The 288,358-nt window shown below is 44.1% G+C and overlaps 2 protein-coding genes across 7 annotated transcripts in view; both read right to left on the reverse strand.

Moving 5' to 3' along the window:
• Positions 1–17,658: 17,658 nt before the first annotated feature.
• Positions 17,659–148,582, reverse strand: Slc12a8 (solute carrier family 12 member 8). Its single transcript, XM_052158005.1, is given in 17 exon segments — positions 17,659–18,119; positions 22,359–22,419; positions 31,208–31,325; positions 34,571–34,668; positions 57,486–57,734; positions 57,737–57,932; positions 57,934–57,957; positions 57,959–58,018; positions 58,020–58,058; positions 58,061–58,114; positions 69,342–69,488; positions 79,498–79,585; positions 81,550–81,637; positions 95,912–96,025; positions 132,783–133,014; positions 142,602–142,793; positions 148,439–148,582. Coding segments are annotated over 17 exon segments (2,025 nt in total). The 5' UTR covers positions 148,541–148,582; the 3' UTR covers positions 17,659–17,956.
• A 34,410-nt stretch (positions 148,583–182,992) lies between these two features.
• The window catches only part of Znf148 (zinc finger protein 148), a 120,058-nt gene continuing 14,692 nt past the window's right edge, over positions 182,993–288,358 (reverse strand). For 2 of the 6 annotated variants that reach the window (XM_052157999.1, XM_052158003.1), the window contains exons 2-9: positions 266,243–266,324; positions 259,502–259,636; positions 249,165–249,511; positions 228,376–228,519; positions 218,790–218,913; positions 217,554–217,637; positions 189,903–190,021; positions 182,993–189,640 (exon numbers count right to left, since the gene is read on the reverse strand). In XM_052157999.1, the coding sequence (XP_052013959.1) occupies positions 188,042–189,640; positions 189,903–190,021; positions 217,554–217,637; positions 218,790–218,913; positions 228,376–228,519; positions 249,165–249,497 (2,403 nt within the window). In that variant the 5' untranslated portion in view covers positions 249,498–249,511; positions 259,502–259,636; positions 266,243–266,324 and the 3' untranslated portion in view covers positions 182,993–188,041. Of the gene's footprint in view, positions 189,641–189,902; positions 190,022–217,553; positions 217,638–218,789; positions 218,914–228,375; positions 228,520–249,164; positions 249,512–259,501; positions 259,637–266,242; positions 266,325–282,867; positions 283,013–287,632; positions 287,759–288,358 lie in introns of those variants that run through there. The other 4 variants (XM_052158001.1, XM_052158000.1, XM_052158002.1 and 1 more) reach the window with 4 other exon arrangements.

Below are 288,358 nucleotides of genomic sequence, written 5' to 3' on the forward strand. Positions count from 1 at the left end.
CAGCCTCTGCACAATGCTGTGATCACCAGGGCCTGTCGAGTGTGCCCACTTTACTCCTGAGCAAAGGTAACAGTATAGGACAGCGTTGCCATGGCTGGAATCCGGTGGTGATCGCACGGCAGACCATCCCTGGGATGTCCAAGATTCCAGTGACTAGGGGTTCCAGAGGAAAGAAAGCCAGTCAACAGACACCCACAGTGAGCTTAGCCTGGGTGGGAGAGAGTGGGCTTCAGCCACCGCCGTGGGAGGCCTGGCTACTTCCTCATGCTAGCCCACCCTGGGTCTTGTTTATTCGGCCTCTCCTTGCTTGTCTCCTCCCACTCGATTGATGAGCTGCTCTCTTGGAACTTCTGCACTTTCCCCTGTCTTTCATCAACAGATCTCAACACAATGCCTCCTTTCATTAGCCCTTTAATAAATATTTCTTCTGTGACTACCCTGTGCCTGGCTCCGTGTTGGGGGTGGGATGAGTCTCTGACCTCAGAGCTTAAAGGTTTGAGGGAAACAGCCATCAAAAGATCATCGTTGCAAGCCCATGTCTGTGGGAGAGTCCTGAAGAGCGTTCGGGAGAGCATGTCATTTCCCTATAAAGCGAGGGAGGTCGGGCCACGCACGATCTGATAGCTGTCGAGGTTGTTAGCCAGGTCAAAGGGAGTTAGAAGACCATGTACAAGCCAGAAGGCAGGAAGACATGGAATGAGATAGGTGTAGAGAATGGAAGGAAATCAGGAGCTGGAGAGATGGCTCAGAGATTAACCACACTGGCTGCTCTTCTGGAGGACTGGATTCAATTCCCAGCATCTCCGTGGCAGTTCACACCTGTCTATAACTTCAGCTCCAGAGGATCTAGTGCCCCCTTCTGGCCTTGTAGGCACTTCCTGAATGTGTTGCATAGATATACATGCATGTGAAATACCCATACATTAAAAAAAAAGAAGAAGAAAGAAAGAAAGGAAACCCAACTTAACGGGGACAGGAGTATGGCTGGAGCCTGGGGAACAAGGATGATCAAGGAGGAGGTGACCCCGCCCAGACACCGGGAGAACACTCAGACCAGGAATGCTCAGTAGCACATTGTTAAGAATTGGTGTTTTAAGAGTTTAGGAAATCGCTGTAAGGTTATATCTTGGAGAGATGGGGTGCAGTGGGGTGGAGTGGGCAAGGGCTATATGATGTACAATGGGACACCATCGTTCTGTGATGAGACAAATGGTCCAGAAACAAGGGTGGGCTGGCATGTAGACTCTTAGAGCTTAAGAGAGGATGTGACAGTTCTAGACAAGTGACAGAGGTGACTTCCGAGGATGCTGTGGGTTTGAGAGGTCATAGGTGAATGAAGAGAGAGAGAGAGAGACAGAGAGAGACACTAAGGAGGAGGAAGAAAAGGAGGTGGAGGAAAAGAGAAGGAGGGGGAGGAGAAGAGAAAAGAAGAGAAGAGAAGAGAAAAGAAAAGAGAAAGGAAAGGACATGGCTCATCCCGGGCATAGTGGAGAAGGTTTATTGTAGATCTGTGGGATAGCATAGCCAGAGGCAGGGACATCTGGGGCAGCCCAGAATGAACATGATCCTGAGCCATGTGGGGCAGGGAGGGGAAAGGGGAACCAAGTGCAGCAGCCAGGAGGTCCAAGGAAGACGCATAGCCAAAATGACTGGATTATATAGGGAAGAGCATCTAGGGGAAAGGCAGCCCAGCCCCTGGACTGGAGAAGTTTAGAGTGGAGGGCAGGGTATGCAAGCCAGGGGGTGGGGGTCTGTAATAGGTAGGGACTGAAGGACACAAGCTGAACTTGGTGGCTAGGTCTGCTTTGATGTGTTAAGTAGGTATCTCAGCTGTTTGCCCTGGGTTTGAAAGTAAGATCAGAAAGTAAATCCCACAAGCAATGTTGACAGGTAAGAAAGGTGGAGAAAAGTCAGGGTTTCTGGGCTTGTGTGCTTGGATAGACATTGGTACCCTTCACAAGGAGGAGAGGACCATGTATGACTAGCAGGTCTTTGAGGCTAGATTGTTGGCGGGTTTGGAATGTTGGTCCCAGGTGACTTCCAGACATCCATGTGGCTGTGTCAAGTGTGCCTTTGAGTCTGCAGATTTGGGGCTGAGAGAAGTCCAAGTCTGAAGTCTCCGTCTCTAAAGATGGGGATGAGGTCACCTTGGAGAACTGAAGTCAAAGAGCTCTGAGCACGAGCTCTGGAGAGCCCAACGTGACCTTCCCTAGAGAGAAAGGAGACTGGAAAGGAGCCATGCATGCATGGAGAGGGTGGAGGAGAGCTGGGGGCGGGGGTGCTGAGTGGGTGGTGGTAGTGTCATCGGGGCCAAGGGAAGGAGGGTGCGGTCAACAGCGTATAACCCCGCAGGTCAAGTAAGGCAAGGGCTGAGAGAATCCATTGCTTTGGCAACATTTGTGTGACCAGGGATCATAACAATAGTGGTGACTGGAACAGAAGTCACATGAGAGGCACACGGAGGAGTGGGTGGTGAAGCCCAGCTGGCTGAGAGGATGTCTCAAGAGGGTTGTGTTTGGTGGACAGTGTGAGTTGGGCCAGTGACTACAGGAGGAGGGAGTGATTTTTTAGTGCAGAATCTGGACAGAGAAAAGATCTACTCGGAAGAGATAAGGGCAACGGTGTAGGGAGTAAAGGCACTGGTGGGAAGGCGAAGGCAGGAGGGTGCAGGCTGTAGGTGGGTGCAGACAGGAGCTGGGTGCAAGACCTGGAAGGGACGGTGGGTAGAGGAGAGCACAGTCCATCCGAGGGCCTGAATCTCTGTCTCAGGACCTTGGTTTCTTGAGTAAGGCAGGAGGTGAGGCTGTCCGTGAGATGAAGAACTGAAGCGGTGGGCTGGAGGGATGTGGGACCGGGACGAGCATGCAGCTAGTTTCCTACCACAGTACCATCAATGAATGCCAGGATGCCAGACAAGAATTTGTCCTCTATCAGGATCCTGACTGAGGGTCTAAGGCAGGAGCAATTCTTACCTCTCCCTAGCATCTAGCAGTAGCCAGCAGCCCTTGGCTTGCAGGCTGTGCCTCTGTCACGACATGGGCACCTTCCTTCTCTGTGCATCATGGCCTTCTTCTAAGGGCCTGGTCAGTGGGTTTAGGGCCTCACTGGAATCTGGCATGGTCTTGTTTTAACTTGATTACATCAGCATAGACTATTTTCAAATAAGGTCAAATTCACACATTCTAGGAGTTAGAACAGAAGGGTAAAATTCTGTCCAATCTAAAAATAGTTGCAGTGACATGACTTAGACCTTGTCACAGACCCACCCAGACTGGGCAGGGGGGTGGGGTGGGCTGGAAGAACATCCTGCTGTTCAGTGGTTACCTAACTTGTTCTTCAGCTGGTCAGCAGCTGGTCTTGAGGCAGCTCAACCCTATCCCTTCCACTAGGAAAGAAGATGTCTGGCCTCTCTTGTCATCCCAGGCTGGGTCTCTGCCCGCCTTTTGGCATCTTCCTCTGCCCAAAGCTCTACTGCTCAGAAGAACCATGCAGGGCAGCTGCAGGGTTGACACAGCCTCTCAGGAGTTGAACTAGAAGGCGCAGAGCCCCCAGGCTCTTGGGAACACATGCAGCTTCTATGCTGATGTGGTCTGGGTTCCAGGAAGCAGAGGGCCATTGCGATTCTGACCAAAGAGCTAAAGGACTAAATCCTCTTCTGTATTTTTAATCCCCCTCCAGGAGAAGCCTTATTGTCCACTTTCTGGAATGTCAGGAATGGTCTGCTTTTGTCCAGACAGAGTTAAGTAATGCTAGGTCCAGGGCTGGAGAGCCCTTCCTTGCTGTTTTCTGCAGATCAGTGCTAGACGTAGGGCTTTTGCCCTTCAGGGCCAAGGTGAGAATGTAAACAACAAGTCCCTCTGGAAACTGGCTGGGACCTCCTCCAGGGAGGAAGGGTTGCTCATGGCTTGGCCAGGGTCCCAAGCCTTATGTACAGCAATGCTGAACACCAACTTACATAGCTTGGGGTGGATCCTCAAATGACCTTCCGTTTCTTGTCTACCCATTGGAGAAGGCCACTCCACTCCAAACAACATTCCTCCCGATAAAATCAGTTACACACTGTAAACGTCAAGGGGCCTGGAACATTCTCTCGTGGTGCAATAGGATTTGATAAACCTTTTCTTATTTTGCAAAACCTTGTAGCAAGAAACATCCTCCCTGGAGCAGTAGGGAAATTCCTGGGATGCCGGACACTAGACAAAGTGGCCAGGGCCCCAGGAAAGGAGCAGAAAGCCCAGAGGGATGGATGGATGTATAGATGGATAGATAGATAGATAGATAGATAGATAGATAGATAGATAGATAGATAGATAGATAGACAGATGGACAGATGGACAGATAAAGATAGATATTTATTGCTTTTACAAAGCTTCCTTCCTTTTCTCACTAAGTCCAGGCTCACATTAGTGCTACACACTCACCTTCCTGCCGCCCAGACTTGCCACTCCCCTGGCCACGCTTCTTCCCACTGAACCTGAGCCTGGAAGTTTCCATCCCCCTTGAAGTCTACTGGACCCTAGCCAAGTGATGTCGGTTCATAGGTGTTTTGTCTGAGTGTCAGTTACGGGCATCCCAGCTTCTGTTTTTGTTCCTGTGCCTCTGTACTGTCCTCTGCCCCCCCACACACCTCCTCCTCAGACCCTTTCCCTCTGTTTACATCTTCTTTGCAATCCACTTATGTTCTCATATTTCATGCCTTCCCTTTCCTAGTTCTTCTCTATAACTGCTGATTGACACAGAATTCTGTTTCTCTTAGGTCTCTGGAATATACTTCCATGGCCTCTGGTGGTGGGCCTGATGACAGAGAGCCATTTGAGAAGGCTCCAAGGGTAAGCCACGTGTGTAGGAGTATTCTAGGGGAAGAGCCCCAAGAGCCTCACAGGAGCTGGAGGAACTAGGTAGAGCCTGAAACCTGGGCATTAGACCAGAGTCTGGACAATGGACTTGTGGGTGGGGCATTGACTTTTACAAAATTATCCTGTATATGATTCTTCTACTAAACCAGAGTACCCAGTCATCGGGCTTAGACATCAGCATTCCTTACAAACTGCCCCAGCAATCCTTAACAGGAAGCCACAGCTGAAGCCACTCCTACCTAATGCATAAGGAGACAGAGACAGTGTGCAACTTCCAGCATTGCAGAGTCCCAGTCAGTTCTGTCCCTGGAGAAGCCGTGGATGTGCATCCAGCCTGTGTCAGCAGGCATTATGCTAGGCTATGGCTAGTCAAGGCTGAGCAAGGAATATAAATAGAGAGGGCAGAGAGATGGCTCAGTGGTTATGAGCACTTGCTACTCTTGCAAAAGAAGTGTTGTGTTTGACTCCCAGCACCCACAAGGCAGTTTACAACTATACATACTCCAGTGTCAAGGATTTGATGCTCTCTCCTGGCCTCTATGGACACTGTACACATGTAGTAAATAAATATTGTACATGCAGTACAGACCAAATACCCATAAATGAAAAAATAAGGGCTGGAGAGATGGCTCAGTGGTTAAGAGCACTGACTGCTTTTCCAAAGGTCCTGAGTTTAATTCCCAGCAACCACATAGTAGCTCACAACCATCTATAATAGGATCCGATGCCCTCTACTGATGTGTCTGAAGACAGCTACAGTGTACTCATATATAAAATAAACCTTAAAAACAAACAAAATATAAAATAAAAAGAAGTAATCCCTAGCCATGACAAACTAGCAGGTCAGGAGAAAGAACCGATCCAGGCTGCTTACTGTAAGCTATTTTGCATAAATGCCAGCTGCTCTAGACATTATACTGCTTTCCTGGAGAATCCTACAGGATTTCCCAAGCAAAGGAAACAGAGAATGGTATTTTTTTTTCTTTAATTTTGAGACAAGGTCTTAGTATGAGACCCTTGTTGGCCTGATACTTGTTATGGGCACAGGCTTGCCTTAAATTCATGGCAATCCTCCTGCCTCAGCCTCCTGAGTTCTGGGATTATGGCTTGAGCTCTCACAGCCAGCTAGAAGAGAACATTCTAATGGAGGACTAACCAGAGTACCCGCATCCTACCCAGGTGACATAATGTGGGGAGAGGAAAAGGGTGGAAGGTGAGGCCCAGCTGGCTGAGAGGGCATCTCAAGAGGGTAGCTTTGGTGGGCAGGGAGTGGGGTTAATAAGTACATGGGTGAGGAGCGAGCGAGTGGTGTCGTTTTTAGTGCGGAATTTGGGCAGAGAAAGGATCTACTCGGAAGGGAGAAGGGCAAAGTTGTAGAAACTGGTGAGGGCGACACCAAAGGCTTGGACCCCAGTGATCAGCCCCTCGGTGTGTAAAAGCTAAGGCAGGGAGGGCAGATCAGCAAACAGCCTGGGTAGAGAGTCCACTCAGGAGTCACTACAGTGGCTGTCCTCGGAAAGTTTCGGTAGCACCATCCAAGCACAGCCTATTCCAAGGCCAGTTTCCTTTCTTTCTGGCCACCTGGGAGCTGCACTCAGTTCTTGCGTCTTCATCGCAGAACACTCTGTTCCTCAGTGCCCATATGTGGAGCCTTCCGTGAAAGCAATACAGTCATCAAGTATCAGGGGTGAATAAAGAAAAAAATGTGGTGCGTGTAGACATTCAGCGAACACTGAGCATCTGAATGAGTCCACGGGGCTGGATAGGTGCACCGGGCACAACCACAACAGTCACAGTTGGGTTGGGGATATGGATCCATGGTTAAAGCATTTGCTGCACAAGCAAGATGAAAGAGTTGGGTTCCTCAGAGCACACGAAAAGCTGGCTTGGCATGGTTGCTTGCCTATAATCCTGGCTTCAGAGCAAATGGACTCTATCCATATCAGGGAACTCTGGGTTTGATTGATAGGCTCTGCTTAATAAATAAGGTAGAAAACCAGGAGGGTTTCCAAAATCACCCTCAGATCTCCACATGTATGTAAACACACACACACACACACACACACACACACACACACAATATTCACATGTGAATATGCAATCACACATGCCTACATACCCATTGTGTAACAGTTTCCTCAGAGAAGGAAGGAGCTCAGGGAACTCCTTAAGCAGAAAGGTAAACAAGTCAAGGCAACTTCAGGAAGTCCCTGAAACTGATAGGATTCATTAGGCCTCTCCCTGAAAGAGTAAGCAATAAAGACTATTGAGAATCCCTCTTAGATAAGCCAAACTGCGAAGGAGACTCTGAAGCCAGACCAGATGCCCGGAAGAAGCAGAAACCAGCCAAGCTGCCTGGAAGAAGGTTAGACCAACTGAGCCACTTGGAAAGAACACTCTCTAACCTGTTGGAGTGCTTTAAGGTCCCAGCGTTGTAAGCTGTCACCCATGCTGAGGTGGGCTTTGGTGACACAGCATCTTTGAGTCATTTCTGCTCCGGTAAGTAACCACAATAAATTCATTGGTTCACCAAGCCGGACTTTGGTGATATCCATAATTTGGCCTGTGGTAGGATCTGTGAGTAGATGTGTCTGTTGTGTCTCCCCAGGAAAAGTTTTGTAATACAACACCACCACATACACATAACAAGAAAAACAAAATACAACTAAAAATTGAATATTGTGATAATTTTCAGCACAACAAAACAAGACCACTTATATACATAAATAGATGATAGCATGTAAACTGAAGTTACAAAGTCAACCAAATGCTTAGTTTACTGCAATGCCCCTGTCTAAATAAATAGCCTTCCTTCAAAATCAATATATCGGGAGGCCCCTGCAAGCATTCTAGCAACACTGGAAATCATCAAAATGTGCTTGGTCAGCCTTTTTGGGGGGGGATGCCACTCCCACCCAAAGAAGACAATTTAGCTTGGTCAATCCCTTTATGCCAAGGTTTGGTTCCAAATAATTTCTAGTTCTCCTAAAAATTAATTTAAAACTTGCCATCAATTAGAATATTCACAGGCTTCATTTCAGTTCTGAGATGAAATTCTCCCATGCCAGGCTGGGCTCAAGTGAGTGGCTGGGACTATCAGCGGAGATCATCACACTGGGTTTTATGAGTTCTTGAGAGTCCTAAAAATGGAGACCGAAACCTGACAGATGCATCACTGGATGAATGAAGGCACATATCCCTCAGGGCAAACTGGGAGATTAGCATCAGTAAAGACCCAGGTCCATCTGTTTTTGTTCTGAAGCACAGTGACAGCACAGGCCAGATGTCCTCTAAAGCAGCCCCCCCCCCCATTCTCACGCAGCAGCCAGCTGGCTTGTATCCCTCAGCCTGTCTCAGTCATATAGATGACTTGGCTAGTCTGACCGATGAATACAGGAGGAAGTCACATAGCCTTCTTGATTCCCTCACCTCCCTGGTACTCTTCTGGTGCTTCTGCCTTCTCTTCTCTGTCACCTAGATGCTAGAACTCCGAGGAAGACTGTACTGACTGGTTTTATATTAACTTGACATAAACTAAAGTCATCAGAGAGGAAGGAGGCTCAGTTGAGGAGATGCCTCCATGAGATCCAGCTGTAAGACATTTTAATTAATTGATCAGTGATCAATGGGGGTAGGGGCAGCCCATTGTGGGTGGTGCCATCCCTGGGCTGGTGGTCCTGGGTTCTATAAGAAGGCAGGCTGAACAAGCCATGTGAAGCAAGCCAGTTAGCAGCACCCTACTATGGCTTCTGTATCAGTTCCTGCCTCCAGGATCCTGCCTTGAGTTCCTGTCCTGACTTCCTTCAGTGACCCTTTCCTTCAAAACCCTTTCCTTCCTTCAAAACCCTTTCCTCCCCGATTTGCTTTTGGGTCATAGTAGCTTTGTCACAGCAATAGAAACCCTAACTAAGATGAAGAATGACAGCAGAGATGTTTCAGCCAGTACACTGAAGAAGCCTATGTCTATGGTGCCAAGGCAGAGCCCCTCTCTCCCTCTGACTGGTATCAGACTATAACGTGGGCTGAAATGCATATACACTGTCAAGTCACTGAGGCCTGAGGATCTTTATTATAGCAGCTTGTGGGTCCTGACTGATATAGAACCACAGAGTTGCCCATGTCACAAGTGTTCAACTACAGATTGATGCTGCCATTTGGAGTGCCAGCCCTGTGACATTCAGATTAAAGGCTGTACTTGAAGCCAGTGCTGTACACATCACCTAGTCTTTTAACACACGTGCTCTGTGTCACATCTTACTAACCAGCACTCACCAGGCCCTCCTGATGGTTGCTGCAGAATGGCTGCTAATTCTCTGAGATGTCACCTGCTCATAGGACTTCCTCAAGTGAGTCTGACGTGTGCCACATCCCATACTTTAAGGCAGTCTCCACATTTGGTGAGTGCCTTCTTTAACACAGGAACACAGGCACACACACACACACACACACACACACACACACACACACACACACAGAGAGAGAGAGAGAGAGAGAGAGAGAGAGAGAGTTGTTGTTGTTGTTACTGTATTATCAAAATAAAAGAGAAAGAATGAGCCTTTGACCAGAGTTTAATTCCTGGAACTTACTACCCAAAGTTGTCTTCTAGGCTAGACATAGGCTAAATTGTATGCCGTCACATGTATATACTCCTCCCAACTGAAAATAATTCTTTTTATCGATATAGGGTTTCTCTGTGTAGCCCTGGCTGTCCTGGAACTCACTCTGTAGATAAGACTGGCTTCAAACTCACAAAGATCCTCTGGGCTCTGCCTCCTAAGTGTTGGCATTAAAGTTGATCATCACCACCACCTAGCTAGGTTTAAAATATTTTATTTTTGTTTAGGGGTGTGTGTGTATGTGTGTGTGTGTGTGTGTGTGTGTGTGTGTGTGTGTGTGTGTGTGTACATGTATAGAGGTGACCAAAGGAGCCAAAAGAAGGTGTTGGATCATCATGAGCTGGAGCTACAGAAGGTTCTGAGTGTCATGTGGTTCTTGAGAACCAAACTTCTGTCCTCTGCAAGAGCAGAAGTGCTTTTAACCACTGAACCATCTCTTTAACCACAAAATAAAATATCTTAGAGAAGAATGAAAACTCAGGCTGCCCATTGTTCCAGGCCCCATTTAGGGAGCCACTCTCCTTCTCCCTCTTAGAAGGAGGCTGTGGCCCCCAAGCCTATGAACGATGGGACTATTCACTGTCACCCACTCAGTTTGGTGCACCAGATCCAGGACATAGAGATGCCACCAAACTCAATGTCATGAGACAAGCTACTTTACAGAAGCACAGTCAGCTGGGGACCCCTGACCCTGGGGAGGGTCTTCCTTGCTATTTGCTCTTTTACCTAGATATGACCTTTTTCTAAGAAGAATACCCCAGCAAGAGTTAGGGGTTTAGACCTTCCATGCCTTTGCTGATGAACTGGCAACTATTTCTGCTGATAAGTCTCCCTGAAGGAGCCCTAGTATATTTCCAAGATATGGGAATGCTGGGGTGCTTTAGTGAGATTTCTTTAGTTCCCCTGATTCTGGGATAGTGAACAGCACAGAGAAACTGCAGTGCATGAGAGACCACACCAAGCCTCTTGTCTCAGGCACCTACATGGATCCCAAGGAGACAAGAGGCTAGGAGGGGTTAAGGCAGCTGAAGAGAGGGATGCTTGCTCTGGAATCCCACCCTGGTTCAGAAGAATGAGAAAGAAAAACTCTCAAGGCTCTAGGCAGAACAGAGAGAAGGCTGAGAGAGGGCTGTAGGGGATAGAAAGGGACCAGAAGAATCTGACAGTCTGAGTCAGGGCAGAGCTCTGTGGTTCTCCCTGCTCTGACTTGGACATGCCCCAGATCTACTGTTGGCTAAAGAAGGTGTCCTGCTAGGTCTGTGGCTCACAAAAATGCCACGTGGCCTCCTGAAGCAGCAGGGCTCCACTTGGCTCAGGAATTTCAGGCTAGCTAGGGCCAAGAAACATTGCACTTCTTGTGAGGTTTTTATTCTCCCTATGATGCCCACAGCAACTGACACAGAATTTGTGGGGGTGGCTCCTAACACTACTACCCACTCCTCTATCTTTATCATCTCAAAAAATGTTTATATAAAAGTCTCATTTCATTTAGTACTGAGAACTCCATGCACTAGCTGGTAGGAATTTCCTTTCCAATTTCACAGATACAGAAGTGAAAAAAAGCATGCCCAAGGTCACAAAGCTAGTAAACATACTAGAGGCAGGGTAATATAAAGTTCACATTAGTAAACTCACTTAAATGAAAGAGGTAGATCAGTAAGCCCACATAAAAGAAAGAGGTAGACCAGTAAGCCCACCTAAAAGAAAGAGGTAGACCAGTAAACCCACCAAAAAGAATGAGGTAGACCAGTTGGTGGACTGAAATGAGCCTGCTTTCTCTGATTATTCTTTCATTTGTTTCTGTTCACCTTGTTCCTTGGTTCAAAGTCTTTTTGTATCTCCTTTTCTGCTTTAAGATTTTATGCATCATCATCATCATAATTTTTTATTATTATTATTATTATTATTATTGTTTGTGTGTGAGGCTTTACCTATTTTTTTAATGGGAGTATAAGGGACTCAAAGTCAGGTGCTCATACCTGCATACATGTCCTCTTACATATTAAGTTGCTATCTTTTTTTTAAAGATTTATTTATTATTATATGTAAGTACATGATAGCTGTCTTCAGATGCATCAGAAGAAGTCGTCAGATCTCATTACTAATGGTTGTGAGACACCATGTGGTTGCTAGAATTTGAACTCAGGACCTTTGGAAGAGCAGTCAGTACTTTTAACTGCTGAGCCATCTCACCAGCCCACTAGGCTGCCATCTTGGCCTCCCTTTCTACACCTTCTAACCAACATGGTTTCAGATTCACTTCAGAATCTGGGCCCCTGCCTCTCTTGTCTCCTCAATACTCTTGAGGCTTTCTTGCAGCAAGTGGCTTAGACACACACTCAGCAATTTCTCAAGTAAAACTTTTTTCTCCCCTGCAACTGAGCCTGTTGGATGTGGCAGGCAGAGGATGCCCCCCAAAGATGGCTGCATCCTCATCCCTGGAACTGACATAGTGAAAGGCCTGGGTATATGTGATTACAGATTCTGAGGTGGGGAGAGTATGCTTGGTATAAGAAGGCAGGAGAGGCAGGAAAAGAGTGTAATGGAGAAGCAGAGGCTGGAGAGAGTGTGCTTGCTGATGGCTAGGGTAAAGGTGGACGGCACAATGCCACGGAATAAAGGCAGCTCCTTAAGTCCAGAGGAATCAAACCAGTCAACTCTCCTAGAGTCTCTAGGACAGTGGTTCTCAACCTTCCTAATGCTGGGACCTTTTAATACAGTTCCTCATGTTGTGGTGACCCCAACCATGAAATAATTTCATTGTTACTTCATAACTGTGATTTTGCTACTGCTATGAATCATAATTTAAATAGTTTTGATGATAGACAGTTGCAAAATGGGTCATGACCCACAAGTTGAGAACCACTGTTCTAGAATGACCAGGGCTCTACCTGTACCATCGTCTTATTTTATCAAGACCCATTTTGGGCTCCTGGTGTTATGACTGTAGGAGAGCATACCTTGACTGTTTCAAGCCACTGAATGTGTTGCAGCAGCAACAGAAAGTCTAGCTGAGGATGTAGCTCAGTGGGAAGCGTGTTTGCCTATCATACATGAAGCCTTGGGCTCAATCTCACCACCTAAAACAGGCATGGTAGAATATGTCACCTGGCCCTTGGGGGATGGAGGTTGGAAGATTGGAAGATAAAGGCCATCTTCAGTTACATAATGAGATAATGAGTTTGAGGCTGATCTGGGATACATGAGATCCTGTCTCAAAAATAAATGAATGAATGAATGAATGAATGAATGAACAATCTTCACAACTCACTTGTATAAGATATTGCTACAGTTGATACACAGCAGACAATAGAACCTTTAGAACCACAAATAACTGGCCCTTGCCTCTTTAGAGGTCTAGATTAGCTCCTTGGCTCCCTCTTAGATATCTCAGCTTAGCAGTAGATAACTCTCCACCAGGCCACCCTCCACTTCCTTCACTGTGACATGACAAGAGGAAGGAGCCATACACTCATCGAAAGCTAGGCTTCCCCTGAACCTGGATCATGGATTTAACGTTTTAAGACAGAGGCCTATCTGATTAGTCAGAAGTTGGGCTGCGTTCATTAGTGGGCAGAGCCCCCAGTTGAAAAGTAAGGAATGTGAAGTTGTCACCTCTCTTTTTCATATGATACTGACAAGGAAGGCTGGGCCTTGGTTCTAGGTCCTTATTGAGGCAACTTTGGGGCTATAGAGAGAAAAAAAGCATTAGACACAGGAGTCTTGACTCAAACTGCAGATATCAGCGGCTTTTATCTACCACTGTTGTTGACGGAAGTTTTGTGTCCTTTCAGAGAACTAATATACAGACTGAGGCTGGAGAGATGGCTCAGTGGATATGGGTTACCACACCACTCTTGCGAGGACCAGAGTTCAAGTCCCTATATCATGCAGCTCATGGTCACCTCTAACTCCAGTTGATACTTTGATATCTCTGTGCTCCTTGAGTACATGGAGACACATACAAATAAATAATAATATTGATTATGCAAGCTGGTACCCTTTGTCCTATCTTTATTTGGTGGGGGGTTTTGAGTTCCTCTAGTTAGCTCTGTCTGACCCGGAACTAGCTCTGTAAACCAGGCTGGCCTAGAACTCAAAAATCCTCCTGCCTCTGCCTCTGAGCGCTTCAATTAAAAATGTGCACCACCACTGCCTGGTTGTTCTCCATCTTTAAACACTGAATCAGAAACCTGAAGTGACTCCTTGAATCCTGAACCCCAGACTCAATACCAACTTAAATTATTTATGCATGCTGCATCTGGTTATGTAAATTAGAGGGCAGACTAGCATGGCTTTCAGAGATGCCTGAGAAAATGACCTCTGCTCAGTGAGGCCTGCTTGCCTCACTTTCATTGGCAAGTTCATCTCTCCTGCTGCTGAGGCACTCCCTCACTGGTATTAGAACTCACTTCGTTAGGACTCCAATTGAGACAGAAAAGCAGCTGAGATATCCAGCCTTGTGGGTGGAACAACTACTGTATTCTTGACCCTTTATCAGGAGACAGTCAATGTAGGACTAGCCGGACCACAGCTTGTAAATTGGTAATGAAACATCATTTCTATATTTCTGTACTCCAGAACCATGGGAAAATGTATTTCTGCTGTTTTAAAGGCATCTAGTCTGTGGTTAAGAAATATTGATTCATCAGTACTGTTCCTCCAGAGAACCCTGGCTAATATGTGCATAAACCTTGTCGGAATGAGCCGCTGACAGCCATGTTACTCATCGTAGTGACCTGCAGTATATGAGTTTTATGACACTGGTTAATGTGCCACCTCAGGTCCCATGTGTACCACCTGTGCATGGTCAGGCTACCTGCTCCATCTCAGCTTTCATGACCCCTTCCAGGTGGGCTCCAGTTAGGTTGTCCCCATGCTACTAAGGCACTACTAAGGCGCTCCCATGCATCCATATCCTCCTCTCCCAAGTGGGGAGGAGGTGGCTAATGTCCTTCTAGGCTCCCCTTTTGTTTGGTGAAACAGGAACCAGGAAATAACTTCTGATTCCTTCCCACTCTGGAAGAGGATCTTGAGAAAGGTGTTCTGCAGTCTCTTCAAGAGGAGGCCTGTGCTCCGGTGTGGCTACAAATCCTTCCTCCTTGCCTGGGTTCTCTTGCTCTCTCACATCAATCTGTTTAGCATCTGCCCCCTGCCCACAACACTGAGCTGTTCATTTTGGAATCCCTGACACTGAGTACAGTGTCTGATTTTTGTCATGACCTGGTCCTCTCTTGTTCATCTCTGTAAGATGAAATCACACCGGACGGTGATCTTCTTGAATCTTCCATGTGTTATTTTTGGCCTTGGTATCATCCTATTCAAGCTCTGTGGCTATCCCAGCTCACTACCTTCTTCAAAGAGGTTGCTCTTTTAGCCTGGTGTGCAGAATCCAAAACAGCAAAAGCAGATGCCGTCAAAGTTTTCTATGTTGGGCAAAAAGGTGAGAACCACAGCTTTGGGTTATCTTGGGCCTCTGCATTATCACATGCCTCTTAGAAAGCAGAGGAGGAGATGGACTTCACAGGCCCCCAGAAAGCAATGGCATGGCAGCTGTGGCCTGTGGTGCTGGTTTTGAACGGCAGAGATGTGGTCACAAATCCAGGTGGCTGTCATCCACCACAGCTTTGGAAGGCACAAAACAAACTCCCCCAACACTGTGGAATCTTGGATTCGGCCTTGATGCTTGACCTTCTTTTTTGACTTAGTAAGATTGATTTGAGACTGCTGTACTCCACAATCATGAAAAAACATATTTCTGCTCTTTTAATGCCACCTGATCTGTGTGATTAATTATAGCAGCCATAGGAAAATTCATGAATGCAGGTTCCTCTTTAAAAGGGCCTTCCGATCTGGAGGCAGAGGGCAGAGGACTAGTTTAAGGCTAGCCTGGACTATATAGTGAGTTCCAGGCTAGCCTGAATCACATTGAAACCCTACCAACAAAACAAAACCAAAACAGGTCCTCAGGGATCGACACCCCAAGCCCTTCATGAATAGTTGGCTTTATTTTACCATCCTCCTACCTCAACTTCCTAAGTGCTGTTATTAAACCATGCCCTGCTCAGTCTGTCTTGTTTTATTTTATTTATTTTTTTTTAATTTTATGTGTTGATGTTTTACCTGTATGTACAGCTATCTACTACATTCTCTGGTGCCTGTAGAGGCCAGTAGAGAGTCTCTGATCCTCTAGAAATGGAGTTATAGGCAGTTGTAGGATACCACACAGTTACTGAGAATTGAATCTGGGTATTCTGGCAGAGAAAGAAGTATTCCTGACCACTGAGCTATCTCTCCAAACCGTGTCCTTTAAAAAATATTTACAAGATTTTATGTGCGTGTGTGTGCCTAAATGAGGCTATGCGCACTACATGCATGCAAATGCCCACGGAGGATAAAGGGTATTGGATCCCTTAGAACCAGAGTTACGGGGGTTGTGAGCTGTGTGATGTGAGTGTTGGGAACTGAACCTGAGTCCTCTGCAAGAGTAGTGAGTGCTTTTAACCACTAAGCTATTTCTCCAGCCCCTCAGACTGTCTGTTTTCTTCTAAAAGATGTGTGTGTGTGTGTGTGTGTGTGTGTGTGTGTGTGTGTGTGTGCATGTGTGTGTTTACCTGTAGAGGTCAGAGGACAACTTCTAGGAGTCAGTTCTCCCCTTCTACCATGTGGCTTCTGGGGCTAGAATTCAGGTGGTCAGGCCATCTCGCTGGCTCCTTTTGTGGTGTTGCTTCCAACCCAAAGTCTGCATTCTTTAAACATATGTGTCTAAACGTGCTGAGACGTTTATTCCTTGAGTAAAGCTAGATTGTTTCTAGCCATCATGAATGAGAGAAGGTTCTAAGACCTAGCTGACCCTTTATGCCCTTCTCAGCCCTTACCTCCTCTAAACCGTCTGTCCAGCACACAGGTGTTCTATAAAATGTGTCCATGGCACATCCAGCACTGACTTGGGTGTGACATTGTTAAAGATGTGGAGCCTGACCCTTCCGAAACCTGGATGGGTCGCTTCGAACATGTGTGGCAGGAAAAGTTAGCATAGTGTCTCAGGAGAAAGCATGGAAGAGGCTAAAGTGAGCCCGCAGTCCTTTCCTCTCTGCTCAGCAGGGAAACTGGAGGCTGGGTTAGGGGCTGAGCCTCCACTGCTGGATGCTGTGATAAGTGGCAGGTCTAGCTCACAGGAGAACCAACAGTCCTGCTGTCTCATGCTACCCATGGCACAAATAGCTGCAAAGGTGTCAGGGAGTCAGACTATGCATATTTTAGGTAAACTGTCAGGCAATTCATAGTAATTTCCCCTGTACCCCACGACACAGGGTCTTACCGTACAGCCCAGACCAGCTTCAAACTTTTGAGCCTCCTGTCTCCATCTCTCAAGTCCTGCGATTCCAGGTGATTACCATGCCTGGCCATGGTACTTGACTTTCTAACTAAAAAGCATTTCTCCAAACAGTTACAGCTTACAAATGCACATCCCCGGACACCCTGTAATTCTCCTTCTGCAAATTTATCTGCAGGTATCCTGCACGACTGTGCACACAAACAATGACTCATTGCAGAAGCGGCTGTAATGGCAACTATCAGAATGAATCAAAATGCTGTCATTGTGAGGCTGAGTTTATAAATTAAGGCGCATTCAGACATCGAGACACAGCGTGGAAACTGTGTAAGCATCTTCATGGGAATGCTTCCACGGCAAATTAAGGGAGAAAAGCGAGATGCAGAGCGTGTCTATACAGAGCTGCATTTGCAGATGGAAGGGGTGTGATAAGAACCCCCTTTCCTGTCTGTAAAGAGATGGCTGCTGTATGCGTGACAAGTGGTTGCCCCTGGATGGGGGATGGGCACCAAGCAGATGAGAAACAGGAGGAGAAGGGGCTTTTTACCCGGTGTATGATTATACTTTGTGGCTTGGAACCATGTGAGTATAGTATACATTAAAAAATAAATAAAACCAGGGAGGGGGCTGGAGAGATGGCTCAGTGGTTAAGAGCACTGACTGCTCTTCCAGAAGGCCTGAGTTCAGTTCCCAGCAACCACATACATGGTGGCTCATAACCATCTGTAATGGGATCTGATACCCTCTTCTGGTGTGTCTGAAAATAGCTACAGTGTATTCATATACATAAAATAAACAATTCTTTTAAAAGAACAATAAAAATAAAACAAAGTTGAAAAGAAGTGTTTATTGTGGCCCCAGGAGTAAGAAATCTTGTTTCGATTCTCCACATTTGGTTGGCTTGGTGTCACCTCATCATCCTGGTGGCCCGTGGGCTCTTCAGGTTGGGCACGTGTGAAAGCCACGGCCACACCTAGTGTCTGCTAAGACATGCCACTTCAGACCAGAATGTGATTTCCGGTGTCCAAGGCTGTGGTGGGAAGACCTGTCTTGAGGTTTCTTATTGGTAGAAACAACTTCCAGAGATTCTGAGGTCGGGGTACCCCATCTCTACAGCAGCTTCTAGAAAGGAGGGGTCCAGCGAGGCCCTAGTAGGGAGGCATCAGCTGTTCCCTGCTCAGGAAGGAGGAGCGGTGGTAACGGTCTCGGGCAGCAAAGTCTGCATTGTCCTGGGTAAGCTGAGTCATTGCCGTGTCGACCTTCGCTGGGCATGGTGCCAAGATGATTTGCTCTGGCGTGGACCTCAGGCTCCTTCAGGGAGAATCATAGGATGGGGAGAAGGGAAGAAGAGGTGGAGATGAATTGTGGAAACCAGTCCACCCCGATAGAGATGCTGTGCGAACATCAGCTGCACTAACCCTTAGCATTGTATTTAAATATTTAAAATATAACTGTTGGGAACTACAGCAGTCTGTGAACTCAAAAGTAGGAGCTATAGTATCAGTGAAGTAAAGAGGGTAATATTGACCATTCTTAAGTGGAACACTATGATAACAGATACCCACATTAAAGACAGTTTTGTGAGAGTTCTGTAACTTTTTGTTCTCTTGTCTAATGGGACAAGTAGAAAAGAGAAACTGCTTATATTCATTAGAAAAAAAATGAGGTATTACACAAGCTGCTACAGGGAGAACAGACATCAGAGGTATCCCTACACCAACCCTGCATACTACAAAACTACCCTTCCAGGCAAAAATGTCCTGTGGTTGCAATAGTGGCAGGAAGGTTATGGGGGTAACAACTGCTTTTGGATTGGATTTCAGGCCTGCTCCACAGAAAAAAAATTAAGACTTATTAATCAATAAACCTGATCAAAAGTAATGGCTTGGGAGGTTATGGGGTCAGCGAAGAACTCAGTTCTATTGTTTTGCTAAAGAACATGTTGTCAAACTGCCTTCTAAATGATTATTGCTTATACACACAATATATATTATAAGGTCAGTGCTGCTCTCAACCTTAGCCAAAGAAGCTTCTCTCTGTAGTGGGCAGCAGACAAAACTGGTCAAACTGCTAAGAATAAGTGTCTATAGAGCATTCAGCCCCACACAAGACATTCACATCCATCCCTGTCACCAAGGCCAAGGGAACTCAAGGAAGAGGGGCAGAGAGAAGGAGCAGAGAACTGTGAAATGCTGTCCTTTGGATTTGGAATGGCCACTGCTCATGGCTCGTGAGCTCACTGCACATAGCATTATTCACACAAAATCAAGTCAACAAGAGCAATCAAGATTCCAACAGGCAGCACTAACTGGACTCAGTGTCATTACACCAAAAGAAGACATGAAATGGAAGTGGGGGGTGCAGATGCCTGGGGGATGTGGTACCCATGATTGAGATGCATTGCTTATGTGTGTGAAAATATCAAAAGATAAATAAATAAAAGATAGTATATAAAAAGAAAAGAAGGAAGGAAGGAAGGAAGGAAGGAAGGAAGGAAGGAAGGAAGGAAGGAAGGAAGGAAGGAAGGAAGTTTAGTGAGCTGTCATTTCTAGGTCACCAAGGTTTCTCAGCAATCATCTAAGAGGTAAAGTGCGCGTGCTTTGGGTGCCAAAGTAGTAAAGACCAAGAGAAGCCCAGATTTAGAGTCTATGTGTAGCAGTCTCTGTCCATCCAGGTGGATACACTAGAGGAGTTCGACGCTCTGCCAGAGGACGGTTTTAGAGGCTGAAGAACGCAGAGCTGTTCTTAGCTCTGTCCCCCATCAGTTCATGACCTCAGGATGCCTCTGTCTCCACCGGCCTCTGGAGTCTCACCCCTCCATGGCAGGTCCACAGCCTGTTGAGTCCTTGAGTTCCCACAGAGGCACAGATTTCTACTGAACATCTTCCCCACCCCAAAAAAGAATCAGCTACTTTACTCACAATAATGTTCAAGTGCTCAAGATCAGGAATATAAAACAAGATATAAAGAGTGATGTAAAAAGAGAGAGGTTGGCGGCCATAAGTCCGTAGAACTGAAACAGCAGCAGCTTCAACCGGCTCTGGCAAGCATCAGGTCACACGAATCTAAATCAGTCAGGATAAGAGTTCCTGAAAACTGAATTTGCCTCTATAAGGGTAAGAACTGCAAAACTGAGGTGACCAACAAAACAAAACAAATGAAAACAAAACAAACAAAAACAACAAAACAAAACACCAGGATAACCCACACATTCTTCAGGGTTTAGGGAAATCAGCTTCCAAGAGTTGCTGCAGAACCCCCCTCTGGACAGGTGCTAGGGCGCCGGGTTAACTTCATGGAGTAACGGGAGCACAGGTAGAATAGAGAACACAACATAGCCAAATCCTTCAACCCAAACACACTTAACTATGACTTGCCTTTGGTTTGGAGGACATTCTTGAAAAAGTCAAAATTACAGAGCAGAAAGCACGGCTATCAGTTTCTATTTCTATTTTTAAGCCACTACTTGGACCTTCCCTGATCTAACTCATCACAAAACACACCCAGGAGCCAGGGTGTGGCCAGCAAGTTTGATGCTGACTTGGCCAAGGCTCTACAAAGTCTTGCTTTACTAGTCCAGAGCCATTCACTGAGCAAGGAATTGTGTGGACTAACTTCTGTCCAACCAAAGGGCTGCCTTTTCCTAGGAATACCCCCCTAAAACAGTGACCTGCAGTGACCTTGGAAGTGATATCCCAGGAATTCAGAGTACAACTCAAGGAATCATGGTGAACCCTGTGGTCATTTTTTAGGCTTTCAGGCAAGAAATGACTAAACATATTCTCACAAATCAGATTATCCCAGACATCCCCACCCACACATTTGAAGCTCAAAGTTTTGTAGGCAGCTTTTATGCCAAGCCTAATTCCACTTAATCTACTTTCTGTGAGTACCTGGGTGTGGAGGAAAGAAATCTATGTACATATGCTGTGACCTGAACCACCCAGCCTCATGTCTCAGACAAGATAGGAGGCAGAGGTCACCCCACATTTACCACTGCTCCACGGAACTGTAATAGCCAGTGATACAGTTGAAAGCCTTTCCGGGCTATTTTCCTCCTCCGTTCCCAGCCCCTCCACTCTCGACCCCTCCCTTTGTTGCCACGCCCCTACCCCTACACCCTTCACCAACCCAAGCTCTAGCACCAAATTCTCACCTCTTGTGCCAACTTAAACAGATCGCCACTATTCACAAAGAGCTCGCTGTCTCAAAAAGGATGCTGGGGTATGGGCCGGAGACACGGCTCAGTGGTAAAGAGAAAGGACTGCTCTTGTAGAGGACCTGAGTTCTCTTCCCAGCACCCACATTGGGCAGCTCACAACTGCCTGTAACTCCAGCTCCAGAGAGATCTAACAATTCTGGTCTCCTAGGGCACCTACCCTCATGTGCATATACTTCTGTCTCCGATACACATAACTTAAAAACCAAAGCATGCTAGAGAATGCAAAGCGCCATTCAGTGGACATGGAGTTTCAGTTCTGGAAATGAGTGATGCTAAAGGCCCTATGACAGTATGATTGTATTTAATACCACGAATAGACACTTACAGATAATTAAGATGACACATTTTATGTTATGTGTGTTTTACCACAATTTTAAAACAAACAAACAACAAAAACAAAAACAAAAAAAAATTTAGGGGCAGATGTGGAGACATAAAGAGAGAAAAAGAATTCAAAGCTTACATCTGGGATCAATGGAAACAGATCCGAAACTTCATTAGCAATGTCTGGGTGTGGGAGAGGCAGGTATTGGCAAGCACAAACTAGACAGCTAGAGTTTCAAAATCAAACCATCAAAACGCAACCAAATAAACCCTTTTGGCTTTGGCTTCGTGCTGCTATTGAAAGGGAACAAGAGGCAGGAGAAGTTCCTAGAACCCTGAGGCCTTAAAGCATGAGGAGGTTCTGGCTTCCTACTAGAGTGGGAAGGAGTCACAGGGAAGAGGCCACAAGGAATGTTGCCTTCCGTGTGTGTGTGTGTGTGTGTGTGTGTGTGTGTGTGTGTGTGTGTGTGTGAGCATAGCACACTGTCACACTGCAGCTGCCCACCGTCTTTCATTTGTGGTCGTACTTGGCTAGGGCGTCCATCACCAGTGCAGTGGCACCAATTACATTTGGCTGAGGATGAGAAGCAGGAGATCCAGTTTCACATTCCCTTGGGCTTTATTCTTGGTCGTGATTAAATATTGGTGAGAAATGTGTCTTTGATTGTAAACTCACTGAGATCAACTTGGGTGACCTGTCACTTGGTAATCAGATCCTAGATGAAGGCTTGGCTCACCAGGAATGAGGACATGAGCCTGTAGGAGGCTCTGATGAGCTGACGCTGGGAAAGATGTGAGGTAGAGAGAGGGCCAAGTGCCTGGTACTGAGTGTGGGGGGCAGTGAGGAGCCAACGCCAACCTCCTGGAGTTTCCTGACAAAGTTTCCATTGTCAGGTCTCACATCACAGTCCAGGTCCAATCACAGCCAGGAGCAAGACCACTCCAAACCTCCCAAGCCTCTGGGACACTCATCCCTCGTTGTACCAGCCCCAGCGGGTACAGACCTGCAGGAGGGGACCAAGAAGGACTTCATCCATTGGAAAAAGCTGAAGCTTGATGCTGATCCTGCGAAGAAGGTACAGGCATACATTTTAAGGATTTCACAAAATTAGACATCTTGAACCCCAGCTTTCCCAAGGGCTTGCACCCCAAGCAAACACATTCACAGACAACTTTCACGTGTGTGTACACACACAGAAAGAGCACATTTTCCCACTCAAATCAAACAACACACTCTCTCTCTCAGCCTGGCAGCAGCCTGACTTGTGTTCATGTACGGTTTCCAAATACTCATATCTAAACTACAAACATCTTCGGAGGAGACGGGGTGGAGGCCACTGTCAAGACAAGAGAAGATGACCGGCTGACTCAGGGATGAAGATACATTTCATGATATTCAATCCTCCATTCATATCTGCGTGTGTTGAATGCATGCTGTGAAATCGTCCACTAGGACCATACACTGAGAACAGAAAGCAAAGCTTCTCATCCCTACAACCTCACAGGATTTAGCACTTAGGCAGTTTTATAGTTCAGTGTGGAGAAATGTTTGGAGTAAGGGGTTTTGTTTGTTTCTATTACTGTCCAAATAACCTTTGCATGTGGCACACTGATCTCAATAAAGTTCAACCTTAAATATACGTATATAATGAAACAGATATATTTATGTAATAAATATATATTGTATAATATAATTATATATTATATTTATAGTTAATATATACTATTATATTGTATATTATATATATAATATACAATCTTGGAAGCATGGCAGCAGGCAGGCAGGGCATCTGGAGCAGCAAGCTGAGAGCTCACATCTTAAACCACAGTCAGGAAGCTGAGAAATCAAACTGGGACCAGCATGTGGTTTTAAAATCCTGTGTGGCTTTAGAAAGCTCAAAGCCCACGCCTAGTGACATACTTCCTCCAGCAAGGCTACACTTCCTAACCCCAACTCAAACAGAACTACCAACTGAGACCAAGTATTCAAATGCGCAAGACTATAAGGGACATTTCATTTGAACCACTACACTCTTGACATGGCAAGGTATATAGATAATCCACCCCTCCCACCAAGACAGGTTTACACTATAGCCCAGGCTAGCCTTGAACTTAATGGCCTTCCTTTTTCTGCATTCCAAGTGCTTAGTTTAAATAATGTGTAACTGGGCTGGAGAGATGGCACAGAGGTTAAAAGCACTGACTGCTCTTCCTGAAGTCCTGAGTTCAATTTCCCAGCAACACATGGTGTCTCTCAACCAAGTGTAATGGATCTGCTGTGTCTGAAGACAGCTACAGTGTCCTCATATACATAAAATAAATAAATAAATCTTTAAAAAACTATATACAACTTTGGAAAAGTTTCCCAAACTTATTTTTAGAAAATAAGCCAGGCATGGTGGTACACACCTTTAATCTCAGTACTTGGGAGGCAGAGGCAGGTGGATCTCTGAGTTCAAGGATAGCCTGGTCTACAGAGTGAGTTCTGGGACAACTAAGGCTAACACAGAAAAACCCTGTCATTTTTCTTTTTCTCTTTTTCTTTTTTTCTTTCTTTCTTTTCTTTCTTTCTTTGTTTGTTTTGTTTTTGTTTTCTTTGGTGTTTTGAGACAGGGTTTCTCTGTGTAGCCCTGGCTGTCCTGGAACTCACTCTGTAGACCCGGCTGGCCTCGAACTCAGAAATCTGCCTGCCTCTGCCTCCCAAGTGCTGGGATTAAAGGTATGCACCACCACTGTCCAGTGAAACCCTGTCTCAAAGAACCAGAAAAAAAAAGCATCCCGCAATTACATGAACAGATATAGTTGAAATTGACTAATAAGATCCTGTTTAATGTATGATCAGTAAATCAGCAGCATTTTAAGATGCTTATGTTAAAAATCATATTTTGTTTTTTTGTAAGGCTCCTGCAATAAAACAGAGTGAATATTACTGATCTACTTTACTGTATGTAATCTCAGAGAGGCAACTTCTTATATATTCAGATAATATATGTTCTACAAGAAGCTACAAAAATCAAAGTAAGACAGCTATTAACTGATCTTACTTATATTATCACTTAAATTCTAAATTATCTAAATTATAGACACTGACCTGAAACTTTACTTCATTACTTTACTGTGATTGGATTTCTCAGAAAATATTTAAATTTCCCTAGGTGAAGCAATCATTGATATAATCATTATGCTAATTAAAATACATTCTATCTATAAAATTAAACTTTATAGGCCCTCTAAGGCATCATTTTTAGTATATGCTTTCACTTTAGATATCTAAAGAGCATTTCTGTAAAAATACATATACCGTAGATCTGAAGAACTTTTTAGTTAGGACTTGATAATACTTTTTCCCTTTTTGATATAGGGTCTTACTATGTAGCTCTAGCTGGCCTAGAACATACTATGTAGACTAGGCTGGCCCTGAACTCACAGCAATCTACCTATGTCTGTCTCCCAGGTGCTGGGATTGAAGATAGATACCACCACACTTGGTGATATTAATTGCTTTATTTTAAATTGGATCATCATAGAGTTTTCTAGAAAAGGTCCCCCTATGTTTCTCTCTCTCTCTCTCTCTCTCTCTCTCTCTCTCTCTCTCTCTCTCTCTCTCTCTCTCTCTCTCTCTGTGTGTGTGTGTGTGTGTGTGTGTGTGTGTGTGTGTGTGTGTGCGCTGCTAAAGACTGACCCCAGGACAGGACCTTGAATATACTATACAAGCACCATAGCTCTCTAACACATCTCTTTAACTATATTTCTTTTTTTTCTCTTTTTATTTTTAACAATGTCTACATGTGTGCGTGTGCTCACATGAGCTCAGGACAGACAAGGACATTGAATCCCTCGGACCTGGAGTTGCAGGAGGTTGTGAACTGCCCCAGGTGTGTGCTGGAAGATGAACTTGGGCCTTCTGCAAGCATAGAAGGTGCTTTTAACTGCCAAGCCATTGTTCTTGTCCCTTTCCAATAGATCTTTTAAAAAATAATATTTTTACTAAATATTTGAGAATTCATGTAATGAATTTTGATCATAGTCACTGTCCTCTCAACTTCTTCCAGATCCACCCACACTTGCAGTTTTCTCCTTCTTCAAACACGTTGAGCTTGACTTGTATTGCCCACTGCTCTTGGGAGTAGGGATGACCCTGGAGTATGGTCAACCTAATAGAGGTCACACAATTAAAGAAAACTGGCTCTCAGGCTGAGTATGGTGGTGTATGCCTTGAATCCCCAAACTTGGGAGGCAGTGGTAGGTGGATCGAGGGAATTCAAGGCCTGTCTATGTATTTTAAGTTCCAGGTTAGCCAGGGATTTGTCCAAAAGAAAAAGGACACAAATAAAAAATAAAATTTATCTTCCCTCTCCCAGTAGCTTTCACATACAACTGGCACCATATCTATTGGTGGGATTTTGTTCCTAACCCTGTCTGTCCACACTAGAATTTTGTCTGGCTTGAGCTTGCACACAGCCTTGTGCACAGAGTCACAAGCATTGTGAGTATGTAAGTGTGACTGCCCTGTTGTGTCTGGAAGAGACTATTTCCTCGATGTTATCAACCACTTCTTTTGTTTTGTTTTGTTTTTGTTTTTGTTTTGTTTTTGTTTTGTTTTTTTGGTTTTTCGAGACAAGGTTTCTCTGTGTAGCACTGGCTGTCCTGGAACTCACTCTGTAGACCAGGCTGGACTCAAACTCAGAAATCCGCCTGCCTCTGCCTCCTAGAGTGCTGGGATTACAGGCGTGCACCACCACGCCCGGCTCTATCAATCACTTCTTACAGTCTTCCTGCCTCTATCTAGAAAAGATCCTGGGCCTTGCAGTGAGGAGCAGGGGATGTATGTCCCGTTTAGGGATAATTACTCCACAGTCTGTATTCTCTCTGTGTTGGCCAGTTGAGGGTCTCTGTTAATTGGCAGCTAGTTCAAGAAAAAGTTTCTCTGATGAAGGCTGATAGGATCTATGGGTGTAGCAGTAGGTCATTAGGAGTTGTTTTAATGCTATGTCTATTTAGCAGTGTTTGGTTCTCCCCTGGGGCTTCTCCCTAACTATTTATCCACAGGTTTTCAGCCCCATTACAGTTCCACAAGTAGGTTCCACCTCATGGAGTGAATTTTTTAGGTCAATCAGAAAGTGGTTGGTTCCTCCCATGACGTTTGCACCATTATTGCCCTAATGGGCGTATCCAGCTGGGTTAGTTATTACTGGAGCTCAGAGGGTTTGCAGCTGGGTGGAACTGATGGCTACTTTTGTCGTCCAGTAGCATGCATGGCACCTTCCAGCACCGTGAAAGCTAGCCAGATTCTAGAGGGCAACAAAGAACAGTGGAAATCACCTATAATATCTCTTCCTCCTTTATATTGCTGTATTCTAGCAATTGGGGCCACCTCAATGGCCCCTTACTGCTTTCCTCCATGGGTATTTCAAATGAATCACACAAATCTAAAGAGTCCAAGCTAACACCCACATATAAGAGATAAACCTGTAACATTTGTCTTTCTTAGTCTGGGTTACTTCACGATGATTCCAGTTCTATTCATTTACTTGTGCATTTGATAATTTCATCTTTAATGGCTGACTAATATTCCATTGTGTGAATGTACAATAGCCAGGAAATAGAAACAGCCTAGACAGCCATCAATCAATGAATAAGTAATGAAAATGGTGCATTTATACAATGGAGTTTTTACACAGCTGTTGATATACTTTTTAAATTGCATTATTATAGAGAAAATATAAATTATGTACTGTGGCTTGGTGTCTTGGGAACACGTAAATGTGGGAACTTAATCTCTAGTGTAAGCGTTGAAATGCAGGATCCTTAGGTGGTTCAGCCATGGTGGCTGTGTTCTCATAACCAGAGCGATCTTCTGTGGGACAGTGTACCAGAAAACATAGTAAAGATGAGTGGGTCTGAGACCCCAGCACCCAGGTACCACCCGAGACAGTAGGGGTCTCCCTGCTCCTTACTAGATTCCTGGACTGGAGCATGTGACCACACTCCCCACTGTCAGCCGAGGGTTTAGCTAATAAGTCAATAAGCTTCCTTTCCTAGACATTCCTTCCTGCACAAGGTATTTAATCTCTGGTCCACCCTGAGAAGGTAGCAAGAACACATTTTCCACAATGAACAGTTTGGAGCCAAGGATTGTCTCTTTCATCAAGAACCACAGTGGAACGCATGGAGAAGGCCTTCTGACTACTGAGGGGCACTGTTTAAGGCTCCAGCAGAAGGCCCCTCTGCACTCCCAGATGACCACTGCCAAGCTAAGGACAATCACCAATGAGCTAAGCCCAAGTTCCTGTTCCTCAAGCTGGACTCATCATCCTTAACCAGCAGTCCCCCACCTCACCCCCCAAATCCATTCCCAACTCCACACAACCCAGAGGTGCCTGGATGTCCAGGAGTTTGGAGCCCTGGACATTGCTGGCCTGTGGACTCCACCCCCACCCTGAAACTTCTTTCTCTCACGACTCCTCTGTGCAGTTTTGCAGTGGCGACTGGATGCTTGGGAACCCCAGGTTCAGCCTCCCACACCCTAGGCTGTGCTTTCCCACCCCCTGAGCAGTGTCTCAGATCTGCCCAGCACCAATGGAGACACAATGTAAATACAGTCTAGTGCTCCCCATGTTTCGCCTGCCCAGCCATGGGACAAAACATGGACTCACTGAGAGTGGGCTAGTTACCTAGGGAGTGTGTTCCAGATAAAAACATCTTAGACTTGCCGGTCTCCCAAACCCTTAACCAAAGAATTACACATTATTTAGTTTATGGTATTCTATTTTATCATTAGAAAGGAGTTCTCTCTCTCTCCTCTCTCTCTCTCTCTCTCTCTCTCTCTCTCTCTCTCTGTCTCTCTCTCTCTCTGTGTGTGTGTGTGTATCTCTATGTCTCTCTGTGTCTCTGTGTCTCTGTCTCTCTTTCTGTCTCTCTGTCTCCCTCCCTCCCTTCCTTTCTCTTCCTTTTTATTTTATTAAAAAAACAAAAAAACAAAACCAGGGTCTCACTATGTAGCCCTTGCTGGCCTATAGCTTCCTCTGTGAACCAGGCTGGCCTTGAACTCCCAGAGGTCTACCTGCGTCTGCCTCTTGAATGCTGGGATGAAAGGTGTGCAGGGCCACACTCAGCTGTCTTCCCCTTGATATGAATAGGCTCTCCGATGATATGGTTAGTCCTGGTCTTGGTCATTTGTATTTTACCTTATTCTGCTCAGTCTGTCTGGAAGTCTACTGATTTTACTGCTCTTATGACACAATGATTTGTCTCCCTGGTGTGGCAGTTTGTACGAGAATGTCCTCCTTCTGTGCGAGGGTTTCCTAGCTGGTGGTACTGTTTGGGGAAGGTTAGGAAATGTCGCCTTGCAGGAGGGGATAGGTCACTAGGGGTGAGCGTCAAGTTTTAGGACCACCCTCCATTCCTGGTACTCTCTTTCTGTGTTGTGCTTGCTGTTCAAGATGTGAGCTCTCAGCATCCAGAGCCTGCCTCCACAGCTACTGCTTGTTGCTGTGATGGACTCTTACCCCTGAGGAACCCTAAACAAAAATAGCCCTCCCTTCTGTAACTTGTTATCCTCATGGTGTTTTTGACTGCGACAGAAAAGTAAATAATACAGTCTGTGTTCTCATTTTTTCTCTTGCTTGGTATCTATTTGAATTTTACTATGATATTTACTATCCTTGTCCCATCCCCACCCCCACTGCCACTTCGGGTTTAATTTTTCCCTCCTCCTCCTCTTCCTCCTCCTCTTCCTCCTCCTCTTCCTTCTCCTCCTCTTCCTTCTCCTCTTCCTCCTCTTTTCTTCTTAAGTTCAAAGCTGAGGTCTGAGGTCAGTTTTTTTAAAACTTTCTTCTTTGTTGTTGTTATCTATACCTTACAATTTTGATATTCTGCATTTTTTTGGTTTTATTTGGTTCAAAATATTTTATAATTTCAGTTGTTTTCCTCTTTGAAACCTGCTGGTTTCTATAGTTTACTCGCTGCTCTTAGTCATTTAACATTCTTTAGCATCTAAATATTTGTGGATTTTCCTATTATCTTCCTGTTATTTATTTCTGATCATTTCCCCCTTCAGAGAAATATTTTATTCAATTGAGCTGAATGCTTTTAAATTTACAGAAATGTTTATATCCTGTAATATCCTCATGTTTCCTGTGACTAAAAAGAATGCGAATTCTATGAAGATTAGGGCAAGCTTGTTGACAGTCCTGCCCAAGTCTTCTATGGCCTTGCTAACCTTATTCCCACGTGTGTCAACAATTCCCAGGCAGGTGCAGAAGTCTATGTGGCTATGAACTTTTCTATTTTTTTCTTTATTCTATAAGATTCTGTTTTCATGTACTCCAAAGCTCTGTTTTGTTTTGTTGTTGTTGTTGTTGCTTTGTTCTATTTTGTTCTGTTCTGTTTTGTTTTGTTGTTTTGTTTTGTTTGTTTTTGTTTGGTTGGTTGGTTGATTTTCTGAGACATGGTTTCTCTATGTAGCCCTGGTACTCACTCTGTAGACCAGGCTGGCCTCAAACTCACAGAGATCTGCCTGCCTCTGCCTCCTGAGATTAAAGGCTTGCACCACCACCATCTGGTTAAAGCTCTGTTTTTAAGGGCATGAAAGTTAAGGTTTATTATATTTACTTGAGTTTCCCCCTCATCTTTATCAAGTGACCCAATTGATCATTGCCAACAGCCTTTCCTCTGAAGCCTACCTTGTTAATAATGTAGCCACTCTAGTGGCTACATTTTGATTGGAGTTAGCCTGGTATATATTTTCACATCCTTTTTATTTTTAACCTATTTGTGTGTTTTTAAAATCTAAAACACATTTCTTTAGCTGTGGATGTAGTTCAGAGGCAAGTACTTTCATAGTGTGCACAGGTTCTGGGCTTGATCTCCAGCACTGCAAAAATAAATTCATCAATTAAAAGAAGTTTCTTGTAGGCAGGATATAGCTGGGCCACACTTTCTTACTCAGCTGCCACTTAATTAGGGGTGCTAAGACTATGATGATCTATCTATGATCTATATATAGACTTATATAGATCACTGCTGTTCTTTGTGTAGCTCAGGCTGGCCTGGAACCTGCATAAGGTCATATAGATCACTATTGCTCTTTGTGTAGCTCAGGCTGGCCTAGAACCATTGTCTTTCTACTTTTGTTGCCCATGACCTCACATGTCATGTCTTTTATTATTATTGATAAACATTCTTTATTGTACTTATTTTTACTCTTTTCTGTCTTTGATATGCTTTAAATTTTAAAAATTATATTTACTTATTTTATTTATTCCATATATATACACCCACAGGCACACACAAACACACACATACACCTGCTACAGTACCTGTATGAAGGACAAAAGACAACTTTGACCTCAAAGGAGTCAGTTTCATCTTCCTACCATGTAAGTCATGAGGATCAAGCTCAGGTTTTTCAGGCTTCTCAGCAAATTCCTTTACCCACTGGGCCATCTCTCCAACTCTTTTTCTTTTCTTATTCAATTCTTTTTAACCCCTGTTGTCTTATTAATTATAACTCTTCATTATATTATCTAGTAGCTGGTTCTGGGTTTATAGCATACATCTTAAACTTAACCCATTCTATCTTCAAATGATATGATAGCATTCACTCATAGCACAAGAAGTATATAATATTATGCTACATCAGTATACTTTATTTCAACATATTATTTTATCCCTCTTCTCTACTGTTGCCATCGTTTTAGTTCCATAGGTCTTAAATCTCAAATTAATAAATCTCAAATTAATTGCTGGTACATTTTATGTATAAGTTGGGTCTATGTCATATTTCAAAGTTCTTCTGTGAAAGCTAGAAAAATAATAATGGAAATGGTAGCACAATGACTTAGCCACTTACCGAGGTAAAGGCCTGGACTGGCCTGGCCAATGTAGAAATACACAAGGGCAGCAACACCCATGCTAGCTAGGGTATAGAGCCACTGGATCACAAACATGATGAGCAGGGACACAAGAGCCTACAGACATGGAGGAAGAATAAGTCACCTAACAGTGGTGATAAAAACAGGAGGCCAGAACCTTAGGAGACACTGGTCTCTTATTAGCTTCTTGGCTCTGTAAAAGTCTGAATAATTGAAGCTCACTTATAATACAATCTTACTGTGGTAGTGAACTGGTTTGCTTGTTTGTTTGTTTGTTTGTTTGTTGTCAACTTGTACTAGGGTCATCTGGGAACAGAGAACCCAGCTGAGAAAATGCCCTCATCTGATTGGTCTTTATGATTTTTTTTTTAAAAATTATTGCTGATTGATGTGGAAGGGCCCAGCCCACTACAGGGGATACCCATCACTAAGCTGGTGCTACTGGATTGTATAAGAAAGCAAGGTAGGCAAGCCATGGGGAGCAAACTAGTAAGCAGCATCCCTCCATGGCCTCTATATCAACTACTGCATCCAGGTCCTTGCCTTGAGTTTCTTCCCTAACTTCCTTTCATGGTGGACTATAAGCTGTAAGATGAAATAAAGCCCTTCCTCTCCAAATTACATTTGGTCATAGTAAGTATTGCAGCGATAGAAAGCAAACTAAGGTGGTTTGTGTTGAATGCTAACTTGACAGGATCTGGACCCGCCCAGTAGGCAAGCCTGTAGACATGTCTGTGAGGAATTTATTTAGATTAGGGTAGCCCCGAGTATGATGAGAGATTATTTTGATTAGGTTTACTGAGATGATAAGAGCCAGTGTAAAGGAAGGTGACACCATCACTGGGCTTGAGTCCTAGACTGCATGAAACGGAGGAAGCCAGCTGAGCACAGATATTCATCTTCTGCTTTCAGTCTGTGGATACAATGTGACTGGCTACTCATGCTCCTGCTGCAAGGATTCCCTATCATGATGGATTCTACCCTCAATGAGCCCAAATACCCCCTTTCCGCTTAAGTTGGTTTTGTTAGAGTAACAAGAAACCCTATTACAGAAAAATAGTACCAGAAGTGGGGTTGTTGCTGTGATGAACCTAACCACATAGTTCCTAGAACTTTGGAACCATGTATTTGGTACTTTGTGATAGTAAATTCTTTTAATAAAATGAGTAAAGAGTAGAGGACCATTCTGGTAGGAGCTTGGAAGATAAGGATGCCAACAGAAATGCAGACAGTGGAGATCTAGCTCCTGATGTTTCTGAAGGCAACAATGTGTGACATTTTAGCCAATACTGTGGCTTTATTTTGCCCATGTCCCAAGGATGTAAGTGAAGCTGAATTTTAAAATGATAAATTAATTTGTTTGGTGGAGGAATTTAAGATAGCAAAGCATTCAGGCTATGGCATGATGATTTTCTGTGCACTTATTCAGTTGTACAGTGAAAAAGTACAAAGAGTTGGGCATAGAGGTAGAAATAAAGTATGTTTGTCAAGGATGAGAGTTGGAACAGGTTGAACTACAATCCCAAGGCACTTGCTGAAAAGAGGCTATAACTATTAAAGAGAAGCATTTTGCTTTGTAATGGAACAAGAAGAAATACCTCCTCATGACAAGACCCTACCCATCAAAGACTCCATTTTGTGAAAACACGAATTTACTTGAAGAAAGAGAGCCTAAATTAAAATAGACACTGTCATGGAAGCAGGTTCCCTATTCTCAAAAGCACCTGACTAGAGACTTGGTTTCCCAGGATTAGCACACAAAAGCTGATACAACTATGGTTCAAGGAGGCCAGGCTGCATCCCAAGCTGGCAGCAGAATTTGACAGCAGCATCCATGTGGTACTGGTTCAAAATGCATGAAAGATGCAAGACTGGGGTGGGAGTGGAGTTGTGGTGTTGAACTACAGTTCCAGAGAAATGTTGGGACCTGTAAGTATGTTGCAAGGTTGGAGCCCCTATATAGAGGCTTTGCAAGGTCATAGTGTAAAACTGTGAGGAGAGGCCCAAGCTACAAGGCAGAGCCCAGGATATTGGAGATGCCAGAACCATCTGCTGTAAGCTACAGGCATAGAGTACAGTGGGCATGAGAAAAAAGATTAAGTTCCCACAGGTAGAGGAGCTATGTGGATAGTGCTAGCCAAGCCCTTTTGAGCCCCTATGATTCTACAGACCCAAGATGGCATGCACGAAGCTAAAGGATTTGGTGTTTGCTTTGCTGGGGTTTGATCTTGCTTTGCTCTGATCATTCTTTCCTATGACCCCATTCCCTCCTTTTGTAATAAGAATACTTATCTGTGCCATTGCATATTGGAAGTATGTACTTTGTTTTAATTTTGCAGGAGTTCAGGATTAAGACTTGACATTGGACTTAAACACTGTTGAAACTGTGAGAGAATACAGGGGCCTTTTGAGGTGAACTAAACACAACCTACATTATGAAATGGCCATACGCATGAGAGGACAAGGAGTGGAAGGCTACGGCTTTAAAGTTAGTGGTTTGGTTGTTAAACTGACAAGAGGTGGAATTGTGATGATTAGTGTCAATTGCCAATTTTACAATCAGGATAGAGAACCCTGGTTCTGGATTTTGGAACGAAAAAGTAACTATACATTTACTCAAGCAAGGTTTGGGGGGGGAATACCCTTTTAAAAGTCACCCCTTAATCAAAACCACCAACAAGCAGACACTCTGTCTGTCTTAGTTACTTTTTCCTGTTGCTGTGATAAACTATTCAGATAAAAGCAGCTTAAGGAAGAAAGAATTTATTTTGCCTCACAGTTAGAGACTCATGGTCATAGTTCATCATGGTGAGGAGTCACAACAGTGGGAACCTGAGGCAGCCAGTTACACTGTACCCACAGTCTAGAGCAGAGAGTAAAGAATGCTTGTACAGCCCACTTTCTCCTTTTTATCCGGTCTAGGATCCCAGCCTAAGGAATGGTGCCACCCACAGTGATCATTTTTCCCACCTCAGTTGATCAATTAAAACCCTATAGACATGCCAAAAGCCCATTTCCAAGCCCATTCCAGGAGACATCTTGACATTTGAGATTAATTATCACATTATTTTAGTGCCCCACTTCTCCCTACATCAACAAATTATCATGAAATTAGTAACCCAGAGGTTATCAGATATAATTACTTATCTAGTGTATAATTGGTTAAAATGAGTGGTTCATTAAATATAAATCTTGTCATGGCAGTCTTACCTTAACTCCAATAAAGCAAATGATTTAATCATGTTGATGCTAATTAATACTTTTCCTTCCCCCCAAATCACATATGCACATCCCTTCACCTGAGTTCTTAGGGATACTAAGATCAAGATGAAATTACTCACCCCTAACAGGGAGACCCAGGGGTTGCACATGCACGCATAGGAAACACTTGGTCTCCTCCAGACCTCTTGTTCCTGAAGTCTGCATTTCAGAAAGAAATCTAAGAAAACAAACCAGGTTAGCCACATCCTTCATTAGAAACGTATTACTAACCCTGCTCTATTTTTATAAGCAAATACCTGCATACTCATGTCCCTGGATTTGTGAATCAGCCTAGAGCTAGCTCCTCTTACTTGCTCACAGAGAAGAAAGGACGAAGGACTTATGCCTCACACCAGCACAGACCTGAAAAGAATTGGAAGAAAGGCCAGAGTAGAAGTGGGAGCCTCCCTAGTCTACTGCACATTTGTCTATCTCTGTCATCCAGGGGAACCCTAAGTTTGGATCTTCCCTCTCTTTCAGATGAAGGGGGTCAGAAAATGGGAGCTGGACACCTGGTATTTGGGTCCAGGACACCTGGTGTTTGGGTCCTGGTGTGAACACTGGAACTGATGGGCCAGGCTGGCTTTTGCCTAGAACAGGATAGTTTTTGCCGCCATCTAACTTCTGGGAGTTTAAGTTAGCTTAGCCTAGTCTCAGATATAGACCAGAAGCTGACAAAGGGATCTGCGCACTAATACATACACGTTCCACCTCCTTCACCATGGGTTTCAGGGACACTGGAGCGTCTCAGAGCTGCGTGTTTTATTTAGCTCTGCCTTCTCAGTTTACATGATTCCAGACACGCTCAATTTAACCATGAAAATACTTATAGATTGTTTAACGATGTGGTCTACTCACCCAGAGCACCATGCACAGTGATCCAAACAACTGGGAATGCTGGGCGCTGCTGTGTGACTGTGCCTTATTTTAACACTGAACTTCCATAGCTAGTTGCTCAGGAAATGTGTCAATTTCTTCAACTCTTTACTTTCCAGTATCAAATTCATTCTTCAGCCAAAGTGCCTTGAATGTAGCAGCTCCTCTCTCCGACCCTCTTCATCCATGTCCTGATCCTGCCTCATTCACCCGTTTTCTCCTTTCTTTGGGAGGCTTCTGATGGGTAGGAGGTCTCTGGATTTCTGCTGGAATCCACTTCTCAGAGATCCCTTATCTCTCTGCTTGCCTGTCACCCACCCTTCAGGTCTTAGCCCATCTCACTGCCTCACAAAAGTTCATTCCTACCACACAAACCTAATTCCTCACACTGGTCATGTGTCCTTTGTCTCCTCTCCTTTCTGTCACAGAATTTACTCTCACATGCACCTGCGCTCTTCTATACTTATTTAGACGTTTCTATGCCCCTGGGTGCACGTGTATCTGCAGGATCCATATTGATCTTGAGGCTCAGGCTTACCACTGGCAATCGCTATACATTTCAGTGCAAGTCTGCTGCTCTTTTCTCTGGGCCCTGTGCCTTTTAGAACTAGTCTCTCTATAGTTGCTCTAGTAGAATCTGTAATCGCAGCACTCAAAAAGCTAAGGCACAAGGATCATAAATTCTAGGCCAGCCTGGTCTACCCAAAGAGACTATGTCTTAAAATAAAAACCCAAACCACACTAAATCGAAGCAGAGATAGCCCCTCTGAAGCATATCAGCTTAATCGCAATACTTCACACCCAGACTAGTATGGTTGAGCATGAGAGGTCCCCAGAAGCCCAAGCACTGGGGGCTTATTTGCCTGCTGATGGATTTTCAGGGAAAGCAATTGGATCATGAGAGCCATGATGTCTTAAGTGGATTAATTGTTGATGGTGTCATAACTTGATAACATCATTAGGAGGTGAGAGAACCATTAGAACGGTGTCTCCAGTTGGAGGAAGGAGGTAACTCAGTGGGGGTGCACCTCTGAGGGTGTATGTTGTTCCCTGTCTCTTCTTGTCTTTCTCTCACTGCTCACTATCCTTATGTGGTGAGTAGCCTGATCTACATGTACCCGCCACTGTGACATTCTGCAGTACCACGGACCCAGAAGAAGCACATCCAACAACAATAGCAAAAGCCACTTTAGTGACACCATTAAAAAGAAAAGCAACTGACCCTTCTCTTTAACTCACTTTCTGTTTCAGGAAATATATATTTAAAAAAAATGAACCCACCCACTCTCTGTGGTGCCAGACCACACTCCTGCTGGCTGCCAACTCCCACAGAGCCATCTCTCCAGCAGGGAGGCCCAGAGTTCCTCTCACTGCCACACAATGCCCACACACCCCATGGCCATCCATCTCAACACCTAATTACCAGGTAGAATCATGATCTTAAAGTTTAATTAACCAATCAGATTTATGTATCAATAATATCACAACTTATAAGATGCCAATACAGTAATTTCAGAGCCAATTGATAATGATAAAAGCTTTATCCCAATGTTTCTAACCTTGTGAAATCATAGCTACTTGTGGCTGGAAAACACCACACAGGTACAAGTCAGTAGCCATCTTCCTTCCTCCTCTCACCCTGAGGTGCTCCTTTCCCCTCGACCCTTAGCTCTGCCTCCCTTTTTCCTGTCCAATCACGGGCCTCCCACTGCCCTAATGTGATTGGACAGGGAAAATCCTGTAATATTCCTTGGGGATGTGTTAACAGCAACAGAAAGTCTGACACTTTGCCCTTTATCTTTGTAGCTTTTACCATCATCTTGGTTATCTATCTCTTGCCCTTCTCTGAGTAAAGATGTCAGCTTGCAACTTGCCATCTTCCTCTGTGAGCACTCTGTCATTTGTGAGGTAACTTTTACATAAATATCACACACTCAACACACTCCTCTTAGTTCCTTAAATCTTCACTCCAATAATCTTTTCTTCCACTCACTTCAATTTCTCCTCCCTTAGCCACACTGGAGGGTTGAGGTTTTGTTTCTTACTTTGTAATGCTAAGTGTGGGTCCCGAGACCTGGAGTCTGCATGTAGCCCCTGGGACCCTGCCCCCAAGTTAATTCTGATTGGTAAAGATGCCAACAGTGAATAGCCGGGCAGAGGAGACACAGATGGGTTGAAGTTTCTCGGATTTACTGGAGCAAGGACTACGAGGAGTGGGAAGAACTCATCGTGGAAGAAAAAGAATATGCAGAAGGGAGGAGAGCCACCATGGGCCAAGGGCCAAGAACGTGGCCCAGAGGGCTGCCCAATGGGGTTAAGAGCAGCCCAGATAGAATACAGTAAATAGTAAGTGATAAAAGTAGATTCTAACAGCATGCTGCCTAAGGCATATTAAAAAATGTGAAAGCTGTGTGTGTCTTTCATTTGGAAGCATACATGGTCTAAGGCAGGGAAGAAGCCCTGGGATGAGAGACTGAATATTTTTTACTACACTTGAAGGTTGTCATCACAGGCAATGTACATGTATGTATGTATGTATGTATGTATGTATGTATGTATGTATAACTTTGGCTCCTCTGGTACCATATCTGCCCTGGACACCATACTTCTTGCTATTATGATAAAGGGCAGAACCTCTGAACCTCTAAGGCAGGCTCAATTAAATGTTGTCCTTTATAAGAATTAGCTTGGTCATGTTTCTCTTCACAGCAATAAAATCTAAACTAAGACAGTATCTCCAGCCCATTATTTTTTTTCAATCTTTTTCAATCTACTCTTTGTTTTTTGAGACAAGATCTTGCTGTGTAGCCAGGGTGGCCTCAAACTTGCAATCCTCCTGCCTCAGCCTCCAAGTGCTGAGATCACACCTGGCTTCACTAATCCACTCTGGAGATACCTGATTCCACTCTTACCAAACTTGCCAAAGATCTGAATCTAACTCAAGCCCCACTCATCCTGTTTGACTACATTAGATCTGTTGAAATGCCTTCCTCTCCAGTATACCCCACCTTCCTGTTTTCCTCTTCACCCTTTCTTGGTCTCCTTTGTTCTTTCCTCTCCTCCTTCAAAACCACTGGGGCACCTCCATATCCAGTTCTCAGCACCCTTCTTTTTCCCTATGCACCCACTTCTAAGAGAGGTCATCTTGTCCCAGTTTTAAATGCTAGCCATATGCTAAGAACTCTAAGTTTGGGTCATCTTTGAACTTAAGTTTTAATACCTAATTGCCTTGCCAACTCTTCCCCTGGGTAGGCTGCTAAGCACCACAAACTTAACATGGCTAAAACCAAATTCTATTCTTTCCAAATCTTCTTTGAAGACTGAGTGAATGATATGATTTCTACAAGCTGCTAGTGTTACTGCTGACTTCTGTCTCACTTCTACCTCCATTCCATCTATACACTCAGTTGGTCCTGAATATGGTCACTCCCTGCCACCTCTGTGGCTCCCTTTCTTGTCTAAGACTATTTCATCTTACATCTGATTACTGCAGTGGGTCCTGTGGTGGGTATCACAACTATTGTGTCGCTAAGGGGTTCTTGTAGTTATGTGGTCATATGACTAAGAGCAGCCACGGAGAGTGTCACTTCTGAGCCAACATCTTTGGGAGTCTGTGTGCCTTTTCTGGTTTTTTCTCTGCCTGAGATCTGAATGTGTAGCTCAGCTGTGACATTGTCATGACCAGGTCCAAGAGGACAGTGTGTCTACAGATCTTTGAAGCCTGGTTCCCTAAAGAAAACCTCCTACAGACTTGGAATACCCTTCTTAGATTGGTAATGCAAGTGAGAAATAACCTTCTGTTGTGAGCAAACCACTATGGTTTTACTTCAGTAGAGCAGTTTAACCATTTGCTTCCCAACAAGATCTTTTCTGATGAATATGTGTGAAAGGCCACACCTTCCTCCCTGCCAGGGATGATTAGTGTTCATTATCAACTTGACTGAATCTAGACTCTCTAGGAGACAAGCCTCCAGACACTTCTGTCAGGAATCATCAAGATTAGGTTAATTAACATAGGAAGACCCACCCTAAAAGTGCAGGGTGACATTCTTTGAGTTTGAATATCAGACCAAATGGACCTGATAAAATTGCAAAGCTTCTATAAGGCAAAGGACACTGTCAATAGGACAAAACGGCAACCAACAGATTGGGAAAATCTCTTTACCAATCCTACATCCGATAGAGGGCTAATATCCAATATATACAAAGAACTCAAGAAGTTAGACTCCAGAGAATCAAATAAGTCTGTTAAAAAATGGGAGCTAGAGCTAAACAAAGAATTCTCAACAGAGAAATTTCAAATAGCCAAGAAGCACCTAAAGAAATTCAATATCCTTGGTCGTCAGGGAAATGCAAATCAAAACTACCCAGAAATTCCACCTCACACCAGTCAGAATGGCTAAGATCAAAATCTCAGGTGACAGCAGATGCTGGCAAGGATGTGGAGAAAGAGAAACACTCCTCCATTGCTGGTGAGATTGTAAGCTGGTACAACCACTCTGGAAATCAGTCTGGCGGTTCCTCAGAAAATTGGACTACCTGAGGAGCCAGCTATACCACTCCTGGGCATAAACCCAAAAGATTCTCCAACACATTACAAGGACACATGCTCCACCATGTTCATATTAGTCTTATTTATAATATCCAGAAGTTTATTTATAATAGCCAGAAAGAACCCAGATGTCCTTCAATGGAGGAATGGATACAGAAAATACGGTACATTTACACAATGGAATACTACTCAGCTATTAGAAACAATGACTTCATGAAATTCTTAATCAAATGGATGGACTCTACCCTTGAACTGCAAGCTAGAACAAACCCTTTCTCCCCTAAGTTGCTTTTCTGAGGCATTCTTTCCTCAGCAATGTGTAAAGTAACTAGTATAGACCCCAGTCTACGTCCCATTATCTGTTTTTTTTTAACTCTTTATCATATTTGTCACTTACAAAGCAAATGTATGCTTGCTAATCATGCATTTCCTCCCCCACTGAGGAATGGAAGCTTGATGACACCAAAACTCTCCCTGTATCTGCCAAGCACAGTCTTCCAGCACTGAAAATGCTCCACAGAACGCAGACACCCCATACATGTGGTTGAACAAATGATCCATTCATGCCTCCCAAAACATCTTCATGGTCTCGAAACCCATTTGATTTCATTGTGTGCTTACATGTTACTCAAAGTTCTGCATATGTATGTGAATGGTAAATAGCCCTTCTTAAACCTACAGGCATTTAAGAGTTTGCGAGTAAGAAATAATAAGACTCCTAATTGTGGATTAAACAAAATCTGTTAAGATTTACCACTGGTTTGAATGGATGATGGTTCTACTATCTTTTTCCTTTTGACATAGACTCTAGCTGTGAAGGCTAGGCTGACCTGGAACTCAGAATCCTCTTGCCTCAGTCCCCAGGGTGCTGGGATCCAGGTACGAGCCACCATGCCTGGTTCCATGACTGTAGAAGGAATTTTGTTATGAGTGCCGTGACTTATGATGTGTAATTTTAACATGTCATTGCATGAGTCATTCTTTTCAATCACAGGCCTAATGGAATACAGCTGCCTTTTTGGTTAAGAGGGAACACTATTGGCCAAGGATGCGTCTTTCTGCCTCTCTGAGATTTATCAGATGTTATCTCTCTCTTTTCCAACACTTGATCTTGTACAACCTCAATTACATAATTAGTGCCTGACTCTGGATGGTGCAACTTTGATTTAGCTACTTGTCAAAGGTGCAGGAGGGATACACATTCACGAGAAACCGCACTTCATTTTGGGTACTTTCGATCATCACAACTCTCTTCATAATACAGTATCCCAGAGTATCTATTCAGCCCCATGATCATAAAGGAAAACAACAGACATTTAAGAGGCCTGCAGTGCTAAGACAGTGTTCAGTAGGCTGGGTGTGATCCATGTATTTTCCACCACTCCAGTTTGCTAAGGGACTCTCAGGACACTCCATAACAAGCCCAAAAGAAGCATCTGTGTTGTTCCTAAAGGACATGTGTGTAGATATGTATGTTGGAAGAGGGCTCCAAATACATGAGGAGGAGAAGGATGCTTCCCTGTGGCAGCAAGGCCAGGAAGGCAGCTACATTTTATCAGCTTGGAAAGCAAGAAGTGAGCAGAGTTGTGATAGTTCAGGTAAATAATAGCAGACCAATAAGCAGCACATATTATTGTCTTAAAATCTAGTGGCACGTCTACAATCTTTTATATTAATGAAATTCATACACACAACACATATTCTAAGCATGGGAAAACCAACACAATTGTGTCCACTTTTTATGTGGACACAATTAATTTAAGAACTTTTTAATTTAAGAACTTTCATAGAAATTACTTAAAATCTCTACTAAACTATCTCTGAACATTCATTCCTTTCTCCCTTCCATCCTCCTTCTTTTTGTGATGCTGGAGATCAAATCCAGGGCCTTGTTAGCACAAGCAAGCATTCTACTAATAAGAATACACCTTCACACCCACCCCTGTATCTTTATTGGAATACATAAACAGAATACTAGGTTGAAGGGTCAATATCCGCTTAGGACACCCTAAAACCAAATTCTCAGCACAAAGGAGATTTATTTACCCCAGAAGGACAAAAGATAGGGAATAAGAGATGGCAACATGGAGGCAGAGGACAAGGGAGAGGGGGAAGGGACCAAGGGAGAGAGGAAGGGATATCTGTCAGAAGAGGAGGGGCAAAAAGGACTGCTTCTAGATAGAGAGGAGATGGACGTGCCCCATAGGAAAATGGCAGTTTATAAAGGTAAAGGGGGAAACCCTGTGTTAGGATGACGTGTTTAATTTTAATTGGTCATGCTAATTAGGTAAGACAAAGGGGGTTTCTGATTGCTGGACTTCAATACTTTGATAGCCTCAGGAGGTGGTCAGTCTCAGGAGGAGAAAGTGGCCAAATAGAAAATGGGCCTTGGTGGCTAGCTCTAGGGATGTAATCTCATGGTTTTAAGCAAAGTGATAGGGAAGAGGAGCAAAGCCTGACAGAGCTGTGTCTGCCATGCCCAGGCTGACTGGTCTCCTTCCACTCAGCAGCATATAGAAACCAAAGATTCACGTTGCACAGAATTGTATTTAAAATCCACATGATATCCCAATCATATTGATATTACAATTTGCTTAACCACTTTCCAAATGCTGAACATTTCTTTCTAATTTGTCATCAGTACAAGCAACGTCACCATAACAATGGAGAACACAGTTTCTGGTTTGCTGTTTGGGTTGGGTCGTTTTCCTGATACACAATTCCCCAAACAGATTTTCTAAATCAGGTCAATTATATAATTTTCTAATTCTTGTTAAATCTTCAAAGGTTGTTCTCCATGATCAGAGAAGCAGAGGAACTTTCAGCTCTGGCGAGAGGAAGAGACCATGAGTCTTCCTCTCCAAAGTAAGTGTAAAATTACAAGTGTGTGTGTGTGTGTGTGTTAAAAGCCACTACCCAATTATATCAGGGCTTCAGAAACTTACCAAATAGGGAAAGTAGTTGAAAAGCATTTATTTTTCAAAAGCGGCTGGAGTGTTGGGCCCGGAAGACTAGCAAGAATGCAGTGTCATATGCTCAGGAGAACCAGGGAGAAGGATTTCAAGGTCAAAGGCAGCACAAGCAATTTAGTGAGACCCTGTCTCAAAACAAAGGGTAGAAGCAGGCTGGAGAGATGGCTCAGCAGTCAAGAGCACTGACTGCTCTTCCAGAGGTCCTGAGTTCAATTCCCAGCAACTACATGGTGGCTCATGGCCATCTGTAATGATGCCCTCTTCTGGTGTCTGAAGACAGCGACAGTGTGCTCACATACATAAAATAAAGGTAAAAGCAATGTCGAGGCTGTTATTCAGTGGCAGAGTGCTTGCCTGGGATCCACAGTACCCTAAGTTCAATCCCAATTACCAAAGGTAAAGAAAAGAACCAGAGAACTCCCAGATATGATTAAGATGAAGTATGAGCACATATGAAATCAGAAAAGAGTACATTTAAAGGCGAACAAAAGCAATTGCTAGAACTTAGGGTGAGGCCAGTGATCCTGTGAGCTTCCTGCCAGCTGCAAGCTTGCAGAGGGGAAAAGGACATGGATGAGGGAGAAAAGCTAGCTTTGCCAGCTAAATATGGTGAGCAGAGTAGAAATAGATGGGGTAATAAATGGAGTTATCTGTCACTTCTTTACTTCACTAGTGTGAGGCTGGAGGCTTGGCCAGGCTGATAGAGCATGGGATGAAAGACACTGCAGACAACGCCCATGTTTCCCTGGATGATAGGGAAGGCCTGAATGACTAGAAAAATGCCAAGGGAGACTGGAGACCTGTCCCAAACTGATTATGTTTCCCAATGCCCACCCCATAAGTCTGTCTGCATATGACAAAGTCTATGGACCTTGTAGACACAGGGGTTATCTTCTGGGGGTGGGGCAGACTTCAAAAGGCAAAAATTAAGACTAAGATATAAAGCCAACTAAAGATATCAGTTACACACACTGAAGAGGAGACTCGTCCCACAGTTCAACTCCAGATATTTTACTTAGACAAACAAAAACTTATAAGATACATATCACATACAAAAACTTATAAGAGTTTATCAGAACTGAGAACTGCTACAAAATATCATATACATTGTCTGGTTTTCAAGTCAAGATTATAAGACATGCAAAGAAATAGAACACTATAACCCATTCTTACAGAAAACAATAATCAAGTGAAAGAATCTAGGAGTGAGCCTACATGTTAGATTTAGCGCAGACTTCAGAGCGCTCCTTCTAAATACAGGCTAAAGGGAAACAGTGTCAGTGGCTTAGGGACTATGATGTCAATGGCTTTAAAAATAGGAGCCATCAATAGGGAAGTATAAGCCATACTGGAGGAGAGAGTGACAGAGCTACGAAGACGGTGATGGGATGAGAGCTTGCTAGATGAACTTATAAGCAACCTGAGACGAACTAAAAACCCACAACCTCAAAGACAGATGCGCAGAACTTATACAAAGAAAGGAACAGTCCAGTGGTCTGTGGGACAATCACAGGGACTGAAGGCATGGGGCAGGGCTTCCAGGGAGAAACCCAGTCCTGGAGACAACACTTGAAATCATGGCCAACACGTTCTTGGATTTGATGAAGAACTTAAACCACAAGGTCCAAGAAGTTGGGCAGTGGTGGCCATGCCTTTAATCCCAGCACTTGGGACGCAGAGGCAGGCAGATCTCTGAGTTCAAGGCCAGCCTGGTCTACAGAGTGAGTTCCAGAACAGCCAAGGCTACACAGAGAGAGACCCTGTCTTTAAAAAAAACAAAAACAAAAACAAACACAAGCAAAAAAAAAAAAGCCAAGAATGGATTATCTGATATTATTTACAGTAAATTATAGCTAATCATCAAACCTGTACCTTTTATTTAAATTATTAATGACTTAATAAACATGTTTTTGTTTGTTTAAGACAGTATCTAATTGTGAAATCCAGGCTAGTCTGAAACTCACTATGTAGCCCAGGCTGGCTTTGAACTCCTAGAAATCTTCCTGCCTCAGCCTCTCACTTCCTGGGGTTTACAGGTGTGGGCCACCACACACAGCTGTAATGACATCTAAAAGGTGGTTTAGGTTGTGTTCATTTAATTAGTACCAGAGTCTAGGTCGCAAAAGTCACCCGCAGCAAGTAGCACACACTTTTATATTGTGCATTTTAATTTATTTTTTAAATTTATGTGCATGTGTGCATGCATTTATGTGTACCACAAGCATGCAAGTGCCTGAAGAGGCAGTGGATCCCCTAGAACAAAAGTTGCAGGTGGTTGTGAGCTGCCAGGTGGGTGCTGGGAACCCAAGACCTCTGCAAGAGAAGTTAAGTGCTCTTAGCCATTGAGTCATCTCTCTGGTGCTTTGTATTGTGTTTTTAAAGTCAGACAAACCTGTGCTCAAATTCTGACTGTCTGACTTTCTGAAGTGCCCAACTTCCCTAAGCTCTGGCTTTATCATCTATAAAAGACTAATAAATGTCTGTCTCAGGGCTTAGAGATGGAATGGTATTAAAGACTTAATATGAAGTCTCACAGGACACTCAACAGGATAGCTAATTTTAGGTTTTGGCAGTATATACTTCAGAATAAAACTCCGCTGAATGGACATGAATGGATCTGGGCACTGGATTTTCCCAATGTAAACTGTGTATTAGTGTCTCCTGACCTCTCAGAAGCATCTGGAGTCTGACCTTCCTGTTTTTAAAAGTAATGTGCTTTAGAAGGTACACTTTTATCAGTTGTGTTTGGCAGGGTAATTGTTCCCTTCTGTGATGCTGTATTGTACAAACGTTTCTTATTTCTAACTAATCAGCTCCTTTTCTGCTTTGATGATGATAGTCAGAAATATCTCTCTTGCCCAGCTGGTATAAATAAAGACTCCATGTGTCTGTAAGGTAGAAAATACAGCCCAAGTTATTTTTGACCCATGCTGTCAAGAATATTTGCTTCTGATTCATACCATTTGACAACATTTGACTTATTAAAGACTACATTTGTTTAACAGTTTAACTCTTCTTGCCTGTGTTACAGATCAGTGTTTCAAGTTCTGGGGCAACATCCGTTCAACTGTTCATCCATTTAACTAAGCCTTACCATATGCCTGCTGTGTCCCCCAGACCAGGAGGGGACACTGGGTTGGAGATGGAGGTAAAAAGGACCAGTGTGTGACCCAGAGAAACATCAAGGCCATAGCAGAGGAAGAAGACGGATGCTTATTTTCCTTAAGACAAGCAGATGCACGGGCCTGAACCTGACGGTGTAAGCAAGCCCGATATAAATGTCTGCTGCCCCGACAAGCGCTTAGGTGCCTCTGGAGAATCAAAGGTTTTGGTTGCATACTGGAAGAAATCTATAAGCCCTCAAAAACACTGAACGCCTTTTAAGAGCCAGATGGATTTGAAACGTCAGAGTTCTCCAAATAGAGAAAGGAGGAGGCGGCGAGGCAGTCTGAGGGGACAGCACAGGGTATGGAGAGGCATGTGATGGATTAGGGGCTCTAGCGTGGGCTCCGCCACAATGCTCCGAGCTTGGGGTCTCAGCAGTCTGTGGCCCAGAGGAGGAAGAGAGCAAGCCTGAGGAGCTGAGCACACGGCCCAGCTCTGCACTTCTGATGGGAGGGCTGGGAGCCCACAGGGGCTTCTGAGCAAGAGAACGGTTCTTCTGTAGGCAGACAAGGAGGAGGATGGGGAGGATGGAGCAGGACACTAGCTTGGAGACTTGGCCAAAGTCCAACAGGGAGATGAAGAGCGGCCGAGCCAAGGTACAGGTGGCGAGGAGGGAGACACAGGGTGTGGCCAACCAAAGCCCAGGCTGCCGCTGCTAAGACCGGACAACTGGACTGTGTTTACTTCATTCATTAAAAATCACAGACTGGTCCAGTGAGATGGCTCAGCAGGTAAGGGCACTTTCTGCCAATCTAATAACCTGAGGTCAATTCCCCAGGACCCACAAGGACCAGCTCTTGCAGGTTGTCCTTTGGCCTCTGCACCAGCAGGTGCGCCATGACATATGGATAATTGCACACACGTAAAAGAGAGACAACAGATGAATATAAAAAAGTTAACTCGCAAACTCACCATGCGACTTTCATGACACCACAGAAGACAAAAAGGCATTGAAACAAGGATAACCCAGAAGCAGAGGGCAGAGAGTGGGGATGACACTAAGCCTAAGAAGGAGAAGCAACAGTGAAGACAGCCTATGTGGAGCAGAAAAGGTGAACTCTGGGCCCCACGGAAGGCACTGACGGGAGCCAGCCATCCACCAGGAGGACCTCAGAAGAACTCACATCAGGAGTGGGACCATGTCCCACAGGTTGACCATGGCCAGAGGGCTGGTGACAGGTCTGTCTCTGTCTGATCTGTATGCTAAGACTCTCTCCTATGCCCAGCAAGCTAAGGATGAACTTCTTTTGCAATCCCCTGTCCAAGGTGTTCTTCCTCTGAGCAAATCTGTCCAGGGTGTCTGGGCTCTGCACACAGGAACAACAGAGAGATCTGTGTCCTACACTGGAAGACTTGCCAACTCCTTTGTTTCACCCCGTTTCCAGAATATGAGCTGCCATCTGTGTCTCCCCTCCATTCCCAGCCATTCTGCAGCATGGTGCCCCAAACAATGAGACATGTTGTATTCAGGTCTTCTGGGTGGCTCTCAGTCTGGTTATCTATCCATTGTCATCCACTGATAATGTGTTTAAGGATCCACATGGATATCAAAATTCACATCTCGTACATGAAATGCAATATTTCATAGAACTTACATATTCTTCCACATGGTACATTATGCTTACATTACTTATAGTGCCTAAAAAAAGTATAACGCTATGTAACTAGTTATTAAACTATACTATTAGTGATTAAGATTTAAAAAAGAATAATAATATTTGATTTCACTGTAGATGAAATCACCACAGGATTAAATAACAAGATAGGACAGTGCCAATTTCACTTTTTTCCCAAATACTTTTCATCTGAATTTGATTAATTGTCCAGATATAGATCATAGATACAAAAGGCCAAGTGTGTGTTAGTTCTAACTATGAAAAGATAAGCAAGTGCTTTAATAAAGGAGGGCTGAGGACAGACAGGAAGGCATGAGGAGAGGAGTGGGACTGGGGTGCATGCTGTTGAAATTCACAGGAAAATCAGTAAATATTTTTAAAAATAAGCCTTGGCAATGCACCTGAAAACACTAGAACAAAAAGAATAAACAACAACCAAAAGAAGTAGACAGCAAGAAATAATCAACTCAGAGCTGAATGAACAAAACGGAAACAGATGCACAAACAAAAAAGAACCAATGAGACAAAGTTGGCTCTTTGAAAAAATCAGTAAGATTGACGGACCCTTGATTATCCAGATTAACAAAATTAAAATGAAAAGGGGGACAAGGCAACAGACATCAAAGAAAGCCACAGAATCATAAGGACATGCTTTAAAAACTTGTACTCACCAAATTGGAAACTCTAAAAAAAAATGACAATCTTCTCGATACATACCGCTCACAAAAGTTAAGTCAAGAACACTTAAGCAATTTAAATAAATATGTAACCCTAGTTAGAGAAGCAGTCATTAAAAGTATCACAACAACAACAACAACAAAAGAGTGCCAGACAGCTATAGCACCAAATTCTATCAGACTGTTAAGGAAGAGTGAATGCAAATGCCAATACTTCTCAAATTAGCCCACAAAATAGAAACAGAAGGGAAATTGCCCAATTCATTTTATAAGCTTACAGTTCCCTTGATAACCAAACCACATAAAGACCCAACAAAGGAAGAGAATTATACACTGATTTCCCTTATGAATATTGATGCAAACAATTCTCAATAAAATACTTGCATGCTGAATTCAAAAACACATAAAAAAAATCCATCATGATTAAGAAGGTTTTATTCCAAAAATGCAGAGATGGTTCAACATATAGAAATCAATAAATGTAAACTACCATGTAAACAGATTGAAAGACAAAAACCACAATGATCATCTCAATAGGTACAGAAAGGCCTTTGACAAAACGCAACGCCCCTTCATGATAAAAGTCCAAAGAGTAAGGGGTACAAAGGACATACTTCAACATAATAAAGGCAGTTTCCAGTCAGCCCATAGCCAGCATCAAACTAAATGGAGAGAAACTCAAAGCATTTCCACAAAAACCAGGAACAATACAAGGTTGTCCACTCTCTCCATACCTATTCAATATATCCTTGAAGTCTTAGCTAGAGCAATAAAACAATGGAAGGAGATCAAATGTATTCAGAGTTGAAAGGAAGAAGTCAAGTATGTTTATTTGCAGATGATATGATTGTATACATAAGTGATCCTAAAATATTCCACCAGAAACCTCTATAGCTAATTAACACATTCAGAAAGTAGCAGGATACAAATTTAAAACACAAAATTTGTAGTCTTCCTATAAATAAATGATAAGCAAACAGAAAAAAATGATGAAAATAATGCATTTTTCAATATTCCCAGAGAAAGGAGAGGGATGGAAGGAGGAGAAGAGAGAGAGAGAGAGAGAGAGAGAGAGAGAGAGAGAGAGAGAGAGAGAGATTGATTGATTATGAGATTATCTTGGGCAATTCTAACCAAGCAAGTGAAAGACATGTATGACAAAAACTTAAAGAAATTAAAGAAATTGAAGAAAATATTAGAATATGAAAGATCTCCCATGCTCAGTTATATGGCAGGATTAATATAGTAACATGGCCATTCTACCAAAAGCATCTATAGGTTCAAAGTCAACCCCATCAAAAGTATAACACAATTCTTCACAGAAATTGAAAGGACAACCTTCAGCTTCATATAACACACACACACACACACACACACACACACACACACACACACACACACACACAGCTGCCAGGATAGCTAAAACAACCCTGAGAAATCAAAGAACTGCTGGAGCTATCACCATCCTCAATCTGAAATTGTACTACAGAGCTATTGTAATAAAAATAGCACTATATTGATACAAAACAGACAGGCTGATCAACTGAATCAAATTAAAGACCCTATTGACACATGATTTTTGACTAAGAATCCAAAACTACACAGTAGAAAAAAGACAGCATCTTCAAGAAATGGTGCTGGTCAAACTGGATGTCTGCATATAGAAGAATGCAGATAGATTCATATTTATCACCTTGCACAAAACTCAACTCCAACTGGATCAAAGACCATAACATAAGGCCTTATGTATTTCTGAATCTGATAGAAGAGAAGGGGGCAGAAGTCTTAAATTCACTGGCACAGGAGAAGACTTTGTGAAAGAACACCAAGGGTACAGGCACTAAGACCAACAATTAATAAGTAGGCCTTCATCAAACTGAAAAGTTTCTATATAGTAAAGGATACCATCACTCAAAGTAGCAGGTTATAAAATGGCAAAAGATCTTTACTAATTATATATCCAATAGAAGGTTAATATCTAAAATATATGAAGAACTAAAAAAAAATGTAGAATCAAGAAGACAACCCAATTAAAAATGGGGTACAGGACTAAATAGAGAAGTCTCAAAGATGAAACACAAATGTTTGAGAAACACTTAAAGAAATGTTTAACATTCTTAGTCATCAGGGAGATGCAAATCAAAACTACACTGAGATTCCATCTTACCAGTAAGAAGGACTAAGGTCATCAATAAGACAAATGACAGATCAGGCTGTAGAAGATATGGATAAGGTGAAGACTCATCCATTGCTGGTGGAAATACAAAACTGCATGGCCACAACCAGGAAGCTGGGAAGAGCTCTGCCTCAAGATCTAGCTATTCCACTCTTGGACATACACCCTAGTAAAATCTCTAGCATCAGGAATGGGTTCCTCTTAGTTAAGTTGTTGGCCAAGGTCCCCAGGGAAACTCCCAAACGACTCAGGCTACTGCAAAGGCTATTGATTGTTCTCTCCTGCTGACGACCACACCTATATAACTCATTGAGCATGGATAAGTCGAGCTTGGGTGCATGATCCATCAAGTTGTCAATTTCAAAGGAAAAATTATTTTTTGCCAATAGAACCTCACTGGGTATAAACACCATGACCTGCAATGGATGGCCAACACAAAATGAACTCAATGGTAGTTTTGGAGATGTTTTGTCTCATGATGCTTTGTCTAGGCATTTGTACCTTACTTGGTTTTTGCTTACCTATTATGGTTTCAGGTTTTTGTGTCTGTGTATATGTGAGTGTATGTGCAGGTGTGTATGTATATGTGTGTATATATGTGTAGATGTGTGTATGTGTACACATCTAGTGCTTTTTCTTTGCTTTTCCATATGTCTTCTGGAGAGAGAGAGAGAGAGAGAGAGAGAGAGAGAGAGAGAGAGAGAGAGAGAAGGTGTGGAGGGGAGGAGACAAGGGAGAGGAAACTGAACAGAATCTAATATATAAAAAAAATTAAAAAATTTTGCAGTAAAAAATAAGGATGGAAGGAATAAAAGATTGAGGGAGGAGAGAAAAGGAAGAGGGGAAGGGAGGGAGGAGGGAGAGGGAGGGAGGAGGGAGAGAGGAGGAAGCATGGGGGACACCAAAGGGGAAAAATTTTAGAGAAAACACAGAATAGAATGATTTTACAGGGAAAGAGCAGTGATATATGTCAAGGATACCAGAGAAACCACCATATCCATAGGATAACAGCAACAACAAAGATGATATTCAAAGAAAGAAAGCAAAATGAAGATCTGGACAAGTCAAGTTACAACCAAAGTGCTTGGAGACTAAGACCTTGTGCAGACAGACGGCTTGCACCTTCCCGTAGCCTTCCTGGGGAAGAGCACAGGGGGTCATTTTATAATGCAACATACCAGGTAAAAAGTCATCTGTCAGCCCATCTTACAGCTTATGACAATCAGTACAACTAAATGCCGACCATGGAAAGGCTGCAAGGCATTGTGGGCTTTCCAGACCGGCCATGCGACTCTGCTTGAAAGTTTGTCTTTTGTGTTTCTTCTTTTCTTTCTTTTCTGCCTGGATAGGATGTGATGGCAGGGCTCCAGCCACCACACCTTGTGTCACAGGACAATGTACTCAGCGTGGGTGGTAAAGGAAAAAGGAGAAGTCCAAGTCACTCGAGATTTTGTTATTGCTAATCAAGCTTTATTATGGCTGATATAGCAGGCAACTGAAAAAATCACTAGAAACTCTGGGAAATAATTCTGTAATGTGTTCCAGAAAGGAGAACAAGATGATAAGAGAAAACATAGATTGTGACAGCAGCAGCCGTTGTGTTAGGCTCAGGAAGACTTGGCCAGGCTGTCTGTGTCCTGTGTGTGTGGTACCCAGGAAGAGACAGCCACATTTCTTGTGTAGTTTTAAGCCTGTTCTAAGGTAATTAAATGCAAAAAAAGCTGGGAAATGAACTAAAGAAATATACATAATATACTTGAAAATACTGTGGAATAAAGACAAAATATACACAATATCAACATGAAGAATAATGGAGAGAGAAAGAGCTCTTCAGAGATAGAAAGGTCTTGTTGGGGACTGTGGTGTATGACTGGAATCCCAGGACTAGGGAGTCTAAATGATGCATAATAATTCTAGAAACAGTCTGGGCTATATAATGAGACCCTGAGATCCCAAAACACAACAAACAGAAACCAAGGAGATAGAACAGTCTTGTCCATAGGGAACCAGAGGCCTTGAGAAATCAGTGGAGGTACAGAACAGAAGTTTGTTTTAAACAAGGATCTTAGCACTCTACAACTGAAGTCGAGAGCATCCCCGCATATCACCATCCTGTCCCCAGGCTAAAGAACACGATATTTCCTAAATAAACAGATGAACTATGAGGCTGCAGGAAGAAAATATCCCAAAACTTCAGAGATGACAAACTCAGATCAGCCATTGTTCTAGTTAGCTTTTTTGCTGTGACAAATGCCAGGCCCAAAGGCAACTTGGGGGAGGAAAGGGTTTATTCATCTTGCATCTTACTGTTCCTCATGAAGGGAAATCAGGGCAGGAGCTCAGGACAGGAGCCTGGAGGCAGGAACCGAAGCTGAGGCCATGGACGGATGCTGCTCACTGCCTTGCTCCTCATGGCTTGCTCAGCCTGCTTTCTTACAGAGCCCAGGACCCACTGCCCAGGGGAGGCACTGCCCAGACTGGGATGGACTTGTTTATGGGGCAATCTGCTGGGGGCATTTTCTCCATTGAGGTTTCCTATTCTCAGAGACTTAGCTTGTGTCAACAAACACCTGTTTGTTTGATTGATTGTTTGTTTGTGACATGTTTTTTTCTGTGTAGTCCTGGTTGTCCTAGAAACTCACTGTGTAGTCTACTACTGTGTAAGCTGTCACTCAGAGATCTGCCTGCCTCTGCTTCCTGAGTGCTGGGATTAAAGCCACCTGACTCAAGTGAATAAAAAACTAACTTGCACAGTCATCATTCCCACATGAAGGATACGGGTTCAGCAGGTATATTCCCAAACAGTGAAAACTGAACTCACTGAAGGAGAATGGAAACTATTGTTTAATGAATATAATTTCAGTTTTATCAGAAGGAAAGTTAGAAGACGATAATGGTAATCGCTGTCGAACTTAAACATATTTAATAACACTAATCTGCATACTAGAAATGGCTTGGATAGCACTTATGTATTGAGTGCATTTGAACTACAGGTTTTTTTTTTTTTAAGAATTCTGAGAATATCTGGAAAGGCTAAAGAGTGAGGTTGGGACTCTGCAGCCAGGCTAACACTCAAGGGCTCTATGTTACAACTATATATGAGAATACAGCTGCTGCAGGCACTGCCCTTCAGCATTCTTCCAGAGAGTTCCCTGGTGTTCTCATTTCTTAAATTTCCAGTTCCTGGTTCTAAGTCTAAGGTGGGTTTGTCTGGTTGGCACCGCCTTGGTCTTGCACCTGAACTCTGGCTGCAGGAGATGCCATAACCCTGTGTATAATTGATAGCCTGTGTATAATTGATGGACAGGCAAAAACATCAAGGGACAAAAGTTCTCTACACTATCATAGCCAAGAAAGTTCTTGTTCCCTAGATCTGATAAGAGATACCAGGTAAAAAGAGCATCTATAATTTGCTAGGCACGGTGGCACACGTTTATCCTAAGCAGCTATGAATCAGATGCAGGGGATTTTTGTGAGTCTGAGGCCAGCCTGGTCTACATGTTCTAGGCTAGCCATGGCTTCACAGTGAGATTCTGTCTCATAAAACAAAACACAAACAAAAAAGCAATACAGATATTATTTAATCACTGAAAAGCTAACAGTAGAAGCAACATTTGGCTGAGATTTTTTGGTTTTTGTTCTGGGGATGAGATTGGGGTAGTGAAGGATAAAGGGAGGAAGGATAGTATGAAAGTGCGGGACCATTGTTTTTGATATTTTAAAATGCCATTTGGCTTCTTAAAATATACACTTATGCTGGACAGTAGTGGTGCACGCCTTTAATCCAAGCACTTGGGAGGCAGAGGCAGGCAGATTTCTGGGTTTGAGGACGGCTTGGGTCTACAGAGTGAGTTCCAGGACAGCCAGGGCTACACAGAGAAACCCTGACTCTAGAAAAAAAAGAAAGTCTTAAAAATATATATACACTTATTATTTTGATAAAAATAAAAGAATGCAGCTGGGTGGTGATGGCACACACCTTTAATCCCAGCACTAGAGAGACTGAGGCAGGTGGATCTTTGTGAGTTTGAGGCAGCCTGGTCTAAGGACTGAGTTCAAGGACAGCCAGAGAACTGTTACATAGAAAAACCTTGTCTCAAAAACCAAACTAACAACAACAACAACAACAACAACAACACTTTACCCTTTCATAACACTCCTACAACTGAAAGTGCCCCTACCCAGTTAGAAGTGAAGAATGGAAAACCTACCAATGGAAGGAGAATGCAAAATGGTTGTTTTTAGACATCCCTTTCTATGACCTCTGCCCATGACTATCTGTACAGATCTTAAGAGATGAGGTAAAACAAAGTGCCTAGACATCAGACATACACAGTCGCCTGGAGGCGATATCAAGTCATGCAAAAAATCTGCTCAAAGTTCTCTATGACTCCACTGGAAGTCTTCAGTTGTTAAACTGGAAGGTGCTGCTATCTATTATACTACATGAAATAAATAGACGTGCGTGAGTCAGTTTCTGTCACTGTAACAAACATCTGAGAGACCCAACTCAGTCAATTACAGTCTCAACAGGAAGTGTCCTCCTAAAACATTCTATGTGCTGAGGGCTTGGCCCCAGCCTGGGAGAGCTACTGGGAGATGACTGATCAGTAAATTCATTGCTGGGTCTGTAGTGAATGGACTCTTGGGAAGTGGTGCCTGATTTGAGGAAGTGTGTTACTGAGTTCCTGGTTCTTTTATGTTTTTCTCTCTGCCTCCTAAATGCTGCTAGGTAAGACTCTTCCCCCTGCCCCCCCACTATGCCTTTCTCCTGTAATGCTGCAACTTGCCATGGGCTCAAGCACAATGGAGGTACCTGAGTGTACTGGATGGGTTTGTGTGTCAACTTGACACAGGCTGGAGTTATCTCAGAGAAAAGAGCCTCCCTTGAGGAAATGCCTCCATGAGATCCAGCTGTAAGGCATTTTCTCAATTAGTGATCAAGGGTGGGAGAGCCCAGTCCATTGCGGGTGGTGACATCTTGGCTGGTAGTCTTGGATTCTATAAGAAAGCAAGCTGAGTAAACCAGGGGAAGCACACCAGTAAGTAACATCCCTCCATGGCCTCTGCATCAGCTCTGCTTCCTGACCTGCTTGAGTTCCAGAACTGACTTCCTTTGGTGATGACCAAGCAGCGTGGAAGTGTAAGCTGAATAAACCCTTTCTTCCCCAACTTGCTTCTCAGTCATGATGTTTGTGCAGGAATAGAAACCCTGACTAAGACATCGAGTATGAACAGAAACCTATAAAATGGTGTGTCCAAATAAATTCTTTCCCATTTAAGTTGTTTTATGAAGCATGTAGTTAGAGTGACAAAAATATTTAAGGCAAAAAGGTTTGGTCTTGGAGATGCCGGTCCATGATTAGTTGGATCCACTGATCTGCACAGGCCTGCCAGTAGGGTAGCGCATCATGGTGGGAACACATCATAGAATAAAACTTGCTTACATCACAGGCCAGAGAGCAAAAGAGAGCAGAGAGAGCACCATTAGCCCCAACCCTCCTAACAAGCATACTTCCAATGATGTAAAGATCTCCCATTAGGTTCCTCCGCTTAGGCATTTCAACCACCTCCCAATAGTACCATTCCTGGGGCCAGTCACTTAACATGGTCCATTAGGTGATCTTCCAGATCCAAATTACAGCAAGATAAAAAATTCCTAGGATATGTCAGGGTCCACAAAGATGTTTCCTCTTTCAGGATTTCTCATGTTCTATACTGATTTTCTTTGCGACTCTGAGCATGTAGATTTAAGGAAAGCTAGACTTCTTTAACTACCATCCCTTTCATCCCATGGTGTCTGGTTTAGGAGAGTTCTCTTCTGCTGACAAACTGAGTGAGCCCTTTAGCAAGCAGGAAGAGGTGACCTTGTTTAAAGGTTTAACTTAGTCTGATTTACGGTGGTTACACTTTTGCTGAATTTTGAGCAAAAGGAAAATGATATTCAGTTGCTAGCTCTGGCTCCCAGCTCTTACACACAGTAGATAGAACTTTCTGTCTAGGTGGGAGCCGAGGGTTACTGTGCAGACACGGCCAAGTCTAAGAACCACACCACACACACCCAGTCCCGCAAGTGGCACAGAAAAAGAATCAAGAAACCCCAGTCACAAAGATATGAATCTCTTAAGGGGGGTTGACTCCAAGTTCCTGAGGAACATGTGCTTTGCTAAGAAGCACAACAAGAAAGGCCTGAAGAATATGCAGGTCAACAATGCAAAGACAGATGAGTGCGTACACAGAGGCCATCAAGACCCTTGTGAAGCCTCAGGCCATCAAGCCCAAGATACCAAAGGGCCCCAGCTGCAAACTCAGCCGCCTGGCTTTCCTTGCTCACCCCCAAGCTTGGGAAGTGGATTCGAAGCCACATGGCCAGGGGGCATAGGCTCTGCCAGCCAAAGCCCAAGGCTCAAACCAAGGCGGAGACCACAGCTCCAGCTAAGGCCCAGGCTTCAGGTCCAGCTCAGGCTCCTAAAGGTGCCCCAGGCCCCTGTGAAGGCCCCATAGAAAAGGCTCCTGCCAGTGTGAAGACAGAAGGACTGGCTGTCACACACCTACCCACACACTATTTGCAGATTACCAGTGTCCTGTGCTGTTTTTACAAATAGACTTGAGGCTAGATCTGTTGAAAGAAAGAAAAAGAAAGAAAGAAAGAAAGAAAGAAAGGAAGAAAGAAAGAAAGAAAGAAAGAAAGAAAGAAAAGAAAGGAAAGGAAGGAAGGAAGGAAGGAAGGAAGGAAGGAAGGAAGGAAGGAAGGAAGGAAGGAAGGAAGGAAGAAAGGAAGGAAGAAAGAAAAAAAGAAAGAAAGAAGAATAACTTAACTGGCACCTAAATTTCAACATTTTGAAATAAATATTAAAATTAATAAAAGTTATAAAACCTGAGTTAAAACTACTAGGGAGATGAAACAACTTGTAGACACCCCCAAAGTAGGAAGCCCCCAGTATCATTGCAAAGCTCTTACCTTCTCTGTTGACTCTAGGCTGGTTGCATAGGTCAGGAACAAGATGGTCATGTGATTCACTCCTAGACAACTGCTGGTTCTGATAGGACTCTTGCCCCCCACTGGAAACAACCGACAGCCTCTCAGAGGCCCCAGTAGGGAAGGACAAAGGAGACCCAGGGCCCAGGAGGAAGCTGTCCTGGAGGGTTTGCTTGGCGTCTTTCTTAACCTTGCGCTTCTGACTCTTTGGGATCTGGTTCCCTTCTCTGACCCAAGCTGAGCCCTCTCGAGCCCCTCCTTTGGCTGGAGCAGCTGATCCAGGTCTCTGGTGAACTCTAGCAGGGTGCCCTCGGAGAGGTTCCTGGCAGGGGCGTCAGAGCCGTAGCTGGGAGCCCTGTCCTGGAGCAGATGCTCGGAGCAGGGCAGAACATCTGGGCCTTGTCTGGGCGCAGGCTCGGGAGCCGGGGCCGAGGCCGCAGGCAGCCATGGAGAGGGGCGAAGTAAGAGTAGTCCACAGCGATGTAGGTGAGCATGAAGATGATGGTGACAACGGGGTGCCAGAACATTCACCTGGCCCACAAGGACAAAAGCCCATGGGTCACCAGGCTGGTCAGGCAGATGGCTGCGACAGGCGTTTTATTTGGTCCTTTCTATGATGACAATGACAACAACAACAACAAAAATGCAGAATTATGAAATTTCAGATAGAAAGATTCCAAAAATTTTACAGTTAAATGATAAAAATCAAATATAACATTTCAGAAACTTCTCCCACACAGGATTGTTCGTTCACATGTAAACTTAGAGAAATAATACCCAACTCATGGGGTCAATGAGCTAACGTGATAGCATAAGCCAAACACGGAGACCCAGTAGCTCTGGACACTGGAGGCATGGGCAACATCACCATTAACATGGGACTCTATGGAAAAACTTTGGAAGTCTTAGGGTCTCAACTCCCCCAAATAGAAAGCCCCCATTGATGCCAAAACCCTGACCTCTCGACTTACCCCAGACTCACACACACACAGTTACACTCTCCTGTCCTAGAAACAATCACAACCGCTTATATGGATGATAACAATATGGTGCATACACACAGGGGAATTTTATTCAGCTATAAAGAAAAGTAAATTAATGAAATTTGCAGGAAATGGATGGAACTGGAAAATAACACACCCTGTGAGGTAACTGTAGCTCAGCAAATGCCACCCATTCTGTCTCATGTGGACCCTGGCTGCAAGCTTGGAGATCTGTATGTTTAATGTGGAATATCTCTATAAGACAGAGATCTGGAAAGGCCACACCTGTCGGAGGTGTGAGGGAAGAAGCTTTAAAGGCAAGGGAAGAGAGGAACACGTGATAAAGTAAAGGCTGAGAGGCAGACATGGTGTCACATGTCGTTAACCCTAGCACTTGGGAGACAGAGGTAAAAGTCTGAGGCCAGGCTGGTATACATGGTGAGTTCCCGGACAGCCAGAGCTACATAGTGTCTCAAAAAAATGAAAGAAAGAACGAAAAAGAAGAAAGAAGAAAAGGAAGAAAGGAAGGAAGGGAGAGAGAGGGGAAGAAGGAGGAGGAAAAGAAGGATGAGAAGGAGGAAAAGGAAGAGGAAGGAAGGGAGGAGGAAGGAGGAAGGGGAGGGAGGGAGGAAGAGAGGGATGAGGAATAGTGGAGGTTAAACAACAGGGGAGAGGATGGAGCAAGGGACATTAACCCAAACTAAGGCTGTGTGAAAAGCCCTAAGGAAGCCCAGGACTCTGTAAGCTGATTTAAGTATATACCTTTTTTTTTAAAAAGCCATGTGGCTGCATGGGTGGACAATGCTTCCCCTAGAAGCCATGGATTATCGAACAAAAATTGTAAGCAAAAATACATTTCTTTCAACTATAAATTGCTTTTGGTCATGGTATTTTATTACAGGAACAGAAAAGTAATGAATACAGTTGGCGAGACCCTACTGCTGAAGACACAGCCCACTTGGGTTGCAGGATATAGACAATGAAGCTGGAACTGACCTCAGATCCTCCTCCCAGCACAGTGCCAAAAGGCGCTGTGCAGGCTGCTTGGAAAGAAATCTCATCCATGGTGTTGCCTAGCAGTGAACCCTGAATGTAACGATAAAGATGCACCCGCTGGAGCAATAGTGGTATTACAGCTGCAAGGGTAACCAACCACTTTCTGACTGAATTTGAGGACTGCTCCACAGAAAAGAATTCATGTCTGGAACTATAAGCTAGTCAAAAGCCCATGGCTGGGGAGGTCATAGGCCCCAAAGGGAGAACGTATTATGTTATTTTGCTAAACAAACATGTTGGCAAACTGCCTTCTAAATATTTAGAATATTTAGAATATTATATTAAGTAATAACAAATATCCATTATTAAGTATTAGCATTGTTCTTAACTTGGTTGGAGAAGTTGGTTTGTTTTTGTTTTTATTTTGTTTTGTTGTTGTTGCTGCTGCTGCTGTTTTATAGTGGGCTGTAGTTAATGCAGAGATACATAACCAGCGAGTGAGGAGAACCCATGACGATTGAGTGCTCAGCCCCCAATGGGATGTCAATACCAACCCCCACATCACAGCTAAGAGAACATCTTGGAAAAGGGAGCGGGAAGAATGTAAGAGCCAGAGGATGGGGAGGAGTCCTGTGTGATGCCTTCCTCTGGATCTGGCATGGCTATTATACTCACAAACTGCAACTGCGGTTACCTGCACAGAATCAAGTCAACAAGACCAACCAACACTCCAGCAAGCTGCACTAATAGGACTCAGTGGGTTACAAGTGAGAGTAAAGGACTTGCAAATGGGAGACTTTTGAGGGGACAGCAGGGAGAGAGAGTTGGAGGTGGGTATGATCAGGATACATTGTATCTTGTCTGTATATTGTATTCCTGGCACTCATGTATGTTGTTGTCAATAATAAATAAAAGAACATTGTACTGGATAGTTTTGTGTGTCAACTTGACACAGGCTGGCATTATCACAGAGAAAGAAGCTTTAGTTGGGGAAGTGCCTCCATGAGATCCAGCTGTGGGGCATTTTCTCAATTAGTGATCAAGTGGGGAGGGCCCCTTGTGGGTGGTACCACCTTTGGGCTGGTGTTCTTGAGTTCTATAAGAGAGAAGGCTGAGCAAGCCAGGGGAAGCAAGCCAGTAAGAAACATCCCTCCATGGCCTCTGCATCAGCTCCTGCTTCCTGACCTGCTTGAGTTCCAGTCCTGACTTCCTTTAGTGATGAACTGCAATGTGGAAGTGTAAGCTCAATAAACCCTTTCCTCCCTAACTTGCTTCTTGGTCATGATGTTTGTGCAGGAATAGAAACCCTGACTAAGACAAACATTTAAAAGATTATCACACACAAAAGGATTGAGTCAAAACATTTGCCAGTATAGATGTCAATTATATATATATAAAGTTGTAGTAGCAGGGAAGAATCATCCACTACAACTTCCATTGTTTACTGGAAGCCACTCACATAACTATCAGTCAATTGAGAGCTGATTAAATAAACTATGTCACATAAACATAACAGAAAAAGAATGAGAAAATTCTCCTTAAATTAATATAGAAGACAGATTTCTAAACCACATATCAAAATTTTAAAATGTAAGATAGAAGCCATATACTGAGAGAACTATCTGTTGTGTGAAAATATGGATGGGAAAGTTTCAATTTGGAAAACAACTAGGGAGCCTGAGGAGGTGGCTCATCAGTAAATACCTCCCACATAATCTTGAGGACCTAAATTTAGATCCTCATCACCCAAGTAATCTGTGCATGGTGACTTGCATCTGAAAGCCAACACAGGCTGCTGGTGGTGTAGACAGGATCCCTGGAGTTCTTTGGCCAACTAACCTAGCTGTATCAGTGAGTGACCTTGCTTCAAGAAAATAAGGTGGTGTGGCCAGAAAAATAAGGCTCTGTGGTTTGAAGCACTTGATCCTCTTCCAGAAGACCTGGGTTCAGGTCCCAGTACCTACACAGCAATTCACAACCATCTGTAACTCCAGCTCTAGATGATATGCTGCCCTCTTGTGGCCTTCATGGACATAGTATGCAAGTAGTGCACAGACATACATGCAGACATAACAAACACACACACACACACACTCACACACACATTTTTAAAATAAAAAAATAGCTTTGCTCCTGGAGCTGATCCTGCACCACAGTGCTCCATACTCAAATATCACCTCCCAGAAGTGTGGACAAGCCTGTGAGTGCAGGTAAGACCACCACTTCTGTTCAGAGGGACCTACCCAGAACCCTCAGGTCATAGGAACCAAGGAGCAGACTGGGACAGGAGCCTTTTGGTTTCTGTCTGTGCCACAGTGCTACATACCCAAATACCACCAGGAAAGAGCTGGTCTCCCAGGAATGCTGACACATCTGTGAACACAGGTAAGAAGACCACCACTTCTGTTAAAATTTCTGTCCCAAGTGGGACCCTCCCAGAGCCATCAGGACATAGGAACCAAGAAACAGCTGGGGACAGGATCCTTCTGGTTTCTGTCTGCATCCCGGAGCTGACCCTGTGTCACAGCTTTCCATACCTCCTGGAGAGAACTGGTATCCCAGGAGTACTGACACACAGGCTTGCAGGAGGAACAAGCCACAGCCAGAGACAGCAATACCAGCTAACACCAGAGATAACCAGATAGCAAGAGGCAAGGGCAAGAACATAAACAACAGAAACTAAGGCTACTTGGCATCATTAGATGCAAACGGTCCCAAGAAACAAGCTGGAGTAGCCATTCTAATATTGAGTAACATCGATTTTCAACCAAAAGCTATCAAAAAGGATAAGGAAGGACACTTCATACTCATCAAAAGAAAAATCTACCAAGAAGAACTCTCAATTCTGAACATCTATGCTCCAAATGCAAGGGTACCCACATTCATAAAAGAAACTTTATTAAAGCTCCAAACACACATTGCACCCCACAGAATAAAAGTGAGAGACTTCAACACTCTCATCAATGGACAGATCATGAAAACATAGACTAAACAGAGACACAGTGAAACTAACAGAAGTTATGGACCAATAGATACCTAGCTATAGAACTAAAAGAAGAAAATACACCCAAGAGGAGTAGAAGAACTATACAAAGAATCAACAAAACCAGGAGCTGGATCTTTGAAAAAATCAACAAGCTAGATAAACCCGTAGCCAGACTCTCAGAGGGCATAGAGACAAGAATCCAAATTAACAAATCAGAAATGAAAAGGGAGATATAACAACAGAAACTGAGGAAATTCAAAAAATCATCAGATCATACTATAAAAGCCTATACTCAACAAAACTGGAAAATCTGGATGAAATGGATTATTTTCTAGACAGATACCAAAAACCAAAGTTAAAACAGGATCAGATAAACAATCTAAACTGTCCCATAACCCCTAAAGAAATAGAAGCAGTCATTAAAAGTCTCCCAACCCAAAAAAATGCCCAGGATCAGGGGGTCTGGCCTGTTGACACTAGTGCAGAATTCTATCAGACCTTCAAAGAAGACCTAATACCAATACTCTTCAAATTATTCCACAAAAGAAAAATGAAAGGAACACTGCCTAATTTGTTCCATGATGCCACAGTTACACTGATACCAAAACCTCACAAAGACCCAACAAAGAAAGAGAACTTCAGAGCAATTTCCCTTATTAATATCAATGTAAAAATACTCAATAAAACTCTCACAAACCGAATCCAAGAACACATCAAACAGTCATTCACCACAATTAAGTAGACATGGGAAGATCAGGAATTCAAGGCCCATACCTAAACATAGTAAAAACAATATACAGCAAACCAGTAGTCAGCATCAAAGTAAATGGAGAGAAACTTGAAGCAATCCCACTAAAATCAGGGACTAGACAAGGCTGACCTCTCTCTCCCTATCTATTCAATATAGTACTTGAAGTTCTAACTAGAGCAATTAGACAACAAAAGGAGGTCAAAGGGATACAAATTGGAAAGGAAGAAGTCAAAATATCACTATTTGCAGATGATATGATCGTATACTTAAGTGACCCCAAAAATTCCACCCAAGAACTCCTAAACCTGATAAAATAAAACTTCAGCAAAGTGGCTGGATATAAAATTAACTAAAACAAATCAAAGTGTACTATAGAGCAATATTGATTAAAATCTGCATGGTTTTGTTTCAGTGACAGACAAGCAAGTCAATGGGATAGAATTGAAGACCCAGAAATAAACCCATACACCTATGGGCACTTGATTTTTAACAAAGGAGCTAAAAACCATCCAATGGAAAAAAGATAGCATTTTTCAACAAATGGTGCCGGTTCAACTGGCGGTCAACATATAGAAGAATGCAAACTGATGCATTCTTATCTCCTTGTACAAAGCTCAAGTTCAAGTAGATCAAGGACCTCCACGTAAAACCAGATACACTGAATCTAATAGAAGAGAAAGTAGGGAAAAGTCTCGAACACATGGGCACAGGGGAAATTTTCCTGAACAGAACACCAATGGTTTATGAACAAGAATCGACAAATGGGACCTCATAAAATTGCAAAGCTTCTGTAAGTCAAAGGGCGCTGTCAACAGTACAAAATGGCAGCCAACAGATTGGGAAAAGATCTTTATCAATTCTACATCTGATAGGGGACTAATATCCAATATATACATAGAACTCAAGAACTTAGACTCCAGAGAATCAAATAACCCTATTAAAAATGGGGTACAGGGCTTAACAAAGAATTATCAACTGAGGAATATTGAATGATTGAGAAGCACCTAAAGAAATGCTCAACATCCTTAATCATCAGGGAAATGTAAATCAAAACAACCCTGAGATTCCATCTCACAGCAGTCAGAATGGCTAAGATGAAAAACTCAGGGGACAGCAGATGCTGGAGAGGGGGTAGAGAAAGAGGCACATTCCTCCATTGCTGGTAGGATTGCAAGCTGGAAATCAGTTTGGTGGTTCCTCAGAAAATTAGACATAGTACTATCTCAGAACCCAGCTATACCACTCCTGGGCATATACTCAGAAGATGCTCCAACATGTAATAAGGACACATGTTCCACTATATTCATAGCAGCCTTATTTATAATAGCCAGAAGCTGGAAAGATCCCAGATGTCCTTCAACAGAGGAATACAGAAAATATGGTACACTTACACAATGGAATACTACTCAGCTATTAAAAACAATGACTTCATGAAATTCTTAGGCAAATGGATGAAAGTAGAAAATATCATTCTGAGTGAGGTAACCCAATCACAAAAGAACACACATGGTATGCACTCACTGATTAAGTGGATATTAGTCCAAAAGCTCAGAATAAACAAGATAGAATTCATCAACCACATGAAGCTCAAGAAGAAGAAAGACCAAAGTGTGGGTGCTCTGATTTTTCTGAGGAAGAGAAAAAAATACAGGAGCAATTATGGAGATAAGGTGTGGAGCAGAGACTGAAGGAAAGGCCATCCAGAGACTGTTGTACCTGGGGATTCATCCTATAAACAGTCACTAAACCCAGACACTATTGTGGATGTCAAGAAGTGCTTGCCGAAAGGAGCCTGATGTGGTTGTCTCCTGAGAGACCCTGCCAGAGCCTTATAGATACAGAAGCAGATGCTTGCAGCCAGCCATTGGATTGAGCACAGGGTCCCCAATGAAGGAATTAGAGAAAGGACTGAAGGAGCTGAAGGAATTTGCAACCTCATAGGAAGAACAACAATATCAACCGACCAAATCTCCCATAGCTCCCAGGGACTAAGCTATCAACCAAGGAGTACACAAGCCTCCAGCTGCATTTGTAGCAGAGAAATGCCTTGTCGGGCATCAATGGGAGGAGAGGTCCTTGGTCCTATGAAGGCTTGATGGATACCCCAATGTAGGGATATTGAGGGAGGGTAGGTAGGAGTGGGTTGGGTGGAGGGACATCCTCATAAAAGCAGGGGGAGGGAAGATAGGTTAGGGGTTTTCTGTGAGGGGGGAAACCAGGAAAGGGAATAACATTTAAAATGTAAATAAAAAATGCATTCTATAAAAAAGAAAAAAAAAGAAGGGGGAACAAAATCCTCCCAGGAGGAAATATGGGGACATAATGTGGGGCAGAGCCGGAAGGAAAAGACATCTAGAGACTGCCCCACCTGGGGCTCCAGCCCATACACAGCCACAAACCCAGATGCTATGGTGGAGGCCGGGAAGAGCTTGCTGAGGGAAGCCTGATATGGCTGCCTCCTGAGAGGCTCTGTCAGAGCCTGACAAACACAGAGGAGGATGCTCACAGCCAACCAGTGGACTGAGCGTGGGGTCCCTGGTGGAGGAGTTGGAGAAGGGATTGAAGGAGCTGAGGGGGGTTGCAGCCCCATGGAGAGAGCAACAGTGTCAACAAGCCAGACCCCCTCGAGCTCCTGGGACTGGACCACCAACCAAAGGGACCCATGGCACTGGCCACATCTGTGGCAGAGGATGTCCTTGTTGGACATCAGTGGGAGGAGAGGTCCTCAGGCCTGAGGGTGTAGGATGTCCCAGTGTAGGGGAATGCCAGGGCGGGAAGACGGGAGTGGGTGGGTGGGTGGGGGAGCACCCTCATAGAGACAGGGGAGGGGTAATAGGATAGGGGTTTCCGAAAGGGAGACCTGGAAAGGGGAAAATATTTGAAATATAAATAAATAAAATATCCAATAAAAAATAATGATTGGGAAAAACATATGGATGCACACATCATACCCACCTACACATACATGCCCAAAGAACATGTATGTAATATATCACACATGCATGCACCCACACCACACACACACACCCACACACACCACACACACATACACCACACACACACACACACACACACACACACACACACATACACAAACCAACAATAATCATAAAAGCCCAGGAAAAACAGTGCCTTAAAGGACAAAATTAAGGTTAGGACAGGTAGGAAGGTTCAACATAAGAGTAGAGATTCCTAGTGGATACTGTTTATATAAGTTTTAGTTTTAAAATCTGTGCTCAGTGTACCATAAAAAATAAACAATGTGCTAGAGTAATAGTCCCACCATTGAGAAAGCTGACTGCTCTCCTGGAGGACCTGGGTTCAATTCCCAGCACCCACTTGTCAGCTCATGACCTCCTTAAACTCTGTTTAGGGACTCAGATGCTCTCTTCTGGCTTTCATGGGCAGCGGGCATGCTAGTAGTGCATAGACACATGCATGCATGCAAAACATCCAGACACATATAATAATAATAATAATAATAATAATAATAATTTTAAATAAAGTAGAATAAGGTGTATGATATATCAATGGTCTACTCTTGAAGTATCAACCACTGCTCCTCCTGGCCCATGTCTTGGAGAGAAGAAACAGAAGGCACTGGCTGTGGTCCAGTGTACCAATATGTTTAGCACACAGATGGTAGAGGATTCAGGCTACCTTTCTTTCAAGAAACAAATGAGGAGTTGCTGAAGTGGATCCATGGGTAAAGTCACTTGATGCTAAGCCTGGTGGCTTGAGTTTGGTCCCCAGGATGGACATCGTGACTCCTATAAGTGGTCTTGACACGTTTTGTGAAGCGTGGAAAGGTGCGGTGGGAGGGGGTACCCTGGCAGGCCACACTGAGGCATCTTCCCCAATCCAGGTACCGGTCATATGTCAGGTCTCACATAATATAGAGTTTATCTGGGGTCATGGGAAGGGGGGGTGAGAAGGGAAGAGAGGAAGAGAAAGAAAAGGGACAGAGGAGAGAGAGGAAGAGAAGGGAAGAGATGGGCTGGGAACACGTGGAGAGAAGGGGAGGGGGAAGGAGAGAGGGAGAAAGCGGTCAGAGAGAGAGAAGAGAGGCCAAACAGTGCCTTTGATAACAAGCATGGCCTGCCTGGCTGCTGTGGCTAGAGAACGGTTAGGCAGAGTCTAGAAAGAATGCTAACACACTAACAGGTCTTACCGTATCTACACACACATTCTCTCTCCCTCTCCCTCTCCCTCTCCCTCTCCCTCTCTCTCTCCCTCTCCCTCTCCCTCTCCCTCTCCCTCTCCCTCTCCCTCTCCCTCTCCCTCTCCCTCTTTCTGTCTCTCTCTCTGTCTCTCTGTCTCTCTCTGTCTCTCTCTCTCTCTCTCTCGTGCTCTCCCCTCCCTCACCTCACACAAACATATATATAAACAAACCAATAAAAACAGAAACATTTGAACACACAACCAGAGAACTCTAGCGAATTTTGGCAGCCCTGGGCTATCTAGTGAGACCCTACTTCAAAAATCGAAAGGGGGATGGAGAGGAGGGAGTTATGGTGATTTATGCCCACTTGGGATGAGGCTGGATCAGAAGGGGCTAATAATACAGAAACAAAGTGTAGCTTACAAGCCACAACACAGAGACGTGGGGTTCCCTGTGTCTATGTCGACTGCTCTTTAGGAAAGTTTCTTTTGACCATCCCAGTCGTCAGTCAACCCTGCTATTCAGTATCAGTTACAGTTTGGCACATGCTAGCTCATAGAGAGCCCAGAGCCATAGTGTGGGGCCTCATTAAACTGCCACTGCCACTGCCGCCACCATCACCACATCAGCATCACCACCATCACTACCTCACCACCACCATCACTGCCACCACCATCACCACCATCACCACCACCACCACCACCACCATCACTACCACCACCACCACCACCACCACCATCAACACCACCACCACCACCACCATCACCACCACCACCACCATCATCACCACCACCACCATCACCACATCAGCATCACCACCATCACTACCCCACCACCACCATCATCACCGCCACCACCATCACCACCACCACCACCATCACCACCACCACCACCATCACCACCATCACCACCACCACCACATCAGCATCACCACCATCACTACCCCACCACCACCACCACCACCACCATCACCACCACCACCACATCAGCATCACCACCATCACTACCCCACCACCACCACCATCACCACATCAGCATCACCACCATCACTACCTCACCACCACCATCATCACTGCCACCACCATCACTGCCACCACCACCACCACCACCATCACCACCACCACCACCATCATCACCACCACCACCATCACCACATCAGCATCACCACCATCACTACCCCACCACCACCATCATCACTGCCACCACCACCACCACCACCACCACCATCACCACCACCACCACATCAGCATCACCACCATCACTACCCCACCACCACCACCATCACCACATCAGCATCACCACCATCACTACCTCACCACCACCATCATCACTGCCACCACCATCACCACCATCACCACCACCACCATCACCACTACCACCACCACCACCACCACCACCACCATCACCACATCAGCATCACCACCATCACTACCCCACCACCACCATCATCACTGCCACCACCATCACCACCACCACCACCATCACCACCACCACCATCATCACCACCACCATCACCACCACCACCACCATCATCACCACCACCACCATCACCACCACTACCACCCTCATTACCACCACCACCATCACCACTACTACCACCCAGGGCACAGTGAGCCTGTGGGAAACGCAGGGCTGCAAGAGTCTGTTCTTTTCCTAAACACTAGATTCTTTCTTTTATGCTAAACTTGGAGGATCCTGGGTTTGTTTTTATTGAAGGAGGGGCCTGCTTCACTGCTGCTGAACACTGGGGAGCTGGAGCCTGTGATATATGAGATGCTCTGTCTAAGCAGCTAGACTAACACACCCGGGGACAGGACTGAAAGATACAACTTCCACATCCCACTTTGCCTCTTCCCCAGAGACCAGAGACATTGGTCAGAAGCTTATGCCTCAGAGAGACAGAGACAGGGAGACAGAAAAACAGAGAGAAGAGAGATAGCCAGCAAAACGAGGAACTCACCCCGTTCCTGAGAAAGGCGAGGGCAGGAACCACTTTGTCCTGGGCGATGCACTGTAGGATCCGGGGGGCTCCATAGAGTCCCCCCATACAGGAAGCCAGGGATGAGATGTACAAGCCCAACAGGAAGAGGAAACCAACCAGAGATACCTATGTGAGGCAGATGTCCTACCATTACCATGGGCTGACTCTGAATGTCCTGCAGTAGACCCTGTGTCTGGGTTACACAGGACAAATTAAAGAGAGCCACTGCAGGATGAATTCAGGGTTCTTAGCGGTAGGGGATCAGCCTCTCAGACTGAACTCTGAGAGCCGCCTTGAAGCTCGTTTTATTGCTGTACAAAAAGCCACCTTTAGCAGGTCAATCTCAGAATACCGAAACTTACCTGATCTAGGGGCATGCAGGCTGGTTTTGTGTGTCAAGTTGACACAAGCTGGAGTTACCACAGAGAAAGGAGCCTCCCTTGAGGAAATGCCTCCAGGAGATCCAGCTGTAAGGCATTTTCTCAATTAGTGATCAAGGGTGGGGGGCCCCATTGTGGGTGGTGCCATCCCTGGGCTGGTAGTCCTCCGTTCTATAAGAAAGCAAGCTGAGCAAGGCAGGGGAAGCAAGCCAGTAAGAAACATCCCTCCATGGCCTCTGCATCAGCTCCTGCTTCCTGATCTGCTTGAGTTCTAGGCCTGACTTCCTTTGGTGATGAACAGCAATGTGGAAGTGGAAGCTGAACAAACCCTTTCCTCCCCAACTTGCTTCTTAGTCATGATGTTTGTGCAGGAATAGAAACCCTGACTAAGACTAAGGGGTCTAGGAGTTATCTTGAAAGACCCGTCCTCAACCATAAGAGACTTCCTGGTTTGCCAGGCCTTCCAGACTAAGTTATGCAAAGTCTCTGAGAATCTTTCAAAAGAGTGAACCCATAAAACCTCAGATAACAATCTCTGACAAAAGCCGACTGTAAAGCTGAGGTCCCTGCAGGTTCATGCCAGATACAACTGCTCTGCTAAACTCAACTACACCCTGTGCTGGGCTTGCCCTCACCACGCCCAGGGCAGTGCCTACTGAACACCAAGGAGTCTGTCAAGGGTGGGGCCTAGGGGGAGTTCTTTAGGCCCTGGGTGTGTGCTCTTGAAGGGGATTGGGCCTCGAGCCCTTCTTTCTCTTTTGGCTTTGAGAAGAACAGTTTTGCAGTGCTACATGTTTGTAGCCATTACCACATGGCATTCCTATAAGAGGCACAAAACAACAGGTCATAGAATGAACCCCCTAAACCCAAAGCAAAACAAGACCTTTATTACATTTTATTTATTTAGTGTGAAGGTGTGGGGTGAGATGGATTCCGTGACAGACATGTATCAAACAGAGAACCTATAAAAACTGATCTCTCTTTCTACCATGTGGGTCCCAAGGGTCAAACTGAAATCCTTAGACTTGACTGTGTCTCATTTCTTGCTGAGCCATCTTAGGGGCCCAAACATTTCTCTTTACAAATTAATAATATCAGGCATTGTGTGACAGTCATTGAAATCTGACTAATATAGTTATCTGAAGACCAGTGCTGTTTTGTAAAAAAGGTTTTACAAACATTTACTGTGTTCTGTGCCCTGTACACCCATGCAGGTTGGACGATAACCTGGACCAGCAGTCCTCGCTTTACATTTGCAGCAGGGTCTCTCTTGTTTGCCTCTGCACTGCGTGCATATTCTAGGTCAGATGACTCGCAAGCTTCTAGAGGATTCTCTTTCTTTCCTCTCCCTCCCATCTTGCTGCAGAAATCTTGGGATGCTTGACACGCGACTTGGGCTTTTCTCATGGATCCCAGGACTTCATAGCCTGGGCTGAGCCTCTGAGCTTTCCAGGGCCTAACCATTGTTAGTTTGGTTGGTTGGTTTTGTCTTCTGAGACAGGGTGTTGCTGTAAGTCCGGGTTGTTCTTAATTCACAACACTCCTACCTCCACCTCCCAGATTTTGGAATTACCTGCATGCTATGCCAGTCAAACCATGATTTGACCCTTCCTGTCCCTGCCCCCTGTGCGCCTGCCCACTTTCCAGCTGTTCATACTCTGCTTCTTCTAGCTCAGCCTCAGATTCCCCGTCCCCCAGCCTCTCCCCTTAGCCCACTATTTCAGGTAAGTTCATATACTGTATGGACTACACACTAGCTCTCAAACTGAGCAGGCTTAGGTTCATTGCAGTGCCCCTCGGACTGCTGGCTTCTGAAGCCCTATTCTTGTCATTTCAGATTTAGGAGGCTTTGAGGGAAGCCTAAGAATGTGGGTTTCCAGAAGGTTCCAAGGTAACGTTGATGCCAGTGGCTAGAAACCACACATTGAAGACTGTTGGCTGGCTATGATTCCAGTCAGCCTCTCATACTCCCTGTGAATGATACCCTAGGCCACTACCAGAGTGGCAAAATGAACCCTGGTCCTAAAACCCCAGCTACAGCGACTCCTATTGGTTGATAAGCAGACTCTGCATGCCCATGAGTTACTTAGTCCGACTCTACACAACACTTGATGTTGTCCTGCTAAGTACGGGTTAAGGTCAAACTCTACCATCGTCCAGATAGCCTTCTGGGCTGGGTACAAAATGAAGGACTCCCTTTACTGTAAGGGATTCCCCTTCTCTGACCTTAACCCAACATGGCTCTACCTGCAGAACATCACATAGCCTTAGTTAGATTATATGTTCAACTTCCTTTCTCCTGACAAGAACCTGTTCAGCTAGCACCTGAGATTCCTACAATGCCTCCCCATGCTAATGAAGACATAAGCTTTCAGCCAATGATCTTTGCCCATCCTGGATATTCTAATCCTTATACCCCAAACTATATAATCCTTGAATCACCCCAAGTAAAGTTGATCTGCCTCCCTGCAGCTGGTCCTGGTGTAGTCATTACTGTACTCACAAGACTTCCAAACTCCCTGTTTGTGGTCTCTGCTCCATTTGCTGATGCTCTCCGACCCCTGGGGGAGCAGGGATGGTCACACTTGCTGCTGAGACCCTCTATACACACTCCCTAATCTGCTCGGTGCTCAACACTGAACATCAAGAATCAGCACAAGGCAGCAGACCGATGACTCGGCGGTTAAGAATGCTCCCTGCTCTTGCAGAGGACCTGACTCCGACCTCCACAGCATCTGTGTGTACACGGTGCACATAAACTCATCTGGGTGCATGCACATACACATGGATTTTCCTTGTTTTCCTTGGCACCAGCTGCTGTTTAGGCCCCTGTTTGAGCCATGAATCTACTCTCGTCTGGACTTCAGGAAGTCTCTCTGGTAACTGGCAGCCTCTCCATCCTGCCTTACATTAGACTTAGAGGTTAGAACTGTGGACATCAAGTGCTCATTTGCATAAATATGACAGATGGGTCAGATAGATGTAACTTTCAGCTTTGTCACTTGGCCCCTTCTTGATGAGGGTTCTCCACCTCCCATTGTCATTCAGGTGTCACCTTGACACAGTCCAGAGTTATGTGAGGAAGTCTTACTTGGGGGAACCACCTAGATCAGGTTGTCTGAGACATTTTCTTAAGCTAATTGACATAGGAGGACCAAGTCCACCGTGGGTAGTGCTATCCCTAGGCAGCTGAGCCTGAGCAGCATAAGAGATCGTACTGAGCAAGCCGGGAGGAGCGAGCCAGTAGGGTTTTCCCATTGGTTTCTTTCAAGCTTCTGCCTTGGCTTTCCTTGATGACAGACTAAATCCTGTAGGCAAATAGACCCTTTCCACCCCAAGTGGCTTTTGGTCAATGTTTTATCGTAACAATGGAGATACAAACTAGAATACCTGTGTTTTATTTCCTTGTTTCAGCAACAAGCTAAGTCTATGTGGTCCAGTCATACTGCACTCAAGGCCTCGGTTAACTGATTTCCTGTGTCACAAATTATCGCCAAAACAATCTGACTGAAAAATCCTGTATTTCTCAGTATTCTTGATCTGAAAGCACTTAGAAACAACAACAGGGCTTATGAGATGCCTCAGCAGTAAGCCAAACAACATCAGTCAGATCCCTGCAACCCACAAGTTGTCCTCTGACCTCTGTGCATGTGACCCTTCCCCCTATAGATATGTTTTTTTAATGAGTATATATACACAGGACACTGGAGGTTCATACTCCTCACTAGAAACAGGTTAGACAGTTCCATACCCTGCACTCTGCCGATGACCTTCACCATGGCATTATCATTCATTCATTCATTCATTCATTCATTACACTTGAAGTATTCATTGATCTAACCTCAGCCATGAGCCCTATTAGGGCTGCAAAGAGGCATCAAGAAAGGGTGTGGTCCTGTGGGCTTTTGAATATTAAATAGGGGTCTCACAACTTGCAAGATGGGAGGTGAGGTGGTCAAAGGCTGGACAGAGGCACCGTGGTCCACTACAGCGCCTTCTTGCCCTTCATTCTACGTGGACTGCTTTTTCTGTGGGCACTGTCTCATCCCAGGTGGATCTCAACTCCCTCTTGCTTCACTGTCATGGGTTTCCTGGGCGTGTCCCGCCCTTCGCTTCGCTTCCCTTCCCTTCCCACTTTATTATTAGAAATCATTGTTATCAATGTTTCCTCTCACTCTGGGTTACTCTCTCCCCTTCTAGATTAATCAGGCTCGTGGCTTATCTCCCCAGTGCACCCTGCCCTCCCATGATTCCCTGGAGTCCAGCGGAATCATGTCTCATCTACACCTAGAGCAGAGGCTGGCCAATCAGATGCCTTAGTGAAGCCCGGGCCCTTTACATGATCTGAGCGCTGGATGTTCTACACACCTGTTAGGGAGACGACCTCTGTGGTTGTTTCTCTGTGCACTCTGAGAGGAGCCATCTGTAATCTGTGTGTGTGTCTTCTCTACATCCTATGTTAGTGACTTAAAAAAAATAAGACTGAGATGAAATTTTATCAAAAGCATTTTGAAAATTTAACTCAGGGACTCTCTTCTCGGCCTTAAGAATCACCCCAGGAGCCGGGTGGTGGTGGCACACGCCTGTAATCCCAGCACTCTGGGAGGCAGAGGCAGGTAGATTTCTGAGTTTGAGGCCAGCCTGGTCTACAGAGTGAGTCTCAGGACAGCCAAGGCTATACAGAGAAACCCTGTCTTGAAAAACCAAAATCCAAAAAACAAAACAAAAACAAACAAACAAAAAAGATTCACCCCAGGATCCTGGCTCAATTAGCGCTCAGTGGAACACAGGCTCTGATCTGAAAACGTCTTCCAGATGATAAAAAATGGGCAGTCAGTGTGAAACCCAGGAGGCTAGGAAAGCATCCCTTAGTGTCTGCAGAGGACGGGCCCTGGATCACCACGGGTATGTGAATCTGGATGCTCAGGTGCCTGGTGTAAAATGGCCTACTATCTATCTAAGACTGACCTATACCTCGCACCACTAGATTACCACACATGCTGTCTAATGCAAGTGGTTGGATTTGTTGGGGATTAATAAAGAGAAAAGCTAGGTTTAGAAAAATGCAGTTTAGGGTGAAGCATTGAGACAGCATCTTACTATTGTAGCTCTGGCTATCCTGGGTCCACTATGCAGACCAGGCTAGTCTCAAACTCAAAAGAGATCAGCCTGCCTCTGCCTCCTTAGTGCTGAGATGAAGGCGTGGGCCACCACACCCAGCTACAGAGTGCAAATTTTTTCTGATCTTTTTTTTTTAACCTAGGGGTTGAATGTATAGAATTATGCATGCAGGCGTCTCTCTCTCTCTCTCTCTCTCTCTCTCTCTCTCTCTCTCTCTCTCTGTGTGTGTGTGTGTGTGTCTGCCTTCCTCTCTGTCTCTCTATCTCTCTGTCTCCCCGCCCCCTCTCTCTGTGCAACTTTTTCTTTTCACATGAAGCATGACCACTCATGGGAACGAGACACTCTAGTCTACATCCCCCCAGTGCTGGCTGAACCCCAAGAACTTGATCAGTGTCTGGCTCCGTGGTCTCCACGACACCGGTGACTTCATCTTGGGCTTCCTTCCACAGATACACCCTGGGATTCCTCCAGAACCCGTGGGCTGGGGTCAGAGCCAGGACTGCCCAAGCATAATAGCTAGTTTACGTTTGGTGGAGGAGCTATGTTTCTGCTCGCCTAGTACTCTCCATGTAAAACTATTATTCAGTCTGTTTTCATTAATTTGCTGACACGTTGGCCTTTCCTCTTTCCCAGCTGAGTCCTAGCTCTCCCTTTACAGTGGGCATCCACTATGCACTTAGGCAGCATTTCCTAAGGCTACCGTCCGTCCTGGAGTGGTACAGGCTTGGCAGGCAACCTGAACAAGATGCAGGAGTAGACCGTGTACCTTCGTTCTCAGCTCCCACAGACTCAGGCCATTTTCACATTAATGTTTTAATGAAAGCTTAAACATATCGGTAGACAAGGAAATGAGAATTTATTTTGCACAAAATGTGTGTCAATGATTCTTTAAAAGATTAAAGACAACATCTACACCATCACAAAAAGCTATCTTTCTAAAATCTTATATGGATGTAACTAACCCTCCCTATTTTTCCAGTAACTACTCATGGAAGTAATTAATAACACATATTATACATGGCTCCTGCTCTTGGTCCTGCACAGGCCGTGTGCTGTGTTAGGCCACAGAGGGACGCCCCTACCTCAGTAGATGTTCCCTTCTCTTGGAAGACTGTCTCTGGCATCATTTAGAAGGGACTCATTTGACATCATCTAATTCCTGTGTCCCTGGATGTTACTAATGTGGGGAACATCCTGATGCCCCCCCACAAGTTCAAATAACTAAGAAGGCAGTGCCTGCCCATCCCCAGCTTCCCCCACCTCACATTTCCAGAAGTGTGTTTTCAAATATTCCCATTACTCTACAGATTGACCTCTGCCCCCAGCCAAATTCTACCTTCACTTGGCAGCCGGTGCCCACAAAGGAGCAAAGTGTGCTGTGTCTCTGAGAAGCAACACTACCTATGACCAGAGCAGAGGATGGCTCAGGCGGTGGCAGGTGCTGTGGTGGGCACTGAGCAGATGCCCACAGCCACTCACCAGCCATAAGCTCTGCCCATCCCAGGGATGGCACGCAATGGAAAGCAACCGTGTCCTGGGCTTTCACAGTCCCCTGGGGATACTTGGGGCGTGTCCCTGGATACACCAGCAGCCTGGGGGATTAGGGCAGACTCTGGTTGGATTTCTACCTGTAACAGAGACTCCTTGTGGTCTTCTTGCTGCCTTATTTGCTCTTCTCCTGTGAACTGGCATTTCTTGGAATTCTCGGTGCTCTTGACCTGTTATAAACACCCACTTCCTGGAGTGTGCTGTTTACTTTGGGACATTTTTTTTTCCTGCTGATACTATTCTTTAGCATTCTCTATCACAGAGAATAGTGGGATTGACAGCTTTCTTACTGAATTAAACATGGAGGATGCAAGGTGGGTCAAGGTGTCTCTAAAATAAATGTCTCTTCCTATAAGGATGTCCCCATGACAAGTGTGAAAGGGGTAAATTTTAATAACCACCTACTGTGGGTCTCTGTGATTTTACAACCACCACATGGAGTAATACATTTGAAGGAAGAGTGAGGGAAAAGTTCTTCCATTGTAGGAAAAGCAGGTTGGAAAGACAAAGAGTTAGAAATAGATCAGAGAAGCTGCAGGGAATCCAGACAGAAGCAGATCAGCTGCCTGGGCACACATGGTAAAGGACTGAGGAAACGGGAAGCCATCCAAGAGAACCGTTCACCGGAGGAACTGGCAGGGCCATGTGAAGGAGCTGCAGAGAGAGCGTGTTCAAAGCCGGCTGCTCGCTGTGTCTGACGGTGATGGTGGGGAACACGGACAGATGCGGCCCAACCTGAGCCGCATGGCTTAACAGAACTACAGGAGAGTGACAGCTGACATCTCTGGGTTCTGGCGGCAAGGTCACACGGCCCAACTGTCTGAATATAGTGCCTACCACTGCAGCCACTTCAGACCCAGAGGGAGACACTGGGAGAGGCGTCTAGGAAAGGATCTTGGGCAATCCTTTGGGGGAAGAGGGTGGCAGAGCGCTCTGCTTCTCGAGTTTTCCTCACTGGTCCATCCCTGTGCACCCTGCATCTGCTGAGAACCAAGAACAGTCTTCTTGTTTTTCTCTGTGGGCCTTCATTGCCTGTTCCGGGAAAAGACCTCTGTGTACCCTCAGTTTCACTTCTCACCCTAGCGTGTGTATGTATGTACACCCGTGTGTGTGTGTGTGTGTGTGTGTGTGTGTGTGTGTGTGTGTGTACAGAGCTACAGAGCCAGCCTGGCTTCATGGGTGCTGCCATTTGGCCTTCCTACCTGTCTCACTGTTCTGGACCAGCGGTACTCCCAAGCAGGTCCTCCCTGTCAGCAGGTCCTCCCTGTCAGCAGGTCCTCCCTGTCAGCAGGGTCATTGCCGACTGAGGACCTTCCACCCATAGAGGCTATGGAGACTGCAGCAGGCTCCTCTGGAGATGGTTTTGACTTATGCCGGGGTCAGCTTCCTTGGTGACAAGGACTCCCCTGTGTGCATGCTGAGCTTTCCCACCGAAGCGGAGGAGAGGAAGATGGCCACACCTAGTGGGTAATCTGCCTCCCTCTGTCCCAACCAGAGTCTAATGAAGAGAATGGCTGGGGACAGAGCTGCAAGAGAAGAAGCAGTCTCAGAGGCAGGCAGACACACACACACACACACACACCTCAGCTGGTCCCTGGTGAAGCACTCCTTCTAGATTCAGTAGTTTCCTGAGGTTTTCCATTTCTCATGTGCAGCCACAATTACCACTCCACTGAGAAGGGGTCCATGGAGGTCAAATTTCAGATGGAACTGTGTGTGTGCTCATGGTCATGCATGTATGTATATGTATGAATGAGTGTGGATGTGTCTGTGCATGTGTATGTGTGAAAGTGGGTGTGAGAATGTGTGTGACTGTGTGTGTGTGTGTGTGTGTGTGTGTACGCGCGCGCGCATGTGTCGGGGGAGCAGGAAGAGGGAGAAGGAAAAGGAGAGAAAAGAGAAGAGAACAGAAACTTTCCCTGGGAGCAAACCTTGCAACCTGGCATCTGAGATTTGGAGCATTAGGCCAGCTCTCTCATGACCTGACCTTTTCTCCCTTCCCATCCTGCCTTTGTTCTAAGGTCATGACCTCTGGAAACAAGGATCACCTATATTGGAGTCTACTCACTATACTGAGACCTGAGTGGATGTGGAGCTCAGACTCAAGCGCACCTTTAAGAAGTAGTTCCTTCTGCGCTGCCAGGATCTCCCATCACTGGCCTCCACATGGTCCAGCTCCACCCCAGAGAACAGAGCAGGAATTCACAAGAGACTCTCCCTCACTGGCCACCATTCTCGGGAAATAATGGGGATTTCAGAGTCTACTTTTCCTCTGGGAACTTGGGGCACCATAGGAGTTTTAGGGGATTTTTTTTTCCAGAAAATCTAATTCTTGTGAGATCAAGTGACAAGTGCCAAATAAGTGTCCTTGGTGCCTCGTGACCTCCGGTCTGTAAAGAAGCAATGGAACTCAAGGAATTCATTAATCTCACCTGGTTTGTCCTCCAGAAACAAAGATGTTGTAACTAAACCAACAGAGGGTTGCTGAGATTCTCCTGTCTTTCTCTGTGCCAGCCATGCCAGCTGGAGCATGTGTGCCAAGAGAACATTGCCACTTTCTCCTTCCATCTCGTGGGTTGGGAGATATGACTTAGGTCCTCAGGCTTGGCAGAAAGCACCTTAGCCTGCTGAGCCATCTTGCTGGCCTTCCTCCTTGTTTTTTGAGACAGTGTCTCTCGCTGAGACCTGGGCTCACTAAACAGGCTGGTTGACCAGAAAGCCCTAGAGATCCACTCCCCACGTCTTACATGGATCTTGTGGGGGTCCTTTGGGGGCCTCGTGCTTACACAGCAAGCATTTTTAACATCTGACTGTCTATGCCACCATTTGTCTTGATTTTTGACATGGAAAGATGACCCTGTTATCTAGTCTCCTGCATTTGTGCCCCTCTTTGGATGCTGGAATCCGAATGCCATTGTAAGGATCAGAAATGCTGCATGTTCTCCACCCACCTGTACCCAAAAGCCCCGATTCGGTCCTGGGCTGAAGGCAATATGGATTCCCAGACAGAGCTACAAGAGGAGGCCGTAGGGTGTTGGGTCTTCATGGAGCAAGTAAGCCCTTTGGGCAGCACAGACTGCACCCACCTTTTCAGCTATCAGGAAGTCAGAGTGGAGAGCCTCTCGGGTACAGATGGCACCAAGCAGGAAGGCGAAGATGATGTAGAGAAACCACCTGCAAAACCAAGAGAGAGCGCCACCTGCAGCCCAGTCCTGATCCCACCGAGTCTCCGGTTTCTATGGGAACCTGAGTCCTGAAAGAAGGCTGGCCCTGGAGCCATGGAAGCAGCCCGGGAAGCTGCACTCTGTACTCTGTCTCCGCTAGTGTATTTCTTAGCCAAAAGAAACCAAGGTGGCAGTGGCTTTAATCTTATATTAAAGAAGGGTATTGAAGTGGGGACATGGGAAGCCCAGCTTCCAGGACTTGGCCAGGGGTGACCTGCTGTCCTGCAGTCCATCCATCTTCCTCCAGTGGAAGAACTACCCAGCATGCCTTGGACCTCTCCAGTCTCCAGACCACAGGTAACAGTGTACGTAAGTGTTTTTGTTAACCTGGTACAAGCTAGTGTCACCTGAGAAGAAGGAACCTCAACTGAGAGAATGGCCCTGTAAGATTGGCCTAGGACCTGTAGGTGAGTGTGGGCGGCATTTTATCGATTAAGGATTGATGGGGGAGGGTCCAGCCCACTGTGGGTGGTGCTATCCTTAAGGATGGTCCTGAGTTCTGTAAGGAAGCAAGCTGAGCCAGCCAGTGAGCAGCATCCCTTCATCCTGCCTCCAGTCTGACTTTCCGCTATGATAAATCATACACTGAGATAAACTGTTCCTCCCTCTCCTCCCCCCCGCCCCCACCCCACCCCAACCCCAGCAACAGAAAGCAAACTAAGACACAGGGGGGGGGGGGAATTAAAAGGTAGAGCAGTAGCTTGGCTCTGCCATCAAGCTGTCCTGTGTGGGTGGATAAGTCACATGATCCTGAGGTCTGCCCATTCCCGCCTGTGCAGTGACAGCGCCCAGCAAGGCTCCTCTGACTTCCGGCTCTGTCTAACGCAGGACGGGGAGCTCATGTGGAACCCCCTCTGTCCTCCTCCCTCACACTCGACTCTTCCTGTTCTCCTTGTGCTCCTCACAATGCTGTTGCCTCGGTTTATACACATGGCCCGGAGCCCTGGGCCTGGCTGGCAGTCAGCATTCACAGGTAGATATTTTAACATTTTCAAGGACTGTAGTTAAAGCAGCTCAGGCACTGTCAGCTCCTGTCGGGCCATGACCTTACTGCATTTCCACACCTATTCAATGAAGCCAGAGAGGTGCCCTCCTGCCCGCTGTACCAGGGAAATAATGGACGATTCTAGAAGGCAAAAAACAGACTCAAGGCCATGTCAATCAGATGACAGCAGTGTAATGGGAACTAAAACCCCAGAAACCAGCAACCGGGGGAGGGGAGCCTCATCTGTGAGCTTCTGCCACTTGCTTAGCAAGTAACATATCCCATCATCCATGAGGTGCACATATGACAGGCAGGACTCCCACACTCATGCACACACACACTTGTTCTCTCTCTCTCTCTCCCTCTCCCTCTCCCTCTCCCTCTCTCTTTCTCTCTCTCTCTCTCTCTCTCTTCCTCTCCTCCTCCTTCTATAGAAGCTCAGCAGGCTGACAAATGGACTACAGATTCTAGTCTATGATATGATTACAACATGTTTCATCTCCATGTTCCCACCATGACCCTGGGAACTCAGTGGTTAAGATATATATATATATATATATATATATATATATATATATATATATATATATATATATATATATATATATGTATATATATATATATATCCCCAAGTTCAACAGAAGGTGGAGAGGAGGCAGGGTGGCTGGGGGGGTGGGGTAAGGAAGGATTATTTTGCATTCATGGCCCCCCTCCTCCCTCAGCATTCTCAGGCAGGACTGTGAAAGGGCAGCGTCTGAACCCACCAGACGTGAATTTTCCAGCCCACCGAGTGTAAAAAGAAGGACTGGAATACAAAATAGGTTGGTCACAGCCAGGGCGCTCGCAGAACAAAAGGGGCAGTCCCCTCTTCTGCCTGGGTTTTCTCTCCCATTCTCCAGCTCTGACCAATTGCTAAGAGGGGAACTTACGAGATGCCAACAGCTGCTAGGGTGCCCAAGGGAATGCTGTCAGCAGGCTCCCGCAGGTCTCCTCCCATGTTAAAGCCAGCCATGACTCCTGAAAGACACCCAGATGAGAGGTGAAGAGAGGCAGGGCACTCCTGACTCAAACAGTGGCCCTTCCTCTCCTCCAGACCCTTTCCTAGAAGCTGCCGTTTGCGGCTGGCCTTGCAAGCTGGCCGCCTCTCCATCTCCCTAGGCAACTAGGGAGGCATCTACAGGGTAGTCAAAAGGACCTTTGTGGATTGTGCGCTGAGGAGGAACTCCCTCCCAGCTACAAAAGCATCTTATCACTCCGATGAAAGTATTAAGGATGAGGGAGGTGTGCTCAAAGCCACACAAAGGTCCTGGTGCCCCGTGCTGAGCTCCGCCTGCCTGCTTAGCTGCGACTGTGCCTGAGTGGCTCAGCAGGAGTCAAACGGCCTGCAGCATCTGCTGCTGCCAACTATGTCACCGAGGGCTCAAGTGCATCTGGGGTTAGGTGGCATCCAGCGGCCAGGACCAGGTGCCATGCTCAGAGCACCACATGACAAGAATCTGAACGCTCTGCCAGATCTTCTTTACCCTGTTACCTCAAGTCCCAAGGACACCAGTGGAAGCACTTGATAGGGAAAGGCAGGCGGAGTTCTGTGAGCCTGAGGCCAGCCTAGGCTGCATGACAAGTTCCAGGATCGCCAGAGAGGCGCAGGGAGAGAAAGCCTGTCTCACGAAACTACCCATCCCCCACCCCCAAAAAAGATAATAAAAATCAATTCATCCATGTTGGTGAGGGACCAATGGCAGAGCTGGGAGGAGGGAGATGTTTTCTCTCTAGACACACTCAACAGAACAGAGTGTTCTGAAGTAAGGCCCAGCCCATGAGTGTGCTCAATCAACTCGGTGTGGAGAGCTCTGTGAAACTCCATGAAACTCCAATACAGCAGGGGGACATAGTCTCATGTGGGGCATCACAGTGGTTTGAATAAAAATGGCCCCCATAGGCTCCCATAGGCCCCCATAGGCCCGTAGGGAGGGGCACTATAAGAGGGTGTGGCCTTGTTGAAAGAATAGTGTCACTGTGGGGATTGGCTTTGAGCTCAGAAGCTCCTCGGCTCACAGTTCTCTTCCCGCTGCCCGCAGAGCAAGGGTAGAACTCTCACCTCCTCCAGTACCGTGCCCGCCTGCCCGCCTGCCTGCCTGCCTGCCTGCCTGCCTGCGCCTGCCTGTGTGCACGCTGCCATGCTTCCCGCCATGATGATAAAGAACCTCGGAACTGTAAGGCAGCCCCAATTAAATGTTGTCCTTTATATGAGTTGCCTTGGTCATGCTGTCTGCTCACAGCAGTAACTAAGACAGAAGAGTCCCTGAAGGAGATTTTAGTGGACTCAGAGATGACCTGGGTCTGATACCACCATTGCGGACTTACATTCAGCCTACAGGGCTGGATAAGAGCTTCATGCGAATTTCATTTTTGTTTAACCCACACAACAACCATATCAGAATAGTGGAATGACTTTCTCATTTTATAGAAAAGTTCTTTAAAAAGTTGATTGAAACAGCCTAAAGTCTCACATTTAATAAACTGCAAAGGCAGGCTTTACCCAGAGTCAAGGGGAAGTTTGGGGCCAGAAAGTTACAGGGTTCCATTTCAAAAGAACCCTGAATGTCCAGCCAAGACTTGGGTACATGGACTGCATACAGTTTTGTCCCAGTGATTCTGCCAAGGGTACCATGCTGCGCAGTCTAAACAGCCAACTTGGCACAACCTAACATCACCTGGGAAGAGAGAGCCTCAACTGAATCAATCAAATTGGCCTGTGGACACGTCTGTGAGGAATTATCTTGATTGACAACTGATGTGGGAGGGCCCAGCCCACTGTGGGGGGCACGGTCCCTATATCAGCAGGTCTGGCTTATGATACAAAGCTAACAAGATAGCAGATAAGCAGCGTTCCTCCATGGTCTCTGACTTAGTTTCTCCCTCCAGGTTCCTGCCTTGAGTTACTAGGAAGTATGAGTCAAATGTACTGGATAGTTTCATGTCAAGTAAGAAAATGCCTCCATAAGTTCAAGTTGTAGGCAAACTCCCAGGGCATTTTCCTGATTAGTGATTGATGGGGGCGGGGCGGGCCCAGCCCTCTGTGGGTGGCGACACCCCTGGGCTGATAGTCCTGGGTTCTATAAGAAAGCAGGCTGAGCAAGCTGTGGGGAGCAAAGCCAGGAAGCAGTGCTCCTTCATGACCTCTGCATCAGCTCCTGCCTCAGGTTCCTGCCCTGTGTGAGTTCCTGTCCTGACTTCCTGTGATGATGAACAGTGCTGTGGAAGTGTGAGCTGAATGAACCCTTCCCTCCTCAGCTTGCCGTTTGGTCATGGTGTTTCATCACAACAATGGAAACCCTGACTAAGACATCAAGTGGACCTTTTTCTACTCTTATTTTTCTTTTGGTCAGAATGTTTTACCACAGCCACAGAAAAGCAATCTGGAACAGATATGAATGAAGATGTAACCAATGTTTATAAGGACTTGTTTGGAGCAGTGAAAATTACAAACTATCTCATGTCTGAAACTAGTGGATGGTGGTGTATGTCAGTAAGAGGATGGTGGTGTATGTCAGTAAGAGGATGGTGGTGTATGTCAGTAAGAGGATGTCAGTGTATGTCAGTAAGAGGATGGTGGTGTATGTCAGTAAGAGGATGGCAGTGTATGTCAGTAAGAGGATGGCGGTGTATGTCAGTAAGAGGATGGCAGTGTATGTCAGTAAGAGGATGGTGGTATATGTCAGTAAGAGGATGGCAGTGTATGTCAGTAAGAGGATGGTGGTATATGTCAGTAAGAGGATGGTGGGTATGTCAGTAAGAGGATGGTGGTGTATGTCAGTAAGAGGATGGTGGTGTATGTCAGTAAGAGGATGGTGGGTATGTCAGTAAGAGGATGGTGGTATATGTCAGTAAGAGGATGGCGATATATGTCAGTAAGAGGATGGTGGTGTATGTCAGTAAGAGGATGGCGGTGTATGTCAGTAAGAGGATGGTGGTGTGCCTGTCAGCACCAGGCCTCAAGGCAGTGTGGGATGTGCCATGACACAGAAAGATAGCTGAAGCTGCTGTTTAAAGAGGCTTAGTAGAAGCAGAACATATGGCACAATCCCACTGTTAGCTGAGGGGGAGGGGAGAAGGACGGGAGGGAGAGGGACATGGAAAGAGGGTGGGGCAGTGCCTCAGTCCTTGAAGTACCTGCCATACATTCAAAGATCAGGGCCTGAGTTTGAGCACACACACACACACACACACACACACACCATGCCTATACAAACAGGGTACTCTCAGCCCTGGGGAGGTCAAGGCAGGCCGAGCCCTGGGGCTTGCGGTCAGCTCGTTTAGCTGAATTGGCAAGCTTCAGGTTCAATGAAACCCTTCGTCAGAAAACAGGATGGAGAACGACAGGAAGACACACAACGCTGACCTCTAGCCTTCACCCCTTCACATACATGACCCTACACACACACTAACACGTGTGACTACATGCTCAAGAGGAGCTAGGGATGGTGACGAATGTTCTATTATTTCTGCAGGAGGGAAGAACAAATTTTGTCTCTTCTGCTTGTTGATGCCGTTGTTCATATTTCCCCAGCATTTCACAGTGACCGCTTTTTTATCTTTTATTTGCTTGTTTCAGACAGAGCTGGCCTTGAACTCCTTGCAGCAAAGGATGCCCTCCAACTACTGATCTCCTGAATGTACCCTCCAAGTGGGGTGATTACAGGCTTGTACCATTGCACCCGCTGTATGCTGAACTGATGTTCCAACCCAGGCCCATGATACAAGGACAATGTATCAAATGAGCTATATCTAAATTCAAACCACTTTCCCAACATGAGGGAAATAAGATTCAAAAATGGCCTGGCAGGCATGTTTTCTTTCTGTTCCTTCCTTCTTTTCTTAAAGGAACGATTAAAAGGGTGGTGGCGGAGTTAATACACACGCCTATATGCAGAGAAACTGCATCTACTCCAAGACCAAAACGTCTCCTACTCAGGACACGGAGATTATGGCAAACAACAGGAATGGAAAGGGTGGCTTTGGGAGGCTCCTGCAGAGGCTCCTAGGTGCACGGCCTGGGGCAGCCAGGTCGCCGGGATGGATGGCACACCCCAGAGGAAGCCCTGTCCAGGAATCAAGTGGGCACACAAATGTGTCCACTTGCCCTCTCGTCCAGCAGGAAAACAGCACTGGGGACCTAGGGCACAAGAACCCACACAGCGACCAAAACTCACCAGATGGGTGTCGAGAACCACAACCAATAAAGAACAACAACAACAACAACTCCACAAATAAGTGTGGAACAACCCTGATGGAAGAAACAAACATAGATCACGGCTGAGAGAATTTTGGGGGGAAAAGAATCACTAAATTGTAGCTCCTGATACATCCAAGAGGAATGAATATTCTTCCAGCAGAATAAAATGCTGAGAAAAATAATTCCAACAAGAAAGAATAATTGGAATAAAAATGTGACCATTAAAGTCAAAAATGCCATGGAACTGGGCTGGCGAGATGGTGCTGTGGGTAAAGGGGCTTGCCACTAAGTGTGACTCCCGAGACCCACGCAGCAGAACACACAACAAACAGGCAGACACACAGATAAATGGAATGATAAGTTTAAATGCTATAGATCTGAAAAGTAAAATTGTGTTCCTAATCACATAAGATAAAAGTATAAAAGGGTAAGAACGTGTGGGAAATCAGAGAGAAAACATGAAATTATAGTAGCCAGAGAACAGAGAGATAACAGAAACAGAAAATAGAAGATAAAAGAAAGTTCCAGAGAACAGACATTTCCTCAAACTGAGGAAGACAGTTGTCTTTGTTCCCATTATGTTCGTCACAAAGAATGGGGGCGGGGGACCCACACCTAAATACGTTGCTGTGCTATTTCAGGAGAAACCCAAGGGCTGCCAAGGATTAAACACTGGACACTAACCGCAGAGCACCGTCAGGTCTCCTCAGCCACACCGAATGCTAAAGACACTAATTTTGAGATCTGTAGGGATGATTGTTTTTAAACAAGAATTTCATCCGGATTATCAGCTGAATGAACGGAAAGTCAGGCTGACAAGAGCTCGGAGACTTCAACGTCCCATATCGTTTCAGAGAAAGCCTTTAAAGTATGCACTGCCACAAAACGAAGACCATGTCGGCCGCAAAGGAAAAGGGCAGTGGCGGTAAGGCAGGCTTGAAAGGAAGGCAGGCGTGGCAAGTCGATAACAGAGAGGGGAGCAGAGACGGAGGCGGAAGGTCAGAGGAACACACGAAGCAATATGGACGATGATGGACACACAGTGACGTTAAAGAATGTGAAGGCTGCTTGGCCAGCCGCAGGACAGAGAAAAGCTACTGGAAATGCAGGGGGAAGTGAATAAAAGAGCTAAGAGGGGACATGAGCTTAACCAATGGGAGTTGAGAAGGACCGTGTTCGAAGCACAGGCGGTGCAGAATTCCAGCCAGTAACTCATTCTTCAGCAAGCAACCCATGTAGATCGCAGGCAGCTACCTGTTCCTTGGTTTGTTTGTTTGTTTTTTTAACTTTTGAAACTGAAGACAGAGAGAACACTAGAACTGCAGAGCAGAACGTGAGTATTCTATACTTTGGTGACACAAAATTCAGGCTACAGCTACATGACATTAAAGAGGGAGGCAGGATGGCCCAGTGGGTAAGAACCAGTCGTTTATATACATACACATGGGCATATACATGTGTGTGTGTGTGTGTGTGTGTGTGTGTGTGTGTGTGTGTATGCATGCACACATTGACAGTTTATTATTGCCTCCTGTCCCTGAGGCTGAGGTAGAGAGCTGAAGCCCTACTGCTTGCTGCCAGAACAATCTCATGTCAAGGGCTGTGTTTCCCAAACTCCAGCTCCATCCCTAACGCCTCCCCTTTCATGGTCCTCCTGAATCCAGACCCTCCAGCAAGGTCCTCAGCCATCACCAGGTTGACTGTTGGCTGTGCCTCACCGACTACCATGTTCCTTCCTTCCTCTGCAGGGACTCCTCTCTGCCCCCCACGGCTGGCGGAAGCGCACACCTGAAATCCCACGAGAATCCCAACGGCAGCGACTGATCTATGCTCACTCTCACTTCATTCCAGACAGTAGCAAATAGCAACTGTCCACGGCACTTGGGGGAAGCCCTGGGTTCCTGTTCAATGGGAGAGAAAGGACTGACACTCACCAACCAGACAAGGATGAGATGGATCCAGATGATGATGTCCCAGAAGGGACGGAAGCATGGGTGGTGCTGCTGGGCCCAGGGGAAACGTGCACACACATCACCGAATGACTCTTAGGCTACTGTCCTTTGGCTCCATTGAGCTATAGGTGTCTTGCTCGCTAACTAGATCTAGGGAACTTGTTGTGATTGTGATGGAATGGGGGAAGGGTTGGGCACCCTTGTCAAGCATTTAGTCAAAAGCATTCACGTTGTTTCTGCTTCCAGGACAGTTGAAGACCTTACTGTGAATGCTGGGGCTAGACCAAGGCTGGGTGCACCCATACCCAGAGCATTACAATCCAGGTGTCTTACAAATACCACTGTTTTTCAAAGCTCCAGAGCTAGTACACTCCTGCAATGCCAGCCCTCGGGAGGCTGATGTGGCATGAGTTCAAGGCTATCCTGGGCTATGTAGCAAGACCCTGTGTTAAAAGAGGGAAAACCTTATTTAGTCAAAAACAGGACTGCCAGGTTGACCAGTATCTATAATATGCATATACTGACTCTGAGAAGGGAAATACATACATACTAATTCCTAAAACTTACTTGACATTAAACACATTTTTTAAAAGCACCTTGGTCATTATTAGAGACCATGGAAAACGTTTTAGGGAAAGCTAGGCATTCATTTGTCATTGTCACTGCCTTTAGACTTTTTATGGCAGGTTTCCTAAAAATGTATTAAATGACTCTTTACAATCGAAAATTCTTACAGCTGGAAGGCACCTCAGAGAGCATCTATTCAACTTTTGTTTTCTGAAGAATAAGGAAACTGAGACCCAGGCCGCTGACAAGAGTGACTTGGCTCATGTCTTCCAGCTAACTAGCCCTGATCTTCAAGGACCTAAGAGTTGGGTCTACCCCACATCACACAGCCAACCTCTCTCTAATACTCATGATTTCCTTAGATTGTCCTCTCCAAAACAGAAGGATCACATGATGAAGTTCAGCTCTCCATCCAAGTCCCAATGACCTTCTGGGATATCTTGGTCGACATCGACTTGACTATGACAGACAAGTATGATGGCGCTAGCCACCAGCTTTGCCTATCGAGGCTTAGGCTGTGGCGTTCAGAGCATCTGGACTCAGCTTTACCGCTATCCATTAATCTACAGTAGTGGCACCAGATGAAGAGGGCTGGTCTCACGACAATCACAGATGACCAGGAAAGGAATTCATTCCTTACACATCTCAACAACAATCCCATGTGTAAAATAAAAACAAGTCAGCCACTGGCTGAACCAGACCCAGATTAGCTCCCTTCTCTCCGCACCCTGAGTTCAGCACAGCACGAGCACACCAAAGACGTCATGGCTGCTGCTTAACACAGACTTCCAGCCAAACTCTCTTCCTCTGTTCATTGTTGAAGATCACTGCAGTAGTTGGGGAGCAAGCCTGGACTTTTGCTCTGTGCTTTCCTGGTCCCTGTGCATTCACTAAAGGCGTGTTTATTCACCAAGGAACACCCAGGCCTCCTCCTGGGGACTTCAACTGCACCTTATAGACTCCAACTTTCTGTGTCTTGAGCCACACTGCCAATTTTCTTCCTTTCTCTGGTTTCCTAACATTTAAACGTCTATTAAAAGAAGAACGTATACACCCTAAAGTGCCGAAATCTTACTCAGTTTTCTTGCCCACACATCAAATAGCATCTTATAGGGCCGTGGCAAAGGCAGAGAAAGATTTACAAGGTGCCTAGTGCAGTACTCAGCACCTAGCAGGAGCTACTATACCAACATCCACCCACAAAAATGGACTGAGGCAGGAGGATCAAGAGTCTGAAGCCAGTTCATTCCAGACCAGCTTTGGCTATGTGAAGTTTCCAGAGACTTGGGCTGTCTCTCCCTCTCTTCTTCCTCGTTTCCAAACCATACTCCTGCCGCACACTGGCTTACAGCCTGGTCAGCTAAGTTGCTCTTGTAGAATCTTTATCCCTTTTCTTCTTAGAGACAGAACTCACCAGTCCTCCATCCCCTCACAGCTGTAAGGATGCTTCAGGGAAAGACACCATCAGACAGGGCCTTAGGGGCTTCTGCACAGGGATAGCCCCAGACGCCATGCACCCTCTCCTCCAGAGAAACATAGGGTTCACTGCTTACCATCTGGGTGAACAACAGTAGAACCCAAGTAAAGATTTAGCCTAAACTTTAAAGCAGATGCAGAGATGTACGATTTTTTAATATGAAATGAGAGCAGGGGTCTTAGCAGGAGTCACTGTAATGAGGGACCTTGGAGCCAAGGCCTCATTGAATTCCTCCCAAGATTCGTGTGCTGGAAACTGGAGTGGAAAGTTAGCTGAGCACAGTGGTGACCTGAGCATTGTCATCCCAGCATTTGGAGGACAGAGGAGGGAAGATCAGCTGCATAGCAAGTTCCAGGGGAGGGACTCAGGCCAGCTTAAGCACAGTGACCATGGTGACCATGGTGACCATGTGGCCATGTGACCATGTGACCATGGCTCTGGTAGGCTGTGGCCTTCTCCCCAACTCCCTCTGCCTTGCTAAAAACCTTTAGATTACATTCCTAAAGCTAGTCACCAAGGTCCATTCTCTTATTTGGCCACTTCCTCCTCCACCAAGGTCCAGCTATCAAAGTATTGAAATCCAGCAATCAAAAGCCCCTTTGGCTCACCTAATTAACAAACCCAATTAAAATAAAACATGTCATCTAACATGGTTAAACTGCCACTTGCCTATGAACCATGTCTGTCTCCCCTCTATCCAGAGACAGTCTTGTCTCCACTGGAATAAATACCCCTTCTCCTTCCCCCTCTCCCTTGTCCTCTATCTCCTGTCTCTGTCTCTGTCTCTGTCTCTCTCTCTTGGTTTTTCAAGTCAGGGTTTTTCTATGTAGCCCTGGCTGTCCTGGAACTCACTCTGTAGACCAGGCTGGCCTCGAACTCAGAAATCCCCCTGCCTCTGCCTCCCAAGTGCTAGGATTAAAGGTGTGCACCACCACCACCTGGCTTTGTCTTTGTCTCTTATTCCCTGCCCTCTGTCCCTCTAGGGCAAATACATCCTTTTACTGAGAACTTGGTCTTGGGGTTCCTGAGCTGATACCAAGCTCTTATACCAGGCTAACCTGGGCTATCTGGGAGAGGGAGGTTATGTTAAGGGCATCTGGAGATGGAACTTCTAAGTGGTAATTAGGATAAGATGAAGTCATAAGAATGGGACCACATGGTGACTTTAGTGACTTTATAAGAAAAGAGGGCTAGGTGTGTGTGGCCCAGTGGTAGAGTAAGGCTTACCTAACGTGACAGAAGCCTGGGCTACACTCATCTGTATCATAAAACAACAGCAACTAGAGCAAAGCCAACTGCCCAGACCAGGGGTCTGTGCCTGTGATTCCAACACCCGGAAGGAGAGGAAGGACTATAGCAAGAAGGGAGGGGTGGAGAAAACTTGAGCTAGCATGGCTTGCTATGTTTCACCATGTGACGCCCTCTGGCCTGTTCTAACACGTCACAAAGCCTTTACCAGATGCTGAGCAGATGTTGGACCCTGTGTCCTTGAACTTTCCAGTCTCCAGGATCCAGAGTCAAACTCCTACTCATTCTCCAGCATTTTGTGATAGAGATAGAAAACAGACTAAGCTAACAGACCTGTTTCTCATAGAACCAGGGAGGGTTTAAATGAGAGGTCTAATCAAGAGCTCGGCGCGGTGTGTCACATGATAGGCTAGGGCAATAACAGAATAGTTTTGATAAAATTACAAATTCTATAACATCTTTAACCAAGTGTGTAGAATCCCAGAGCTTCCTCTCTTCTCCTTTTCTTGCCCATGCGTCTGTCAGAATGAAGAGGGATCTGCGCCATCTTTCCTTAGTCCCCTCTCGGCCAACAGGTGCTCGTTCTCACTCCTGACAGACAAAATGTGAGGGGGACAGGAAAATGGCTTGGGGCTAGATGGTTAGTAGGGTCAGCACTGATAGCTCGTGTCAGGGAGAGGAGTCAGTGAGACACGGGGGACAATCCAGACTTAGGTCCTGCAGACAGACAGCTTTCCAGGATGCATAAGGGTAACAGGAAGTCATGCCCAAGCGTCAAGGGCATCACCATAACAGACCTTGACCAAGAAGATGGCTAGCGTCATTCTGGTAAAAGCTGTTGGTTTCCCACCAAGTTCTTTACACTGGGTGTGGTCAACCACAGCTCTGAGCACTGACTGTGGCCAAAGAGCCTCTTGTCCCTTCCAGTAAGAGTTTGGGATTTGAGGACAAGGGTTATGTGACTTCATACAACTGGTATTTTTCTCAGCAAGCTCCTTGAACTGTGGTCCTGGAGGGCTGGCTGCCTCGGTAAGGGTGTGTTTGGGAAAACCCTGGAGGGAGGGATGTTTTGCTGGTATAGCTTTGAGGAGCTAAGCAAATGAAGTCTAGGCCAACCCCTATTCTCACCCCTGCAGCCCCTGCCACAGGGTGTGGTAGAGGCCGGCTTGGTGAGGACCGGAGGCCAGTCTGGGGGGGAGGGGGTGGGGGGGGACACACCTAACCTTCAGCTGCTCCTCAGAAGTCTCCACCCCCCTTAGATAAAGTATCTAGGTAATGTAGGCTCTGGAGGTGGGGTCACAGCAACAATGTTTAGTCTTCGAAGCCTCAAAGGAGGAGGATGGTGCAGGAGGGAGCCCTAGCCATGACTCACACACAGTTAATCCCTGGCAAACCTATCTATCACCATGGAAACTGCCAATCACGCATGCTTTTCATGACTTAACCGAACATCTGCCAGGGGGAAACACGCGGTTTGAATCATTTACCCGGATGCCGTGTTTACCTACTCCATGTTTACTTTGGAGTAAACAGAGCCCGGGGAGGAGCCACTCCAGAGCAGTGGGAGGGGCCTGCTCTGCCTCCTAATTGTCTGTGTGGTGTCCATCAGGTCCTTCCCAACCTTTTCTGTGCCCCTCTTTCCCAAGTTGGGGGAAAACAAAACAAAACAAAAAACAAAACCCCCAAGACCCAAACAAACAGACAAACAAAAACCCTCACATCAAAGGGTCTCAAGCTGCTGTGAGGAGCAGGAGGCTTTCCTGGCCTCTAAGATGGAGGAAACCGATGTAGCTGACACTGTTATCAGTATTGTAATCTTAACAAATGGACTGTCTCAAAATGGCACTTTCACGAGGCACAAAAATTAAATCTGTGTGATTGTGTGAGCATATGTCCTGTGTGGGGGTGTGGGCAAGTGTGTACCATGGCACACAGTGGGAGGGCAGAGGACAGCCTTGGAATGTTGGTCCTCACCTTTCTGCCTGGTTTGAGACAAGGTCTCTGCATAAAACAGGCTAGCTGGCTTAACTTTCAGGAGATCCTTCGGTCTCCACTCCCATCTCCTCGTGGGCTCGCTGGGACTGCAGATGCTCACACTCCTGTGTCTGGCTTTTATGTGCGTTTCAGTGAACAGAACCTAAGAAGTCAAGCGTGCTTGACGAGCACTCTCGGCAAAATAAGCACTCTCCGCAGTGAGCCATCTTCTCAGCCACAGAAAAATACATCTCAACCAATATTCTTTAGGTAGCTGTCTCAAGAGAAATGCAGAGACCTCCCTGGAGCAGAATATGTGGCATGGTTATCAAGAAGGAAGAGTGGAAAAGACTAAGTCAGAGGGACTGGTGGTGTAGCTCAGTGGTAGAGTACTTGTCTAGCATGTAGCAGGCCACGGGTTCCAGTCCTACCAACCGCACACATGCATGCACACACACAAAGAACAGAACAAGGGGGGGAAAGGGAGGGGAGAAGGGGGAGAAGGGAGGGGAGAAGGGGGGAAAAGGGAGGGGAGGGGAGAAGGGAGGGGAGAAGGGAGGAGAGGGAAGAAGGGAGGGAAGAAGGGAGGGGAGGGAAGAAGGGAGGGGAGAAGGGAGGGCAGAAGAGAGGGGAGAAGGGAGGGAAGAAGGGAGAGGAGGGAACGGGAACGGGAGGGGAGGGGAGGGGAGGGGGGAGGGAAAGGAAGGGAAGTTGAGTGGTTGTCCTGGAGACTGATCTCAGTGCTAACTGAGCTCAGCTCTCTTGTCCTGCCAGGTGGCATTCCCAAGCTGCAGGGGAGAGGGGCTCCCTCCCCACCCACTCAGGCCAGGCCAACCTCCTGCAAGAGCATGAGGCATGCTTTCTGCCCAGGCACAAACTGGCCTCTCTGGTCCCGGGTCTTCACCTGGAGGAAACACCCTGCCAGGCCAGGGAGACTCAGCTGGAGCCGAGTACTGAGACCGTGCACTCACTGGTGCTGGGGAGGGGTGGGGAAGGAGGGGCTGGTAAGCAGGTTCAGATAGTAATCCTTCTTCTTTGCATTTCTCTTCTTTCCTCATTCTTTGAGCTGACTTAGATGGTTCACAGACTTGGAGAAGTAGACAAGATGGGACCAGAATGGGATCTACATAATTTGTTGGGCCCAATCAAATAAAATTACAGGAAAATCCCTTATTCAAAAATTAATGATGAATTTTATCCAAAGCAAAGCGCTGGTCATACCCTAAAGCACATGGGCCTGCGCATCTCCCCATTCCAAAACCAGACAAGACAGTTGTCATCCAGCCTACACACACACACACACACACACACACACACACACACGAGAGAGAGAGAGAGAGAGAGAGAGAGAGAGAGAGAGAGAGAGAGAGAGAGAGAGAGAGAGAGACAGACACGGGGGGGGGGGGGGGGAGGTAGCAGGCAGACTGAGAAGAGAAGCAGGCACGTGGGAGCTGCAGGAGGGAAGGCTCTGGTGCTGGGTGACAGGCAGTCAGAAGGAAGAGGAAGCGGTGGCCGCTGAGAGGTCAAATAAAGCAGGAAGTCAGAACGAACACTCACTGCTTAGTAGTGAGGTCAGTAGGATGTCGCCTGCCAGTGACCTTGGAGTGAGCTGCAGGGCACCCACACAGCCAGCAGCATGATCCAGAATGTGCTGCCCATCTGAAGCGTCCTCCTGTCCCTCAGCAGCCTTTCTCTCAGCCCTTCAGCCCCATCTCCAGGCATCTGCCTGCAAGCTAAAGCATCTTTCTTCCCAAATGTTATATAAATGGAGTTTCTGTGATATTACTTTTTTTTCTGACTTTTTGTATCTTTTATTTGTCTGCCTTGCTCAGCATAATTATTTCGAGGCCCATATACATTTGCTGTATCTATCAATAATGTCTTCCTTTTACGCTGTTCTTTCTGTGTGGATGAACTACAGTTTATCTACTGACCTGATGATACTTGTCAAACTATTTCCATTTGGGCACTATACACATTAAGCGGCTTTAGATGTTTTAAGTATTTGTTTTTATTTTTAATGTGTGTGTGTGTGTGTGTGTGTGCGCGTGTTGTGTTGAGTGTAGTGCCTATGGAGGTCAGAAGAGGGAGTCTGGTCCCCGGGAGCTGGGGTTATAGGCAGTTGTGAGGCATTCTGGGAGCTGGAGCCAGACACCTAACTCTCACCTTCCGCAAGAGCCTTGACCTCAGAGCCATCTCTCCAGCCCAAATGCAGCTGCTTTGAACTTTCACATGTAAGCCTTCATACAAGAACATGCTTCCAGATAAGTAGGGGCGGGATAGCTGGGTATTTGGAATTTTTAAGGAACTGTTCAAAGTTTTCTAAAGTAGTGCGACCATTTCATGTTCCCCTCAGTAGTGCAGGTGCTTTGAATTTCTCCACAGCCCTCCGACACTTGTGTGAAAGTCTCCGGTAGCTTCTCCTTTTCCCACCCTTTGTATATGTGGGGGAAGGGTAACAAGAAAGGACCTGACACATGTAGGAGGTAGAGGCTAGGAGGCAGCTAACTCCAGACCAGCCACGGAGATGTTTCTAGTCTGTGCCCTGGGAACAGCATTCCCTGTCTTGAGCATTTCCCATGGACCACCTGTCATATGTTAGCTTCTTTGTCCCTTGGCCAGGGACCCACATGTGAGGCAAGAGTTCTACAGTCTCCTTCAGAAGTTATGAACAAGTAAAACCATTGTTAAAAGAATGGCTTTGTAGTCGGAGCTAAAGCCATTACCAAAGTCAGCTTCAGCCCCCCAGAGCACACAAGGGCCAACTGGGGTGTTGAACTCAGGAAGGAGCATTTACACCCCTAAGGCAAGGGTGAGAAAGAACCCAGAGTACCTACCTGTAGCTGCAGGGAAGAACACCCCAAACACAGTGAAGAATGACTCCCCAGGGCTGTACTCTGGCAGAATGTTGCTCCGTAGCAGTTCTGGGGAGTATCCAATAAAGCCGTGTTCTGTAATGACACAAAGGACCCCAACGGAGCAAAGTGCCCAAGGGGACAGCATTATTTATAGCACGATTTCTTTCTTTTTTGAGATAATGACACACTCTGTAGCCCAGGCTGACCTGGAACTTATTGTATAGTCTGGACTGGCCTCAAATTTACTGTGATTCTCCTGCCTCAGCCTCCTGAGTTGCTGGGATTATAGGCATACATCACCAAGTGCAGGTATATAATATGGAACTTTTTAAGGCAGTGTGTTTGTTTGTGTGTGTGTGTGTGTGAGTGTGTGTGTACATGCCAGATGGTGAGAGAAAGAGAGAGAGAGAGAGAGAGAGAGAGAGAGAGAGAGAGAGACTTGGAAGTCTGACTTTTGTGTGCCTGTATCTATGGCTGTACAGGAAACCACGTGGAGAACAGTGGTTAGCTCCGGGGAGGGAGGACTTGTCATCTTTGTTTTATAGATTTCAGAACAGCTACAGGGTCTTTTCTGTGAGGGCCTATTTTTTTATATGATTGCTTTCCATAAAAACAAATTGATTTTGCAAATAACTTCCCTGCTTGAAAACCTCCATAGATCCTTGGGAGCTAAAGAATAAAAAAGCCAGAACTCCTTAAGGTGAATATCAAAACTCCCCACATCCTGGCAGCAGTCTGCTGTGACCCCTTCACTCTCTGTCCCCGCCCCCACCCCACTCCCCAGAGCACACTAAACGCCCATCCTAGGCCCTCTCTGGGGTCCTGTTCCCTGCCCCATCACCCCTCTCTCTGAGTCATCAATATTGTGCTCAATTTTTTCTTTTATTCTCCCCTTCCCCCAGGACCTTGTGCCGCTACTCAGTCTATCATACATCTCTAGCCCTGGTTTTATTTTTAATTTTGAGACAGGATCACTCTAAGTTGCTCAGGCTGGCCCTGATCTATTCTGTAGCCCGGGCTGGTCTGAAACTGTCAGTCCTGTTGTCTCAGCCACTCAAGCGGCCAGCATCACAGGCTGGCACCACCAGGCCTGACCTGTATTCATTCTTGAAGCTCAGACACAAGCTCCCTTCATCTGTCCTGATCAGGACTGAGTCTCCCCCTCATTGCTCTTGCTAGTTTATGCTCTGCCTGTTTTATGGGCCCTGAGAGATGGCTTGGTAGTTAAGAGCAATAGCTACTCTTCCAAAGGACCTGAGTTTAATTCCTAGTACCCACGAGGTGTTCCAGCACCCCCATGGCAGCTCACAGCTGTTTGTAACTCCAGTCCCAGGGATCCAATGTCCTCTTCTGACCTCCATGGGCACTGTAAGATGTACTCCACAGATAACCATTCAGGCAAAACCAGTATACACACATGCACACACACACACACACACACACACACACACACAAGCAAGAAATTTTGAAGAAAGACTAGCCACTTTAGGTCTCTATGGAACCATATTAATTTTTGCTTGTTTTATCTTGTAGTACCCAACCTATTGATATTACAAGCCAGGACAGCCATTTGCCAACAAAGCTATGTCCCCAGCCTCCACCACAGTCCTTGTTTTTAAAGTGCTTATTTTAATTTTATTTATGTGGATACATGAGTGTGCTCACACAGAGTGTAAACGAGGGAGCATAGGATCCCCTGAATCTAGAGCTATAGGTAGTAGTGATCCACCAGATGTGGGTGCCAGGGACCAAACTCAGATCCTCTGTGACACCAGGTACTCACTCCTAATCACCGCCATCTCTCCAGCCCTCACCCATTGTTCTTGATGTGATGAGACATCCACTCCGGCACACCTCACTCTACCTGGCCCACAATAGGTAGGTTGCAAATAGACCTCACAGCAAAATGAATCCTCTCCTAGGTCTCATGGGTACATCTTCTCAGACCTGCCATACTCATTCGCAAGCTACTTGATTATAAAAACATCTGAGATCTGAATTCTTCTAAGTATTTTAACTATGTTTGTATATTGGGGCTGGAGAGGTGGCTCGGCGGTTAAGAGCACTGACTGCTCTTCCAGAGGTCCCGAGTTCAAGTCCCAGCAACCACATGGTGGCTCACAACCATCATGGGATCTGACACCCTCTTCTGGTATGTCTGAAGACAGGGACAGTGTTCTCACATACATGAAGTGAACAAATAATCTTTTTAAAAATATGTTTGTATATCAACGTAGACAATGTCTCCCAAGTGTCTTCAAAAAGAGGTCACTTTGGACAGCATATGCAAATAGACTAGCAGGCCTTGGAACTCTGAGACACAAGTAAAACATTCTTAGCTCAGGGACACCCTGAATACTCAGCTTTGGCTTCAGTCTTGTCCCCTAGAACTAACTAGCTTGTGTCTATGAACTGCATTCACCCCGCCCCTCACCACCACAGTGCCCCTGAGTTTGAGGACAGAGACCACCGCAACTGCTGGCCTGGTCCACCCCCACCCACCATCTACCGAGACCTCCCCTCCACCAAGGGACCTCCCTTGGCTCTGATGGGTCCCAGGAGACTATGCGCTTCCTCAGCTTCCAGGAGTCATAACTTCACAGGAAAAATATTCTTCAAGAAAATTATGAAGCTCCGAGAGCCGGGGGGGGGGGAGGGCGCGCTTTGGGAGTCCAGCCCGCACTTTCAAATCATCTTCAATTGCTCTGCTTTCTCTTGGCTGAATATAGACTTTGTTCTGGCGTATTAAATCCCAAGCACCGGCTTTCTGAATGGCTTGGCCTCCTTGCAGCTGGTCCTCCCCTCTTCAACAAAAAGCAATAACAAGCTAAGTTAACTTTAGCTTACCCTCTGGCTGACCCCACAGACTAGTCTTCCTGAGGAGAAAACCAGTGCAGCCTCCCTTGGAGCTCAGCTCAGCCAGGCCAGGATGACGCACATCTAGCCAGGGCTGTGCACCCGGGCAGGCCAGCCCACAGCACATAATCACCTCATCCCACACGGTTCCTCTCCACAGCCTCCAACGAAGTCTTAGAACTTGGAGGGTTTTGGTCCCCTGTCCCGAGGGCTTTGCCTGGTCAGCCTGCAGGCTCATAGGTGTTTTAGTCCCTTAGAGATTGCTTAGTGGGGTCGACTGAAGCTTTCTCTACCTCTTCCCCTCACATCTGAGAGGACTGGGCAAGGCAGAGGCCTCGAGGCTGCCTCTCTCAGGGCCAATGAGAAAGGCAGCTCTGACACGCCCATAAACACATGCTCACGGTGGCTTAGAAGCAAGCACCAATTCACAACTCCCCAGCAGAGACACTGACACACCCACAGGCATCCATTACACCCAAGCACACACATACACTGACACACAAACACACACTCTACACACTCATACCTATACACAATGATATTTCACAAGTGCACATCCACACTAACCCACTCACAAATACACTTCTCTGTGCACAGGAGCATACGTGGGCACATTCATACTGACACACTCACACCCACACACTCACGAACACATTCACTAGCACACAATCCTGTACCCTGACTCTCTGCCCTGGGATAAGTCTCATTCTTAGCCTTTCTCGGAGAGATAATCTTAACCATGAAAAGAACCTGTTGACAAAGATAATTAATGCTTTCTTGCAATCATGTAAATTTAGGGAAAGATCTAAGACTCTAACTATGGAGAACTGAGATATTTGAGGTGTCAGTGAAGACATTTGAAGCTGGACCTGGAGGCACAGACATGTAACCTCAGCCACTCAGGAGGCTGAGAATTTTGACTGACAGGAGGAGAATGGGGCCGAGGTATAGTTCAGAGTTCTACTCTTACCCAGCATGCATGAGGACCAGTATCACACACAGCAAACTTAGTAGCGAAGAAAACTGGCACTCCATAACACATCTGATACCTAGCATGCTAATTAAAAAATAAAAGCTTCCAATGTTATAAATACTAAAAGTAAACTTACACATGTAAGAAATAACTACACCAGGCCTGGTAGAACATGCTTCTGAGTGTGAGACCAGCCTGGTCTATAGAGTGAATTCCAGGACAGCCAGAGCTACACAGAGAAATCCTGCCTCAAAAAAACAAAATATTAACTGTGGCTGTCCATATAAATAATTTGGCAATTCTCATTCTCTCTGTCTCTTCCTCCTGCCTCCTTGAGACAGATCTCTCTCTCCCTCCATCTGTCCTCCTCCCTCCTTGACATCTGTCTCTCACTCCATCTGTCTCTCCTCCCTGCTTGAGATCTATCTTTCTGTCTCTCCTCTCTCCCTGAGATCTCTCTCTCTCTCCCTCCATCTGTCCTCCCTCCTTGAGATCTCTCTATCTCTCCCTTCATCTGTCTCTCCTCCCTACTTGAGATCTCTCTCTCCATCTGCCTCTCCTCCCTCCCTGAGATTTCTTCATCTCTCCCTCTGTCTGTCCTCCCTCCCTCCTTAAAATCTATCTGTTTCTCCCTCCGTGCTTCCCTCTCTTTCTTCATCTGTCTCTCCCTCCCAGGATAGATTTGATTATGTGGCTTGGGTTGGTCTGGAATTCCTGACTGACTGGCTCCACCCCTACCCCACCCCCAGTGCTCAGGTCCCTACATCCACCATTAGACCCAGCAAGTCTCCTTCAAAAACTTTCTATAAAATTCCCACAGTTAAAAAAAAAAAGGCAATCTACTTATGAAAAATATTGTGTATCTTTTAGGAAAATGAATGATCCCATGTGAAGGCCGAGTATCTGCAGGGACATCTCAAATATACCATTTCTGTCTTTTATTTCTCCCCATGTATATTTCTCCTGCTTCCCAGAATGATTGGAGTGGTTTATGAGAAAGTCATACGCAAGAGAACAAATAGCATTTAAGTAGGGGGTGGGGGAGTTTCACCCAAGATGCAGCCAGAAGGGTTCAATAAGGCTTTGAAGTGAAATCTGCAGGTGTGTCCTTGAGACTAGATTTGGAGCCTAAGGAGATAATCTATGATTGTTTTGACTGAGCACACACACACACACACACACACACACACACACACACACGTCTCCCAAGCCTGTTGACTCTTGCCCATTCTGATTCCCCCTTCTCCCCTCAGGATTGCAAGTCTGGGACAGCTCATACTGAGGCTTGCCACTCTGCCCCCCCCACAGAGTGGTCCTCTTCAGTTCCAGAAACGAGTGTCTCCCTCAGGCTTCATCTGGGAAAGGCAGAAAGACCTGCCCTGTTGGGATGCCAGGTCTGTCTGCATTCAAGGTTCCCCATGCACTCTGTTTGGGGATTCTGTTTTGCAGGACTAGAATACAAGACAAGTGCCCTAGCCTTGAGCTACAATCTCCCAACCAAAGCTTGCTTCCTGCAGCCTGAATGGCAACTGCTTGCTGCAAAAACTGGGACCTGTCAGCTGCCATCTCCAAGCCCTAAGGGCCTGGGATGCTGAGAGCCTGCAGCTGCTGCCTGTGAATGCGCCTGGGCTTGACCTGAACATCTGCTTCTGTATCCACTGAGTAAAAATACTCCGGGCCCCTCTGAGCTGTGTACTGTGGACCAAAGAGAGAAAGGGGGAGGGGTGAGAGAACCAAAGCCTCACAGGCCCAGGCAGGAAGAGGCAGAGGGAGGGATGCCTGGGCAGGCCTGTGTGTAGGAAGGCCTAACTTCTCCCCAAATTCCAGTCTCTCCCCTGATGTGGGCCAGTAGACTGTAGTTCTTGGGGGCTTAGTGTTGTCTCCTCAGGGGGCGCTGATGGAAGCTCTCCTCATCCCGTGGTAAATGCCTTTAGCCCTGACAAAGAACCACTGATCTGGGTCTGGGTACCAGTTGCCCAGGCTCACAGACCTACTCACCCGGGTACAATGGCTTCTGGGAAACACTCTGTGGCACCTGTGGTGTACGTGCTCACCCAGCCCACTACACACACAGGCCAAATGAGTACAGGGCGGTTGAGGCCTTGGTGAGGGAGTCCTGTTGTGACTGTGGACCAACTTCGAAAATGAGGTCTCTAAAAATGTTGCTGGTGTTGGTGCTGTGGGCTGTGGGCTGTGGGCTGTGGGCAGAGCTTCCCGCACCACCGGCTTTCTTCTGGGCTCAGGTCCACCACCCTGCAATCAGTAACCGGTGACCAGTGACCAGCGAGCAGCCAAACAAAGCCTTTCCTGGTATAGACAATGAGCGAGTCTGGTCCAACCAGGAATAGAAAGAGTAGAGGAAGGGCTTGGAGAGAGGAAGGGAGGAGGCAGCGCCCACCCCCCACCCCCGACTGAGGGGAGGGTGGGGCCTGAGAGATCACAGGAAGAGTAACTATGCAAGGAAAAGGAAAGGAGAGGCCAAGGTTCTGGGAAAAGCGTAGGCACCAAAACAGCCCTGAAGGGAGGGGCGCCAGGGACACTAGCAAGGGAAGGGAAGGTCACCAGGGTTCAGCACGCTGGGATCCTCAAAGCAGAAGGAAATACAGTACAGTCACAGCCGGAAGTACTACTCAAGCCCCCTGCTGCATGTGGCCGGGCCTAAGCACCCCCCCCCCCAACGCCCTCAGCTGCGGAGCTGGACTGAAATCCAGGAGAGCCCAGTGTCTTCACTCCCTGCCATCCTCTGGGGACAGAGATCCAGGCACATCTGAAAGAGTCTGACAGAGGGGTGAGGAAAGGGAGCATTCAAAGGCCCCATCTTGCAGTGCAGGCCTCCAAGAACCAGATGCTGAGCCACTGCCCAAGTCCAAAAAGGCACCAACGGACAAGGGGCGCTTAGACCAGGGAGCCGGTCAGTCTGGGCATTATCATCTGCTGCTCTGGGAGGCTGATCACACCGAGGCAAGGCCTGGGTGAGGTCCCAGCTGGCTTCCTCTTGCCTGGGCATTGGGTGTGAGGTCTAGTCCAGGCATAAGACTGCCCCGAAGCCCCTGCCCCGCCACTGGGCACCCGCAGATGACAGCCAGCATCAAAGTAGCTACAACCTGTCTCTGACCTGGGCCCCGAATGCTTTTTATCTTCCACGGTTTTAAGTCACCAGTGATTTGTGGCTTTCCTGAGTGAGGATAATGAAAGATAAAAAGAAAGGAGAAGGGACGGGAACTACGGTCTGGCTGACTGGGTCATTTTTAAAATTTGTATTTTTTAAAAAAAATTCCCATACAATACATTTTAATCATATTCTTTCCTCTCTCTTAATTCTTCCCCACACCCAACTTCATGTTCTCTCTCTCACTCTCTCGCTCCCTCTTGCTCTCTCTTACTCTCTCTCTCTCTTTCAATAAAACACAAAAACAAAACAAGGAAACAAACAAAACCACAAAAATCAAAACAGACAAATTAAAGAAAAAAAATCAATAAGACAAAAAATACTACAATAAAACAAAAAGTGTACACACATGCACACACAAACACACACACACATACACACGTACCAAAGCCACAGAGACTGTTTTATGGTGGCCAACAATTTCCAGGCATGAGGCCTACCTACCTGGAGTGTGATATTCTTAGTGACACACCATTGAAGAAAACTGATTTTTTTCTTTCCCAGAAAGTATCAGTCAGTGGTGGTTTTGTACACACCCATGTCTGACCCTGCTACCATGCTCAAGAATCTGAGACTACCTAGGTCATGGTCCCTAGCAAAAACATACTGCTATTATTCTGCTAAAGAAACCTAGCAATAACATGACATCTCGCTATATCCACAGATCAGAGCATCGCTCCACCTTGTCAGAGAAGCCTCTTCCTACAGTAGATGAGGGCTAACGACAAGGAGACCTACAACTGGACACCGTCCAGAGAGTGAGAGGCTCAGGACACTGTGTCCTAAATGGGATATCTTTATCAAATGCCCCCGTCCAAGGTTCTGAGATCTAGGAGGAAGAGGATGTGGGCAGACTGTAAGCGCCAGAGGTGGTGGCGACTCCAGAGAAACACCATTTTCAGACCCAACAGGATGCACACGTAAACTCACAGAGACCGAGCCTCTTTAACCAAGAAGGACACTAGCGTGCAGAGCGGAAGCACAACGTTTAGAAGACACAGGAGTCCAACGAAGAGAAACCCCAGATACTGCCAAGTCCACAGATGATGGATCCTCCCGCTCAGCACAGTTAGAGGCGACCAATGAAAGTGTTCTGAAACGGAACTAAAGGCAAACATGGCGGAGCTTGCCTGCCACCTCACACTGAGGCAGGTGCTTGAAGAGTCTGAGGCTGGCTTCAGAGCAAGAGATGGCCTCCAAAAACCCTAAAAAGAATAGTACACACCCAGTGTGTACAGGTCCTGGCCTGCAGAGAAGGAAGAGGAGATACGGGTTTGGAAGAGGCCCCAGGGAATTCTGGGCAGGGAGCAGGGAGCAGCCCTCAACCTGCACTCTGGCCTCAGCCCTGGTAACTTTGGTCTTTCAAGGAGGGGTTGTGGAGAGGAGTGAATGAGAAGTCTCCAGGTCTGAGACTCCACCCAGAGAAAAAACATCAAGAGAGGGCTGGACATTCAGCAGGGGCCAGAAGGGAAATGTGAAATGGGGCTGGACCCACAGGGTCCACCCAGATTGCCCAGGGAAAGCAGCCTGGAGCCTCCTCTGTCCCTGGGGAAGGCCTCCACCCAGAGCGGGACAGGCTGCCAGGAAGCAGTAACCCCCACCACACACACACACACATACACACACACACACACACACACACACAGGCATCCAAGGCGATGAAGGTCCAGAGAGAGGAGGGGCGGATGCTCTGCTTTGATAGGGGAGTGACTGAGTGTCCAGCAACTGGACCTGCTACCTCTCCACTCTGAAGAGCTGCCTGGTTCCCTCCACCAAGCCTTCTTCCTTGCGGAAGGGAAGGTGAGCATTTCCTATTGCAAGATGGTTTCTAACAGTCAAGTTGCCTTCTGGGACTAATGGCCTCTGTTTTAATAAGTACTTGGGACTGGAGAGACAGCTTAGCAGGTAAGAGGATTGATGGCTCCTCTTCTACAGAACCAGAGTTCAATTCCCAACACCTACAGGACAGCTCACACTCATCAGTAACTCCAGTTCTAGGGGACCCCCCCCCCCAACTGTCTTCTGGCCTCTACAGGCACCAGGCACCTGCCTGGTACTATACATACAAACAGAACACCTACATGTATAATTTTTTTTAAATTTTGTACTTATGTGTATGTTGGGAGTGCTCAGGTGCCTGTGGAGGTCAGAAGGATCCCAAGGGGCTGAGGTAGCAGATGGCTCATGGGTGAGGGGAACCTGAACTCTGGTAGTCAACAAATGCTCTTAACCCTGACTCACTTCTCCAGCCCCAACATAAAATAAAAATTTTAGCTAGGGGTGTGAGGGTGTGGGGATGCTGGACAGGGGGCGGGGTGAGGAGGTGGGCGGGGTGAGGAGGTGGGGGGTGGGGGAAGGGGGGAGATGCATGCCTTTAATCCCAGTGCTCTGGAGGCAGAGACGGGTGGATCTCTGAGGTCAAGGTCAGCCGGGTCTGCAGAATATGTTCTCGGACAGATGACAGACAGGGCTACACAGAAACCCCCTCTATGTGTGTGTGTGGGGGGGGGGAAGGGCAGGAGAAGGGGATGACATGACTCGGAATAGACATGACATACAACAATAATAATAAATAAATAATTTAAAAATTGTTTTTAATGTACTGAGCCTTCCCCTACCAGTGGTCTTGGAGTCAGTAAGCTGAAATGAGAAAAGATTTCACCCAGAGAGGCTGACCAAAAAGGGAACGTTAAATGCCAGGAACAGGGACCAAGTCCGACTTAGGCTCTGAGAAGCAAGCATCACCTTAAGGTGAGGAAAACAATGGCTACTAGGGCAGAAAAGCTTGGGCCAGACTCCATGTGGAGTGCTTTCTGAGCTGGACTCTTACGGTCAGCAACCTGGCACATTTTCTCAGAGAGGTAGGAATCACAGAGAGAGGCCGACTCTAACACCGTGCTGCCCCTGCTGGGCCCACAACTATCCAAGGATGCAGAGTCCTGGAAGGGAGCCAGGAGCTCCAGGGTCAACTAGGGCCCTGCTTTGGGGACCAGAGAGGTCCCACCCACTGTGGCCCCAGATCCCCCCCCCCAAGAGGCCTGGCCTGTGTACCTCTCAGCCTGAAGGATCCCCTGAGAAAGGAAAATCTGGCCTCTTATCTCCTGGGATGAAGGAATGCTCTACCCTGCCAGGGCAAGGAACTGTTGGACAGGAAGTCTCCACCCTAGCTGTGGGTTCCTCTCAGCCACCACTAGCTCCTTCTGGCTGTCCCTGCCTCTGGCATGCACTTCCCAAGCTTAAACTTCTGACCTGACCTTCCCAACAGAATTCTAACTCATTTTGTCCCCCCTAAGCCTCCTCCAATTAGCTACCCATTCACACCAGTGGTGCCAGCAGCGGCTAAAAGAGGGCATCAGATCTCCTGGAGCTGCAGCTACCGATCCTCGTGAGTGTTGGAACCGAACCCAGATCCAACAAGAGAGCGGCCAGTGCTTTTACCTCCGCGAGTCATCCCTTGGTCCCACCAACCAAATATGCTTAAAAGTGGGTATGGTGACACATGCCACTGGGGACACAGAGACAAGGGAATAAACCCCTGCCAGCTTGGTGGTCTCGAAAGCATGGTGCTCAACCCCTGAGGAACAGCAACTAAGATTGGCCTTTGCACACACAGAGGCTCGTGGATGGATGGACAGACTGGACAGACAGACAGACACACACACACACACACCATACACAATAGGGATAAAATACTGGACATGCTATGACTTAGGTGGTCTTTAAAAACATCACACCAAGGAAAGGACAGATGCCACCGGAGTCCATCCATGTGAAACAGACAACAAACTCAGAGACAGACACAGCAGAACAGTTTCCCAGGGCTGAGGGACTTGGTGTCTATTTGGGGTGAGGGAACCTTCCGGGAGCCGATGGTAATGACTGCTGTATTAGTGCGGATTGTGACTAGCCCCATCAAATTGCTTACCTAGAAGTGGTTTAAACATCAGCTCACACCTTATATTTTATTACAATAATAATTTTAAAAAAGAACCCATTTCTTTGCATATGCCCCCTCAGAGATCACAGCCCACTGCCTTGATTTAGAGCCAGATCCCGCCTGCTTTACACATATAGAAATGGAGAATAAAAGCACTTCTTGGTTGAGGCCAGTGGGAAATCAGCTATAAAGCAATAACCTCCCAGGCATGGCTCTTCCCCCAACAGGGCTGGCTAGAGCCCAAAGATCAGCACTAGACTCGGTGTGATGCATCTGTCAAGTGCAGATACGGGCAGAACCCTGTGTATTCGTGAGTTTGGGTGGATGCCTGGGCTCCCTTTGCTGACACCTGGGGCCTTGGTGTGTCAGCAGCGGGGGGCGAGAGGCAGGCAAGGAGAGCATCAAGAAGCAGAGGTTTGGGTGTCTTAGTGTTAGGTGTTCCCAGCAGTCACACTCGGCCCACATGTTCCCACTTCCAAGATCTTGGGATCACCAGGACTCAAGGTCTGGGAACAATATTTAACAGTGGTCCCCACAAGCCAGAGCTAGCCTTGGGGTAATATGCTATCAACCTAGGTGGCCCTGTGACAGTGGCAGCATGCTGGCTCTGAAGTTCCAGAATGTTCCCATGTCCTCACAGGCAGAGCTCACTGCTCTAGGCACCCACAGCCTTCAGACGCCAAGAGGTCAAGAGGAAGCAGGCAGGGGTGCGCCTGCCTGCACTGGTTTCCTCTGCAAGCCTTCCTGTGCCTTTGCTGTGAGGGCTCAGGCAGAGGGAGGTGCTGTCTGGGGCATCTCCTAACAGAAGACACCTCAGGGTCCCTCCTCCTTCTGCATCAATTCCTCAGCTCAGGCTGGACGTCATCATCGGGGTGTGGGACCTGGAATCTTTGTTAATGGGGTACAAAGTGTTCTAATGACAACTGGCATAAAGAAACACAGAGGAGTAAGGGTCTCATCCGGATGACTTGGATTAAAGTGTCCAGGTGCCGACCTCATGGCGCAGAGCCTAGACTCAGGAGCAGCAGGACCTGAGCGCTGTTTAGAGCATGTTCAAGGCTCCGCCCCTTCCTCATCCCCAGAACTACAAGGATCTTCATTTTCATCCGGGCCCTAAATCCTGAGACCTGAGAAATGCTGTCTTAGCACACAACCCAGTGACTTCCAGTGGCTTCTTCTTCTAGGATAAGCAGTGACAATAACTCTTCTGAGTACCTGCTTCATGCCAGGGACCACACTGGTCTCATACAGACAGTATCTTACTTATTCTTCAACAGTCCAGCAAGGTAGGCATTACCACCTGTTTTCAGATATGAGGAAAAAGAGGTTGGTAGGATCTGGGCAGCAGGTTGCAGCCAAGCTGGGATTTGTTATGAGAGGCCTAATGCCAAAAGCAGGGCTCAGGACAGTAACTGTGGTGGGACCTTTAACACCAGGCCAGCAACTGCAACCTCTTACTGAGCTCCTGAGGGGCCCAAAACTTCACCCGTGCTCCCCAGGGAGGTGCTCCAGAGACTTCCTAGACCCGACCTGCTGCTGCAGCTGGACTAAGCCTGAAGCAGCCTCAGTATCTTCTCACACTTGTCCACAAGGAGGAACTTGCATGGACGCCTGCAGAATGCATGAGGATCCAGGACTAGTATGGCATGGGAGTTGGAACAGTGAGCAGGCCTGGGGACTGCTTCATTGTGAGTTCAGAAATCTCAGTACTGGACCCCAGAGTGAGGACACAGGGAAGAAAGCAGGGTAAGCACCAGGCCAGTCCCCATATTACTGTATAACTTGCATATTTATGATGACACCCCTAGGAGGAAGCCCTTCCAGCTCCACCTGGCCTGCCTCCACAGGCTCCTGGACCTCCAGCCAACCTTGGATGGGTGCTTTGCCTCAGCGACTCACGGTGACCACCCATTCCCTAACCAAATGTGCAGGACACCAGGCAGGCCTGACAGGCCCACCCACTGTCGTGATGCCTCCACACAGACACAGCCAGTGCTCCCTAAGTGCTCGAGCCTCAGGGTGTCATGACTTGCTCTCCCACCACCACAGTGGAGCACTCTGCAGACTATTCAATGCCACAGGCCACCAACCTCGGCCCCTAGAGTGAGAGGCGCACAAGGCTGGCTGAGTGGGAGCATGGTGGGCCGCAGGCAGAACGGGCTAGCCCATTCCTCAGGACAGCATCCTTCACTTCCTCGGAACTCCCAGTTTCTCAGAGCTCAGTAATGTTAAAGAGCCTCCTAAGCCAGTGATTTCATACACCAGGCATCCGTCCCCAGAATTTTAGCCAGGGAGGCCGGCCAGCGCTGCTGCCTGCCCACAGAGTTGGATCCCACACAAGGGCAGAAACCAACCGGGCAACACTGACTCTCGCTTGCTCCATACCGGATCTGGCTCCACTGCCTCTTCAGCCTGTGGGTCCTTTCTCTGCCCTTCAGTGAGAACAGCAGCAAGATGAAAACAATTCCGTGGACCCATCTTGGTCGTAGGGTGGGGTCTGGGACCAGGGGGCTAACATTCCGGCCAGTCACTCTATCAGAAGCAAACTCAGGACAAGAGCAGGGAGTAAGACTGCATAATCCTCAGAGTACTCAAGGGGCCGCCATTCTGCCCACAGCAAACCTGACAGGAGCCAGATGCAAAAAGCAGGGCCTCCGGGCACCTAAAGCCCTTTCTCCCTCACCAGAGACACAGTAAAAGTCCAACACACCTACTCTTTAAAAACAAGAGTCCCCAACATAAAATGTATTCCAGGAACAAACCGGCTGTACAACTTGCCTCTGGCTGGAGTTATCAAGGAAGATAGAGACGTAGGAGGAACTGAGGGCAAAGAAGAAGAGAGAGAGGGAGAAATAAAAGAAGACACAGCACGTCAGGAGGGAGCGAGGAGAGAGGAAGGTAACTCTGAGAGATGTGGCAATCTGGCTTTGCCGTGGGATCAGTCAGTAGTTCCAAAATCTCCACCCAGACCCTCGTCTTTCTTATCGCTTTCCACTGTTTAATCTTCTAAAAATTCCTGTGTTCTGATCTGTAATCTTTCTCTCTTTAGGGCCAAGGATGCCTCTGGGAATCTGAAGGCAGTTCTGGACTCTCTCCCAGAAAAATATACTTATCCACTTACAGGCTTTCTCGAAATTTCAGGAGCTCTTGGACTCCATACTAGGAGCTAGGATCTCCACTGTCATCGGCAAACTCATAATAGCCCAAATAAAAGCATTTAAGTGAAACTAAATTAGATTAAACTAAGGGTGGGAGAGGTTATATGGTGGTGCATGCATGCTGGAATATCAGTATTCGGGAGGCTGGGGTAGGAGATCTCTACAAGTTCAAAGCTAGTCTGGTCTACAGAGCAAGTTTCAGGACAGTAAGATCTTATCTCTGTTCCCTGCCTTCTGAAAGGAGAGAATGGGAGAGAAATGAGAGAACTAGGCTGGTCTTCTACTTGAAATATAGTCCAAGATGGCCTCAAATTTGAAGCTGTACCTCAGCCTTCCAAGTACTTGGTTTCTGGGTGTGAGCCACCAAGCTTTAGGTGTGGCTTTAGGGAGAACACTGATTGCACTTGAGAGTATTTGGGGCCCAAGCACTTGTCCCTAGGGAAGACCCTACCAGGCGAACTAGAAGCAAGACCCAGGGCCAGTCACGTGCATGGACAGTCATAAGCAGTAAAAAGTACACCTTTGACACAGGCAGTCTATCCACCTGTTTGGACCCTGAATTCACTCTTTACGGGTTCACAGAATTGTTAAATAACAATAGTTCCAAAATCTAACTGTGCTTAAGAGTCACCTGTGTGCTTGGGTAAAATGAAGATTTCAACTCAAATTTTGAGTCTATTCCTGTGAGTCTTCAGGTGATTGTTTGCAGGCAGTCTTCAGACCCAACTAAGATGCACTGTCCTTGCAGAAATGCTGAATAAGCCTTGGGAGGCTGGGCCAGTTAACAGATTCCTGCTGCCCCTGCTGGGGTAGAACGAAGTATGTGTGCAAGGATACCACAAGACTAGCTTCAGCTCCTGCATCTAAAATGTTCCCCTCACAGTGAAAAAGGTGGAAGGCTGCAGGGGCCCTTAAGGCTACACTTCCCAGGTCTGGCTGTACACAATGGCGCAGGCGTGAAAATGGCAGAAGGAACCTGTATGCTCATGGGAAATTTAAAAAACAAACAAAAAAAGTCACCAGGAATATTTCTCATCATCCAAATTTCTAGGTCCCAGGCTCTTAGGGAATACATACAGACACACAGAGAGAGACATGCACTGCACACACAGACAAGCACATACTTGTGTATACAGAAAGACAGACATGTGTGCGCGTGCAAACACACACACACACACACTTGTCTATTGATTCTGACACTAATGCAGGTTTCAGGACTTGCAGAGCTTGGTGGCTCACACCCAGAAACCAAGTACTTGGAAGGCTGAGGTACAGCTTCAAATCTGAGGCCAGCCTGGACTGTATTTCAAGTAGAAGACCAGCCTAGGCTACAAAGTAAGATCTAGCATCAAAAAAGCAGCATGTGGGGGTGGGAACAGCCTTATATTGTTATGGTACCCACATGTATTTGATCAAGATACCAGGTTTATTCTAAGGATGCCTTGAAAAAATTCAAAATGTTCTTGAAATTCTCCCACAAAAATCAGTGGGCATTGCTAGTGTCTCGTCTGTCTGCTGTCTTGTGTGGTGCTAGGGTTGAAAGCCTGACGTGTTCCACCCCTGAGCTTCTGCAGTGTCTTCTTTCTTTTCTCTGAAGAGACTGAGGACTGAGACGGTGAGGGTGAAGACAGTGGCCCCTTAGCTCACTGTCCCTCCCTTGTCCTCAGCGAGTGTCCTGCCACTAGGTTACATTCCCGGCCAAGTCCGACTATCTATAACATTCTGATTCACTGAAGTGTGACTGAATGTTTTGCAATGAACACACTTTGTAATGATAGGGTTTTTTTTCCACCTGAAAATTGTTGAGTGTAGTAAAACCGATGGCGGTCTAGACTTGAGGAAATAAAGTCTATTGCGTCCATTGATCTCTGAGTGTTCTGCGGGGCGGGGACTCTCAATCTCCGTTTCCACGATGTGAAAGCTGCTGTGCAGACAGGTGGTTTCCCCAAGGTCACAGAGTGAGGAAACGGCAGAGCCGGGACAAAGTCTGGGTCCCATGGCTTCCTCCCTGATGCGTGTGGGCAGATTTGCTCATAGAGTGTGGGGTGTTTGCTCTGTGATGTCACTTCCACTCTGAGTCTCTGTAGCTTCTCTCTTGTTTCGAGTAGGACTTGGGGGTGGGGGATCCACGGTGGGTTTTCTCTGCATGCTGGTGTTGTGGTTCTAACTAGTATCTCCTTGTTACTTTAGCAACTGGGTCACACCCCTCCTCTAACAGCCCTCTGGGCGCACAGTTCTCACTCAGACATCCAGGGATACAGAGCAAATCTGCTGTTTGAATGTTTCCTCCTATTTGCTTTGAGTAGCCTTAATTCCTTGCAGCCAGATCACCTTGGGAAATCTGAGTTTCTAGTAGGGTTAAGATGAGCCAGTGGGGGCCTCACAGGAGAAACAGGTGTGGTGTTGCACATCTGTATCCCAGCCCTCAGGGGACTGAGGTAGAAGCAGCTGCATTTGGAGCCAGGCTGGGCTATAAAGCAAGATCATGTCTCTTTTTCTGTTTTGTCTGTTTGCTTTTAGTTTATCTTTTTGGTGTTTTATTGATTTTGTTTGGTTGTTTGTACAAAGCACGGTCTTTCTATATATAGCTCAGGTTAGCCTTGAATAAGGGATAATTCCCCTGTCTCAGCAGGGATTAAGACTCACCATAACTAGTTCCTTGCTTCACTTTTTTCTTAAAGAAAAAAATTAATTGAAGAATTTCTCACTGAAATAATAAAACTAAATAATGAAGGCTAGCTAGCCAAAGAGAACTAGGAATCTGCATGGGGATTACAAGATGGGACCACTACACCCAGTTTTTTAAAGTGTGGCTTCTGGGGCATGAACACATGTCCCCCAACTTGCAAGGGGAGCTCTTTGAAGCCATCTCCCCAGCCCTGAAAAGGCATTTGCAATACAATACTTCACTAGTTATTTTATAGTTCTGTCAGTAATAGCACAGGAAGACGGCGTCCCCCAGCTAGGGACAAACTGAGTTAGTTGTTCAAGCAGAATGGGGGCCAGGCTCCGGTTATACTCGAGGTAGAGTGCTTAGCATCCGGTCCCGAGCTCATCCCTAGTTCTCAAAGGAAAAAAATTATCTGGCTCCACAGTTTATCCTCAAAATCTGAAATTCAAGACCTGCCCTATCTCAGCTTTGGGAGGCAGAAGCAGGAGGATCAAGAGTTTGGAGCCAGCTGGGCATGGTGGCACATGCCTTTAACTCCAGAACTCACGAGGCAGAAACAGCGGATCTCAGTGAGTTTGACACCAGTATATAGTGAATTTCAGGTGAGCCGGGGCTACAAAAACAAGCCAAACAAGCAAAAAACAAAGCAAAACAAACAGACAAAAAAAAAAAAAAAACCTAAAAACACACAAACAAGAGAAAAAAACAAGGATAGAAAGAACAGAAAATTGGGGCCAGCCTAGCCTACATAATAAGATCCTGCTTTCAACAGTTGATCCCACCTCCACTCCGTATAAGCAGAAAGATGCAATAATCACTGTTTAATCAAATATTTTTAAAATCCAGGCTGCTTGCAATGTGTGACAATGGCCCTGTGAGATTCTTATGTGCCAGGTGATACAGATGTCTGACAGATACCCGAGTGTTCGCTAGAAATAAATTTGAAAACATTAATCATCGGGCAACAGTACACACACATACGCACACTATTCATAGCAAATATTTAAGTGATAGAATTTTTCAGAGACATGGGAAATTTCCCTTCCCATCTCTAGACTCTGGAGGAGACTGCTGTTTGGTGAAGATTTGTGAGACAGACATTATTTTCCCATGCAAAGCATGACCACATACAAGAATAGTGCAGGCTCCCAGACCAGGCAGAAGCCCCAACTGTCTATTTGTGCTGCTGATCTAGCCTGTGACTGTGCTGCAGTCCTGAGACCAGGGAGCCTGCAGGATGCATGACAGGACAAGTTGCCTATGTGTAGGTCTGGAAGCTTGGAAATCTCACCAACAAAGTCCTCTAAGAGTGAGCAGGCATGGCGGAGCTGGCCAGAATTTGCTGGGGAAGAGAAACACTCCAGGTCACGTTCTGACTGTTCTCCCTGCTTCCTTTCTCTACAGTGTCCAAGCGGGGCCGGCCACATGTGCTTGTGACTAGACGGGTTTCTAGTTGGGAATTGCATGTGTGCCTACCCACAAGCAAGTCACCAAACATTCATAGCAGGATCTTGGAACCCTTTAAAAGTTATTATTTTGGATCTTAAACTAACAAGAGAAGAGTTTCATTTAAGGGTTCCAGGTTAAAATAAGCTCTGTCACTGGTGTTTGTAGGTTTATGTACTCCTGAGGGTGGTAAAGTCAGACTGGAAAATAGAACTGAGCATAGGGACACACACCTTTAATTCCAGTACTCAGGAGGGAGGCAGAGGCAGAGGCAGAGGCAGGCAGATCTCTGAGTTCAAGGCCAACCTGATCTCTACAGAGTGAGTTCCAGGACAGCCGAGGCTGTGCTGGGAGACACTGTCTTGAGAAACCAACCAACCTGGGAAATAGGCTGGGGAGGGAGGAGATCGGGAAGCTAAATAGGTATTTAGAAGTCTCTCTCTCTCTCTCTCTCTCTCTCTCTCACACACACACACACACACACACACACACACACACACACACACACACACACGCAAATGGTTTCTAAACTTCTCCTGGCCTCTTCCCTTGCAGCCCCACAGTCCCAGCTGTGACCCACCCAACCTACCTCAGGATGGTCCCTGAGTTTTATCCCACCCCACCCTGCCCATGCTAGGTTTCTAAAGAGCAACTCCCAATTTAACCACTTCCTTACTTAAAAGGAAACCTACTGACCTTCTGCTCAGCTTTTATGATTTTTTTTTGTCCCTTTTATTTTCTAGCCAGAAAGACCCAGAAATTCCCAGAGACTCAACAGGGCGCCTCTGCCGTGCTGCAGGCTGACTGAGACCACTAAATGATTGACTTTAACCTTGAATATAACGCACACTGAGTGAACTCAATCACATTTTCACAGAGAAGAGGCTAGAATGGAACAGCCTTTCTACCTCACATTTTAAATGAAGCCTGTGGGCCAGTGAGGTGTCTCAGGGGGTAAAGGCTTTAGCCACTAAGCCTGCTGACCTCAATCCCTGGATTTACAAGGTGGAAGGAGAGAACCAACTCCCCACAGGTTGACCTCTGACCTCCACATGTGTGCTGTGGTACACACCCACCCACACGCCACCTATATAAATAAATATAAAGCCAATTTAAATACGATAAGCATGCACTGTTCAGAACATAAAATTGTAGTTTATGTTCAGTATTTAATGAGTCCAAACATGAAATAAAACAATGTGGGCCTAGCGAGACTAATTCACTTTATTTCTCTAAGTGGCAGACGCTATGAGGGGAATATGCATTGCTTTGAGGGGAAAAAAAAAAAACTTGTTTCTTTTTTTTCAAGTTGACCAGTTAGTTCTGCCTGGACCGGCTGACTCCTGCCCTGTCTGTACTGTCCCACATGATCAAGGAGCTCTTTGATGTTCTCCATGCTTGGGACCTCTCTTGAGGACAGAGGCCATGAGAGTTTGTTTCTACTTCAGCGTCTTCCTAAGCCTTATGTCTCTCGCCCCTGGACACAGTCTCCAGACAGAGCGGGCCATGCAGAGCCTGGTCCCAAGGAAGTCCACTGGATAAGAGAGCTCCTGTGAGGCCCTGTCCTGCCGATCCCACTTTGGGAGAAAGGGAAGGAAGCCCTCAGTTGAGGCACTAAGGACAGCAGGCATCAGCCACGGCTGTGAGCTGAAAGGCAGACGCTAACCTTTTATGATTTGTGTTTGGTCTCCTCCAGCAGTCCACAGAGAGAAAACGCCCTCCTATTTTTTTCTACACTGTTATCCTGAATGGCATCTAGAAGCCTCTGGAACCGTTTATTTACAGAGTTTTATTAAGATTTCCACAAATGGCCCCAGAATCAGGGCATATTCCATGTGGTGGTGACCATCTTGAATATGAGACTTTGGAGTTTGCCAGAGAACAAAGTGCACTGTCCCGGAAAGAAGAGGCAATATCACCCCCGACACACACACACACACACACACACACACACACACAGAGGGGGGGGGGATACTCTCTCTAAGGCCTATGATATACACATTCAGGAACCCTGAGAAGTCACAGGGCCTACTTAGCTGCCCTGCCTGGTCAAGCAAGGGAAGCCACTATCACAGTGTGATTCTTCATGAGCCAGCAACACCCTCACTTCCTCCTGTCACTCCTCATCCTACACCAGAGCCTAAGCACCACGTATCTAACTTCCTGCTCTTCTGGAATTTTCCATGCACTTTCTCACTCCTGGCTCTTCCTCCACATGGTTCCCTTGCCCTAGGATCACTCTCTGAAGCTCACTGTCAGGTGACACTCTTTCTCGTAGATCAACCTCGTAGCCTCAGCTCGAGGTCACTGCATGGTGCTTCTGGGACATGGAGACTGTCCTTCCTGGTCCTCACCCAGGATGTGACACTGTCCAGTTAGAGAGGTTGGGCCTTATCCTTTATGAATCATAAACATGGAGCATCCGTTGCACTTGCACATAGTGGAACTCAGGCAAACGTTTTGGTCAACTGATCACGTGGAGGAGAAAGAAACAGAGGCGGGCTGTGGAGGGACACTGAAGACAGAGAGAAATGGGACCAAGGAAGGACAAGAAGAAATAAAGGAGCCAGGGAGGAATGTCAGACAAGCCTTAAAATGAACACATCATGACAAATATTTTCAGGAAGAAAAAAATCATTTTCCTATTTAAGCCTCAATATTCATTTCATTTCCTTTTGTAGGGACTGGCTGGGATGTTTTGAGAAAGGGTCTCACAGTATAGCCTAAGCTGATCCTAAACTCTGATCTTCTGCAGGGTCCCTAGGTGCTGGGACTGCAGACACCACTGCCATACTTGGTCCTAGGTTTTCACTACCAAGGAGACACCTCTCTGCCTATTTTCAGGACTAGCTTGTCCTGACTGTAATTGTGAGTATAGTCAATGATTACAGGACGCTCCCTGGACACCATGAGCTTCCCTCTTGACACTATTTCCAAGTACTGTAATCATGAAGTCGAGTTTTTCCCCAGACTAACGCCTGACACTCCACAGCCTACACACACTCCACAGTGTGTGTGACCCGGGTTCTCACACTCATCTTGGAAGTTGTTCACAAAGCCAATTCACACCTTCTGACTGCTGTGACTAAGGACCAGTGCGGAAAGTCACCCCTTCTAAGGTTAGCAAGGATTCATCACTGTTTACTTTGGCACTGTCAGAAACCACACACCAGCAGCCAACCAGGAGAAGACACGCTCATTCTTCTACACTGTTATTCCCAATGACTTCTAGAAGGTTCTGGAACCTTTTATTTATAGTTTTATTTGGGTTTCCACAGATGCCTCACCCCAAATGTGGGCATAGCTTACATGATGGTAACTGTCCTGAACATAAGACTTTGGGGGTCACTAGAAAGAGAACTCACTTTCCAGAAAGTCAAACCAATATGTATCCCCTGCAGTGAAAAAAAGTATTTTTAAAACATGGTCAGTTTGTCATATGAAATTATTAACACAGAATTTCTGAGTCAAGAAAGCAGATTAAAACACATACAAAATTTTGCTTCCTCTCTAAATTGAACTAATATGCAGCACAGAGTGTTTGTTTGTGGGTGGTTTTTCTTAAAAGGTTATATTCCACAAGGTTGGGAAAACAAACCAGCAACAACATTTTGGAAGCTAAAAAGTGGATGTGTGAGAGCTGGTGCTAACTGAAGGGCAAGCCGGCACAGGGGACACTGAGGCCCAGCATAGTCCGCCCAGCACCTGATGAAGGACCTTGCATCTGACAGACTGCGACAGACCCTGGATGAATGTCTGAGAGATAACAGGTCACAATCAAAAAGACCTGGAAAAATATTGCTGTCACCAGGCAATTGGTACAACCCAACAGAACCACAAGTCTGGAGGCTGATCTCTGCGGGAGGCCCTGTTTACTATATAAAGTAGAACTCACACAGGCCCCATAGCAAGGTGTCGTGAGTAAGAGCTAAGGTTGAGTCTCCTCTGTTCTCGAGAATGGTAAAGTGTCTATGGATCACTGTCTCAATTTTCCTATCTACAAAATAGGAATGATCACATGACACACTTACTAGATAATAATTAAGTAAGTAGGTATAAATACATACATACATACATACATACATATATACATACATACATACATACATACGGCCCATGTGGCACTTGATAAAAGATAGCTATTGTCATGCTTACATTTCAGATATGTAATGACCATACAGGAGCCATTTTTCTGAAAGCTTTTTCCATCCAAAGGGCCTGGCTGTGCTCAGTCTTCCTGCAGTGTGTATCAAACACGTTCCCATGCCTTCTAGCTAACTGAAGGGTTTGGATGAAGCCAGAGGCATCTGTGACAATGTGTCTACATCTTTCACAACCAGGACTAAGGCACGAGTCCCTAACAGTCGCAGCTGAGCTTGGTGGTCGGCTGGGGACCAGAACAGCTGCCTTCATCACCAGTCAGCATCATAAGGGGTCCTGGGAAGAGGAGGGAGGAACACACAGGTGTGAACCATTGCTCCCCAAAAACACACAGAGACAAGACGAGGATTTGGGAGAAGTGTGTCCCAATAGCAACAGTGTGACCCAGCAACTGTCCCCCAGCTCCCTGTGGCCAGTTCCTCACTCAAGGTCCTGGTGCTGTGGGTACACGCTGGTGTGCCCTTAGAGCCAAAGACCAGTGCTTCTCTACCTCTTTAACACTGCACCCCTTCAATACAGTTCTTCATGTTGTGGTGACCCCAACCACAAAGTTATTTTTGTTGCTACTTTATAACTGTTCATTTTGCTACTGTTGTGAATCATAATGTAAGTGTCTTAGGTGACCCCTTATGAAAGAGGTCGTGCAACGACTCCTCAAGGGGTCATGACCCACAGGTCGGTGGAGAACCACTGCCATAAAACTCTGCAGAGGCAAAGAGGTCAGTCAGGGGGTGTAGAGTTACTCAGAACACAGCTCCTCACCCAAGTCTAACTCAGGGGCTGGCTCCGGCCAGCTTGTGTTTCCCATCTCCTTGTCTAGGCAGGACCCATAACAATGTTATCACTTTTTAAAACATATGCCCAAACCCGTTCCTATCCCAGACAATTGGCAGGTACCCAGTTAATAGATTATTTCACCAGACAGCTGAATGCATTGGCCATTGGTCAAACATGAGATCACTGCAATCCTATGTGCTATAACTGGATGAGTGTGGATGAAAAACAACCGGCTGTTGGTTAGCAAGTGGTATTTGACATTCCCTTCCCACAATCCGGCATTTGCCTCCCCTGGTGTCTGGTCCCGAGCAAAGGAGCGTCTGTTTAAGTCAGACCAGTTTTGTCCTTTGGCCCCTCAGGTTGACGCTGGACTGCCTATTCATACCATACATCCACAAATCCCCAGCCAGACTCCAGCTGATCTATGGGAGTGTCTGGCCAACATCCCCAGTCCCTGGACTTCCTCTCAGCATCCCCAGATCCCTCGCCTTCCTCTCAGACCTACAGAGTTGGAAAGAGTAAGCCGGGAAACTCCCCATCCCAGTTGTCTAGATTCTGGTTTGATTTACTCACATGTGGATATGGGTAATACAATACATGTGTACTGAAAGGGGAGGGAAGAAGGAACGGAAAAAGGGAGGGAGGAGGGGGAGATATTATTGCTATCCAAGGCTGTGACGGTACACAGATACTGTACTGATCAGGGAGAGGTGGGATGCACAATCTGGTTTCCCAGGGACCCATCCTGCCTCCCCCACTCTTTCATCAAATATGCAGCATCTTCCTAAGCACCTCCACTCCTTGTGCACAAGAAAATCCAGGAGGAAGACGTTCAAAGCCACGGCTTCTCCCAGCTGTAACCCTTCTTCCTTCCTTCTGCCTAAGAAGGTCTGACTGAACTTGCAATCGGTCTCCACCCAGGGCTGGGCCCTCTGTGAAGGCATTGTGAAATCCCTTGCCAGCTGAGCCTGTGCAGACGGAATACCTGAGAGCCACTGCCAAAACAGGAAGGTTGGCGCCTCTCTGGGGGAGCCTGGGTAGGATCAGCCACCCAGGTCAGCAGACGAGAGGCCAAGGGTGGCTAAGACCTTTCTCTAGGGCTCTCCACACTCTGATTCTTTCATTTGCTCAATTAACAGAGAGTATCAAACCCTGCCTTAGGCCCTAGCCTGGTACTGGGTGACACAGACGTGACGGATATCTATCACTATCCCCCAGGACATTCATGTTGCTGTGACAAGCCACCCAAGGGACAGTTCCAGCGACTGGGACTCCTCTGAAGTCTCACCCCCTCAGTTCCACTGTGACACCCCAGGAGTGTACCTCAGATCACTGTCAAAGCAAAAGAGGGTTATAAAGGGAGGGACCAGGCAAGCGCATCTAGGCAGGCCCAACTTCATCTCTCCCTTAGCATTCACGAGCTTCCAGATTCTGTCCCAGTGTATACAACAGGGACTCGTCACACAGTCCCTCTGTGGTGAACAGCATCTTCTGAGATCCAATATGAAGGAATGAATACACTCTTCAAGTCTAAATTTTCCACGATGCTGACCTCCAAATGACCAAAAGACTGCTCATTACCTTTGTCCACAGGTGTCAAGTCTTCAGCTAATCACACTAACATATATATTTAGCGGTAAAAGTTTTAGTATACCAAGAGGATTTAGGACAGCAATGGGAATGATCTGGGCTAGGCCAGAAACTCCCATACACTGGTTCATTCCAAGGATCCAACCATAGATACAGAATAAAAGAGAGAAGGGAAAGAAAGAGAGAAAGGGAGGGAGCTGGGAGGAAAGTCAGGTATGGAGAAAGATAGAGGAGAAACAGAAGATAGGAAAATAATAATAACAACAATAACAACAACAATAACAACAACAACATCTTGATGGCGCACCCTTTAATCCCAACAATCGGGGCAGAGGCAGAGGCAAGTAGATCTCTGAGTTCAAAGCTAGCCTGATCTATCTCCATAGTGCTAATCCAGTCCCAGCTAGAGTTACACAAGGAGATGCTGTCCCAAAACTAAAGGCTATTTGTCACTGCCCTTTTGCTGTGGGCTCAGATCCCACAGGTTTGCTGTCCCGACCCAGCCGTGCCCCTTGCCCATTCTCAGCTGGCACACTTTGTCAAAGAACGATGCTAGGGAATGACAGAAATGCTCACCCACGCTGGGGTGGGGCTGCCCTCAGGCTCAATGCAGAGGACTCGTGCGGAGTCACCTGCTGCATCACAGTGCCTTCCAGGAGGAAGGCCGCTGCCAGAGGACCCAGGGGTGAAGGCAGGCTACATGGGGAGTGGCCTCTGGCCTGACACTACCCCTGCCTGACTTTGGACCTGAATTTAGCACTCCTTGGCTGAGCTTGTCCGTGATACCTGTTCCTGGTGGCACTGGGGGAGCACATCTTTGTCACTGCCCTGCCTGGAGGTCACAGCCCTCTATTTCATCTCGCATTTACCCTCTAGGGGCTCAGCTCTGACCATCTGACCATGCAAGAGAAGGCTGGCTGAGAACTCAGCCTCTCAGACCCTCTTGACCGGAAAGAATGGAAGCAGTAAAAGGCACCACCTTTACCCAATGGCACACGGCGATGATAGCCTACACCTCTGAGGTCATACCAGTCAAGCCACTTACTGTGCAATCTAGGAAAACTGGACAAGCTCTTTGGAGTCTCCGCTCCCTTGTCTATAAAGCGGGCATTGTCATCTCCCAGTCCCCTGCTGGGTGTTTCAAAGATGACTAAGACAATACATATAGAGTGTCCCTCTCCCTGGTTCCTCAAATATGTACATATGTACACACACACACACAGAGCAAAAATTTGTGAGTAAGCCTTAACTGAGCACCAGTCAAGTGAGACGTGTGGAACAAAGATGGCCACCGTGCTCTAGGCACACTCCTGACCAATGGGTTAGGGTGCTTCCTCTCCCCGCTCTCTGTGAGCTGAGCGCTGAGGGCCATGGTCTTTGTCCCACACCGCACCTCACTGCCCATCTCTGAAGAAGGCAGTGCAGAGGCCTCTGTGAAAAGAGGACACCGGGCAGGGATTCCCAACCCCAAGCAGTCTGAAAAAACAGACGGACAGTCTCCACCCAGAGGCTTAGCACTGAACCAGGACTTACGGCTCCCTGTTCCCCTCAGGGCACTGCTGGGGGCAGGCGGGGTTCAGGGCCCTGGGGACCAAGGCTGGAGTGAAGGTTGGGGCCCTCACTGAAAGTGTGCCTACTCCCAGACATTGTCTCTCTCTGCTGGACCGGCCAGGACCTAGCTGCATAGCTGCATGGAGTTCTCAGAAACAACTCCCCCTCTCCCCACTGCTGTTTCTGCATCCCTAAAGTAATCCTGCCCAGCCCTGTCCAGTGTCACTTGAGAGTGTGTGTATGACAGTCCTTGCTGAACAAAATGTAAACACCAGCTCTGGGGAAGCAGTCCTCACACACAGGAGTGGGTGTTTCCTGCGAGGACTGTGGAAGGGAAAAGGGCTGAGTGAGCTGCCCTGGGATGAGGTCTCCTGCCCAGAGGCCCCGAGAGAACACAGGCTGCAACTCCACACAGAGGCCATGGAGGGCACTGCAAGGCCCTTCAGGCAGGCCTGCCCCACAACCTGGAAACCATTTGGAGGCAAAGCCTGCAGAGTCGATGTCCACCACAAGGGGCAGGAGTGCTAGAGATGGGGGTACAAGACAGGGTTCCCACAGTAAGGGCATGGAGGCCTCCCTCACGGTTGCCACAGACTAGCCAACTGCAACTGCAGGGACAGGAAAGGCCATGCAGTCTGGCTTCTCTTTAGTGGGCTTTCTCCATACAAATATGCACTGCCTATCTCCAGAAACCAGTGCTGAGCGATTCTGGAAGACCCACACCTTGCCCTTCTTAGCCACCATGGGGGCTGACTTCAAGCTCCAAGGAGCAGCCAGAATGTCGGAGTTCGCCCTGCTCCCCGGGATGAAGTTCATGCATATACTATAGGCCTAGGCAAAAGTCCATGCCTTACAGCATAGGCCCTACACAGGAACCTAAGTCTGTTACCTCCCAGATTTTGTGCCTCTCTATTGAACCAGCAAGGGGCTGACCACAGAGGCACCGGTTCCTAGGATGACTCCTATCTCTAGACTGCTGCTTCTGCATCTCTAAGGCAGGAAACGACCCTGTCCGGCATCTATCACAGTGTGGTTTTGCTAAGTGGACATACTGTCAGGCTTCTTTCTAAATAGTTATGTGTATAGATTACTGCGGCCCGTCATCTTGGTCAGAGACTTCTAACTGGTCAAAGAGATTGAACTGACTACTGAGTGAGTCCCCAGCTCTAACTGGGACAGCTGTGTGAACTCCATCCGACCCTGGAGGCTCAGATGCCATCTCAGATGAGGCAGAAAGAGCGTGAGAACCCAGGGGTGGGGAGGAGCACTGTGGGCACTGTCCTCTGGACGTGCCGTGGTCATTATGCTACGGTCATCCCAGAAGGCCAGGCCGACACAGTCAGGAACCAACACCCAGCTTCAGCGGGTTGCCAAGGCAACAAAGAAAACCAGAGCAGACATGATGTGGGAGGAAGCCGGGTTGGGGACAGGATGGGGACGTTTAGAGGATGGAAGAAGGGGTGTTGGGGTGGGTGTGACCAAGATGTATTGCTTACACATATGAAACTGTCAATGGAGAAAAGATAATACTACCTTTAAAAGATAATTAGATTTATCACGACCTTTAAAAGTAAAAACAGAAAGATAATAAATGGAGAGCCCGAGTTTGTTTGACCATAATTGAGGTGCTGTGGGGACCATAGGAACTGTGTGGAATATGGAAGCTGGGTTGGGGCTATCTAGGGAGGCAGCCGAAGCAGGGTAACAGCGATGATGAGGAAGAAATCACAGAGTGCTCACTGACAGCAGGGGCTTGAGCCCTGTTCTCCCTGCTCACTGACATCATCAGCCTGAGCCCTGTTCTCCCTGCTCACTGACATCATCAGACTGAGCCCAGTTCTCCCTGCTCACTGACATCATCAGCCTGAGCCCTGTTCTCCCTGCTCACTGACATCATCAGCCTGAGCCCTGTTCTCCCTGCTCACTGACATCATCAGCCTGAGCCCTGTTCTCCCTGCTCACTGACATCATCAGCCTGAGCCCTGTTCTCCCTGCTCACTGACATCATCAGACTGAGCCCAGTTCTCCCTGCTCACTGACATCATCAGCCTGAGCCCTGTTCTCCCTGCTACTGACATCATCAGCCTGAGCCCTGTTCTCCCTGCTACTGACATCATCAGCCTGAGCCCTGTTCTCCCTGCTCACTGACATCATCAGCCTGAGCCCTGTTCTCCCCGCTCACTGACATCATCAGTATGAGCCCTGTTCTCCCTGCTCACTGACAGCAGCGGCCTGAGCTCCATGCTCCTCTGCCCATATGAGGAAGACCAAGAAGAGAGCAAAGGCACTATCTTCACAGAATCAAGGAAAAATGGCCATTTCAAATAGGTACATGGCTAATGTGCAAAACAGGTCCAGGGTCACAGATGAAAGCCAGGAGTGGCAAGATATGTCTTTAATACCAGCAGCTGAGTGGTGGAGGCAGGAGGATCAGAAGTTCCAGATGATCCTTGGCTCTATAGAGAGTGAGTTCTAGGTCTGCCTGGACTACAGCGAAATCCTGCACAAAACAAAACAAACAAACAAACAGGAATCAGAGTTGAGCAAAGGTTCTGTGGAGATCACGAGCTTGACGGGCCTCAGATAAAGCAGTCTCAGCAGAGAGCAGACGCCGGCAGGCTCACTGTGACTCTGCCCTTCAGCGGCTCAATACAAGGCCCCAGCCTCCCAGAGCAGCTTCTCCCTGCTGGATTCAGCATGAGACGAGCCTGTCCCAGGCCCCGCTGACTGACTCAGACACCCTGTGGAGCACTGTGCCCCGTGGGCTGTGAGATGCAGGGCCTGTCATGGAAGCTTGGCACACGCCTGCCCGGGTAACCAAAGGATTATGTTCAGAGACTCACAATTTCATTTTAAAATGTAGAAACTAGCATTAAAATGTACCACATGTCACTTCATCTTCTAGAATGTATTTTCTCTGTATTTGCCTGACTTTCACGGCAGTTCGAGCGAGCACTTTGGCAGGAGACTCGTCTTATATACATGAAAATATGAGGCCCCTCCAAGGCATTTTAGGAGCTGAGACAAATGTTTGAGAGTCTCATGCCTAAACTGTCACGCTGTTCATCTCTGTGCAGTCCCGCGCCGTGCCGTAGGCGGAGGTGTGTGCTTGGGAAAGACAGGATGGGAGGTGGAGGAAGAAAGAGGGACCCTTGATGCCAGCCTACATGGCAAACGACCTGGTGGCGGGGGACAGAGGTGGTGAGGAAAGCCAGGACGAAGAGAATATGACACAGAGAGGCATTTTGAGACAGAGGGATATAGCACACGCGCGCACACACACACACACACACACACACACGTGCACACGCACACGCACACACAATGCGCACAGTTTAAAATTTTTAAAAACTTAAATGACAGACATTCAAACCCACTATCTGACTCTGGTAGTTATCAATTATTCCTGGAGGTGATGGGCAGATGAGCCCCAGATCCCAGAGATGCCCAAACCTGCAAATCCCACTGAATCCTGCCTTCTCCTTCACACACCTTTGATGAAGTTTAATTTACAAAGTCAGCCCAGTAAAAGACTAACATCAATGAGACTGAATAATTTTTGAATAATTGGGAACCTTATGAACTGTTTGTGGGTGTTGATGAGTTATTACTCCAGTTTTCCATTTAATATTTTTGGTGGCAACCTAAACTGCAAAAATTAAAATTGTGTTTAAAGAAGGTTTGCTATAGTCAGAATTTAAGGGTAAAAAGTGTAAAAAAAAAAAAAAAAGTAAGCTGGGTGGCTGTGGGGGGTGCATACCTGTAATTCCAGCTCTCAGGAGTTGAGGCAGGAGGATCATGAGGTCAAAGCCAGCCTGATAAAAGTTTGAGTTAGACACATACAAAATAGGAAAAAATGTGACTGGAGAAAAGAGACCATAAAAGAAATATCAGTAACCCCCAAATTGAAGGTGACAAGCTGGTTCTTGTTGTTGTTGTCGTTGTTGTTATGGTGGCTGGAGGGATGGCCCAGTGATTAAGAGTACTGGCTGCTCTCCCAGAGGGCCCACATGGCACCTCACAACCATCTGTCACTCCAGTTCTATGGGAATCTGTCACCCTTTCCTGTATTCTGTGGGCACCCACATGCATGTTCACAGATACATGCATACACATAATTTACAATTTTTTCAATTTAACATTTTTTTGTTATGGAATTATAGAGCATCACGGGTAGAGGGAAGATGTTCAACACTTGGAGAACGGGTTCTCCACTAAAGCATGGGAATCAGACCAGCACAACCACCTGGTCCTGTGGGATGCGAGGCAGTGAGGCAACATGTCTTCACAGTTCTATTCAAAAGTGTTTTCAACTTAGAATTTTTGATCCAATGTCAATCACAGCTGAAGGGGAGCCTACATTTTTCCGGAACCTACAGGATAGGGTCCAGGCCCTAGACAGAGAGGTAGAATCCAGCATACCAGCTGAGACCCAGCACAGCGATCACCTCTCTAGGAAAAGCAAGGCTGGAGAGAAAGGCTCCCATGGGGGAGTCTGGGGACAACGCCAGTGGCATCTGGAAGCTCTGTTGAGCATTTTCTACCTAGTAACTGACAGAAAAGAAAGCAAAGCAAAGGTGATGCTGCATATTGGGGTGACTGGCGCCCCCAAAGGTATGTTCTCACCCTATATCTAAGGACCTGCAAATGTGATCTCATTTGAGAAAAGGGTTTTTACAGAACCACCTAAGGATCTCCACATGAGATCAGTCTGGATTATCAGGTAGCTCTATTTGTAGAGACAATGTTATTTTGTTAAAATACTGACTGCCCAGTAAAAAGACAACAAGGGCCATATGGGGTGGGGGGGCAGAGACTAGAGTGACCAGGTACGCCTAAGGGACACTTGTCTCCGGGAAGCTGGAGGGGGATGAGGAGAGAGTGTCTTCTGGGGACTTACTGGGACAGTGACCCCAAGACACTTGATTCCAGACATCTGGCCCTCAACACTACATGAGGATAAATTTCTGTTGTTTTCAGAAATTTCACTGTGGTTATAGGAAGCCCAGGGACCTAACACTCAGAGTATATTTAATTTCAGGAAAATATACAAAGAAATAAAGTATATAGTTTGGATCAAAATGGGTGTTTTATGGGTGTATTACTCCTCTCTCTATATTTTTAAAGGACAGATGATATCAGGGGAAAGCCTCAGTGTCTAGAGCAAGCATTCAGCATGAATAAAACATCTAAGCCGACACTGCTCTGTCTGGCTCACTGCTAAGGTGAACGCACTTTAGGAACCTTCAGGGAACAAGAGAACCAAGTCAGAAAGAACAGGGGAAGATTATAGACAATTCAAGGGAAAAGAAATGGAAGAAGCAATAAAAAACATAAACAAATTATCCTCAATGATTTACAAAAAACAGAAAGAAAAGGAATACACACTTTATAACACAGCAGAAATGTAAAAGATTACACCTGCCCATTGTTCTCCAAGAGACAGAGACTCGGTAATTCATAACTCCCACTAGTGTGAGTTCAGAAAAATCTCATCAGAAGACAGTGTGACAGAACCCAGCAGAACTTAAAGTGCCCTTGACCCTCCTCCTGTGAATTCCATTTGTGACTCGCTCCTGGAGAAACAGAGCCCCTCATGCACACATCTGAGCAAGCTGTCATATCAGGTTTATCTGTAAAAGCCCAGAACTGGGGAAATCTGAGATACAGGAGCAGGACTTTAAACTCCAAGTGTTTCTAATCAGTGACAGGGGCTGTGATGCTTGTACATTCATATACACATGTAGTAACAGTCAATGAAAGAAGAAGTCGTGCATTTTACAGAGAGGAAGGATGATTAGATAGGAGGGTTTAGAGGGAGAAGAGGGAAGGGGGACATGATATTATAATCTCAAAAAACCGGAGTGACAGAAGGGTGTCCCTGGGGGTGCTTCAGAGCAGAGTGGGGACTGTAGCTAGGTCAGGAAGAGTTTAGCTGCATCTCTACAAAGAGCAGTCGTGTGTGTCCATCATGAGCACGCATGCGCATGTGCCCCATCTCCTCCTGGCCACAGGAGTGGGAGAGTGAAGCAAGGGAGGGGAGGTTTACTTTTCCTCTTAGGTGTCAGGATTTAGGGGAGGTCATAAGACGACAGAGGTTTCTTTCCCAGCTTGCTTTTCTCCCCACCCTCCACTCCTTCCTTTTTTGACACAGGGCTTGTGATCCTGTAGCCCAGGCTGACCTTGAACTCATGCCAATCTTCCTGCCTCAGCTTCCTGAGAGTATAGGTATGTTGAACCTTTAGCATACAAATAAAAGGGAACCATGGTATATTTTAGATCTAAATTTTTTGTCTTTTTAAATTTTTTTCCAAATGTTAATTTTTGTATGGGGGTGTTTCATCTGCATATATGTCTGTGTGTTACACTGTGTGCCTGATGCCCCTGGAGGACAGAAGAAGACACGAGAGCAGCTGATTCTTCAGCCCCATGTATGCATGCATGCATGTATGTATGTATGTATTATGTATGCATGTGTGTATGTATGTACATACATATGTATTTATGCATGCATGCATGTGTGCATGTATGTATGTGTGTATGTATGTACTAGTTGTATGTATGTATTATTTGTATGCATGTATGTATGCATGTATGTATTATTTGTATGTATGCTTGTCTGTATGCATGCATGCATGTATGTATGTATGATTTGTATGTATGCATGTGTGTATGCATGCATGTGTGTATGTATGTATGTATGCATGTGTGTATGTATGTACATACATATGTATGTATGTATGCATGCATGTGTGCATGTATGTATATGTGTATGTATGTATTATTTGTATGTATGTATTATTTGTATGCATGTATGTATGTATGTATGTATGTATTATTTGTATGTATGCTTGTCTGTATGCATGTATGTATGTATGTATGATTTGTATGTATGCATGTGTGTATGCATGCATGTATGTATGTATGTATGTATGCATGTATGTATACTGGTCTGGAGAGATGGCTCAGTGGCTATGAGCACTTACTGCTCTTACACAAACGATCCCACATGGCAGTTCCCAACCATCTGTAACTCCAGTTCCAGGGAATCTGATTGGTTCCCTCTTTTGGCCTCCACAGGTACTAGGCATGAACACAGTACATATACATACATGCAGGCAATATACACACACGCACATGCACACATAAATTGATGGAAGGCTGCATGGATGAAAACATAAATAAATAAATCTTAAAAACTAAAGTAACCTCAGCCAACTAAAGGAAACGTAGAACTGAAGTAATACAGCTGCACATAACTCAACAATCACTGTGGGCCTCCAGGTATAGTTCCTTCCAGTCCTTTTCAAATGTCCTTTTCCCCTTTAACAGTTGAAGTCATTCTGTTAAATCCATTGTAAAAGTTTATGGTCTGGTTTCAGTTTGGGGTTTTTAACTACAGAGAAAACAGTCTGCTTGATAAAAACCAATGATGCCTGTTGCTATGGGAATTCTTGAAAATACATTTCAGCTCACACTACACCCTGCTAATGTATTGACCAGAAAGAAGGAGAAGCACTTGGAGTCACTCAGAAGAGCAGCCAAGAAAGTCTCCAATGGAGAAGGAAAACACGAGTCTAGTGAAGTTGGAGGCGGCCAGCAGCACTGCCTGTCAGTCAACTGCGGTCTCCTAGCAACTGTGTCAGGGAAAGGGAGGGCACCTGGGAGTCTGGAACCAACGGGGTAGATTGTTCCTCTCTTCATAGACAGTTCAGCAGCCAATGGCCTCTCTGTCTCCCTCAGTGTGAGAGCCATGGCTCCAGGATGGTGCCAGGCCAGGAAAAAGCACCCTTTCCCTCCAGCAGAGAAGCCCCAGAGAACATGCTACAGCACTTCAGGTGAGCCGGGGGAATCACCAGGTCCTTGACACTGGAGTAGGTCCTGAGGACCCCTTCTGTATAGGAGTCAGTCCTTCTGGATATCAGTGGGGAACATCGGAGGATGTACCATTTCTGGCATTGGAACTATAATAGCTGAAGAAATAGAAGTATGTGCCAACTCGACTCTGACCAGTCTCCAGCCAACAGCGTTTAAAAGGCAAGATTGGGGGTGCTGCCAAGATGGCTTGGCAGTTAAGATCACTTGCTGTTCTTCCAGACGACCTGGGTTCGATTCCCAGCACCCATGTCAAGCAGTTCACAACCATCTATAACTCCAGATCCAAGGGATCTGATACCAGCAGTCACCTGCACACCCGTGACATATACACAAACAGGCACACATACAGTCACATAAATAAAAATAAAATGTAAAGAATATTAAAAATAAAATTATAATGGTGTGCACAGCTTGTCTGTTTGTTTATAAAGGAAAAACTAGGAAGGACGCAGTGCAGGGGTGACCTCAAACAGAAAAAGCAGAGAGCAGACAAGCATGCTGTATGAACAGCCTCTTCCTGCTCTGGGAAGAGCTCGGCTACAGCATTGTATCAGGTTTCAAACCCCAGCCATGCCATGCATTTGCACAAACACAGCGCCTTTCTCTGTCTGTAAAATGGGTATCAGTGTTCTCATCTCAAAAGCTTCTGGCAGGAGCTATGTAAGATATGCTGTGGCAAATCCTCAGCATGGTGCCCAGTGTGTTAGGAACGTGGGCACAGTGACTATCACCCCACCAGCATCATGGGTCCCTGCCTGGACTGAAGATTATTCTAAACGCACCTGTCGGTCCTCTCTCCCTCTCTTTAAAGACTAGTCTCTATTAAACACAGAGTTCCTGGAGTGCACGGTACTGGGCGTTTTCTACAGCATCCTAGTGACAGCTGTGTATGCTGAGGACAAGCAACACAAATGAGAAAGTGGCAAAGTTACAGGCCTCCATGTCATTTAGAGAGTCGGGATGTTAGATTCATGCCGCTAGGTTTCCATGAAGCTCAGGAAACCCTAGGTGAGATTAGACCAGTGGTTCTCAACCTCACTGATGCTGTGACCCTTTAACACAGCTCCTCATGCTGTGGTGACCCCCCCCCCAGCCATAAAATTATTTTTGTTGCTACTTCTTAACTGTTATTTTGCTACTGTTATAAATTATAATGTAAATATCTGTGTTTTCTGATGGTCTTATGTGACCCCTGTGAAAGGATCATTTGACCCCCAAAGGAGACACGACCCACAAGTTGAGAATCACTGAATTAGCTGGTGATGGGTTCATGGAATAGTTACACCACCTCAGGCCATAGTGTTGTGCACCTTTAGTTGCAGCACTTGAGAGACAGAGGCAGGTGGATGTCTTTGATTGTGAGGTTGGCTTGGTCTACATAGTAAGTTCTGGGACAGCTAGAGTCACATAGTGAAACCCTGTCTCAATAGAGTAGAGTAGAATAGAATAGGAGAAAGAAAAAGATACGCTATTTAGTTTATCCCAAAGAGTGAAAAGCTATACCTGGCCACTTGATCATTTTTTATGCTTAGGTAAGGATCACACATTTTTTATTTTGAAAAATAATTTAGCACATAAAGCCACAGATAATTGAGCATTTCGGTAGCCGCCATCTCTACGAAATGACAACCATCAACATTTGTCATAGTTTGCTTTGTTTTACAAGATAAGGTTTCAGCATTTTGTTCACAATCTTCCTGCCTCGGCCTCGTAAATATTTACAGGCAGGTGCCACCGTGTGTAGAGACATATAGTTATGTCAGGTTCTTACAGAAGATAACATCGAAGTCTGTTTTCTTCTCTGTCCCTGTATTTCTTTCTAGTTTGGTGTCTGTACTGGCTGGGTTTGTGTGTCAACTTGACACAGGCTGGAGTTGTCACAGAGAGGGGAATTTTGGTTGAGGAAATGCCTCCATGAGATCCAGCTGTGGGGCATTTTCTCAATTAGTGATCAATGGTAGGAGGTCCCATTGTGGGCGATGCCATCCTTGGGCTGGTGCTCTTGGGTTCTATAAGAGAGCAGGCTGAGCAAGCCAGGGGAAGCAAGCCAGTAAGAAACATCCCTGCATGGCCTCTGCATCAGCTCCTGCTTCCTGACCTGCTTGAGTTCCAGTCCTGACTTCCTTTGGTGATGAACATCAATGTGGAAGTGTAAGCTCAATAAACCCTTTCCTCCCCAACTTGCTTCTTGGTCATGATGTGTGTGCAGGGATAGAGACCCTGACTAAGACACTGTCCTAGTCATTGCTATGGAGTTGGTCTCTGCTCACTTGCTTGTGCTTTAGATTGGTGAAGTTGCATTATCTACATTTGTTTTAATAAGGAAAAAAATGAAAGAGAATCATGGGAAATATATGAAGTAAAAGTGTGTGTGTGTGTGTATGTATGTATGTGTTATGTGTTTATGTGTGAGTGTGGGGGTATCATTGTGTGTTGTGTGTGTATGTCTTGTGTGTCTCTATGTATTTGGGTGTTTGTGTGTGAATGTTGGGGGGTGTCTGTGTGTTTGGGGATGTGGGGGGCAGGATCTGGGCTTCTGAACCCAGGGAGCTGCACCCTGATGGACCTGTTCACATGATTAGGACCAGCCACCCTACTCATAGGTCTAGCCTGCGGGAGAGGGAGGGTACTCTGAAAATCACACCCATCCACATCAACAAAGCCCTGTGCTCCAGGGGCTTACCTGGGTCCAGGTGGGTGAAGGAGCCCACCACGAAGTCCAGGGTTGAGACGGCCAGCAGGAACAGCAGCAGCAGTTGGAGTCGGATTATCCATTTGACTCCTGCCAGGTTGATGCCCAGCAAAGCCAGAAGCACAGCAACTGAAATCCCTCGCACAGCCCAGATGTTCCCGAGGCCCAGCAGATCTGAGATGGACTCCGCGAAGCCGGTGATGTACATAGCACCTGCAACACACTGCCGGGCCATCCCCAGTGGGGAGAGGCAGCCAGAGAGAGGCGTCAGCAGCAGACCTGCCTGCTCACGGAAACACACATGCACCAGCACTGTGGCTCTGTCTGGGAGGCAGTACCAGCTCAAACCTGCTCTTCCACAGGGGAACCTGACTCAGACCCCATTTCACATCCACATCTTGAACAAGAGAGCATGAGCCCTGGGTTGAAAGCTGTCAGTGATCAACAGGGCCTAAAGATTAAGGGATGTTGGGTCAGGAGGCATTTGGCCTTCTCTGCCCGCATTATTCAAGAACGAAATGTCTACAAGAAAGGGGTGCACACAGGGCTCTGTCCTCAGAGCCACAGATGCACACTCCCACAAACATTTAAACACCATTACTTTTAACGAGAGTGTGAGTATAAGTGTGTGTATGTGTGTCAATAATTGTGTGTAAATGTGAGTGTGGGTGTATGTGAGTGTGTATATGTGTGTGAATGAGTATGTATGTGTGAATGACTGTGTGAGTGCACATATGTGTGTGTGAATAAGTTTATGTATGTGTGTGAAAGAGTGTGTAGGTGAGTGTGTGTGTTTGTGTATGTGTATGTGAATGAGCATGTGTGTGTGTGTGGATGTCTTTGAGTGGATGTGTGTGTGTGTGTGGTGTGTGAATGACTGTGCATGTGAATGTATGTGTGTGAATTAGTGTGGGTATGTGAGTATGTGTATGTGTGTGTTGAGTGTGTATATGTGTGTGAGTGTATGTGTACATGCATATAAATGAGTGTGTGTGTGTGTGTGTGTGTGTGTGCATGTCCACCTCTTTCTTGTAACAGATCTTGTAGTGGCCTAGAACTGACCAAGCATGCTAGGCTGACTGGCCAGTGGCCCCCAGGATCCTCTTACCTCTGCCTCTCCAGTGCACCTGGTTGGTACTGGGTCTGGGGATCAAAATCATGTACCCAGGCTTGCAAAGCAAGCACTTCACTGAATGAACTGTCTTCCTAGACTGTAAGTTTGGTGTGTGGTTTAGTTTGTATCATTTGGTTTTGGTTCTTTAAGATGGTCTAGCACTGTAGCCCAGGCTGACCCAGATCTCATATATATATATATCCCAAATTAGCTTCAAATTCACAACAATCCTCCAGTCTCAGCCTCCTGATTGCTGTATTTATAGACATAAGCCACAATTGTTGGCAGTATTATTTTTTTAATTATTTAGCTGCTAAATATGATGGCACACACCTATAGTCTCAGCACTCAGAAGGCAGAGGCAGGAGGCTAGTTGAAAGGTAAGGCCAGCTAATCTACCTAGGCTACCCAGGAATGTATAGCATGAGCCTGTCTCAAATAAATAAATAACATAAAATTTAGAACTAAAATAAGAAAGAGTGAGTGGCATGTGACAAAGGTGATCACAGGCTACCCCGGTGACATCAGAACCTGGTTTGATATTCTCTATTGATCAAATTGGCATTGAATAGCCCAGACTGAGGAAAGTTAGCATGTGCTAACTTATAGACTGACTTCTTCCAATCTATAGCAGATACAGAAATAACTTCTGCCTGGTGATCAGATAGCCCAGAGGATTGGGATTCGCAGTCCTGTAAGACAGTTGCTAGTTTGATGCCTCGCCCAGCTAACTCATCCCCCATTAAAGCGCCTGGCTGCACTGCCCTCTGGCCTCCACCCCCCCCCCCTCAGCACTCTGCAACATCTTACTGGCTGCTCACTCATACACTGTGTGCTTGGTACATGATTATCTTATATTTGGGCTAGAGTCATAATTTTGCACTTTTGGAGGAAATATTTGAAAGGCGGGTCCAAACAAATAGTTAAGAGTGATGTGAACTGGGTCTGGCAGTGCACACCGGAATACCAGCACTTAGGAGGTAGAGGCAGGTGGATCTCTATCAGTTCAAGGTCAACATGGCCTACAGAGCCGCACAGCAAGACTGTCTTTAAAAAAAAAAAAAACATTTTTTTTAAAGTGTCTTGTGGGGCCAACAAGATGGCTCATCAGGTAAAAGCACTTGTCACCAAGTCTAATGACCAAGGCACTTGTCACCAAGCCTAATGACCTGAGTGTGAGTTCCAGGACTCACAGGGTTGAAGGAGAGAGTCAATTCCTGCAAGTTGTCCTTTGGTTTCCACATGCACACCCACACACATACATGCATACACACATGAGCATCCACATTCATACATGCATACACACATGCAAACCCACACATATACATGAATATATTTATCCACACACCCACATGCATACATGCATATATATACATGCACACCCCCACCATACATGCATATATTCATACACTGTACTGGCTGGTTTTGTGTGTCAACTTGACACAGGCTGGAGTTATCACAGAGAAAGGAGTTTCAGTTGGGGAAGTGCCTCCATGAGATCCAACTGTGAGGCATTTTCTCAATTAGTGATCAAGGGGGAGGGCCCCTTGTGGGTGTTACCATCCCTGGGCTGGTGCTCTTGGGTTCTATAAGAGAGCAAGCTGAGCAAGCCAGGGAAAGCAAGCCAGTAAGGAACATCCCTCCATGGCCTCTGCATCAGCTCCTGCTTCCTGACCTGCTTGAGTTCAAGTCCTGACTTCATTTTGTGATGAACAGCAACGCAGAACTGTAAGCTGAATAAACAAACCCTTTCCTCCCCAACTTGCTTCTTGGTCATGATGTTTGTGCAGGAATAAAATCCCTGACTAAGACATACACACACACTCACACACATACATTCATATATACATACACACATATACATGCACACACATACATATATTCATACACCCCCACATACATGCATATATACATATATACCACACACATGCATGCATACACACATGCACACCCACAGTACACAAATGCACACATGCATATATAATACATGCATACACAATGCACACCCTCATAGATACATGCATACACACACCCACACACATACATGCATACACACATGCACAATAAACAAATGTAATAGAATTCCAATGGCAGGAGCATCACTTTGCACAGTCATCAATGTCAGTCACCTTCCCTCAGCTTGTCACTTCCCTGAGCCCAAGGTTCAGCTGGTTAGTGCAGCCCTGCCCTGGCCTTTATCCCAGGAACAAATACAGTTCAAGTTTATCTAAGAACTTCCTTCTCCATGAACTCATTCTTATCCCCCAAGTCCCTCAGTAAGCATTCCACTTACCTGCAGTGCTATATGATTAGCAGGGTTCAGGTTCTACTATTGTTTCATGGTTATAAATTTGACTCCTGCAGCAAGAATACCAACATCCTTTTAAAACAAAATATTTGGACTGAGAAGCCATCTCAGTGAGAAGGCTAATAATGTTCAGAGCCCAAGGAAAAACCTGGCCGGGTGTGGTGGTCAGCAGAAATCCTAGCACCCCATTAGGAGGCACATGAAGGGGAGCTCCAGGGATTCCCAGCCTGAATTAGTGAAGTCTGAATTCAGCAAGAAGCCTCTGCCTCAATAAATAAAGAATAACTGAGGAGAAAACCAATGTCAACTTCAGGCCTTCACACACATGCACACATGCACCTATACACAGGTGAACACATCACAAATACATGCTAAAAACTTTAACTTTTGCATCACCTCTTCAATATCCTACATTTGCAAAGCGTGATGCACACACTTGGTGAATACTGTGTGATACGCCGACTTTCAATGTCAGTGTCTGTGGCCGACATTACTACTCTATCGTCTCTCTCACTTTAACTCAGGTAAATCTGGCTGGGAGACACCCTGTGGACTTGGCCAGCCCTGACCACACGACACATTATCAACCATGCCGTCTTGCTGCTTAGTTAGGAAGAAGGAAGTCTGAGTGAGTCTCTAGGTGAACACAGAGAAGCTTAGGGACTCTCCCCCAGCCAGGGTTCTGTAGAGGAACAGCACCAATGGATGCACATGCAATTACAAAACGGATGTATTGGCGTGGCTAGCACAGTCAGAGGCTAGGTAGTCCCGCGATGGCCATTTACAAGTTGGGAAACCAGGCAAACGCATGGCAGCTAAGGCTAAGCTGACGAAAGCCTCGGAACAAGAGGAACAAAGATGCAGCTCCAGTCTAAAGCCAAGGGTCTGGCGGCTCCCTGGAGGTCACTGGAGTGGGTCTGCATTGAACGGCCGCCAAAGCTGGCACCTGCGGTTCATGGTGGCGGCGTGTAGCATTCATGCACCTGCTGAGGAAGACTTCATCCTCCGCTCTGACTTCCTCTGAAATCTGATCCTCGCCTTACAGACTGAGGCACCCACAGCCAGGACAGCTCTTGGTCCCTCTCTTGTTCACCCTCGTAGACACAGCAAGAAGTGGGCTTTACATCCTCTGCATCCAACCGAGTTGAGAGTCAAGGTTAACTATCAAGTCAGGGGTGAGGGCACTTGGCAACATCCAGACTAGACACTATAGTGAGATCCAGAGCTGGGAGAGGGAAGAGCTACCACCCCAGCAGAGACTATGGCACTGCCTTTACATTTCTAACAGGCAGGCACAGCCATCTCCACGGAACTGGAATGCCTGGGTACATTTGGGTTGTGGTCAAAAATACCTTGTACCCAGTTACAAAGTGAGCCCATCTGAGTGAAAAGTGCAGTCTGTGCATGAGCTCCCACGCACAGGAAGTATATTCCCTTCCAACTCAGAATTCAAAGCCTTAGCCTACATCCTGCTTGGGACAGCTGGCGCAGGGCGGGTCTGAGCCCCAGGCCTTCCTGGAGCGAGCCAGCTGTCCTAAGGCTGGGAAGTTGCTCTTCCTTGGAAAGGATTACTGGGTTTCTGTAAACATTCCCAGAGCTCATTATGGCTGAAAAGTGTTTTCATTACCTTCTGACATTTATAATAAGGGACTTTTCTCTTTCATTACTCTTCTCAACATGGAAACCTCTGGGGCTCCCTGCCACATAAGGTGGGGTGGTCGCCATTTTAAAGAGAAGGGGCTGTTTTCTTAGGATAGAACCTCCAGCCCAGGGTATTTGTTTTGAATGAATCAGATGTTCAGGAGGCCTGAGCACCAGAAGGAAGCTGGGTGCTCCTCCCCTGCACACCCTCGGTCAGGCACAAATCCTAATCTAGGCTGCGGCAGGCAGTAAGGATTGCTCCTCCCACAGGGAAAGCTCTAGGCCTCCTTCTGCTCCTTGACTGTTGGCATAGGGAATCCAGCACACAGTGCATTAGCCACGATAAATGTTTTCACACAGTCAACACTTCCACATCCAAGTAAGGAGCCCAAAGAGGCCCCTCAGATCGACACGGGTGAGTAGAACAGGGACACAGGAGGGTTTCTAGCTGCCCTTGGTCATGGTCTGGTCCCATAGGGTAAGTGGCTAGCCAGGCCTCAGAACTGAGACAGTGAGGTTTGTACAAAGGCATGTGCATATATAGGAAGTGTGTATAGGATGTAGCAAGTTTTTTTTTTAAGTTTTTGTTGTTTCATGTGGGTTTTTTTATTAATTTTTATTTTAGTAGATGAGTGCTTTGCCTGAGTGTATGTCTGTGTACCACTTGGGTAGCTGGTGCCAATGCAGACTAAGGGATGGAGGGAGGGAAATCCCCTGACCCCCCTGTGGGTGCTGGGAATCAAATACAGCTCTTTTGGGAAAGCAGTCAATGTTCTTTTTTAAAGTCATGATTCTAATCAGGCATTAGAGGCTTTAGGCCTATAATTCTAGCACATGAGAGGCTAAGGCAGAGGCTCACCATGAGTTCAAGGTCAGCCTAAGCTACAGAGAAAAAAAAAGACACAAAGTCGAGTGGGTAAGGAACAGGGGTGAATCTAGGAAGAGTTGGGGTATGTTTGAATATGATCAAAACACACTGAATGAAATTCTCAAAGAACTAATAATAATAGTTTTAAAATATAGGGGCTGGCGATAGCTCCTGGTTAATAGTATATATTACATATTACAGAGGACTCCAATAATTCATCCAGCTCCAGGACTCCAACGCCCTCTACTGGCCTCTATGGGCCCTGCTCTCATGTGCTCAATGCCTCACCAACACCCTCACATAGACATAATTAGACATAAAAATACCCAGGCATTTGCCCACATCTTTAATTCCAGAACTCAGGAAGTGGAGACAGACACATCTCTGTAAGTTCAAAACCAGCATGGTCTACACAGTGAGTTCTAAGCCAGCCAGGGCTACACAGTGAGACCCTGTCTCCAAAACAATGTTGGGTGTTTGATATGTGACATGAACTGAGAAAGAAGACTATGGAGGTGGAAGGCCACAGGAAGGAAGCAGGGAGATGGGGGAGCAGAAAGGCTGGTAAAACAATTTCACAGGAAAAACATCACAATGAAAATCATAAGGGGCTGAAGGGATGGCTCAACAGCTAAGAACACTGGCTGTTCTTCCACAGGACCCCTGGTTCAATTCCCAGCACCCACGTGCCAACTTAAACCTGACTTTAACTCTACTTCCAGGGCTTCTGACATCTGAAAAAGACATACATGCAGGTGAAACACCAGTGAACATCAAATAAAAATAAATTATATATTTAAAAAAGAAGAAAATCTAATAATATTTCACTATAAGGATTAAATAAAAGTTATGGATAAATCTATCTTGATTGGTCAAGAGGAGAAGTTAATTCAAATGACTGAAGTAAGGGATGAAAGAAGTGCTACTACTGCCAGACTTAGAGAAATAAAGAGGAGTACAGAGAAACAAAACAGGAAATCAAGACACTTCTGTGCAGGGAGAGAGGATGCTAATATTCAGAAAATTTAAACAAGTGCAACCAAGAAATCCAGGATGAGATAGTGGCCATGATGTGTTCTACTCAGAATTTATAGGGTTAACACTAACCCCTTATACATATTTCCATAGACTAGAAGAGAGGGGAACCCTGACCTCCACCAAGTAAGTTCTTACAGCAGTGTTAACACCACACCCAAACCAGACAAAAGCATCTCATGGCAGCTGCAGGCCAGCATCCCTGGAAGTATGTGCCAGCATCCTCTCAGCAAAGATGGAGCAGATGGAACCCAGAAGCCACTATAAGAACCATAGGGAAGGCCCCTGGCAAGAGACCCAACCCAAAGGAGCTCAGACAGCCAAGGACCCTCCAGCACTGACCACAGGGACTGCTGACAGAGGCTCAGGCCCTGAAATTTCTCAGCCATGGCCACCTATGCTGGGTAAACTTTGTGAAGACGCTTCCTTCCAGTCAGCCCAGCTAACAATAGCTAGGAAACCCAGCATCTTCTCCTCACTTGGGGTATTCAGCCCCTGTCCTCATCTGTCTGCCCAGAGAGTGTGGAAAGTGAAGCTGTCTACATGACAGCCTGTAGCCACTGTGGCTACAGGACAGAACAGGAAAGTATCTCCCTACAACTCATAGGGTGGCAAAGCACACTGGTGATGACTGCTAACCACATGAAAATGGTGGTCACAGGGGCAATGTATGTATCAAACTCTTTTGGGTCTTGTAAAATTTGCATTGATTAAGCATTTTCCCTCATGTGAAAATCCAGCTTCAAAAAGGCTCCAAAATCTGAAAGTTGGTAGGGATTGTTTGTTGTTTGCTATTTTTTCTATAGTGTGAGAGCTTTGGTTTGCTTTGGTTGGGTTGAGTTTGGTTTGGTTGGGCTAGGCTGGGTTGGGTTGGGCTGGGTTGGGTTGGGTTGGGTTGGGTTGGGTATGGGTGGATTGGGTTTGATTGGGTCAGGTTTGTTTCTTTGGGTTGGATTGGGCTGAACTGGGCTGGTTTGGTTTGATTTGGTTGGGTTGGGTTGGGTTGCATTAATTGGGTTGGGTTGGGTTGAGTTGATTTGGGCTGGGTTGGGTTGGGCTGATTGCGTTGGGTTGGGTTGGGTTGATTGGGTTAAGTTAGGCTAAGTTGGGTTGGGTTGAATTGGGTTGGGCTGGGTTGAGTTGGGTTAGGTTGGACTGGGTTGGGTTGATTGGGTTGGGTTGGGCTGGGCTGGGTTGGGTTGGGTTGATTGGGTTGAGTTAGGCTGAGTTGGATTGGGTTGAATTAGGTTGGAATGGGTTGGGTTGAGTTAGGTTGGAATGGGTTGGGTTGATTGGGTTGGACTAGGTTGGGTTGATTGGGTTGGGTTGGGTTTGATAGGGATTTTCAGTTGTTTTGGGTTTTTTTTTTTTTTTTGGTGTGGTTTTCTTTTTTAGAGACAGAGTCTTACTATTTTGCCAGGCTGACCTGGTGGTCACAACCCACCTGCTTTAACCTCCCAGATGTTAGGATTATAAGCCTGGACCACCACACCCAGCTTCAAAATTTGAAAATCATGAGCCATGCTCAATATGATATTCAAAAGTTTTGGATTTTTGGAGCATTATGGATTTTGAGTTGTTTAATTATGGATGTTCAACATATAGCATATTTATTTCCAAATCTTTCTCCAGTAAAAATAACTGCCTTGCCAGGTGGTGGTGGCACACACCTTTAGTCCCAGCACTTGGGAGGCAGAGGCAGGCAGATCTCTCTGAGTTCAAGTCCAGCTTGGTCTGCAAAGTGAGTTCCAGGACAGCAAGGACCATAGACAAACACTGTCTCGAAAAACCAACACACAAAAAAGCAACTGCCTTCTCCAAGCAAGTAGTGAAGTGCCTCCCATGCTCCTGTCCTACACACAACATGCACAACCTCACATATGCACACACTCATACATATCCCCATGCATGCATACACACCCATACTCATGTACACCCTCACACAAACACACACTCATATCCATACACACACCCACACTCACACACTCATGCACATCCTCACACACACACAATGCACAGTCACATACACTCATACACATTCATCACATACTCATGCACACTCACACACACACAATGCACACTCACACCTACACACACATTCATCACACACTCATGCCCTCAGCTCTGTGCTATTAGAGAATATGCTGTATTTATTCTGATGCCTCTGCTGCCTGCCTAAAATGAAAAGTAGCAACCCCCCCTTTTTTTTCTTTTTAACTTGTTTTTCAACTACCCACTACCCTTTGTTTTTCCATAAACCCCTTTTAGGTCCAAGCCACACTTACAAAAGCTACTTCTCAATGTTCCCGTGTTGTCTTCCCAGCATCAAATCCCATTCCTGTGTTTCAGTTAAATAAACTCTAGGTGAGCCTTGGAATTTCTCCTCACCTGCTGGTTTTCTTCCTGGCTTTGTCCACTGCAGTGTGGACTTCTCATTGGATTGTACTTCAGTCTAAGTGTCAACAGCGGGAGTCTGTGGCCTGCTTAAGGCCACCCAAGCCATCAGACCTGCCAGAGCCTCACCACCATAGGAGAGACCTCTGGCAGAGGCACAATGCCCACCCACAGCACAAAGTGTAGAGAGCCACCTGCCATGCACACCCCTCCAAGAAAAGCTGTCAGACCCTGGCCCTAGTCACTCGGGGAGGTCATGAGGCAGAGGTGGGAGGAGACAGGAGCTCTGGAGCTCAGGACTGGTGGTGCCAGCTCCCCCTCAGATCCCAGTGTGGTCCTCTGTCAAGTGGGGCCCTTGTTTTCACCCTTGCATCCTCAGGTCAAATGAGGAAGGGAAGAGAGACAAGGACAAATGAACAGGTAAGAAGTCAGTTCATGCTACAGTCTCACCTGTCCGAATACATACAGCAGGCCTACAGTGCCACCCATCTGCCCACCAAGCACCGAGGAGATCATGGAGTAGACGCCGCCACTGCCCATCCCGCCATGCTCTGCAACGCCAATGCCAGACAGCACAGTGATGAGGGCCACCAGGATGACGAAGGACACCAGGAACAAGCCCAGGAGCACACCTGTGTTTCCCTGCAGCAGAAGGAAGAGAGGGGTCAGAGTCAGGAAAAGCATCTCTTGGAGCTGTTTGCAATGGAAACTCTGAGCACCTCCACCCACTAGGTGATGCACAGGGCACAGGGGCACCATGAGGGACAATGAGAACAGAAGTGTACAGTACCAGGAGAGCTAAGGCCAACACCGAGTTTCAGGTAGAAAGTCCAACCTTCAAACTCTTACGACGTCATACCACATGTCATAGGGAAGGCGACTCAAGAGAGACACCAGCAGGGCTGAGAGATGAGCCGTCTCAGCACTTAAGAGCACTTGTCGCCCTTGCAGAAGATCAGGGTACAGTTCTCAGCACCCACGTTGTGACTCACGACCATCTCTAATTCCAGTTCCAGGGGATCCAGGGAATTTGATGCCCTTTCCTGACCCCTCAGGAACCAGGCATACATGTGGTACCCATATATGTGGTCAAACGCTTCTACACACAAAAGTAAAATTAAAAAAGAGAGATTCACCAGGAGCCTGCAAATCCACCATATAGGTAACCTTGACCTAGCATGAAAGGACATTCTCTCTCTCTCTCTCTCTCTCTCTCTCTCTCTCTCTCTCTCTCTCTCTCTCTCTCTCTCTCTGCAGTCCTCTTACCCACACCAGTCCCCTGCCCTTCATACTTATTCTACAGCTTTCCAGGCTAACTCCAAAGCAGCCTTGAAGACTCGGTCTTCAGGATTGTTCCTGTGGAGGCTGGCACTGGCACCTTCCTCTGAGCCCTGAAGTACTCACAGCCTAGTGCTTATCTATCTCCATACTTACTCAGTCTCTATTTGCCAAGGTCAACCCCTATCTCCAGCTAAGTGTCTATTTATAGAGTCTCTCCCCAGGTCAGCCCCATCCCCATGTGTGAGCTGTGAGAGGGAGACACATTTTCCAAGCCCCTTCATGTTCACCAGGTGTCTTAGTCAGGGTTTCTATTCCTGCACAAACATCATGACCAAGAAGCAAGTTGGGGAGGAAAGGGTTTATTCAGCTTACACTTCCACACTGGTGTTCATCACCAAAGGAAGTCAGGACTGGAACTCAAGCAGGTCAGGAAGCAGGAGCTGATGCAGAGGTCATGGAGGGATGTTACTTACTGGCTTGCTTCCCCTGGCTTGCTCAGCCTGCTCTCTTATAGGACCCAGGACTACTGGCCCAGGGATGGCACCACCCACAGTGGGCCCTCCTCTTTTGATCACTAATTGAGAAAGTGCCCCACAGCTGGATCTCATGGAGGCACTTCTCCAACTGAAGCTCCTTTCTCTGTGATAACTCCAGCCTGTGTCAAGTTGACACCCAAAAGCAGCCAGTACACCAGGCTTAGCACCCCCACGAACCTAGTCCTCACTAAATACCTGCTGGTCAAAAAAGTACACATTCCTGGAAGTGTATGTCCACATGTACACACATGTACACACATCTCAGTGTGAAAAGAGGAAGAAGGGTGTATGGGCTAGTTGTATGTGTCAACTTGACACAAACCGGAGTTATCACAGAGAAAGGACCCTCTCTTGAGGAAATGCCTCCATGAGATCCAGATGTAAGGCATTTTCTCAATTAGTGATCAAGGGGGGCACCCATTGTGGCTGGTGTCATCCCTGGGCTGATATTCTTGGGTTCTATAAGAAAACAGGCTGAGCAAGCCAGGGGAAGCAAGCCAGTAAGAAACATCCCTCCATGGCCTCTGCATCAGCTCCTGCTTCCTGACCTGCTTGAGTTCCAGGCCTGACTTCCTTTGGTGATAAACAGCAATGTGGAAGTGTAAGGTCAATAAACCCTTTCCTCCCCAACTTGCTTCTTGGTCATGATGTTTGTGCAGGAATAGAAACCCTGACTAAGACGAAGGGGAAAGGACCAGCGTAAGCCATCCCCAACGCTCACTCTCTGCATGCTTTGTAAGAGCTCAGGCAATGGAGATCCTGGAGGGGAGATCCCCCCCCCCCCCGCCAGATGTGCTAAGTGTTAGAGAGAGTGACGAAAGGGCAGAAGGGCCTTAAACCAAGCTGGAGGGCGCCCTGCACATGAGGGGTGCTCAGGGCGCATTGCTGGTCTGGGATAGGGAGCAAGATTGCAAGAAGATAGTGTTCTCCCCGTCCCGCCCCAGCATTTCGCTTCCTTGTTCTTTCTAATCTCTGTGAGTTTTTATAGACGCCCATGAGGACATTTGCATTATTGTCCTTTTTATTAGCTGTAGATCTCAAATGGACCAATTCTGGTTTTTCTCTTCCCTGCAAACTCTCCCTTCTGCTGTAACACTGTCACATAGTAGGCCCAGAAGAAAGGCCCTGTATCCGCTGTCCATTCTGAGGCCACTTGGGAGAGTCAGCCCAGAGACACACTGTTCAGCTGACACTGGAGTAACCTGCCCATGAGACCTGGCCAACTAGAAGTGCTCAGGCCCTTCAAGGATTCTGTCTCCCACAGGTTTTTTTTTTTTTTTAATTTTATTTTAAAGTATTACAGGTATCTTTGTTAATTATATTGAGCTCCTTGAGGGAATAAAACAGAGCAGGAATGAAACATAGGCCTGAAGATTTAGCTCAACCATAAACTTAGTACGAAGCCTGGGTCCAAGTCCAGAATACAAAACCAACAAAGAAAGAAAACCAAACAAAATTCATAGGTGTCGCGGGGCTGCAGCAAGGCCTGCCAAACAGACCAGACAGTGCAGCGGTAGCCACTGCCAGCCTCACACATCTGTGAGAAAAAAACAGGGGCCTCTGCACATGTGACCCAGCGTGGAGACTGGAGTAAGGGTAGGGTCCCTCAGGGGACATCTGTCTGCAGAGAGCTCTGCATGCCAACTGTGTGCAGCATGAGCAGACACGAAGCGTCTCCTCAGCCATGCCTTCTGCTACTTCACAGCTCCGGGCTGTCTCCTCGTCTATAAAACAGAGATGATATGTGCCTCACAGCTGTCAGGAAATACTAAATTTTAGGGAATTAAACACATTCACTGCACTTTGAACGCCACCTGTCACATAGTGCTTAATAAGCCTTATTTGGTACATGCTATTTTGTGATAAATGTTACACTATTATTGTTACTTATTATTACCCAGCTCATAAAGACCACACCCTCCGAATCTGCTCAAAGCCTAGACTGGTGTGTAAGGACAGCTGTGAGTTCCCTTTGGAAAGAGAATGCCAACGGCCACATGAGGATATGTGCAAAGCCCAGTTACTGCCAGATAGCAAAGGACGCTGCTGGACTCCTGGGCATGGTGACGTGCTAGACGGTACCCCTGACACAGCGCTAGCTCCCCACAATGCTGGTGCCCCCAGGACACTGGTGTCCCCAGGACGCATGCCCTGGAGCATGACATCTGAATGTTCTAATACGGACTTTGCTAATACTACACATCCAGTGACATCCTACAGAATATGTTCTTTTGTTCACACTTGAAAGCTGTCTGCATGTGAATATAAATATCTGGTTCCAAGCCTTGGGTCTTCGGAGGGGAACTGTTCCTTTAACTATTCATAAACTCTGACTCCTAGTTGTTTTTAGAGTTAATATTTTCTACTTAAGAGATGCTGATATCGATTTCGATTTCATACGATTCCCTGGATGTTTTGTCTCATTCCTGGCATTTCACATTTGTCTTTTTCTTTTCACGATCAAATATTCAGGTGATTCCAATATCAAAGATAAAAGGCAGAGGTTATTTTAGGGCAAAGGGACAGACAAGTTCAAGATGGCCCTCAAGGCCAGGGTCCCGTGCTCCTGTGTGGTCGGTGGCTCTGTGAAGTGACTCACTTCGTTTTTGAAAGTAGGTAAAAAATTTCATGTCAGTCCAAATGATCACATTAGTTGGGATTTACAAAACAATTTTTGACTAAACATGCACAGAATTTCCATTTAGACTGTGCTTTATCGCGTACTGGCCTGTCTTTAATGTACCACAGAAGTGCTGGGACATCCTTTTTTTAAGACTAGGACACTGAAGAGGTGATGACTGCTGAGAATAAGAGAAGCTCTCTCTTATTCTTAGTGAAAGTCTGAAGCCTGAGAGAGACAATCCCACGGGGAACCACGTGACGTGGCCAAGGCCTGCCACGTGGTACTTGGGTGATCCAGTAGATCCTTCACATGTGCCTGGAGGCCTGGCCAACTACTGTGGTCTCACAGGGACCTTAAGCACATGGACCTCAGACCCACAGGCCACACATGCACTGCTGTAAGTTGTTAGTGTTGGGGCAATCTGTCACATAACAATAAACAGCAAATATAACTCACACCTTCATTCTGGGGAGGAAACTAATTTTAGATAGCCCTTTCTTGTTTTTGTTGTTGTTGTTGTTGTTGTTTGGTTGCTTGGTTGGTTTGGTTTTTAAAGACAGAGTTTTTCTCTGTAGCCCTGGCTGTCCGGGAACTCACTCTATAGACCAGGCTGGCCTTGAAATCAGAGATCCAGCTGCCTCTGCCTCCCAAATGCTGGGATATAAAGGTGTATGCCATCACCACTAGCCAGCCATTTCTTAAAAAATCAAATAAATAAAGAATTAACATAGAGCTCTATCTTCTTCCTTTCTATTCTTCCTTAACCATCCTTGCATGCAGCAGAGCCCAGAGAACCAGGACTGGCAGCGATAACCAGAATAAAACAACAAAAAGATCAAATCCTGAGGCTTCCCCCAGAGGGACATTCTGCATCTAGACTGCAACAGAAATGCCTGCTAGTGTCTCAACTTTGCTCAAGTCTTAACCTGGTGACACATCTGATGTGTGTGTCTCCCACAGTATTGGCTATTCAAGGAAGGGCTCTCTGAAGGGCTCTCTTCCTTCACCTATCCAACTCAATCCAGCATTCAAGCCTCTTGCAACACCTCATGGAAGCAGCTTTCCCAGACACCTTGCACCCTCTGCAGGGCTCCACTCCTGGGGACCTTAATGCTCCTGAGATCTCTCAGTGTGAGACTACACCAGCAGAGGAACAAAGGCTGGTGTTTTACAGTCCCATTGGCACATTAGCATCTGCACACAGTAGGTATTCACTAGTGTTTAATTCTTAACTGAGTAGTCTTCTGTTCTGTTCAGCCTGTTCTAGTCTATTGAAGTTGACTGTGTGAGAAGGCACAGTTGGGGAGGTCTGGGAGCCCTGCTCTAGGGTATTTTTGCCCAAGCAGTAAAAGAGAGACCTTTGTTCCCTGTGCTAAAGATGACCTGACCATCAGAATCTAGTACAAGAGGGTCTACCCTGGACAATGAATCCTGAGAGGCAGGAGGTTGTATCTCCAACAATGCAGCCCTGTGAACAAGGCCAGGAGCAGTGTGCGAGAGAGCAACTGTGGGCATGAGGAGCTGGTGCTTCTGAGGGGCGCAGAGTGAGGTCATACACCAGGAAGTCCAGAAGGGTCACAAGCTAGAGTAAAAATCACCATCTGTCTGATCCTGCCCTAACTCTAGTCCCACCCACAATGAGCCTTGACCTCATATAGTCAGAGCCATCCCAAGGCTCTCACTGGGAACCTCTGAGGCCCAGGCCCCCCATAGTCCCGTTCTAAAAGCAGTGCCAGCTATGCCCTGTACTTCCTGCTTTGTTTCAGCATCTATGCTTCAGGAATCTAGTCTCTAAACTGTAGTATCCAAGAAGCTTTGCCCTGTCACGGGGTCACCAGCTCACTCACCACCAGCCAGCCGGTCCTCAAGAAAAGGACAACCCCGAAAATGTTGATCATGCAGGACGTGAACACACCATCCCAGGTCCCAAACAACACTGGTTCCCACATGAACAGCTGGATCTTCCACCAGGGCTGGGGCTGGGCCAGGATGCCCTGCAAAGAACACGGTGAAGTCAGCCGAGCAGCCAACAGAAAGAGGGGGAGACTGAAGAGGAGCAGGAAACAGGAGGAGAGTGAACTTAGAAACCAAAACAGCAACAAACAAACAAACAAGGGCAAAACCTTCCACCTTGGGACTGGGGAGATGGTTTAGCTAGTAAGAGTATTTGCTATGCCATCATGAGGACTTGAGATCAAATCCTCACTGCTCAGGGAAAGCTGTATGTGGTCGCCACGCACACACCTGCAGGAGAGGAACGATTCTATAAAGAGATCCCTATTTTCTCTTAGCAGCAGGGACTGTTGCATCCATACGTAGCTAATTGTTCACCAAATACCCAGCCCCTTTGCAAGTGAGATCGCGTGGCTGGGAGAGAGGTAGGTAGATGCAGTGGCAAGTTTTGCCTTGGTACGCTGGGGGCCCCACCAGCTCAGGCAGTATCACTGGCTCCCAGCAATGCATGCTCCCTTCAGATGAGGGCAGCTTCTAGCTCCTTCTGACGACTAGACACTTTTCACTTCTTCGCCTCTGTCACAAGAGTCTTCTGTTTAAAAGACTCGAGTCATTTGTTTCTCTGCCTGAACCCTGCCATGGTGCCTCCACACCTCCTTTCTTTCCAAGATCCTAGGGTCTTCAGCTGCTTATCTCAGAATCACAGATACCCATTGGTTCAGTGGGCTTTCTGCTCATTTTTCTAATTTAAAAATAACAATAGCATTTCTGCACCCCGTGCTAGCTAATTTCTATGTCAATTTGATATAAACTAGAGTCATTTTGGAAGAGGGAAACTCCACTGAGAAAATTCACCCACCAGATTAGCCTATATGCAAGCCTGTGTGGTGTTTTCTTGAATAATGATGGACGTGGGAGGGTCCAAACCCCTGTGGGCAGGCAGTCTGGGTGCGGTAAGAAAGCAGGCTCAGCAAGCCCTTAGGAGCAAATAAATGAGCTGCATGCCTCTTCTGCCTCAGTTCCTGCCCTGGCTTCCCTCTGTGACAACCTGAGGGTGGTTTGAATAGAAATGCCTCCCATAGACCCATGTGTTTGAATGCTTGGCCCATAGGGAGTGACACGGTTAGGAGATGTGGAGGAAGTGTGTCACTATGGGGTGGGTTTGGAGGTGACCTATGCTCAAGCTCTGCCCAGTGTGACACCAAGTTGTTCCCTTCTGCTGCCCAAAGATCAAGATGTAGAACACTCAGCTCCTTCTCCAGCACCATGTCTGCCTGGACCACCATGCTTCCCACCATGATGATAATGGACTGAACCTCTGAACCTGTAAGCCAGTCCCAATGCAAAGTTTGTTTGTTTGGGTTTTTTTAAGAGTTGCCATGGTCATGGTCTCTTTACAGCAAGGGAAACCCTAAGTAAGACTGCAGTGTTGAACCCTGAGATGAAATAAACTGTTTCCTTCCCCAACTTCTTTTAGTCATGGTGTTTCATCACAGTGACAGAAACTTAAGAGAAGCCCTCAAACGGAAACCGTTTACTAAGATGACAAAGAGTTTGTGCGATACTAGAACAACATAACAAAGTCAGTAGCCGCTCTTACTGGGAATTGCTTTTGTACAGGATGAGTAATTAATCTAAATTTGGGCATCAGCAGAGACCCTGGTACCCTAAAACCATGCAGCAATGATTAAGGATCCTTAGCAGAACAGGAGGGAGGGAGGTCTCAGCTGAGTCCCGAGCAGGGTCTGCAGCAGGCACACACATGGGGCACGAGCAGGCTTTAGAAGCTACTTTTGATCAACTGTGTTGAGTCTTCACCTGGGCCCAGAAGGTAAGCGAGCCTGGTATTTCTGCCTTCACCTGAGTCTGGCTTCCTTACTGGGGGTCACCTGCTCCCCTCACAGGGTGTTAATCACTCAAGGAGTGTCTGCGCCTAACCCATGCTCTCCCAAGGATGAAGGCACAGAAGTAACTAATTGTCCTGAGTCTCCAGCCACCTTGAATTCCAGCAACAGTAGCTCTTCACAGGGCACCAGATGAAGGGGATTACCCATAGTGCACCAGATAAAGGGGATTACCCATAGTGCACCAGATGAAGGGGATTACCCATAGTGCACCAGATGAAGGGGATTACCCATAGTGCACTAGATGAAGGGGATTACCCATAGTGCACCAGATGAAGGGCATTACCCATAGTGCACCAGATGAAGGGGATTACCCATAGTGCACCAGATGAAGGGGATTACCCATAGTGCACCAGATGAAGGGCATTACCCATAGTGCACCAGATGAAGGGGATTACCCATAGTGCACCAGATGAAGGGCATTACCCATAGTGCACCAGATGAAGGGCATTACCCATAGTGCACCAGAGGAAGGGGATTACCCATAGTGCACCAGAGGAAGGGGATTACCCATAGTGCACCAGATGAAGGGGATTACCCATAGTGCACCAGAGGAAGGGCATTACCCATAGTGCACCAGAGGAAGGGCATTACCCATAGTGCACCAGAGGAAGGGCATTACCCATAGTGCTGAGGATACACCCTGGAGCATAAGTGATTGTCTTAGAACCAGACTGCTCCCCTCAGACAGCAACGGCAATGGGGACTTTTTTAGATCACCTTGCAGAACCAGGCCACACTCTGACTAGAACTGCTCAGTTATGCTCACATCTTGCTCTCTCTGCCCTCAAATCTTTCTCTGTTTAAACCAAAAAGTCATATGAGCATTCCCAAAGATGGCCTTGGGGTCATTAGACACTGAGATCCTTGTCTCTCACGTGTCTGCTTCTCACCACTGTCTCTTTAACTGGGACATCAGGAGTGGGTGGCCAAGACTCCAGTTGTTGGAACCTGAACTCCCCCCCCCAAAAAAAACTCTATAATTTATAAATGCAAAGAGAAGGCAGAAAAAAAAAAGCAAGAAACAGGAGAAAATCTAAGACCCAGAGTCACAGGGCCTGGTTCTGTGATGACTGAGAACAGATAACCCAGTGACCTCAGACAAAGCTGGATAACGCTGCTTAAAACAAGAGCCCAAAGGTTGTTCCTTCTCCCGACCCCACACTAACAGACCAAGCAAGGGCCTCCAAGCAAGTCCTGCTGACTAGAGGGAGGGAAGGGACAGAAGACGAATGGAGGGAGGGAGGAAGGACAGGGGAGGGATGGGGAGGACGGGCACGGGAGGAATGGGGAGGAAGGGACAGAGGAGGAATGGAGGGAGGGAGGAAGGACAGGGGAGGATGGGGAGGAAGGGACAGAGGAGGAATGGAGAGAGGGAGGAAGGACAGGGGAGGGATGGGGAGGACGGGCACGGGAGGAATGGGGAGGAAGGGACAGAGGAGGAATGGAGGGAGGGAGGAAGGACAGGGGAGGATGGGGAGGACGGGCAGGGGAGGGATGGAGAGAGTTTGGATATTGGGAGGTCAGGGCATTAGGTCAGGGAGGAGGAACTAGTTGGAGTGTTTCATAGCACCAGGGGTGACTACTGTCCGCAAAGATTTGTTACACATGCGCAAAGAGAGGAGCTTAAAGGTTTCCAGCAGAGAGAACAATTGGTGTTTGACATGGATGTGCTAACCACCCCTATATGATCATCCATTGTGTATTTAAATAGTATTGCACTGTACCTCATATATGTGTCTATGTTTCGTGTTAATTAAAAATTTTAAATTCGGGGCTAGGAGTTTGCTCCTAGTGTTTGCTGCACAAACCTGATGGCCTGGGTTTGATCCACAATGAAAGGAGAAACTCATTTCCTGAAAGTTGTCTTTTGACCTTCATGTTCACCATGGCCTGTGCACTCCCCCTTCTCTCTGTCTCTCTCTGTCTCAGTCTCTGTCCATCTGTCCCCCCCCCTCTCTCTCTCTCTTACACACAAATACATACATACACATACACAAATATAATAAAGTTTAATTTTGAAAGCTATAGGAAATAAGGGAATGGAAAAGGAAGAGGGGAGGAAAGGAGTGAGAAAGGGAAGGAGAAGGAGGGAGGGGCAGGGGAGGAAGGAGGAGAAGGCCTTAAGAAATAACAAGGGAGTCAATTAGCCTGACGATGCAGAAGGCCCTGTGAGACTCTGGTCAGCCCCGACTGCCGGTTCTCAGCTCTGCTGACGTCTGTTTAGTCATTACTAATTCTTCCATCTTTCACAAACCACAAATGCAGAAGCTCCTTAAAGTCAAGGACTGATGAAGTTCAGAGCAAGGACTCTGCCACCTGAGACTGTCCCTGAACTACAGTACCAAGGGACAGGCTGGGGAACCCAAGATTATTTACTAGAATCCCAATCTCAAAATGCAGGACACAGCCCAACTTCCTGTCTCTGCTTGTGTCAGCCTTCTATCAAGGCCTGTTTGGATTTATTATTATTAATAGAGACAGTAATAGCAGTAGCCATCAGCAATGTGTGCCCAGACTATGAGATGTGTACTTTACCATATACCATACTTGCTTAAAGGCAATTTTTTCTTTCCTTCTCTAAATTTAGGTCCTAAGGCTCTGGGACCATGTCCATCTGGTCTACCCTGTGAATGCTTGCGTGACTGTGATTTCCAGTTTGAAGGCTGTGGGAAGCCTTTTGACATCACACTCTAATATATCAGCCTGAAGAGTGCTTTATGTCTATTGTAGGTCCAAACCTCAAGACACTTTTTACCCTGAGAAAGAATGCAGAAAGGCAATAAAATAATGTCTGGGTGAGTAAGCCAGGACTGTGTGTTTCAGAATGTTGGTGTGAGGAACTTTCAAGGGTTTTTTGTTTTTGTTCATTTGTTTGTTTTTAAATAAAGTGATCAAAGACTATCACTAAGTCTTCCCACAGCTTATTCACCAGAGTGTGGGTAGGAACTGCCTGGCTTTGCCCACCACTGCAGTTCCAGTGTTCTGAGAGAGAGAGAGAGAGAGAGAGAGAGAGAGAGAGAGAGAGAGAGAGAGAGAGACTCCTTAAAACCTAGTGAAAGCAAAGATAGACAAACAGAAAAAGAGACCAATAATAAAATATAGACCCTTAGCATAAAATGCCACATGAGGTACCACAAAGCCCCCAGGATTTGTGACTTTCCAGACCCTGTAGAAGTGATACACTGCCTCTGAGGCACCCCACAGGAGCACCAGCATCAGTTCTTAGTCCAGCCTCATGCATACACACACACACACACACACACACAGTGCCATTGTTCAGGAGGATGTGGTCCAGACCAGTCAACCAGCACAGTGGCTGCCTGCTCAGGTATTATGAGGGGCACAGCAGCGGCCATCTGCAATATAATCAGACCCACAGGGGGGGAGCAGAATGCCAGCTCTCAATTCCCTAGTGATTCTTCCTCTTGCCTGGAATGGGAGAGAAAGGATGAGAAGGGAGACTAGGGGAAGAAGTGTCGATATTATGCCAATTCTGGGCTGTTTTCAAAGTGTCAGGGGGTGCTCTGATCCCAGCTGTTGGAAACTAACTGCCATTAGAACATAGTTGTCCTCAGCTTAGAACCATCAATTCCAAAAATAACAGAATTTCATTCAGCGGTTCACACAGACGTGCAGGCTGAGGAAAGTGAAGTGGTAAGGGATGATGGGCCTCGTGCGGGGTCTACTGGGGAGCAGAGATGTCGGTTGAGCAGAATGAACACAGCGAGGAGCAATTCTGCAATTCCAGTTTGTTTTTCCTGTTGCTGTTGATTGCCCTGATCAAAGGGAGCTCGGGGAAGAAAGGGTGTATCTCAGCTTATAGGTTACAATCCATCATCGGGCAGGAACTGAAGCAGAGGTCATGGAGGAACACTGCTTTCTGGCTTGTTTTCCCTGGCTTACTCAACTACTTTTCATTTACAGCCCAGACCCAACTGCCTAGAGATGACACACACAGTGAGCTGGGCCCTTCTTTACCAATTAGGAATTAAGAAAATGCTACCTCACAGACACAGACACGGGCCTGTGTGATTTGGGCAACTTTTCACTTGAAGATCCCTCTTCCCAGGCAACTCTGTTCTGCACCCAATGCTGAGATAACTATGGCTTTCAGTTCTGAGAGCGCAGTATTCCTCTGTGAAACAGACTGTCCCAACAGGAGCATGGACGTGCTCTGCTTCCTGTCCCAGCGAGCTGAGTTAAGTAAGACAACAGTTCTGCCAGAGGCAAGCCACAAGAGTGCAAGCCCAAGACCCTTTTGCTTCTACAGTTACTGAGAGGCCAAATCTTTCAAGCTCAGACTTCATTTTGGAGTACCTGGCTTAAGTTTGAACTTAAGTAAACTAACAGGCTGGAACCTATCATTAGTTTCCAAGTTGCTCCCCAGCAAAACCGAGCCTAGCTTCAGTCTCTAAGCTAATTCCCAACAAGACCAGCATCTCCAGGTTATTACTCCAACAGACCAAATGACCCCCAGGCCAAATGACCTCCAATACAGAAGGAAGCAGAAGTTAAGTTTATGATATGACTCCCGGCACCGGCCAATTATATAAAAGGCCACAGTAGCTTTCCAATTAGATGCTTACACACTCACTCCCTTCTTGCTGCTTACAAAAAGCCTTACCCCAGTAGATATTCGCAGCCCCACCCCACCCCTCACCAAAACTGTCCTGTGCTAGAGGGCCGGAGCTAGCTCGAATAAAATAAAGACCCTGCTGTGAGTTGCATCAGATCAGCTCCTGTCTTTTTGGGGGGGGAATCACTAACACTTCCCTGGCACTAAACTACCTGACAAGCCTTAATGATCACACCTGAACCATGAGCTAGCACCTCATCTCTTCTGACAACTGGAGAAAAAGATAAAGGTCAGAGGTGGATTGAAGCAGTGCACACCTCTTGCCATCTCCCCAGAGTCCTCCTACAGAGACAGAGTGGATCTCTATGGGTTATATCTTGTGCACAAGAACCTGCAGGACTGTTTTGCAGGTTCTTGTGTTTTCCAAGAGCTGACTATTTAATTGGCCATCAGAGAATATGCCCAGCTACTTGCTGACCCATGATGCAGTGAACTGGTTGGGATACTTAATTCTTTTACCCTGGAGCTGAATGCTGTTGTGGGTGGGCCTGGTGCTGTTTATATTTTGATGCTAATTCAGCTGTCCTGGGAGGGGCTATGGACAAGGAGTGAGTCACACTTACTCAGGTGACTTCTTGTGAACCAATCCCCTAATGAATAAAGGAGCCAATCACTGGGTGAAAGTAGGAGGGACTTCCAGGTTGAACAGAGGAAGAGAGGAAGCAGAAGAAAGAAGTCTTTTTGGACAGGGATAGCATGAGGACAAGATTTAGGTACGAGTGTCACCGGTTTCAAGGGCAGATCCATCAGGATTCACCACCAGAGGGTTTAGATTTAATAGGGCTTACAAGATTAGGATTTTAGTTGCCGCTCCCAGAGTTTAAGTTACCATTGTTTCTGAACTAAGTTTGTATTGTATTTTTCCTTCACACAGCGACTCGTCCAGGTTCAAGAGAGAAAGATACGGCAGCAAAGTATGGGTTTGCCTGAGGCGTTCCACAAAGGTCATGGGGGATTTGAAGCACTGGGTTGACATGGTAGTGACCTACAACTGGGAACCTAGTGAGCCTAGTGATCTGGGTGGAGACATTTCAGGAGCCCTGGACCAGAGATTCTCCATGAGATAAGAACAGGCTGTCAGACCACAGGGATTGAGAGTTGCCGGCACAAGTGCAGTAACTTGCTGATTCGTTTTTAATAATTCTGCAACAGAGGGCATCATGGCTAGATCACAGCCGTGACAGACAGCTGGGCACTGGAGTGATGTAAAACCAAGGATTTAGGGGCCAGAACCCACCTGGGGTACCTACAGAAGTGCATGGTTGCACCAGGGGACTGTGCAAAGTTCAACTCTCTGAGATGACTATTGTGAAAGCTTTGCAGAAGTGACTTCAACACAGGTGGCCTAAACATGGGTAAGGGTTTCTGCAACCCCACTCGTGGTGGATATGTACCTCTGCAGGAGAGGACCAAGAATCCAACCAGAACAGTCAAAGTCTGATCTTTCTGGATCAGGACAAAAAAAAAATTTGAGGTAAGAGGGATTTATGTTAGCTCACAGTTTCAGTGGGCTCAGCCCAAGTTTGATGGTCCCCCGTGCTTGAACAAAGCTTCGTAGTAGCCGGCATGCATGGTGGAAGAGAGTTGCTGCATCTTGGCTGACCAGTGAAAAAGGAGATACAGGAAGAGGCCAGTATAGGAGATACAGTCCTACACATCCCCAGTGAAGTACTTCCTCACAGGCTCCACCCTCTACCTTTCACAACCTCTCAGCATTGCCATTATATTATGGGTCTACAAAAGTTTTATTATATTTGATGAAAAAATATATATATATACATATATATACACACACATATATATGTATGTATGTATATATATATACACATATATATATGTATGTATGTATATATATATATATATATAAGTTGAGAATACTTGTGATTGTTTCAGGAAATGTCTTTATAGACAACCCCAGAGACAAGTTTTACTAATTTAGACATTTCTCAATGCAATAAAATTGATAGTCAAAATTGAGCATCATAGGGCTAATAAAATGGTTCACTAGATGAAGATACTCTGTGTCTTGATTCCTGATGAAGATGTCTTGTCCAGATGTCCTGATTCCTCTGACCTCCACATTGTATACACACAGAAACACACACAAGTACTCTCTCTCTTTCTCTTCTTTCTCTCTCTCCCCACCCCCACTCCTGAACAAACAGACAAACATGTCAGGTTCCAACTAAGAAAAAAAGAGAAAAATGAATTCTATGAAGAACTGGAACTAGAACTAACAGTTTGAATTTATTGATTTTTAATATAGTGTGTGTGTATGTGTGTGTGTGTGTGTGTATTTAGACAACAGGTAAGTATACATGTGTATGCTTACAAATTCATCTTCCTTCTCTCTAAAAGGCAGAGACATCCTAGTAGCAAAGACCATGCCCAGGACTCAGGTTTGCATTTCTAGACACCATTCTCAAGGAACTAAGGTTCTTCAAAGAAGGAAAAAAAGTAAAGAATCAATGCACCAGGAAGTAAGGAAATGCTTAAGAAAGAAAGTATGAGGGTTGGGGTGAAGAGAGACAAGGGAATGTTAAGGGACACGGGAGCTAGACTGAAGTGACTCCCACTAGCCGTGTGTGGCACAGTGTGATTATCAAATAAGAAATATACTAGTAATTAAATAGAATAACAGCAGAAGAATAAAAACTTGGATCTATGGCTAGGTAAGTGTCTTAGTCAGGGTTTGTATCCCTGCACAAACATCATGACCAAGAACATTGGAGAGGAAAGATTTATTCAGGTTACACTTCCACATTGCTGTTCATCACCAAAGGAAGTTGGGACAGGAACTCACACAGGGCAGGACTTTGGAGGCAGGAGCTGATGCAGAGGCCATAGAGAGGTGTTGCTTATTGGATTGCTTCCCCTGGCTTGCTCAGCCTGCTTTCTTATAGAATCCAAGACCACCAGCCCAGGGATGGCACCACCCACAGTGGGCCTGCCCACCCTTGTTCACTAATTGAGAAATGCCTTATATCTGGGGAGGCATTTCCTCAAGGGAGGCTCCTTTCTTTTTGATAACTCCAGCTTGTGTCAAGTTGATACAAAACCAGCCAGTACAGTAAGTGTGAGGATCTGAATTCTAATCCCCCAGCACTGATGCAAAGCCAGTAGCAGCAGAGTTTGGTAATCCCAGTGCTCCCGAGTAAGATGGAAGGCAGAGAATCCTGAAAAACATCAAGGGCCACTAACCTGGGTACACAGTGGTGAACAGTAAAGAGACCCTGTCTCAGACAATGTGGAAGGCTACGACAGACACACAGGTTGTTCTTTGACCTTCACAAGTGAACCATGACATGCACAGAGCCACATCACACATGTGAACATGTACACACATGCAAAGATAAAAGAAATTTGAATGCTGGAGAGATGCTCAACAGTTAAGAGCCTTGTGGCATCTGCAGAGGGCCACCCACAGCATCCACAGGAGAAGCATCAGTGCTTGAAACTGTAGTTCCACAGGACTCGATGCCCTCTTCTGGCAGCTGCAGGCACTGCACACACTTAGTACACTCTTACCCTCTCTCTCTCTCTCTCTCTCTCTCTCTCTCTCTCTCTCTCTCTCTCTCTCACACACACACACACACACACACACACACACACACACACATGCTCACACGCATACATGTGCACATAAATAAAAATTTACAAATTAAAAAAAATTAAAGAAACTAGGCCGTGGTGGTGCACGCCTGTAATCCTAACACTCTGGGAGGCAGAGGCAGGCAGATTTCTGAGTTCAAGGCCAGTCTGGTCTACAGAGTGAGTTCCCTGACAGCCAGGGCTATACAGAGAAACCCTGTCTCGAAAAAACCAAATCCAAAAAAAAAAAAACAACAACAAAAAGAAACTCAAATTTACACAGATATAAACAAATAAACAAATTGAAATAAACAAGAAAAGGTACCCCCCCCCCTTTTTTTTAGTCAGTCTTATTATATAATCCAGGATGGCCTTGAACTTGTGATTCTCCTGCCTCAGCCTCCAGAGGCTATACTGGAATTAGTCAGCTTCCCTTATTTCCCCTGGTATTTGTTTATTTGTTTTCTTTTTGAGACAGGGTTTCTCTGTATAGCCCTGGCTGTCAGGGAACTCACTCTGTAGACCAGACTGGCCTTGAACTCAGAAATCTGCCTGCCTCTGCCTCCCAGAGTGTAGCCTGGCTGCCCTGGAACTTACTCTGTAGACCAAGTTGGTCTTGAACTCAGAAATCTGCCTGCTTCTACCTCCCAAGTGCTTGGGATTAAAGGTGAATGCCACTACCTTTTAGACAGCCTTTACTTTAATTGAAAAACAAACTAGCGTATGGGGAAGGAATTATGGAATTAGAAAACTACCATATGTACCCAGGAAGCACCCAGTCACAGAATCCACAGACTGCCAGCTCTCAGCAGGGCTAACGCTGAGGGTCTCAGAACAGCCCTAACACCTGGTTCAATTAATCATGGGACTCCACCTGATGTAACAGACAGGTCACATCACCACGTGGGACCTCCTGGTGCATTGCCTGGAGAACTCACCTACCTCCAAGGTCTTCCTGTCAGTATGAACAACTCAGACCCAGCATGAGGGACCAGGCCCCAAACTCCGGGACAGTCTACAAAGCAATGGGGCATGCATTTAAAAACTGTCAGCTTCAGTTGGACATGGTGACTCATGCCTCTAATCCTGGCACTTGGGAGGCTAAAGCAGGAGAATTGTTGTTAGCTCTGGTCACACAGTTAGTTCCAAGGGGCCAGTGGGGGTCTAGAGAGTAAAAATGTGTTTCAAAAAAAGAAAAAAAAATCAAACTCAGAAAGGACAGAGAAGTCTTGTATTGAATCTTGGACCAGGATGGAGTGGGGTGGGTGGAGGGAGTGTAGGATAATTAGTGGGATAACTGGCAACATTTGCATGTGAACTGTGGATTAGAAAATCAGATATATCATTGTCAAATTTTCTGATCTCAGTAAATGTATTATTTACCGAGAAAATTTTTAAAAAGAAAGTTACTTTTTAAAGATTTACTTTTATTTTGTGTGTGTGTATGTTTGTGTGAATGCCTGCATGTATGTACCACATGTGTGCAGATGCCCAAGGAGGCCAGAGAGGACATCGGACCCCATGGAACTGGAATTACAGACAGTTGTGAGCTTCTTGCTGTGGGTGTTGGGACTCGAACGTGGGTCCTTCACCAGAGCAGCAAGTGCTCTTGGCTGTCGAATCGTCTCTCCGGCTCCAAGAAAAGGAAAATTCTTATTCTCAAGGAATACACATATATACTTGTGTATGCACACACACATGTATGCATGACAGAGAGAAAGAGGGCACTCACAAGCGAACCCCAATGATAAAGACAAGCTATGGCAAGCAGTGCATTGAAGCTTGTAGGGGTGTTATGTGTGTGTGTATACGACCAAATTTTTCTATAAATATGATAATTTAAGTTTTATCAAAATAAAGTTTAGAAATAAGGCTTCACAGTATTACAGACATACCTAATACTACTAACCTGGTCAGCACCCACATCAGCTGGCTCACAATCACCTTGAACTCCAGCTCCAGGACAGCTATCTCTGGCCTCTACAGGCCCCTCTGCCTGCCTGCTCACACAAAGCCCTGCACACACATATACCATAACTAAAAATTGTAAATAAAGTATTTTAATAATGGTTACAGTGGCAACTTTGATCTTACATATTACTTACCACAGTGAAATGTTGGGCAATAAATAATAAGCCCAGTAAATAAGGATTCTCAGATATTGACTTAAAATAAAAAGTCCTCCTTTGTCTGCCTGCCCCCTAAGTGGTCAGCCGGATGACATGAATTTGATTGACGGAAGGAGCACTGACTCCTAAAACTTGTCTTCTAACCGCCTCACGCACATGAGAACTCCTGTGTATGCTCCCCATATAAATATGAAAAACAATTACTGAAGATAACAGGGAAGACTGGGAGATGCCTTGGCTACCAATGAAGCCTTTGCTGTGTGTTATAGTGGTTAACTTCAGCTAGCAATGTTAACACAGCCAGAATTATCTGAGGGTCTCTCAGTGGGAGGGGGGGGTGCAGGGGGGGGGGCTAGATTAGACTAACCTGGGAATGTTGTGAGGCTTTTTTTGTTGTTGTTGTAGTTTTTGTTTTTCGAGACAGGGTTTCTCTGTGTATCCCTGGCTGTTCTGGAACTCTCACTCCGTAGACCAGGCTGGCCTTGAACTCAGAAATCCGCCTGCCTCTGCCTCCCAAGTGCTGGGATTACAGATGTGCGCCACCACGCCCCACTTGCTGTGAGGCATTTTTAGCATTGCTAGTTGAGGTCAAAGGCTCATCCCAGGATGCAGTAGGTGCCTTCCCAATGCCGCGAGGCTGCCAGAGCAAACCAGGAAGCAGTGCTCCTGCCCTGAACGCCTGCCCTAGCTTCCCTTGATCACACACGGTAGCCTGTAAGCTATTTCCTCCCCAAGTTCGTTCTGATCATGGTGTTTTCCATAGTAATAGAAAACCAAACGAGGACACTGTGCAGGGACCCTAGTTCAGGCCCCAGCAACCACCTAAGAGCCAGGCTTGGTGGCATACATCTCTAACTCCAGCACTTACAGGGACACCCCAAGCTTGCTGCCCATCGAGTTTAACTGAACTAGTGAGCTCCAGGCTCAGTGAGAGACTGTCTCAAAAAATAGGACGGAGAACAAAAATTAGAGACACCTGACAGTGACCTCTGATACACACACACACACACACACACACACACACATTTACTGAAGGCTGCAAAGACTCAAGAGCATTTGCTTATATGTGCCAAATTCTACCAATATTTACCCATGTTAAGAACTTGAGATGTTTAAGTATTTATTTATTTTAATGTAACCACAAACTTGTTTCTTAGTAAGACAAGTGGCTTTAGTGAAAGAATAACTATTTTGAAACACAAACTTATTTTCTATTGTGAAAAGAAAGACTTCATTTCACAAATCTTAATATCTAGCCTGAGAGCAAACCCGGCTTTTTTTATATGTACCTTGGATTCAACCTGCTGTAAAATGTCGTTTTTTAATTACAAGACAAGAAAAACAAAACAACAAAACCTACCGTTTTTTTGTTTTTTTAATGTCAGAAAAGAAAAGAGTAACTTGTTAAATCTGATCCGTGTGTGGAAAACATGGACCACTGAAAAGACATGAGAAGCCCCAGAGAAAGAAGACAAGGGATCTGAGAAACTGAGACAGCAGTGTATGCACAATGAATGAAAACCAAGGAAATTAAGACTTGAGGCAGCAAAGGCAACAGGCTGTCCACTGGGTTCCTCTAGGCGAGCCTGCGACACCACTTGGCTTTTCCGTTGAGCGCATGCGCACAACATCACCACATAAACATTGTTCTCCATTTAAAACTTTCAGAACCAAACTGGGTTAAAGTGCTCCTTAGTTACAGGACTGTTGTGATCCTCACTGGCGTCGAAACATCTGGCAGGAAAGCAGGCGGCAGGCGGGCAGGCAGCAGGCAGGGGTGCCACGGTCTTTTTTTTATTTTTTATTTTTTATTTATTTATTTATTTATTTATTTATTTATTTATTTATTTTGGTATCAGGAAGCAACGAGGAAGCTGATAGTAAATTAATAGCCCAGAAACCAAGATATAGGTATTTTATTCACAGTGATAATGATTACCAGCAGAGGAAATAGAAACCAGAAAGTGTTTGTGGTGGCTGGCGCTTGGGACGGGCAGCCGAGGAAAGGGGGATTTTGTCTGGGTGGCGTGGTACACACTGACGGCGTCTTCCTACACACATGAAGTGTTTCAGTGACAAAAACAGTCAGTTTTTATTTAAATAAAAAAATTACTGCATATTAAAAACATTTCCAAAATAACAAATAAAAATGAAAAAATATTTTAAACAAATGAGGGCTTTTCGATGTGATTTTGCTAAGCTGAATTGATAATATTCAGTGAATGGAATCACAAAGCAATGCCCTCCTTCCGAATCGGAACGCATGGCCTGCTCCCATTGTAATTTGCTATTGTTTTCTATTATCTATTAACCAATAGCCACCTAAAATTAAATATCTCAAACCAGCCATGACATTGTTTTCTTTTAGTTAAGAAATCTGTAAATAGGGGAATTCATGTTAGAGCAAGGCCAGAATTCTTTCCGGCTTACGGAAGGGTGCTAGGCCTCTGCCGGTCTTGGTCATTCATTCAGTAAGCACCCAGCAGCTGTACAAACAGTGATGTTTCATAGAAAAGAGAGCGTCTTTTTTTTTTTTTAATTCCACAATCCCCCCTCCCCCTTTTTTGCCTGTTGGGATGCAAAGCATTCACCAAAACAAGGAAAATGTATATAAGACTGCTGCTGTGATCGGGATGTCAACACACCCATGTTCCACATTCAAACTTTTGGTTCCCACATACTAGAATGGCATGGATCCTGCAGTAGTGTAACCCAGAGGTAACATTAGGGAGGAGCACACTCTCTATGGGAGTGTATTTCCAGGACAGGGTAACTGAGGGAGGAAGACCCTCCCCCAGCGTAGGGAGCACCTTCCACTGTCAGCCTGGATGGAGAGATCTGAGGATGACACAGGGTTGTTTGCTTTCCTGCCCCTGCCTCTTGCTGGCGAATGTACCTATCCTGTTGTTACCCCCAGCATGCTTAGCGGCCATCAGAACGATGGACTGACGATCAATGGCTCTCCAGAAAGCCTGGAGGTCCGCAGCTCACTATGGGTGGAAACCCCTTCGGGGATGCATATCAGGTATCCCGCATATCAGATAGTTACAGTATGATTCATAACTAGTAAAGTTCCAGTTATGAAGTAGCAACGGAATTATTTACGATTGGGGGTCAGCACAGCATGAGGAGCTGTATTAAAGGGCCGCAGTATTAGGAAGGTTGGGAGATGCTGCTCTAGGCTTTTAACACCAGACCGGAACTACTGAGACATGTAGCAGATACCAGGTTCTCAGACTCTAGTACTGGACTACCCAGCCTGCACCATGTAAGCCAATTCTATAAATTCTCACCTGCAATATGTCCAATCCATCAAGCTATTACTCCAAAGAAGCTTGCTACCCCCACACACACCTGTCATTGTACATGTGCTCTCTCGTTCTCTCTGTCTCTCTCTGTCTCCCTATCCCCCTCCCTTTTCTAGCCCTCCCCTGACCCCTTCTTGTTCAAAATGCATCTCTTTCTACTTTACATGCTCCCCCACTACCATAATGCACACCTATAACAGGACTAAGCTGATGTGGCCTTTGAACCTATTAAGTAAAGCCTTTCCCTTTATAAGTTACTTGGCTCAGCTATTTCCTTGTAGTGACCTGCCGCTGACTAACACGGCGTCTTTCTTCTGAGAGATGCTAACACTAAGTCACTGTCCCCTCAAAAGTGCGTTGTAGGCTGCCTGGGTGTTGCCTCTAAGGACTGTTTGTGTGAAACAATCCTATACCACCATCAGCACCACACCGCACCGTCTGAATAAGGCATTAAAGCTCGAGAAGAAAAACTTTTTTAAAAATTGATTTGTAATAGATTTAATATACTTGACAAATTATTGATGTGCAAACGAAGATATTTAGTCGACTTATACTGAGATATGTGACTTTTTTAGCATAATTCACACTGCTCTATGAACTTACAACTATAGTGTTTAAACTATTATCCAGAAGCATTAGGCCTCAGGAACCGGGGACAAATGGCTAACTCATGTGCCTATTAACATATTGAAGCAGACACAAACCTGCTCTCCCTCAGTACCCGTGGCTCCTCCCAGCTCTCCCATCATCCATCAGTACCCTTGGCTCCTCCCAGCTCTCCCATCACCCATCAGTACCCATGGCTCCTCCCACCTCTCCCAACATCCATCAGTACCCATGGCTCCTCCCACCTCTCCCAGCATCCACCAGTACCCGTGGCCCCGCCCACCTCTCCCAGCATCCATCAGTACCCATGGCTCCTCCCACCTCTCCCAGCATCCATCAGTACCCGTGGCCCCGCCCACCTCTCCCAGCATCCATCAGTACCCGTGGCTCCTCCCACCTCTCCCAGCATCCATCAGTACCCATGGCTCCTCCCACCTCTCCCAGCATCCACCAGTACCCGTGGCCCCTCCCAGTTCTCCCAGCATCCATCAGTACCTGTGGCTCCTCCCACCTCTCCCAGCATCCATCAGTACCTGTGGCTCCTCCCACCTCCCCCAGCATCCATCAGTACCCATGGCTCCTCCCACCTCTCCCAGCATCATCCATCAGTACCCGTGGCTCCTCCCACCTCTCCCAGCATCCATCAGTACCCGTGGCCCCGCCCACCTCTCCCAGCATCCATCAGTACCCGTGGCTCCTCCCACCTCTCCCAGCATCCATCAGTACCCGTGGCCCCGCCCATGTCTCCCAGCATCCATCAGTACCCGTGGCTCCTCCCACCTCTTCCAGCATCCATCAGTACCCATGGCTCCTCCCACCTCTCCCAGCATCCACCAGTACCCGTGGCCCCGCCCACCTCTCCCAGCATCCATCAGTACCTGTGGCCCCTCCCAGTTCTCCCAGCATCCATCAGTACTTGTGGCTCCTCCCACCTCTCCCAGCATCCATCAGTACCCGTGGCCCCTCCCAGTTCTCCCAGCATCCATCAGTGCCCGTGGCTCCTCCCACCTCTCCCAGCATCCATCAGTACCCGTGGTCCTCCTGGCACTTCTCTCCCTGCCCTCTACCCTAAGCCTCTCCCTCCCTCACAGGGCCTGGGCTTCTACTTCAGGTCTCCCTCCCCAGCCTGTTCCCTATAAAACTCAACCATGTCAGCTATGCTTGTGTCTTAGTCTCTCCTGGGCCTCCTCTTGGTCGGTGGCTCCTCTCTTGCTCTCCCTCCTCCTCTCCCTTCTCATGGTCGGGTTTAGTCGAGCGGCTATGTTAAGCCTGGACTCGTCCCTCTGCCCACTTTCTCCCTTACATCTACAATAAAAATCTTCTCCAGACCTGAGGAATCATGTCCTTCTCATTTCATTTTTTTTTATTTCGTTCATAAAAAGATATATTTTGGTGAGGAAAATACGAAATGAAGCTAAAATTCACGTAGCCTCCCTCCCGTTAGGAGGTCAGACCACATTCTAGGTGCCACCCAGTGGCGCCTCCCTTTGATCACAAGAATCGTGCTTCAGCACCCCGAACATCTAGACGGCGCCTTGCAAATGCCAATCTATCATATAGTGACAAAGACAGCAATTTCCTTCTCTGCTTCTAGCCATAGACGAAATGTAGCAAAAGGCAGTGTAAATGTTTGAAGTAGCAATAACCATCCATTCATAAGCAGACAAAGACCGAATCCTACTGGCCGTCTTAGCAAAAGCTTAGACGGAAATATGTCTTTCATAAACCAACCAACCAATTCTCAGTCTAGAGCTGCAGCCACGAACTCCGGAACACCAAGCCAGTATTTCTTTGGACCTAAATCATCCCAGGGCCGGTTACTAGAGACCAACACTTAATCCAGAGTCCAGAAAAATTCTTCAGAGTGGCACATTCCAAACTATTTATTTACCCTTCTTGTTCCTGCAGAACACCCAGCCAAAGCCTTGGTCTTAGATTCCTCTCACCCCTGGCTTTAGTCACCTGACTAAACCTGACTAAATTCTGTGGGCTGGCACAGAATTTTTGAGAACTCATAAATGAGAGCAAAGAATTTGTGTGTGTGTGTGTGTGTGTGGTTTTTTGTGTTTTGTTTCGTTTCGTTTTTAATGACACAGTCTAGCACCAGTGTATGGTACATATAATACTGTTACCTGGAACCTAGATCATCCCTAACTGCATTACAAAGTCATTAACTGGTTTCAGCCTAGCTCTGCCATTCCTTGTTGTGTGTTTTTGGGGAAAGAAAGTTGACATCTCAGGGCTTGTTCCCTGACATGCTAAGCAAGGGGTCAGGTCATGGAGTCTCTGGGGACTCTCATCTCCTGATAAGTTAGGGATGATTTTCCTTTTGTGCTGGCTAGTTTTTATGTCAGCCTGACACAAGCTAGAGTAGGAAATCTCAGACAATGCCTCCGTTAAGATCAGGCAGTGGGCAAGCTTCAGGCATAACCAGTGATTGAAGGGGGAAAGCCCAGCCCACTGTGGGCGGGGTTCTCTAAGAAAGCAGATTGAGCAAGCCTTGAGGAGCATGCCAGTAAGCAACACACACACACACACACACACACCGCCATGGCCTCTGCATCAGCTCCTGCCTCCAGGTTCCTGCTGTGCTTGAGTTCTTGCTCTGACTGCTTTAGATGATGAACTGTGAAATAGAAATATAAGCAAAACAAACTCTTTGCTACCCAAGTTGCTTCTGGTCATGGTGCTTCATCAAAACAATAATAATCCTGAGTAACACATCTCTCTTACCAGTGCTTACTTCTGATTCACCACTGTGCTCAAATTCGACCAGACATTCTTTTTATGATTAATTTTCTCAAATTAACTTTCTCAAATTAATTTAGGTGGAACTGAGAAGACAACTAGAAGTCCAGCGTTGCTAGGCAACCAATACAGGCAACAAGGGGCAGGGGCCTAAGTGTCCACAGGCTACCTAACCCAGGCAGACTCGGTCACTGGAAGTATTTTCTCCCAGGTGTCATTCTGGGTGTGGCCTTCCTGCCTTTGACCTTCTTTTGCCTGACTAAATTTGTCTTTCTTGTCTTTGTCCTTCTTTTGCTGTGCTAAATCATGCACAGCACGTGATCATAAGGACACGTGATCACCGTGTCCTTCTGATCACGGATGCGGCTGCCCCGTGGACTAATATGGCTTCCCCACCTTTACAAATGTTTGCCGAGTGCTTACTATGAACCAAGCCCCGTATGATAATTTTCAAAAATCGTCTCCTTTATTTTTCTTACTCCTCTAGAGTAGGCTCAGTCATTATAGCCATTTCACAGAGGAAATGGAGGATAGGCGAAGCAAGAAACTCACCCAAACTCAAAGTTCAGAGTCAGCACTTAAACCCAGTCTTGTCGGTGAGTTCATTTTACACACACACACACCTGATCCCCATTTGATCCGAAGACGCCTAAAGCCAATCCAAGAGTCCAGTCATCCATTTTTCCACCTAACTCACAGCCACCGGCTGCTTCCTATTCCTGGTGCTCAAGAGACCTTCAGGTGGAAACGGAAGGGTTTTGTACAACACTCCACATCCTGTCTTCCTACTGGACTCTGTCTGCTTAATCCCACGTTATACATGCGCTGAAGCTCTTCACAGAAGCCACCATGACTGGGGTAAAGGTTACAAAAAGGTTCATGGATGTTTACTGCAGTCCAATCACTCCAGAGCTCAGCTTCAAAAACATCAGCTACCTCACTACTCTGTCTCCATGGAGATCCTGGGTTTACTGTCTGCTCCCCTCTGGCTCTCGAAAAGTCCCTTAGTCTACCATCTGGATGGATTATGCATAAATTTGGAGCAGAAGGCATATACCAGAAAAGAGGAAAGGCGGGCCCTTCATGTGAAGGAGACATGCCTACACTCTAAGAACTCCAGTCCTTGTCAATCACCCCAAAGTATCTGCATCCAACCCAGAATGTAAAGATAATTATGTTGAGTATTTAGAATAAGATAATGTTCACTACCTACCTGGTGGCTACCATAATTTTCCATCTATCTAGGATGTGTTTCCCGAATTTACCTCTATTTCTACCAACACTTCAAGATCAGAGGCAAACGGTCATTTAGCCAATCCCAGACATACAACAGCACGGCTGAACATCGCCTATACTCCAAGCATGGAATCAAGAATTGAGAATGCTTCTGACTCCTCCCCCCTTCAACGAAAGAAGACAGAAATGCCCATACTACACTGCAAGTGGAGGGACCCAGGTACGACGGGAACTGTAGGTTGGTCTGAGGGCCAAGACAGGAAGCTTAAAGAGGAAACTGACATAAGAGAAGCTACTTAAAGGCTCTCGGCCAAGAGGTCAAATACACAGGCCCGTGCTATAGAAAGAGCTACGTCACAACGAAGGAGAAAGATGTTAAGAGGGTATGAACAGCCTGGGCAAGAAATGGTACCCTAGACAATGCAGGAGAGAATGGGTAGCTAGATAGATGGAAACCGTAAGAGCTTGTGTTGCTCCTGCAGACTTGGTTCTTGTACCCACTAGCACCTCATAGGATGTAACTCCAGCTCCTGGGAGTGACTCCCTCTACTGGCCTCCACCAGCACTGCACGCATGTGCACAGATGCAAACACAGACACAAACATATACACATAATTTTAAAAAATAAGCTTCAGCGGGGCGGTGGTGGCGCACGCCTGTAATCCCAGCACTCTGGGAGGCAGAGGCAGGCGGACTTCTGAGTTCGAGGCCAACCTGGTCTACAGAGTGAGTTGCAGGACAGCCAGGGCTATACGGAGAAACCCTGTCTCGAAAAAAACAAATCCAAAAAGCAAAAAAATAAAAAATAAATAAAAATAAAAATAAAAAAATAAAAAAATAATCTTTGTTAAAAGTGATGGATTTCAGTGTTTCTATAATGTGATTACAAAGGCATTGATTCTGGACACTGGACAGTCCGTCAGTGGTTAGAGACAGAATGAAACACGGAAGCAGAGGCCTCGGCACACAGTTTAAAAGGGTCCCCAAGCCTTAGGGTCCCACAGCAAGAACATGACCCCAAGCTTTACCCCCAAGAATCGATAGCTCTAGCCAAGAGTGATCATCATTTTCTATTTTGTTTCTTTCTGGCAGTCTGATGGATGGAAGCCAGGACTTTACACAGAGCGAGCGCTGCACCCCAGGGTACACCCCAGGCTCTGATGAAGAAAGGGCCTTCAAGGGGCAATTCTAAGTTCCCAGTCGTTCATTTCTAAGCAGCGTGACCACTTCTAGGGCTAAGTGTGAGGATTTATAGTAAGTGCCAAGGTCAGGAAAATAACTTTTGCACCTGATGAGGGAGAGGGAGTGGTGTATCTTACTGAGCATTTACTGCCTGCCGGTCATCAGGCAGCATTCCTTCACGGACATCTGTGCGCGCGTGGAAAGGGGGTCACTTGTGGCTTGGATGCCTCTACCACCTCCTGACTTTCAGCTCTGCTCTTGATATATATATGTGTGTGTGTGTGTGTGTGTGTGTGTGTGTCTCAGTGCGTGTATATGTGTGTATATATATATGCTTGTTATATATATATATGTGTGTGTATATATATATATGTGTGTGTGTGTCTCAGTGCATGTATATGTGTGTATATATATATATATATGCTTGTTATATATATATGTGTGTGTATATATATATGTGTGTGTGTTGTGTGTGTGTATATATATATGTGTGTGTGTGTGTGTACATATATATATATATTTATATGCTTCTCTCTCCTGCTGAAGGGCTTACTCCCCTCTCTCCCTCTCTTACAATGCAGGAAACCCTCCCTGCCTCTCCCTACAAAGCACTAATGAAGCCCAGGGGACAATGAAACACCAAGGTGAGTGAACACGGATGGCAGAGACCCCATAAGCACCCAGGTGTGGTTTTTCAACCACACATAGAATATCTTATCACACACACACACACACATAACCAGCAAGAAGGACTTAATAAAAGCAAAATCAACAGACATCAGAGAGCCCAGAAACCCCCTGATTTCAGTAGATGAGCTTTTCCAGAAATTAACGTAACCTTGCGACTTTGGAGTGATTTGTTATTAAAAGGAGCTCATATCATCTGATACTCGGCCCCCCCCCCACTCGTGGAATTCTTCCCGTGATGGGGTGGAGGGCGGAGGACCGAGTACGTTACTGCTAATGCCAAAGGAGACTTTCTGCACAAGGTTCATTATTGTCCCAGGTAGTCTCTCGGTGCCTAAGTAAACCTGAGGTAACTGCTTTGAAAATCCCGCCCTGCCACGGAGCCCCTCTGCTCGCACCTGTCTGATGGCACCTGCCTCACCGGCCAGCTCCAACACCACCCCTGTACCGGGCTTACCTGCTGGGCTGCCTCGTGGAAGAGTTCCTGTGGAGACCTCTGGGCCATTCTCCAGGATGTGAGGTTCTGACACTCTAGATGGGGAGACCACTCTGCAAAGCAAACATCACTCTTCATCCGGCCAGGCCCTCCCTCCCTTGCTGTTTCTTGTCTGTCCGGCTTCCTCTGCACTGAGTAAGGCCGTGGGTGAAGAAACCTTGTTGGCCCCATGTGGGGCCTCTTTTGTACCCCATTCATGGTTCAGAGCCCACCTGATCATTTCCTGTTGTCCTGAGGCCACAGGAACCCCCACGGTTGACTCCCTACTCCCTGAACCCCTGAAATATTGGGGACTGGTCTAGGCTGACTGCCCAGCTGCCCAGCCCTTAAAGACACAGTCCCACATTCCTTTCCCCTGTACCTTGGGAATCCTTTATTCAGAGCAAGGGCATTGGGATCTCGCTGGAAGCATGCCTGGTGGTGAGTGCAGGCACAGCCAGGGGACTGGGGGCTGTCTTGAGGGGCCCCTGGACCCTGGCCAGAATAGGGCAGGTAAGAAAGACATCAGAAAAGTACAATTCTGGCCCACCAGAGGAGTTGACCTGGCTTTCCTGAGGCCAGGGACCTTGCCCCATGACGTTTGGAAGAAGAAGGGAGGGAGAGAGAAGGGCTGTGGCAACCGACCATGCTCCCCATCCAGACTGCAGGGGAGGAGGGGTTCGGGAGGATTCTAGAGACTCGGCGAACGTGGGGAGAGGAACTGGGGAAGACTCCTGTGGAACGGGTCACCCTAAGAAGGAAGATCTGGGGGCTGCGGGATGAGGCTCTGGGCACCAAGGTCAGGTCCTCGCGACCCCGGGCCATTCTTCCCTTCCGCGGAGCAGTACCTGCACCCTCACCTGCTTGTACCCGGGCTCCCAAGGCCACGCCCGCCCCACCCCGCCCCGCCACGTGGCCGCGCTCCGGGCCACCTGCTCTGAGTGTCGCGCGACCCCGCCCCAGCGTCTGGACTGAGCTTCTGGACTTGAGACCCAGGCCCTGAGCACCACCTGTCCTGAAGGGCGGTGGTTAAGCCAGGGGACACCAAACTGGCAGGAAATGGAGCTTCTAGAGACAAGAAAGCGCCCCGGGCGTGCTGAGAGGCGTGTGTGTGTGTGTGTGTGTGTGTGTGTGTGTCCCTCACCACTTCAGCAGGACCACCAAGCTGCCTTCCTTAGGGGTGGAATTAGGGTTTCCAGGGGCTCGGGTTGCAGGGCAAGGGGTGGGAATTAACATACAGAGAGATTAAATTATCTCCATTTTCAATCTGGCATAATTCCTAAACCTTAAATAACATGCCAGGCTTCCACGTGGGCTTCTGAGAAACAGGAGGGCAGCTGGGAGTACTTCCCACGCCCACAAGCCTTTGTGTGAAATCCCTAAAAATAGAGGCTGTTCTTTTAAAACAAAAGGGAAGGCAGAGCCTGTGAACACTGGTGGCGCCCTATTCTCCCTTTGCTGCTCCTGCGAAGGTGTCTTATGTAAAGTTTGCTGTCTGGTTTTAACAGTGTGGGTAATCTCGCTCAACGGCGTTTAATGCTCAAAGATCCATCACCACTATGCCCAAAACGGTTTTTCACCACCTCATACAAAACACACACTCCGCCGCCCACGGTGCCCCCATCCACTGTCTGTCTTTCTGTCTACTCTGGATATAGCTAGCCTCTAAATGGAATTGTACAACATTTATCATTTTGTGCCTGGTTTGTCACACTTGCGCATCATGCCCCCAAAGTCCTTCTTATGTTGTATGCATCAGCATACACGCAAATTGGGTTTTCATTCGTTTGTGGAGTTTTGTTTTCAGCTTGGCTTTACAATGCTGGGAGTGGAACCCAGGGCTTTGTTGGTGCCGGGACTCTGTTCTACTACTGAGTTATATCGGCAGCTTGCAGAGGAGTTTTAATAACCCATCTCTGCAAGAAGCAAAAACCCCATTTCCACCAGAATGAATCGCGTATTGGCTGTCACTGAGAAGAGGATGAACAGACAGAAGGATGGCGTATTGTTCAGATCCACAACCTGGGCATCTCGTCGCCTGCACGGTCGGGAAAGCTACCAGGAAAGCCTTCTTTCTTCCTCACTTTTTAGGTGATATAGGATACTCTTTCATTTTGCCTTTAACTCGATTCCCGTTTGCTGTCAATCTCTGGGAAGCCTACCACAAAGCGTCAGCCAGAACTGTGGGAAATCCACGGCAAGGTCAAGTCAGCCTGACTTTACAGCAGGAGAAGAGGGCACTCACCCCCTCTTTGTTACCATTGCTTCCTGCAATAAACTATTTTCTAAATAATTGAAAAGAGTTTACTTCAAAGCCTGTCTTCTAAACCTTAGAATAGATGTGTCCATATCTTTTTTTTTCATTTTAAAGCTAAATAGAGAAACTCAGTTGTTTGCAAAGGAAAAGTATGTCCTACCTTATGCCAATTTAACTTATAACCTTAAAATAACAACAACAAAAAAACAAAACAAAACAGAAAACAGGAGTGGTGTTGCACACCTTTAATCTTAGCACCAGGGAGGCAGAGGCAGATAGATCTCCTTGAGTTGAGGAGAGCCTGGTCTAAAAAGTGAGTTATAAGACAGCCAGGACAGCCAGAGAAACCTAGTCTCAAAAAAACCAAACAAACAAAACAAAACACCAAACGAATAAACAAACAAAAAACCCAACCCAAAACGCTTGTGCTAAAAAATAGTCTCTTGGATAGTCTTAGAATGGGGTATCTCACGTCTGAGCTAGCGTCCTCCGCAGCCCGAGAGAGGGGCGCCCACTGCATCATTTTCCTCCAACACTTGAAGGCATGAGAACCTAAAATTCACTGGCAGAAGATGAATTAATTTAGGGCAGAGCCACATGAGGACAGCCAGCGCTTTCAATCCGGTGGTTTTCCATGTACTGACAGGGATCTCTGCCCGTCATATAATGAATAGAAACAGCAAGTTGCAGGACACCGTGTGAAACCCATATGTAACCCATGTGTCTATCAGTCTATTGTGTTTCTCTCTAGAGGGAGGAACCAGGATATTACAATAGAAGGGAAACCCACTTTGGTGGATACATCTAGAGTTTTATTGACATTTTTTCTTACTACAAGTACATGTTACTTTAGAATCTGAAGGAGGAAAATGAGTAAGAAGTTTAAAAGACGGATAATGTGGGGCCGATGGTATTCTCCCAAGATGGCTGCACTAATGCATCCCATCAAGTCTGCTTTTCGTAAAATAGGAAATGGGATTCCCACAGGAAATGGGACTTTGTTCTCGTTGACCAGAGTGGGCTTTTGCAAGTGCCTCAGCTGATGGAAGAAATAACACTCTTTGGCTTCACAAGCTAAGTAATAAAGACAACAGGTTTTCTGGCTGTTAGACTGTTCACAGTTGACATTCAGACACTATATTGTAGGCTCTAGGCGACAGCCGGTATTAACCAACTGTGAGCGAAACAGGCTTTAACTGACTCCCGCCCACCCACAGCCGAGGGGTCCTGGGCATTCTAGAGCAAGCTATTCTTACTGGGCAAGCTCCGAATCCCTGACTCACAGAGTGGATTAAAGATGGTGGCTGCTCTAGATAAATCAGTTTGAGAGTAGTTTTGTTACACAGCAATAGACATGGAATACACAAGGAATCCAACCGTGATAAAACTTGCTCCTCCCCCTCCAAATATTCCAAATCTATTTTGTTGCTTGGATTCACCGTTATTACAGTCCACAGTTAGGTAAGAATATAATACAGCTATTAAACTATTTCTCTTCAGCTGAGTAAGAACTCGGGCTCCAGGGCTGAGCCCCACGGTGAGTCTGTGGCCCTGTGCCACACAGGATGCAATGCACACAGAAGCTCACTCATGTCCTTCCTTCCAGACGATGGTGCAGTTGCCCTCTGTGTGAAGGCTGGCAAAGAAACTATGCTTTAGATATTCTCAACCAGTGAGACTGAGACTACCAGAAAACACAGATATTTACATTATGTTTATAACAGCAGCAAAATTACAGTTATGAAGTAGTTATGGCTGGGGGTCACCACAACATGAGGGTCACAGCATTAGGAAGGTTGAGAACCAGTGTCTTAGAAGATGACCTCTTTTGTCAGAAAGTCTGAAGCTGGGGACAGGATCAGAGTTTGGACAGAGGAAAGCAGAACAGAAGGCGAAAGCATACTGAAAACAGCGAACAGCGAGGTCAGCATGTCTGTGCACGGCCTAGACTAGACCAGCACCATAGGCAGGAAGCCACAAGGAGGGGCTGGCTGGGCCGGCATGGGCTTCACAACCCGCTGTGCCCCATGATCACCTAGGCGTGGGTTCAGAAAACACCCCACTTAAGAACCTGCCCTACGGGTTCCGACCTCATTGCTTGACCGGTTTGAGGTGGGTCTGGACACAACGGCATTTTCTTTAGGGCATTCCATTGCCAATGGACAGCCATCTATAGTAATTATGGAATTTCTAGTCCTACGGTTTTTGTCTTTATCCAAAATACTACTTCACAGTGCTGACTTCCTCTAATTAAAATGTAAAAGATTTTAATTTAACTTTGCACGGCTATGTGTCTGTACACATGTATGTTCCTATGAGGAAAGACTCACAGAGGCCCGAGGACAGGATGACCTGGCGCTAGAGCTCCTGGTTTGCAAACCACCTGAGGGGAACCGAACTCAGATCCTTCAGAAGAACAGCAAATGTGTTTAACCAAATGAACCATCTCTCCAGTCCTCTAATTAAAATTTTAACATCAAGAAGGAGTGTAAATATTGTCTCTGAGAGAGATAGTATGCTACATGGTAAATATTTAGCTGGTCATTGAAACATATTTTCCAAGGACAGTCTAAAGTTAAAAGTTTTGTTTTATATTTACTTTTTTACATTTATGCATGTGTGTGCTTGTGTGTGAGCATACAGGCTCACACAAGTACCCTTAAAGGCCAGAGGGTGCTGGAGGCCCTAGCATTACAGGTGGCTGTGGGTCACCTAACATAGGTGCTGGCAGGCAGACTTCTGTTCTCCACAGGAGAGGTATTATGCTCTTAAGTGCTGAGCCATCTCTCCAGTTCCACATTTGTTTTTTGAAACAGGGTCTTATTCTGAATAGTCCAGGCTGACCTAGAACTCAATGTGTAGCCTAGGCTAGCCTCAAAACTCCCAGCAATTCTCCTGCCTCAGTTGGGGATTCCAGGTGTGTACTGCTCAGCGTGGCTCCTTTCTGGATTTTGAATTGAACTTCAAAGTCCTAGGTAAACAGAGGGACATCTGTTAGGAGATCCTGGGAACTCCTGGAAGTGGGATGGAGGAGCTCCTGGGTCTCAGAGGAGTAAAGGTGGAACCTTGGGGAGGACAGAACCCTGCTTGGCTTCCTGGGTAGGGCTGAGTACAGAGGGCAGGGCCCTTCCTCTCAGGTATCCCCAGCTCCTGTCCAGCAGGTTTCTCATCCAGGATCTAAGGGATTTGTTGACTCTGGGGGTTTGCCTTGCAACAAGAGAAAGTCGTTCTCTTAGCACTAGCCACCTGCCACCTGCCACAGGCCAGGCCCTGGAAGCCCGAGAAAGCATGTGACTGGGACTTGTCCTGTTTATTTTGTGACAACTTTCCGGATGGCAACAGCAGCGCTTGGCATTCTTTATCTTCTTAAATGTCACACACAGAAGCCCCGATGGCAGACCTTCGAGGATGTGACTGAGCAGAATGAGGTGTGGCCCAGAGCCCTGGCTCCTTTTACTATGGCCGTGCCCAAGGTCTTTGATGTTTTCAAGGTTCTGTCTCCTAGTGTCTTACAAGGAGTCACATCTTATAAGACTGCTAAACCTACCCGTGAGGGCTATGGACTTTTTTTTTTTTTTTTTAAACTGGGGACTGAAATCCAGAGCCTGTTGTGTTTTCAGACCGTACTCTGCTTCCTTTCTTTTGGAAACCGCATCACATAATGCTGTCATCTCAGAACCCCACCCACCTTGGAGGGAATCTTTTTGCACCCTCCCATTAACTCTATACCTGTTATATCATCAACCACTGGGGTCAACACAGAAGCAAGAACACTCCGAACAGGTGAGGAAGACACTCCTCAGGAGATGGATTCTAATGCTTTTTTCTTTTTCTTTTTTTCTTTTTTTAGGGGATTAGATCTCGTTACGGATGGTTGTGAGCCATTATTGGTTGCTGGGATTTGAACTCAGGACCTTCGAAAGAGGAGTCAGTACTCTTAACCACTGAGCTATCTCTCTAGCCCATAATGCTAGTTTCTTAATTCAGCTCCCAAAAGCGCTTGCGAATGTTGAAGGGTCCCGGCCCCCAGCTGGTTTTGATTGGTAATAAAGACTTGCCATACAGCCAATGGCTGGGCAGGGAGATGGAGGCGGGACTTTTAGATTGCATAGGCAAAGGACTTGGGAGAAGAACCACAGAGTCGCCATGAAAGGAGCAGAGAGATCAGAATTAAAGGCCCACACTGACATAAGAATCCGGGTAAGCAGTCCCACGGGTCACTCCAGTGTTTGGATCTGGGAAACCAAAGATAAGACATAGATTTAGAAAATCTTAACTCAGGAATACCAGAGGTGAGTGCATGCTAGCCCCGGGGAGGTTTAGAAGTGCCCAGCCAATGAGCTAGTTAGGCATATTAAAAATTAAGCTGCGCTGGGCGGTGGTGGCACACGCCTGTAATCCCAGCACTCTGGGAGGCAGAGGCAGGCGGATTTCTGAGTTCGAGGCCAGCCTGGTCTACAGAGTGAGTTCCAGGATAGCCAGGGATACACAGAAAAACCCTGTCTCGGGGGTTGGGGGGGAGGGTGGAAAGCTGCACGCGTGTCTTTCTTTCCTGAATCCAAAGCTCTTTGGGCAGGTGCAGTGCACACACAACCTGCTGAGGGTCAAAGCAGATTAACTACTCACTGCTACAGTTGATAGCTAAGCAAGCTCGGAAAACATGCATGTTAGTGAGAAGTCATTGCGACTGCCATGATCTCGTCAGTCAAATTGGGGCAGGTGCTTCTGCGGATCTGAAGGACAGGGTGGAGAGGAGAGACTTAACATTGTAGAGAAAACAGTGTTCATAGCATGAAGAGCCATGACCAAGCACTGGCAATCATCAGGGAGGCAGAGGGTGGGAGGCCTTCTCGGGGGAGAGTAGCACCAGGGAGCAGACGACTGCAGGACCAAGGTAAGGGGCACGGCTGGCCCAGACTGAGCTGAGAACCCTTGGAAAGGCTTACACATGCATGGCACATCTATAGCAGACGAGAGCCGACAAGTGTGGGTGTGCAGAACTTGCAGGAACCCAGGTAAGCCTGGGCTGGCCTGAGCTATGGTTGTGGTAAAGGGAAGGATTACAAAGGATTAAGGTGGCATTTGCAAGCCTCTCCCCACTATGAGCTGACATTCTGACTGCCTTTAGAATACAGAGCACATTGAACCAAATCCAGCATAGAGCAAAATTGTTTCTACTGAGGAGCCAGGCAGGGGTTTCGCTTCTTCCTTTGTTCCCTTGCATCTGGCAAAGGGCTGGGGTCACTGGGCCCTAGACAGAGGTCTGGCCCTCCTACTATCAAGTCTCTATTCTAACGATGTTCTGCTCAGTGGTTTGTCCTGTCCTGGCCCTTTCATGCCAAATTTTGGGAAACAGGCCCAACACATTTTAAGACGATCCTTAATTTCCCAGTAGCTTTGGAATCTTTGTTTTCTCACTATGAAGTTCAGGCTGGCCTTGAATTCAAAATCACTAGCAGCAGCCTCCAGAATGCTGGGATTACAGGTATATAAGCTGACCCTGGATTCTTGCATCTCAGTCAGAATCCTGTTGAGAAGCTTGCATTAAATGCTGAGTTCCAGCATTTTCCTACCTGATCATGGCCTCATCGGAATGCCACTTTGGATGAATTCCAGCAGCACCTTTAATACCTTCTCTGCCATGCAAAATGTGTAATCACCAGGTACTCACGGATGCTTCTGGGAAACAGTTTGATTGAGGCTGTGAACTAAACACCTTCGAGAAGCCTACAAATTAACCCATGGGTCCCTGGTCTTCTCTCAGTGAGAGGTTAATATTTGCATTTTTCTAACTATCATTATTAAAAAACCCACAAATAACCTTAATGAGGCAGAGCATCCTATAGCTTACTTCAACTCTTTAGCACATACCTGTGACATCACATATATGGCGGTGCCACAAGATGAAAACAAAGGAGCAACAAGGGTGGCATGGGGGTTAAGTGATGAAAGAATCAACTTAAAAATTACAAAAAGCGAGGGAACAAAACACACTTCCAAACAGATGTGAGAAATTTCAGATGTCCACTCCAATTTACTTAGTCCCTTACTTTTTATAGAGTGTTTCTGCTTGTTTCTTCTATGTTGCAACATAAGGAAATATTCAGAGTGCCTCCAAGGGGAATGGAGGAATGACTCAGTGGTTAGAAGCACACGCTGCTCTTGCAGACTACTTTCATCCCTAGCGTAAGGTTGGGTGGCTTGTACTGGGCATCTGTGCACATGTGCACATAACCCTGCAGCAAACACACACTCACACATATACTATGAACTGTCTCCCCAGCCTCAGAATCATTTGCTCAGGTAGGGTCTTTGCCTTTCTCACATGCAATCTAATCTACTTTACTATTACAGACTGGATGGAGAACATCACCAAACCACATCCCACAGTCCTCAGTGAGGAACCCGTGAGGCTGGCTCATTTAAAGCTGCCACTCACCATCACTGTTCTTGCTGTTTGGAAGTCTGTCCTAAAGAATATTTTTGCCTAAGTTACAAACTCTGTATTCCCCTCATGCTTTGAGCACCAACGTCTACTCTAAAACCACGTGGGCCAACTGAGTGAATACAGTTCTGACCTGTGAGAGGCCCCGAATGGCCCTCCCTGTCCACTGCTGTCATCTCTGCCTGTCACTTTTGTTCTGTGCTCCAGCAATTGTCCCACGTCTCATTCTGTCACTGACAGAAGCCGCTTAAGTGATGGTATTGCAGCTCCCACAGTCAAAGGGAAATCACACCGGCGGTTTGAGTTTACAGTTGCTCAAAGACCTTGGAGGAAATGGGGTTGTTGTAGGCACAGCTGTAGTCTGGAAGGAACCTGCATCAGCGTGAGATCAGAAGAGTCAACATGCTAACACTCAGCCATGGAGGATGTGTCCAGCAGCCTTGCCTCTGGAACTGCTGCCAGGAAAACATTTCTAGCACCAGTTCCCATCATCCTAGTATTAAGAGGTGATCCTCTGGATAGTTTCACCCCTGTGTGTAAATCCATAGAGCATGGATTGATTACCCAGGCCCAACAGGCCAGTACCTCCAGCAGACTTAGATCTGATTGTTTCCATTGGGGGTAACTTCTGACAATGTATTCTGTTTCCTCTGTGATGGTCTTCACATACTTATGTTTTCTGGAGCTGGCTTAGCAGATAATAACCATGCTTTCCCACTTACCTGATTATTGAGGAATTCGATCTAAAGTGTGCAGCACAGTACCAATACATCTTTACACTTAGGGTTTGCCTTAACCATACGAAGTACAACACTGTGACATATTATCAATAGCTTATTGCACAATGCTCCAGACTAAGAAGCTAGTAGCCAGGCTGGCTCCATGGCTAAATAGCACTGGCTGCTCTTCCAGAGGATCCAGGATTGATGCCTGGCACCCACACGGCAGCTCACAAGCCCCGTAACTCCAGTTCCAGAGGACTGCATGCCCTCCTCAGAGCTTGGCCTGCTTCCACTCACATGGTGCAGAGACACATATGCAGGCAAAACACATACTTTAGTCTTTAAAGATACTGGTAGCTTCAGCCATCACCTAGTTGCACTTAGCATAGTGTCTGGTAAGCAGGTGATCAGTGCTGAATGTCGGGTGAACGTTCTGAGCCCCAGCCAATGAAGATCCACGTCATCAGGAAGGGCCAAGTCCTATCCCAGGGAATGGTCTAGCTTGGGCTCCCTTCCCCCACAAGGCAGGAGTGTCTGTTTCAGCTTTAAGGACATGAGAAGTTATGAACAGGAAGGTTACAACTTTAAAAGCTCACCTGTGTGAATAAACAGGCAAAGGTTCAAAGGTTCAGATTTTACAAGTTTTAACCTGCCTTTTTCCCAGCACTTGAAAATGCCATTCTTAGTGTCATTTTTTTTCCATCCCAGCCCTTACGTAGGCATGCATATGCCTAAGTCTATGGATAAAAGGTTTTGTCCTGATTGCTGCCCATCCTATGTTAAAATGACTGGGTTGGGGCTGGGGAGACTCCCATTTTCACTTCACTTCACTTTGGCCTTCACTGTCTCTTGATCCAGGAAGTGGATGTTGTTTACCCTAATATCCATCAGATTCAGCAACAACTGGGAAGTGTAGTCTATCCAGGCACTGATCAGAAAAATCATTTTGTGAGCGACAAATTGTCAAGTAAGACTCAGTGACAACACATTAATTCAAGTGACTTCAATTTATTTTTTCATAGAATCTTCAGAAGGTGGGAGAAGTGTCAGGTAGAATATCTCCCCATCCCTCTCCCCACCAAGCCAAATCACCCAAGAACCGGGATCTAGGAAATGAATAGTCACCATCAGTGGTACCAGTATGAACAGTTGGTTACAGCACCGTGCCAATAAGCCAGGGTCTGAGCACTGACTTCTGCAAGGGCCAATTAACTGACATTTGTCCCAAGAACGGAGGCAGCACTCTTAACTGCAAACTGTTTTTTACAATGCATCCCACTGTCAGAAGACAAGGTCCTGGCAAGGTGGCTGGTGGATGGAAACAGGTCTATCTACACTAATGGAAGGGGAAAAACCCAAACAAACCATGTCTGCTACTGATGAAAGGTTAATGGAATCTTATCTGTGAAGGAAAAGCCGTATATATTCTTAGCCCTATGCTTCAACACGGTTCAAATCTGAATTCGCTAATGACAGTTAACAGCCGACTTGATCGAGAACTAGTAACAAATCACAGCAATCTACAGTAAAGGCCCTGATATTTACCCAACCTATGGAACTAGTAATTCCACATGGACATCCTTTCCTCTAGAAAAACTATGTACCACATTTTTTTTTGCATATTTACCAGTAGTTAGTTATTTGGTTCGAAGTACTGTGAAAAATTCAGCTAGAAAATTATTCATAAAACTTGTATTCTGTATTTTATTTTCAAACAGCCAAGTGTCCACATTTAAAATGCAGAATTTGCAAATATAAGTTAATCTAGTAATTCAATTTAAAATAAAGTAAAACAACTTCCTTTAGTATCACAATACACAAAACAGTATTATAAACTCCAAGAGGCGAGGTGAACTGTGACGACTGTGCCGAAAGCTATGAACTCGTTAAACGTTGTAATGTCAGTTCACGTCCGTGACCAGGGATGAAACCAGCCGCCACTACATCTGAATGGCTCAGTGCCTCACTCACGGTATAAAATGGGGGGAGGGGGCTCAAGCAAGATGGTTTGATTCTTTTTTAAAACAATGATGATAAAAAAATCTTTCAACAGAAAAATCCTCCTAAATTGTTTAAAAACAATTATACATGGAGGATAACTGTTATTTTAAAATATCTTGGCTAAATTTCAATCATTAGGCTGCTGACTGCAGTGTAAAAGTTTGTATTTAAAAATATCACAAATATAGTATTTAACAGTGAAAATTTCAATGTGGTTCAGTTTCACTGCAAAGCAATTTCACCTGAGTAGACTTGAAATTTAGTGCTCATATTTTAAGGGAAGGAAGGAAAGAAGGAAGGCTCCACATTGTGTCTGACACCGCATTTGCAGCTGACTCTCCGCGGACCCCGAGGGGTGCAGGGACCATTTGCTTTGGCCTTCCCAAGAAAAAGACACCCCCTTTCCCACGTAAATTTACTCTGGCATCTTAGGAATTCTCAGTATCCATCAAATATTTCCATGTAGCTACCCATTCAAGCACAGCAACCCAATTCATTCAGTTCTGTACAGCAGCCTCTACATTATATACATGTTTAATTAGCAATAGGAAGTAGAAAATAAAAATCGTTTACAGCGATTGAGAGGGGCCGAGACCAGGACAGGAAAAGCAATACTGTATAATCAGAATATCCTAGCAGCCTACTACTTTCAACAACAAGGTTTTCTTTTATTGGTTGGAATACAAAGAAGGCATAAGGGATTCCAGGAAAATAACACTATGTCTCAAAAAATCCAATGTGCTCCACCATCAGGATTTCCATCACACATTTAATTTCTTCTGTACAATTTTTATAAATGTGTTTTTCTTTTCAAAGTCATCAGATTTCCAGATGAAACTCAGCACTACACAGTATGCCCTTGAAGCAATGAGGTTAACCTGCTTTATTTGGGTACCAAGGTCCCTTCCAGACAGCATTAAAATAAAGACAAGTAAGACTAGACAGATAAAATCCAGTATAATTCAAACCCGACAATGAAAAATTTCCCCCATATTGTTGCAAAATTCTTTCTACTGAAATGCTTTGCTACAATAATAAAAAGCATACATTACATAGAAAAGGTACCAGTGTGCTAAAAAGTGACAGGAGTGGGCTAGGCAAACCCTTCAAAGCACATTATAGAAATGACTAGCATTAAAAACATTTTCCCTATAAAATGTAGGTCATAATCATTTATAAATTGGCGGCTTCGATTCTAAAGCAGTGACGGGTGTTCAGAGAGCTGCTCTGTACAGTATAATATCTACTCACTTCAAGCTATAAGTCTGTCTCTCTTTGTATTGAAGTTGAGTAAATTCATCTGGTCAGCTGAGAAATCAAGCTTGAAAAATGAGTATCTAAAAATCAAAGTAGAAAGTTTATCATCATTGAAATGTAGCTATGAAATATGAAGAAATCTATCTACTTCACAACTGAACTGAAGTTACCTCAACACTTACGGGCTTGAATCTAGAACAGAAACACATATTAAAACCCAAAGCAAACCACAGAGTTAGGTAGCGGTACAGAAGCAGGAAAACAAAACAAAACAAAACACAACACATCCCTTCCTTCAGTGTGATGGGCACTAAGTTCTGCGGTCTTCCTCCACCTCTGCACAAGAGTGGTAAGGCCATTCAATGCTTAGTGAGAGTGAGCACAGACAAAGCCAGATCTAGCTTGTCTCCCCTGCAACGTCACTTATGCTGTGTAAACAGTGTTACGTTCCAACAGGAGGAACAATGGAATTTGCTTATAAAAACTGATTAAAGGTAATCATTATTAAGTGAAATAAGGATAACTAATAACTCTGAAATGTTTCTCTAGAACGTTCCTGATGCTACTTGTAGAGTTAGCACTGCTATGTATTATTGCTTACATACAGTACAACATCACGCCTTCTAACATAAAGCGGTACTGTGACTGGTTTGTACATATTTACAGAGTCTTAAAAACAAGCTGTAAAAACATTACATACTTTCAGACAATACAAATTAGCACATTGGTACTCACTTCAAACAAATGGAATGCATAACATTAATAAACATCATAAAGGAAGACTCACATCAAGTCCTTGATTGTCAAGACACGTTTATATATAAACTCTAACTGTGCAGAATCAAAGGTTCAATCATTGGCAGGTGCATCCGTACTCGATGAACCCTATTTACAGCATGGTATTGCATAAAAAAATAAAATAATGTTTACAGGGTTTTACTTTTTTTTATCCATTGGATTAAAGAAAGCAACAAACACAACAAGAAATGTTTGTCTGCTTTAGTCTGTTTCCTACCAAAGTTTAGGTGGAAAAAGGAAACACACGCTTTTTATTTGCAGAATATAGCAAAAAACTGGAAAATTATTTCCCTGAAATAAAGCAATTTGAAACGGAAAAGGTTTAAATTAAATTGCAGACTCAAAAGGATTCTCCTTGATTATAAGAGTGCTTCTTCAAGTAAGTACACTGAAAAAAGAAGAGCTCTACTTAGATTCTAGGGAGCTCCAAATGCAGCATGCCCACTCAGAGGTTCCCGGACTCTTGGGTTTTTGTTTATTTTTATTTTTAAAAACAGCCCTTTAAAAGCCCAAATTAATAAAAATCAAAGAAGTGGCAAAATATCTAACCTCGCTGGCACTTTCCAAGTGTCCCTCACCTGTGGGAATGAAAGCTTGCCCTGAGCACAAGGCCTCTTCTACCTCTTAAGAGAGAAAATGACCCATTGCTGGCACCCTGAGTCAGAGCTAAGATGATGGATTCCTACCTGACTAGGTAGCACATGCACACTGTAGATCCACAAAAATCAAACCGTAGGAGCTACTTAGCTATTCCAACCCCAATGAAATACACGTGCAGTAACAACTGAAGCTCAGACAGCAACAATGCTTTTGGATGTTGGAGAGCTCCTGCGTTGTCTAGTGGGCCCAGACCAACAGGCTAATGGTGAGCAGAAGCTGAAGGGTATTAGAGCTATATATACTTCAAGAAGAAATGACAAGTGTGAACTGACAGGGTATCTCATATCCTCCAGGGATCTGTCCAGAGCAGCACACAAGGCCATGTTCTTTCTCTAATGCCCAGGCAGGAAAGCTTTCTAAACCAACACGGAGAAACCCAGCCTGTTGAGATGCTTCTCGTAGGATGATGATACAAGCTGAGCCTGGCAGGCATCTGGAATTTCACAGTAAGTGATGACTAGACTTAACTGGTAAGTCAGTAAGTTATGCTGGCTATCAGTTATCTCAAATGCTTATCACCTGGTAGAAAAGTCTGCCGTTGTGTGGCTTTAAAGAAACGTGTGTAAAACAGGAATGCAACACCTGAAATTCTGTTTACAGAACTTCCATTTTCAAAGGCTTTTCTTCCTAAGCTGACCTGAACCGCTCAGCAACCCTCACATTCTTAAAACTGTGCTGGTGATGTTAAAAACAGACCCTTACACTGTACAAGAAATGCACCAAGTGCTCAGTGGAACCACACTGTGTTTTTTAATCAGGCTCAACTTAGGAAATAAACGTCTGCTCTTATCAAAAGTACTATGAGAAAAATCCAAGCACCCATCTAGGGTGCACACGGTCCCAGCGCACCTCATCTGATGAAGCGGTCCTGTGGTCATGTGATGTACCACAGACACACATCAGTCTTCAGATCAATAATGGCAGAACTTAAAATATTTACTTCAAAGAAGTCTAAAGTTCTTGAAGATCTGACAGCAAAGCTGTCAAATGGGAAAACTATGATTTCAAGCAAAGTTTCACAACAAAGTATACAGGAAACCACATTAAACATAACTTATATTCCTTGTCATAAAAATATCAACATTTTAAAAAATAAATGAGTGTAAGTGAAGGATACTGGGGGGAAGATATTTCTTTGTTCCCTTCTTTATGAGAACAGTCTTGGGAATAACATTAAATAAAAGAAAAATAATTTAAATGGATAAAATACTCAACACTGAAACAAAGCACGCAGATCTACAGGCTCAACAGCAAAGTCAATGGAAGTGAACAAAGTGTCATCTCCCAAGGGCTAGTTTCAGATCACCACTGGTGCACTGTGATAAAGATGGCGGAAATGGAAAGCACAAAACCCAAAAAAGTGGAACAAATAAAAGAGGTGTAGAGCCGATGTAACGAATGTTACTCTCCAAAAATTAAAACTGTCCAATGTGTAACTCAAACCATCATTCTTCATAAAAGTGTATAGATATATATATATATAAAAGCACTATTTATTGTAACATGCTGTATTATTTTAAGACAAAGTATACATATATAAAAAAAACATTCGTGGTATAAGGATAAAGTCTGTAGTTTATTTAGATTTTGAAATGCAACAAAAAATTTCCCATCACTCATCTAGCTGAAAAAGAAATTGCAGTTACTGGAATCAGGAAGCACTTCCGCTTTGGAAAACTGTCATGAGTGGTATTCACTTAAATGTAACTTAAGTAAGCAATTAAAATGCCCATTTCTTTAGTTTCTTGGGATACTGTTTAATTATCCAATCTATCAAGAGTCCAGAAAGAGAAGAATTAAACCAGGTTTTACAGTCCAAAGATATCCCAACTTTCTTTTATTGCCAAAAAGCAAAATTGTCAATTACGAGATGATTATGACACAACCATATCAAACCTAAAAAATCTATGATTTTAACTTTGAGAAATCAAAAAATACCAGATTAATTCTAAGTGCTCTATATCAACTGAAGTGTGTAAAATAAAATACATTTCAGCTTTAAAACGTGGAATAGACATTCTGTGTAAGCATTATTTTCTTGGGAATGTAATCTACAGAATATTTATTTGTTTACTAAAACTTCAAACCTTGATACTTGCACATGAAAAATCATAAAAAATATCTAAGTTTACCTGTACAAAGAAACTGACACCAATATGCACACTTCCATAGAGAAGTGAGTGCTTCAACAGTTGTGTGTTTTGGTAAAAGTTTTGAAAGTATGCATACTTTAAAAGTAATTAGGCTTTTAAATAGTGGAGTCTTAGACTATCAGATTTTTATTACTTTTTCTTTCAAAAAAAAAAAAAACCATGTCAATATAATGCAAAATGAAAACCAAGGGTATATGGCATATCATTTTTAAAGGTGGTTTCTTTTTATTCCCCCCTATAGGACAAACTACGTATTTAAGCCATAATCTCTTGACATTGAAACTTTAAGTTCACTGTCTGTGACATATCCTCGGATTCCCTGCTGAAGTGCAATACTATGCTGAAAACCTCGGAAACAGTATGAGGAAGTTTCACACAATTACTACCTCCTAAGAATGTACAATGTTATCAGCTAGGAAACAATTGTGCGAAAGTCTTTTTTCTTTTATCTCGGTGTGGGTGAATAGCAAGGTTCTGATCTAAAACAGGTAATGCATTGCTTCTCTAACGGTGAGACGTAAGGCAGTTCAAGGAATGCGGACTAACCAGACGAAATGCAGTTATTGGATTATCTTGCTATTCTTATCAGCTTGCTATGAACGCACTGCCCTTAGATCTGTACAGCACTCCATTTTACAGAGTAACCCCACTCTCGATTCATCTGTTCTAAAGTGCCAGTATTATTTACACATTTTTTTTTTAGCCAAAAGTCTGGCCAGTCGTGGCATCTGGTGAAGATGTCATCCCAGCTCTATTATCATTTACATTCACCAAGGGGAATTCTGAAAATTCAGCACTTGTCCCTGGTCCCCGAAGGTTCACCTGTCCATTGGCAGTGCTAAATTGAGTTGCTATTCCAGCTCTGGATCCATGGTATGGAGCACGGAAGGGCTGTTCAAAGGAGCTCATTTGGTAAGCCTGGTGGACAGGCTGTGCCTCAGCTTTCTTCTGAGAAGTTACTTGATCCAAAAAGTCTGCTGTGGATGTGGCAGAGGCGTGGTTTGTCTCGTCACCTGAAAAGGGAAACGGGTGCTGTGAGTCACCGACTATTAGTCCGAAGTGGGACTTATCTGGAGTTGTTCTTAGTGGAGAATTCATTCCTGATCGAAAGCTATTGATGGGCATGGCTGCATAGACTTGCTTGTCTATGGAAGAGAATGCTGGCGGGTTTGGAAGGGTCTGGTTGTCAGTCACAAAGTTAAGGCTCGGGCTGTTCAAATAGGCATCGTTTTGGCTAGTTCTGTCCAACGCCTGCTGCAGGAACTTGGAGTACTCCTGCAACATGTTAGCTTTATCTGATGAGGATGCTTGGGAGCTTGATCCAACATTCTCTGACTGGGTGACTTCAGGTACATCGGAAGAATTGATTGATATGCTAGAAGTCACTTCAGTATCTGCAACGCTGAAGGAAATCTCATGCTGTCCATTAGCTTTGTGGGAATAATGATCCAGCAGGGTCTGCAGGACCTCATCTGGAATGACGTTTTTGTCATGATTGCTCTTAATCTCCACATTCAGTGCCTGGGAATCCAGAATGGATGCTGTGGTGCTTTCATCAATGACACTGGCCACAGCTGCTTGTGTCACAGAAGGCTGAGAAGCTATGGTGCCCACATTCAGTGCGTACTCCCTGCTGTTGTTACTTGCAGCTTGAAGATATCGCTTCTTCTTCAGAAACTGCATGGCATCGTCGTAATTAGTACTGCTGTGCACAGGTTTGCTGGGCCCCTCCTGCAAGTTATCCACTTGATCAATGTCAGCACTGCCTTCTGAGTCCAGTAATGCCTGCTTATCCACAAGCTCAAATGCGTACTTGGAAACTTTGCTGTCTTCATAAGTGGATAGGGGTGAAATGGTTTGACTTTGCTCCAGGGGCTGTTTCAGACTTCTCTTACTATTGATTTTTTTGAGAACCAACTTGGGTGGGTGTATTTCTCCAGAAGCATCGTCTAAGTGGGCCCCTCCCACTGAAGAGTGAGGCATCTCAACAGCATACTCTGCCACCATGTACTCATCCTTTACTTTAGTGCTTGACGAGTAGAGAGGAAGGTAATCGCTCTTGTCTTTCTTCAGGTCAGATTTGTCCAACACACTCTCTTTGTCCATCCCAGATGATTTCTTTTCAGTTTTTTGCCTTTTCTTTTTTGGCAGTGAATTATCTTTTGGTGATGTAGAAAAGCCAGAATCCTCTTCTGATGTCAGAAGGCCACCTTTGATGGCACATCTGTTCAGTTTTTTGTCGTGGTTTTCATGGCACATACGTTTATGTTTCAATACACGATCTGTTCTGGAAAAATACTGTTGAAATCAGAGGTAGGAAGTGGTATTTTGTTGTTGTTTTTTATGTTTGTTTGTTTGGTTTTGGTCAACAAGGAAGAGAAAAAAGAAACAAGATAATTAATAACAATATAAATAATTCCAAACCAACTCACTGATCAAGTTTCTATTATAAATCTAATCAGACCTTAAAATCTCAAATGGTTCTAGTACTAAATGGTGCCTAAGTTTTAGTGATTTTGCCTTGCAGTTAAGGTAGGAGAGTTCAAACTGTCTGACTTACCTGTAAGCAGTATTCACACTGGTAAGGCTTCTCTCCACTGTGAGTTCTTTTGTGCCTTTCCATGTGATATTTCTGTATGAATCTCATACCACATTCATCACAGCGAAATGGTTTTTCACCTAGTATATGATTTAAGAAATTTAAAACAAAACATTGTAAAATCATGGGCTGTTTTGCCAAAAGAAATTTTTAACATTTAACAAAAAGTCTACCATATACTAAAGGCTGAAAGAGACATTGGTATATTGATGCAATCTAATACAATTCTTGGGTACAGATTTTTAAAAATCACATATCACCCAGAGATTTCAATTATTCATTACATATGGTATACACCATGGCACACACACAGTGGTCAAAGGCAACCTGTGGGACTCTCCCACCATGGAGGTCCCAGGGTTTGAACTGACATATTCTCAGTCTTGATAGCCACCAAAATAGATTCGGCTAGCTTGTTAGTCTGGTACAGCTATTTTATTTTTAGGTCTTTGATTTTTCTTTTCTTTTTAATTTTAAATCACTTCTACTTTTCTGTGTATTAGAGGTAGACACATGTGTGTAACTGAATGTGCAGAGGAGAGAGGACAATCTGAAGGAATCAGTTTCCATCCTGTGGGTCCTAGGTGTTGAATTCAAATCATCAGGATTTGTATAGCTCTTAATTCCTTCAAAAACACTTGGGAGTAAGTGAAATCTAGATCCTAAGTATCTCTTAAAAGAGAATTTACTAATACAAAGTAACTAGGACAAAGTTCCCTAAGCAAGGTTTGAGGCTGGGAAATCAGTTGTGTGTGCCCCATGGACACACACACACACACACACACACACACCTCACGCAATCCTGAGTGAGATTCATACCTAGGACTGCAAAACAAAAGGAAGAGTTATTTCTTCTCTAAACTTAAAGCCAAGGTTCTCGTGTCATCTGTGGAAAGAATTGAACTGTGTGCTGTCAACCAAACACATGACTGCTCTCATCCTTTTACTCCCTAGAGATTTCTTAACTGTGGGGAACATTACTTTGAGTTCAAACAGCTTGTACTGATAAAAGGAGATATCTGTGAACAGCAGAGCCAGAGCCACCTTGAATGCTTTTCTCACCACACTAATGCATGTTTGCTCTCCTTCCTAATGTCCTCCCATGCATGTGTGTACAAGGTGTAACTTTCTACTGTTAATGAAATCATTTGTTTGTAAAGTTTTTTTTAGCTGACTCTTGCATTTTCTTCCTGAGGTAAGTTCTCATTATACAGCCGTAGGCCTGAGTCTTTCTGACTTTTGCTAGCTATTTCCACGTCGTCTTAAAAAGCAGGAGAGCTGCTGTCCCTGATTTGGGGACACTGGTGTTTGCTTATGCTGAACAGAAGTGAAAATAAAATGACTGATACATCTTTTCTATGAAAACTGAAATAATTTAATGAAATTTCTTCTGGAGAAAAAAATTTTAATGCTTTTTCCTTGGAGGGTGTGAGATCCTCTCTTGGAAAAAGAAGCCTATTTATATAAACAATTTAAATAATTTTAAGACTGGCATAAAAATTTAAATAAAGAGTATAAAGTTTGTGATTTTTTTAAAAAGTCATTTAGGAAAGCACAGCACAAAAGAAAAAACAAAAACAAAAACAATCTCAGTTCCACAACACTAAGTCTCTAGTGCTCAAGGGCTCTGGAGTTTCTTAGTCCTGATTGTGATGTTTTGCCCTGGTCACTTGATACTGCAGACCATCAGCAGCCTAAGAGTAAGGATGTACGAACCCTCTAGCAGGCAGCTGGCCACATACTACAGTTTGTGTGTATCCCACAAAAGCTGCTGTGTTGGGAGCTTGGTCCTCGATATAATGGCACTGAGAGGCAGGGAATCTTTTAGGAAATGGAGCCTAGGATAAAGTGATTCCATCATCAAGGACAACACTCTCAAAAGAAACAAACTTACTGTTTGTAGAACCTAGATTGCTTCTTGCAAGGAAACTCCATGGATGCTCAGGGATGCCCCCATTTTACCTTCAGGTCACTCCAACTCTGCCTTGATGCTAGCTGATACCATGATGTGGAGGTATCATTTTGACTTTTAGCCTCCAAGTAGTGAGCTAACAGAACTTGCTTTCTCTATAAAGTACATATGAGAATTGCACATGCATAATCTACTGATCTATAGCTTGACATAATCTGATTTTGACAGTCTGAACTAATTCTTCCTGTTTAAATTCCCTATCCTTCTGCCTCAACCTTCCAAGTGCAGGGACCACCATACCAGGCTCAGGATGATTCTTGCAAATCACCATAAAAAGTTGTTCATTCAAACAACTCTCTCTTCAATTTCCTCCTCGTAGATCCACTTGGCAAGGCACTGTATTTCCAGCGCCCTCCTTCTGAATGCAGATGTTTCCATTCTGGAGACTGTTCCTGAGCCTTCTGCCTTTCTCCTTTCATGTTATTTTCTTTGGCAACAAGTAAGCTCACCTAAGGCCATGGCTTTAATTATGCTTAAATCTTATCCCCAGACCCACACTCTCCTTTGCCTACTCAACACATCTCTTCCTTTTTCATTGTAGATGTGTTATTTTATGTGTATGATATTTGCCTGTATGTGTACATGCTTACCACAAGCAAGCCTGGTGCTAGATGAGGCCACAAAAAGTGTTAGATCTCCTAGAACTAAAGTTACAGGTAGTTGGGAGACACAGTGTATATGCTGGGATTGAACCTGGGTCCTCTGCAAGGGCAGCCAGTGCTTTTTAACCACTGGGTCATCTCTCCACTCCTGACATTTCTGGTCCTTAGGATCTGAAATACATAGCGTCTCACAGTAAAGTGAAGATTGTTAACCACAGCATAGATGAAGATGTCTCTACTATTTGCTCAGCTCTCCAAGCTCTCTCAGAGGCCTGTACAACCTTCTCTGTCTCTTCCTATTTTCCCAATGACAGATCCTACTGATTCCTCTACATTTCCCATGGTTATCACTTTAGTTCAAAAGACATTTTCCGGGCTGGAGGGTGACGAAATGCCCTTCTAACTAGCTGCGTTGGCCTATGTTCTCTTGCTGCAACTACTATCTTAACTAGACAATTTAAAAGAAAAGACTCCACTGTCATGGGTTTCAGTGTGGCTGGCTCCATTGGCTTTGTATATGTGATAAGGTAGACACAGGTCTAAGGCAGTGGAGGCAGCCATCTAAGGGCTTAGTGGTGAAAGTGCATGCGTGTGTTCCCACTGTTTTCATCACTTTGGCACACCCAGATAACCTTAACTGAAGAACTGCCTCCATCAACTGGCCTGTGGGCGTGTCTGTGAGAGACTGTCTGAACTGTCAATTGATGTGGGAAGGGCCGGCCTATTGTGGGTGGTACCATTTCTACACTCGTGGGCCTGGATAGTGTAAGAAAGCAAGCCAAGCCAGAACAATGAGCAGCCCCCGCCCCCCCCCCCCCATGGTCGGCTTCTATCCTGGTTTCCTAAATGATGGCATATGACCTGGAAGTACAAACCAGTAAAACCTTTTCCCTCTTCAGTTGCTCTGGTCACAGTTTTTTTGTATTTTCTTTTTGTTGTGTTTTTGTTTTTTAAATCACTGACAGAAATGTAAACTAGAGTAACACAGAAACCTGATAAGTGGACCTCAATCCCTAGAACCTGGAGCGATATCAGAGAACTGACTCTAGGTTTTGACTTCTGACCTCCACATGTGTGCATAGCACATGAATGCTCAAATCCATGTCTGTCACACACACACACACACACACACACACACACACACACACACACACACACACGATAAATTAACTATTTGTAAGGACTGCTGAAGCAGAATGCTCACCTCATGATGGCCAGGACGCAGAGAACCAGGAGAACATGGAAAAGTCGTAGCCCTCCAGAGAGGGCTACCTGCTCCCACAACTAGGCCCTACTTTAATCTTTTACTCTTTCCCAATAATGTCATCATTATATGAATCCATCAAAGGGTAATCCATTGACTAGGTCTAAGCATTAATAACTTAATTAGCTCTCAGTGACTGGGGCGCATGAGCTAAGGGCCAAGTCTTCTGAAAACATTTCAAAGCCCTAACCACAGTCATCCTACCAGGATGCTTTTTCCTCTTCTAACTCCACAGCACAGCAAGAGACTGTTGATAGAAGTGAAACTGATCACTTTAAAAGCCCTTCAGTGGTCCAAGACAGTGTAGCCCTGGCTGGCCTTCTCCAGTTTCAAAAGCTGCCATGTGCATTCTTCTACACAGTACAACCCCATTATTATTAGTTAGTTAGTTCTTTATTATAATGAATGGAAAGAATTTAAATAGTCAAGAAAATTTATTACTAACTACAGTGTGCATAAACTTTAAAATAATGAACTCAATGAAACACCTAGGGCAAACCTTTGTGACCTAGGCATGGTAGCACAAGCTGAGAACACTAGTACTCAGGAGGTAGAAGCAGAAAGACTAAGAGTTCAAGGGTACCTTGGTTCCATGGTGAGTTCAAGATCAGCCTAAGCTATGAGATCTTGTTCACCCCCTACCCCGTTCTGAAAAGAAAAGTCCCACCTCTGATCAAGTTCACTCAGTCTTAATAAAACATATTTGACAAGCGAAATTTATACTCTACAACTTTAACTTTTTTGAGAAAGGTTCTAACTACATACATGTTAGTTAAATTATTATGCTAAAAGTAAGATCATGTAGGATTAAGAGAAGCAACATAAAATAGTACTTGAGACTATTGGTTCTATAAGCAAGAGCTTGGTTTAAAGCTGGCCTCAGTATTTAGCTAAAAGCTGCAGGTGTTATATAAACCTCAGGAGTTGACATTTTTAACAGTAAAATGGAACCATTAAGTGGAAAATTAGTGGTGATTTGAGAGTGAAATCTGACATAATGCAGTAGTTCAAGAATATGTTAGCTATCAACATAGAGGAGGCTGGTAGATTAATGTTATTGCACCTATAAATTAATTACAGTTATAATCTAACAACTAGGCCATACAGGCCAGATGAAAACATTCTTAAAACTTGGGCAAAAATGAAATGAGAATTACTGAACTCAACAAATGGACTAGTAACCGAACTCCCAGCAATTTTGCTCCTAACTTTTGAGACTGATTTCTAGTCCGTCTGGCAGTTAGAGAAGAACAGCCATCAAGCAGGAGCCTGAGCACCACCCAGGAAAACTCCAGTCTAGCAAGACTCATCTGAGACAAATCACACCCTATCAAGTGAAGTCAGCTTATAAAAGAAAACCTGGACAGTACCCTGAAAATACGTCATGTCAGGTTCAACTGTGGCCTGACGACCCTCAATGACGAAATGACTTTAGCCAGGTGGCGGGGACCCACACCTTTAATGCCAGCCAGCACTTGGGAAGGGAGGCAGGATGACCTCTTGTTAATTTGAAGCCAGCCTGGTTAAATGACTTCCAGGGCAGACAGGCCTACAGAGAGAAAACCTGTCTCAGAAAAGAAAAAGTAGGGCTGCTGCCATGGTTCAGCGGTGAAGAGTCAGTACTGCTCTTCCAAAGGTCCTGAGTTCAATTCCCTGCAACTACATGGAGGCTCACAACCATCTGTAATGGGATCCAATGCCCTCTTCTGCTGAGGCTGAAGACAGGGTCAGTGTACTCATATAAATACAAATAAATCTTTTTCTTTTTGTAAAAGATTTGTTTGTTTGTTTGTTTGTTTATATGTGAGTACATTGTAGCTGTCTTCAGACACACCAGAAGAGGGCATCAGATCTCATTACAGATGGTTGTGAGCCACCATGTGGTTGCTGGGATTTGAACTCAGGACCTTCAGAAAATCAGTGTTCTTACCCGCTGAGCCATCTCTCCAGCCCCAAATAAATCTTTTAAAAAAGAAAGAAAAGAAAAAGAGAAATAGGAAGAAAAAAGTTAACTTTAGGTAACTTCAGTAGGAAGCAGTTTTCAAAACCTATTTTTCTGATATAGAAAGCTTTTCCCTGCCTAAAATGAAAAGTCTTAAGAATTAAAACTCTAAAAACACTGTATATGTTTGCTTTATTTACTTACTTACATTCATTCATTCATTTATTTATTTTAAAACGCAGGCTAGATCCAGGCATGGTGGGGCCACTTAGACCATTCAGGAGGCTGAGGCTAGAGAAGTAAGCTCAAGGCAAACGCAGGCAAAAAGAAAGATACAGTCTATTCGTGACGGAAAAGAAGGACTTCATCCTGAGTTCTCACAAAGATGTGAAAAAAACCTACTTATAAGACTGTATGTGTAGTCTAATGCTAGACTCCTAAGATAAAGCAGCTAATACAGGAACTGCTTCTTAGCCTCTGAAGATTCATGTTTACACTTCTTTATTTTCCCAACAATACTAGAAAATTAATTCCCTTAAGAGAAAAATCCCAAGAAAACCCTAATCATAATTTCAAGTAACCAAGAGTTGGTCTAGGACAGTGGCTCTCAACCTTTCCGATGCTGCGACCCTTTAACACAGCCCCTCATGCTGTGGTGCCCAACCATAACATTATTTCACTGCTACTTCATACCTGTCATTTTGCTTTTCTGAATTGTAATAATATCTGATATGTGACCCTTACAGGGGTCATGGCCCTCAGGCTGGGAATCACCCGTCTGGAGACTAGGTATGAAAAATGGGAAACACAGCGACCTGCTGAGCAACATGAACACAGCCACTGTTACCCGATTCCCTCTCTTCTGAATGAAGCCTGGCTCTGCTGTACAGTCTGGCCTCAAACTGTCAGCCTCCAGGGTGGTGGGATTATAAGTGTGCCCACCAAACAAGCTTACCATTTCGTTTTTTAAATCAGCCAAGCTGTACAGTCGGTGTGCACATGGGCAGCCTATTAATACTAGTAATGAACATCCCAAAGTGTCTAGCAGATCTAACCTTAGGCATAGCATTAATTAATGGCAACGGGTCACCTAAATATGACATTACTAAGAATTAGTTAAATGAGTGGGTTTCCTATTATTACTATGTGTTTAACTAAAATGAAATGATTTTGTAAATCCAAAACATAGAAACAGATTTTAAAATGCTTAATACTGTCCTGACTTGCAGCATTTCAAATTAGACTATTTCTAAACTTTGCAGCCACCACTGACAGTAAGTGCTCTAAAGTAACAGATCAACAATGAAGACAGCACTCAGCACATAAGTGTCAGCTGACCCAGCCCCACTGAATTCCTAACAAGAAATAAATCCCCCTCACCAGACTGTGTTCCTCCTCCTCATACAACATTGTACATAGGCATCTCAGCCTTCTTGGTGAATTATTAATTATACTAAACATAATATATAAATATATACTAAATATAATCTAATTATAAGTATCAAGGGATAAAAACCAATCCTCAAAAGCAAACTTTATCACTAAATGTTTTTCCTAATCGGGGCCTTAATTACGGGCCTTAGACTCTGATGATTCCCTGCCAACCAACATCTCATTATTTTGCTACAATAAAAAGACTTGCCTGCTCCTATTAACTGTACTTTGCACTGCATGTTACACACATCCACTGTTTTTTTTTTTTTAAACACACACCCAAAAAGTGTTTATTTCAGAGAAGTAAAAGCATAAAAGCATATGATAAACAGTAAGGCTTGAAAAGAGCTCAAGAGATAGGGACGGGGAGAGGATGGCTAGCAGTGGCATAGCAGGAGAACTCTGCTTCAAATCAATTTATTGTCAACGCCTCCCAAAGGGGCTTCGGAATGTTCCTCCCACAAAGAAAAGGTAACCGTATCAGCGAATGAGTGTGAGGAACCATTCTGTCCCCATAAAAATATGCACTCAATGTATACCAACCACAAATGAAATGTAAATCAATAAATACAACCTGGGGGAACTCTGGCAGAACAGAGTAGCCAAGATAAATATTCTTAAGCATACATATATCTGTATGTATAATCTAGGCAGTGCAGATCATAGAAAAGATACTTCGTCTTGCCTAGATTCACTTAGTGCAGCTGCAGCCACTTACCCACAGGTGAGACACTTGTGCTGAAAGGAAGCCCACTGTGTATATTTACCACACTTCTTTATTCTTCTTGTTGGTTTCATAATTTAGCTGCTGTAAACTGCATTCTATTTAGTTAAGACTTTGATATATTGAGTAAGAATGGAGAGAGTAGACACCCTGATCTCATTCCAGAGTTTAGAGAAAATGCTCAATTTCCTCTCATTTACATTTACTATAATGCTGGCTGTAATCTACAATATACAGTGCTTACTATGTTGAAGTTCATTTGGTGTCTTCCTAATTGAGGCGAACACACACAGCATTTGAGAAATATGGCTTGAATGCTTTGTGCTGACCACAGAGTACAAACTCGGCTATTATACATAGAATGCACACACTCTGATGCAGTCAGTCATTCATAAGCCATCTAGCTCTTCTCTGTATTGGGCTGTCAAAGAGCTAAAACAAACAAACAAACAAACAAACAAAAAAAAAACTTCAAGCACTACAGGTCCTGTGGCCATAAAGTCATCTCCTTCCTACACACAGACTGGTTTTTTGTTTGTTTTGTTTTTTACATCTTCTTAAAACCACAATGGAAAGACGGCTCAGTGGTAAAGGTGCTGCACACGCCTGGTGTTCCAGGGAGCCTGAGTTTAATCCCTGGGACCCACAAGTTGACTTCTGACCTCCACATTATGCTGTGTGTGAACATCTTGTGGAAGCCAGCACTCTTTCCATTTTGTAGGCCTCGGGGATCCAACTTAGGAAAGCAGGCTTGGTGACAAGTGTCTTTGCCTTCTGAGCCATCTCCTGCCTACATTTTCAGGTTTTTAAAACAAAGCTGTAATGTTTCCCTGATTTTAATGCTTGTGTTAAATCTATAGTAATATACAAATGTGTATATTACTATGTGTATATTACCTTGCCTATGGACTAACACTGATAGTGTGCAGAGTCTTGGCTTAAGGACAGAATGTGACTTTTTTGACAAATGATTACATACATGAAAAGAATGTGGTGCAGTAAGTTTTGGGTGCATGGGCTCTGACATTTCCAAGGCACAGTCCAGATCTGCACACATCCCAGAATTGTTAGGGATGCAGCCTAACACACTTGTAGATGACACATTACATATCTCAGTGTCAATGGGCTGAGCAGACCCAGTCCCTGGGGTCGTGGTTCCAGTTCTTTACCAGCTGATTAAAAAAGTAATCTAAGCTTACACTTTTCCTTTCAGTGCTGGCTCGTCTTTAAAAAGATCCAGTCTTCTGCTGTGACCGCGGGGACATGCTTTCCTTCTTTTTTGTTTGCTGCCTGAAAACTCTTCTTTGGCTGTGCTTACTGCGGCCATACCTGTCTGCAGTGTGTGCTTTTCTAATGTTTGTGTTTCCTCTTACTGATCCTTACATATCAAATATGTCTCTTGATCTTTGTCTGGGCATAGCCTGACTCTATTCTGCAGTATTTAAGCTATTAGGACACTTTCTCAACTATTTTGGATTAAACATAAACATACACTACTTATCTGCTATTGGATCATTTGATTTGGGGTTAATTAGGTACAGGCCAGTACCTCTAGCCCAGAATTTTGAAATACAAAATGCTCCAAAATCCAAAACTTTCTGAGTGCCAAAGGAAGAAGAGGCAGCTCCACATGCAGCCTCTCCTGGGATGCATGCTATACCACGGCGCAACCATGTTGTCTTACACAATACCCTTTAGGCTATATGTGCCACAGCAGTGAAGTTCATATTATACTTGGATCCAACCCTAAGGTATCTTATGCAAAAGCATGTATTACAAAATCTAAACCGTTTCAATTTTAAACATTTTAGGGTAAAGGACACTCAAACTCTTAGCAATTTTTTTCCTGTCATGTTTGACTGTATTGACTGTAACTTGGTTTACGATTCCCCTCCTTCTAATTCTTCCCATTTTGCTTTGTTTTTTGACACATGGTCCATGGAGTTTTTGCTGTCCTATAACTTGCTCTCTAGATCACGCTAGCCTCGAACTCACATGATCTGTCTTAGCCACATATTTAATGTCTCTGCCATTCTTCTGTCTGTCTCTGCCTTTCCATGTTTTTCTTTTCTCTTCATCACTGTGTGTATGATGTATGTGTAGAAGGTGTACATATGGAGGTCAAAGGACAACGTTAAGGAGTTGTTTTTTCTCTTCCCACTGTGTTAAGTCAGGACCTTTCTCATTTCTATTGCTGTGCTATGTACTCCAGGCTAGCAAGCCCGTGACAGTCACACATATCTCCGATCTCCACCTCCTGTCTCACTGTAGAAATGCTGGGATTATCGATGCACACCACCACATCTGGCTATTTCACAGTTCTAGAGGGAGAGCTTTTACTGCTCAGCTTTTACTGCTAAGCCATGTTGCTGGTCCCACTTCCTTGTTTTCATATGGGATCATTTTTCATTCATCTAAGGAAATGTTTATAGTTTGTAAATTGTGGGACCACTGATGATAAGTGTTCTTGGTTTCTGCTGATCTGAATACAGTTTTACTCTATCAACACTTTGGATGGATAGTTCCCTGGATACAGAATTCTATACTGATTAAAAAATGGATCTATAAAGATGCCATATAATATCTGATGACTTTATTATCTTCATTGAAAAAAATATGAGCTACAAGAGTTAATGTAAAGACCCAGAGACTGGTGTCCTCATCCCCTAAATAGGCTGTCAATATCACCTTCAGAGGTCGGGGGACACAGGCAGCAATGCTGTGCATTACCTTCCTGGAACCATCTGGCTAGTGTACCCATTTATTCACAGCATCAATGGCTACCTGCTCCAGACTTGAACACAACTGCACCTATCAGCATTCAGTCACGGATGGGAGACCTCCGTAAAGCCCCACCTCTCCCTGAGGACCTACAGGCCCTTAATGGTTCCATGTGGGAGGAGTGCCCTTCTCAGTGCTGTGGTCACTGGCAAGTTGCCCCTGCTCCAGCACATGCCATTCAGCAGTGCTCATTCAGGTGGCCCTAATTAAAATGCAGTGGTGCCCAAAACAGAGAACAGAAGAGATGAGAAGTGGAAGGTCAGTGGGAGGAGTAGTGGGGAAAGGCCTATAACAGGGAGAGGCAATGCTCAAAGTATGCAAGGATAAAATTAAGAAAATGAAAACTAATAAGAAAAGTGAAACGCAGGGAGGAAGTTAGGTACTGTTCTTTTTAGTGCAGGGGCAATTTGTCTGGTTGTTACTATCAAGTTTCTTGACTTGTAAAGCACTTGCCACACAAATCTGACACCTTAGTTTGGCACCAAAAACCCACAGTGGAAGAAGGAAACTGACTCCTCGAAGCTGCCCCGACCTCCATGTGTCTACTCTGGCATGCACCTGTGCACGCACACATATAAGTTTATGGTTCTTTATAGGTTCAGTTATTTGAAATGTAAGCCCCACCCTGTTTTGATGTGCTGTAGAGGAAGGAGAGCCTGGCACATGCTGGGCAAGCCCTGAACACCAGGCTGCGCCCTCAGCCCGTGGATTCTGAGCCTGCATCTCACTGTGTAGCCTTTCTGCCCATCTCCAGAGTGCTGGGACTGCAGGTGTACACCAACACCTGTGGCACTCAGGTATGCTCCCCTCCCACACCATTTGGTGCTAAGAGGATGTTTGAGTTTAATTTAGTGTCTGTTCTAAATATTTAAAAGCATGGTCATTCTCTGCTAATGCTCTAATGGTGAAGGAATCACCTCCGCTATAACCTGAATTCAGATCCATCATGTGCAGATTCTCTGGCTCATCTGGTGTAGAGCATTACAGACCGACTATTCCTGAGAGAAGTGAAGAAATGTTTACATTATACATCTGGGTGTTTTCCATGCTACTTTTCTCTCAATGACTTCCAATCTACTAATCTTTTCTTTTGGGGCCTCTATCACTTACTATACTGTTCAATTCTAGAACTTTCAAGAGCGCTTTTCATAGGATGCAACTCTCTGGTAAATTTTATTTTTCATCTATTTTCTAAAACACATTAGTGACAGTTTACATTTTAAAGTCTCCTTCTGATAACCCTATAAAGAACAGATCTATTTCTGGGCTGTTATTTCCTCTTATCATTTGGCTGCTCTACTCTCTGGTTGAGAAATGTGGGCCAGGTATGGGGCACATGCCTGTCAGCCGAGCACTCAAGGCTCACAGGAGGCTCACAGTCTTAGTGTTGTCCTCAGACACTGAATCTGAGAAAGGGTCTTAGAGGATTATGACTGAGTATTTGGAAACAAGCTCAACAATAAAATAAATTAGTACACCTAAACTTTGTATAACTGTTCTGACAGGAGTGAATGCTCATGGATTTTTTTTTAACTGACTTTTGGATTAAACATGATTAGAAATGAACACAGGATTCCAGCATGGCTCTGGCCTACTGACATGAAAGCCCAGGCTGGCGGTTTTGCCACATCAAGACAAGGGCTGGCGCTGCTTGGCTTTGGGATGGCTGACTGACTGCTAGATGTCTTGGAATATTATGCCAAGTACACAAGGGAACTCGATACTAAGTCCGTGACTGTGACATGAACTTTCCAAAGAAGCAGCAGGACCCTCTATCATCAGCCAGGGCAGTACACTGCAGAGAGACTAGGTGGTGAGACCCAGAGGCAGTACCCAGTACTGGTACTGGCCATTAGTGGCCACAGTGAGCCAGTGAATGAGTTGGCTATCACATTTTGGGGCTAGGGCACTAGCTGGTGGCCCTTCAAAGGCCTTAGTACAGTCATGGGTGGTGGAGATAGACTAAACCAAAGCCCACTTACCTAAATCATTGTGTTTTTATTTTAAGTAAATAATAAAACTTGGACTCCTTTTCTTACATGTTCCAATAGTAATAGCAAAACAAACAAACAAAATAAACTATAAACCTAGTATCTGCCAAAGTTTTAGGCTTACACTTCTATATATGTCAGAAAATGTAATGCAAATTCATTACCCTTCTATTTTTTATATCAAAGCAAGCAATATGAAGTTATATGTTAAATAATGTTAATTGTTACATGATCCAAGGAAAGATGGAAGTCTTTTCCATCAATCTATAGCAGAAGAGGCACTAATTACATATCTAATAATCTCAAAACTCAACAGTAAGAAAATAATCCAATGTTCTTTAATGAGTGAGGAAATCAATCACTCTACCAATGTGGGTAAGAACACAAAAGAATGTCCAACCTTTTAGAGCCTTGTAAATACAGTGTAAATACAGAGCCCTGGCTGCTCTGGGTTTGGTTCCCAGCACCCATATGATGGCTCACAACTATCTGAAACTCCAATCTCAAGGTCTCCAATGCTCTCTTCTGGCCTTCATGGGTACCAGGTGTGCATGCATATGATGCACAAACATGCTTGTAAACAAAACACCCATAATGTAAAATTAAAATATAATAAATGCAAAGTACAAGCTCGTTAGAATGGCCAAAGTAAATATGACAATGTCAAGAATGCAGATCAAGTGGAACATGGTGATGTAACTCCAGCACTCAGCAAAACTATGAGCCTGAACCAGCCTGGACTATACAATAAGAGCCTGTCCCAAAAATACAGCAGGAACAACAGAGGGGTGGTGCTGATGCTAAGGTCCTGTTCCCCAATTGGTTCTTGATCTATCAATAAAGATGCTAGCAGCCAATGAGCTGGGCAGAATAGGTGGGACTTCCTGGTCCTTGTAGGCAAGGTAGTGAACACAGAAGAGAGAGGAAAGGAGTTTTGGCTATGCTTCTATAAAAAGGGAGAAAAAGGGAGAAAAGCCAACCAACCATGTGAGATGTTGGCGGAGTGCTCATAGACTGCTTCTCCAGGCGAGAGGTTAGGGTGCTGAGCAGGAATTAAAGGCAACTGAGCAACTGAAGCAGAGGCAGGTTGAAAGGCGCTGAGCTCAGACAGAGTATTGGCAAGAGCAGGCTAGACGCAGATTAGTAGTGCCCATGAACTGAGCCAATAAGGCAGGCTGAAATTGAACAATGTGTGAGTGTCTGTTTTTCAATACTGAACCATAGATTCAATATTCTCTGGGCTAGGGCTTGTAGCATGGCCCACTCCCAGACCTTACAGCAGGATAATAAAAGCTACATGCTATAGAACAAATTGAAAGTTCATCAGTTACTATAAAAATGTAAAATAGCACAATCATTTTAGAGTAATTTATTGTTTTCCTATAAAACCAAATATCATTTGCAGTATGGACTGGTTATTCTACTCTAAGGTATTTTCAAAAATGAAACACATGTTGGCCAAAAAGCTGTATGCAACTTTAAAAAATATTAATTTTATTTTATAAGCATGAATGTTTGTCTACATGTTTATCTATATAACAAGCGCCTGTGGAAGTCAGAGGGTATGAGATCCCCCAAAACTGGAGTTAAAAGTGTAGCAACACTGTTTGCTCTGTAAATATTATTAAGTATGATCTCAAAACATATTCTTCCCCTAAATGTTAAAAAAAAAAAAAAGGCTCTCTGCTACTTTGGGCATCATAGTGCACACTTTTGATCCTAGTGCTCAGAAGGCAGAAGCAGGGGGATCTCTGAATTCAAGGCTAGCCTGGTCTAGGACAGCTAGGACTACACAGAGAAATCTTGCCTCAAAAACATACATGAATGAATGAATGAATGAATGAATGAATGATAAAAAGCTTTTTCTCTCCACATCTATACAAATCATTGACAATCCCCAGAGGTTTTGTAAAGTACAATAAATCTTCCCAAGCACTACTTCCTAATGGTTCCTGCTTATTCCATGCACTACTTATAAGGAAAAGGTCAACCTGCAGCCCAGGGACTCTAGCTATGTTCAAGACCCTTAGTGTGCAAACCTGTACTACCTTTACCCACTCTCAACTGTCATTCACAGGAAGGGGATTAGCTCATCTTCCACCAAAAGATTTCAACATGTAAATGAATACACAGTGCTAAGAATTTGAAATCTCAATGTCTTAGTAATCCAATCTCGTTCATTATAGGTAATCAACTACAAGTGAGAAGGGAAAAAGAATTGCTGGTATTTTATAGAAAGGAGAAAGTCTGAAAACTTGATTGGGTAAAAAAGGCAAATAAGCCTTTCCTTTAAAAGAACCACATACAGCCAGGCTTGGCGGTCTACAAATTGATCTCAGAACCTAGGAGGCAGAGGCAAACAAATCTCTGTTGACGTTGGCCTGGTAACACAGTGGCTTCCAATGATAGCCAGAACTAGACTTAAGACCCTATCTCAAATAAACAATTACATACATACATACATACATACATACATACATACATACATAAAACTACAGACCCTTTCCAGATGAGTGAACTAAAGAAACCATTCACAGCAGACATTCAGAACCCACGATCCTAGTTCATGGGTACTGAAAGATAGCTTAGTGGGCAAAGGTGTTTGTTGCCAAGTCTGACAATCTGAATTTCACACTCATGATGAAGGAAAACAACTCATACAAGTTGTCTTCTAACTTCCACACACACTATAGCATGCACATACCACTCTTGCCCTCTTATAAAATAAAAATAGAAAAAGAAAATACCAGTAAGTTGACTTTAATTTGGCAGAGCTTTTTTATTCCAATAGCCAAATGAGTGGAACTATACACTTACACTTAAGTAAAGTTCAGTCAGATAAGCACTATGAGGGTGAGGGTGGCGGGAAAAGAGCAAGCATGTAGCTCTCAGTGAAACACGCCAGGGACACAGGACGTTCAGGTCAATCCCTGGGACCCTAGCCACACAAAACAAAGTCTGATAAAACAGGACAATGGTTGGGGCTACAGAGAGGGCTCAGCGGTTAAGAACACTAGCTGTTCTTCCACGGGACCTGGGTTCAATCCATAGCGTCTACATGTAGGTTCACAACCATCTATAACTCCAGTTCCAAGCTCTCTTCTGACCTCCTCATTCACCATGCACTTAAGTGGTAAAAATACATATACAGGAAAAAAACTAATATACATAAAAAATAATTTTAAAAAGTAAAAGGCAAGGGACATGATATAAGCAAGGGAGTGGCTATAACTGATGGAATTTAGATGAAATAGACTGCAGATTTGTAGAAAATTATGAAAGGGACTGTCACAGTCAGCTTCAGCTGTGAACTTGACACACTTGGAAAGATAACTGCTTCTGTCAGATTGGCCTGTGGTGCATTTTGTAAACTGCTAGTTAATATAGAAAAACCTAGTCCACTGTGGATGGGGCTACACCTAGGTAGGTGGGCTCTTTAAGAAAGGCAGATGAGTAGTCAGGGAAGCAAAACAGAAAGCAGCTTTCCTCCCCCTCAGTCATAGCGCTATGACCCTTAAGACAAATAAACCCTTCTCTCAAGTTGCTTGTGGTGAGTGTTTAATCCCAGAAACAGAATGCACACTGCAACACAGATGGTAGGAGACAGCAGGGTACTGCTGTGAAGGGAGGGCCTGGTAATATTTCACGGGATGGTTGTGAAAGCTCTGGGAACTCTGATTCGGAGAAGCCAATGAGAGCTCAGAACTCTTTGGGCTATTCTGTGTGAGCTTAGAAGAGTTCATGAGAGGTGGACAAAGGAGGCGTGGCCTTTAAACTTTTAGAAGGGGCAAAGGTTATAAGACCATTTATGTCAGATTTTGAATAAAAAACCTGGTTTCTTCCAGGCAGTAGTAGAACATGCCCTTAATCATAGTACTTGGGAGGCAGAGGCAGGCATATCTCTGTTGAGTTCAAGGCCAGCCTGGTCTACAAAGTGAGATCCAGGGCAGCCAAGAATACATAGAAAAATCCTGCCTTGAAGAACCAAAGGCGGGCGAGGAGGGAGGGAGAGATCAAAGAATCTGGGTTTTGAAGACCCAGAAGAGATCAACACCGAGCAGCATCACCAGCATGAAGCCTGTTCTTCCCTAGGACAATGGATGCTGGTCGCTTGGAGCTGATTACTTGAAGCAAACTCTTCTGGTAAGTGTTGCCTGAGGCCAAACAGAGAAGCTGTGGTCCATGTGGGACTCTCGCAGGCTATTACGTACAGAACCTACTCTGGCAGCATGAAGGCTACAGCCCTGAAGGGATCATGAGAAGCTCAAGACTAGTATGTGGCATGGGCAGAAGAAAAGCCAAGAGACGTCATTGATGAAAGAGTAGCAGGAGGATCCTGGATGAGGAAGATCTAGAGCCATGAGGTAACTGAGTGCAAGAGCAGCAGGGATGGAGTGGAGCAGGCCTGAGTCTACTAAGAAGCTGAGTGTGCCGAGGGCGGCAGCGCTAGAGACGTGACACACTCAAGCCTGAGTCAGCCCCACATGTCAAATGTTAACTGTTTACACAGTTCAACTTGAGTTTTGCTTTGATCTGAAGTTAACTGTGCTCCAGTTCTTCTCTCCTAGAATAAGAAAATTTATCACTTATTTTGGATTTTTTTTAATTTTAAAAGAGATGACTTTGAAATCACTGGATTTTTTTTTTTAAAGACTGGGGCTTTTAAAAAATATCTTATGATATTAATACGAGATTCTGAGAACTAAAAAGGAAAATTTATAGTTTTAAGAATAGGTTTGTGTGTCAAAATTGACAAAGTGGAATGTCACAGTTAGCTTAATTTCTCAACCTGACAAGGGACTTTATCTCAACGTGAGTCAAGGGAATATCCTCTGAGGAATTTTTCTAACAGATAGGTTTGCAGTCATATCTGTAGGGCATCTCATTAATTGCTAATTTATGCAGAAATCTCAGTGCACTGTGGATGGCATCACAACTGGACAGGTTGTGTAAGAGTGATAACCGATAGAAGCCGCAGCGAGGAGGCCAATGCGTGGCGTGATTCCCCCACGGGCTCTGCATCTGTGCCTGCCCAGCCGTGAGTGTCCGCCTTGGCCTCCCTTGATGGATTAAAATCCAGATACTGATAAGCCCCTCTCCTCACTTAAGCTGCTTTGGTCACTGTTTTATCACAGTGACAAAAACTCATTTAGATAAGAGGCAGAATGACTGAATTCTAGGTACTGGTAGAGAAAAGGGAAACAAACATGGCAGGTCTTAAAGCCAGGAAACAAAAATCTCAAACTGCAGAGTTTAGTAGCCATCCATGTACAGAGGGACCATGGCTGCAATTGGGTAAGTGACAGGGCCAGTTGTAAAGGCGCACACCTTTAATACCACAACATCTGTAAGGCAGAAGCAGGTAGATCTCTGAGTCCAAAGGCAGCCCAGTCTACATAGGTTCAGGCCAGCTGGGGGTACACAGTGAGACACACTGTCTCGAATGAACGAATAAACGAATGAATGAATGACAGGAATGTCAACAAAACAGAGGCCTAAGAACTGAGAGAGTAAGGAGAGAACTAAGATAGCATATCTTTCCTATAAAAACTAGACAGTAAATGTATTAGTCTTAGCCTTCCAAGAAGTAATCAAAGATGCTGTATGATACAAATATAAAAAGACAAACTTCTACAAAGTTTTTATTAATAAAGTTCAAACCATACTATGAAGAGACTGGAATTCTCTTTTATGGTGGGAAGTAATAACAAGCTCAAAGAAAGCTTAGCACTGAAGAGCGCTTCCTTAAAGGCTATTTTAAATGGCCTTTATTTTAAATGCTAGTAATCAGTGCAATTTTAGTTGGGCGCGTCATATGACTTTAATCCTAGCACTTGGGAGGCAGAAAGCCGGCAGATCTCTTGAGTTTGAGGGATAGCCTGGTCTACACAGAGAAACCCTATCTGAAAAAGTAAAAACAAAGACCAACAAAACATTAATGTGATTTTTATGTTTTCCATCTTTATGGAAACTTATCACAAAGTATTGGTATCAACCCATGAAAACATGATTTATAAACTGAAAGGAATTTGTGAAATTATAGTAAATTCCTGCTCTCTGGACTTTTAATACTTTTACATTATATACTAATCGTCAATAAAAGATTGGGTGACATTGTTCATTTAAATGAATTCAGAAACACCGACATTCCCTTTGGATCACTGTGCAGAAGCTAACAGAACTTGAACTGGAATCCAATCCCGCAAGGGCCGGAGCAAGACCGTGCATCTTCAGATGCTGTGGAAGTCCTCCCATCTGCACGCAGAAAAGCCTTTTCTCGTATTTACCACTTTCTGTAAGGAGTGTGGATGCATAGCCGGATGCGAGGGGAGTCTTCCCCCATAGCAGTGTGGCAGTGGTTAAAGCTGTACTTTGGGACTTAACAGCTGCCAATGAGGTAATTTTGCCACAAAAGTAGTTTCCCCTGTAACACTAAGTTGAATGTATTAAACATTTTTAAGCAAAAGCTAATTTCCAAAACCACCCTGCAGTGTTGGGTAATGACAGCTGAGTGTGGCTTACTTCATTCAGAAATACATTTCCCCTTGACGCCACGCTCAGAAACTCCCCATAGGGGCCAGAGATTTGGCTTGTGTCAAGGCTGAGGTCAATGCCTAGAATCTGGATGGTAGAAGAAAAAAATCCACTCCTGAGGGTTTCCCACTAAACCACCATAGTGGACATGCACATGTACACGCACATGCAAACCTCCCCCTAAAATTTTATCACTTGAAAACGTCGACATGCTACACTAGCAGGAAAGGTCAGGCTCACGGCAGTGCTGGCTAAATCACTAGAGCAAATCAGTCCCACTGCAGACACCCCTACTGCACGGTGGTTCCAAGGCGGCACTCATGGAGAACAGTGAAAAGCCTGACTTTAAATGGCTTCTATTGCCCAATTTTTTCTGCTCATGTAGATATTTTACCCACCATTAGTTAAAACAAAACTTGACAGCCTTCACTTCAGGTTAAATCAAAATATTTCCTTCAGTTTTTGAAAATAGTCTTAAAAGAAAAAAAAAAGTCTCAATGAGATTTACATCAATATGGCATTGGTTCATTTAAACTATGTGGCTAGATTTAAAAATATATGTTCCAGATAGATCATTCTTCAGTCACTATAAACTTGGCACTGACTTCCTGAAATACCACCAGCAATACTGACACGGTGTAAAAAGTTGGTCTCTGCCTCTAGGTTCTGATAAACAGTTCCTAAAATCATTGTATTTTCCTGAGGGACTGGGAATTACTCAATGTCTTTCGCACCAATGTTATAGGTTTTTGAGCCCGATTCCAGACAGTGCCTGAAATCCCCGCCCCGTCCTCAGTAATGGGAGTGCTGAATGTCTCTGTCCTGCAGCAGGCAGAGCTCTTCAATTCTTGGGCACTTCCCAGCCCAGAAGCCTTTTTGTTTGACTGAGCTGACTCTCGGTGGGACCCTAGACAGGTTCAAGGTGAGGCTGTTCATCATCAGGTTTTGATTAGCCTTCAATTCTCTCCAGACTCTTTCCAACCTCACTGCTTCTGAAACCTCTTTAAAGCCCCTACATGCATAACACTCAGAGGCCTCTGGTGGTCAACACATCCATGTTCCAGGAGGTGGGGGACCCTTCTAGACTCGCCTCACATCCGGCTGTGCATCCATGCTCCTTACAGAAAGTGGTAAATACAAGTAAATGCTTTTCTGCGTACAGATGGGAGGTCTTACACAGCATCTGAAGATGCACGGTCTTGCTCGGGCCCTTGCAGGATTGGATTCCAGCTCTAGTACTGTCAGAGCTGTATCCACCTGTAGGGCACAAACGTGTCATTGGAGTTAGGGTACAGGTTGTTGGAGAACAGGGGTGGGGAGCCCCTTGTATGCTAGATATTGACCCTAAGATTTTCTCTCTGGTTTGGTTTTTTTTTTTTTAAAGGCTTGTTCATTGGTTCGTTTGTTTGTTTAGAGACATGGTTTCTCTGTGTAGCCTTGGCTGTCCTGAAACTGAAAGACTGCCTGCCTCTGCCTCCTGAGTGCTGGGACTAAAGGTATGTGCCACCACACCTGGCACCTCTTGCTTTTATCATCATTAGTGCTGGGACCAAGGCTAGGTCTTGATTTCTGTTAACCCTCAATGCTGGATTTCATTTAAAAATCAGTTTCAAAAAAGTAAGCTTGCTGTCCCAGGATGGATGGTAGTTTGAAAATCACTGTTCTTGTAATATTTAAATTTCAATTCCTTTGGATTAAACTGTTATTAAAATTCACCTATATTTGTTCTTCCTTTGAAATGTCTTTCATATCCATCCTCATTCACCTATGGACAAAAGACTTTAAATCAAAAGGGAAAAGAAAGTTAAGCTCTCTATACCAGGGCAAAATAAATTATAAGGCACTTTCAAAGACTCAAATGTGGGCTGAAATGATGACATTAAAGTATTTTTAGAAACTTGGCAGAGATAATATATAAAGATCATCAAAGACTCCAGAGCAGTTGGGGATAACCTCATAAGAACTTATATTTCATCAATGGTCTCCTTTCTAAGATTATGCCCAAATCAGAAAATTTAGATTTTTTTCCCTTGGTAAAAACGCAAATACATGAATTTTAAGTCTAAATGTTATTAAAAAGCCAAATGAAAAACTTCATTGACAACAGGAAGTCTTTGTCAGCAGCTCTAAACGTTTCTCTGCAAACCCGTGTTAAGACATGGGTGCCAGTGGTCCTCCTAACACAGGCTCTGGCACAGTAATCTAACAGCTACCAGAACAGCAGCTTGAGGATGGAGTCTGAGAAATCACCAAGTGTTTGAGCTCAGGGAAGGAGAGAAGGGTTTGTATTGTCTGACAATGAAGTTTCTGAAGTTGCTCAAACAACTTGAAAAAAGAAAAGTTTTTAAACTGTTGTCGGAAGTAACTATAAAAACAAGCACCATTTGTTAAATTTAAGAAACTCTGAAAATTGCTGTACTGACCTGTGGTTTCTAAGCTCTGTCACAGTTTCAAAGTGAAGTAGTAAGTACTAAAGCCTCTGCTGAGGCTGAGACAATATTGTTTTATTGTTTTGAAAAAAATAACTTCTGCATGCCTAAAGATAAATATAGTTACTATGTTGGCAATTATCTGAATAAAGAAAACTGTTGAATATTGAAGTCTCATATTAGTTACAAATAACAAAATACCCCCAATAGCTCCACAATTTCCACTGTTCTTCGATGCTTTATAACACTCACGAAGAAATCTGACACCTGCTAACCTGTCATTAAGAAGAACCAGTGGGATACAAAACTACCCCTCGACCCACCGTCCTGTTTAGTGGTTTACACCTTCTCCATCTCTAACCAGATACAGCCGGCCCCTTACAGACTCATTTCTGGCAAACACACCCAATTCCCCACAGGCTATGCCAGAGGTAGGACTGACAAGGGTTCTTGACCGAACAAAATAAAACCCTCTATTGTTAAAAGCAAAAGTTGCGAATTCAATTTTTCCTTTGAGCTTGATGTACCCTTTCAAAAGCAGCTGGTTAACATCATGAACTCAGAAGAACTAGTTGATGTCATTTAACCAATTGCATATATTAGAGCAAATTTAACATTGTTTTAAAACTTGTTTCCTTATAAGGAAAAGAGGAGATATGTCCCCAATATAGCCATTAGGGGAGTTAAGTTTAATTTCCTATACCTCATAAAACCAGGTATGCTAGCTAGTACCTGTTTCCAAGATCAGCCTGGTCTACATGAGACCCTAGTGTGGAGCAGGGTGCAGCTCAGTGTAGGTTCATGTAAGGTTAGGCATTGTTAGAAGACTGTGTACAGTATAGGCAGGTAAGGGGTTTAGCCTAAAGGAATATGTGAGTGGCCCAAGCTAAGTGATGACCCAGGCTCCTAAGCTACTCCCGCTACTTGCCTGCCTTACAGAATTCTCCCAGGCACTGGTGGGCTTGTTGTTGTTGTTGTTGTTGTTGTGTTTGTTTGTTTGTTACAGGGTACCATATCCCCAGCTACTAACATGATTGTTAAATGTATCACAGTCAAGAGAAGACGAATAGCATGTTTTCTGATGTTTCTTAATATTTCTGTTTGTTTCACTTTGTGAAACAGGATATTGGCAGAGTAGCCTTGAACTCACTGTGTAGTTAAGGATTGCTTTGACTCCTGCTTCTGATTCTGATTCTGCCTCCCAAGTGTTGGGCTTAGGGTGTGGCACCATATCCATTTACTATGTTCATAAAGAAAGCGTGCAAGGACTCACTATTTTGTTTAAGTTTCATGCATTCATTCCTTTCTTCATTTGTTTGTTTGTTTGTTTACTAGAGAGCAGATCACATCTGCCAGAGTGGGCAACCTGTGGGAATCAGTTTTCCTCCTTCACATGGGTCCCAGAGACAGAACTCAAGTTGTGAGGCTTGGCAGTAAGCACCTCAGCCCACTCAAGCCCCCTCAAATAAAATTTCAGGGGATAAGAAACCTAGTCAAGGGGCTGGAGAGATGGCTCAGTGGGTGAGGCACTGTCTGCTCTTCTAGAGGTCCTGAGTTCAATTCCCAGCAACAACATGGTGGCTCATGACCATCTGTAATGGAATCTGATGCCCTCTTCCGGTGTGTTTAAAGACAGCAACAGTGTACTTATATACATAAAATAAATAAATCTTTAAAAAAGAAAAAAGAAGGAAACCTAGTCAACATAGGTAAGGCCCCATAATTTGGCTTGCATTTTTAAATGTTTGTAATTTGGAAAGGAGTGTTTATATCAACTCTCCTTAAATAGAAATGGCTCCATGCAATTTTTACTGAAATAAAACTGTTGTCACTATAAAACGCAGCAATAGTTTGTTAAAACTGTGTATCAGAAGTATCAGAAGAGGTGCTTTGTACTTAATAAAATATTCAGAAACATATTATAAATTGATACTTAAGACTCTTACTCCTCAGTGCCTATTTGTCATGGTGGAAAGATGGCCATTGTCTTAGAAGACCACAGCTGCTCACACACTTATCTATCTTATCCTACACACGCTTGTAAAAATGCAAAGGGAAAGGTACCCTACATAAAAGCCTCTGCTCAAAAGTAACCCTGTGCATAACAAGGATGGTTTTGTGCAAGAATATCCCCCGGCAGCCGCTCTGGACTGCTGTCTTCTTCCTCGCCTCAGAGCCTCACCTTCTCGCTCACCCCCCACTCCCACCCCCAAATATATGCAAAGTAAGGGCCCATGATTTTCCTAAAAAGGTGAATGTACACCTCTGTACTGTACACTGTAAAACAGCAGTCCCAAGGATATTCACATCATGACAGTTTTCAGAGCACTGGTCTAAAAAGACCAGAATTTCTGGGTTAGCTTCTAGATAACCAAGTATTTTACCCTAAAATAGTACTGAACAGACAAGCCAACATCAGGAATACACTTAAGTGATGACCAAGGCAGATTAAAATGCCTGACATATAAAGACTCAGTCTAGTTATATTCTTAGCTTTTAAGAGTCCCAGAGAATACTGTATTGTTTGTCAAATCAACCAAGCCAGTAATGAGTTTATTCATGTTAAAAATGAAGCAGAGAATGGGCTGGGCAGTGAGGGAATAGGAGTGGACACCATAATGAGCTCTACTAGGATGTAAGAGGCTGTAAAGAAGATGGAGCCTTTAAAAACTGATGGATCATCTCACTACAAAGCCTCACACCAGCTGACGGTGGGGAACTCACAGGTAAGTGTATGTATGTCATAGTCTCTGTCAACTTAACACAAACCCAAACATAACTTGTAAAAAAGAATCTCACTTGAAGAACTGCCTCCATTGGACTAGCCTCTTCTTTGGCACCCTCTTCTTTGCTAGGTGATACTGGCGAGTCTAGCCCATCGTAGGAAGTGCCACCCTTGGGCAGGCAGCTGTGTGCTATATCAGAACAGCAAACAGCCAGAGAAAGCAAACCTGGAAGGATCACTCCTTGCTGGTCTCTGCATCAGCTCCTGATTGCAGGTTCCTGTCTTGAAATATTGCCCTGACTTTCCTCAATGTTGGTCTATAACCCACAAAGTTAAACAAACTTCCTCCTCCCCAAGTTGCTTTTGATACTGCTGTTTATCACAGGCAACAGAAAGCAAAGTATATTATCAGTACTGAAAATATTTTTTGACATGTATTCCAAAACAGGTAATTTGATTTCAAGGTATAAATACTTTCCTGTCTTTAAAATCAATCAAAGAAAGGAATCTAATACTAGTAATGAAAATTAATTCCCCTTTTATTAGTTCCTGATAGGAAATGTACTGGGGGAATGGCAAAGGGAAGGCAATGGAAGAAAGGGGACTCTTTCTTCAAAAGAAACTTCTGAAGCCGGAGCAATGAGTGCTGGGTGAACAGATTACCCGAGCCTACACAAGCCAGGAGCAGCAGCGCACACCTGTGACCCCATCCTCCTGGGTCGGGATGGGCGGTGCAAACAAGCTGGAGTACAAAGCACACCGGCAGAAACAAGAGAAGCCTGGCTTAAAACAAGGCAGAAGGCAAGAAGCAACTGTGTAGAGTTGTTCCCTAATCTCTAGGTATGTACTGTGGCACACGTGCACATGTGTACACACCCCCCCACACACGTATGAGAGAGGGAGGGAGGGCAGGGGAGAGAAAGGAGAGAGAGACTGACTCTGAGAGTGCCTTTGCCTTGCTACGACTCCTCTGGAGTCAGTATGTCTTCCTGGTTGTTATTTGTAACATGAGCACTCTGGCCTTTGCTCTCTACTCACTGCAGATGTTACTAACACACAGCAAAGCTGAGCCATGACTGACTGGCTTAGAGACAGGAAGAAAAATTCAAAGAGCCAAAAGTTATGTCCTGTTTCATTTAGTTCAGGGACTGTATCTTGGTCTCTGGAGTGACAGAGACTTGAACTGGAGTCTGGGCAACTTCATTTACTACATTGTATAAAGTTAAAGAAGTTCTCAGCTTCTCTCTGCTACCTAACACATCCTGAACAATAAAATGGGGACAGTAATCCTCCTGCCTTTCAAAACTAATGTGAGGACTAAATGACAGTACCTGGTATTTATGTAGTAAATTCTCAATAAACTACTCAGCACACTCCACTTAAACCCAATTAGTAAGTGTGACTTTGTTTTAGTAGGCAACAAAACACACTTTAAAAATCACCTGGGAATCTCACTGAGGTCAGGTCAGTCTGTGCGCATGGCTATGGGGATCTTATTAGTTACATTCATAGCTGTGGTAAGACCCAGCCTAGAAGTGAGAGGCACATGCCCGAGCCTGGAGGAAGGTGCACTGAACCAGCAGACACACACTAGCCTCTACTTGCCTGTGACAGACTGCAGCCTGGAACTGGTGCTTGTTCCCTGTGTTGTTTTGTCAGGAATGAAACCAGGGCAGAACTATTACAAGACCGTGGCCAGGGCGTTCAGAGTTTACCAGAGTGCAATGACAGAGTACGAAAGGACAAGCATTATGCCTCATTTTCTCACATCATGCTCACCCATCCAGTCACACACAGACTTTGCCTCCTGCCACTTTGCAGAGGCTTTCCCTGGGTAATTCTCAAGAAATCTACAACACTTATATGCATGATGCTCATTGCCATGTCTCTTATCTCCAAAGTAAAAGAAAAACAGAAGACCCGTGCCATACTCTCTGTACTTCTAGTACCTGAAAAACATTGGAGGATCAACCACTAGGTTTTTGTTAAATGAATAAATCATCAAAATAAAATAAGCACACGAAAATATTTAACTCCTTTCACCTTGTATCTGACATTTTTATTATTGCACTGAAATTTCAATTTAACTATTGAGTCACATAAAAGCCACACAATTTTTTCTTCCACCATATATATTAAAGTGATAAATGTTTATCTAGTGATAATCAAGAGAGTATGTTAAAAAGCAGAGCATCCAGCTGGGCATGGGGGTTCGTGCTGATGACAGATAGCAGCACTCAGCAGGCTGCGCCATAAAGACAGTTCCAGGCCATCTTAGCTAGAGAAAGACCGTGTCTCAAAATAAAATCAAACATGACGTAGGAAAGCTTCTGATTAAAAATGGCTGCTTCTATCTATTAGTGAGTGTGTCCAAGGATCCCATTCCACAAATCCTGCACATACTATGAGACCCCATCTAAATAACTCTGGGATAGGTACTTAGCTGAGTAGTAATACAGAGACTACAAACAACTTGCCTGTCCACAACAGCTTACGGTCTTGAATAGCAGCACCCCATGTAGCAAGGCCCTAACTCGAAGGGCTGGCATTTTCACTGTTAGCCCTCATCACCATTCTCAAGTCCAACAAAATAAGAAACCCAAGCTACACACACACACACACACACACACACCACTTCCTAAACATTATAAATTAATTTCAAAGAAACATCTTTTTACAATGCTTAGAAATATCAAAGGAGAAAAGTCAACAGTCAATTAAATCAAAGTCACTTAGAAAATCTGAAATACTTGCTTTAAAATGAGACTAAAAAACTTTAACATACAGATCACTTTAGTGAGCTTCTGAAATACATGCTTGTAAATCATTAACACTAGATGGTGACACTGGCAGATGTCTTTCTTGATACAGTATCCCATATAAAGAAGAGACATGAAGGATGCTATTGCTGTAGTATTCCAAATAATTCAATACTCCACAAGTTAATTAGTGTGAATGATAATTTTACTTAGCTTAAACCACTATTTCAGGAAAGTTTCCCCCTTTGTTACTTAAAATATGGAATTTATATTATTATGGAACTATTTCAAAATAATTTATTGTGATTGGACATTAAAGCCTGGTTTAACTACAATGAAGAGCCAGGCCAAGACCGAGAGTCTTGGCAGAGCCTCATTAGACTCCTCCCTCCCTCCACCTGTGGTGAGGCCAAGGCGCTGAGGGCGGGCGGGTGGGTGGGCGGCGCAGCACTCACCGGTATGGATCTTCTCGTGTCTCTGAAGCAGGTACTTCTGTATGAAACGCATGTCACATTGACTACATTGAAACGGTTTTTCGCCTTAAAATAATTTGACATCCATACATTAGTTAATGAATAAGACAACACTTTAATAAGACATTACTTCTGAGGATACATAAGTCTTAGAAGCCCAAATTTTGGAAAATTCTAAAACATCATATGATTTTTAAAAACATTTTTCATTAACAGTTATACTTTCCCTCAAAAATTTCCTCCAGGATTTAAAACTTCACGTTTTCACAATAACACAGAAAATAAAATTTTATTTATATCCTTTTAATAAGAAAGAAAACAAAATTTAAAAAATATAGAGCTAAGAAAGCCCTGTCCATGTCCTGGTGTTCCCTGACTGAAGGCACTGTGCATCCTGTCCTGGGTGGCTATCCATCGCTCTCTGCCCTTTCACCCAGTCCGTCCTCAGAAGCACTGTCTCTGCTGGAGCCCGCCTTCATTCCCCGTGCTGTGGTCTGCCCAGGGGAAGCCCGGCTTGCTGGCTGCACTGCTCCTTGGTACCCTCCTTCCTCCTTTCACCACCACACCTTTGAGTCTCAGGTGTTTCCCCAGCCACTGTGGCTTGAGGCTCACAGAAGTCGTCCCCTCTGTTGCACAGATTGCAGCCACCCTCTGTACCTGAGGCCTCCTTCCATCCTTTCTCTGGCAGCTTCTGGCCATCACTGCATTTTCTACTTCAACACAACTCCTTCACCCAAGTCATTTACATTTCTAGCTTGCTGTTCTAAAGGTGTGTAATCAGTCTTTAACTCTATTTTCAGCGATTTCATGACTTCTAACTTCTACTTTTGTTAGCTATCATTTCTAATATCTGATTTCCAAACACTGCCTGTGCTAGTCATACACCTAGCACACAGAAAGAAACAGAAAGAAAGCAACAGACTCTTAATACATCCGTAAGCAGTTTCTCTAGTTGAAAAAGAGAGCTTTAAGGCAAGTGAGTACCCAATATACTATTAAATATATATATATATATATATATATATATATATATATATATCTGCATTAATTAATTGTCCTTCCATTTAAAGTCTTTCTTGGTTTCTTCTGGATGGTGGGGCTACAGATTTTGATTGACAATGCCAAGTAAGCTATGGTCTTAAGATTGGATGACATTTATACGAAGATGAAAATAACAATGATAATTTTAATGGCCACAAGCCCATTTTAATTCAATACCTGTATGAATGAAGACATGTCTCTGTAAGTGATAGTTCGTTCTAAAGGCAGCATTGCAGTGCTCACAAACGTGAGATTTAGGGGTTTTCAAACCAAGTGATCCATCCTCATTTATTGTAAGGATCTAGTTTAAAAAAAAAAAAGGCAAGAACAAAGTTTTTAAAATGTAAATACTACATTTTTAAAGGACAATATAAGCAACGATCACTGGAGGTTGTAAAAAATATTCAGAAATAATCTGGAAAAGACTATTAGGACAGTGGTACCTTTAAAGTAGGAAAGGACACTTGAACTTAGACTAGGTAAAGTCCACAGTGCAAACCTTGGAAGCGCTCTGACACCTCCCCTGCTGAGGGCTACCAGAGACCCTAAGTGCTCCCCTAAAGGGAGGCTGGAGTAAGCACAGTTTAATCTTCAATTTCAAATTCTCATATATGCAGGGAGAAAAGTCCAGTATCAATCAATCAATGAGAGGAGCTAAAGCACAGAAAACCAGTTTAACTTAATTTTATGTGACTGTAAATAAATTGAGAAATTCTATCTACTTAAATGGAAAAAAACCACCAGAATTTGTTCAACTCAAAAAGGTTGAGAACCCAATATACAATTTTGATACAAAAGGACACTATATATCCAGACAAACAGACAGCCTATCTTGATATATAGTATCCTTTTGTGTGTATGTGTATACACATATATATATCCACATATATAAAAATATACTTTGAGTTGTATATGCTTAATAACTACTTCAAAGGGATTCATATCTTGGCTGTGATGCATGAGGAACTGAGCAAATAAAAGGTGTACATACACTTTACAGACTGAAAAGTTTTTTTTAGTCAGATAAGAGTTTACTTACTGCTGTTATTTTCTTATAGTTTAAAAAAGAGAAAATTACGTTTTCCAGTAATCTGGATTTTGTCTCAGTCTAGGATCTAAAACTATTATTGCTAAAGATGTCTTAAAAATATCTGTCAGATAAATAAAGATAAGAATGGGGAAGGAAGATGGGAGAAAAGAAACCACCTCCGCTATCCACAGTGTCTCACAACTAAGAGCGTTGTGAGTAAGGCCTGGAGAGTTAGCAGTGTGCGCTCACCTTTAGCCTCCGAACTCTAACTTACCAACTTACTCAGCATGCAGCATTTACCACCTCCTGTCAGACACACCATCCCTTTTAACATTACCGAGGAAAGAAAAAAGATGACAAAACCTGATGTGAAGAAGCATAGAAAGAGGATGTCGGGCCAAGTGGAGAGCAGGAGTCTGTAGCAGGAGGACAGAGACTCCAGGGGCAGCCTGGGCTACACAGCAAGAACTTGAAGCCAAATAGAGGGAAAGAAAGCAGGATCAGATCAGGAGGCATCTCGCGAGGAAATGGGAAACAACTTTGGAGGTGAAAAGCATATAGAAAGCAAGCTGAGAATGGCGGCACACGAACCCGGCAGTCAAGAGGCAGAGGCAGATGGATCTCTATGCGGCCAAGGCCAGCCTGGTCTACACTGAGAGTTCCAGGACAGCCAGGGAGGTGAAGACCCTATCTCAACACTTCTCCTCTCACACACAAAACAAAAAAAGAAAGAGAAAGAAAGCAAGCCGAGAGACTGACCAACATAAGATCTACAGAGGACCATGGGAAGTGACTCAGGCCTATAAACCATAGCTTCTTCAACCTAGAAAAGACAAGTAGGGAAGGATAGATAGCTTTAATCTTTAGTGTATTGCTGGGTGGTGATGGTACACGCTTTTAATCCGGCACTTGGGAGGCAGAGGCAGGAGGATTTCTGAGTTTGAGGCCAGCCTGGTCTACAGAGTGAGTTCCAGGACACCAAGGCTACACAGAGAAACCCTGTCTCGAGAAGAAGAAGAAGAAGAAAAAAAAAACTTTAGTGTATCTTTTTAGTTTCAGGAAGACAGTTCAGCCTATACTGAATGCAAATCAATGATAATTAGTATGCAAATTATACAGGGTTTTGGGGATCTGGGCAAATTGCCAACATGGTCAACAATGCTTCAAGTCTATGCGCCCAAGACATAGAAGAGACACATTTGGCAGGAAAATGGAAGTGGGTGTCACAGCTTCCTGAACAGTCAGTGAGAATAAAAGTTGATTTCTGGCCAGTCAAGTTTAAAATTTTTTCACTTCCTCCATGTCACATAATAATAATGCGAGTTAACACTGTACAAAAAGAAAATACACAAACCCTCTTAAAATAGAATTCAAAATATGCAAAACAGAATGATGCTAAGTATTACATATCATAAGTAAGACAATAATACCAGGCTTTCCTCTTTGATAAAAATGAGTGCCAAAAGCTATGGCAGCTCACTGGCTTTCTGCCGCACTGCAACTGCAAGGAAACATTGTCAGGCGTAACAGTGAGGTGGATGTGATTCCTGACCGTACAAAGCCCCTTATGGACAGTTGTTGTTTATTGCACTGAAGTCACGCTGCCTTCATTCAGGTCTTTGTAAAAGGTACAATTATGTGGATGAGATGGATACTACTTATCTTATGGGCAAACACAAGGCCCAGCGTATTTAAGTTCAAGCAAAAAGACCAAGTTCTTAGAAATTTTTAAATGTAATTTTCTTGTCCTCTGTTAATCTAGTATAACAATATTTTTGTTTACAGGACAAAGTGACACAAGCAAACACCAGTGGCTTTCCAGCTTGCAGTCTGTTTGAAATGCACACACGTGAACTTGCCTGCCTCGTCCACTGCTCTAACTCCAATGGCCAAGCTTGGAGTCTGGGGCACAGTGGGAATTTTGCACCTATCCCTAAGATAGTTAGCTGCCTGCTATCCATACCAAATAGCACCCACAACTAACCACTTAAACAAAACGGCTTTGCTAAACATCTATTTCTCCATCTTTTGACCGTCACATCCCCCTGGACCAGGTACCACAGAGGAGAGCATTCCAGGACAAGCTCGGGCACGGCAGCTGCAGCGTTTAACTCTGGCCCAACGGTCTTCCTCAGCACCTCACTCATTCTTGTTTATGTCCTTTACGATCTTCTCAAGTTATAACCCAGGGCTGTGCAACATTTGCCCTGAAGACTAGCAGCCTTATTTGCCGTTAGTACCAAAAACCGGTATTTGCTTTGCTTTTCCTCCTCCTCAACATCTAGTCACCATTACAGCAGAAGAGGCTGCGGGTGCATGCTGAGGACGGGGGAGACAGCATGTTTTAGTTTTGGTTGGAGATTCTGTTTTCTCTGCAGGCCAGAATGCACATGATCCCCACATGGGAATTCAGGTGTGCTCCTCCGTGCCCAGCTCACAGCGCGGCTCTGGAACTTTGGCTCTCTCTGCTGCTACCTCAGCAAAAACAGGGCAGTTAGCGACGCAGCAATCAGCCTCTCCTATTTCCAAGTGAACAAATTAGCAAGAATTTAAATATCCAACCCAGTTTATATTTGATTACTCATGTTAAATTAAAATTTTACAAAAAGAAAATTGTTATCAAATGGAATTTCCTGGCTATTCTATAGCTCTAATCTTATAGTTCATTATGTATGTTTTTGTTTGAGAAGGTGGTGTCACATATAGAGTTAGACAAACACACACACACACACTCGCACAGAGAGCAGGAGAGGTATCAGGAATGAGGAGGGCTCTCTTAACCCATGTCTTTTTTATCAAGTAATGGTCTAAATTCTGCTTATTCTATTGAGAGAATTCACTCCAGGATCAGTAATACTCTTCCATTAGAAAAGATTCTTCTCAAAAGTCAAACACAGCTGTTCACATTCTCTGTGTGTATACTACTAAAATTATCCATGATATTTTAATCTAACAGACTACGGATGTTATAATAACTTCCAACAACATTAACTGATATCAACATTTAAACCACTCAAACCCAAGAGAATTTAGAGGACATGATTTAAAACAGTGTTTTCCAGTGTGGGCCATGACCTGTTTGGGGGTCAAACGACCCTTTACAGGGATCACGTATCACATGCCCTACATATTAGATATCTGCATTACAATTCATAACAGTAGCAAGATTACAGTTATGAAATAACTTCATGGTGTGTGTGTGGGGGGGGGAGGTTTTAGTTACAACTGAGGGTAGAAGGACTTTAAAGATTTTCTTTGGGCTCAGTGGTTAAGAGCACCGACTGCTTTTCCAAAGGTCCTGAGTTCAAATCCCAGCAACCATATGGTGGCTCACAACCATCCATGGAGAGATCTGACACCCTCTTATGCCCCTCCCCAAGTAAATAAATGTAATAATCTAATTTTTAAAAAAAAGATTTTCTTCCTTCTCCAAATGAACCAACCCTAAAGGCATAGCAAGGCCATGCAGTTAGAGTCACATGACCACACTAGCCTGAGCTAGTCCCTCATAGTCACAATCTCTTTGTTCTCTATGCTACATTTTACTTATTAGCAAATTTCATTTTTAAATGGCAAGCTTTAACAGTGGCAGAATATGAAACTCACTGTGTCAAAAGAATGGAACACAACTCATATTCAGCATACTGGCGTTGAGGATTGACAAGATTAATATGTGAGTGCAGTGCATGTGTACACACTTGAGTGTGCATATGCCTGTGACCCCCTCAGACACACAGAGGTCAAAGAACAACGGGCAAGTGTCAGTTTTCTCCTTCTCCCATCTGAGTCCTGAATCAAACTCAAGGCAGTCAGACTTGGTGGCAAGTGCCTTTACCCACTGAGCCATCTCATTAGCCTGTGACTGTTAGTTTTAGAAAGGTCCTTACTTGTTTCCTGAATCTAAAGACGTAGGTGACAGTTTCTAAAACATGATTTCCTCAGCATCAGAATCTTTGTAAAGGTTTAGTTCCCTGAGAAACAATTTCCCCATAATATAGTCATACTCTGGGAAAACCAGATTAAGAAATTACTAGTATGTTATTTTTCTAATTTTCTACTTTCTTCTGTCATGTTCTCATTAGTATGTTTGATTTCCTATTTTCATCCCTAATCTTATACTCAGTTCATCTCAAAGGTGGTTCTTCCAAAAACAAAGGTAGCATGGAGAAGAAAGTGTGACAAATACATCCACCTGCTGATGTTTCAAAAATCTTTTTTTCTCATTTAATAATCATTCTGTCTTAATCTCAGCGGTTTTCTAGGGCCAATGATGCATACTAAACTGTTAGGAGATAACCATGGCGTTCATAATCTGTGTGTAGAATATGCTCATTCTTCAAGAGTCCGGCACATTTCCAAACAGTTAGCCTGTATCTAATCCTATGGATAGATCTCCTATAGGGCTCTAAGAACAAACAATCCCACTTCCTTTCTTTAGTCAAGAGATCAGGCACTCAAGTTCTTTGTTAAATGAAAAGGAGAAATACTGCAGTATGGAAGTAACTAAAACCACACTGCTCTTTCTCAGATGAGTACTAAATGGTATGAAAAGTCTAGAAACTTTTTATACTACTTGATTACAGAGCCTGGGAGGTGGGGGTACAACCACTGACATAAATGCACTACATTTACACAGGCATCATAGGCTTCTAACTTTATCTATCTGTAATACAGAACAAAAACAGATTTAAAGAGGCAAAACATTGATGCTGAGTGGCTCCCAGACGCAGTGATGTAGCAGTAAGTGGCCAGTCCTTAAGGAATGAGACAGTGAAGCAATCACAAGCAGTTGAGAGAACACTTCCAAGTCTATGCCCGCGTCTCCACAGTGAGGGAAAAGAACATTCTTCTCATGGGACTGTTTTATAAGACATGGCTTTAAAGGGTTTATAACATCAGCACAAAGACAGCAAAAAAATGATGGATGGTTAAATGAACTATTTTGATTAAACTGAAATAATCTTTGGGCTGGGGGTATAGAGTTCAACAGTACAGTGTTTTGCTAGCATGAAGCTCTAGGGTTCCCTCTCTCATCCAAAGAAGAAATTTGGCAAGTGTCTACAATTTCCTCTATTTTCATAAGTAGATTATTTCACAATAGAGAAAATACCTTAACCTAGATAATACCCCCCAACTCAGTTCCTACTTTAAGATGACAAAGGTTCTAAACATAACCACTTCTATCTAAGTGTCTGCGACAGCTGATGCTGGCAGGGCAATGTGCTACTCCTTACCACCATGGCTAATGATGTGATCCTCCCCACTGTGGCTGTGACATGGTTAACATCATGTGAGCTCTAATGTGCTCAACAGATCCCATCTGATACAATGACAGCATAAACCAAAACTACATATGTGTGGGCAAAGACTAAGGTTTGGGAACGGTCTTGGTGGAGAATAGCCCTCAGAAGATAATGAATTCTAGTTCTCACACCCATCTACTACATATTATTCCTAAACATTCCACACTCTGACAACTTTCCCCAAAGTCTTATACACTGTCTTAACATATATTACATCTCAAATTTTGAGAAACTTAAAATTGAAAAAAAGAAAAGACCCTCAATCAAGACATTGATTTACAAACTATATACCCAAGATAAACTTGTTTATCTTTGATGAAAATGGCAGAATAAGTTACGTCAGTGAAATATCTGAATATGGCACTAACACATATCTGAGGAGGTGTAACAGAACTCAGTTTATGCCTCAAAGTCATAACATTTCAGACATAAAGCAACCACTCATCTGGGGAACTAAATATCAATGTTAAAAGTAATCACACTTTTCTCTGTCCGCTACATGTAACAGGTAAGAACAATTTGTGTGGGTTTTTGTTGTTGTTATTTGTTTTTACGACAGGGTCTCTCAGGGTTAGAGAGTTAAGAGCACTGACTGCTCTTCCAGAAGTCCTGAGTTCAATTCCCAGCAACTGCATGGTGGCTCACAGCCAACTGTAATGGGATCTGATGCCTTCTTCTAGCGTATCTGAAGACAGCCACAGTATATTCATGTAAATAAAATAAATAAATCTTAAAAAAACAAACAGAGTCTCTTTATATAACTCTGGTTGCTCTGTAACTCAACTCACTATGTAGACCAGGTCGGCTTTGGCAAATGAGAAGAGATCTACCTTCTTATGCCTCCCAAGTACTGGGATTAGAGGAATATACCACCACACCACTGGTTAAAAATTTAACCCATTTTTAAAGTAACTACTTTTGTTATTTTCATTTGTGTCTGCTCTGTACTTCACTGTTGCAAGAAGTTCCTGAAAGGGCTGCCCTGGAATGCTTTCTTATGTATATTGTACTTAGAACAGGTTGTCTCTCATCAGGCCACTACAATGATTGGGACAAAATACCTTAGCAACGCTTTTAGGATTCTTAAAAAAAAAAAAAAAAGTGACTTAGACAAGATTCCAGTAATCCTCTACTGGACGGTAATCATCTAGACTTCAGTGAGAATTTCAGAAGGTGGAGCTGGTGAGATAAGTGGTTAGAAACATATACTGTTCTTGCAAAGGGCCTGGGTCCCATTCCCAGTACCCAGGTCAAGCAGCTCACAACCACCTGTGACTCAAGCTGCAGGGAATCCAACCCTTCTGAGTCTTCCAAGACCACCAGCAGGCATGCAAGCACACACATAATTTAAAAATAATGAAAACAGGTGCTGAAAAGATGGCTCAGTAGTTAAGAGCACTTGTTCTTGCAAAAGACCTGTGTTTGGTTCCCAGAACCACATGATGGCTCTCGGCAGGCCACCCGTAACTCCAGTTTCAGGTGCTCCGAAGCCCTCTTCTGACTTCCTCAGACACAAGGCTTGCTTGCACTTGATTTACATACTTACACAAAATAAATCAATCTTTTTTTTAAAAAAAGGAAATAATGAAAATAACTCATTTTTAAAAAATAAAATTTAACTTACTGAACAGCACTAGCAAAACAGGGCAATAAAGTCTCTAGGAAAATAAAAACTAAGGACATATTATGAACAAATTCTGAAGAGATGGCTCAGAGGTTAAGAGCATTTGCTGCTTTTCCAGAGCACCGAGGATCATGCTAGACTCTGTGGAGTGTTTAAGCATTTTTATTAACTGTGTAATAAATTACTTTGGCAAGATGATGTTATAATTAATGATTGTTTTGCTCAACATTGCTGTGTTGTTGTATTCATTTCATCTCCTTTTTTAAGTGGATGCTATGTGAATGCTGTCTGTTTATGGGATCAATGGGTACACTCTTGAGCTCCAGAATCGTTGTGTGCATGTCTGTCTGTCTGACTGACTGACTCTGTGTGTGTGTGTGTGTGTGTGTGTGTGTGTGTGTAATCTCTAGCACTATAAAAACAAAACTATTCTTAACTACAAAAATGGTTTAAACACACTTTACAAGTTGAAAAATCAGGAAATTACATTTATACAAATTACTAAATTTTGTAGACAGAAAGGGAATATGGCAGAGAATCAAAAATATAACTCACTTATTTTATATAATAAAGTACCATAGGCATATGTTCTGTATCCCTTAGACAGTAGCAAGGGGTGCCTAACAATGGGAATGAGAGGAACAGGTCTGCTGCAATGTTAGTAGTCTGCTCTTGCAAGCCAGTACTACTAGCTGCTCTTGCCACTACACTATCAAGTATACAAGATAGATAATGATTATGATTTTAAATAAAAACTACAGTAGGTAGCCATCAAAAAGATCCTGTTACTTAATAATTAGGGTAGTGCATGCCTATAGTCCTAGCAATCAGGAGATAGTGGTAGAAAGGCTTCAAGTTCAAGGCCAGCCTAATCTAGATCATAGTAAGACTCTGTCACAAAGGGGGGGGGGTCATATACAATATATTTAAAGGGTGAACTGAAGACACAGTTCAGAATGCAAAGCACTTGTCTAGCATGCATAAAACCCTTTATTCAATATCCATCACCGTATAAAACTATGCATGGTAGCACACTCCTCTATAATCCTAGCACTTAAGAGGTAGAGGCAGCAGTGAATCAAAAGCACAAAGTCATCCTTGGCTACATCTTAAGTTCAAGGCTACTTTTGGCTAAGGCCTTGATAATAAAGGGTGAAGGAAAGAATAGCTTCTTTACTACATAATGTAGAAAGAAGGGGGAAATAACTTTGAAGATGAATTACCAGTGCTACATACTACACACACTATGACACTGCCACTGCAAGAGAAAACACGAAAGATGACAGCCACTAACAGCACCAAACAAGTGTTCATTAAGCCTCCACCTCAAACCCTGACACAGCTGTGATAAGATGAGGCTTCTGCCCATGGGGAGCATACAGTCTATTAAAGGTGTCTCTGGTGAACTCTGTAAGCTTTCAGGAAATATCAACACTTGAATTAAAATATGAACAATAAACAAGGATCATACATATCTTGTTAGTTTATAAAACAAGGGAGATATAGAAAGATGAAAGTTCGTTTTTAGGGAAAAAAAGGAGGGGGAATACAGATGAGGGAGGGAATGGAGGAGAAAAAGGAAGGAGAGGGAGGGAGAGAGGGGCAGGGAAGGGAGAGAGACTGAAAGCTATAGCCCGCCACATCCACACAGGTATGCATCTCTCTTCTCTACTCCATCCTACAGAAGCTGGTATAGCATACCAACTACTAACCCACATTGAGCACCTCTTCATCTGGATGAAGGTTCAAATAGGTTCTGCCCACAGGATAAACCAACAGTTAAAATGAAAAGGTTAGTGATCACACCTTAACACAGTCTCTTACTTTTGCAGGAGAGCGTTGTTTCCGCTTCTTCTTTTTCTGTAAGTCTACTGGCTCTCTGACTTGTTTTTTGTCTCTCATCAGTTGCTCAGATACATCAGTAAAAGTAATTTCCTGCTTTACACTTATCTGTTTAAAAAAAACAAAGCTGATTTTAGAAATGCATAAAGTCCAATGTGCATTCTGCAGAAGTACAACTAACAAGATAAACTGAAGGATATTTTTTGGGATGCTAAGACGTCGCCCACAGGAAAGACAGAATTAAGCTTGAGGATGGACTCCAAGTAGGTTCTGTATATTCATTCTATACTGCTTAAATTGTTTTTTTAAATTAGCCAAAAAAGCTTTGACTGATGTTAAGTTCTTGTCATCTATTCTTTCTCCCTACATATGGAAATCAAATCAAACCAACCAGGATAAATTCCATTGTGATGATGAGGGATGAATACAAAATCAAAGCACAGGACGTTAGCCAACAATGTCCAGAGAACTGTTCAGAGACAAGGGGTGGGGGTGGGGCAGAACTGAAAATGACATGGTAACATATCCCTGTACCTCCAACACTTGAGAGGCTAAAGTGGGGGAAAGGATCGTGAAGTTGAAGCCAACCCAGACAGCACACCAAAACCTTGTCTTAAAATCAGTAACAAAAATACTTGTATTTGCCCTTCTAGGAGTAACTATAGCCAGAAGTTAGGAGGAAATGAATCTTTTGCATGGTTACCTAACACTAAAGACCTTTCACTAGATTTTATATACATGGAGCATGACTCCTAAGAGAATTTCCTCCATGTTCCTTCAGTGCTCTCTAGAGGTGCTTCTACTTCTAGGTATAAGCATCCTGCTCTGTTCCCCTCTATGCCTCTGACATTCGATCCTGCCCATTTCTCATTACTACTTTATCACTGGACAGGAAACCTACAAGGCTAGATTAGCGGAGACTCTAGTTCTCAAGGTTGAGAATATTCATTCACAGGGGACAATTGTAACAGGCACTTAGAAACTGCTTTTGTTTCTTTACTTTACTTGGGCTTCAAGGTAACTAAATTCAGCATCAATGCCTGGCTTCTCTACTTTGGTTTTATGTCTGTCTCCTTTACTTTGGGCTGCCTTCTTCCCTCTCCAGGGGCGTCTGTATAATCTATCTCATCTCCTGAATGGTTGATGGCATAGATAAATCATTGTCCTTGGCCTTTCTTCTTGAGTTACCTTGGATACCCAGAACAGTATATCCTCACGAGGCAGAGTTCCCTGCAGCAGAAGTAATCCTATTCTGATAAACACCCACCCCGGTAAGCAAGAGACTTCTTCAAGATCAACTAGAGCGAAGACAACAGTCCAACAACCACCACGACAGGACTGCTCATTCAGGACTATTAATTACCTCTTGCCGCCACCTCCAGCCTACAAATACCCCAATTTCGTTAAACCTAAACCTCTTGTCAGTCCTCTAAAAGCAAGACCCTCTGTATGGGTCTCTTCTTTGGGTGTTCACACTAAATAAACCTCCCCTGCTTTCTACTTTTCACACACGGGAAAAAAATCTTTTGTGACCACCCACCTTTTCTATCTTTTGCTGAACCTACATAATGCTTTCAGAGTGACTGTATGTATGTATGTATGTATGTATGTATGTATGTATGTATGTATGTATGTATGGTGTGTGTATATACATATGTATGTATGTATATGTGTGTATATGTATATGTGTATGCGTATGTATGTGTGCATATACGTACAGACACACACACACACCAAGTAAACAAAGTGCTAAAAAATTATTAATAGGCAGTTGAGAAATAAAAACAGAGTATATGAAACTAAGAAACTTTGTTGAAGAAGAGAAAAAAGATTAATGATGTCTTGGAAAGGGATGCTTAAAAGACCTAAGAGCATACAGTGAGGTAAGTAACATCAGTTTCCTTGCCACAAGCAATTAAGGGACTAATACTAAGGTTATAAGCACAAAAAAAGGTTATGTTTCTGCAAAAATCAATATAATATTGGGAACTATATTTAGACATTCTGATGTCCTTTTTTGGATCAAGAAAACCACAAAATTCTAAAAACTTATTATATCAAGAGAAAATTAAATCAAGTAATGAAGAGAATGTTTTTCATTTATGCTTAATATTTTTTCTTGTTCCCCTTTCTATGGTCAACATTTCCTAGTCTTTCAACAAGACATTACCAAATATATAATTGTAAAGTTGTAAAAGGTTTTACTCAAGACATAATGCTTACTATACAATAATTAGCGAAGCAGAGTCTAGGAGACATACGATATCAACAACACTGTTATCCTGTCTTCAAATCTGGGTTCCAGAGCTGCTTATCTTTAAAACACCAAGGTTCTAAGGTTACTAATGATAGAGTTCATTGTCATCGGACTGAGTGTCAACCTCACTACAACCTTGGAAATATCATTAAAATGAATACAAGTATTCTGAAATTTTGTTAAAAATACACCAGAACCCTCTGAAAACCATCTAAGTAAACACAAAGTACTAACGATTTAAGTGTCCTGACAAGGACAAAGTGCCTCTAACTGCCTACCAGGCCAATCAAAGGCTGGGCCCCAAGAAAATGCTGTTTCCCCAGGAAGGGGATGGCCAAAGCCCAAAGTGCCAGCCAGGAAAGAAACTGTCTCCTGGATAAGGGATTTCACACAGATTTCAACAAAGTAACAGGCCACCTCAGGACAGACTAATGCCAGGCAGGGGTATGCTCTGACCAGGAATGTTACACTCTTGTTCTGTGTTTAAACCTAAATCTCACATTGGAGCCCTAACCGTGGACTCACAAGTCACCAGCCCTCTCTGGAATCCTCTTCACAGACCAGCTTTCCTTTCTGTGCTTTTCACTACTGCTTCTGTCAGCTGGTACACTGTGAACAGGACACTGAGGCTGAGGCTTGTTCCCCCAAAAGAACAGTTAGTGTGACTTCATTTTCAAAACACTACAGAAAAAAATGGTACCAAAGATTCAGAACATCTCACAGACTCAGCTGGAAGACAGCTGAGGACTCATGAGTAGAAGGCTTTAGCCTCAGTGAGCCAGGAAGGGGGCAGAGACAGACAGGCAGGCAGGCAGACAGACAGACAGACAGACAGACAAAATGGAAGCAACAGTGAATCTGAAGATCTGTGAAATCACACTTCAACAAGCACGTGATTGCTTGGCTAATAATTCTATCAGGCTGCAGCATTATCTTGGTGCTAGATGGTAAATCACCCCTCAGCACTGAGGTTCCCTGAAACCACACATTGAGGCTGGACATATTGCAAATAGAGGTAGGAGGGATAAGACAGCTGTGGGATTGCCCAATTTCACAGAGGTTCCCAAAGGCAATTCTGACACTTTGTTGTTATTGATGAGGGGAAACACACACACACACACACACACACACACACACATGCCACTATATCCCAGCTTTGAAGGAGCAGAGACAAGAGGATCTCTGTCAATTCCTGAGCACTAAACAGAGAACCTGTCTCAAAAAAATACCAAAACAGAAAACACAGGAACTCTTTAATACAGAGTTCAGACTGACTCATAAGCAAGTTCTACAGGTGACAGCTCTTCGTGAGCACACATTTTTTTTAAAAAATGCAGTTTCCCTTACACATACATGGAAGGTGATCATATTAATATCATCTTTCAAATATGAGGCACACATGTAACATAAAGGGGATACAAACCCAAGCAGACAGTAAATTATAGTTTAGAATGGTCCAAAACATTTACTACTACAATAGAAAAATGTAATTATGCTCAAGTCTCAAGTATACAGTTCATCTAAACACAAACTATGTTCAGCTAACCCCTCCTCACTGCATCCTTTTACAAAAAGGTTTTTAGAAAAAGAACGGGAGGGGGGAGGGCAAAGAGATGGTTTAGTGGGCTAAAATCACTGCTGAACAAGCCTGGACACATGGGCCCAACCCCGGAATGCTGAGAAAGGTGGAGGAAGAGAACCAACTTCACAAAGTTGTCCTCTGATCTCAACATACATACATCATGTACACAGAGAGATAATAATAAAAATAGCAAATATTTTCAAAGACGATGGAAAATTCTATAGAGCAAAAAGTATGAGGTTAAAGAATGCATTATAGAAAGCATAAAAGAGTTTCAGCCTTCCCTTGTCCAAGCAAGGCTACAACAATAATCTATAAAGACAAGAAAACTATGTAAATGTCACAAAGATATTCATTAAGTCATCTTGCCCTTTCCTTGAGAGGTCCCCCTACCCTCTTTCTGTTTTTCTGGTTTCTCTGTGTAGCCCTGTCTATCCTGGAACTCACCGTGTAGACCAAGCTGACCTCAAATCCAGAAATATACCTGCCTCTGCCTCCTGAGTGCTGGAATTAAAGGCATGAACCACCACCACCCAACAAAGAGGTTTTGATTTTTTAAGAAACTTATATATAAGATCTCTTGAACTGGAAGGTGATATCCCTTTTTGAAGTTAAACTTCATTTTATTTTTGTGAACATACATGTGTCTGCATGTGTGGGTACATGATGAGGCTATAAGAAGCAGGGTCCTCTGGAGCTCAGGTTACAGGCGCACACAATAGAGGTGCTAGGAGCTGGACGCTGGTCCTCAGCAAGAGAAGCAAGTGCTCGTAACTGCGGAGCCATCTCTGGCTCCAGCAACCTTGATTTTACATCCTACCTCTACCTCTGCAGTTTGTGGCACCATGTCTGGCGCATGTGATGCTAGAGATAAGCACTCCACATGCTAGGGAGCACGCTATCAATTACGCAGACTCCTCAGGTTAAGAGAACTCTTGTTGAAAAGAAATCACTTTCATGGTGTTGATTTTCGCAAAAACTAAACTATAATATTAATAAAAGCAGGTGTCAAGAAATGATTAAACATCTCAAGAGACTAGGTAGCCACATTTTTAAAACCATAATAGAATCTAAAAAACAGTCTGCAAAATACATCGACACTTTGTTGTGGTGGTTGTTTAGTTTGGTTTGGTTTTTATTAAAAACAGAGTTTCTCTGTGTAACCCTGGCTGTCCTGGAACTTACTCTGTAAACTAGGCTGGCCTCAAACGCAGAGATCTGCCAACTTCTGCCTTTTCAGTGCTGGAATTAAAAGAGTACACCACCACTACCCAGATAAAATATATCAAAGAAAAAAGTTCAAAAACAAAAAGCAAAATAAAATCCCAGGTGTCCCATCATGTGACATCAAGCACACCAACCAGCCCCTCACAGCACCCTCGCAGTAACCTAAGAGCCTAAATTTCAATGCAGCTTCTGTCTAGAAACAGCAGTATGACCCCAAACCCAGATAGGTCTCCAGCTAGGACTCTGCTCTTGCCCTGGCCCCAAGGCTCCCACGGAGCACGATGCAGGCCCACACTTTGCTCTCCCATTTGCTTCTTTTTACTCTTGCATACTTGAACATAAAGAGCCTTAGTAAATCTTAAAAAGTCTTCCCTTCATTCTCAAGCCTGAACTCTAAATCAAGCTCAAAGTTCAGAATGACTTTAAAGATCCCATATATACAGAAAACATTCTTGGTTATAATTCCCTATATTCTGTACTCATCTTGTAGCTACTAAGTACCTGTTAGGTACTAAATTCAGTAAAGCTCAAAGAATAAAACAAACTACTGAGATCTCATGTGTAAAGTACCACTCTAGATGTAAAGAACACATTTTAAATATGAGGTCTCCTTTTCCTGTGTCTTTAAATGTATAAATAGCATAGTCCTGAATCCCAAGGAAAAACTTACACTTCGAGACAGACAGCCCATGCCATTCACTAACTAAATGAATGAATAGTACAGAAGAAAACAGCAAAGGTAGAACAGGAAAAGATGACAACCTGATAGGTTTTGTGGATGAAACAAGGGACTTAATTAGATTTACAAGTCTATCAGTATATATTCCTTTTATTTTTTACTTCCAAACTTGCCTCCCTCCCTAGCTTTCTTTTCTCAGACCTAATAATGTTATTAATGTAATACACATAAATATCACCTGACATTTTAATGAGGACTACACATTTTCACTTATTCTCCTCTCCCTCTCTCCAGAAGGAAGACAGCCAATCCCTTAACAGCATTTTGGCCCTGTCTTTCTCACCCCAACACACCACATGCTAATCTAGCTACATCAGCAACTATGCTACCTTAGGACATCAGCTCATTATCAGCCTTCTACAAATACATTAATATAAATTGTTTCTCTAATGAGAACAGGATAACTCTGCCCTGAGACCAATGAATCAATAATTAGCTCCTAATCTCAGATATGATGATTTTATGTGATCTTCTAGAAACACATTTGGGCTTACTCATCTCTCCACTTCTAGAAAGATATATTCTTGTCAATATTCAATTTCTATTTCTGAATTCTCATTCATTGTCTCAGCGACTAAGAAAACGACCTTCCAACTTCCCTCTACCGCTGCTAGTAACTCCTCCCCATCCATCAACAAGGTTCTGTGGCCTCACCACCTCCCTAAATACCATGACTGGCTCTATCAGCTCCTTTCCCTCCTCTTAAAAACACAATACAGTGTCTATTATAAATTCTTGTAGGCCCATATTTTTCTAATTAAAGCCTTCTTAAAGCCAAAGATTTTAAAAGACTCCATAGTTGAAATATATAGACAAATAACTGACTCCAAATCTTAACAAGTGGTTGTGCTGCGAGTCAAAGCAGTACACAGCAATACTGTGTCCATACTGCCTAGAAGGAGCCTGTTCCAAAACACTGACTGGGAAACAGGCTGAATCAAGAATGATCACAATATAACAAGTGTGAAAAGGAAAATGTAACACAATCACCTACAGTGCAAAAACACTAAGCTAAAGAAAGAATGCCAGCACTACTTGGGTTATTTATGGAATATAGGAAAGGACAAACTAAGGCAGGAGATGGAGAGAGGGAGGGAGGGAGGGAGGGAAGGAGGAGGGAGGGAGGGGGAGGGAGGGAAGGAGGGAGGGAGGAGGGAGGGAGGGAAGGAGGGAGGGAAGGAGGGAGGGAAGGAGGGAGGGAGGGAAGGAGGGAGGGAGGACGGAGGGAGGAAAGGAGGGAGGGAGAAGGGAGGGAGGAAAGGAGGGAGGGAGAAGGGAGGGAGGAGGGAGGGAGGAGGGAGGGAGGAGGGAGGGAGGGAAGGGAAGGAGGGAGGGAGGAGGGAGGGAAGAGGGAGGGAGGGAGGGAGGGAGGGAGGGAGGGAGGGAGGGAGGGAGGGAGGGAGGGAGGGAGGGAGGGAGGGAGGGAAAGAAGGAAAACTGCGGTGACTAACTCTGTACGTTTTTGACAGAACTAGATATAACTAGCCAACAGGGAAGATTTCAAAATCTAGGCTCACAAAGTGTGGGAGGAAAAGCTGACGGACAGGCATGTGCATTATGACTCTCACCCTCTCCTCTTCCTGATCTGTGACACATGCAAACCCTTCTAAGGAACTATGTCTGTCTGAAGGGAGCAATTGCTGTGATGTGAGGAGGCTGAGGAATCCCCAGGTCATATTCTGGCCTACTTCCCAAGTATACTTATTACTATAAATTTAATGATGTTGCAATATCAACATTTTATAGTTGACCACAGACAAAATTAATAAAGTGAGTGTGTCAAATTATCCTAACAAAGTAATGTTGATTCCTTCTTCTTGGAATTCTACTCTTCTAACATTCATGACACCACACCAACTTAAGTTCTCTCCTTTGCCTTGTGGCAACAGCTTTGAACTGGTTCAATAATAAACTCTGGTAAGTGTTACATTGATGATGCCCCAGTATGGGAGTCCCCCTAAGGGCCTATCACCCTCTCCCTGTCATGCTTCTTGATCAAACAGCTGTCACAACACCTTATGGTTGTTTAACAAGTAACAGTATCAGAGACTGGATGCATTAGTAAGTATGAGAATCCAAACATTTTATATTGATCTAGACAAAGAAGAGAGCTACAAAAATGCAGAGCTCACTTCTCATTAACTTTTTTGTTTTATGAAAGTTATTTTTCAGAGCTGTAGAGATGTTAAGAGTACTTACTTCCTTATGGGCAATAGCATCAGAACTCTGAGTTTGAGGCTAGCCAGTCAGTCTACAGATGAGTTAATTCTAGGACAGCCAAAGCTGTCCTAGAAACCTAGAAACAGAGAAACCCTGTCTCGAAGGGGAGAAAAAACGAGAACTTATTTCTCTTGAAAAGGACCTGAGATTGGTTCCCGGCACCCACATCAGGTGGCTCCCAACCGCCTCCAGTTCCAGAGGATCAGATGTTCTCTGGCCTCCAGGGGCACCTATATGCATATGAGACACAGAAACTCACACAGGTGCACACATACAACTATAAATAAAAATAATAATCAGATCTTTAAATCAAAACAAGGCTAGGCATGGTGGTGCCTTTGATCCTAGAACATGGGAAGCAGAGGCAGGAGGATCTCTTTGAGCTCAAAGACAGCCTGGTCTACAGAGCAAGTTCTAGGCCAACCAAGGCTACATAGAAAAACCTGTCTCAAAAAAAAAAAAAAAAAAAAAAAAAAACCTAAAACCAAAATAACAACAAAAGGTTGGAACTGAAAAATGGTTCAGTGGCTGGGAACACACTCTGCTCTCACATAGGCCCTGTTGTTTAGTCTGACTCCCAGCCTCCACACAGTGGCTCAAACTGACTCTAACTCCTGTTCCAACTCTCCTGACCGCCATGGGTACTAGGTGCACACATGGTACAAAAGCATACAGACACGTAGGAAAATCTCAAAAGCATAAAATAAATCTAAAAAGTTTTTAAATTTTTATAAAGTTACTTATTAAAATACTTTTGTCTCACACATTAAGATAAAACTTTAAATTACTGTACTTTAAATTTTTCTAATAGAGTAAATACTAATGCAATCAACAGCAAAAGCCCTTACAAGTTCTCAGTTTTTTAAGAGTGTAAAGAAGAGTTCCAACAACAGAATGACAATTGATTTAGACACACCTTAATCTTCTCTTCCTCCTCCTTCATCCGACCTCTTTTTGTAGAAGTGCTTGTCCCCGTCACGATAAAGGCACATGTATAAAGGCTGTGCACACATGTGGGTGAGCAGACATACCTGTGCTTCCTAGGTTCACTGGCTGAGACCACAAGAAGAAATGACGCTCACTACATCCACCGCCCAGAAATTAGTTCCCATTAATCAATATACAACAGATCAATAACTACTTAGCTGATTCCACATCTAGGGCAGGAAAAAACAGTGTGTGGTAAAAGCTAAAACACTGTGGTGCCCAAAATTCAAGTACTTAAAAAGGGATCAGAAAGATGTCAAAAGGAGCCAAATGAAAGAATTCCTAACGACCCAAACTGGAACAATATGAATAAGCAAATAAGCAATGGCTATACTGGATTTTAATGCTATGGAACAAATATCCATACTGAAATGATAAATACAGAATCTCACCAAAGATATTTAACAATTACAAAATAACCATTACCTTTACAATGGGGAAGCCCGGCAAACACCATCATAGATTAAGTTACAGCCATACACACACCAGGTACTATGGGGCAGTAAGGGTACTATGGGGGCAGTAAGGGTACTATGAATTGGACTGGTGGGTAGGGACACATAGCCTCTAGACTGTTAGAGAACTGCACTGACACAGTAGGGTTAAAATTTAACCTCATTGGAAAACAAAACTAAGGTCCAAAAAAGATTAAACTTAATGCTTAAAACTGTACTGATTAAAAGAGAATGTAAAAATTTAAATCCAAGTCCTCTATAGCCAGGGACACAAAGTGAACTCCTATGGTCTGTGCATCGTTTCTTATACTCACACCGCCAGTATGCCCTGTGAGGCCTCTCCCGCCCATGCTGCAGAGTTTCAAAACTAGGATTAGAACCAAGAGCTCCAGTGCACCCAGAAAATCACACTAGCAGTGCCTGCCTGCACAGGCCTGCACACATCTGGGTCTCTCAGGAGGGTTTATAGGTAGTTACTGGTTGCTAGGGAAGGAAAGCGCCATTTTCTTCAGTGACACAGGCACCAGTTAGCCACCCTTTACTTGTGCTATATAAACAACCCTGACTAAATTGATCGGCTCTCCATACACTACAAACAGGAAAAAAAGGAATAGGTGATAGCAATCTACAATTCATGATGCTACTCATTAGTTCAGTCATTTCCTTAGCTATCCACTAGAGTGGTAACAGTACCAATTTCCATAAAAAAAAACAAAATCAATAAAAGTACAAAAAGAATCAGTGGGAAGACACCAAATAAACATATCTGCCATTAATCACCAGCACATGCTAAGGAGTGTGGCTTCTCGGATATGCAGAGGGTTAGTAGCTGCTACAAAAGCCCCATTTATACAACGTGCTTTCTAAAGTTTAACAGTTAAAAGCTCATTAATCTTTCATTTAAGATTCTCCTTCCAGGGCTAGAGAAATGGCTCAGGTTAAGAGTACTGCCCATGTTCTCTCTTCCAGAGAACCAGGGTTCAATACCTGGCACCGGCACAGCAGTTCAGACTGTCTGTAATGCCAGTTCCAGGGGAGGATGGGGCGTCTGAAACCCTCTCTGGCTTTTGTACAAGGCACACATGCGGTACACAGACATGCATGCAGGCAAAATATTCATATATACATTAAAATAAAAGGAAAAAATTATCCTTCTAATTTCCCTGCCTTTCAAAATATTATCCGTGTCCAGAGCTGGCAAGGCAGGTCAGCAGGAGGGATACTTGCTGCACAAGCACAGCAGCCTGCGAGTGAGTGGAGAACACATACAGACAAAGGTGAGAGAGCTGACAGACACAGCTGTGCCGGGGCACACATACCCACCCAAGTTAATTTATATAAATATACAAATAAAACTGGATGTATGTATGTATGTGTGTATGTATGTATGTATGTATGTGATTCACTTTTACTAGCATACAAGGACATTTGTCACTTTAGGGGGACCATATGTGAACCCAGAAACATTTTAAAATTCTTCTGCTACACTACTTATAAAGATATTAAAGTGGAATTTTCAAATACCACTACAAAATTCATTGGTGTGTGTGTGTGTGTATGTGTGTGTGTGTGTATCTGTGAATTATAATTTAGACAATATATTTCCAAAGCCTAAAGAAACCCATACCAAAGAAATAAAAAAAACAATATCCATGCAACATTGCAGTATTATTTATAATAAAAACTACAAAATCTAATACTCAATAATAAACTATGATTATAGTTATTAGTAATATCACATTTGATAAACATAAAAGAGAAACATTCATGGTGAAGGTTAAGTGGTAAATAGGAATAAATATGAAAAGATGTTTGAAAACTTTATGCAAATATACAAATATGTCTTGGTCAAACTTTGTCCAAACACACAAACACCTACACAGGAAAGCAGCAACAAAAGCATTAGTAGCGGTTATTCTAGGGCAGGTTACTCTGAGGCAGGAGGTTACAGCCATCCTTGTTCTCTGGGCTTTACAGCCAGCAGGAGCTTCTCAGTTTGTATTACTTTATTATCCTAAATCAGCATCAAGTCCTATCTGGGACAAATCCTCATTGTTAAAAGATAACCACGGAGTGGTGCCACCTGGCTGCAAGCCTCACACTTGGGAATGGCGACAAGAGAAGCAAGGCTTCAAGGTCATCTGCAGCTACACAGTATAGCCCAGCTACGTGACACCCTGGACATACTGAAAGAATAAGTAAGAGAGAAGAGAAGGGGAGGAGAGGGAGGGAAAGAAGAGTTCAATGGAAGGGAGGAGAAGAGAGACAGTGAGAAAGGCATGCAGGAAAAAAAAAAAACTCTATTACACATTCATTATACACTGCTATACACAAACTGCTACCAATGAGAAAAAAAGATATTTCTTGGTTAGATTACAAAACTAAACAGCAATCAGGAAAAAAAAAAAAAGTTTTGGTTTGGTTTGGTTTGGTTCTCAAATCACCTGCAAAAACTCAACTCAAATAACAGTACACAGACGAAGTATGGATAAACAGGACAAGTTACCCAACTTCACCCATTACTAGTGAAAGGAAAACTAAAACCACACTTCATTATATTATACAACTAAAATGGTTACAGTGAAAATCTAATACATGATATGGAGAATCTTTATAACTTGCCAAAACCAATCACAAACCTCTGGTAGAGCAGGACACTTGCCAAGCTACAAAATTGTATCCTGAGGAAACAGGCAAAAGCAATGAGTACAAATATGCACAAAAAGGCGCATCCCAAGAATACTCAAAGAAGCACTTTTCAGAATGGTTGATAGAAAGTCTTTTGTTGGAGAGGAAGGAAGATGTGTTGGGGATTAAAACTAGTCCTTTCCGCTTGGCTGGGCAAGGAATCTGCACTGAGCACACATCCAGCCCACTCTAGAAACAGTCTGCAATGACAGAAGGAACACTTTATTCAGGACTGAGAATAACCTACTAAATGCATGAGATGGCTGATTTCATAAGCAACAAACAAAAACAGAGCACACAGTATAAATGGTTCTATTTATATCGAAATCAAACTCAAGCAAGCTAACAGACCATGATAAAAGCAGCGAGGTAACAGGAACTGGATTGGGGTGGGGGGTATGTCTCAGGGTCACTAATGACACTCCATGATTTAGGAACATGGAAGTTATTTCTTACTAAATTTATGAAACTTAAATTTATAAACTTAACAATTTATCCAATTTTCCTTATGAATGTTCTAATAAATATGCATACGTGTACAGAAACAGCCTACACATGTGCATACAGATACATGCACAAGCATTCCTTTTATCATTATTTCATTCAAACAGACCTAACAACAACATAAAAGTAAATGGCAGCATGCCATTTAATTACTAAAATAAACAAAGCAGTTTTATATGTGGTGACATGAAAATCAATACAAAGCATCATTAAATAAACACAATTTCAAAAGTAATACAATGAAATTACCATTTAGATGGAATTATCTTTAAAGTGTACTATGTATAAATAAATATACCAATGTTGTTTAAAATTAAAATTTTCTAGAATATCAATATTAGTAATCTCTTTGGGATCAGAATGGGCAAAAGATAGAAACAAGGAATCCCTATCCATCCATCCAGACACACTAATATGTATGTGTTTCTGAAGACCAGGCATCCTACATAGGCACTCTATAACTGAGTGCTTATACTGAAGGCTATAGAGTGTTTACCTTTTATATAGGTAATTATTATCATTGCAGTATTTTAACTTTTGCAATAACTATGTGGTCATATTATAATAAACACCTCTGACCCAGGTGAACTGAGCCTCTAACCCTGACCTAAATGAAATCCAACTTGTAAATTCTCATAAAACCATTTAAAGAAAAATCTCCTATTAATAATTTGCATCCACCTAGGGGGCTAACGGATGGTGTTTGGTCAGATTAGTTTACGACCAGAAGAAAATAGTTAAAAGCAAACTGTGCTAGGTTTGCTACAATCAACTACAAATCCAGCATTCTTAATCGAAAACTACAAAATATGCCAAATCCCCAAATCTTCCTCAGTGTTGACATGATACCCTAAGTGGAGCCGATAGCCCTCACTTCATATATAAGGCTTCGCTCAAAATAAATTATTTTCAGGTTCCAAATAATAAGTATATGAAACAAAAATGACCATCCTGTTTTAACCCACGTCTAATCACCAAAATCTTGTTATTCACATGTCAATATCCCAAAATTTAAAAAAAGAAAAAAAATGCTAAAATACTATTGGGCACAAGCATTATAGATAAAAGTATCTCAACCTGCAAAAGTGTTACTCTAATTCATCCACTTATACAACCTGAATTATGATGGGCCTGTCTGTGTGTCTAGGAATATATACAGTGAGTTCTGGGCCAGCCAGGACTATAGTATAAACCTGTCTCAATACATAAATCAGTTAGTTAATAAAAAATTGAAATCAGTAGTTGTAAGCAAGAACACAATTCCCATTAAAGCCTGGTTCATGAAGGTCCAGTGTTCAGCCCATGCTATATCTGCTCAGAAACTGCCCCCTAGCAAGTGACTTGTGAGTAAAGTCTCATGAGAATCCTAGACCTGACAAACCGCTCTAACCTCCTGGAACACAGCCTGAATCAAAGCAAGAATCAACAGCCCACAAACAAATTACTACTGTATCCCTCATTGACTCTTAAGATATGCAATAGTAATTAGGAACAGACTGTAACTTACAAATGACTCTGAAAAAGCATACAACATAATTATAATTGCCTGTATTATCTTCCTTAATGAAAGGATTTCAGAAATTTTTAGAAATTGAAAAGGAAAACAAGTCTGACTCTAATGGCCAAATACATTCTGAGTTTTCAGGCCCATTAAAAACTTATTCAAACATATAAAACACCTTAAAGTACAGCTGTAATCCTATTATCATGCTGCTTTAGAAATTCATGATTGAAAAATGTCACACAAAGTCGCTGAGAAGCTTCAGCAGGTAAAAAGCACCTATCTCCAAACCTGAAGCCTGGAACCTCGTCCCTGGGACCTGCATGGCGGGAGGTAACAACTGATCCCTGCAGGTTGTCTTTCTGACCTCCACATCTAAGCTTTTAAAAGATGTTTAAAAGAATGTCACATAAATTCTGAAGTAAATCTTTTAGGAGTTTTATATTCCTAAAATCTTTTCTATATACCATTGTATGAAAAGAACATGAATTTTTAGATAGCTTCCAATTTTTAAGATATTTTCATTCATGATATATAGCCCAACAGTACCTCTGAAGACAAATATATTATCATCAATAATGATCTGCTCCAATTTGTAAATACAGATTGCAAACCTTTCCTCTTAACATGCCTGCCATCAACTGGGAAAGAAAAGAGCATAGGAGTTTCAGAGTTCTCAAATCTTCTTTGATGAACTTGATAAGAATGAGATTTTCTGAGATGTTGCAAAGTTTCTACCACAGAAGCTGTCAAATGAGACAGAGGCAGTGATAAAACCAAGGGCACTACCCAACAGATGAGAAGCATCAGCAGAGTGCCCAGTGAGGTGAAAGCCCTCAAGGTTTAATTTAAATGTAACATATTAGAGAACAAATGTCCAATGAGTAAGCTATACACTAAAAAGTTGACCTCTACTGATTTAGAGTAGAAAAATAAAAATAAATCCTGAGAACTAAGTTGCCACAAATAACTTTTAATTGTAACTTAATTTACTAAGGGTAAAGAACCTAAAGTCATTAACAATTTCAGAAAACTCAACTGCTAATTCTATACTAACAAGGGGTAATGTGAAAAGGAGTTCTTTGTGATTTCCAAGTGAATGAGCAAACAGAGGGAAAAAAAAAACCATTACCATGTTCAATATCATTTTTAAAATACATTCTAGAAAGAATGTTGAGAATGGCCTGTTACTCGAAGTCTGTTCACATTAAGAAACAAAATCATACTATTCTGGGTAAAACGCCCTTTTCAATGAAAACCTTATCCCAAGCATCAATATATTACTAAGCAATATATAACTAAGAAGGAAAATGATTCCTCATGTCTATTTATGTCTCATTATAAAACACTGTTACATAAATCCCAAATTCTGACCATCTGTTAACCGGCATGACCAATTTTTCAGACTCACTTACCTTTGAGGACAACAACTCACTTGAGTGCCCATATAAATGGAATGTCAAGCTGACATGTTAAAAGAATAAGGAGGTGAGAAAAGCTCTAATGTGCTGATAAGGAAGGAACCCCCTCACAATCCTGTAAGTGATATGCCAATGAAAAGCACAGAAACAGACAAAATGTTAGAAGTGATCATTTATGGGTATGGGTTATGAACATGGAAGAACATATTCTAGAGGCGTCAGCACCTATATTCACACAAAACCTATGAACTAATGTCCAGAGCAGCTTTATTTGTACTAGCTAAAAGTTGGAAACAACCTCAATGGCCTTTCAATAAGAGTATGTTCACCGGAGACTTAACCAAAAAAAAAAAAAAAATTACAGATATGACAGCTCTGATTCACTTATAGGTCAAGTGAAAAAGTCTATCTCAAAGTCATATATTCCTGATTTCACCAATAAAAACATCCTCAAAGTATCCCAGGATGTTTTTACGGAGTGGGAACCAGATCTGAGGTAGACAGAGGGTTCGGAGGGCAGTGGGGACAGATTATAAGGGGTTTAGCTCTTGTCTCTTCCCCTTTCTGCTCTTCCCTACAAGAGCAGTCCCCAAGCTGTAAGCTGGCATTACATGGGACACCCACCTAATATAAAACGTCACAGCAGGGCTCCAGATCTGTACATCAAGGGTGGTGTCTGACTAGCTGGCCTGAGGGCCTGCATACACTCGCTAGCTAGCAAGCAAATAAACTTCTTAAAGGACGTCTTTCAAGATGTCATAGATGTCATATTCAGGCATCGTAAGGTTCTTCACAAAGAAGAGAAGCTGTGTCAAGTGCTGGTTAGCAAACACATAGAATGTGCAGTGCAACTCTGAAAACTGACAGGTAACTGAAACAGTGGCTGTCACAGAGAACATAGTAAATAGGAAAAGCAACTGAAGGTCGTTATCCTAGTAATTGAAAAATGGTACTACTTGCTACAGCACTCAAGTCTAATTAAACAACACTAAAAACCACAGAAAACGCTGGGGTAAATTAAAGAAAACCTAAAAACCTAGAGGTATACCATCTGATGAATTAAAGCCATCACTGTTTAAATGCTGGCTGTAAGCAGATCCTTACATAGAATCTATGTGACCTAAATAAAGTCTGGCTGGCTCTAAACTAAGACTGGCTGTACATGACATACAAGGATATAAACTGTCATAAGAGTCTGCGCAAAGAACAAAACCGAGGTACTACTCTATCTGATCTCAAACTTTACCATGGAGGATCAAGTCAAAAAGTGCTTCTGACTGAAAGATCAACCAAGTCAGTCAAACAGACACAAAGCTCAAGAGAAGGCATACAAACATGCAGAAAATACATTTACTAGTACCTTTATTTCTAATAATGAACACAAGGAAAAAAGATAGTAAATGTTTAGATATTAAAACAATACATTAATCACTAAGGAAAAACAATGAAGTATTAATACCCAATCAACACAGATAAATAATGTGCTTCACAAAAGCATACAGACATGAAAGCTACATTTAATTTCAATGACATAAAATTTCCGAGACAGAAAACAATAAACTAAGATGAAAAAATTCTAACAATTATGGAGACAAATGACCGGGAAGAATTACAAAGCAACTTTCTAGAATACTGAAAATGTTCTATATCCTGATGGGTTGTGCATTACTTAAATATATGCAGCTGTCTGAACTGAACTGAAGATACAAGCTTTTCCATTTAACTTTCTTCAATTAAAAACAAAATGCATCTTCACTCAAACATCTGGGTTGCCTCCTATAGCCCAAGTACTAAGAACACAAAATTTAAAGGCAAGACCTACAGAATAAACCTTAAAGGATAATAATCAAGCTTTACAAGCAAAGACATGCAAAGCAAGCTGGCCATAATAAACATCAACAAGAAAACTTTCACAAGCTGAGATGTCACCAAGAATAACTCAGGCATGAGCACACCATGTGCCAAAGAGACGAGAAAGTCACTGTGAATCTGCTGAACTAAGGTAGTTGGATTTGCTTAAAATGAGTAGGAGCGGGGCTAGAAAGATGGCTCTGCGGGTAAGAGCACCGGACTGCTATTCAAATACCAGCAACCACATGGTGGATCACAACCATCCGTAACAAGATCTGATGCACTCTTCTGGAGTGTCTGAAGACAGCTACAGTGTACTTACATGTAATAAATTAATAAATCTTTAAAAAAAAAAAAGAGTATGAAAGAGCTTAGTAACCGGCTAGGAGACCTGCCGCCATGGCTATCTCCATCCACGCCAGTAGTACACTTTAGCTGTCTGGAAATAAGGAACCAGTGAAATTGTTTTACAAAGGGAGCAAGAAGTTACACCAAATTTGAACAGATCACTACTGAAACTAAAAAAACAAAAAAACAAACAAACAAAAAAAAAAAAACAAAGAATGTCCAGGCTACAGCCTGTCCAAAGTTACTATGACCTCTAGGACTACTAGATAAAACCTACAGTAGAATGTATATATACTTGTCAAGCATCTCAAGACAGACCACAATCTGGCCATAAAAGACACCTTAACACAGTAATCAAATAGTATTTACTCGGACAATAGTTAAAACGAGCAATCAAGTAACAGCAAAAAAGAAGCCTGAAAATATCCTGCCATCAAATATTTGGAAATTAAACCATGCACTTCCAAATAATGCATAGTTCAAAGAAATCAAAGATAATAAGGAAAGTGATTGCAATCAAACACTCAACTAGTAACACTCTGAAGCAGCGCTTAGAGGAGGTTTTCAGGCCAGCAGACAAGGCCTGAAAGCAACAACCTAATGAAACTCAAAGTAAACACGAGGAAGCACAGAGCCAGTGAGATGGCTCTGCTGCCTGCTACCATGTCAGGTGGATGACCTGAGTGCGGAGCCTGATCCCCAGGCCTACAGAGTGAAAGGACACATGAATTCCTGCAAGCTGTCCCCTGACTTCCAAGCAGGCTTGAGTCATCCTCTTCAGCTGGAGTTCAAAGCCAGTTAGGGCTGGAAGAGCGCAAAACACAAACACACACACACACACACACACACAATTACAACAAATCAATGAATTGAAAACAGTAATTTCAGGGGCAGGAGAGATGGCTCGGTGGTTTGGGGCACTTGCTGCTCTACAGGATCTGAGTTCAGTTCCAGCATCCCCATCTCCTACTACTTTAGCTCCAGCAGATCAGAGGCCCTCTTCTGGTCTCAGCTCACGTGCACATACCGCCCACACAAACACATACATACATACATACACACATACACACACACACACAAACACACAATCAAAAATAAATCCTTAGGGGGGGAAAAACAGGAATCAACAGAAAAAAACAAAGTTCCCTTCAGATATCAATAAAACCAGGAGTCACTTCTGGAGGGAGGTAATAGAACAAGTATTCAACACATAAAGTGTCAGTTTGATAAGACAAGGAAGCTCTAGAGAACACTGCAGGTACAATTAACACCACTCAACTGTAAGCTTAAGAACAATAAAGGGAGTAACAAAACCACAAACACATACCCTATAGCCAGGTTAAGAGACAAACAGACTATTAACAACACAAAAGCAACTCCATGTGCATTTAAAGGATAGAAAAGAGGGAGGGAGAGAGGGAGGAAAGGAGGGAGGGAGGGAAGGGAAAACTAGAAACAGATTTGTGTCCAATAATTAGAAAACTTTGACGGATTTGACCATTCTCTTACAACAAGCTGCCAAGACTCATAGAAGAAACAGATGATCTGAATAGGCCTGCATCTGTAAGAAAATTTGTCAAAGATTTCCTAAGTCTTCCAAAATAGAGAGCACCAGGTCCTGGTGATGCTTCGAGCAAGCATCTATGGAGGAAATTTATCAATTCCCTCCTATCTTTTCCAGAAGACAAGAACAGAGATTAACTCATTCTGAGGCAAGAAATACAAAACATCGAAACTAAACAATGACATTACAGAGAAAGAAAATTACACACCAGTCTCTCTTATAAGTTTTAAAAATAAAGTGTTACCAAATCAAATCTAACAATGATTAAAAAACCAATTATACTGTGACTTACTGAAGGCATGAAAAACTGGTTCAACACTCCAACAGCATTCATATAATCCGTTATAAACAGGCTTCTGCAATAGGCTAGGTACAAATTGGTGCGCATATGCGGAACTGTAAATGGTTATCCAGCTAGTCACACTATGGAGATATACAGCAGAACATAGACAACACTGCTGCCTTCTAGAATCCACAATCTATCAAGAGAGATGGACACTGGGTAAGTCACCACAGTCTCTATCTTAGGGCTCAACTAGAGTTCCTAAAGCGGCAGAATAGTGATAAAGATGCACTACCTATGCTGAAAACAGCCATGAGTTATGGCTGATGTACACATTTAGGCAAATATGTTATGATCCTCAAGCAAAGAAAAAGTGCTGCATTATAAATAAAGGGAGAAGAGAAGCCTCAGGACCTAGTGCCAGTGGTGGGAGAACTAAGATTCAAAACATGGCTCTGGTTTTACTCACCAGAGTGAAAATAAAGTAGACAATTAGGGGTGGTGCCAGTGAGCCTATAACCCAGCACGGGGCGGCGGAAAGCTGATGCAAGAAGACTGCCGAGGAGTTTGAAGCTAGCCTGGGCTATATAGGAAGGACACAGGGTAGTATGGGATGGACACCAAGATTCTGTCAAAACGAGCAAAATAAATAAAGGTCAAGAAGAGAAGACATAAATGCCTACAATTCCAGCACCAAAGAGTTAGAGGCAGGAGAATGGCAGCAAGTTTAAGGATGGCCTGGTCCATGTAGCAAATTGTAGGCCAACTTGGGCTATATACTGACAGCCTGCCACAAATAGATCAAGTTCCAGGACAGCAAAGAACTACAAAGAGAAGCCACCTCCAAAATTCAAAGCAAAATGCTAAACACAGTGTCTTTCAAAAGCAAGCACTTAAAATCTAGTGCACACATAACCATGACCAAATAAATGTTGGAAAACAGAGTTTAAAAATAATAACATGCAAACACTTAATTCTGCCTTTCGAATATGATAGGTGTCCATAGCTTAGTCACTCTATTAAAAGATAAACAACAACAAAGCTATTTTTTTTAAATTAGCCTTTAACCACTGTAATTTCTTTGGTGACGTCCAGGGCTGTCTACCATTTCTAGTTCAGTACTTACGGGGACATTAAGGGCATACTGCAGTCCTTGAGGAAGCCGCTCGTGGGCGTCCATCTGCTCTTCATCGTTTTTCACTGTCTCCTCGTGGACCATGAGTTCGTCATGGGATATCATATCCTGTTGTCTCATTTCACTCTCTTGTAACACTTCGTCTGCAGCAAGGATCTCCTGGTGAGGCAAACTTCGATCCTGAAGTACTGATTCCTGCAGTTCTCCAGACACGGCGGACTGGCCAGACACTCCACCCATTACAACCATTGCCCTGGAAGACTGCATTTCGTCTATGCCGCCACATTTAAGAAACAATCCTTCCAGTTTGTCGTCAATGTTCATGCTTAAGTAACTGCCTAGAAAGACCAAGTTTGGCAACAAAGCACAAAAATTTAGTTTATATGTCCTACTTGGTAGTTTTTTTTTTAATTTCAAATTATAAAAGATATACATGCAAATAGAAAATTTTTATCCATCTAATTGATATAATTACCAAGACTGACTTCCAGAGGCTAGAAAAGTAAAACAAGTTTTCATTTTGAAATTAAGGCATAATCCTAATATATTTCATTATTGAAAATGAACTTTACACAAACAGATTAAAGGAAGTATTTATAGCTTCAGTTCAAGAACTTTCAGATTTGAACATATTATAGTGTCATAAAATTTAAAAGGATGAACTCAGTAAAACAAGCAGCAGCGTATACTACCAGGCAAACCACAGACACAAAGGAAGATCCTCATAAATCCCAAGAAAGGCTGTGATACAGCTGCTCTGTTAGGACAGCGCTTGGCTGCCATACAGGAGGTGTCCTTGGCTCAGCAAACCCCAGCAGCACATAAAGCAGGCACAGTGTGTGCACCAAAGGCCTCGAAATCAAACGGAACAAATACAACCCTTAGTCCCCAAGTGGAAGCTCACAAGTAGGAGAGCACTGGGCTTTGGTGTCTTTCCTAAAGATAATGTTGAAGATCACCTTCAGTTTCATAATGTAAAACCAAAATGTACATCAGATTCCAAACCCTACTAAAATCAAAATATCCTTTAAGGATATGATCAAGGGAATGACCTTTTCTTAAATGAACACTTCACAGACCTTTATGAACAGCAGAGTAAACAAAGGTCTAATTTAGACTTTCTTTTCTTGCCTTCCTAGTACCTACCAGATGTTATCAGTCTGGAAAACGTATGACCAAAGAGCAGCATTTGATTTTACTTTTCAAAATCTTCACAGAGCAAACAATCTCTTAAAAAGGTCAAAAGTTTACAATATCTTACCAAATAACTGCTATCTTCACATTCTGTTTTACACATTTCTTATAAAATAAGTTTTCTACAACTACGTGAATCTTGTTTAAAGAACTATAAGTTGATTATTCTGGCCAATTCTTTGGAAATTCTGGCAAACTATGCTGTTTCTAGACGACCTACTGTTTTCTCAAAGGATGTAAAAAAAACTCCAACTTACAGTAATTTATACATAGTCAAGACATCCTTTACTGCATCGACTGCTGTCTCATATACCAGTACTTTAAAAAAAAAAAAAAAAGGCTGGGTGGAGGCACACTCCTTTGATTCAGCACTCCAGAGGCAGGCAATCTCTCTGAGTTCAAGGCCTGCCAAGGCTAAAGAGTGAGTTCTAGGACAGCCAGGGTTACACAGAGAAACTGTCTTAGAAAAACAAAATCCTATCAGTTTTAGAGAGTACAAAAGATGTAAAAGAAATTTAAAATAAAAGACCAGCCTAAGTAAGTGGCTTAGGGAAAACTCAGTTTTTAACGTTGAGCTTTATCAATAGCAAAGCATCCTGCTAATCCATAAATAACTTAAGTTCCCCTACTCTAGAGGGTCTTAACTGTCATAGTTTTGATCAACAATTGAAAAATCACATTCTTGTACTTCTATTAACTAGGGTGGGCAAATAAAGTATAACATCAAGTTAAACAGTAAGAATCAAAAAAGCACTTTAGACAAGAGTATTTGGAATGGGGATAGCACCAAGGACTTTATTCAGGGTCTTAGAACAGGAAATAGTGTGAGAGAGTATTAAAAATAAGGAGAAACAGTCCAAGTAGAAAATAGTCCTTGTTGAAAAGAAGCCTATGCTGAGATGAAGTCCCCCTCCTCACCCATGGTTACTTTATTACACTTCTAAATTAAGCCAGAAACTTAGACTTCAATTGGATAACTAAAAACTGCTTTCCTGTAACATCAGAAAATACTTTTCTATCGATGATCACTGTTCAGACTTTAAAATAAGCCTTGAAAACATCTATCAATAGATAAAGTGTGTACTCTTGACCTAGATTTGGTTTGATTATGAACTGCTCCCCCAACCAAAAGAGGATTATTTATTAAAAGGTTGGCAGTTCAATTGGGGTAGTATTTAGGGAGGTTCTAGAAACTTCGAGGCAGCAGGACGGAGCTGAAGGAGATAGGCCTGGGGCCGCATCTCTGTGGAACAGTACCCCTGTCCTCCATGCACTCACTCGCATCCAAACATTCCTGGCCCATTTTGCCCAAGACCTTTTTTTTTTCTTCCTTTTAAGTCCTTTTGCCAGGTGTTTATTTAAGTGGCCACCTGACTGCTAGGGAGAAGGGAGATATGCAAGCCTGTTTTTCTATTCACAAAAACCTATCCAACATCTACATTGGGCGATGCTTACTGCAACCTTTTAATGGGAAAATGAGAGACTTACTTGAACACACCGATCCCACAATAGAATGTCTATACCATTAAAGGGAATGAATTAGCTGTCTATTTTATTAAATATCTATTAAATGAAAATTAAGGAACTTCACAGATAGTAAGAGTCTTCCCATGTACTTTTAAACTGTTATCATGGAGATTATTTTTCCTATTAAGAAACAACAGTGAAAAATTTAGAAAACGAACTAACAAAGGTTCCATAGGGAAAAGGCTAGGGATGAACCTTCTCTTTCGGATCATGCACCAGTCTTGTTTGGAGTTTTGCATCAGTGCTGGAGAGTGCAACAGAACCCTGATGCATTAAGGTTTTGAAAGTACAGTAGTAAGTGGCACGTGAGAGTCTATCCGAGACCGTTTCCTCAGCTAAGTGGCACGTGAGAGTCTATCCGAGACCGTTTCCTCAGCTTATCCAGTTCTCTTCCCCACAGGCTTGCACAACTAGCGCACATGCTCTCTCATCTCCGGCCATGTGGTGTGTGTGCCTCTCTGTCATAGCCACCACCATTTCTCACTGACAACTGGTCAGCTCATCTGGGTAGAACTCATCTCCACTCTAGCAGCTAGGGTAACTCCATAATCATTCAAGGTTAGAGTGAAGAGAATGTCGATTAGCAGCCGCCTCTTCCTGCTGTTCTCAGAACGAGATAAGCTGACTCTTATTGTTGCCTCCTGACTTAATGTTCTGAGGAACTATCGACAAGTACTTAGAAGTTAAAGTGTATAGATTTACAAGTAAACATACAGTAAAGAAGCATTGAGTTGGAACTTTTATTAAAGTATTAAAATGTAAGGGTTTTCTTTTTTTTTGTTTGTTTGTTTGGTTTGGTTTCTCTGTGTAGCCCTGGCTGTCCTGGAACTCACTCTATAGACTAGGTCGTCCATCAACTCAGAGACCTGCCTGCCTCTGCCTCCCATGCTGGGACTAAAGGCTGCACCTGGCTAAGATATAATTTGTATAAGTTTTTTTTTTAAGATGTATTTATTTTATGTATGTGAGTACACTGTCACTGTCTTCAGACACACCAGAAAAGGGCATCATATCCCATTACAAATGGCTATATGAGCCACCATGCAGTTGCTGGCAACTGAACTCAGGACCACTAGAAGAGTAGTCAATGCTCTTAACCAACGAGCCCTATCTCCAGCCCCATGTTGTAAGTTTTGTCCCAATGACTTCTAAGACTCAGAGAGCCAGGGGCTTGCTTCAGCAGTTAACAGAAGTATCACATAGACACAAGCCGAGCATTGCTACTCATTTTCAATCAAGTATACGAGACACTAAAAGAGTTATTTTTCATTAAATTAGAACCTTATATTAAGTTTTAAAAGGAATTTTATGTAATCAATGTGAAAAATATTATTCTACATGGAGAAGTTTGTGTCTGTATTATAAATAATTACGGTATTAATGGAAAGGAAGAACTATTCTGTTGACAACTAATGTATGTGATTATTTACTAGGTAAAAAGCATCCGGCTGGACATAGTTATACAGGTTACCCTGCTGAATATTTCTTTATTGGTTATTTTATTTATTTACATTTCAAATGTAAACCCCCTATCCCCTCCCCTGTGCCCCCTGCTTCTGTGAGGGTGCTTTCCCACCCATCCACCCCCTCCCACCTCAGCACCCTATCATTCCATATGCTGGGGTATCTACAGGACCAAGGGCCTCCTTCCCATTGATGCCAGACAAGGCCATCATCCTCTGTACATGTGCAGCTGGAGCCATGGGTCCCTCCATGTGCACTCTTTGGTTGGTGGTTTAGTCCCTGGAGGTTTTGGGGGATCTGGTTGGTTGATACTGTTGTTCTTCCTGTGGGGTTGCTAAGCCCTTTAGCTCCTTAAATCCTCCCTCTAACTCCTCCATTGGGGTCCCTGCGCTCAGTAACCCTCACTTAGTCAATGCAGTATTTACTATATCACGCTACTTCTAGACCCAAAAAGGCTCTAGAATTGTCAGGAACTTACTGTGTTCATTTTTTGTTCACTACCTACCAAGTCTAACTCCATCACTACTAAGATTTACAAAGCCATCACTCTGGTCCTGAATACCCTTCATCTCCTTAGACCACTCATCATTTCCTCACCTCCTTTCTAAGTACTCCTTACCACCTTCCTTACTAAGTACTACTCACTTCAATACTGAGTACTACTCACTTCCTAAGTACTCCTTGCCTCCTTATTGAGTACTCTTCACCTCGAGGCTTACAAGAAAACTTCCTGAAGCAGAACCTATCTTCCTCTTTTGGGTGAGAAAATCCCTTTCTACATTTCTCAATTTCCAGATTTCATTTATTAGTCATACCTCAATGTATTTTATTCATCATGAAAAAGGCTATTCATTTTTTCCATATATATCCTCTTAAACTACCTTATTTCCTCCTTTCTCATCAAAAAAAAAAAAAAATGAAGACAATCTCTCCCTGAATTTTTCTACATCCAATTTGAAATTTTTTTTTTTTTTTTTTTTTTTTTTTTTGGTTTTTTGAGACAGGGTTTCTCTGTGTAGCCCTCGCTGTCCTGGAATTCACTTTGTAGACCAGGCTGGCCTCGAACTCAGAAATCCACCTGCCTCTGCCTCCCAAGTGCTGGGACCACCACTCCCAAGTGTGCCACCACTGCCTGGCTCAATTTGAATTTTTAAAATACAATATATTGCTGATAAAGAGCAATACTAAAAATATACCTATGTCAAAGAAAAGATGGCTGTAAGTTTTAACATGAAAACAGATTTGAAAGATTTTGCTAAATCCTCTACAATTCTTGAACGCAGTTAGCTCCTTTTCAGAATGTATATAGAATGTCTCCACCAGCCATTCAAGCATTAAAGGATGGATGGATGGATGGATGGATGGAAGGGTGGATGGATGAGATGGATGGATGGATGGATGAGATGGATGGATGGATGGATGAGATAGATGGATGGAGGAAGGAAGGAAGGAAGGAAGGAAGGAAGGAAGGAAGGAAGGAAGGAAGGAAGGAAGGAAGGAAGGAAGGAAGCAAGCGAGGGAAGGAGGGAGAGAGGGAGGGAGGGAGGGAAAATCTACTTTTCTGTTTATTTGTTGAGATTGGTAATACTTTTTCCTATTCTCTATCACTGAATATTACGCAATTTCAACTGTACATTATGAGCCAAAATAAAATATGATGGTCAAGCTTACAAACCTGAGTATCATTTTACTTTCTGTGAAAAGAATAATTCCCAACTTAGATTATTAATTACTCTCCAAGGGTCAGTAATGTGCCAGAACGCACTCAACCTAAAGAGCAATTTCTCTTTAGACAGACATGAAAGGTACTTATTCTGAAAGTCAGCTCTTCCTCTAGCCCATCGCCAAGACACTAGGGATAGAACCCAGAGGTGTGTGCATGGGAAGTAAGCATCTACCACTGAGCTGTGCCCTAGACCTCACCAATGACTTCTGAACCAAAACATTTTCACCAAATCCTGTGTATTTTGAGGATTCCAGTTACATAAATCTAGACATCCATAGTACTACTCTATATGCAAATCAGAGAGAAATCCCATCATAAAAATATTAGCCTGAAAAATCCAAATGTCACCCAGCCAGCTGGTTGTGGTGCTGCATCACTCTAATCAGAGCACATGGGACCAAGGCAAGGGGACCACTGCAAGCTTTATGCTAGCCTGGTCAGTACAGAAGATGCCGTCTCAGCAAACAAACAAACAAAACATGTATGTGTGGGTGTGCTGGGGTGAGCATGCAATGGGCACACACACAATTCAGCCTCATGATACCACAGTTGGTAAAATGAAGAACCTATCATTATCAGAATGGCCCTTCACCCAGTTTCCACTTCACTCCTAAGAAGTTTGCTATATACTCTTACACCCTTCAAAACAGAGTTTTGATCTACTCAAAACTGTTTACCACATTGAAGTATTTCTTCTCTAGAAATAGTTTTTGTTTTTTAATATTGGTTTTTTGAGACAAGAACCAGTTTGTCCCTGAACTCACACTAATCCTCCTGCCTCATTCTTCTAATTGGAATTACAGGCATAATACCATGCCCACCTCTCAGATACATCTCTGAATAAACATGATTTTGCATATTAGAGAGTCTTTCTTGAAACTATTTTTAAGTGCTAGTATTTCAAAACAGCCTAGTGAGAGCAATGTTCGGTGCCAGCAGCAGCAGAGGACATTGAAGTGATAATCATTTAACAGATAGTAATAAAATTATTAATTAGGATAAAGTTCTCCATTATGTAATTATGACAACTTAGATAAAAGTGACTATTTTTAACCACTGAAAAACAATATATAAATAGTAAGGAAAGTTAACAAACATTCTAAAAGGAAAACCATTCAAAAAAACCTAGTATATAAGCACATAAATATATTCCAAATAGTTATCAAAATGTCTTCTAAAATGACAAAACCAGAAAATAGTGGCACTGAGAATCTAAAACACTGCATTTTTTTTCCAACTCAAACTATTTAAGAAACAGGTGTAATTTATCTTTATCAAGATGAGAAGGATTGGATTGGGGGCACACAATGGTCCTGGTTACACTGTGCATTATTACATCTGGTACTAGCACAAACTCAAACTACTCATGCCATTAGAAAACTGAATTCCACCATTTTATGTAGCACAGATATAAGAAATACTTCTTAAACTTCCCTAGATACAATGAACCAATGTTTATTGCCCGATACTTTGTTTAATGTGCTAGATCATTGACCAAGATCACTGACTAAGAACAGAAAAGGTGTCAACTGTTTAAATCATTACAACTGTATTACTGTTTATAAAATTAAATCTAACACAAACTCTAGACAGCTGGTTACCCAATACCCACACCCAAAAATCTACTCTCTTCTATCTAATAAGTTATGTGTTGGGATTGAAGAGAGATGGCTCAGTGGTTAAAAAAACTTGCTGCTCTTACAGATGACCTGGACAGACATACATGGAGGCAGAACATCCATATACATAAAATAATAAGTTGCCTACAGAAATGCAAAGTATTCTTGTTTTCTTCTCTCCACTGACAGGCACTATTTCAACCACACCCAAAAAAGCTGGAATTTAAATATTAATAGGGACTGGAAAGATCCTTCAGGGTTAAAAGCACTTGCTACAACTATAGAAGACCTATGTAGGATTCCCAGCACCCACATGGAGGCTGACAACCACTTATAGCTCCTTTTAGCAAAAGCCACTGCCCTCTTCTAGTCTCTACGTGCACTATATGCATGTAGTGCACTTACATATGAGCAGACAAAATGCTCATACACAATTTCAAAAAAACTTTAAAAAAATTCTTTAAAAATATTCAGAAGAGCCGGACAGTGGTGGCGCACGCCTATGATCCCAGCACTCTGGGAGGCAGAGGCAGGCGGATTTTTGAGTTCGAGGCCAGCCTGGTCTACAGAGTGAGTTCCAGGACAGCCAGGGCTATGCAGAGAAACCCTGTCTCGAAAAAACCCAAATCCAAAAAACAAAACAAAAAAGATTCAGAAGAGCACAGGCTCACTGACAGAGGATAATACACTTAGAATGAGCAATGCTCTAAACTCAAGTCATCCTCAACGACCTCACCCTAACCACCTCCCCAAGCAAAGGGGCCCTGGAGCATCACAACTATGGAAGCTCCATACAGCCATGAGAAGGTTTACAATAAGCTTTCAGGTGCATAAAAATATTTCTATGATTATAAGGCTCTCATGGCAGCCAGTTCCACGTGGTAATGCATCAGACTGCTTGCTTATTTTACTATAGGTAAACATACAGCATGCACATATTAGAGCACTATGTTATCTTAAAGTCTCTTCCTTTTGTTGTGATAAAATATGCAGACAAAAGCAACTCAGGACAACCAGGGTTTATTCTGGCTCAGAGTTGAAAGCAGGGAAGGGGAGGCAGCAGGCACCTGAACCTGGGAGGCACGCCGCATCACCATCAGCACTGAGCAATGAATGAAGTGCACTAGCGCCCAGTTCTGCCTGCTGCATCTTACAGACGCCAGGATCCCCTGTTCATGCCAGGCTCTCAGCAACAATTGTGATGAGTGTGGCCACATCAATTAATCCCTCACAGCCAGTTGCAGAGACTAACCGTAACCTTAACCTAGATACTCCATTACTAGTAAGCCTGTAGGCTTTGCTTCTAGACAACTCTAGATCCTAACTAGCTGACAACATTAACCATCACTTACATTTCTAACCAATATTTAAAAGATGTATAAAAATATATGGAAGATCTCTCTCCATGTGCTCATGGCCAGCTGGCCTCTCCTCTCCTCCTCTCCTTCTCTGCCTTTCTCTGCCTCTACTACCCTCTTAGCTCTCCTCTCCATGCCCTGAATAAATTCTATTCTATATTTTAAAAAAAAAGTCTAACTTTTTCCTTGGAATAAAAAATTTCTCTATATAATAGCCAGAAGCTAGAAAGAACCCAGATGTCCCTCAAAGGAGGAATGGATACAGAAAATGTGGTATATTTACACAATGGAATACTACTCAGCTATTAGAAACAATGAATTCACAAAATTTTTAGGCAAATGGTTTGATCTGGAAAATACCATTCTAAGTGAGGTAACACAATCACAAAAGAATACACATGGAATGCAATCTCTGATAAGTGGATATTAATTAGCCCAGAAGCTCTGAATACCCAAGGTACAAATCGCATAACAAATGACTCCCATGAAGAAGTATGGAGAGGGTCCTGATCCTGGAAAGGATTGATCTAGCATTGGAGGCGAATATAAGGACAGAGAAAAAGGAGGGAGTTGATTGGAGAATGGATGGAGAGAAGGTTTATGGGACATATGGGGAGGGGGGATCTGGGAAAGGGGAAATCATTTGGAATGTAAACAAAGAATATAGAAAATAAAAATATTTAAAAGAAAAAATTTCTCTAGATATTCTGGGAATTGTAATATTGGAATGGTGGGGTTAAAATATAATCATTGTTAAAGAAATTAAGAGAGCAACTACTACTTATTATTACATAATATATTAATCAGTTTCATGTCAAAAATCTCTTGAGAAGCCAAACACTGTGACACAAAAGTTTAATCCTAGTACTCAGGACACAGAGGTAGGCAGATCTCTAAGGTCGAGGACAGCCAGGACTACATGGAGAAATCCTGTCTTGAAAAAACTAACTATGCCAGGCAGTGGTGGTGCACGCCTTTAATCCCAGCACTTGGGAGGCAGAGGAAGGTGGATTTCTGGGTCTGACTTCAAGGCCAGCCTGGTCTACAGAGTAAATTCCAGGACAGCCAGGGCTATACAAAGAAACCCTGTCTCGAAAAATCAAAAAGAAAAAGAAAAAACTAAATAAACAAACAAACATACATATACATATATATACATATTTCTTCCACATAATGAAAATCCAAACTGAAACTATGACACAAACTCAATAATGAAATCTATCATCCAACAAAAAAATGTTTATATTTGAAAAAAATTAACTTCAGCATAGAAGTCACTGAAAACACTTTCCTAGTCCAAAACTATATATACATCAGTGACCTTCATACCTAGAATGGCTAACTCAAATGTGTGCGGTTTTATTCATGACTTAATTAAAACACAGCCTAAAATTAAATAAGTAAAATGTACTTTTTCAAGATTATGAGAAATAAAGTTACCTGAGGCTGAAGTTAAAATGAAGACTTCAAGGAAGGGAATGCTGTTGAGTTGAGAAAGAAATCATGTTGAGTTTCTACCTTTCACAGGCTCCAGAAACTCTCGGGATCCTCTCAGTCACTCGTGCCATCCAATGCCTACAGCAGAATACACAGAGGGTAAGTGTACACACTCCACTCTGTGAGGGAGAACAGCTGTGACTCAGTGTGTGCAAGCTGCCAGAGCACTGCAGCGATAGCTGCAACCCAGGAAGCTGAGCTGTGCCCAGGAAGAGAGCCCAACAGCGGCAGGCAGAAATGAGAAGGACCCTGATTTTAAGAAAAACTGATGTGGGGCCAGAATGATGCTCAACAGCTATGCATGCATGCTGCCAGACCTGATGACTTGTGTTTCATTCCTGGAAACCACATGGAGGTGGTAGGGAACTGATTCCAGCAAGTTGACCTCTGACCTCTACATGGTCTCCCTCCCCCCCATGTTCTGTGGATGGATGGATGGATGGATGGATGGATGGATGGATGGATGGATAAGATTTTAGGTAAATATATTTAGCCTAGTCCTGGAATCTACAACTCTAAGACATCAAATTTCGGAGGGCTACAGAATTATCAGGTAAGCAGCCACACAAAGACACTAGTAAAATCTACTTTATTAGGTCTGTGGACTGCTATGGCAATACATGCCTTTAGTTCTAAGCCAGCCTGGTCTACATGGTGAGCTCTAGACCAGCCAACATACACAATAAAACCCCCATCTCAAAAAAAAAAAAAAAAGTCTGTGAGGTCAAAGAGAAGCAAACAAATACAGGACGTCTCAAAACTTATATATCAGTGGTGTGATATATCATAACAGAAAGAGTATCATCCTAAGCATCTAGATATAAAAACTATCAGAGTTATCTTAGAAATAATCACACAGAAAATGTGCAATATAACCTATACTGAAGAGCCCAGGTGATACACAAGAAAATGTTCTGACAGCAAGCTCTTATTAGCAAAGTATCAAACAAATAAATGATGTTATAAAACTTTCTACCCTATGAGGTCTGCATAGGATTTACAAACAGATCTGACATGTTTACAATGGTACAAAAGCAACAAGGATAGCAGTGCTCACTTAAAGCACAAACAATACTAATCCCCCAGCACTAGGGGAGCAGAGGCAGCAATCTCTGGGAGTCTGAGGACAGCCTAGTCTACACAGTGAGTTCCAACCCAGCCAGGGCTACAGTGAGGCCCTGTTACAACACAGGATAAACGTCTACAGCAGGCATCTGAAAGTGCAAAGTCAAACCTGTCCGTGCTCTGTATTCTACTCCTAAAGTTTCCTGAATTTTTATGCTCATGTTTTTGTTAACACAACACGTATAAAATAAAATGTGCTCTCTTTTGCAACAAGACTGTTAGCATACATAAACAATATGAAAAAAAAAACAGCACAGAAGTAGGGAGAAATGATGACATGCACTTGCAATATGATGTATATAGCATGATACAAAAAATAGCCATTTCAGCAATCACAAGATACTTAAAAATACCAGAAAATGTACCTCACACTTCTGGGTCAGTAGTAGAGTACTTGCATAATTTACATGAGGTCTAGGCTCAGTCTTCAGTATGGCCCTCAAAATGGCAACACAAGCCCACTGTGGGGCTCACACCCTTAACCCTGGAGCATAGAAGGCAGAAGCAAGATCTCTGTACATTCAAGGACAGCCTGGTCTATACATCTAGTACCAGGACAACATGGGCTACATACACAGACTGTCTCAAAAAGCAATACAGAAAAGGGGAGGGGCACAGAGACAGTCATTTATGTTCATCAAAATTAGGCAATCTAAGGTGATTCTAAGTGTTCTCATGGGTTGGTTTAAACAAAGATTTCAAAATATTTATGAGTTTATTTCAAAACTCATATTTTACCTTAAACTATGAAAACAATCACCTAGGAAGTAAAATTCGCAAGAAAGCAAATAAATTATTTCAAAAAACCTATAGAAATTTGGAAATAGAAGAATGTGATTATTAAAATACAGAAACATATGACAAGTATTCAAAACCAAATTCAATTGCAAAACACAATCAGTAGCCTTAATGGCTAGCTAATCTATAGAAATTACCCAGTTAGGGTTGACCAAATAGTTCAGTGGAGTTCTTGCTACCAAGCCTGGTGACCTCAGTGTAAGGAAGAAAAAGCCAACTTCTGCAAATTGTCATCTGTCTTCCACATATGCACAAGCAAGAATAAATAAAGTTAATCTTTATTAAAAAATAAACAAGAAAATTACCCAATAAATACAGAGAGGAAAAAAATAAAGAGCTCCAGAGATATATGAACTAACATCCTGCTTACCAGTATTTCTTAATATAAGAATGAAAGAGAAAAAGTAGTAAAATTTAATAAAACAGAAGTCAAATATTCATCATATTTGACTATTTTTTAAAAAATAAGCTTACAAATCCAGTAAACTCCACCAACTTCCATTGCAATAGATATGAAAATACTACAGTCAAAATAAAACTGTTGAAAACAAACAAGGGAAGCCGGGCGTGGTGGCGCACGCCTATAATCCCAGCACTTGGGAGGCAGAGGCAGGTGGATTTCTGAGTTGAAGGCCAGTCTGGTCTACAGAGTGAGTTCCAGGACAGCCAGGGCTACACAGAGAAACCCTGACAGGGGGGGCGGGGGGGGGGGGGAAGGAGACAGACAGACAGACAGACACACACACACACACACACACACACACACACAGAGAGAGAGAGAGAGAGAGAGAGAGAGAGAGAGAACAAAACAAACACACGGGGGGGGGGAGAGAGAGAGAGAGAGAGAGAGAGAGAGAGAGAGAGAGAGAGAGAGAGAGAACAAAACAAACACATGGAAGAGAGCACCTGGGCAGCAGGAAGGGAAAGGCAGTCTGTGTGGGCAGCCTGTGCAGCGTGGGCAGGACACCTCTGGGCTGCTCTGAAGGAGAACAGCCCACAGGCTCAGGTGTGAAGCCCTGGTCCCCAGCTGGTGGAACTGTGAAGGATTAGGAGGTGTGTGGCCTTGTTGGAGGATGTGACACTCAAGGCAGGCTTTGAGGTATCAAGACTAGGCCACTCCTAGGATGCTTTCTCCTGCTTCCTGTTGGAGATGTGAGCTGTCAGCTGCTCCTGCCTTCATCCTGGATTCTCACCCTCTAAAACCATAAGCCCAATTAAATGCTTTCTTCTGTAAGTTGTTGTGGTCATGGTGTTTTATCACAGCAACTGAAAAGTAACTAATGCAAACATCAAAATAACAGTCAATTCCCAACCAGTGACAGAGGGTGCAAGATGGTGGAATCACAGACTCACGGAGAGGAGGGGAAGAAAGACAGACACTAAAAAGAAGATACTGCTTCTAAATGTGCATTCGCTAGCAGAGAGCAAACTAAGTTTTAACAATATCCAGCAGACTAGCAAACATAAAACTCTAAACTAAGCAGTAAGATTGTCTCAGTAAAATTAAAAGCACTCAACTACAAAGTATTTTCTCCAACCATAATAAATTCAAATTAAATACATAAATGTTCTATTACTTTTTATAACTTGAATTGCTTAAAAATCTGAATTTATGAGCTGGGCAAGGTAGGACTGGCTTTTAATCCCAGTACTTGGGAGACAGTCAAGCAGAGCTCTGTTAAGTTCAAGGCCAGTCTATTCTACAGAGTAAGTTCCAGGCCAGCCAGGGCTTTTAAAATCCTGTCTCAAAAAAAAAAAAAAAAATTCCAGTATCTTTATACAATCAACAAATGCAGAGATCTAGCACTACATTTGTCCAGATGATAAGCCGACTATCCCAACTTGTTTACTAGGTCACTTATTTCCTTTCTTTGCTTTGAAGAAATGAGCCTATTTTCCATGTCTCTCAATTAAAGCTAGCTGAGCTGGGTGCTTTGGAGAGATCAGTCAGAGACAAAATCCCTTTCCTGCCCTGACTCCATTAGCTTCAGCCACAGCAGTAGTTATGGCAACATCCACAAATGGAGACGGATCAGCCAATGAGTAGATAATGATTTTCTTTCCTACATTTTTTAAAACAAATTTACCATTTACTAAATTTCACCCCATTTTTGAGATATGGTCTCAAGTAACCCAGCCTGATTCAAATTTGTGATGTGTCCAAGGCAAGCCTTGAACTCCTGTTCCTGACTCCATCTCCCTAGTGCTGGGTGGGAGTACAGTGAACACCGCAGTGTGCGGCCATTTGCTACATTTTCTATGACCTATCACTGACTTTGTAATACCTCACTTTACTACATTACAACTACTAGTATTATACTCGCTATTTTATATCACCAAGAGAGAAAAAGAATGTCAATATAGGACAAGTTAGGAACCTGGGTCATTCACAGAAATTATGATGTAAAGGGTAAAGTATAGTCACACACTTAAGGGCAATAGTCTTTTCAAGAGCATGCACTCTACATTTACCACAGCCAAGAAGGACAAGAAGTATCTAACAATTTAGGAAAAAAAAAAAAAAAATTCTGTAGAACTGAAACAAAACCAACATCAGAAAAAAAGCAAATGTTAAGTAAAAGTAATTTTCCTAAAACAATAACAAGGATCCTAACGATTCTATCCCTAATATGTAAATATATAAAAAAAATTATAAAGGGACCAAAAAAAAAAAAAAAGACATGAACAAATTGTCATGCTGTAAAGGAGATGAACAGGTGCTCACTCTAGCTGCTGCTGCTGCTGCTGCTGCTGGGCAGACCTTGGAGAGGTGTACACTCATCCAAACTGCCAATCATAGTGGCATTTTAAAAGGTCAATATTTTAACATTTTGACAATATTTTTTGACAATTTGACAAATAATCTGACAATAAAAGGACGCCATTTTAAAATATAATCTATAAAAATCTGTCTTTAAAAAGTAAATAAAAATAGCCCACTATGGTGGCACTTGATGGCAGGCAGATCACAGAGGACTATCACAAAAGTTCAAGGCCAGCTCAGGTTACAAAAGGAATATGAAACCAAGATGAAGTATGCAGAGTCCTTGTCTCAGAAAAAAGTAATTAGTCCTTGTGTCTTCAGAGACGTCTGGGAGAATATGTAATATTAACAAAGAATGGGAGAGAGGCAGACAGACAGACAGACAATAGACGACATTTTTAACACTGTGACATTCTCTACTGCTTACAATGAAACCTCTAAATAAAGGATGTTGGGTACAAGCAGCGCGTACCACGCATGCCAAAAGACATGGACAATAAAGAAAACCCCAAAATATGGTCATTGAAAACTAGCAATGTTTCAATCTTCACATTCTAAAAGAATTCTCAAAACAAATTTAAAAATTTATAATTCAACTTTCTAATTTTTATAGCTAACATAATATATGTATAACGCAACCACAAAACCTCTGCACTCTTTATAAGATATCCTGGGGTAAAGGTGGCATAGAAATTATGGAGTAGCCAGCCAATGCCTGGTCCAGCTTGAGGAAGACCACCCAATACTACGTAGAGAGCCAGAAACCAGGGGCTGGATAACACAGAGACCCAGGATAGAACCAAACAGGACCAGCAATTAAAAAAAAAAGTCAAGGAACTGATCCCTAATGCACCTAGCACAATCGTCATGGGGAGGCGCCATCCAGCAACTGATGGAAACACACGCAGAGACCACAGCCAGACATTAGACAACTCAGGGGATCCTGCGAAGGGAGTGGGAGGAGATGGTAGAAATCAAAGGGTCAAGGACACCAAAGCACCTAACCTAGGCTCACAGGTGCTCACAGACTGAACCAACAGTCAGGAAGCCTACAATGTCTAGCCTAGGTCCTCTACCATATATGTTATGGTTGTGTGGCTTGGTCTCCTTATGGGAGTGGAGGCTGCCTCGGACTCTTTTTTTTTTTCTTTTCTTCTTTTTGTTTTTTAAGACAGGGTTTCTCTGTGTAGCCCTGGCTGTCCTGGAACTCATTCTGTAGACCAGGCTGGCCTCAAACTCAGAAATCCGCCTGCCTCTGCCTCCCAGAGTGCTGGGATTAAAGGCATGTGCCACCACCGCCCAGCTTGCCTCTGATTCTTTTGATTGCTTTCAAGACCCTTTTCCTCAAACTGTGTTATGTTACCCAGCCTTAATACAAGGAGAGGTGCCTAGTCTTACTACAACTTGAAATGCCATGTTTGGTTCATATGCATGGGAAACCTACCTTTTTCTGAAAAGAAACAGAAGAGGAGTGGATTGGGGTGGGGTGGGGATGGGGGATGGTAGAGGCCAGAGCTTTGTCTACAGAGCAATTTCCAGGACAGCCAGTGTTATAACAAGAAATCTTGTCTCAAAAAAAACCCAAGATAGATAGAGAGGCAGACAGATAGACAATAGATGAGTGTGTGTTACTGTAGATACATAAATAGCCTATAACTGTTAATTATTCTGTTTTCTTTCATGTTGTCTGATAAACACACGAGTTTACTAAAAAAGGATCAACTATCCTCCTAACATAAAAGAACTGAGAGATTAAGAAAAAAACAGATCTGGTTAAATGAAAAGACAATGGCCTTCAACTTACAGCTCCATAACATTAATTATCTTCAGTGTATCTGCACAAAACATACAGCACTATTTTTATGCTAGTCTTTGAAGGTGATAGCATGCATAAACAATGCAAAGGCACTATCCAGGAAATAAAGTGTATCTGTGTAAGCATGGGGACAACGGTTTAATGTAAAAACTAAAGCCAGGATAAAGCAATCATGAGTTACCTCTATAAAATATGTCAGGTATAAGCCCATCCCGCCAGATCACTTGGCTAAATTTCCAAACCACTGATTCTTCTCTTCTATCCTGCAAAAGTATGAAAATACAAGTTAGTAACCCAAAAGAACTGCATTAAACACATTCTTACAGCCAGGCAAAATACTTGTAACTAAATATGAAAAAAATCTAATAAAATTCTTTTCCTAAGTAGATGCTATTAGATTAAACATAATTCACACCTGACAATACTAGCTCTTTATCAAAGACAGTAGGTTGAAGTGCTTTAAACTTCTAGTTAACGATTAAGATGTCTTGAAAGTTAGGACAATTTTGAATCTTTTTTTTTTTTTTTTTTTTTTTTTGGTTTTTTGGATTTGGTTTTTTCAAGACAGGGTTTCTCTGTATAGCCCTGGCTGTCCTCGAACTCAGAAATCCGCCTGCCTCTGCCACCCAGAGTGCTGGGATTACAGGCGTGCGCCACCACAGCCCGGCAATTTTGAATCATTTTAAGGCAGAAAAAAAAGCACGAATGTGTTGCTGGTATAAAGAGAATGGCACAGGAGGATCAGAAACAAGTTGTGGACTTCCTGGGCTACTTACAAAAGAAATGAAAATATAAAACAAGCATGCTCCATGAGCTGATCACTCACATGACACTACTTACTTCTCAATAAAACCCCAGAGCAACAACGCCTCTTCCTGAAATGGCTAAATGTATTCACACGGTAGTTTGGGAGCTGGAAAGGTGGCTTAGGAGAAGAGCAATTGTTGTTCTTGCAGAGGACCCCAAGTTTAATTCTCAGCACTCATATTGGGAAGCCTCTAACTCTAAGCCTCTAACATGCATACATACATACACACACACACACACACACTTTAAATAAAGGTGCTGGCCCCTTCCTTGAATCCTAGCATTCAAGAGGTTGGGCCAGGAACATGCCCACCAAGGCCAACCTGGGCTACATAGTGAAATCAATCTAGGCTACCCAGAGCTACACGGCAAGATCCTGTCTTGGGGAGACTAACGGGAGGACAGGTAGCTGTGAATGTACCTATCACCCATGAGGCCCTGGGTCCAGGACTCACAACTGTGTAAGCACAGTATGGTGGTACATGCCTATAGCTCCAAACCTGAGGAGACAGCAAGAAATCAGCATTCAAGATCATCTTTGAGTGCATAACAAGTTCAAACCCATCCTAAGCTACATGAGACTTTGGTTACTCACATCCTCTTCCCCTTGATCCCCAAAAAGAAAAAAAAAAAAGATGCATTGTAATGATACAGGACGCAGATCCACTTTCTTCATATTAACTGGGATATTTTTCCAGGTATACGAAACAAATACTATGAAAACTAAAAGCTGAATTTTCCGACACAGAATAAGTCAAAAAGCAAGTATATATAGAAAAAAGCCTTTGTGGCATTTCATGTGTCAGCCTTAACTCTGCCCGTGAAAGCCCACACTGGATTCCAGTGCCTTTCTCTCGTTCCCTCTCCTCTTTATTTATTGAGGCAGGGTCTCCAATCTGAGCCCAGACTGGACAATAGTCTAACCAGCGGTTTGCCCCGCAGATTCCTTGTCTGCCTCCCAGCTCCTGGGATTTCAGGCAGCATCTATGCGTGAACTCGAGTCCCCAAGTGCTCCATTTACTGCGCCATCTCACCAACTACGAACACATTTTTAAACCTTGGTACAAATCCTGTAAATCAATAAAAGCCATCAATGTAATAGCTAGGAAATAAGCAAGCAACTAAAAATTCTGTTGATGATAGTTTTATTATGGGGTTCCAAAGTGTAACCTTTCTGATAATTTATCATTTTATAGCCAGTGAGTAGCTCTAGTTATAATTATTTTCTCATTGTACTTTAAAGTAATCTGTTTCATGGGACAATGATGTAGCTGAGTGGTAGAGCCCTTGTGTGACAAGACTCTTCCTAGGAAAATACAACACACACACACACACACACACACACACACACACACACACACACACACACCGACTCACCCCAGAGATTCCAAGACAAGCCAAAGCCCACTCCAGCATGGATGACACTCCAGGAAATCCCTGAAACTGACAAAAGCCGTTTCCTTAAGCCCCTCCCTGACAGACTAGGCAGTAAAAGCTGAAAAGATTCTCAGGCGAGCCAAGATACAGAAGACTGAGAATAGACCACCTGCCCATACTGATCAGAAACAGCCAAGCTGCCTGGAAAAGGTTTAAACCAGCTGAGGCACCTGACAAGAACACTCGCCCACCTGTTGATCAGCCTGCAGGCTGTGCAGTGTACTCCAGGCTCCCAGCTTTGTGAGTGGTCACCTATGTTAGGGTGGGCTTTGGTGATACAGCCAGCTGTCTTTGAGACATGTCTGCTCCTGCAAACAATCCCACTCATACTCCCAGGAGAGCTCATGGTCCCCCCGCAAGTTGACTTTGGCGGTGTCTGTACTTGACTCTGTGGTGGGACCCCTAGATGGAGTGAGCGCATGTGCTGCACCTCCCCAGAAAAAAAATTTGTCACAGGACAGCTCTGTCCCCAGCACAACAAAAGTTTCTAGTTTTAGTGCCTGCCCCAAAGTCAAGCACTCAAAGAGCCAATATGCACTTCTTATTACTGTTAACAGAGTCCTGCTATGTTTTCCAGGCTGATCCCCAATACCTGAGCTTAAGCATCTTCCTACTTCTGCCTCCACACATCTGGAACTATAGAAACACATTACTGTGCTACACTCAAAATTATGTTTAAGTATCTATTCCACAGTAAGAGAAGAAGAGAGCGCAGATGCCGCCGTGAGAGTTGGAGCCTCAGAGTGCACTACTCTGCTCCATCTCCTCTTTCCTCCCCTAGCGAGCTCCCATCGCCGTGCTCACCTCTCACAACCACTACCGGAGCTGCAGGACTAGCTAGGAGAACTGCAAAGCTAATGCACAGAACAAAATCATCTGTCATTCCAGTTCAGGGAATCCAACCCCTCTTCAGAGCTCCAAGGCACCAGGCACACACCTGGTGACATATATCAGACAGCCAAAACACCAGCGTGCAAGAAATTAAATTTTAAAAATGTATAAACACACTTTCTGAGTCTTTTTAAAAGTTGATTTGTTATACCTCCTCCACAATCAAGATACTACTGTAACTACAAAATATGTTAACTGTTATTGCCTAGAGAAATGGTTCTGAAAATTTAAAGTTCTGTAAACATTTTCACAAAAGGGATACTTTCTTATATAACTTTTACTGAACATACCAAATATGTCACATATCAAAGAATATAACTAGCTTTGTTAAAAAGAAAAATCATGAAGAAACATGCTCCACATAACCCAAAATAGCCTCGATCATAAATATTTTTGTGATATCTTTCCATCATAAATTATTATTGTTATTATTGGGGGGGAGTGTGTGGGGAGATGAGGGTGGGAAGGGGGGGGAAGGAGGGTACATTTGCATCTCTAAGTTTGCTGGTAAGGGGTGGTGGTGGTGGTGGTAACTGGGGTAGGAAGACCTGCCCACTATAAGCAGCACCCATTCCCAGGGCTGGGATCGTGAACTGTATGAAATGGAGAAAGAGAAGTCAACAGTAATGTGCACGGCAACTGTCTCCTGATTGTGGATGTCTCGTGAACAGCTGCTTCAAGCTCCTGCTGCCCTGACCTCCTTCCTATAGAAGATTGTACCTTGAACTGTGAGGCAGAAAATAACCCTCTCCTAAATTGCTTTTGTCCTCATACTTTATTAGAGTAACAGGAAAAGACTAAGACTCTGTCAAGGTGTTAACAATTTTGCGCCAGGCGGTGGTGGCGCACACCTGTAATCTCAGCACTCTGGGAGGCAGAGGCAGGCAGATTTCTGAGTTCGAGGCCAGCCGGGTCTACAGAGTGAGTTCCAGGACAGCCAGGGCTATACAGAGAAAAAAAACAAATCCAAAAAAAAAAAAAAAAATTTTTATTTGCAATGGTAAGTACATAGACAGTATCCACTCTTAAGTCCTACAGCAGAAGCTTAAGCAATTTATCTCAGGAAAATCAAAGTGAGAATAATTTATCTGCCTCTGCTAACTTTCTGAAACCAAAAAAAAAAAAAAAAAGATGACCTATTAATGTTGCTCTCACATACAAGAATACAGAGAACAGTTTTTAGATTTTGCTGAGTAATATTCATGGGAACTTACAGGCATCTAAGAAAAAAACCTGTAACTGATACAGGGGCTAAGTATCTCTAATGTGAGATTCAAAATGCTCTAAAATCCCAAACTTTGAGTGTTAATTTGATGAAAATAAAAAAATTCCATACCATAAAACTGTTCCATACATAAAATTATTTTAAAAAATACTATATATTGCCTTCACTTTATGTACTTTAGGTATACATGAAAAAAATAAATTTCATGTTTAGATTTGGGTGTCATCTCTAAAATATCTCATTACATCTATGCAAATATTGGAAGGGAGGGAGGGAGAAAGGGAGGGGGAGGGGGAAGGGAGGAGAGCAGAGGGGAGGGAAGGGGAGATAAATATCCCACCACCCAAAACACTCTTGGTCTTAGGCATTTCAAACACGGTTTACTGTTATTATTCACATTTTACAAATAAGAAGACTGAAGGTTTGTTCATTTAATTAAAAAAAAAAAAAAAAAGCCTCACGTGTTGGGAGATTTCCCTTTGAAGGATTCTGATCTTCACAACAGATTCTGGAAGCCTGAGTCTACTTTAGAATTATGAAACACTTAACAAATACAGTGTGATCAGTCTTAGCTATTTACAGAATAGTTCAGTCATATCTAGTTTAGTTGTTTTAAAAGCATAATGTGAGGAATAATTTAGTACTGCAGAACTTATTTTACAATGCTTTAAAAGAGTGACAACTAATTTCAGAAGTTCTTGTTTGTAGTGATATATTTGATGAAAATACCTCTTGTATTCAAAGAGACAGGAACTTTTGCTAGACCCCACTGCCCAGTTAACAACAGACACTGAGGTCATTTGGACTCAAGACTACCATCCTACTGTGAACTCAGCCTCCTCCCTTAACCTGCCTTTAAAAGAACAATGTAACAACAACCAACCTTACTGGCCTTGGAGTTTCAGTTTAACTGAAAATTAAATTGGCCAGGCAATCAGTTTAACAACCTAAGCTAATGTATCGATTTAAATTATGTGCTCTTCCATGCCACTGACCCAGAGAACAATGTATGTGTGTTATGATAATCACTTGTTGAAAACAGCAAATATATTAAAAATGATCTTATACAACAAACATCTTCCACAAATGCTGGAAACAGGTATTGCTTGACGACGATACGTTTGCTATCTGGATCAGCTCGGACAGTTGGACTGACTTAATCCCTTGTAAAACTCTGTTAAAGACTTCTGTGGAGATATCCCTCACTCTTTCCCCATGTCAAATTCTCTGAGCTGTTCAACAAACACAGAACAATGCCCTTTGTTAGGGACAAGACATCAAACATTAGGCAGGCAAGGCTGGCAGACAGACTACAGACAAGAGAGAAACCACAGCTACAAATGGAAGACACAGGAAGAGAAATGGAGAGTTCAAACTTGGCTTCCTCTCAGTCAAACCAATTCAAGAGGAAGTGCTTTGTTTTCCTTCCTTAATGAGACAGACAGACAGACAGACACACACACACACACACACACACACACTAGTGCCTCAGAGACTATCTTTAATGCATTTAAGTGACAAAGTTCTCTTTCAGCCAAATTTTAGAAAGTGCATGAACTTGGCAGTAGACTGCAAGTTTAAGATTTAGGGGTTTTTGCTTCTTATTTGTTTGCTTTGTTTGGGGGGGAGGGTTTGTTTGCTTTGTTTTTATGCCAGATGCTTCTTGTTTGGCTCTAGGAAAATTAGATTAACTTCTATAGTTACAAGTAATTCTACAGTATATCTGCATATTGTCTATAATGTATACTTTCAGTCTACCAAATTATGTTAAAAGCTATTACTAAAAATAATATTTTTCAATCAAGAAATGAATGATCACAAACAGAAAACAGAGTAACTGTGGTGGCTCACGCTCATAACCCTGTTGCTATTTAACTGAGAATGGGAAAGCCATGTACAGAGTGAGTGTACCCCACAATCCCAACACTGGGAAAGCCATGTACAGAGTGAGTGCACCCCACAATCCCAACACTGGGAAAGCCATGTACAGAGTGAGTGCACCCCACACTCCAACACTGGGAGAGCCATGTACAGAGTGAGTGCACCCCACACTCCAACACTGGGAAAGCCATGTACAGAGTGAGTGGACCCCACAATCCCAACACTGGGAAAGCCATGTACAGAATGAGTGCACCCCACAATCCCAACACTGGGAAAGCCATGTACAGAGTGAGTGCACCCCACAATCCCAACACTGGGAGAGCCATGTACAGAGTGAGTGCACCCCACAACCCCAACACTGGGAAAGCCATATACAGAGTAAGTGCACCCCACAATCCCAACACTGGGAAACAAGAGCACCCAGGGCTTCCTGACCAGTCAGTGGTCCTTGGTCCCACTGAAAGACCCTATCTCAAAAAATAATAGCAAAGGGCTAGAGACTGGCTCACCAGTTATAACTGTTCATGGCCTTTCCAGAGGACCCTGGTTTGATTCCCAGTACTCACAGTGGGCAGCTTTTAACTCCGGGTACAGGGGCCTCCATAGGCATTTGTGTATGTATATACACACACAAATAAAATAAACCTTTTTTTAAAGATGTAAAAAGAAAGGCAAAGCTGGAGGGAGATCCACCCTGATGTCAAGTCTGATGCCCGAGTTTGATTTCTAGGACCTATGTGGCAGAAGGAGAAAACCAAGTGGTTCTCTGACCTCCACATGTGTGCCAGGGCATGCTTCTGTGTGTGCACTAACATAAAATACGTATGTACTTTTTTTTAAGATTCAAAAGTAAGAAGAAAAGCAATAAAAGACACCTGATGTAAATCCCTGGCATCTACATGTGTACCACACACATCGAGACATGTCAATTCTTCATGAACAAAAGCTGTAACAATAAAAATCCTTCTGAAGCAAGGGAGAATGGTACAAACCCATCATTTATCGCCACACTTGGGAAGCTGATATAAGAGAATGCCGAGTCCTGTTGAGCTTGAACTATATAACAAGACTGTCTAAAAAAGCCAAGCAACTATGAACAGTCAAAAAGAAAACTGTTGTACTTAATATGAAATGCTTATTTAAAAATTGGGCTTGGGGGCTAGAGAGATGGCTGAGCAGTTCAGAGAGCTTGATGCTCTTCCAAAGGACCACAGGGGATCTTTATTCTGGCCTCTGTAGGCACCATACACACACACACACACACACACACACACACACACACACACACACACACTCATTCACACACACATCCCGATTTTCTCACTTGAAACCAGAGACCAAAAATAAATGTGGCATTGTATTTCTTAAATTCCAAAGGAGATACCAATAAAGAATAATACTTAGTAAAACTATCCTTAAGAAATAGATAAATAAATAGCTCTCAAAAGATAAAAAACTGAGCCGGGCAGTGGTGGCAAATGCTTTTAATCTCAGCACTTACTTGGGAGGAAGAAGCAGTCGGATTTCTGAATTCAAGGCCAGCCAGGTCCACAGGACAGCCAGGGCTACACAGAGAAACCCTGTCTCGAAACACACACACACACACACACACACACACACACACACACTGAAATCATACACTGCTAGCAGACCTACTCATCATGACTGACTGAAGAAGAGGGACAGAGAGATGTCTCAGTCGGTAAAAGCAGTTGCTGTTCTTACAGGTCAGGGGTTAAGGTCCCAGCACCTGCACAGCATCTTAAAATCATCCCTAACTTGACAACTTGACTTCTAGGGAACCTGATAACCTTTTCTGACCACGGCTGATACCAGGAACACATGTGGTTGGTACACAGACATGCATGAAAGCAAAATACTCATACACATAATTTTTTAAAAATAAATCTTTTAAAAAAGATTAGTTGAAAATTTCCCAAACACAGGGGAGAAGTTGAAGCTTAAAGTGTATCTACCACCAAAAAAAGGGAGCTGCCGGGCGATGGTGGCGCACGCCTGTAATCCCAGCACTCTGGGCGGCAGAGGCAGGCGGTTTTCTGAGTTCAAGGCCGGCCTGGTCTACAGAGTGAGTTCCAGGACAGCCAGGGCTACACAAGAGAAACCCTGGGGGGGGGGGGGGGGCGGGGGGGAGATCCAAAAAACAAAAACAAAAAAAGGGGAGCTGGCTCAGTTAACAAAGTGCTAGGGACAAGAACCTAAGTTAGGGCCCCAGAGCACATAAAAAGCCAGACACAGTGGCATGTGTGTATAACCTACACTTAGGAGAGGAAGCCAGGAGGTGAACTTTCCTGAGTGGCCAATCTAGCCAATCAGTGAGCTACTTATCCACTGAGAACCCTGTGCTCAGTAGTTAAAGAGCAAGTACTGCTCACACAGAAGAGCTCAGTTCCCTGAGTCCAAATCGGATGGCTCACGCTGGAGACCAGAGGCCTGTGCCTGCATTCACATGCATATACTGCCCCCCAACACACACACACAACTGAAAATAAACCTCAGAGGGCTGGAGAGACAGCTCAATGAGTAACTACCTGATGCCGTGCACGGTGCTCAGGTTCACACACATTCATAATTCCTGACACACATAGTAGCCCACAATCATCCAGGTCTCCAGTCCACGGTATTCAAGACCCACGTCTGCAGATACCAGGTATACTCACATGGTACTCATATGAAGGCAAAACACTCATTCAAATAAAATAAATCTAAATAAACAAATAAACCTTAGGGCTGGAGAGATGGCTCAGACATTAAGAGCATATGTTGTTCTTGCAGAAGATCATGCAAATTTAATTCCCAGCACTCACACAGCAGCTCACAACCATCTGTAACTCTACTTCCAGAGAGATCAGATGCCTTCTTCTGGCACCCTCAAGAAAGCGGTACACAAACTAACACGCAGGCAAAAACAATCATATACATAAAATAATAAATCCTAAAAAAATCTTAGCGCCTTAACAATAAATGGATGGATCTTTAAATAGATGAATGAATAGATGAATGAAGTGATGGACCGGGGGTGGGGGGGTGGGGGGTGGGGGGTGGGGTGGCTAAGCTGGTAAAGGTGCTTGTGAATGAATGAATGAATGAATGAATGATCGAACAAATGAAGTGACAGACCAGAGGTGGCTAGGCTGGTAAAGATGCTTAGGAAGGAAGGAAGGAAGGAAGGAAGGAAGGAAGGAAGGAAGGAAGGAAGGAAGGAAGGAAGGAAGGAAGGAAGGAAGGAAGGAAGGAAGGAAGGAAGGAAGGAAGGAAGGAAGGGATGGAGCAGCGAGGTGGCTGAGGCTGGTAAAGGTATTTGTCACTGAATGAACGAACAAACTAATGAATGAATGAATGAATGAATGAGGTAGCTAGGCTGGTAAAAGTGCTTGTCAATGAATGAATGAATGAATGAATGAATGGAGCAGTGAGACGGTTAGGCTGGTAAAGGTGCTTGCCGTAAGTATGGCCTGAGCCCCTGAGTGCAATCCTGAGCAACCCCCATGACCAAAGCAGAGGACTGGCTCCTAAAAGTTGTTCTTAACCTGTACGTGTGCAGTGTTGAATGTGAGTGATACACACATACACAAATAAATACACAAATACATAACAATGCAGAGCGTTGGCTCAGCAACTAAGAGCACACACTGCTCTTGCAGAGTACTCAAATTCAGTTCCTAGCATCCACCTTAGGGGGCTCACAACTGTAGGTGACTAGGCCTTCATGGGCATCTGTACTTCTGTGTATATACTCTCACACAAGCACACGTGCATATACATAAACTTAAAGTAACAAAATATATCTTGGGAAGGGGGCTGGAAAGATGGCTCAGCAGCTAAGAACATTGGCTGTTTTTCCAGAGTTCAATTCCCAGCAATCACATGATGGCTTACAGCCATCTATAAAATAATTTCTGATCTTTTCTGCTCTTTTCTGCTCTTTTCTGCTCTTTTCTGATATGCAGGTATATATGCAGATAAAGTACTCATATACATAAAACAATAAATCTTTTTTTATAATCTTGTGGAAAAAAAAAACAAAAACAAAAATAATAAAGATTTTAGAATAAGATGGAAAACAAGTAAAGAAGACACCCAGTAGTGACCTGTTTCTGCACACACATGCACACATACACATGTGTGCGCTCACACTCACACAACCATAAAGGTAAAGTGAACTTTAAACAAGCAGAGCAGAAATAAATAAAATAGAAAAGAGAAAATGTAAGTAAAATGTTATAAGCCAGGCTGAGCCGTAGAGTGCCTACCTAGCATGCACAGAGCCCATGTTCCATCCTCAGTACCCCACAGACCAGATGTGGGAGCACACTCCTGCAACTCCAACACCAGAGATGGATGGAGGCAGGAGGGGCAGAAGTTTGTCATCCTCAGCTAGTTCAAGGCCTAAATGCAGATTAGGTCCCAAGAAGAGTTCAAGATTAGCCTTAGCTACCTTTAGACCTGTTTACACAGACAGACGGACAGACAGACACACAGACACACACACACACATACACATCCATCTCACCTCTCTATACAATTAACAGAAAGGGAGCTTACAAACAATATCAAGAATAAAATGACATCATCAATTCAGACCCTGAATTTAAAAGATAAGGGAATATTGCAAACAGTTTTATGCTCTTAAATTTGACCCTAGGTTCTAAGAATGCTACCAAAACTCAATCAAGAAGAAAGTGATGATACAGTTCTACAATCATTAAAGAAAACTGGGCTCTTGAAGAGCCTCCTCCTCAAAAAAATCCAAATTAAAATGGATTCATTAGTTATTTCTACCTAATAATTAATTAAGAACTGAAACCAAATGTTCACTTATTTTTCCCAAAACAGAGAGGGAAAGACTCAGTGAGTTCGAGGCCAGCCTATCTACATAGAGTTCCAGGAGAGCGAGGGCTACATTGAGAGGCCCTGGCACAAAACTCCAAATAAATAATCAAGCACAGTTTAGTGCTACTGAAATTGAAACAAGACAAAGACAACACATGAGAAGACAAGTCATATCACTTATGGATATAGACTGAAAAAAAAAAAAAAAAGCCTCACACCAAAACATGAGAACAGTAAACCCAGCAACACATAAAAGAATAATGCACCACAGACAAACAGAGATCATCTCAAAAATGTCAGGTTGGTTTAAACTCTGAAAATCAATCTAATATGCTGGTTGGTTTTGTCAACTTGACACAAACCTACACATATTTGGGAAGAACCTCAATTAACCAGACTACCTGCAGACACAAGTCTACGGGGCATTTCTCACATAATGATTGATGTGCAGGTCCAGTCCACAGGAGAAGGCGCCCCCCCCCCCCCCCCCGGCAGGGGGTCCTGAGTAGTTTAATAAAGCAAACTGAGCAACTCATAAAGAGCAAGGGCCAAGAGCAGCATTTCTCCAAGGCTTCTGCTTCAGTCTCTTCCTCTAGGGGCCTGCCTAGACTTCCTGTCCTGACTTCCTTCAGTGATCAAGTGTGACCTGAGAGTTGTCATGATGTTTTATCAGAGCAAGAGAAAACTTGGACATATGCAATACCAAAACAATGAAGAACTAGAAGTCAAATTATTACTTTTAACGAATCACCTCAAAAGATGTAGAAACGTTTTAAATAAAATAAAACCTTTGCATGCACATACACTTACACACAAAAAAGAGAACAGATTGACCAAAAACACCATCTACCAGAAAGCCAGGTTTACATCGTAATTAATGCTGAAATAGTAAATGCTTCTCCTAAGATCAGAAGCAAGACAAACATGTCTGTGTGCTTGCTACTTCTAGAAACAATGTTATAGAATAATTTAGGATGATTATGCAAGAAATTAAGTAAAAGGCATACAGCTCCAGGTGGCATGCTCTAGAAAAGTCACCAATGTACCATCACAAGTATAAAAATTACCTACTTTTACAAAGTTAACAAACAGGTCCTAAAAATTAAAAAACCTGACTGAAAGAAATTAGCAAAGATCAAAACAGATATCTGGTCTTTGTGGATCAGAAACTTTAGTATTGTTACAATGAATACTTTACCAACTAATACACAAAAGCCTGCAGCATGGAGATAAAGCTCAGGAAAGCACAGGCTCCCCCAGCATGCCTGTCACTGCCACGACCCCCTTAGAGGCTTAAATACAAGACCTGAAACCATCAGTCTCCTAGGGGGAAAAGAATGAGGAAAGCTTCAGGGCACAACAATAATTTCTTGGACATGACCCCAAAGATACAGATGCAACGAAAGAAAAGCCAGACAAGTGACCTACATCACCCTGAAAGGATTCCACTGAGCAAAGACAACAATCCAGTGAAACGGTGCCATACTGAATGCAGCAAAGGATGGGCAAACCACATGTGATACAGCGAACACTCAAACGAACACTCAAACGGACAGAAGGAAACTCCCACGGATACTTGATTAAAACAAAACAAACAAAACAAAAGTAGGCAAGCTAGGGGTGTGGCTCAATAGCAAAGCAAAAGGATGGCATGCCCAAGGCCCTCAGAGTCAACAGTAATAAGAAAGGACTAAGCCCCCGCCCAGATGCTTCTCCAAAAGCAATATCCAAAAGAGAACAGAAATATGGGGGGAGTACTGCAAGATAGCTTAGTCAGCAAAGAGCTTGCCTTGAAGCATGAAGACCTGAGTTCAAGTTTCAGAATCCAGTAAGTATACTGGACACTCAGAGGTGCGTATAAGCCCAGCACCGGAAGGCAAGGCAGAAGAATACTAGTTCTACCCCAGCAGGTCAGCTCCAAGCCAAAGAGAGACCCTCTCCAAAAGGAAACAGATGGTGTTTCTCAGGATGACACTACAAACTGCCCTCTGGCTGACCCATGCACCTGCAAACATACAAACATACACACATATGCATTACAAAACATGAAGGGGCCAGATAAGTGGTACACTCCATTAATCACAGAGAGGCTGAGAGGCAAGTGGATCTCTGTGACCAGGCCACCAGCAGGTCTACAGAGCTAATTCCAGGACAGCCAGGGCTACATGGAGAAATCCTATCTTGAAAAAACAAGGGGGGCTGGGGGGGAGGAGCCTGGTGAGATGGCTCAGCATTTGTCCCTGCCCCCAGTACCCACACTGGGGAACTACAACTGTTGACTCCAGATCCACAGCACAGATTCCATCTCCCTCTTCTGGCCCTCCTAGGTGAATGTGCACATATGCACATGTATATATACACACACATACACAGAAAATAAAAATAAACTATTTTTAAAACCATGGAAACTACAGTCACTAGGAAAACAACTTTAAAAAAAAAAATCACATCCAACTATTATTACCTTACACCTATTAGAGTGGCCATGATCAAAAGGGTAATGTAAACATTGAGAAAATACAAAAAAATTGAAAACCCTGTGCCCTACTAATGAGAATACAAAATGGTAACAGCCACTGAGCTTATAGAGGCTCTTCAAAGACAGAAACCCTAATGTAAGTGGGATTTATTTATTTAAAAGAACTAAAGTCAGATCCCAAACAGATATTTACAACATTCTTCACAATAACCAAATGTGGAGACAAACAAAATGAACACCAACAAATAATGGATAAGGAAAATATCTATGATATGGATCAGTTCTCAAAACGGGACAGCAAGTAAAGTCAGCAGTCACCAAGCCTAACACCCTGAGTTCCATTCCTTGAGTCCATGTAATAGAATAAGAGCCATTCCTACAAGGTGTGTCTAACCTCTATGTGTGAGTATAGCATACGTGTGCCCACACAATGAATGAATGAATGAATGAATGGTGTTGTAGAGACATACAATGAAACATTCAACACTTTAAAAGGAAGATTCAAGATGAATAAACACTGAGAACAAAATGCTCAATAAAATAAGGCAACCACAGATGGTCAGATGGTGTACGACCCACCATGAGGGATCTAAGGAACCACAGAAGAAAGGCAGTGTGCGTGCAGGCCGACAGGGGGCCAGGAAGTACAAACAGGGGCTCTGCTACACTGAAATTCTAAAATTTCAGTGCTTAAAAGTGCAAAGCTTCTGGACTCTGCTTTACAGCACTGCTTCTAGTTAATTTCATACTCTGTAATTGAAAGCATAGGTCTTATTACACTATGTTTTTTTTAAAATCAAAAATCTTAGGTGTTGTACTTCAAAGATACCATCAAGAGAGTGAAGACAACCTTTACAGTGAAGTATGTGCAAACCTGCAAACCATGGCCTGAGATCCAGAATATACAAAGACTCTGAGCCCCAGGCATCAAAAGTATAGGAGGGAATTCTCTAAGTTCTGCAACAGATAGTAGCTGTTTGGTTTCTTTCAACTTGACACAAACCAAAACAATCTAGGAAAAGGGAATTTTTTTTAAAAAAGATTTATTTATTTATTTTATGTATACAAGTACACCATAGCTGTACAGATGAGCAACATCTGTGAGCAACATGTGGTTGCTGGGAATTGAACTCAGGACCTCTACTCGCTCTGGCCCAAAGATTTAATTATTGTTATATGTAAGTACACTGTAGTTGTCTTCAGACACTCCAGAAGAGGGCTTCAGATCTCATTACAGATGGTTGTGAGCCACCATGTGATTATTGGGATTTGAACTCAGGACCTTCGAAAGAGTCGCCAGTGCTCTTAACTGCTGAGCCATCCATCTCTCCAGCCCAGGAAAAGGGAATCTTAATTAAATGAGAAAATGCCTCCATAAGATTAGCCTGTGGGGCAAGTCTGTGGGGTATTATCTTGATTAATACTAATGTGAGAGAGCGCCCCTCTTGGCAGCTGGTCCAAGATCGTGTAAGAAAACAGGCTGAGCAAACTGAGGAGCAAGCCAGTAAATAGCATTCCTCCCAAGTCTCTGCTTCAGCTCCTGACTTGGCTCCTGCCCTGACTTACTTCCCTGTCGATGGAGCATATCCTAGAGTCCTTTCCTCCCCAAGTACCTGCTGGTCAGGGTATTTCATCATAGCAATAGAATAAGAAACCAGCCTTTAAATCAACTCAAGTCTGGAGATAAGCTGTTTTATCTTAAATGTCAAATGTCTCAGTCCAATTATTTTGCTGAAGCTTCTCACTGACTCAGAAAAACAGAATCACTGGCTTACTACAAAAGACAGTCATTAAACATCAGATGAGACAGACACATATGCACGAGGACCATGGGAAGAATGGCCTTACAGCCTTGCTCTCTCAGAGAACTACAGAACTTACAGATGGTGACAAAGGAAAAACTTGAGAACTGAAGCAAAGAGCTATAGAGCTTGGCACCAGAGGCATGCCACCCTCCATGAATGAAAATAAATCAGAGCCGGGCGGTGGTGGCACACGCCTGTAATCCCAGCACTCTGGGAGGCAGAGGCAGGCGGATTTCTGAGTTCGAGGACAGCCTGGTCTACACAGTGAGTGCCTGGACAGCCAGGGCTATACAGAAAAACCCTGTCTCGAAAAAAAAATCCAAATCAAAACAAAACAAAAAAAAAAGAAAGAAAGAAAATAAATCAGAACTAATCAAAATTAAAGACCTTATCAAGATGACATTTCTAAGATCATTTTTAAAAGCAGTCTACTCTGCTTACAGACAGAACGTATCTGTAAAACACATCTAACTAACAAAGTCTTAAACAGGTGGTGATGTGCACCTTTTAATCCAGGCATTCAGGAGGCGAGTCTCTATAAGTTCACAGTCAGCCTGGTCTATAAGTAAGTTCCAGGACTGCCAGGACTACACAGGGAAACCCTGTCTCCAAAAACAAAAGCAAAACAAACAAAAAACCAACAACAAAAGGTCTTAAATAAAAACTATTCTATAAAGAATTCCTGGGGCTGGAGAGATGCTCAGTGGTTAAGAGCACTGACTGCTCTTCCAGTGGTCATGAGTTCAATTCCCAGCAACCACATAGTGCCCTCTTCTGGTGTGTTAGCAATAGGATACTCATATAAATTAAATAAATAAATCTTTAAAAAAAATTCTCAAAACTCAACAGTAAATAAGCAAATTATTCTGATTTAACAAAAGATATGAAGCATTTCACAAAAAAAATCTGAAGAGAATAAAAACAAAAAGATGATCAAAACAATTAACCATCACAGCAAGGAACTAAACACACACTACTTAGCACACAACTCAACAATCTCACCACTGAACACCTATTTCAGGGGGAAAAAAGGGTTTATTTACATAAAATTTTCATATTTCCTGCACAAATTTTCACTAGCCCTTGGTTTACAATGGAAAACTTTAATATTCTACAGGGCTCAGGGACGACTCAGCAGATAAGACTCTGTAAACACAAAGACCTGAGTTCAAAATCTCCAGAACTCATATAAAAAGCCAGGTGTGCAGTAATCCTGGCCCTGTAGGGGTGGGGTGGGGGTGGGGTGGGGGTGGAGAGAGGACTGCTAGTCACCAGCCTAGCTGCAGCAAAAGACCCTGCCTCACCAAAATGGGACAAAGAGCAACAAGAAGGGTTGTCCTCCCTCTGGCTTCAGCACGTACACACGCACATGCACCACAAACAAGCCCTCAACAGGGAAAAGGTTACACAACATGTCTACTTTAACTTACCACTACATACCACGGAAATGGAAAAAACATTGAGCGAGGGAACAGGCCAGGAGTCAGGGAGCTACGTAGTGAAGGGACTATCTCAGGGTGTGGCAAGAGTGGTGACTCAAGTTTTCTATCTTCACTGTAGTGGCTATATACATTTCTACATGAGAAAAAAAAAAAACGGCACAAAATTATACATACAAGCAGTGTATCTAAAAATTGTAAAACAAACAAGCAAACAAAAAATTACAAATTTAGTGCTCTTATCAACGGAAAAAGTCCCTCTACTGATTTTCTGGGTTTGGAACCTTACAAAATGTCTGGATGAAGAAAGCACAGCATTCTTTCTGGTTTTGTCTTGTTTTTGAGACAGAGTCTGATTTTGTAGCCCTGGCTAGCCTAGATATTGCTAAGATAGCCGAGGTTGGCCCCAAAATCAGAGAAATATGTCTGCTTCTTCTGACTGCTGAAATTAAAGGTGTGAGCCACCACACCCAGTTGCACAGCCACTTCCTATAATTTTTCAAAATAAAGTTATCCTAAAAATAGCAAGAGTTGTGGGGCCAGCAGCTTTGGCAAGTAAAAAGCACTTGCTGCCAAGCCTAAGGACCTGGGAGTTTGATCCTTGGGACCACACAGTAGGTAGAGGGCGAGACTGAGCTCCTGGAAGCCGTCATCTGACCAACAGGTAAACCAGGGCAATGGGCATATGTGTGCTGTGCGCACGGACACGGACACACAGACACACACTCCCCCCCTCCCCAGGGCACTCCCCCCCCCCCCCCCCCCCCCCCGTCTCTGTCTCTCTCTGTCTCAAAAGTAAATAAACAAAATACTAAGAGGAGAGGTAGGGAGATGACTCAGTAGTTAAGTGTTTGATACAAAATCACTAGGACTGGCGTTCAGATCCCAGCATCTATGTAATAAGCTACAAATACCTATCAACTCCAGCTCCAAAGGATCTGACGACAATCTTCTAGCCTCTAATATACAAGCATATGCACAAACTCCCAAGATGCATACACACACACAAATAGAGAAAATCTTAAAGAACTCCATAAGGAAGAGGCAGGAGACAGAAGAGGTGCAATCTAAACGGAACAAGCATGGCCAACTGCTAACCGTGGAGCTTTGCTTCCTTCCCTCTATGTAAATCTGTCTACACCATCCATAAAACCCTAAGAAAGTCATTCCATCTATAAAACAAAGTGTTAACAAGAGTTTTCTTGTTTCTCTTTTTTTTAAACATGTATTTCAATCCTGAAAAATAAATGTGGGCTGGAGAGATGGTTCAGCGGTTAAGAGCACTGACTGCTCTTCCAAAGGTCCTGAGTTCAAATCCGGGCAACCACATGGTGGCTCACAACCATCCGTAATGAGATCTGATGCCCTCTTCTGGGGTGTCTGAAGACAGCTACAGTGTATTCACATATAATAAATAAATAAGTCTTTAAAATAAATAAATAATCTGGGCTCAGTGGATAAAGGCACTTCCTGTATGTAAATCCCAACAACTTAAACTCAATCCCTTCTAACTAGGCAAGAGAAGAGAACTGACTCCACAAAATTGTCCCCTGGCCCTACACACACCATGGCACCACATACAGATCATGTACATTTCATTTATACAATAATTAAATTTTAAAAATAAAGTAACACAAAATGATTTTCACCAGGTATTTTGCCCTTTCTGTTTGTGTGTGTGTGTGTGTGTGTGTGTGTGTGTGTGTGTGTGTGTTCTGGTTTTGGTTTGGTTTTGGTTGGGAATGTTTTTAAGCATCATAATGGGAAAGATTTAACATAAAGAACCTTACTGATAAGTCTTCCTCTAACAATACACTGCTTACATTATATGAAACCAGTTCATTAAATATCCAATTTATGAGCCAGACATGGCTACCTTTAATCCCACCCCTTGGGAGACAGAGGTAAGAGGATCTCTGTAAGTTCAAGGCCAGTCTGGTCTACTGAGTTAGTTCCAGGACAGTCAAGGCTAAACAAAGAAACCTTGCCTCAAAAAATATATAATTATAATAATAGTATAATACCTATATTACATATAATATACATATTACATGATACATAATATATTATGTGTATTTAATACAATATATACTGCATGTATAATATACAAAATATATAATATACAAGATATATAACATATATTATATATGAATATAATATGTATATATACCAATTTATGTTATATTCAACTCCATTCCTAAAACTCCAAAATAATTTTTCTAAATTTACCCAAAAATACCTTGCTAGGGAAGATTTACAAACAACAGTCATTAATACAGTGATCCTCACAAAACAGGAAAAAAATGGATATGCTCAAAATATCCTAAGATGTTTTAATAAGTCTAGCTTCCGGTTAGTTTTGTCTACTAAACTCAGCATGTTAGCATGCACCTGTAACCCCAGCTACTCAGAAGGGCGGGGTCAGTGGCTGGCAGAGGCCGGAGGGCTACCTGGGTCTAGAAGCTACAGACCTGTTGTAAATAAGAAGAGTAAACAAAAAGGAAGGAACAGAGGAAGAAGGGAGGAGGAGGAGGAAGGGAAGGGAAGGAGGAAGGGAGGGAGGGAGATGAAGGAGGGAGTAAAGAGGGAGAGAACAGAGCAGCACAAAGAGGGGAAAAGGAATTTTTGCCTAGGTTATAATTTACTTTAAGTGATCTTGTTTTAAACTTGTGTATGGTTTAACTTTTTGAACATTTTTTAAAAGGGGCCTGGGGGAGATGACTCTGAGAATAAAGCATGAATCTGAGTCCCCAGCACTGCCCAGGTTAATGCACACACTGGCAGCAGCCTGTCCAAACTCATTCAAAGACTCTATCTCAAAAAGCAATGAAGAGCTCAGGGAAGGGATCACACACCATTAATGCATATGTACAAATTATCAAAAGGAAATATTGAAAACTGCACAATGATTACAATTCAATGAAGAATTCAACAAATACAAACAAATATGAAAAATAACAATAATTTGATGGATACTAAAAAGGAATACTTCTTGCCATGGAAGTGATAAAGTTTCTTAATTTGATTACTTTAATTATGTCAAGATAATAGTCTTTCCCTTGGAGGTGATTAAAAATAATTCCAATAAAATAAGCAAATTTAAACTAGAGCTGGGCAGTGGTGATGCAGGCCTTTAATCCCAGCACAAGGGAGGCAGAGTTGAAATCAGTCTGGTCTACAGAGCAAGTTCCAGAACAGCCAGGCTACAGAGATACCCAGTTTCAAAAAACAAAAACAAAAAACAAACAATACAAAACCCAACCAAATAGTGTAATAATAGCCTATCAAGCTGTGCAGAGAGACTGGAGAGATGGTGCCACAGATAAGAACAGGTGCCGCTCTAAAGACCCAGGTTCAATTCCCAGCACCTACATGGCAGTTCACAATCAGCTAGAACTCCAGTTCCACAGTCCCGACACCCCAGCCTCCCGTACACATTCATGCATGCAAAACACCCATACACGTAAAAAATTAATTTTTAATTAAAAACTTTAATAATTTTAAAAGCTGTGGGAGATATACATAAATGTTTCTATCTGTACCTTGTAAAGCATCCTGCATAAGAAGGTGCAAGGCTTTCTTTTCTTCTTTGTTTTGAGGCAGTCTGGCTGTCTAGCTTTCACTCACCTGGAAGTGGGGATTCTCCTGCCTCAAGGCCCCTGGACTCTAGCATCCCAGCCCTGGGCAAGGACCAGGCAGGAAGATTTCAAACAGAGATTACTATTAACACAATTCCTTTTCTCCCTGGCATTTCTTCTGAAAAGGCTAAGCATTCAAATTACTTGTAACCACTGAAAATATCCACATGAAAAACACACCCACCCAGTTAAATGCCAAGTATCTACATCCATCTATTTAATCAAATTCAAATGTAGCACAAATCCCATAAAAGGAATTAACACTGAGGAATATTCAAGGCCTTTGTTGATTTTTTTAAAGGCCAAAGAAATTCCACGTAAATGAATTACTCTTAAGCTTACACATTTCAACAATAAACTAAACATTGCCACATTCATGTTTCTCAGCTTTTTAATGCTTACTATAAAACCAACTCAGCCATATTTCCCTCCAAACAAATAAATAGCCAGTTTCATTAGTCTATTCTTGGATAGGTCACCAGACTGGGAATAAGAGACCCAGTCTATTCCCAGCTGCAAACGCACTGGTAATCTCAAACACTATGCACCCACGCTGGGGTTCTATACTCACAGCATACTAATAATACTATCCGGAAATTCAGAGAAAACTGGGGTCTGCCTCGGACACCCAAAAGGGCAATTGCTAACATATTTTTAGATTTATTAGCTCTAAAATCCTGAATAACTTACTTAAAGTAAGATTTAACACACTTGAAATTTCAAATCCACGTTTATCACTGCTCACCACAAGATTAGTAAGTCTTTTTAAAATCATGCCTGATTTTTCAAAGTCCCAAATAAGAAATTGAACAAGTCATAATTATTACATAAAAGACAAATGCAAGCGGGAGTGGAGGGCTTCCAATTTGCATTTCCTAACATTATTTTTGAGTCTACTACATATGCAGCCGTTCTCTGTCACTGGAAAAAGGACTTTGCAGTCTAGTCTGGAGAACAAAGTTTGCCCCACAGTCTACCCCTGGAACGTCCTCGGGAGAGTCTCACCACTAACCTCGCAGGTTTTACCAGCACAACCAACATAAGGACTGCGGCACACATGCTCTGCTTAAGTCCAAGTTTTAAACAAAGTAGTCTTGTAGACCAAGTTCTAGCCTGACCTTCTCACGAACCATAAAGCTGTAGCACAGGACAGCGAACAGGACGAGTAGCAGCCCCTGGCCCGCGGCGCCCTACTGGAACAGACACTGTACGGGGCACACAGGCAGCCTGGCCCAGCGCGCTCCGCTAATCCGGAAGCAGCAGAGAGGCCTCGGGCGCACGCGCCCCACACAAAAGGCTCCGCCTCCCTGCTCTCTCACTCCCTCGCTGACGCCAAGGGGCCTTCCTTGGCCGCAAGCGTGTGGATCCCGCGGGCCCTCGGCTCGGCTCAGCTCGGCTCGACTCGGCTAGGATCGGATCAGATCGGCTAAGCTAGTTCGGCTCGGCTAGCTCGGATCGGATCGGATCGGCTTGCCTCGACTGTTCAACTCCGTTAGGCCAGGCTCACCAATCTGTCCAGAGCGCCAAAAGCCCAGGAGACTTTAGGACTCCATATTCCCGGGTATTTAAAATGAAAACTGTGTGGCTTCAGGAACTCTGGTAAAAAATCTGCACCCTTACAAACTGAGCTGTCATCAGAAGGTACCAGGCACGTGGCAGAACACCGCCTTAAGTAGGAAGAAACTTTTCAATAACTTCCTTCCTCTTCTTCTCTATTCTTTATCCCTTAATTTTCTCATTTCAGTCTTCCCTTCCTCTGGTTTCAACTTAGGAACTGTATTTTTTCCTTAAGGAATTTTTCTGTAACCCATCTTTCCACTTACTGTTTTGAAATTTACCTAACA

This window comes from Apodemus sylvaticus, chromosome 15 (assembly GCF_947179515.1).
Source record: "Apodemus sylvaticus chromosome 15, mApoSyl1.1, whole genome shotgun sequence".
Taxonomy (NCBI): domain Eukaryota; kingdom Metazoa; phylum Chordata; class Mammalia; order Rodentia; family Muridae; genus Apodemus; species Apodemus sylvaticus.